Genomic DNA, 266,407 nt, shown 5'->3' with positions numbered 1-266,407 from the left:
CTGGATGTCAGGTCCCTTTGGCCCCGCGGCGCGTTCGGCCTTTGGAGCCGAAGGGTGCGAAGTCCTGCACCAAGCACCGCACAGGCACCCCACTCTCCAGAGGACGCCCGCTCCCCCAGGGTCCCAGAGAAACCGTCAAGGATCCGCGTGAAGGAGGAACCCGGCGCCGCCAGCGCTCAGGCCGCAGGCGGAGGACAAGCGCGAGGGCCGTGCTCTGGGCATCGCCGCGGGCATCAGCCTCCAGGCCACCTGCCTGACTCCATGGCAACTCGGAACCGGGAGGTGCCTGCTGCAGAGGCTGAACCGAATCTTCCATATATGGGATCCGCCCGGGCCCTCCTTACAATCTGAGAATAACGACATTAACAATTCAGGGACTGGGAGTCAGTGATTCATTCTCCCTGTCCTCGGGCTCCACACACGCGCCACCCGCACCTGTTTGATCCTGGCCAGGTGGCTTTTGAGTCCGCTATGCAAAAAGGCAACGAGGCTAGGATAAGATTCTAATGATCACAGTTACTGGATCCTTCCCCTAGTGCCTGACACGATGCTAAACCCTTAAGAGCCTTATCTCATTTTCTCTGGAAAACTCTGAGAGGTCGGGACTAGAGATCCCCATTTTGCAGATAAGGAAACAGATTTGAAGGTGTTAAATGATGATTCCAAGAACACACATAGCAAGTAACTGCCCAGGCTGGAATCCCACCCAGGTCAAAACCACCAGCTTCTCCGCTCTGAGATGGGCCACAGCTCCCAAAGGGCACTTAGCCTTTAGTCACATGCATTCCATTGAGGGAGGATGGGGTAGGCAGAGGTCTACAGGGAGAGCCTGGAGACCAGGGTCTGCTTAGAAAGTAATGGTAGCGTGATGAGTTAAAACGATGAACTTATTATCTATCTGCGTACATTAAAAATCTCAGGCTTCCTTAGTGGTCCAGTGGTTGGGAATCCACCTGCCAATGCAAGAGATACAGATTCAACCCCTGGTCCAGGAAGATCCCCCATGTCAGGAGGCAACTTAGCCTGTGTGCCACAACTATTGAACCCGCAAACCCTAGAACCTGTGCTCTGCAACGAGACAAGCCACAGCAATGAGAAGCTAGAGCCTGTGCAACAATGAAGACCCAGTGCAGCCAATAAATTTTTAAAAATCCCAAATGTATAGTCTCTGGCTGTGTATGAAACCACAGGAAAGTTAGTTAACCTCTCAGAGCCTCAGTATTTTTATCTGTGAAATGGTTACAACCAGAGAAGCCAATTCCTTAAGACTGAAGAGGACTAGATGAGATGATGCATTTATTATGTTTCACTTGGAGTCTGGCGCATGATAAGCAGTCCAATAAATATTAGATATTATTAAGTCAGAGGCTTTTTAAAAAGTGGACAAAGGTCAGTTGGGCAGGGCAGTGGGCAGTAGAAGCATATGGAAGGGGGCTCCCAGAGTAGAGAACAGTGTCTTCCCCTAGAGAATCCTCTCCCTACCAAGGCTGCTTGCTTGTTGAGACAATGTCCCACCAGCTCAGAGGCAGACCCAAGAGATGATCTGGAGGCCAGAAGTATGTAGCACTCAAACGTGGGTGAGAGGAAGAGTTGAAGCAGCTTTTAGGGTGATAACCTGGACAACCAGGCTTAGGACGAAGAGCAGAAGGGCTGCCACTGGCCCTGCATCAACCCTACAGCTGCCTTCCTGATCTGCTCATATGTCCCCATTTCGCAAAGATGGCCAGGCTGAGGCTCCTTAAGTTAGAACATGAGAGGGCAAGGGCAGCCCCCAGCCCTCTGTCCACTGAGCATCAGTGTCACATGGACACATGCCTGGGCAGTGATGCCAGAAAGAGCTATTAAACACGGTTCTGACTGAGTTTCTCTTGTGCTCAAACCATGCTGGGTTCCCCTCTTCTACAGGAAAAAAAACCCTAACTCTTGAGAGAGACATTCAACACCTTTCACCATAGGGAGCCCAAACTTCCTCTTCAGTAGTCTCTTTCCCAAAAGACTTTCCTCCACCAGTCTTCCTCGGCCATGGCCACAAGCTGCCTCTATCTCCACGTTTGGCACCCCGTTCACTTTCCTCCTCCACCTGCATGTATCCACACATCCTTCAAGGTCCCAGTCCAAAGCCATCAGTCCAAGGAAAGCTAGGACATTGCCCCTATCCCCAGGCTCCCATGGTATTCTACATACACACACCTCTCTTTTTTCTCCTCCCTCTACACTGTCTGCTTGGCTTCCTCAGTTGCTCAGTGGTAAAGAATCTGCCTGCAATGCAGGAGACTCGGATTTGATCTCTCAGTCAGGAAGGTCCCCTGGAGAAGGAAATGGCAACCCACTCCAGTATTCTTGTCTGGGAATCCCATGGACAGAGGAGCCTGGTGGGCTACAGTCCATGGGGTTGCAAAGAGTCCGACACTGTCTGCTGCCCATGCGGTTCAGCACTCAGGATGCGCCTCCACTTATCTCCAGACTCTCACCTTCACACCCAGGGCTGTACCTTCCTCCAGGGTTCCAGATCTCCTGAGAGTCTCCCCAGGGTGCCTCCAGGCCCTTCCCACTCAACCAAAGCCCAACTCATCCTCTGCTGCCCTCCCTCCTGGGTGCTGGGGCTCAGTAAAGGCAGCACCACCCACCAGTTGCCAAGCCACACACCTGGGCATCAGTTTTCACGGCTCCCTCTGTGTCCATCCAAGTTTGTTCAGTCTCCAAGTCAAGTGTTGCCTGGTTGACCTTGGAAATCTCCTTTTTGTCCTCACAGCCAACTCCTAGTCCAGGACCCATCATTTCTCACTGTCTATGGGCCTGCAGGGCCCCCTCACTGGTCGGACCCCTAGGTTCTGTTCTGCCTCCTCAGTCCATTCTTTAGGAATCTAGTTTGCCCTGCTCACCTCTCCAGGTCCATTTTTCTCCTGTGACTTCTTTCAATCTCTCCCATTCACCCCTGCCTCTCTTATGCTGGGATTTTGTTGTTGTTCAGTCACTAAGTTGTGTCTGACTCTTTGTGACCCCAGGACCTGCAGCACACCAGGCTTCCCTGTCCTTCACTATCTCCTAGAGTTTGCTCAAACCCACGCCCTTTGAGTCGGTGATGCCATCCAACCATCTCATCCTCTATCATCTCCTTCTCCTCCTGCCTTCAATCTTTCCCAGCATCAGGGTCTTTTCCAATGAGCAGCCTGTCTGAATCCAGAGAGCACCCTCTCCTTATCAAAGCAGCTTGCTCGCTGAGACAATGAGCTGTCAGAAGCAGCGGGCAGCCCCCAGCCCCCAGCCTCCTGCCACCTGCTGTGGAAAGGCCTTGGGCATCATCTGCCCTCTCTGCTGACCCCCAGCTGCAGTGACAGCAAAGCAAGTGAGGAAGATGGCCGATGACACGCAGGCCCGCGCTGTGGGCACAGAGCAGACTGTTTGATTTTCAGGGAGCGTGAAAGGCAAGGCACACGCTGCCTTGGGCTTGCCCTCTCGTGGCTTTAATAATCATCACGGTAATTAGGAATCGCCCTGGTGAGCACACTCACACAAGACCAAGCTGGGCTTGGTCTCACCTAATCGTGGAGGTGGCCCTCGCCGTTTTCCAGGATATGGAAGCATACAAAGGCTGAGGCATCTGCTCGGCTTCCTCCGGCCATGAGCAGAAGAGCTGGATTCAAGGCCAAGTCCGGCTTTTTTTTTTTTTTTTTTTTATGTGAACCATTTTAAGTCTTTATTGAACTTGTTATAACACTGCTTCTGCCATATGTTTTGGTTGCTTTGGCCGTGAGGCATGTGGGCTCTTCTCTCCCCAGCCAGGGATGGAACACACACCCCCTGCATTGGAAGGTGAAGTCTTAACCACTGGACCACCAGGTCCATCTCTTGCCACTGGACATCAGGAAGGTCCCCCTCTGCTCTCCCTTGATGCCCATGGTCTCTTCCCCAACAGCTGCCAGAAAGAGAGCCATTACCCTTCTGTTGCCACTAGAGCTGACAGGAACTGACCTTCCAACACCTCTTGACTCTCACTCCTTCAGCTCTCCCCTCCTTCAAACCAAAACACACACCCCACCCATCTGAACACCCCAAATCTGGCCCCCTCTTGGGGCCTCTGCTCTCCTTGGTCACATTTCCCAAGAGAGTCATGGGCCCTGCTCCCTCACTGACTTTGGGAACTGCCACCTTCCCAGGCCATTCCGTGTAAGCAGCTACCTCCTCCCAACGAGGAGGGAAGGAAGCTCCATGAAGACAGGATGTTGGACCGAGGTGCTCACCTCTGTATTCTAGTGCCCAGAGCAGTGCCTGGCATGGCGAGCACTCAACAAATGCTCAACGGTGGATGGACTGACTCAGTTAGTGAAATCAGAACACACCAGGCCTTCGCCTGGCTGGAAGGACCAAGCCCTCCTTTGGGATGTTACACTGACTCCTGGGGGCTTTCCCAGACATTTCAGAGAATGTCCCGATATATGAGAGGTTACTTGGCTGCATGGAGTCCCTGGGACTGCAAGGAGGTCAAACCAGTCCATCCTAAAGGAAATCAACCCTGAATATTCACTGGAAGAACTGATGCTGAAGCTGATGCTCCAATACTCTGGTCACCTGATGCAAAGAGCTGACTCATTGGAAAAGACCCTGATGCTGGGAAAGACTGAGGGCAGGAGGATAAGGAGGGACAGAGGATGATGATGGGATGGCATCAGTGACTCAATGAACATGAGTTTGAGCAAATTCCGGGAGATAGTGAAGGGCAGGGAAGCCTGGTGTGCTGCAGTTCATGGGGTTGCAACGAGTCAGACACAACTTAGTGACTAAACAATAACAACCTGGCAGCAAGTCCCATCCAGCTCCCCTCCCACAGCAGCCTCCATATGATTAATTCTATGCCCTCTGGGCCACTGGGGCAGTGACGATGCCCCCATTCTACCAATATCAATTTCAGGTCTCAGTTGGACCCTTGAGTCCAAAAAGAGACCCTGGCCAGCGCCAAGTCACCGTCTTCCAGCGCCCTCATGCCGGTCACTCCTGCCACACGGATCTGTCCTCAGGTTTCCAAAAAGCCAGTGTCTCCACTGGGAGCCCATTCTCCACTCCTTTTGCTAGGTAAACCCCTCTTCTCCTCCAGGTCTCAGCTTAGATATCACTTCTTCCAGAAAGCCCTCCAAGACAGCATAAGGCCCTCCCCTGTACTCTGCACCTGAATCCCCAAGCCTTCCTATCCTAGCACTTATCACAACTCGGGGTTCAGTATTATTAACCCATTATATAGATGACAAAACTGAGGCCCAGAAAGGCCACCTCGTTAAGAAGGTCCTGGGCTGAGACTATAACTCTGAGAGGAGAATTCAGGTTTTTCCAACTTCAGGCTGCCCATTTCCACCTCCAGCTGCAGCAACCCAAGGGTAGGTGGGTCATGCCTACCACTGGGGATAGGCCTTGTATCCCCCAGACTCTGGCATAGTGCCTGGAACAGACACTTCAAGACAGTTGAATCTTGAAGAAAAACAGCCTCCTTAACTTCAGGCCCTCACCTTTCTCATCCTTTCCAAGATCCTTTTCACTCAACAACCCACAGACATCTCCCACCCATAGCCTCCTTCCTTGTTCTTTGACCCAAACAAAGACATACCCTCCCTCCTTTAATATTAATTCATGCAAGTAGGAGCTGGAGCCCAGTGGCCCACCTAGCTAACCACTCCACCGAGCAGTCAGGATACACTGTCTGTCAACTGCACCCACCGCCCACTGTGAAAAGGGGTTGACACATGACAGGTGTGTGTGGTACCACCACTGCGGGTGGTAGAGGCTGGTGGCTGAGTCCTCCAGGCCCCCCCAGCTGAGACAAGACTGCAAAACATTTGCTGATGGACCCCACCACGGAGGGTGCTGGTCCTGTGGGCTCATGGGGACCCAGGACAGAGGATGTACAACTGGAGGAAGCAGAGTGGAGAAGAGCATGGTTCATGGGCATCAGCCAGACCAGGGTCCAAATCTGAGCTGAGCCTCTCCCTGCCCACTTCAGGTGACCTGGGGATACACCTCCCTAAGTCTGTTTCTTCATCTGTAAAAATGCTGATAATCATCAGTAGGATAATTATGGGAGATAATGTATGTAAAACTCTCAGCATAGGGCTGGGCTACATCTGTTGCAGTAAATAGGAATTCTTATTATTTAATCTGCAAATCTGAACCACAAAAATGCCTCTTCTTTGTGTATCATAAATTATAGAATGGATCTAAGCAAAATTTTCTTGGCTGGCAAAGACACACAGAAGATTCGAGGGTGAGTGGCTTTTTTTTGTTTTTTTTTTTAATGTTTATCCGAAAAAAATTTTTTTTTAATTTGAGAAACACTGACACTCATCCAAATCTGAGCTTTTATGTGGGAAGTTTCCAGTAAAAGGCTGCTCTGGATTTTATGATATGCCACCAGAATTTTGTCTATAAGCTAAATATCCTAAAAGTGACTCCTTTATAACAAGAGCAAGAGTCAGATGAGCTAAGGCAACATAGAAACCCACGGGGAAAGCCTGGACATGTGTCAGGTTCTTGACCTCTGACCTTTAGTACATTTTAAAAATCCAACCTCATAGCCGAATCACCATGTACCGTTTATACATCCTTTTCCCTTGGATTTCCATCCCATCTGGTGTGAATCAGTACCTCCATTAACATTCCAAAACACACTTCACGTATACAGCGTGGGCTGCTGCATGACTCTTGCAGGAGAGAAATTCAAGGGCCAGAGGAAATGATCTCTCAAGATATTACAGTCACTCAAATCTGCAATGTAAACTTTAGAAATGCCAGCTCAGGTAATGAAGGGTTATCCAAATATTTTGGGTAAGTATTTTAAACAGGAGAACGAATGTCTGTGGTTACTCTCTCAGCAACATTCTCAGAACCGTCGCTCAAATCCTGGTTCTGCAAGCTCCTGGTTCATAATGAAATGGAACATTTGGGAAGACACATCCCAAGGGGGACATTGCACAGTGAAACATGGCTCAGGGAAGGGAAACTGAAATGATGGCATGGCCAGGAGAGCTTTCACAAGAGTTGCAAGGAAATATAGACTATTAGGGCCAGAAGGTTTCCTGTTACAGAGAAAAACTACTTCTTTTATCTTCTCTGGCTCACAGTCTAGTGCCTGTCTCACAGTAGGTGTACAATAAATAGTTGTTGGAGAAATAAATAAATGGTCAAATAAATCAACAATGGAATGGAAACTGGGGCTCTGAGACACTAAATCTCTGGTTCAAAGTCACATAATTAGAGACAGAGTTGGGGCCAGACTCCAGCCCCCTGCCTCCAAGCTCAGCTCAATTGCCACCCCAACCCCACCACCCCACCCCAGGTTCCCCTCTACAAGGGCCCAGGGACTTCCCTGTTAGTCCAGTGGCTAATCACTGCACTTCCAATGCAGGGGCCCTGGGTTCAATCCCTGGTAAGGGAACTAGATCCCACATGCCACAAATAAGAGTTTACATGCTGCAAATAAAAGATCCTGCATGCCCCAACTGAGACTCGGTGCATCCAAATAAATAAATAAATTTTTAAAAGGCCCAGCAGGAGACAGCTCACTCTGTGATTGATTGGTCATGACTGACTGGAACTGTGGTAGAGGAACCGAGGCCCTTTCTAGCTCTGTGCAAAGGAGTTCAGTAATGATTAACAGTGTCTGTCAGTGTAGACAATGATATCCATGCTTTGGTATCTTGACCCCAAGGATCCTGCCTCTCTAACTTTCTAGAATCCTGTAACGGGCAGAGAGCATTCCACACAGTGCAAAGATAAATCTGAGCGGATCCAGCCACCTACAGCCTCAAAGGCCAGGAAGAGCCCTTGAATAACCAAGTCTCCCCTAATCATGGTGCTGCCTGGTCACCCACGATTCAGCAGCAGCCTATCCAGATGGTTCAAGTCCATCCCAGGAGCATTTGCACTGGATAGAGACAGGCTGATGTGCCCTCTGGGTCTGTGCAATCATGCATTTTCTTCCTGGTGGCAGACTTGTCATCACAGTATTTGCCTGGAAAAGAGACGTAAGAAGCACTGGGCTGAGAAGAAAGGAGATTCATCTTTGGGTCCCCAAGTCCCTGAGCTCGGCCTGGTGGGATCTTATTTCTGAGCCTTGATTTTCTCACTAGTAAAGCAGGGAGGTTACATTAGGGGGCTTTTAAGTCTTTCCCAATAACCCATGAGAAGATATCCTTCATTTCTCAAAGCCGTGAAAGTGTTAAGTCACTCAATCGTGTCCAACTCTTTGAGACCCCATGGACTGAGGCCCACCAGCCTTCTCTCTCCATGGAATTCTCCAAGTAAGAATACTGGAGTGGGTAGCCATCCCCTTCTCCAGGGGATCTTCCCAACCCAAGGATTGAACTGGGGTCTCCTGCATTGCAGGTGGATTCTTTACCTTTTAAGCCACCAGGGAGGCCCTCTGAAAGCCATAGGCCTTCAGTTTCTCATTTCATAGATATTGACTGAGGTTTTACTATGTACCAGGCACTGTTCTAAGCCTGGAGGAAACACAACAGCCAAAATGTATACTCTAGGCCAGTGAGTCTCTTATCTTTATTTGGGTGAAAGGGTTCCACAAAACCCTTTCAGGAAACTGAGAGTTGTAGCTCTTCTCCCCAGAACCATGCCCAAATATTCACCCACACCCCTACCCTCATGCAGCTTCAGGGTCTCAGCACCTTGAAGCTCAGCCAAGGTCCCCTAGATGTCAGGTTGACAGCCAAACTCCAAAGCCTCTGCTGCTTAGCAACGAAACAAAACGGCAGCTCTTCTACAAGTGGGCCGTGCGGAGGAGGCTGCCTTGTCCGGGAAGCAGCTTGTGACATCACTGGCTGGTGAGGGCTCTGGCATCAGACAAGCGTGGGTGACCCTGGGAAAGTTTCAGACCTTCTCAGAGCCCCTACCTCTCCCTGTAAAATGTAGACAGTGATGGCACCTCACATGGCAGGAAGATTGTTGGAGACAGTGCAGTTGGGGACTCAAACAGTGCCTGGCTCAGAGCCAACATGCCACCCCCAACCACCACCATCTCCTGGCAGCAGCTGGGGCTAACACAAGTGAAGCCATTGCTCCAATGCTGGCCCTTCCACCTGCACCTCCCTCTAGTCCCAGCCTCTGAGATTTGTTCATCCCCACTCCTTTCATTGGAGAATTCCAGATCCATATGCTTGAGATGGAATTTCAATCTGGACAAAGCTCCAGGCCAAGTGGGAACTGAGCACAGGCACCTTGAGTGAGGAGATGGAGAAGTGGGGGGTGCTTGAGGACTTTGGGGGCTCACAAAGAAATAGCCTGTGGCTATCAACTGTCCTAAGCCCCGCCTTCTTCTCCACATCTCCCTTTGGTTTTTACTTTCCCTTGGCCATTTTCCTGGTTAACAAGTGAGCGATGAGCGTCACTTCTCTGCACGGCCAGCATCCGCACACTGGCACAGACCACCCCTCCCTTCTCTCATCAGCTTGGTCCCCCAGCCATCCAGCGCTACTCCTGTGCTCCCTTCAGTTCACCTTCCTGAAGCTGTCTGACAGATGGCTGGGAAGTTTGTAGAGATCCACTTCTCGTCTGGCCATATCCCCCCGCCAAAGGACTTCCCATTGGAATTAGGGTCAAACCCAAACCTGTTTCCCAGGTCTATGAGGCCCTGCAGATATGGCCTCACTTACCCTGCCAGCCTCATCCTGGTCACAGCCCTGTCCCATTCTCCCTTTCCTGGGCCTCTAAGCCCAGAGGACACATGTGTGACAATTAGAACAAGAAGCCTCTTTCTCAAGACGCTTGACTTCCAAGTGCTGGAAAACTGGCATAATATCCTGATTTAGTCAAAATAACACACTCGTTTCAGGTGCTGAAAAATGGAGGGAAAAAAACATGCAGACCCACAACGTCTAGGATGTCCCTGGGATTTCTGATCAGGTCACAACCTGCCCAGCTTTCTGTGACCCTACAGCAAACCCATCTTCCTGCTTCGCCCTCGGCTTACCTCTGTCCCCACCTCTGCCCTGTTTTACATCATCCGACTGACTCGCTTTAAAGGTCAGCTCCTTGGAGCGGCCCTCCCTGGCCTCACCTGTTGCTCCATGTCTTATCACTCCACACCATTTCTCCCCAGCACACGTATACTTTAAAACCATTTATATTTGTGTATTATGAGCCTGCTCCACTAGGCTATAATCTCACTGTGGGCTGTAGTAATAATAAATTTTTATTAAGTACTTGCTCTGTGCTAGACCCTGCTAGGCACTTTACTTCTATAGCTCCATTCAAATTTCATCGTAATACAGAAGAAGGAACTATACGATGATTGTCCCCATTTTACAGACAAGGAAACTGAAGCCCACCCTGTTACCCAGGGCTAAGTGGCAGAGTCAGAATTTGTACCTGAACAGGCTGAGCTCAGTAGAATGCCAGGGTCTATCCTGAATCTCATGGAAAGTTGAGCAGGGCTGTGTCCCCACACCTTGTCTGGCACCTGACACCTAGCAGAGCCTCAAGAAACATGCTGAATGAATGAACAAATCGTCGAATGTGGAAGGCAGAATTATAGTTTACAAAGCACCCTCACATCTTGCTTGAATCATAAAGCACTCGGAAGGAGGAATCACTATTCTCAACATTTTTAAGATGAAGAAATTGATGGCCTGGTGAGATCAGGAGTATCCTTCACTGATATCATAATTCTAAGGGGCTGCTTTAAGCCGTTCCTTTATTTTTGTGTTTTATTTTAAAACTGCCTGTATACTTTGCATTCTATTCAACAATACATCTGCATTTGTTTTCTAAACAAAACTAAAATCTCAAATTTCTATTACTTGTTTTTAAAATGTCTTATTTCAAGCATCAACACAAGTAGAGAGACTGTTATAATGAACCCCCAAGTACCTTTCACCTGAATTACTTAATTTCTAAAATCGAGCTCTTTGAATGAAATTGACTCTCCCAGGAAGAAATCACAGTAGCTGTCATTTACAGTTTTATATAAACATGTTCATTTAATGTTCTCAGCCCTCCCGCTAAGAAGTATAAATTAATATCAGCCTCTATTTACAGATGGGGACATTAAGGAAAGTCAAGTCACGTGCTAGAAGGGACAGAGCCAGGAGTCACCCAGAACTGACTAGCAGTGCTTGGCAGTAAAGTATATGCTCTAAAACAAGTCAAGGAAATGGGTCCATCCCCTCTTTCTTTTAAAGTTTGCATTAAAATCTCACCATTTCCAAAAACATCCCACTGCCAATCAGCAAAGACACCTGGCTATCCATTTATCTTTTCCTGCCTTCTTTCCCATCCGTTCTCTAGTTCCATCAGACACGTGCAGACCCCTCATGTGCTAGGACACAAAGTCCAGCCAGACATGGACCCAGCCCTCTAGGAGCTCCTAGTATCAGTGGGCAGGAGAGAAACAGAAACATAACCAAAATTCAAGCAGAGCTTGACTGGTACGCAGGCATGCAAAATTTATCAGGAATATGCTCTGGGCCTCACCTACCCTCTGTCTCCCTCATCAGGGAGTAAGGCTCTGGAAGGCAGTGGGCAGAGAGCAGAGTGGTTAAGGGGTGTGGATTTGGGAGCTGGATTAATTCCTTGGACAGAGGAGTCTGGCAGGCTACAGTCCAAAGGGTCGCAAAGAGTCAGACATGACTGAGCACGCCCACATGCACTGGTTTGAATTCCAGCTCCATCCTTTACTAGCCGCGTGGCCTTGGGTAAGTCACCTATCCTCTCTAAGCAACTTGTAAAGGAGGGTTGACAAAACCACATACTCTGGAGCCACTGGAGCATACATTACATCATACTGAACCCAGTTTCTTCAGCAAAGGAAGCTTTCCATCAATGTTGGCCGTTACAATTGGCTTTTACTTGCAACCAGTTCCCGGTCATGAGTTCCACTTTGCCTGAATGAGGCATCTTTCTAAAATAGTATACACAGTTCCCAGTAGGATTTTTTAAAATCAGCCTCTCCTCAGAAAGTCTGCAGATTTGGAAAATTAAAAAAAAAAAAGTTCTCAGCCTTCCCTACTCAGCTGGCCAAGGATGTCAACCACTTGTGAGAAGAACAATCTGGTGGTCAGTGGAGCAAGGACAAGGATGCCGTGATGTTTCCCAGCCCAGCGCTGGCCCACATCCGCGAATCCACAAGCAAACCTATGACCAGCAGGCCTGAGTGTCCAGAGCCAAAACCTCAGACTCAGGCCATCCTGGGTCCCATCCAGCCCCTCTCCAGGATCTCCTCCTAGGTTGATAAGGACCAAGAAGACTCCAGAACACCAGACACACGGTATGCACTTTGCCAGCAGAGGTCATCACTATGTTAGCAGTGAGACAGCACCAGACATGGTCTCCAGAGCCCCAGCTCCAAGAACCAGGGGCTGCACATATTTCCCATGTGGCTTTGGGCAGGTCACCAAGCTCTCTGGTATCCAGTCTCCCCATTTGTACAGCACATAAAAATCATCACTTCTATCTCATCCTGCCTGCCACACACCTGGAGTGGAATCCCAGTTTTGCCACTTTTGTGACCTTAGTTGCTCGAAGCCTTATTTTCATAATCTGTGAAATGGGAATAATGACTGCATCCACCGTCTCATGCTTCTGAGAAGATTAAACGAGGCAATGTGTGTAGAGTGCTTGGCCCAGGGTCTGTGTGTGTGTGTGTGTGTGTGTGTGTGTGTTTGCTCGGTCGTGTCTGACTCTTTGCAACCCCATGGACTGTAGCCCGCCTACCATGGCAGAATGTATGTCCATGTCCATGGAATTTTCCAGGCAGGAATACTGGAGTGGATTGCCATTTCCCCCTCCAGGGGATCTTCCCGACCCGGGGATCGAACCTGGGACTCCTGCACCTCCTGCATCGGCAGGCGAATTCTTTAGCACTGTGTCACCTGCAGAGGCTGCCACATTCAGTGATAGAGAATGGATGTTCCATGGTAAAGAATGACTATAACACAGTTTCATCATCAGTTCCTTTTTGTGTTTGCTTATTTTATGCTGGGCACCAAGCCAACCATTTGACTTGTGACATTTCATTTCACCTTCACAAGACAGCTGGCCTCATGCACAGGACTGGAACAGCCTTCCTGGGCAACGTGGCGAGTCCACAGGTGAGCCTCTTCCTGCCACACCCCTACACGGGTCAGCTACATGCCATTCAGTCCCCACTGGCTACAGAGCCAGGGCTTAAAACCGTCCCACCAAAGGCCCTCCCAAACTGGCAGGAGACAGAAGGCAGAGAAGGAAGTTGGCTCCTCCCGTAACAAGTCTGCCCCTGGATAGTCTTCACCCACAAAGTGAGGAGGAAACCTACTGTCCTGAATCCCTGACTCTCCCTGAGGATGGAAAGTGCTAAGGTCTGAGGAAAAGTAAGAAGGTATTGTCTACTTTACCTTCTAAAAAGTCTGTCATTTTCTTCATTTTCTACTTTGTCTTGTGTCCTGATAAGCTTCTATGTTCAGAGCAAGAGAAGAAGTTAAAGAAAAAGGAAAAAACCAAAACATTGAACCTAAAAAATTGTTTCTGCTTTTCAGAAACAAAACAAACTGAGGTTAGAAGGAAGAAAGATGAGGAAATAGTTGGCACTACATGTGATCTAATAGGAGAGTCAGTGTGTATGATTATTAAAGTCCGAGAACTAAATATGCAAAGATCACCAAGAAATATCCCCAAGGAGAAAGCAAACAGCTAAACACATGAAAAGTTATCAATCTCATCAGTAATTTATACATGTATGTATATGGTTAAGGGCTTCCCAGGTGGTGCTAATGGTAAAGAACGCTACTGCCAGTGTAGGAGACATAAGAGACGCCAGTTCAATCCCTGGGTAGGGAAGATCCCCTGGAGGAGGGCACAGCAACCCACTCTAGTGTTCTTGCCTGGAGAATCCCATGGACAGAGAACCTGGCAGGCTGCAGTCCAAGGGGTCACGAAGAATCAGACACAACTGAACGACTTAGCATGCATGCATGAATTTGGTTAAACACTTAATAAACATGGTGTAAATTATAAAACTATGAATCAATAATATATATATATCTGATAATGATGAGATTATGTTAAAATCTATACTTTCATACAAACATACATACCTAGTACCATCGTACACCTAGTAGGTTCACAATTTAGAAAATTATTATGGTAACATTAAAAACACTTCAGTCAATTAAAATTCATAGAAATGTATTCTACATCAAAAGAAAATAACTACATTTATCCATGCTCAGTCGCTCAGTCGTGTCCGACTCTTTGGAACCCTTTGGACTGTAGCCCACCAGTCTCCTCTGTTTTGTAGGATTTTCCAGACAAGAGTACTTGAGCAGGTTGCCATTTCCTCCTCTGTGGGATCTTCCCAACCTAGGGATCCAATATGCATCTCCTGAGGCTCCTGCATTGGCAGGTGGATTCTTAATCACTGAACCACCTGGAAAACCCATATTTATCTGTGTATTTTTAAATTAAAGGAGTACAATTGAATAAGATTACAAATATAAATATTAAGGTGTAGCAACGTGGGATAATGTCACAATATAATATGAAATGAAAAACAGCAGAAGAAGCATGATCATAACCACTACAATCACGCGTGAAAACAGATCCTGGCATGCAGAAAAATCAAACACTTGTATTAAGTGAATGCGTAGTGAGGGAGGCGTTGGTCCTTTTCAGATTTCCTTTTTGGCTTTATCCTTCTTTTCTATCTCCCTCTTTCTCTAAATTCTGCCCTGAGACAGCCCTCCCTTCCTGGGCGGGGCGAGGAACCACACCCTGGCTCCATCACTGCTCCAACCCTCCGCATTTGATTTGGTTCCTAAATAGCGTTGCTGTTTCTTGAAACTGCAGTTCTCAAAACAAGCTGATCGGAGGGTGTGTAAGTTCAGACAGCAAAAGAGCTCCAGCAAATACTTCATTAGAGCCAACACATTCAACCTTGTGCTGGGGCCAAGGAATTCCACATTTGGACACGAAATGTCAGTCTGCACAAAAGGCCCTCTGAGGCCCCAGGAGTGAGCTCAGAACGCTGCCCTTCCCCGAGCTCGCTGGCCTTGGTACTGGAGGCCCCAAGCAAGGGCCATGCAGGGTGGGGGTTACTCTCCCCTGGCCCAAGCTTGTGGCCACCTCTCAGCCCGTTCTGAGTCGCATGCCCCATCGACAATCTGCTAAATGCTCAGACTTTGCTAATCATTTTCAAGTGTTCATAGATTTATATGTTGAGAGTTCATTCACTCATTCATTCACCCATTTGTGCAATGAAACAAGCATATGTTGAAGGCCTAGTATGTACCAGGCCTTGAGGATCCACACAGCAGTGGGAAAATCTGGTCCCTGCCCTGGAGGAATCACAGTGTCTACAAGTAGACAGACAAGAAAATGCAATTTCCGATGAATATAGGCTGGGATATTCTGCATATAAAGTTATGCTAATATCAAGCTAAGTGAACTCCGGGAGTTGGTGATGGACAGGGAGGCCTGGCGTGCTGCGATTCATGGGGTTGCAAAGAATTGGACATGACTGACAGACTGAACTGAACTGAACTGAATATTTACTGAGTGCTTATGAATGAGCTTCCAGGCTTGGTTCTAGACTCTCTATATTATTATTATTATTGGGGGTTATGTGGATTATTGTGGGCTATATGGACTATGAGGGTTATTGTGAGTTATGTTTAATTCACTTACTCTCCCAGCAACCCCAGAGGAAGATACCCATATTATCTTATTACAAATGAGTACACTGAGACACAAGAAAAATGCAATAACTTGTTCTAGGCTAAGTTTAAGACCTGGGACCCCGACAGTGCTCAGGCTGATAACCAAGCAGTCCTTGTCACTCTCTGATTCACTCAGGCACGGAGGGGGCTGATCAGCCAATGGAAGGAGGTCCGCAGGACTCCTTGGGCTCCCCTTGTGAACAGACGCCTTGGTGTCCTGGATTACGCCTTGTTCCTGAGCTGGATTAGTAGCTGGAACCTCCCTGGGAGGAGAAGTCCCCCGGGAGAAGGGCTGACCCTTCCGGGTTCTGAGTGATGGGGAGAGGATCAGGCCCCAGACAGGAAACTGCTCACTTAGGTCCATGCTGAGCGCACGTGTGTGGACAGCCAGGCTCCTCTCCCTGGGGTCACCTGACTTCCCTCCAAGCACCCCATCTCTTCAATAGCACAGGGTGACTCCAGAATGAGACTCAGCAAGTCCACACATGCTGGATGAAGCTGTACAAATACAGTCATGTTAAGAGACAGAATGTTTTTTAGGCTGAAACTAGGAAGAAAGAATAGCAGCTAATGGAGGTCACAGGTTAAAACAGACGCTTGGGGCCCTCCCTAGTGATCCAATGATTAAGACTTTGCCTTCTAGTGCAGGGCATGCAGGGTCAATCCCTGGTCAGGGAGCTAAATTCCCACATACCTCTTGGCCAAAAAAATAAAACATAAAATGAAAACAATATTGTAACAAATTCAACAGAGACTTTACAAATGTTCCACATCAAAGAAAAACCTTAGAAGAAACAGAAATTTTTTAAAAAAAGGCCTGGGTTGGATATCTTACAATGTGATTTTAGCATTTCTTGACATTTCAGATTCCACATCTCTAAAACAGGGATAATAATCTGCTTTATAGGAATGGTATGAAGATTGAATGAGTTAATATACGTGCATAGAACAGGTGAGTGCATAGAACAGGTGACTGGCACGCAGTAAGTACCAACAAATGTCAGATGCCATTGATTACAGATTGAATGATCATGCTAGCAGATCCACATATCCAGATAAATACAAATAATATAAGTCTACTTCTCTCTCTGTAATAACTACATGTGCATTGAAATCACTGGAAGAAAAGACACATTACTACTGGTGATCTCTACATGCTAAGATTGTGAGTGATTTTTTTTTCATATACATCTCCCACATTTTCAGCAGATAATATCTTTTTCTTTTAGAGTCAGAATTAAATCAATAGATGACTCTTTAAAACTGAATCAGTAGAACTGGGATAGGTGGCTTAGAGACAGGATGGGTGGAAAAGCAAGTCTCAACGCTGGGCGCCTAACGGGGCTCAACATGGCTCAAAATGACTAGATAAATGATATTACATTGTAAGTATGTATAGCCTTCCTCTCTCCCTGCTTCTAAAAGGATGCTTCTGTGTATGTACTTGGTGTTGATTTTCTATGGTATTAATGAGATGAAGGCTAAATCACACACACACACACACACACACACAAAACTTGAGAAGTCAGAGACAAGCTGATGCATGTGGGAAAGAAAACTATAAATCTCACTGGAGTTAAAAAGAAAAAGAAGGGACTTCCCTGGTGATCCAGTGGTTAAGAATCCACCTACCAATGCAGGGGACACAGGTTCGATCCCTGGTCCAGGAACTAAGATCCCACACGCCGCAGGGCAACTAAGCCTGCGCCACAACTACTGAGCCCACACTCTCGAGCCCATACTCTGAAACGAGAGAAGCCACTGCAGTGAGCAGCCCACATGGTAGCCCCGACCACTGCAACTAGAGAAAACCTGCACACGGTAACGAAGGCCCAGCGCAGCCAAAACTAAATAAATAATGAATAAATAAATTATTTTTTTAAGAAAAGGAAAGGAAAAAAAACAGCCGTAATCTAAAAGGTGAAGGTGGAAAAAGAAAAAGAATGGACACTAAGAAGGAAGTTTGCAGATCTGGAAAGGGAGGAGAGATGTTGGAGGTGACTGCCATGGATATGAGAAAGTAAGAGTGGGGAGAGGCAGGCAAATATAACTGAGCTTCTCTACACGCCAGACACTGCCGCTGGGCTCTGAACACACAAGCTCAGGTCTTCTCCAAGTTTGTGATGCAGCATAGGCAACTGGCCCTTCCTCCGCTCTACTTTTCCATGTTGGGGTCACCAGACCCCCACAGACACCCACATTCACTCCTCTTCAGCCCCTGCAGCACCTCCTCAGGTCAGGCCCTTGCCATCTCTCTGGGGATTAAACTCTGTCAATGGGCTTCCTGCCTCTAGTCTCAACCCCTTTCTTGAAATCCATTTTCTATGCTGCTGCCAAAATGTTTTTATTTCCCAAAATGCAAATCTGATCATGACTTGCCTCTATTTTAAATCTTTAAATCTTGACTTCCTCTTTACCCCTGACCAGCAGAGGTCATAAGGCCCTCGGGATCTGACCCCACTTCTCCTACATCCTCTGCATCTCATAGTCTCAAATGTTCACGCTGTCTGAAAGATGCACCAGAGCCCTCTTTTAAACTCAGCTGGCCCTCACCCCTCTTCCCTGGGTATCGCTCACCTTGCCCCCACCTCAGACAAAGCCAAGCCTTCCCCTTCTAGGGCATTTCTCTCTTTACACTCAGTGATTTGTGTACATCTGCGCCTCATACTCAACTGCCACCAACTTAGGGACAATACTGTATCATGGTCACCTTTGGCATAGCTCTAGGCATGGGGTAGATGCATAAAGAAGCTTTGTTGCTGATGGTGACAGAGATGGCACGGGACAGAAAGACACATCCTGCTGTTAGGAGGGGTTGGCACTGCCAACTTAGTAATTCCACTTGAATTTACGCATGGTGGAAACTTGCTGTTTTGAATGGATCTATTTTTTTCCATCTCATGGCATTTGTGGACCAAGAAAAGTCAATGACCTTTCAACTAATGAAACGTCCTCAAATGACACAATGAAACATTTTCAAACAAAATCACCATAAAGAAGAAAATCAAAATCTCCCGGAACACACCACCCAGCAGTAACCACTACTGACATTCCTCAGTGGGCTCTTCAGAACTCTTTCCACGTGTGTGTTGTATATGTCTGTGCAGTGTTTTATGATCCAGTCTTTCCCTGCCCAGAGCACCCCAGCTTCTCAGAACCTCTGTGGAACTTCCTCCAGTTGGGTGGGGCCAAGGGGCCTTCCATCTGGGGCTTTGGCCCTGGGCAAAGACATAGCTGGCCCCAGTCCCAACGTGGGGCCACCTCCAGGCCAGCACAAAAGGGGCATTTTTCTTTCCCTCGTGTACAGAGTGTGCTCCAGACTGAGAGCTTTTCTGGGTTATGAGATTCAACTCAATTAGAAAAGATCATTTGAGGTCTCCCAAGAAAGTCAGATGTAAAGACCGCACAGACTGAAGTTTTATTTTTGTCCAAAATAATCATGAATTATGAAAGCTGGGGGAACAGCTGGCTTTTGTGGAAGAAAAAAAAAGAGTATGGGTAAGATCTACCCACTGATGGGACCATGGAAATGATTCTGAAAGGACCATTGAGTTATGGGAGGGACTCAGCAATGAGTCTCTCTCACTTCCTGGTGTCCTCTAGTGGGGTGTTCGTATAAGGAAATCTACGACCGGAGGATATGTGTGAGTTAATGTTAGAATTTGCTCAATGCCATGGCTGAGTCCCACAGGACTCACTGGAAGTCCTTGGTTATGGCTGCCAAGGAAGTGATGAATTCCTTTATAACCTACTTTGGGGAAAATCCATCAGTTGGCACCACCCTATGGAAGCCATAACTACGTATGGATTTATAACTTGACCCAATAATCCCACATTTATCTACACAGATGAAACAACAATATAAAATTTGCAATTGGTATTATTTGCAATTGCAAAATACTGGAAACAACACAAATGATCTTCCTAGATTAGTTGAATAGAAACTATGGTAATCCATTGAAAGAAATTCTATGCAGCCATAAAAATGAATGAATAAAATACCTTTGAATTGACATGGAGCAATTTCCAGCATATGTAGCATTAAGTAAAACAAGCAAAAGGGGTGTGCCAACTAAGCTTATTAGAGTAATTACTTCACATAAAAGCATTAAATTATGTTGTATACCTTAAACATTCACAATGTTATATGTTAATTATACCTGGAGAAGGCAATGGCACCCCACTCCAATATTCTTGCCTGGAAAATCCCATGGACGGAGGAGCCTGGGAGGCTGCAGTCCATGGGGTCGCTAAGAGTCGGACACGACTGAGCGACTTCACTTTCACTTTTCACTTTCATACACTGGAGAAGGAAATGGCAACCCACTCCAGTGTTCTTGCCTGGAGAATCCCAGGGACCGGGGAGCCTGGTGAGCTGCAGTCTATGGGGTCTCACAGAGTCGGACACGACTGAAGTGACTTAGCAGCAGCAGCAGGGCTTCCCTGGTGCCTCAGACAGTAACGAGTCTGCCTGCGGTGCGGGAGACCCGGGTTCGATCCCTGGGTTGGGAAGATCCCCTGGAGAAGGAAATGGCAACCCACTCCAGTACTCTTGCCTGGAAAATTCCATGGACTGAGGAGCCTGGTAGACTACAGTCCATGGGGTCACAAAGAGTCGGACACAACTGAGCGACTTCACTTTCACTTTCACTTTTCATACCTCAGTAAAGCTGTATGTTAGTCCCTCATTTGTGTCGGACTCCTTGTGACCCCATGGATTATAGCCCGTCAGGCTCCTCTGTCCATGGGATTCTCCAGGCAAGAATACTGGAGTGGGTTGCCATGCCCTCCTCGAGAGGATCTTCCCGACCCAGGGATCAAATCTCGGTCTCCCTCATGGCAGGCAGATTCTTTACCATCTGAACTACCAGGGAAGCCCCCAGACAGCGAGGTGCTTATGAGCAGTGTGGCTCCTGCCGTGACTCAGATCAGGAAACACCTCAATAAAACTGGGGGGAAAAAAGATATTCAAATTTTTATAGAAGTTGAAAGGGAAAAAGAAACACGCGTGAAGAGAAGGACACGTTAGCCAGATGTTAGCAAATGGGTCAGGAGATCCCCAGTAGCCAGTTGTTCCCAAAAAGGTGATAGCGCCCCCTAGAGGAGGGCCTTTACAATGTGACGTCTTCGTGTTCTCCAGTGTTAACAGTTGTTACAGAGACAATCAGTGGCTCTATAGACAAGCACATACACATGTATTTCCTCCGTTTTCTTACCCAGTGGGAATACACTATACCCTGTTATGCACCTTTGTTTTTTTTCTTCCTGCAACACAGAACTTGGACGTTGTTCCACGGCCTATAGAACTGCTGTGTTCCTTTCGGCAGCTACTTGTTATTCCATTGCATGTACAGACCATAGTTCACGCAACCAGGTCCTGTATGAAGGGCACGCACTCTCTCTCATGCTTTGGCTGTGTCCATCTCTCCTTTTCCCACCCTTCACCTCTTTACCTCTTTGCCACACTCAGAGTTGGGCTTGAGCACTAATGTCTGCTCTGAACGTGTAAGGTGACCAACTGGTCCTGGTTTGCCTGGGACTGTCCTGGTTTGAAAGCAAGGTCTTGCATCCCAGGAACTCCCCCTGTCCTGGGTAGACCAGGGTGGTTGTTCACTCTACCTGGGAGCAAAATGGCTGCTGGCCTCAGAAGACAAACCGTTCTCCCGGGTAGAATTCACCCCTCTCCATAAAGCTCCTCCAGACACCTCTGTCAAGGCCTCAGCATCTAAAGACCTGTTCGTGAGAAAGGAACACTTTTTGCCAGTCTACATCTCCAGCCAAGGCTGCCCGATCCCTGAGCCCCTCACCACGACTGCTCAACCCCCTCTCAGAGACAGTCACATAAAAGTCCAAAGCTCCCCCAGTGGTTTGAATGCCTGGAAACGGCATAACAAAGTAACCCAGATTGTCATTTCCTCCCCGAGATTCAATCGGCTGGGCCTGGCTCAGGGGAATCCTCTTGTTTTAATCATGTTTCTCTTCAAAGTCATTCTTGCTAGGAGCAAGGGACGCCATTCACATATCTTTGGTTCAAATCATCTCTCACCTTGTCTTTCCTTATAATTTAATAAGCTAGTAATTTTATTGTGTGACTCACTTTAAATAATATGCCAGAGACTTAAAAAGGAAAAGGGAATGTTGGCAAACGTGGGTCCCCAGGGAAATGTTAGGTTTGCCTCCACCGGTCATCCCCAGAAAGATCCATCAGGCTGACAGCCAACAGCGTCCTGGGTGGGGAGTGAAGAGCAGCAGTGCCCCCGGGGACACCTGCCAAGATCTGCTCCAGACCTGTGACCCTGAGATGGGCTAGGGTTGGGAGCAGGGGGCTGCCACCTCTGGGGCTGGGTCCCAATGTGCCTGCTCCAGAGCATCTCTTCATCTCCTGATTGACCTGGAGGGAAAATCGGCCCAGGAGACACAGGTCCTTGGAAGGAGGCTGCAGAGACAAGCAGAGGACAGGGGCCTGGGCCCAGGTGGACCTCGCCGGCTGGAAGGGGCTGGAGGGCTGCAGGGGAGGAGGCTGATGCTCTGACTCCTCCCTCACCCGTGGTCCAGGTCCTGTGTCAGCATGCTTTCCCCACCAGTGATGGCAGAAATCTGCCCCTAGGGGACGGCCGATGGGCCCTACTCTTTGTCATCTTTACCCCCTAGGGCTCTGTGCCGGTCTGGGCTCAAGTCTGTTAAGAAAGTTGTGCTCGGCCAGCTCAAGGTTATTTCCTTCTCCTTCTCCCCTGTCCTGAGACAGCTTCTCTTGGCTCTGTTTTACTTGTTGTTCTTCAGTCTCTAAGTCGTGTCCGACTCTTTGCAACCCCAAGAACCGCAGCATGCCAGGCTTCCCTGTCTTTCTCCATCTCCCAGAGTTTGCTCAAACTCATGTCCATTGAGTCAGGGATATTATCCAACCATCTCATCTTCTGCTGCCTTCTTCTCCTCTTGCCCTCAATCTTTCCCAGCATCTAGATCTCTTCCAATGAGCTGGCTCTTCACATCAGGTGGCCAGCGTGTTGGAGCTTCAGCATCAGTCCTTCCAATAAATATTCAGGGTTGATTTACTTTAAGATTGACTGGTTTGATCTCTTTCTGTCCCAGGGAATCTCAAGAGTTTTCTCCAGCACCACAATTTGAAATTTTCCTTAATTACCCCCTTTCAATAGGGGGTGACTACCTCTTCTAAACTCTTGTAACCCCAGTATTTGACATGTAGGGCTACAAAAGTGGTCCTTGGAAAATTAGGCAGTTCCTTAAAAAGTTAAGCCGAGAATTATCAAATGACCCAGCAGGCCTGCTTCTAGATGTACACTGAAAACCCATTTTCATACAATGAGTAGCACAGGAATGTTCAGACCAGCCTTACTCACAATACTCAAGAGGTGGAAACAACCCAAATTCCATCAGTTGATGAATGGATAAATAAGATGTAGTTTATCTGTACAGCGGAATGTTATTCAGGAATAAAAAGGAATGAAGCCTGACATGAGCTACAGCATGTAGCTTGAAAATATATGCTAAGTGAAAGAAGCCAGACACCAAAGGATAAATATTGCATGATTCCATTTACGTGAAATGCCCAGAGTAGACAAATCCTTAGGAGAGAAAGCAGATTAATGGCTGCCCGGAGCTGGGGGAGGGGCATAGGAATGGCTGCTAATAGATACGGGGTTTCGCTTTGGGATGATGGAAAGAAATGTTCTGGAATTAGACACTGGTGATAACTGCACCACACAGAAAATTCTGAAACCCCACTGAACTGTATTACTTAAAACTGGTGAACTTTATGTTTTGTGAATTATGCCTGAATTTTTTTTAAGATTTGGTATTTCTTTTCTCTTTTTCTGGCTGTGGCAGGTCTTTGCTGCTGCACATGGCCTTTCTCTAGTTGTGACGAGTGGGAGCTACTCTCTAGGCATGGTACAGGGGCTTCTCACTGCGGTGCCTTCTCTTGGGTTGGATCGCGGGCTCTAGAGCACAGGCTCAGTAGTTGTGGCACACGAGTTTAGTTGCTTCCAGGCCTGAGGGATCTTCCTGGACCAGGGGGTCGAATGGAGTCCCCTGCATGGCAAAGCAGATTCTCAACCACTGGACCATCAGAAGTCCTCATTTTTTTTTTTTAAAGAAAGCAGTGCTCTGGGGTCACCCTGACTCTGACCCCTGCACCGCTCCATATTCCTGGCAAGCTTGTTCCTCTAAATGGTCTTGAAAGTCCCTGTGCTGCCCTCTACTTCCCACGCACAGGCTCTCCTCTGCACTGGCCCAACCTACAGATGCTGCCTAGTTCTTCCCTGCCCCAAACACCCCTGCTTCTGGGGAGCAGACAGATTTGGGGAGAGTGAGAGGGTGACACAGTGCACTGAGACAAATCAGGCCACACCACGTCTCTATCCCTGGAAGTCTCCTGGCCCAGCCTCCAGCAGGGTCTCCCCTCTCACCAGCCATCACTCCAGCCCCTCCCTTTCTCCAGCCACCAACCTTCCTGAAGGGCAGGCCCTCCATGTGGGACTGTGAGGTCCAAGGTGTGACCTCACTTTTTTTTTTTTAATTAATTTATTTTAATTGGAGGCTAATTACTTTACAATATTGTAGTGGTTTTTGCCATACATTCACATGAATAAGCCATGGGTGTACATGTGTCCCCCATCCTGAGCCCCACTCCCACCTCCCTCCCCATCCCATCCCTCAGGGTCATCCCAGTGCACCAGCCCTGAGCGCCCTGTCTTATGCATCAAACCTGGACTGGCGATCTATTTCACATATGGTAATATACATGTTTCAATCCTTTTCTCTCAAATCATCCCACCCTTGCCTTCTCCCAGAGTCCAAAAGTCTGTTCTTTACATCTGTGTCTCTTTTGCTGTCTCGCATATAGGGTCATCGTTACCATCTTTCTAAATTCCATATGTGTTAATACACTGTATTGGTGTTTTCCTTTCTGACTTACTTCGGCCTCACTTCTTTTAAAAGATCTTTTCTTCCTTCCCTGCTACGACATGGTCATCGGTCCTTTGCTCCAGCCCAGGAAACAGAGACTTTGAGAAAGTCAAGTCACCCAGCTACCAAGAGTGGGTGTGAGTCTCCAACATAGATACTGGGGGCCTCCCATGGTGGGGGCTGGGGCTTAAGGGGGCCAAAGCACCAGGAACTTGCCCTCAGGAGCCATGTCTCCAGTCTGGCTCTTACTTATACTTGGAATGATGCTCTGGGTAAGATCTGTCCACCTTCCTCACTTCTTCCCTGATTTGCCTGGCTCGGGCCAGCTTCACAATCAATCCTCCCATCTAAGCCCAGGACTCAGAAGCAATTTGTGGTGCTGAAACATGCTAATTAGGTTTAGGCAATAGAGCTCGATAAATTAGAGTAAAACAGCTATTGATTTATCAACAGTTATCAGCTCTGCCAGAGATGCACAAAGCAGGGCTCCAAAGACAACAGGAGGAGAAACAAAGAAATCACCTAAGAAGCCCATTTACTCCCCAAAGGTTCGGTTTCATAGCAAACTTTTTTAAGAAAATGCCCTCTAGGGGAAGACAACAAACACAGGCCTAAGCTCCTTGATTTAAAACTCCTTCCACCTCAACTACAGTCCCGACAGTGCCAGCTCGCTGGGAGAAAGCTAAGGGAGACAGTGGTCGCACAGTCCTGAGGTCATTCAAGCCATTCCCCTGCCTCAGAGAGATGCTGAACTCAGACCTCCACCCCACCTCATTCGAAAGAGGTGAACAAGCAGGGAGGCACCGCTGCTTTTATTGTGTGGTCTTGTGCAGGTACTCAACATGCTGTGTCCCCCTCAAAAGAGGCTGATGAACAAGGTGTGCGGTTATCCCCTCTTTGTGAAGGAGGAAACTGAGGCTCAGAGAGGTCAGTGACTAGTCCATGGTCACACAGCTGCCAAAAACCGAGCGAGGACCCCTGGCTCTCACGTGGTTATGAGGAGTTCGGCTTATGTGGGCCCTAGTGAGCCCTCCTGGGGAAGCTCAAAGTACATCCTAGGATGAAAAGTTGCCTGCGCTGTCAACACAGGCGGCAGGAGCAGACAGGGCTGGGGTGGGGGCGTTAAGTCCTGTAGAGACCACCCTGTGTGCCCGTCAGAGCCAGCTCCCTGTGGACAGCCCTGGCTGGACCAGTCACAGGTCCTCTTTGGGTTTGTGAATTCACGAAGGAGGCAGAACGGCTCAAAGCCACGAGGCCCGTGGCTGGGGGTGAGGTGGGGTGGTGCCAGGCAAGGGGAAGGGTGGAACAGGTGACTGGGGCCAGGTGGGAGGAGCAGGTGGCGATGAGAGAGAGGTTGAGACCCCACGGGGCCCACTCAGAGCCACAGCTGGCATGTTGGAGGGTCCCATTTTCCTAAAGGCCCACCTGGCCCACAGGGGTGTCGCCAGGTTTCTCCCCTTCCCCACCCCTCTGTGTGCCCACTCCCCACCAGCTCTCTGTTTTTCAGAACAAGGAGCGCTGCTCTGGCAACTACCCTTCTCACCAAGCTTCTCTGAATCTTCTTCAAACATAAACGCCCCAGGAGCCTGAAAGCCTTTTATAAGGCCACTCAGGAATCTCTCTGGGTGAGATTTGCATTTTTAAAAGGAAGAACTCTCCCTCTCTGCACGGGCTCTGTGTATACTGGGAGAGGGGGCAGCTGAAAGCAGACTGGGCTCTTCTCAAGTGTGGTCAAGGGGCTTGTAAGCCAATCCTGGAAAGCCAATCCAGGGCTCCTGGAAAGCAGGGGGTGCAAGAGAGAGTGGTGGGTGGACACAGAGGTGGTACAGGCTCGGGACAACCCAGAGATGCCCTTTCCTACAGGTCAAAGGCCACTGATATTTGTCCCCCCAGGGGACCTGGCTGGGCTGCCCCACTGACATACTCTCAGCCGAGGCACACTCATAGAGAAAATAAAACTAGACACTCATTTGGAAGGCCTGCTCATCCAAGCAGAGGGGCAGGGTGGACGGAAGCCCTGATGGCCATTTGGGACAGAGGCCCAGACCGGAAACCTAGGAATGAGCCCTGCTGTGAGGTCATTGTCAGGCCTGGCGGGGCCAGCATCTTCTGGAAGCTGAAATGGGAACTGATGGAAGAAAAAGGATTTTAAGCTGTGTGGGTACCCAGCATAAAGTGTAGTCTGAATCATTTCCAGGGCCTGGACAGAGAGGCCACCAAGGGTATTTCCAGAAGGAGTGAATCCACAGGGGTGGGGCTGCAGTTTTGAAATCCGGGCACCGGGAATCCCAGCCCGCCCTGCATGTTTGATGGGGACTCTGGGGAGGAATCCGATCACGGGGAATCCCAGCCCACCCAGTGTGTTTGACGGGGGTTCTGGGGAAGGGAGGAGAGAAGGAGACAGGCAGTGTCCCTCTGCAGTGGACGGTGGGTCCCTCCCAGTCAAGGGAGCGTGTCACAGGGTCTGGGCCCCCAGGTTGGGAGGGTGATGACAGTGAAGGTAGACTGTCCCCAGAGCCTGGGGGCCAGAAACAGCTGAGAGGCCTGTGAGAGCGGGGTGGTCCCTTCACGTCCACACTGATGGCAGCGCCAGTCCAGGCAGCCGTTCCAGAGGCTGCAGCCCCACCCCCGGCCATGCCCATCCTGCAGCTCCAGCTGCTTCTGTTGACTCCACGAGCTGTGAACCCGCCCCCATGGGCCTTCCGTCCTTCTCTCTTTTTCCCCTGCAGAGCCAACTTTCAGCAAGGCCACAGCAGACCCACCCGGGCCCAGGGTATTTCCCCCACCTCCCCTCAAGGCCAGGACGAACTCCTGGGCTCTACGTGAGGCCCTGCTGAGGCACGGAGGTTTGTTTAGCTGAGCAGCTGCAGTGGTACAGAAACAGGCCTCACACACAAATAGCAAACAGCGTGTTATTTCTCAAACCCTCAGCTCTGGCCAAGACACTCCCCCCCCAACCCCAGGCAAAACTAGCCCAGAGGCCTGTGAAGGGTAGGAGGCCTGGACACTGAGCCTTATTCAGAGTCAGCCTGCATGCCTGCATTCTGAGCTCAGTCGTGTCTGACTCTTTGTGAGCCCATGGACTCTTGCAACCCCGTGGACCCTCAGAGCTCACCAGGCTCCTCTGTCCATGGGATTTCCCAGGCAAGAATACTGGAGTGGGTTGTCAAGCCATCCCCCAGTGGATCTTCCTGACCCAGGGATAGAACCTGCATCTCCTGTGTTGGCAGTCAGATTCTTTACCACTGAGCCACCAGGGAAGCCCCTCAGAGCCAGCCTGGTGAGTGAGAATTGCCTTCTCTGCTCCCAGTGGGTTCCTAGGAAGAAAGCTGGGACACCTCTCTCTGTCACTTCTAAACCTCGCCTTCACTCCCTGTCCCTGCTTATAATAAATGAGTAAACCAAAAACCAACTCTGACCCACCTCCTTACACCCAGTCCAAGCCCTCAGAGGGTGCCTCAGCCAACAGTTATCAATTACAGCCTGAGAAATTGTTCTCACTGACCCACTCCAGGAAGGAATTCAACTCAGCTAACAGTGGCTCAGAGGTTAAAGCAGGAGACCCTCCAATGCAGGAGACCCGGGTTCAATCCCTGGGTCGGGAAGATCCCCTGGAGAAGGAAATGGTAATCCACTCCAGTATTCTTGCCTACAGAATCCCATGGACAGAGGACCCTGGTAGGCTACAGTCCATGGGGTCGCAGAGTCGGACACGACTGAGCGACTTCACTTCACTTTACTAACAGTGATTAAGCTCTATATGGACTCAGGCCCTGGATAAGGGCAAAGCTGCAAAACAGGCCAGCCTCAGGAATTTACAGTGCCAGGGATGAAGGTCACTATCGTGGTGAAAGAGCAGAGGGCTAGGTTCTGGCAGACCTAACTGCAAAAGATGACTCTACCACCGTTCAGCTGTGTGACCTTGGGCAGATGACTTACCCTCTCTGATCTGAGTGTCATTAGCTATGAAGTGGGGTGGGGGTGAGTGTGCAGAGAGAATGCTATGAGGATCCCAGAAGATACTGGCCCAAGACCTAGGTCAGTGGTTCTCAAACTGTGGTCCCAGCAGCATAAACATCACTTGGGAACTTACTAGAAATGTAGGCTCTGGCCCCACTGTACACCTACAGAACCAGAAACTCTGAGTGAGTCTCGGTCCCTGTGCTTTAATCAGCTCTTGTCACAGCCTGAGACCCTGTGGGACAGCAAACATCACTGGTACCCTCCTTGGTCTCTCCTCGTTGGGATTTGCCTTCTGAAGCAGAGTCTTAGCAGGAAATACTGGAGGGTGGGAATTAAGAAGCACATCTGTGTGTTTTCAGGCCCTGCCACCAGAAAACCTGGAGGCATCATCTAATAAGCTTCTCCCCAGGGTCGGAGTCCTACCCACATGGCACTGGTCTGATTCCACAGGGCAGGTCACTCAGGCCTTGAGCTCCTTCTCCCCAGTCCTCCAGCCCTGCCTCCTGGCTTGCTGCTTGGAGGCACTGCCCATGGCCCAGGTCACTCTGATGCCCTGTCCTTCTCCCCTTCCTTCCCCAGGGGTCTCAGGTGACCCCACCCCCTTAGCCAGATTTTTACCACTGGCCCCCTCCACTGACCTCCTCTCTCTTAACAGTTTCTTATCACCTACCAGCGACTCTGCCCACCCAGGGTCCTTCTTTGGAGGACTCCAGCATTCCCCACCCCCTCCCTCCCATCTTGTGGACTGATTGAGTGCTGATTCACCCTTCATCCATGTCCTCCAGAAAGTCTGGCAATGGTCCCCTAAGGGGCTGGGCCAGAAGCCAGTAACAATAATTGCTGCCATCAACACTGTACTCATCACCGCCAAGAATGTCAAAGTCCTTCACATCAATATCTCCATGATCATCAAACCTGCAAAGGGCTCTTATGACCCCATTTTACAGATGAGTGAACTGAGGCTCAGAAGGGAAGTGACATCCCGGGAACACACAGTGTCACACAGCAAGCAAGAGGAAGGCGTGAGATTTGAACTCCTGCCTGTCTTCCTGAGAGAGAATCTCTATGGCTGGAACTAAGCAGTATACGTTCCAGAAATGGGAAATCTAACACTGACTGAGAAGTTGCTTCCTGTCTGTTCTGTATTAGTTCGCCCCTGCCCAGACCTTCAGGACAAGTCTGCTCCCCGAATAGCCTCTTGACCTTGGACTTCCAGAGTGCCTGATGAGAGATGACGGCCTTCTGATCCCACCCCGGGCCGCCTCGGGGATCCCCGGAGCCCTTGGGTTGAGCCCTGACTCCCCTCCTATCTCAAGATGGCCCTGGGCCATTTCCTTTGATTGTTCAGGGAAAGGCTGAGCCCTGAAGGCCAAAGCCCCGGGGAACACCAGGGTTCAGATTTCAATCCCTTCCTAGCCAGTCTTGGACTCAGCAAAAAGCCTGGCCCTTCTGCAGCCCCATGGCCCGCTCTGTCCATGGCCTCTTGTGGAGGGCGGAGCTGTGCTGCATGGGGACTCCAGGGAGTGTGGCTGTGTCTTTACCATGGCCCCTTCACAAAACCCTGAAGACAGACGGGCAGGCCTGGGACACACCCATGTGTGCTGACTCTACCAAGGGCTGCAGGGGGGGCAGTCAGTGCCCTAGAGGACGGGCATGTGGCCTTAGGGTGGTGCGGGGAGGGGCTGCAGGTGCACTGCTGTCCTTGGGGTCCTCTCTGGCCTCCAGTTACGTATGCCATACCACTCATCTCTGGCCTTTGAGTGCCCCCAGCACCATCAGCTGCTAACCTGGGGCTCTGCCGATGCTCCTGGCTCCCAGGTCCCTGCTCACGGTCCACCTCACCCCTCCCGCCTCTGCCTGTCCCTCCAGAGACACCTGAACTCCTAGACCTTCTGTAGGAGACACGCTGGTCTCAGGTGTGCACACCTGGGGCACTGGCTCGGGCTCATCTATTCAGATGCCTCTCCTCACCTCCGGGTTCTCTCAGAGCTCCTGTGTCTTGCTCCCCATCCCCCAGGTGCGTTCCTACACTGTATCTCACCACGAGACCTCTCCCGGGCAGGGCTCAATACTCTCTCCTTGGCCTTCCTGTCCTCAGAGAACTTCACTTCCATCATATCCTGAATTCTTTCTATTTGTGTCTCATAGGTAAATTCTGTGATCAAAGCTCCTCGGAGATACTGACGCTTCATATTTAGAGGGAAGCTCTGGAATTTAGAAAACCTCTTTATCTCTTAACAAAGCCCGGCTTTCAAGACTATTGTTTTGCCAAGGAGGCAACACAAAATAAAAAAGTCAGCTTTGATTTTCAAAGCTGAGCAATGAATTTATTACTCTAGCAGAAACCTATCCATTCCCTGAAGCACTTAAACTCATCAATTCAATGGATGGCCGAGAGCATCAGGATTTAAGGACAATTAAAAATACATTCGTTTTATTCCTTAAAATTATCTCCAAATATTATGCTTAAAACTCTACAAATTCCTACAAATGGACTTAATGTAATCTTATTAGTTAGAATTATAAACAATATTTAGGAATACATATATATTTAACAGGTATCTTTAAATATGATGCAAGTGTAGCAATTTGGGGGTGCAATGCATCATATAAATTGCTTAATGACTGTAATAGGAACCTGGACTGGGTTCAAGAATTGGAGATGTGCACAACTTGGACTCCGTTCAAGTTTGCTTTTAATTTGATTTACTCCCAAAGCATCAAAGAAGCAACGCAAGGGATAAACAAAAGCCAATAAAGCATCGGGGGGGACCATCGCCTGTCACATCATCTCCTCTAGTTGCCCTGTGACAGCCCAGCGGCAGAAGCCGCCCACCAGGCTGGAGTAGCCAGGGGAGGGGAGCTGCAGACCAACTTTCACTTCGGTGGTTACCACGTGGCTGTTGTGCGGCACTGCGCATGCTCCGCACTTTTGGGCCAGCATGGCAGTCTTTCCCATTTAAGCTGCCCCTGGGGTACTTTCTAGGGGCAGGTCCGGACAGGCCTGCCACCCTGAGAAGTGGTCAAAATGATCTATATAATAATAAAAGAAATAACTGAAATTGTTGAATTAAAATAGTTCTTGCCTCTCTTTTCCAAACCCTCCATTTGGCAAACATTTAGAAGGCGTCCTCAGGTGGACAGAGCCGCGGTGCAAGGGGCTTGTCCCTCCCCCATCCCTCTAATCTCCCCACCGTCACACCCTGCCCGGGAGCCCACTGCTGGGCTTCCGCCCGCCCAGACCCGAAGGGGACACTTGCGGTCAGAGCGGATGCACCCCCAAGCCAGCTGTCTCAAGGCTGATGTGCGGAATGTGCAGATTCCTGCGCTGTAAACACCCCACCTGGCCCAGTTAGCCGCCAACGTGATGTCACCGAGTGGTGGAGCTGGGAAAAGATGTGCGGTGATACAGCATCTCCATCACACAGGAGACCTCCGAAACCTCAGAGCATGCCTGTGTGCTAAGTCACTTCATGTCTGATTCTTTGTGACTCCATGGACTGTAGCCCGCCAGGCTCCTCTGTCCATGGGATTCTCCAGGCAAGAATACTGGAGTGGGTTGCCACGCCCTCCTCCAGGGGATCTTCCCAACCCAGGGATTAAACCCAGGTCTTCTGCATTGCAGGTGGATTCTTTACTGCTGAGCCACTGGGAAAGTAAAATAATTCTTAAGGGCTGAATTTGTGTACCCTACTTTTGGTTCGACTAGAATCTATTCAGTTGTAATGCTCTATCACTTAATTTTTAATAATAGCTGTGTTTCGCAGCTGACCCATAAAATTCCTGAAAATTTAGCAGTCAACTCTCAGGAGCTGCTACGAGACGGGTGCAACACCTCACCGGGCTGCCGCGGGCGTCACAGCAGGTTGGAAAGAAGGACCTGGCCCTGAGAAGAGACACAAGATGGTTACTTGACATTTTCAAACCATATAGCCTTAAATACGCACTTGATTTCACTAATGCAGAGAAGGATCTCCCTTCCGACCACTCCCCACCCCCTCGCCGCCCCAAGCACGCTCGCTCTTGCGCGCGCGCGTGCACACACGCATGCACACACACACACACACAGATTCACATGCACTGACTCTTGTGCAAAGCAGTTAATGCCCAGAAGGAAGACTGGACGTTGATGGACCAGTCTCACCAAAGCCTCTAGGTGGCGCTCTAACAGCAGCCCTTAGATGGCTCAGAAAAGGCCCTGCACCCTCCAGAAACCAGTCAAAAGAAGCCGCACTCTGAAACTTGGCGCTGTCATGTCAACACATGGATGAGAATCTCCTGTCTTGCCAATAATCCTCATAATGCAAGCCTGGCTTCATCGAAAACTGCACAGCAGAGTGGAAGGGTCCTTCTGCTCTTGGTGCTGAACGCAGATGTACATCAGTTCACTCCCTTCAAGTTAGGCTGCAGAACACCAGTCACTTGCGGTGGTTTGTGATTTCAGAGCCATCTCAGGGCCTTCACTGCTGTTGCTTCTCTTTGCAACATCGCAGTCACCAACTCATGGATGAACTTCTAGGAGCTTACACACAGCTGCCAGAGCAGCACAGCTTAGGTCTGCAGCACAGCTACTTAGAGAGTGGAAGAAAGCTTGAGAATATGTCGGCGAGAGAGACACCCTATTCCTGGAGCACAGAGACCAGGGCTAGTCTGCCCTCCCTGAACCTAGTCTACTGAGACCGAACTCCTAATTAGAGAAGAGAAGGACCCAGAGTGAGCAGAAAGCACCTACAGGTTTTCACCCAAAGGGCCGGGATCCATGTCACCACAGGCCTGCGAAGCCTGGAGCACTGGGAAGAACAGGAATTCCTGCATGTCTGCAAAGCTATAACTTCATCTGCCCCACCCTCCCCACACACTTAGCTTGTCTGAGAACATGAGATTTCAGCAGCTGACCGGTGGCAGGAGAGTCTTCACCCCAGAGTCCCATTTTCAACCTTCCCTGTTTCATGGACCCTTTGGTAATCTGGGGAAACCTACGGATCCCTCCTCAGAATGTTGTTTTTAAATACATAAAATACATCACATAGGATTACAAAGAAATAAGTATTTGTCAGTATGATTATCAAAGGGGCTTTCCTGGTGATTCAGACAGTAAAGAATCTGCCTGCAATGCAGGAGATTGGGGTTCGATCCCTGGGTTGGGAAGATCCCCTGGAGAAGGGAATGGCAACCCACTCCAGTATTCTTGGCTGGAGAATTCCATGGACAGCGAAGCCTGGCGGGCTACAGTCCATGGGGTCACAAACAGTCAGACAGGACTGAGTGACTAACTCTTTCACTTTTCGCACACGACTGTCAAAAGACATTTTAAACTGTTGTCATAGTAATTAGTATATGTGCTTCTTCATTAACATATTAACTACCAAAGACTTAGTAGATGTTTATAACAACTACTCTCTTGAAGCAGATATTTCAAAGTATGTACAAAAAGAGCAATGTGATGTAAACATACCTGTGATTTTTATGAGTGACAAGCCCCAGGCATTGCTAGCACTGTTTGCTTTGCTGCCTATGCTAAATTTTAGCTAGTGAAGTGAAAGTCGCTCAGCCGTGTCTGACTCTTTGTGACTCCATGGACTGCAGCCTGCCAGGCTCCATGGAACTCTCCAGGTCAGAATACTGGAGGGGGTAGCCCTTCCCTTCTCCAGGGGATCTTCCCAATCCAGGGATCGAGCTCAGCACTTCTGCATTGCAGGAGGATTCTTTACCAGCTGAGCCACAATGGAAGCCCAAGAATACTGGAGTGGGTGGCCTATCCTTTCTCCAGCGAATCTTTTTGACCCAGGAACTGAACCAGGGTCTCCTGCATTGCAGGCGGATTCTTTACCAACTGACCTATGAGGTTAGTGAAAATAAGAGCATACATTTTTGTTGCCATCCCAATTCACTGATGCCTTGGCTTATAGCCTTGTTAAGATCTCCTGCTCTGGGCTGCCCTGTGGCCCACTCTTTCCACTGCCCAGTCAGTGCCCTGTGTCCCCATCAATTATGAAGGCTGAGCAGTCAGCCCTGAGTGACTTCACACGCACGTGTTCAGATGCCCTCCTCACTCTGTAGTTTACCCTTCCTGGGGAAAAGATGCTTGTCGCTATGAAATGTCCTAGTAAAGGCTGACGGGGCGGTAGCAGGAACCACGTGGCAAGGGGGCCAAGGTGAGGCCAAGGGGACAGGCCCTCCCGCAGCCAGAGCCAGTGCTTTGTCCTCAGGAAATCCTTTCCTCAGCCCATTCATGGCGATCACTTAATGGCTGCTAAAAGGATCAAATTCAAAGCACTCAGCTTCTCTCTGTCTTCCCCTCACACCTCATTCGTGCTTTAATCAGTCTCCCTGCTGCCAGGTACACCGAGTGCCCCTGGGGCTGCCCCGGGCTCTGCCTCTCCGGGGGCTGCTCCTGAGTCCTTGGGTCCAGGTGTCAAATCCGACTCAAGATAGAAAGGATTTCTTAAAACTCAAAATGTGCAAATCATAAAAGAATCTCAACATTTCACTATGATAAAATTAAGAACAGAACATTCATCAAAAGACACCAAAGAGATGGAGAAGGCAGGCCACAGACAGGGAGATATTTGTTTCACCTATGACTGACAAAGGACTGGAATCCAGGATGAATGAAATACTTACAAATCAATTTTAAAGAGACGAAGCACTAAAAAAAAGAAAAACAAACGGGGAATAACTGGGCATTTCCCAGACCAGGCCACACAAAGGGTAAAGAGAGACATCTGCACAGATGCTCAAGCCCAGACATGACTTGCAAATGATGGCAAAGCAAGGCCGTAATGAGATGCCAGGAGGTAGCCTGACATCTTCTGTTTATTTATGGTTTATTGTCTTCCTCCTCCTATAGGAGTGTAAGTACCACTATAGCAGTAACTCCGTCTGCTTGTTCATTTCTCTGTTTCCAGCACCCAGAGTGGAGCCTGGACGCTGCAGGTGCTCAGTTAAGATTTGCTGAATAAATGGATGGATGAACGAATGAATATCTAGCAGATATGCCCGGGGAGTCAGGTGCGGCTTGTGGCTGATGCCACTAAGGGTGTCCACCCAGCACCCCTTTTAGCGGGAAATACCCCTCCCTCCACATGGCTGTCCTTCAAGTCACCATGTCCTTAGAACAGGGCCTATGTCTCTTGTCCTGGTTGATCAGCTGAGGAATGAGTCCCTGACTGAGTTGGGCCAGCACATCCCTTCCTGGGACCTTTGAGTCGAAAAAATGAGATAAACAGATGTCAACAGAGATGGACTTTCTCAGGTGCAGCTGAATCTGTAATGTCACAAAGGGTCAGGGGATGACATGGCACCCAGAGCAGAGACCCAGGGAGGCCTAGGCCCCGGTGTTGTCCTCTCCAGGGCATCACAGAGCCCTTATGCCCTAATTACGTGTCCTCTGTCTCCTTACACTGATTTGAGAAGAGTTTGTTATAATCAGGAGCATCCTGGCTAATCCAGGACCACCAGCCAGTACCAGGCTCTGGATGCTGAATCCAGAGTAGGCATTTCCTGGCCTTTGAGAGATGTGTCCTGAAAACCCCTCTCCCCTGAACCTGGGCTCCCGAGTGCTGGCAGCTCCCTGAAGTGTCTGTGCTCATATGTCTGTGGCTTTTATCACAACAGAAGACAGCTTCCTCTCACCCTCAGCGCTTCCCCATCCCCACTGCCAACTCTGGCTTAGCCCTGAGGCTTAGCTCAGGATCTGACCCCAGGAGACCCCAACGTGCCCCAGCTGAGTTACCTGTACCCCTCTCTGCACTGTGTCACCCCCATCCTCAGAGTCCCCATCACACGGCACAGCCCTCTGAGAGCAGGCACATTGGGAATTCCCACAAAGCCCATGAAGGTCCCCTGACGGGGGTCCAGGCACGCCCCACACGGAAAGTGAAAGTGTTAGTCACTCAGTCCGACTCTTTTTGACCCCCATGGACTGTAGTCCGCCAGCTTCTCTGTCCGTGGAATTCTCCAGGCAAGAATACTGAAAGGGTTACTTATTCCCTTCTCCAGAGGATCTTCCTGACCCAGGGATCCAACCCAGGTCTCCCGCCCCACATAGAGGACCAGGTTTTTCTGCAGGAGGACAGAGGGGATTCTGGAGCAGAGGCTTGTAGCTGGTGGGACACAAAGTTGGGTCCAGGTATGGCTTCAGGCAGAACACCAAGGCCTGGGCACTGTGGGGGAGGCTGAGGAAGGACTGGAAGGACAATTCTAGGCCTAGCTCTTAACCTGGGGCTGAGGAGGAGTCCCAGCGTCTGTGATCACCTGAAATGAGGCCAACAGACATGCACATTTTTTCCTGGATAGAGGATCCAGTGCTTTTGTCAGAATCTCAAAGGATCTGAGATCTAAGAAAGATCTAAATCACTGTTCTCAAAGGAAAATGTCCACCCTTATTTATAATTAAAGAAATGTACGCTTAGAACAATGAGATATTTTCCACCTATCATGGTGGCTTTGCTCCCTACCTGCCCATGAAAATCTCCTGGAGAATTCTGGGCCAGTACCCAGTCGCCTTCTCCTCCCCACAAGGGTCCCCCCAACCCCAGACAGAGACAAAAACTGTCTGATTCTGATTTAATCGGCCTGGGATACGGCACAGGCTCTGGCATTTTGAGAAAGCTCCCCAGGTAACTCTGACCGCAGTCAAGACTGAGAACCAGTGACCTGGAAGATTAGCCAAGGGCTCTCAATCAGGGATTGTAGCCCATGCACTGTACGGAAGTCTCAGCCAGTGCAAAAGGTCTTCGGAGAACAATCTGGCAATAAATATGAACTTGACCAGTACCTGCACCCTCTGACCAGCCCGTTCCACTTTTAGGAATTGAGTCTACGGTAGATCTTGCTCCTGAGCTTACAGCTATCCATACTAAACCACCATACTATCCATACTAAAGCTCCTGAGCTTACAGCTATCCATACTAAACCACCACTGCCCGCAGCTCCTGAGAGTAAAAGACTGGCAAGAGCCCAAACGTCTCCTAAGAGGGGTAATTCCATCAAGCAGGGTGCATCCACGTGACAGAATACTCTGCAGCCAGTATGAAATACTCTGTAGCACTCTGTGAACTGACATGAAAGGATTTCCATCACCGCTGAAAGCAAACCAGGAGCCAAGCTGGGGGTGTGGTTTGTGAACATGGTGCACGCACACTTCCATTTGCACAGGCACCCAGACTCTCTGGGAGGGCGTACATCGCTAAAACCTCCTAGCACTTGCAGGGGAGAAAACCGGGCAGCTAGGATGGACGGAGGGAACACTTGGTTTTCACCTGCTTCCCCTCTTGTGTTGTTTGAATTTTTGTCATGAATATGTATTGCTTTAAAAATAATTAGAAGGTGAAAGAGAGAAGGGAGGAGAAGGAGGGAAAAGAAAAAGAGGCAGCTACTTGGCACAGAGACTAAGACGTGGGTGACGCTGGTCAGAAAATGGGTGAGGGGGTGGCAGGTCCCCTGCTCCACATCAGCTTCAGCGTCTCCGTGTGGGTGCAAGTTCGGGGTGGGGGACCCTATATCCCCCAGGCTGAAGTCAGGCCCCGGAGGCAGACGTAGGGTGGACCGGGGTTGATGTCGGGGTCAGTGACCTGGATTGAAGGGGTAGAAGGGCTGTGGGGTCGGCTTGGAGGGCGGTGCCACGCTGATCTCTCCCTCGTGTGCCATCTCCATGCAACCCTGTTAAAGGAAAAATGCGTATCGTGGCGCAAACTGGAAGTCACAGGACATACAGCTTATCTCTGCTCTGGTCACAGAGATGACATCCTGCAAAATTCTAGACCCTGGCGAGCAGCAGGAGGCGGCCATGCGCACAATGGCCTGCAAACACCGCCCTCTGGTGGTGCAGCCGATGAACTGCGATCAGGTCTACAATCGTGTGGCCTGTGTGTTCCGAACTGGAAGAAGGAAAAAGCACAATTTAATTCTTAAGTGAAAAGAAGTACTCAAGGAGAGAAGTACAGACCCAAACCAAAAAAAAAAACTCATGTTTTAAGCACAGTACATGAGCCAGCTCCCAGTGAACTCTTCTCCAAATATAAAATAGCTCCCCATGCCGACAAATATATATTCAAATCTGCACGGCAGTAATATTGTAAAGCCTTAAGGAGAAGAAACACTTGCAATCATTAGGTTGTGACCAATAACTCCTGTTAGCATTTTAGTGAGCATCCCTCCACGCTGTATATAAATATATACACACAGAGACATATCCAAATTTACATCAGTGGGAGGATGTAATAAATATTATTTTGTAGCCTGATTTTTTTCTCTCCACAATACACAGTGGACAACTGAACAATTAATATAGGCACCTGATGAGAAGAACTGACTCATTGGAACAGACCCTGATGCTGGGAAAGATTGAAGGCAGGAGGAGAAGGGGACGGCAGAGGATGAGATGGTTGGATGGCATCACTGATTCGATGGACATGAGTTTGAGCAGGGCCCTGGAGCTGGTGATGGACAGGGAACCCTGGCATCAGACACGACTCAGCAACTGAACTGAATCACCACTTTTAATGTTTTCAATTGTACAAGTTTCAAAAGTATACCCAGACAATAACACAAATGAAATATATATGTTTATATATATTTATATATAAATCTTTTAATAACAGACTGATTGAGTGAATTATGGTATATCCATCTAGTGGAATACTATGCAGCTATTCATATAATGTACTGATGTGGCTATGTGTCAAAGACAGTTCATATAATGAAATAAGGTTATACTGTAAGATAATATTTACAGAATTATTTGAATATTTATAAAATTTATAGAATAGCTACAGAACTATTTTAGTTTAAAAGAATATATAGATATATGAATCTATAGCTAGCTAGCTAGCTATCTCTATGTATATGTATATGCCTATATCTGGTTTCCGTGGTGGCTCAGATGGTAAAGAATCTGCCTGCAATGCAGAAGACCTGGGTTCGATCCCTAGGTCAGGAAAATCCCCTGGGATCTTCTCCAGTATTCTTTCCTGGAGAAGTCCATGGACAGAGGAGCCTGGCAGGCTACCGTCCATAGGGTCCTATACCTGAGGAGGAAATGTTGCTTGAAGGATACTATAGAAACAATCTTAGGAAATATGATTGGGAAGACAAAGGAGCTGTGAAATTTCTTTCACTTTGTCTCTTCTGTATCGTATGATTTTAAAATACATTATCATCTTGATGATATTAGCCTGAATGCACCATGACTTATTTATATAATCCCCTATCAATTGACCTTTAGGTTGTTCACAACTTTCCTACAAGGAACCATCCTGCATATGAGTTACTCACTGTGCATTTCTCTGATTATTCCTCTGGGCCAATTCCTGGGTGTGGGGCTGCCTGGTCAGGTTTGAAACAAGTATCACCCCTGCTATTTACTATCAGCACATCACAGAGCAAATTTGACGTGGCCGTCCTGGGCCTGATGGGGTTCTTAAAGGCATGGTTCTCTGGCCACACTTTGTATCTCTGGAGGCTCTATTCTGCCAGACTATGGGTCGGGTTCACTGGCTTTTTTAGGCCCAGATGTCCCTCTTGATGCCCTGACTCCATATTTTGCTACAGCTCCACACCTTCTGCCATCCTTGTTCCCCTTTCCCCACAGCTGCCAGGGTGAGCCTTTCCTAGCAGACCCTGCTATCAACCTCCCCTCCCAGGACTTTACTCCACACTTGCAATTAACCAAGATTTGTACCATGGCCCCCGAGCGGCCCGCCTGCCATATGACCCTTCCAACCTCATGTCTGCCTCCTCTTCCCGTCCTTACTCTGCTCCGGCTACACTGGCTGGCTTGCAGTCTCTGACACCTTAAGCACACACCAGCCCCAGGGCCTTTGTACTTGCTATTCCCTCTGCTTGCTATAGAAAGTGAAAGTGAGGTCCTCCGTCGTGTCCCACTCTTTGCGACCCCATGGACTGTAGCCTACCAGGCTCCTCCATCCACGGGATTTTCCAGGCAAGAATACTGGAGTGGGTTGCCATTTCCTTCTCCAGGGGATCTTCCTGACCCAGAGATTGAACCCAGGTCTCCCGTATTGTAGGCAGATTCTTTACCGTCTGAGCCACCAGGGAAGTCCTGCTTGCTATAGCCATTCCCTAAATACCTTCAAGCCTCTCCCTCAATTTATTCATATCTCAGCTCACAGGTTGCCTTCTCATAGAAGCCTTCCCAACCACCCTGCCTTAAAATGCACCTTCCCTCCTTAGCCAGTTTTTTTTTTTTTTTTTCTAGCCCTGAGACTGTATTAGACATCTACCTGTTCACTTGCCTTTGGTGTTTCTCCTTCACTAAGTTACAAGCTCCATGAGAGCAGGGAGCTGTCTTGCTATGTCCCCAGTACCCAGGACAGCACCAGGCACATGTAGCTTCAGTAAGGATGTGTCATTTGAATAATGTATGCATGCATGCTAAGCTGCTTCAGTCATGTCCAACTCTTTGTGACCCTATAGACTATACCCCACCAGGTTCCTCTGTCCATGGGTATTCTCCAGGCAAGAATACTGGAGTGGGTTGCCATGCCCTCCTCCAGGATTTCTTCCCGACCCAGAGATCCAACCTGCATCCCTTATGTCTCCTGCGTTGGCAGACAGATTCTTTACCATGAGCGCCACCTGGGAAGCCCGAGGTGAATGAATGAGAAGCTGATAACATGGAAAAGTGAAGTTTGAATAGCCTAGAGATGCCATCTCTCTCAACTGCTCCAGAATGAGGTCAGGTGTGTTTAAATCATCCTTTCAATCTCTGTTGAGCTTTATTAGGAAAATCTGACAGAACCTTTTTAGTGCAACCATTTGGGAGAAAAATTGCAAATGGGGTATTATTCAGGAAAAATACTTTCCCTCCAAACCAGAGCAGCACAGCTACCCCCACATACTTGCTCCTTCAGAGAAAAATAGAAAGGTTAATATTGCCCCATCAAAGGAAAGGAGCCAATTAGCTAGACTGTGATTCAGAAGAAGAATAGAGGTTAATTGCTTGGAGTCCACATGTCTCAAATGCCTAATGCTATATCATTATTTTTTAGCTACATATTATTCATTTCATACACTTAAGTATTCCACCTTATTACTAATTAGTAATTCCTTATCCTTAAATTTTACCCAATTCAGGCTGTCATCATAGAGCCCCCCGTTTTGCCCCAAGGCATAACAAAATTGTGGAGAAAAAGTTGGCACCTCCTATTCATTCCCTGCCACCTCGGACCCTCACCAGTGTCCCCCACATTCCCGTCTCCTCTTTTACCGCCCACTGGATCTCCTTTCTCAGCTTCAGTTGGACCCCAGGTGTCCCTCTGCATCTTCCACATCCCCAGCACCGTTGTAAACTATTGAGCAAAAGATGTAAATATTCCCAGTTCAGGTGACCTTGTTCTCTCAGAAAGACCCACAACTTGGCGCCTTGGAGATGTTAACTGATTGCTATTTCCTGGGACTGTAATAATAATAGCAACAATTATAATAATGATGAGAGCTGTAAAATGCTTTTTGAACATTTTTATGTTGCCAGCGCTGTGCCAATGGATTTTATATGAGTGATTTTAATCCCTATGAAGCGATGTACATCCATATACATGGGTCATCTGAGCAAATGAATGGACCAACCCCAACCCAGCTTCAGTTCTGCAGCTGCTCAGCCTGGGAAGTGTGTGAGAATGTCATCTTCTCTTTCAGTTTTTCTCTCGGTCTCACCGGCTGTCCGAGGCCCCCACTCTCCTGTCCACTGTCCTGTTCCTGCCCCAGATCTAGTCCCAGGTGCCTAGGGAGCCTTGAGAGCACCCCTCTCCATTTTGGCTCATTTGTCTGAGATTGCAACCACGCTCTTTTCCCATTTCCTTGTTCAACAGACATGGTTGAGAACACATAGGATGAAAAACAAGCCACAGCCCCAGTTCAAACTTGGACTTGTTACATGGCCAAAATCCTGCCTTAGGAAATGACACCGTTTGGGGGCTTGTCCTTGGAAGCAGAGCAGCATGATGAGGCATATGTGTGGGTGCCCTTTGTGGGGAAAAGATGCTTCTGATGAAATGAACTGGGGCATGGTCTCTCTTTTTCCCACACTCTTAGACTATAAGTCAATCATGCTTACTAAAGAAAAAAAACAAACAAGCAGGGAAAATGCACAGAAAACAAGAAAAACCATAGAGATTTGGAAAAGGACCAAACAGAATTTCTAGAATTGAAAGGTATTAGTTAGAACCTCTTGGATAAGAGAATCTTTAGTTAGACCTGAAGAAGCTATCCATTCAGAATACAGACCTTAAGAAATTATCCATGGAAAGACAAGAAATGGGAAAATATGAAAAGAGATTAAGAGACACAGAGTACAGGAGAAGAAGTTCTATAAGGAAAAGAGAGTGTGCAGTGGCAGCATAAGAAGAGATAAGGGCTGAGAACATTGCAGCACAGATAAACGCAGCCACCCCCTGGGTTCACCAAGCCCAATAAAACAAAGCAGGGAAAGCTAAAAGAAACCCATGCCCTGACACATCATAGGGAAACTGCTGAATGCCAAAGACAAAAGGCAAATCTTAAATGCAGTCAGAAGGGAAACAAAGAAGGTTTTCAACAGAAAAACAGACCGAGGATTGACGCCCTATCAGCACAAATGGGTTAGGAGAATGAAATGATACATTCCATGTGCTGAGAGAAAAACAAGTGTCAACCTAGAATTCTATACCCACTGAAACTACATTTTAAGAACAAGGTGAAATACTGACATTTTCAAACCAACAAAAAACTAAGAGAATATGCCACCAACAAAACTGAGGAAAGGAAACTCTAAAGAATGAACTTCAGGCAGAAGGAAAGTGATTCCAGTTTGAAGATCTAAGATGTAAGAAGGAATGAAATGCAGAGACATTTAAATGAATATTGACCATATAACACAACAATGATAATGTCTTGTGAAGCTAAAGAAAAACAAATAGAATTAAAAGACACTACAACACCAGTATGTAAATGAGGAGATGAGACAGGGAGGGTGAAATTAAAATGTCTTGAGCTCTTTGTATGGCACAGAAGGGAAGGTAAAACGATTCTGATAAATTAAGTTGGAATATTGTAATTTCCAGGGTAACCCCTAAACTAACGGAAACAATACATAACTTCCAACCTAGTAGAGGGGGATAGCAAAATGAGAACAAATAATTCAAAAGGTAACAAGAAAAAGAGAGGAAAAGAAAAACAGCATAGAATGAGATGGTAAGTACAAATCCAAATGTATAGTGATCACATTAAATGTAAAAGGGCCAGTGCTCATGGTAAAAGAAAAAGATTTTCCAAAATTCAACCATTTGCTATTTATAAGGCTTACAACAGAACTTAAAGGGAGAGATAGGTGGGAAGTAAAAGCGTGGGAAAAGATATACAGGGTGAACAAACAGAACATTAGCAGAAACAATATATATTTGGGGCATAAAGCAAGTCCTAAAAAAATTATAAAGGACTGAAAACATGCAGGTCATATCTGTTCAAATTCTGATCTCAATTTACAAGTCTGATCACAATTTGTAAACTAGAAATCAATCAAAAGATAAATATTTTTTTTAAATCCACATGTTTGGAATTTAAAAATGTATTTCTAAATAACCTTTTCAGAGACTTCCCTGGTAGCCCAGTGGTTAAGACTCCGCTACCATTGAAAGTTTGATCCCTTCAGAGAATTAAGATCCCATGTGCAGCAGGGTATGGCCAAAAAATAAAAATAATTATAATAACCCTTTCTTTAAAGAAAATATGATGATCAAAATTAAGAAAACATTTACAAATTAAACAATAAAGAAAATATTCCATATCAAAACTTATGGGATATAGCTAGAGCAGTAAAGAAATTTATAGCCTTAAATAGCTCATACATTTTTAAAAAAGAAGAAAGACTGAAGACTAATGAACTAAGCATCCATTTTAGACACTGGATGAAGAAAAGCAAAATAAATCCAATCATTCCTAAAGCAAGTCTCTATGTGCTACGATTCATGGGGTCGCAAAGAGTAGGACACGACTGAGCGATTAAACTGAACTCAACTGATGGAGTACAGTCTACCCTCAAATCCAAAAATGCAAAATGGGCTTTATTCACCCTGCAGGGCTCCCTCCCACCCCCTCAGGGTCCTTTCCTCTAATGTAGTATTTCCCCAAACACGTTATGCTTTCTGCTGGTGGTACAGAAGATGATTTTTGATAGTATTCAGGCATATAGTTATTTCAGTTTTTTAACATAGTTTCCTCCTACTTAAGAACATGTAATGTAGATGTCCATTTATAGTAGGAAAATAAATTTCTTTTAAAAATATATTCATTTAGTAAGAGGATTAAATTCAAAGAATAATGTTAAATAAATAATAGAATAATGTTATTTAGCAAAAAAAATTCTCATTTCTAAAACAGGAATAATAATAGTTTCTGTTTTTTCACATTGTTATGAAGATTAAATAAGTTATATACAATATAATACTTCAGGAATTAATATATCACTGTAAAGCTTTCTAGGGCTTCCCAGGTAGCGCAGTGCTATAGAATCTGCCTGCCAGTGCAGGAGCCACAGGAGACTTGGGTTCGATGACTGGGTTGGGAAGATCCCCTGAAGGAGGAAATGGCAATCCATTCTAGTATTCTTGCCTGAAAAATTAACTGGATTGAACTGGATGAAGGAACCTGGTGGGCTACAGCCCATGGGGTCACAAAGAGTCGGACAAGACTGAGTACGCATACATGCCAAAGCTTTCTAACAGTTGCTGGTACTTAATGAAAACTTCGTAAATATTAGTTATCATAATAATATTTATTGTAATTATTACTTGAATGATGAGAATTTGAAAACCATTAATCCCAGTGGCTCAGTGGTAAAGAATCCACCTGCAATACAGCAGATGAAGGTTTGATCCCTGGGTGGGGGAGATTCCTAGGAGAAGGAAATGGCAACCCACTCCAGTATTCTTGCCTGGGAAATCCCATGGACAGAGGAGCCTGGCAGGCTACAGTCCACGGGGTCGCAAAGAGTCAGACATGACCTAGCGACTAAATAACAACGATAACAATCCGATAAGGCTCCAAAAGCCAACCTTGGACCAGTGACAATCTCTGCAGGGCAAAACAGAAAGTTTAGAATGCTGGTTTTCACAGTGCCCCTGCCTCCTTCCAGGCCTCCCTGCTGGCTCAGATGGTAAACGATCTACCTTCAATGTGGCAGACCCAGGTTCGATGCCCTGGAGAATCGAATGGCTACCCACTCCAGTATTCTTTCCCAGAGAATCCCACGGAGAGAGGAACCTGGTGGGGCGGCAAAGAGTCCAAGGCGACTAACACTTACTTCCACTCTCTGCCTCCTTCCACATCCTCTGTCCCTGGCAGCGCTGGCCCCTGCTCTCGCCATCCCCAGCAAAGCCAAGTTGGCAGGAATGCTGACATTCATACCACGGGACTCAGGATGTTCCTCTTTGCCTAAAATCTTTGTTTAAAGGAGCGAAAGCCTTTACCATGGGGAGATAGGAAAGTCCAGCTATGGTCTTGCAGCATCCCAGTTGAAGAGAAGGACAGATTTGGGGGTGGGCCTCCCGGTCTCGGGGCATCTCCTAGAGCGACACCTTCAGCCCAGCCGACCTTCTGACTGAGGTGGAGGACAGAGTCCCAGAGCAGAGGGGAACTGGCCTTCATGATTTGACAAGCGTGATGTCTTTGGGTGTTTGAGGGCTTTCTGCACCAGGAGAACTTCCCCATTGTCCTTTTCAAAATGATTGTATCGTTTCCCCTCCCTCTTCAAAGATGATTCGCAGAGATACTTGAGGCTTCTCCACTGCAATGATTTTATTTTCCCTGAACGACTGCTCCTGCTGCTTCGGGCCTATTCTTGAGGTCTAGGAAGGAAACCCCAGAGATGCGGAAGCCACTAGGGCAACTTGTATTCTATTTCCTATTTCCTTATACAGGAGCCGACTGACAGCACTGACTCTCCGCAGCCACCAGGGGGAGCTCCAGCCTTCTCGTTGGAGCACAGGACCCCGCTGTCTGGCGTTCCTCGTTCAGTAAGCAGAATGGCTTGTAAGTGAAAGTCGCTCAGTCGTGTCCAACTCTTTGCGACCCCATGGACTGTAGCCCGCCAGGCTCCTCTGTCCATGGAATTCTCCAAGCAAGGACACTGGAGTGGGTTGCCATTTCGTCCTCCAGGGGATCTTCCCAACCCTGGGATCTAATCTAGGTCTCCAGCATTGCAGGCAGATTCTTTACCGTCTGAGCCACCAGGGAAGCCCGAATGGCTTGTGGTACCCTAATAAACACAGGGGACGTGTCTGTGTCAATCCTATCTACTTCTACTTCTTGACTGTGCACAGAGCTGCCAGCACCTCGTTGAGGGATGCTACCTCGTTCGGGGCCCCTTAGGTGGTGGCCCCAAGGTCTTACAGTCTGATGGGGGTGGGGTGGGTAGTGGAAGGATCCGCGGACCCGGGGGTCGCTTGCGGAACGGAACCTGTGCTGTGAAGACAGCATTTGCCTTTTTGGTTAAGTGGCCTGTGTCACAGGGACACATACACCACTCACCCAGTGGAGGCGCTAAGGAGGGAGATCATCATCTCCCTGGAAGGGCTGTACCAGGGGAAAGCTTCCCAGAGGACCAGAAGGGACCGCTGGCTTCAACTAGAAGCCCAGGCAGAGGACACCCCAGCAGAGGGCACAGTCTATGCAGACATGGTGTTTGCAGCTTAGAGCAATTTTGATGTTTCTGGAGTGACCATGGCAGAGGCAGGGGAGATAGGCAGGGCCTTCTAAGGCTAGAGACCCTGGCTATTATGCGGTGGTGGTGGACCGTCCAGGGCTTTCTGCAGGGGAATGACCATGATCAGGCCACTCCTCTGCAGGGTGGAGGAGGAAGGGTCTGGGTGGGAGGACCAGCGGGGGAGGGGACTGGCAATGGGGGGAGGGAAGAGGCAGGAAGCCTGGTAAGGAGGCCACTGCAATGATTCAAAAGCTTGGCTAATTTTTTATGACACCAGGGTGACCAATCAGCCTGGTTGATGCAGAACTGAGGGGGTTTCCAGGGCTTCAGATTTCCAGTTTAAAGATTCAGAAAGTCCTGGGTTAACTGGGACAAACTGGTCACCCCATTAGTCACTAGCCACTAATCAGCTGTCTCCCTCCCTCTTCTCACTTGTAATCACAGTCCAGATCGGCAAATCTCAGATGAGTTTTAGGAACAGCACCATCTTTAGGGCTTCCCAAGTGGTGCTAGCGGTAAAGAACCTGCCTGCCAGTGCAGGAGAAGCAAGAAACTGGGTTTGATCCCTGGCTTAGGAAGATCCCCTGGAGGATAGCATGGCAACCTACACCAGTATTTTTGCCTGGAGAACCGCACTATCAGAGGAGTCCGGCAGGCTTCGGTCCATGGGGTCACACAGCATCGGGAGTCTGACATGACTGAAGCAACTTAGCACGCACGCATGCACCATCTATAAATAAAATCTCACACAGAAATTCAGTATAGGAAACAGTGAAAGGCAGAGCCACTTGGGGTGAAGTGGGGGATGGGGTTGGAGGAGGATTAGGGACCCTCCTGCCCTTTTTATCCAGGCCTGACTCACCACAGCCTCAGGTCACCACTGACCTCCACATCAGAGGGCTCCCCCTACCCCCAGCTTTCTGACTCTACATTCATGTACTGAACTCAAAGCCCAACTGACCTGAGATCAGTGTTTTGATTCAACTGCAGACTCTACTGAAGACTAAAATTTAAACTTACTCTAAAACTTATCAATTCCTTTGAACTGGAATGAAATCCATATTGTTTCCCTAGTTAATATCTTGGCATAAAATCCAATCTGCTCATGAACTGACCTTTACCCAAACAGTCATATCCTTCTGCTTGAGTCCCCGCCAGACTTGTCCACGACCATCCTCTCCGGCCTGGGCCATGGGCTGGGAACGCGGTGGACAGGGCAGGGGGCAGGATGCCCACTCAATGTTAGCACCAGGCCTCATGCCACCCTGGGGGCCTGGCTGCTGCCTCCCACAGCCTGGCCAGGGCCCGCAGCTGTCTCCAAAGCTCTGTCTTCTCCCATACCCTCACCACTGTTTCCCTGCCCCCAACCCAGGGTATCTAGGATGTCTCACTCTCCTGAATGTGAAGGCATCTGCCATTCCTGGCCATGAACTGGGCTTGCCATGACCCTCAGCCCAGGCCCTTGGGCATCTCAGTGCCTTGACAGGCCTTCGTTCCCAACACAGCTCTTGATACCTCTTCTGCTCACCTCTCAACAGGCGCAGGGCCATCCCTTGAAAGCCAGGGCTTCTGTTGGCTCATCTACTAGACAGCATCTTTGGATCCAGTTGGTGGATTGAACATTGCATTTGGAAGCAGGAGATGTGAGTTCTGATTCTAGCTTCCCGTGTAACACTGGATGACCTGAGCAAACATACACACTCACATACACACACACTCACACCACAGCATCTTTCCTCTCTTTTTACAAGGCCCGACTAAACAGAAAGGGGTCTAGAAACTCATTAGAGAGAACATCAAACCCCTTAGCTTCCAGAAATCTCCTAACGCACTGCCCCACCCCCAGAGGTGGCCTTGCCAAGCCCATACTTGCAAAGTAATGATCTCTTCACTTCTTTGTCTCTCATCTAGACTGCAGACTCCATGAGGGCAAGGACTGACCTTTTCTCTCTGCCTCCAAGTGCTACACATGGAGTAAGTGCGCAACACGTGTTTAATGAATGACTCACTTCCTTTCATTCAGAAATATGTATGTGAGAATGTATTATGGGCTGGGTACTGGTTTAGGTGCCAGAAATACAACGGTGAACAGAGAGTGAAAAAAAACACCTCTCCCTACACAGCACTTAGATATCTCATGGGCAAATGGGTATGTGGGTGGTAAAGGTTTCTTGTTGCTGTGGTTTTGTTTGCTTTGCCTTTTTTTCCCCCAACAGTATCCATTAGGAAAACAGCTTCCTCCTACACTAATTCCATGTCTCCTTTCTAATAGCCACAATGGAAGAGGATGAAATAGGAACCCGCTCCTCCCAGAAAATGAAAGCATGGGACCTGATAGCCGTGAGCGACTGGATTTTTGCTAATGGAGGCCTCCAGGGTAGAGCTATGTGTGGCTCTGGTTTGGTAGTAGCCGAGTACATTCTGCCAGCAACAAGCTGGTTTTAAAGGGAAAAAAGTTCCTGTGGAAGCCCCAGCCCTCCCACCCACTCACCCCCAACTCTGAGAGCTGACGACACCGCCCGCTCCAGCCTGCTCCATCAGGGGCTGCTCACTGACACTCAAGGGGGTGTCACCCAGTTACAGGCCACCATCACAAAAGGGTTAGACTGGGCAAGTTCTACAGTCCTCTCCAACTCCTAAGACCCTTCTGTGTCCCGAGAGTAGGGGTCTTGGCTCAGCAGGAAAGCCTCAGGCTCACTCATGGGAAATGAGGTCAAACTTTAGGGGAGAGAAGTTGTGAACTTCCCAGCAGTGCCCAGCTTTGCAACATCCCCTCCTGCACCCGCTGGGTGCCCCAGAGCCTTTCTCATTCTGTCTTGACTGCCAGCTGAGATCAAGAAATTAAAAAACGCCTTTGCAGTCCACCTCCAGGCCTGATTTCTTAGCTGGAGGGAACAGGGTAATTCACAGAGGAAATTTACATGTGCTTGGCACCTCGCCCCACACTCCAGGCTGCCCTGAACTAAGTGATGCCCAGCACCTACTAGGTCACACATTTGCACCATTACTTTCTCTATTCAAACGGAAGCCCCCATGAAGACCCTGTTTGGAGACACAAGGCAAGACCACCATCAAAATATTCAGCCTTGAAAAATTGTCATTTCACTCCTAATGTACCAGAGCTGCAATGGTGGGTGAGGTGAAGAGGGGGATGAAGCAGAGCGCGGGTGCTTCCAACGTCACACGCCCTTGCCCGGGACACTACCCACCTACAGTTTGCTCTGACTCTCTGTCTTTTTGTCTGTTTCAGAGAAAGACGGATCATGGTGAAACTCTACCAAATAAACAAGCTGTGTTTTAAAGTTTCTGTAAAATCTACAATTTTAGAAAGGCTTGATGTGGTTGACACTAAATTGATTTCAACACATGCTATTTCCGGTCTAATGCTGGGTTCTTTTCATCAAGAGCAAACGTCCTCAATAATGGCTTGATTCTAAGTGAATGGACTCTGTATAAATACACAGGAAGCGCAGGCACTCACATTCATTTTCTTCCTTTTTTAAATAAAATGAGATGGCATGTTTTACTTCCCCGAAATTAATTCCCCATAAAGTTTTCTTATACACTCATTAAAGGTTTTCAGAGCCAAATAATCACCTTGCAAACTGAAAATCCTCTTTGAGGTTTCCATTTTAGCTAGCAACAGAAGCCTGGTGCTTGCCAAGGTCAGGATGTCATCCTGGGAGTCAGAGGCCCTGTCCTGAGAGGGTTTGAGGGAAAGCTGGGTTGGGTAAAGTGAATTCCTAGCATCTGGTCACCTCACATTGAAAACTGGACAGCCTGCTTGCACTGGATTTAGATTCAAACATTCCCACCATCATAGTAACTCAAAAGAAGGATGGAACAACTGCAAAAATAAATTGCCCAGAGGAAAAAGTTCTGTTTCTTATAAACAAGCCTAATATTAATATATGTTCGGTTTAAAATGTCTGTGGCAAATCTGTGTGTGTGTGTACTCAGTCACTTAGTCACGTCCGAGTCTTTGCGACCCCATGGACTGTAGCCGGTTGGGCTCCTCCGTCCATGGGATTTCCCAGGCAAAAATACTGGAGCAGGTTGCCATTTCCTCCTCCAGGGAATCTTCCAAACCCAGAGGTCAAACCCAAGTCTCCTGCATCTCCTGCACTGGCAGGTGGATTATTTACCACTGGGCCACCTGCAAAGCCCAGCAAATCTATATATGAGATCAAATTTCATAAAACTATTCACCAAAAAAAAAAAACATGATGTAAAAACTGGTGAAATCCTAACAGGTCTCAGTTAATAGTATTGTACCAATGTCAATTTCATGCTTCTGATAACTGACTGTATACTATGGCTACGTACGAGGCTATCTTTGGGGGACTGGGTGAAGGGTAGGCTGATCACACCAATTTTGTGTACAAACAAAAATGTACAGTGGGTGGTTGTTCTATGTCTGCAATTTCTATGTCAAAACTAAAAGTTTTTAAAAATCCGTGGGCTGGGTAGAGTGGAACAGACATTTAGCCACACTGGTAACAGTGTACGCATTCTTCCAGAGAAGAATCTCAAAGAGTCCCTCAGAATGCAAAATGTACCAACCTAGCAATGCTACTTCAAAGAATCCAGCCTACAAAACTATTTGCACACGCTAATATAGAACATTCTTGGCAGCACTGTTGTAAAAAAAAGGAAAAAAAATTAAAATTCTGTGCAAACATAAAAAGAATAAAGCAGCTCAACACAGAGATATCTGCAGTGCACTGCTAAGTGAAAAATGTGACCACAAAATCATAGATATGGATAGAAAGATCCTGTTTACCTAAAACCTTATTTATGTGTGTATACACATTCTGGTTGTACAAGTATGGAGAATGTCTGAAATGATACACCCTAAACAGGTCACAGTGATTGCTTCTGGGATGGAAAGTTCTTCACTGGAATGGCAAGAGTCACCTTCACTTTGTTGGAAGTATTGGATTGGTCAAATAAGTTTGTTCGGGTTTTTCTGTACTATACCAAGTGAAAATGTTTTGGCCAACTCAATACATTACAAGGAAAATGTGTTGCTTTTAGAATTGGAACAATAACAGTAGAAACATAAAAGAAACAAATAAAATGGAGGCAAATTGGGAGGCCAGTGAAAGAGTACAAAAGCCCGAGTCTAGGAAAGGCTGACTTCAAAAGCCACAAGAGAGTGTTGGCTTAGCAAGAGTGGCTGTAGCCCACCAGGCTCCTCTGTCCATGAGATTCTCCAGGCAAGAACACTGGAGTAGGTTGCCATGCCTTCCTTTGAGGGATTTTCCCAACCCAGGGATCAAACCTGCATCTTTTGTCTCCTGCATTGGCAGGTGGGTTCTTTTACCACTAGCTCCACCTCGAAGCCCAGCAAAGGTGCTATGCACGCCCAAATTCTAACTACCTCTTTGAGTTACTGTCTTAAAGTTTCTCCTGAGTGAGGTGCTGCACACAGTATAAACTGTTTTTTCTGTTGTTAATCTTTTGTTGAGCTGCCCTGGGGGCTCAGTGGTAAAGAACCCACCTGCCAATGCAGGAGATGTGGGTTCGATCCTCGGGTCGGGGAGATCCCCTGGAGAAGGAAATGGCAACCCACTCCAGTATTCTTGCCTGGAGAATCCATGGACAGAGGAGCCTGGTAGGCTACTGTCCATGGGGTTGCAAAGAGTTGAACATGACTTAGCAACTGAACATCAAATCTTTTGTTGGTCTAATTTCAAAGGGCCCCAGATGGAGACCCTAGGAGGGGTGAAGCAAAAGGTTTTTTCCTCCAACACAATATTGTCTCTTGGGAAGACAATGCTCACACATGCAAAGATAAAGGTAAGCTTGCTCAGAGTTCATGGGGCAATGCAGTGCAGTGAGGAGAGCCTGCCACTTGATAGGAGGAGGCCCTTCAAGAAAGAGGATCCCACAGGCATGTCTCAGCTATGATTTCTGGGTCAGCATCTGATGCCCACACATACGACCAGGACTGGGGCACTCTAATGAAGCAGGAAAGCCACCAGCAACAGTTTAATCACCCTCCGGTTTAGACCAAGGGTTCCAAGAAAACACCCACCACCTGGAGATCCCGTGTGGTGCCTCTTGTTGCTGGGATGTGTACTCTCCGTACTGTGGGAGAGCCGTTCTCTGACGATACATCCTGTGTCAGCTGGAAATGACTGGAGTCTGAAATGTATTTCTGGAAACCAGCGGTTACCCGCTTTGAACAAAGCACATCTTTGTGCAGAAGGCATTCTCTTAAAGGAGCCAAAGGGGTGTGAGCTGGAAGGAGGGTGTCAATACCAAAATTTCCCCTCGCAGCTTCTTTTATCGGGTGACCAAGGCTCATTCCTAACCTGCTTCTTACGCAGAGGTCACGTGTAAGTTTCTTCTCCAAGTCTGGACATTTCTGTTTAAATCTTATGCCCTCCCCTGTTTGAAAATTACACAAGTAAGCCATGATTAGGTTTCCTCGGTAAAAGATTCAAAAGGACATCAAGCAAAACGTGAAAGTCCCCTTGACCATACACCTCCACCCTCTCCCTGGTGACTCACACACTTGCGCAACCTCTTGTGCCTTCACTCCCGAAAAGAGAGACATGAGCCTTCATCCATGCTTGGTTTTCTTCCCTCCCGCTTCCCTCTTTTCCTTCCTCTTCCCCGCAGAAATGGGAAGCATGCATCTTTCTTTTAAACCACGCATGACTCTTCTTTTCTCCTCCAAACCATTCCCAGGACTGGCTTCCTGAAGATTTCCATTTCTTTGCTTGTCTGTTCATTGGTGTTGGCTATCATGGATGCTAGACTCATGAAACACCCGTGTGTCGAGTTCTGTCAGGGGTGCCAGGGGTACGGAGGACTGAGGCTGGGTTTGCAGGAAGTTATTCAAGTCTGCCTGGGGCAGACGGGGTACCGGACTGCTCCATCCTGGGATTTGAGGGGTTGAGCCTTGGGAGACCAAAGCTCGGGGGTGTCTGTATGCCCCAGATTTCCAGAAGGGGCTGGAGAGCCCATATCCTGCATGGGATCTGCTCTCCCCAAGTCTCTGCGATTCTTAGCTGACTGTACTGTGGTCTAACTACCCTCATTGCCTGCCTAGAGCTCCCCATTCCCCTCCCTGCCTGCCCCTGCCCAGGACCCAGCAAGACCCCTCCGCTGAGGCATCAGGCATGTTTGTGGGAAGAAATGTTCCCGAGTGTTCCCATGCAACCAAATCAAGTGTGTGTGTAGGTGTTCTGTGTTTTTACAAACTCTCCTCCTTGGTTGTTATAAGATTAAAACAATTTTCTCCCTCAGTAAATGCTTCCCTTCAAAACCACTGGAAGTACATAATTCACCAGCCCATTTGTGGCTTCTATTTTCTTGAGGCTGGGAGGAAATCATGATTGCAGAGCCTGTTTCCTTCTAAGAGGCTAGGGCTGAGCAGGTGATGGACAGGAAGAAGTAATGTTTCAATGACAGCTCTGATCAATGTTTCATTTATTTTTGAAGTTCAGAAAAGATAGGTGAGCATCGCAGGTCTTCTGGGAAGGCAGGGATAGTAGGTTTGGAGGTAAATTACTCTCTTATCCTCAGTAAATTTAATGGACACTTTCATTAAAACTGCAGGGAATTTTAAGGTAGTTCTGTTCCTATTTTAAAACTATAGTTGAGGATTTTTTTTTTTATGCTTGGATCGTTTTTTGCTGCTGAGAAATCTAAACATTTTAGAGATGGGGTGCATTTTATTTTCCTTCACAATGATGGGGAATCCACGCACACCTGAGGACACAGAAACATTACTTAAAATCATAATGGATCTCAAGGAAAAACGTACACAAAGGGAGAAAATGAAAAAGCTGGCCCGGCGGATGTCAGGGGGCAGATACCAACTTGGGTTTGTCCTTGAAAAAAAAATTCACCTGTCACTGATCAACGGTGCCAGTTTGCCGGTGTGCGACTGAAAAAGCATTCCTGCTGACTGTAAAGGGCTCCTTCTACATGACTGTTTACATAATTACACAGCGAAACATTGCAGTCTTTCGGATTTAATACATGTTTTAACAAGCCCTTCAACTATGGTGTAGGCTTCTATAATCAAATCAAGTCTTTTCAATTAAAACACAATTAGAAAAGGTGTCAGACGGAGTCACTGTTACACTTTGCCGCATGAAAAGATTCAAGAATGGCTTGGCTGGAAACCTGAGCTGAGTTATTAAAGATGCCTGAGCTTAAAGGCCACGGCAGACCACCAGGGAGGGCACCCTGGCTGTGGGCCTGCAGGACTGCAGCACAGACGCAGGTCCTCAGCCTTGGGCCTCTACTTTGTGATTAACTGATGGGCTGCGGTTGGCCTAGAGAGCTTGTGGATGTCTGTGGCTCTGAGCTTGATGCCCAGGTGCCAGTAAGCATGTCATGGGCAGGAGGAAGATACCTCCTGCATGTCACAGGGTTACCAGAGAGATACCCACCTCTCCCTGGCATTAGCTGCAGCATCATGGGATTCTAGAGGTAGAAACTATTCTGTTGCTGTTGTTGAGTCGCTAAGTCATGTCCAACTCTTTTACAACCTCATGGACTGTAGCCTGCCAGGCTTCTCTGTCATGGGACTTTCCAGGCAAGAATATTGGGGTGAGTTGCCATTTCCTACTCCAGGGACTCCATGGACTGCAGCCTGCCAGGCTTCTCTGTCCGTGGAACTTTCCAGGCAAGAATATTGGAATGAGCTGCCATTTCCTCCTCCAGGGATGGAACCTGCATCTCCTGCATTGGCAGGTGGATTCTTTACCACTGAGCCAAAGAAACTATTTTAGGCATCACTTAATCTCACTGCTTCATGTAAAATGGGCTCTCTGAAGATCCAGACAGCCCTCAGTATTCCTGAGTTCCATATCTGCAGATTCAACCAACCATATTTTTGCAATATGGAAAATATCTAGAAAAAAAATTCAGAAAGCTCCAAAAAGCAAAATTTGAATTTGCCGCACAATGGCAACTACTTACATAACATTTACATTGTATCAGGCATTGTAAGTAATCTAGAGATGATTTAGGGGGAAGGCAATGGCACCCCACTCCAGTACTGTTGCCCGGAAAATCCCATGGATGGAGGAGCCTGGTAGGCTGCAGTCCATGGGGTCGCTAAGAGTCAGACACGACTGAGCGACTACACTTTCACTCTCCACTTTCATGCATTGGAGAAGGAAATGGCAACCCACTCCAGTGCTCTTGCCTGGAGAATCCCATTGACGGAGAAGCCTGGTAGGCTGCAGTCCATGGGGTCGCACAGAGTCGGACATGACTGAAGCGACTTAGCAGCAGCAGCAGCAGAGATGACTTAAAGTATACATGTACTTACTACACCATGTTAGATAAGGGGCTTGAGCATCCGCAAAGGTTGGTATCCTTGGGAGGAGGGTCTTGGAACCAACTCCCCCATGGATGCTAACAGATGAATGGACATGATCTGTGCAGGGCCATAATGTTAGTCATTCTGTGAAACAAGGTAAGAGTGTGTACCCTCCCCACCACCCCTCACTTAAGGATCATTATCTAGTTAGAGCAGATATGCAAAGGAGCTCACAGAGCTAAAGGGTAGCCTTCAGGAGAGATGGTTCAGTTCCAAACTGACAACTTGGTAACAAAAGTCAAGGTTGGTATGGTGGGTTGTAGGTGATCCACCCCCCCACACACAAAGATACATATACACCAAATCCCTGGAACCTGTAAATGTTACCAAATTCTGATAAAAGTGTCTTTGCAGATGAAGTTACAGATTGTGAGTTGAGACCATCCTCGATTAATTGGGTGAGTCCTCATCCAATGTTGTTGTTCAGTCTGATTCTTTGCAACCCTTTGGACTGCAGCACGCCTAATCCAATGACAAGTGTCTTTACAAGAGACACACACAGGAGACACACAAGAGAAGATGATACGAAGACGGAGATAGGGATTGAAGTGATGCAGACGTAAACCAAGGAACACCTGGAGCCACAGGAAGCCAAACAGTTGTGTCTGACTCTTTGCGACCCTATGGACTGTAGCCCCCCAGGCTCCACTGTCCATGGGATCCCTTAGGCATGAATACTGGAATGGGTTGCCATTTCCTACTCCAGGGGATCTTCCTGACCCAGGGATCGAACCCAGGTCTCCTGCATTGCAGGTCGATTCTTTACCCACTGAGCCACCCGGGAAACCCTAAAACTCTGCTCCTACCTTTGCAAACAGTCCCTTTACCAAAATGCCTTCAAGTTAATCAAGGTGAGCACGCCATATGTGCTACCAAGACCTTGTTTAATATGGTCTGTGGAAGTAGCGACACTTCTACATCCTTGGACAGTACATTTATGTAGGTCAGTGGATGATCACTATTCCTTTATGACATAGGGGTGGTGGGTGTGACTGTGCCACTCTGCCCGTGAGGCTCACAGAGATAAACTTAATTCATGATGTTTATGATACAAACGACAAACCTGCATGTCATGGCCATGAGCTGTTTCTTCTAGCATCACAACAGGCTTCTTTGGTTTTGTTTTCTCCCAGTTTGGACTCTGATTCCCTCATTAATTGTGAATCTCTTGGTTTACTCTCTAAGGTGGGGATTAAATGCTGAGCTGGTGGGAAGCACTCTTGAAATCTCCTGGCTGTAGCACCTGCTGCATTTCAAGCACTGTTTCCAGGGTTCCCAGACCCCTCGCCCTGGTCCACCTGCACCTCCGTGTACCCGACCTTTTGCCATTATAAACAGTATAAACACCATCAGTAGGTGTTAACACTTCCTGATTGAGAAAAGGTTTTTTTTATATCCTTCTACTGCTCCCCTCCCCTTTTATGTCTGAAAGTGATGTTTCAAAACATCTCTTACATTTATACATCCTGTTTTTATAAGTACAACACTCTTACATTCATTATTTAAATTTGATAAAAATGAACAATGAGTGTGCCTCAGGAGACCTGAGGCAGAATAATCAAATCCAGTGTTTCTCAAAGTGGGGCCTCCTGACCTGCAACATCAACATTACATGCTGCTACCGCTGCTAAGTCGCTTCAGTCGTGTCCGACTCTGTGTGACCCCATAGACGGCAGCCCACCAGGCTCCCCCATCCCTGGGATTCTCCAGGCAAGAACACTGGAGTGGGTTGCCATGTCCTTCTCCAATGCATAAAAGTGAAAGTGAAAGAGAAGTCGCTCAGTCATGTCCGACTCTTCTCGACCCCATGGAGTGCAGCCTACCAGGCTCCTCCGTCCATGGGATTTTCCAGGCAAGAGTACTGGAGTGGGGTGCCATTGCCTTCTCCGCAACATTACACAAGTAATACAAAATTTCTCCAGACCGTCACAGTTCTTCAGGCACTTTACTAGATCTAATCTCTTGAATCCATTCGTCACCCCCACTGTAAAATCATAAGGGATTTAAGTCATACCTGAAAGGCCTAGTGGTTTTCCCTACTTTCTTCAATTTAAGCCTGAATTTTGCAATAAGGAGCTCATGGTCTGAGTCACAGTCAGCTCCTGGTCTTGTTTTTGCTGAATGTATAGAGCTTCTCCATCTTTGGCTGCAAAGAATACAATTAATATGATTTTGGTATTGACCCTCTGGTGATGTCCACGTGCACAGCTGCTCTTGTGTTGTTGGAAAGGGTATTTGCTATGACCAATGTGTTCTCTTGACAAAACCCTGTTAGTCTTTGCCCTGCTTCATTTTGTACTCCAAGGCCAAACTTGACTGTTATTCCAGGCATCTCTTGGCTCCCTACTTTTGCATTCCAATCCCCTATGATGAAAAAGACATCTTTTTTGGTGTTAGTTCTAGAAGGTCTTGTAGGTCTTCATAGAACCATTCAACTTCAGCTTCTCTGGCATTACTGGTTGGGGCACAGACTTGGATTACTGTGATATTGAATGGTTTGCCTTGGAAATGAACAGAGATCATTCTGTCATTTTTGAGACTGTATCCAAGTACTGTATTTTGAACTCTTTTGTTGAGTATGAGGGCTACTTCATTTCTTCTAAGGGATTCTTGCCCACAGTAATAGATATAATGGTCATCTAAACTAAATTCACTCATTCCAGTCCATTTGAGTTCACTGATTCCTAAAATGTCAATGTTCACTCTTGTCATCTCCTGCCTGACCACATCTAGTTTACCTTGATTCATGGACTCAACATACCAGGTTCCTACGCAATATTTCTCTTCACAGCATCAGACCTTCCTTTCACCACCAGTCACATCCACAACTGAGCATTGTTTTCGCTTGGCTCAGCCTCTTCATTCCTTCTGGAGCTATGTCTCTGCTCTTCCCAGGTAGCATATTGGACACCTTCCAACCTGAGGGGCTCATCTTCCAGTGTCATATCTGTTTGCCCTTTCATACTGTTCATGGGGTCTCACGGCAAGAATACTGGAGTGGTTTGCCATTCCCTTTTCCAGTGGACTGCATTTTGTCAGAACTTTCCACCATGACCCGTCCACCTTGGGTGGCCCTGAATGGCATGGCTCATAGCTTCATTGAGTTCCTCAAGCCCCTTCACCACAACAAGGCTGTGATCCATGGAGGAGATAAGTACAGGACTCTTACATTCATTATTTCAATTTGATAAAGATAGATACCCCAGGGGACCTGGTTCTCAAAGTGGGGTCCTCTGGCCAGTAACAGCAACATTATATTACTAATGCAAAATTTCTTCAGAGCTGCTGAGATTCTAGGCGTGAGGCTAGTTATCTGTTTTTATAAGCTTTCCAGATTATTCTGAGACATGCTCAAGTTTGAGAACCACTAATCTAATTTCCTCTACAGCAGCTCCTTAACAGATTTTGAAACTGAGACCCATGGTAATATAGTCACAGTCATTCTCTTACTCATTCAACAAGTATTTAAGACTTCTAGGGATTAGGGGTGCATAATAAAAAATACAAATGTGGCCCTGCCTCCATGGAGTTTACTTTGTGTAAAGAAAGAACAATGAAGATCACGATAGCTTGTGGTTAGTGCTGTGAGGAAAGCAAACATGGGGATAAGACTGAGGTTAACTGAGGAAAAGTTACAGTGGATGAGGTGTTCAGGGAAGGCTTCCTGGAGGAGGTGATATTTGAGCTGAATTTAAAGAATGAGCAGGAGGTGGCCATGGCAACAGAAGGAGGAGGCAACAGCTGATGCAGAAAGCTTGGAGTGAGAAAGCATTTGCTATGTTGCTAAGTCACTTCAGTTGTGTCTGACTCTGTGTGACCCCATAGACAGCAGCCCACCAGGCTCCCCTGTCCCTGGGATTCTCCAGGCAAGAACACTGGAGTGGGTTGCCATTTCCTTCTCCAATGCATAAAAGTGAAAAGTCAAATCGAAGTCGTTCAGTCATGTCGGACTCATAGCGACCCCATGGACTGCAGCCTACCAGGCTCCTCCATCCATTCGATTTTCCAGGCAAGAGTACTGGAGTGAGGTGCCATTGCCTTCTCCACTTCCTGTCTATAAGCACCTGCAAACAAAGATGAACTTTTTCCCATTTGATTTTGTATTAAACTCTGGCTAATATGGAGTTCAAAATGCTTGCTAACTTGTACAGATCTCTACTGGCAGAGACCCGGCACCCATCCTGATGACTCCCAGCTGTATCCTAGTGGAAGGGCCAGACCAGGCTTTGGAGTAACCGCTTAGTGTCATTAGGGGAAGGACAGCTGGTCTACCACCAGATAGGGATGGCTGCTGCTGCTACTGCTGCTAAGTCGCTTCAGTCGTGTCCGACTCTGTGTGACCCCATAGACGGCAGCCCACCAGGCTCCCTGTCTCTGGGATTCTCTTGGCAAGAACACTGGAGTGGGTTGCCATTTCCTTCTCTGATGCATGAAAGTCAAACGTGAAAGGGAAGTCGCTCAGTCGTGTCCGACTCCTAGCAACCCCATGGACTGCAGCCTACCAGGCTCCTCTGTCCATGGGATTTTCCAGGCAAGAGTACTGGAATGGGGTGGCATGATGGCTGAGAGTACCATAAACCAGGGGCCCCCAGACTCTGGGATCTAATGCCTGATGACCTGAGATGGAGCTAATGTAATAATAATAGAAATAAATAACACAAAAAATGTAATGTGCTTGAATCATCCCAAAACCATCCCACCCCATGCCCCAGGTCCTGGAAAAACTGTCTTCCAGAAAACCAGTCCCTGGTGCTAAAAAATGTCAGGGACCACTGCCAAATTGGTATTCTAACTTTTGCCACCTTTGCTTTCCTGTTGAAATCTAATTCTCCTGTTCTCTACCGAGAAAAGGTGACTGGGTTATGCATTTGCTTTTTGAGACTGCATTATAGAGAGAGGGGAACAAATTGACTTCAACCAGAGCTGGGACTTAATTTCCTAAAACCCATTAGATGAGGAAGAAACCTATAAGGGACAGTCTGGCCTTCTCAATAAACTATGAAGAACTCTAAATTCCTTTTACATATTCCCTTGTCCTGAGATTAGGCAGTTTCTTTATGCAGCTGGCTTTTGAACCCAAGTATAGGACTTTGCTTATTTAACTTATATGCAGTACCTCATGAGAAATGCTGGGCTGGAAGAAGCACAAGCTGGAATCAAGATTGCCGGGAGAAATATCAATAACCTCAGATATGCAAATGACACCACCCTTATGGCAGAAAGTGAAGAGAAACTCAAAAGCCTCTTGATGAAAGTGAAAGTGGAGAGTGAAAAAACTTGGCTTAAAGCTCAACATTCAGAAAACGAAGATCATGGCATCTGGTCCCATCACTTCATGGTGAATAGATGGGAAACAGTGGAAACAGTGTCAGACTTTATTTTGGGGGCTCCAAAACCACTGTAGATGGTGATTTCAGCCATGAAATTAAAAGACGCTTACTCCTTGGAAGGAAAGTTATGACCAACCTAGATAGCATATTCAAAAGCTGAGTCATTACTTTGCCAACAAAGGTCCGTCTAGTCAAGGCTATGGTATTTCCAGTGGTCATGTATGGATGTGAGAGTTGGACTGTGAAGAAAGCTGAGTGCTGAAGAATTGATGCTTTTGAACTGTGGTGTTGGAAAAGACTCTTGAGAGTCCCTTGGACTGCAAGGAGATCCAACCAGTCCATTCTAAAGGAGATCAGTCCTGGGTATTCTTTGGAAGGACTGATGCTAAAGCTGAAACTCCAATACTTTGGCCATCTCATGTGAAGAGTTAACTCATTGGAAAAGACTGTGATGCTGGGAGGGATTGGGAGCAGGAGGAGAACAGGAGGAGAAGGGAACAACAGAGGATGAGATGGCTAGATGGCATCACCGACTCGATGGACATGAGTTTGGGTGAACTCTGGGAGTTGGTGATGGACAGGCAGGCCTGGCGTGCTGCAATTCATGGGGTCACAAAGAGTCAGACACGACTTAGCGACTGAACTGAACTGAACTGGACTTTAAGGAGCTTCCCAGGGGGCTCAGTAGTAAAGAATCCAGTTGCCAATGAAAGAGACAAAGGTTCAATCCCTGGGTCAGGAAGATTACCTGGAGAAGGAAATGGCAACCCACTCCAGTATTCTTGCCTGGGAAATCCCACAGACAGAGAAGCCTGATGGGCTACAGTCTATAGAGTCTCAAGTCAGATATGACTAAGCAACTAAACAGCAGCAGTGACCCAGGTCTTTAAATGTTTCCCTATTCTGTTTTAATTATTAGCAGTTTCAACCATTTAAACACACACACACACACACACACACTATTTATTTACTTGGCTGCATCGGGTCTTGATTTTGTCATGCAAGATCTTTGATTTTCACCACACAGGCTCTTCAGCTGCCGCATTTGGGATCTAGTTCTCTGACCAGGGATTGAACTCAGGCCCCCCTGTATTAGGAGTGCAAAGTCTTAGCCCTTGGACCACCAGGGAAGTCCCAGTAGTTTCAACTCTTTTCAGACCTTTGGGACCCTTGTGAACCCAGTAGCCAATGAATCAGCCATCCTTTGCCAATTCTGCGTCACCTATAAATCTGGCCAGAGTAAGGGATTTCCTCCACTTCAGATCCAAAATACAAAAATAAAATAAACAAGCAATCAAACAAAACCCTAGGAGGGGACTGGGAGATCAGCTTTACACAAGCTGAGTCAGTTGTCCAAAATAATGAGGGCATGGTCAGAATCTGCCATTTTCCTTTGGACTGCTCCCTTTGGACATAGCCCTAAAGCTGCCAGTGATGAATTCTAATTTTTCGATTGTTCTGCCTGCTGCTCACCATCTCCTGTGGATGATGCTCAAAACCAGAAAGCTTGTTTGTGGTTGGAAGGACTGCATTCCGAAGTGGTGTGTGCATCTGACAAAGTTAACTCTGTAGGATTCTCATTTTTGCTCCAGCTCTTCATTTCTACACTGTCCACAATGAAGGAGTTGGGCAATTTATATTAACAAATATTTATTGAGTATTTACTGTGTATACACTGTGCTGGGCTCTTTAGGTTTATCATCTCGATCAAGCCTCTTACTTATCCTCTTGGGTGGATATTGTTTCTTCATTATAGGAAGGAGGAAATGGGGGTTTAGAGAAGTTCATGCTGGCGACAGAGGCAGTGAGTGGCATGTCCAAAACTTGACTGCCATGTGACTGCATGGTCCTCATGCTTAACTCCATTGGTTTAACTTGCCTAGATGATCCCCGAGGCCCCCTCCAGCCCCAAGCATCTTTTCTGAAACCTCTGTATCTTCTGGTGCCCAACAGAGGAAGAGCTCACTGTAAGACTGACTGTAAAATCCCCGAAACCATTGTTCTCCCTGTTTAGCTGGCATCTCCACACACAGAAGGTGTCTGGCCCATCTCAGGCATCACCGCTGTGAGAGCAGGGAATGTTGGCCACATGCCAGGCCAAACAATGCTCCAAATTACAGTTTGATCCACGCCCTCTTGACCTTTTCTCAGAGGCCTAGAGATTTCAGTAGCGCTGAAATCATTTCCCTGAAGGAGCAAGCAGAGGAGGCTTTTCTGCCACCCTCCTGACTCAGGCACGCACGGCTGATGTTACCTGGAGTACTCAGAAGCATACAAGGGAACATCTTGCTCAAACGAGAAAACTCTGATACCTGATTCAAATGGCCTTTGTAGCCAAGGTCTCCAGGAAAATCTGCTGCTCACAGAAACATTAAGTGGAGGGTTTCCCTTACTTTCCTGGTGATACAAGTCTTTCTAATGAGAAATACCCAGCTTACGGTTGCCTTGAGTCTTCAACAGAGTTTTTGGTACACAGCTTAAAAGACTCCGGCTGATGCTGGAGCTTACAAAATGCTTCCAGTTACCCATTTGCTCAGCTTCTTTATTGTGACTTTTTTTTTTTTTTTTTCCTGATGGGCTGCTTTAAAACAATTCTCAAATGTATCAGTGAGGAGGGAAAAAAATCCAGTCACCCGAAGAAAGCAGAATTGAAATACTATGTCAGCCATTCAAGTCATGGCACCCACGTCTAATACCGCTCCTCCATGTAAATATACCGGAGAAGGAAATGACAACCCACTCCAGTATTCTTGCCTGGAAAATCTCAGGAAGAAGAGGCCTGGTGGGCTATAATCCATGGGTGCAAAGAGTCGGACATGACTTAGTACTAAACAACAAACAACATACATATATATATAGCATCCATATTTAATACTGCTCCTCCATATGTATATATAGAAGGAAATGGCAATCCGCTCCAGTATTCTAGATACATATAAAGGTATGTATATCTCAACTATACTGTTGAACATTGAAAATGAAAGCTATAGTTTGCCAGAATCATCTGGATTGCTAACTCTAAGCTGCATTTCAGAGTCAGGCAGGAATAATTACTGGAAGCCATTCCCTCTCCCCACCATCCAGATCAGTTTATTTCACATTTAATGTTTTTTTTTAAGAATTAACAAGGGAGAACCGCCATCTGTCATTACTCCCTAGGGATCTGGAATTGAGACTTCCACGGCTACTGGCTTGCGATTTTCCCCAGGTGTCTAAAAGCTTCAGAGATCTTATTTTTTCTAACGGAGGCTTTGTCTATAGTGAATGGAACCCTGGCTACAAAGTCAGCTTGGTTAAAACAATGGGAGTTACACAGACAATAGGAAAGAAGGTGCTGGCTTAGTGTGCTGAGTGGTAACCCCCACACAGCCATCTGCGGTGATCTGAGCCCAGCCACTCCTGATGCCATCAAGTTCAGGGACAGGCTGATCTTCTATTCACTGCTTCCGTGGCTCCAGCAGAAGAAATCCAATGGGGGATATGGCATCTTCATATCTACATGTAACAATTCTCTGTTTAAGATTTCTCTGGGCTCCACACTAACAATGTCAGGCTGCCAACAGAATGAAGAGAGTGGGAGAGTCGAAACCACTGCGTGAATATTTCAGGCTCATTTTCCCCTCCCTCTGCACCTCCTCCCCACAGAAAATCCCTGCCTCAAAAGTGTGAGTCATTCAAGATAATCTGCAGAATATGAAGATGGTGCAAGATCATCTCACCGTTTTCCCTGCGGGAGTTGAAAGCAGTGGCATCAATTTCATTGTCCAGGTCAGACACCTGACAGTCATCCTGACTTTCACAGCACAGCCTATCAGGTACCGATTCCTGTTGTTCGACCTCCACAATGATGTTCTCATCTCCAGCTTCCTCTTCCCGTCCAGTGTTCCTGCCCTGGGCCTGGTCCTCACTGCCTCTCACCTGAGCTACTGCATCAGCTCCGTCTGGCCTCCCTGCCTCCTGCCTCTCCCCTCACCACACACTGCCATGGCAATGAAGGTTTAGTTGCTAAGAGGTATCCGACTCTTGCAACCCCATGGACTGTAGCCCACCAGGCTCCTCTGTCCGTGGGATTTCCCAGGCAAGAGTACTGGAGTGGGTTGCCACTTCCTTCTCCAGGGGATCTTCCCAACTCAGGGATCAAACCCAGGTCTCCAGCATTGCAGGTGGATTCTTTACTGAGTTAGCCACCAGGAAGGCCCCAAGCACTGCCATGGGTTTCTCCAAACAGAAACAAACTTGATCACATCCGTCCTCTTAAGAGCTTGGGTGGTTCTCCCTGATCTATGGAATAAAGTCTCAACTCCTTGCCCTGGCAGATGAGCCCCATCCCGGTCGGAAATCTATGAGGCTTGCTGTCCCTCTTGGCCCCTTGAGGACTGAGAAGTAGGCCAGGGTCTGGATCAAGGCGAGGCCCACCCCTCCGGGGAAGCCCAGCTCATCCACTCCATCTTTATCCTGCTCAGATGCTTGACACCAACCGTAACCACAGTGATGTCAGGGAGAGGGACACAGACACATCTCCCAACGCTGCCCCCCTCCAAGGGGATGCCGCAGCCTACCCCACAACACAAAAAGGCCTGATGTTCCAGAGGAAAACAGCACGTGTCAGAGACGGGAAATGTCAGAGCAGGGAACGTGGCGGTATGTGGTCTGTAAATCATGTTCATGGAGGGAATGTGAAAATCAAATTTGTCTTGATAGAAACTAAAAACAAAGAAAAATAATGGATGCCGAATGGTGGAGAGATTACTCCACCACATCCCAGTGTGCCTCCCAGGGGGAGAGTCACACCTGCCTGCACTCAGGCACTCCTGGGTCTGTACCCTATCCTGGTCTGTTAACCCTTTGCAGCCCTCAGTGCCCAGGGGTGCGCACTTCCTATCTCTCCAGTGTTCACAGCTTTTTGGAACAGAGTCACATAAAGGACCGCCCCGACCCCCTGCCCAACTCAGGGACCCCTGATTTTTCTTCTTAACAGACAGTTGCAACTTGGGCACCCCAAACCCTGCATCCTGTGAGTCTCTATTCTGCCAACAGTGGTTATTCACTGGCTCCAATTTCACTTACACTCTCCCAGCTCCAGATGGTAAAGAATCTGTCTGCAAAGCAGGAGACCCAGGTTTGATCCCTGGGTTGGGAAGATTCCCTGGAGAAAGCACTGACAGCCCACTCCAGTATCTTTGCCTGGAGAATCCGATGGACAGAGGAGTTTGACAGGCTACAGTCCATGGGCTCACAAAGAGTCAGACATGACTGAGTGACTAATACCACCCCCAAATAACTTGCAACCACCAGGGACCCTCCAACCTCCTCCTACGTACATGGCTCCACTTCTCCCTGGACGCACCCATCTCCCATCCCCAGCACACAGTGCAGAACCAATTCCCATCACGTGTGACCTAGGATGGGAAGGGTGATCCAGAGAACAGTGACAATATGGGGGACATCATTATATTAAATAATATGTGTGTAGGAAATGTACCTCCTAAGGGAATTTGTATGTGATCAAACATGTTTAGGAATGATGAATATGTGTTTAAGTGGTAGAAATAGGTTGAACTGGATCAGTCATATTAAAATTAATCAAGTATGTCCAAGTTAGCAAAATGCAGAAAACTGAGGAAAACCAATACAGTTTCTGAATTTTGACAAACATCTTAGGAAGACCATTGTCGACACAGGAATATCAAAGAAGAAGAAAGTCGTTTTGCCATTTTAGGGACCACAATAGAGATGGGAGGACCAGGGTGGAGCTGGAGATGAGCCCAGAGGACAGTCGCTGGGATCCCCTGGGGAGGGATGCAGCCTGCATCTCACCCTGCCCATTGTCTCCATCACTGCTGTGGCCACGAAGACTATGAGTGCATGTCAGTTCTCAGCGCTCATCACCCACGGCCAATCAGCACCACTTGCCATGGCAGCCTCTCCTCCTCCTAGGACACCTTCATCATTCAACTTCCAGGGCGCATGTTCTTCCTCTCCTTCACTTGCACAGCATCTCAGGCTTTTCCATTTCTTCTTTCTCTTCTCCACAAGCTCCAAATGTGGCTGTACCCAAGGCTTTAACCAGCAGACATATCTTTTCCATCAACACTCTTTCCTTGAGGGAGTCTCTTCCATCTTCTTTTTTTCAGCCACTTACGCAGCTTGTGAGATCTTAGTTCCCTGACCAAGGATCAAAGCCGTGTCCTTTGCAGTGGAAGCAGGAGGTCCTAACCACTGGACCACCAGGGAATTCCCTCTTCTATTTTCTTGGCTTTAAACCCCATTGCTGTGTGAAAGCTCCCACCTTGATATTTCTAGCCCAAGCCCCCCACCTCCACTTGCATGTGTAATAGGTAACTCTGATAAACAAGCCCCCTCACCTCCCCTTCTTCCAGTCATCTGCACCTCAGTAACTACTAACTTCATCTTTCCAGTTGCTTGAATAAAAAATGCCAGCATCTTTTTTACTCATCTCTTTCACATCCTACATCCAGTTGCAAGAATCCCCAGAGCCTACATTTCCCACTTCTCACCACCTCCACCCCGTCGTACTGACCCAAACCAACAATGTCTCCCATCTACACCTCGAGACGGCTTCCAAACTGGTCTCACTGCCTAGCCCCTTCCCCATCAAAGTCTCTTCTCAACACAACCATTGGGATCCTTTAAAAATGTAAGTTAGATCATGCCATTATGACCACTCAAGACCCTTACTTCCTGTCTCAGAGGTCAAGCTGGAATCCCTGACTGAGGCCCTCCCTGGCCTCACCTCCCAGCTATGGGGCCTCCCTGCTGCACCTCTAACACTCAAGGCAACACCTACCTCAGGACCTTTGCACTAGCTCTTCCTCCACCCAGGATGCACTTTTTCAGATATCCACATGGCTTGATCACCCACTCTCCTCAGGTTGCTGCAAGTGTCCCCTTCTTTGTGAGGCATCCCTGGGCTCCCTATTTTCACCTCGAACCCCATCACTCCCTATCTTCCATTCAGCCTTTTAAATTTTTTAAAATTTATTTAAAACTTTTATTTATTTATTTAGCTGTGCTGGGTCTTAGTCGTGGCACACAGGACCTTTGGTCTTCAGTGTGGCATGCAGGATCTTTTTAGTGGTGGCATGGAAACTCTTAGTTTCAGCATGTGGAATCAAGTTCTCTGACTGGGGATCAAACCCAGGCCCCCTGCATTGGGAGCATGAAGTCTTAGCCACTGGACCAGCAGGGAAGTCCCTCCCCCCATTCATCTTTATTTTTCCTCTGTACCATTTATCATCTATTTGTCAAATTTTACACACACACACACACACACACACTAGAATGTAAGCTCCACAAGGACGGGAATTTCTGTCTTATTCACTGCTGTGTCTTCATGTCTAGGACAGATGCTAAATAAACATCTGTTGGCTGCTTTGCAGTTACACATTGGTTCACCTGTGTCACTTGCCACCTTGACCACATGGGACCTCAGGGGACAGGATGACAAGTCACATCCTACCATAGTACCCACAGTGGGACCTGATGGCACTGGATTGACCTGTCCACCTTTTGTGTGCCTGTTATATCTCAGGATTTCCAGAGCCTACCTGTGTGTGTGTAAGTCGCCTAGTCATGTCCAACTCTTTGCAACCTCCTGGATGATAGCCTGCCAGGCTCCTCTGTCCACGGAATTCTCCAGGCAAGAATAATGGACTGGGTAGGCATTCCCTTCTCCAGGGGATCTTCCTGACCCAGGGATCAAACCTGGGTCTCCTGCATTGCAGGCAGATTCTTTACCATCTGAGCCTCCAGGGAAGCTCCTAGTTACCTGGGGTCTGGAAAAAAAATGTGAGGAAATGCTTATTGAATTAGTGAAATCCAGATAATTCAGGTCAAAGAGGAACCTGAATTAAATAAGATAACAAGAAATCACAGATGTGGGTTCAGTTCAGTTCAGTTGCTCAGTCATGTCTGACTCTTTGCGACCCCATGAATCGCAGCACGCCAGGCCTCCCTGTCCATCACCAACTCCTGGAGTTCACCCAAACTCATGTCCATCGAGTTGGTGATGCCATTCAGCCATCTCATCTTCTGTCGTCCCCTTCTCCTCCTGCCCTCAATCTTTCCCAGCATCAGAGTCTTTTCCAATGAGTCAACTCAGCTTTAGCATCATTCCTTCCAAAGAAATCCCAGGGCTGATCTCCTTCAGAATGGACTGGTTGGATCTCCTTGCAGTCGAAGGGACTCTCAAGAGTCTTCTCCAACACCACAGTTCAAAAGCATCAATTCTTCAGCACTCAGCTTTCTTCACAGTCCAACTCTCACATCCATACATGACCACTGGGAATACCATAGCCTTGACTAGATGGACCTTTGTGGCAAAAAATGTCTCTGCTTTTCAATATGCTGTCTAGGTTGGTCATAACTTTCCTTCCAAGGAGTAAGCGTCTTTTAATTTCATGGCTGCAATCATCATCTGCAGTGATTTTGGAGCCCCCCAAAATAAAGTCTGACACTGTTTCCACTGTTTCCCCATCTATTCACCATGAAGTGATGGGACCAGATGCCATGATCTTCGTTTTCTGAATGTTGAGCTTTAAGCCGACTTTTTCACTCTCCTCTTTCACTTTCATCAAGAGGCTTTTTAGTTCCTCTTCACTTTCTGTCATAAGGGTGGTGTCATCTGCATATCTGAGGTTATTGATATTTCTCCCGGCAATCTTGATTCCAGCTTGTGCTTCTTCCAGTCCAGCGTTTCTCATGATGTACTCTGCATATAAGTTAAATAAGCAGGGTGACAATATACAGCCTTGAGGTACTCCTTTTCCTATTTGTGGGTAAAAGATCCCTATTCATGTTCTTCCCATCCACTGGTGTTTGTTCAGGCAACTGCATCACTATGTGTAACACACAGCAGCAGTACTTCACTGTGGGTACAGGAAGCTGTCCATCTAAGTTTACCAAGGATGTGGAGTTCCTGAGTTTCTGCCCACATTCACACTGGCTCCCGCCACAGTCCACACATGAACTTTCTCCATCATGAGTGGAGGGGGCTCAGGATAAGTCATCATATGCCATGGATTCTAGTCTTCCCTCCACACTTACCACACTTAAGTATGACTTTACTCTCTGTGATTCTCTATTTCTTCATATGAAGTTAATTCTTTTACAATGAACGAATAACTGGCTTGTGAGTTTGGGAGAAAAGATTCAGGATCAGCTGTTAAAGGAGATGTATGGTTTATGAACATGTAGAAAGCCAAGATCACTAGGACCCACAGGGGACTCAGAGGAAAAGCTCTGTCAGATAAATCCCTTCTTTGATGGGATTATTAGACTGTATAGAAATGAAGCAGGTCAAAGATTTATGAATTCAGTTGATAAGTTCAGGGGAGGCTGACTTATGGATTGAATGCATGGACTACTGAGCCGGGTGTAAGGAAGTTGTTTCTCCAATATATAAAGAGCACTTACAAATAAATAATAAAAAGATAACCCAGTGCTAAAATGGGCAGAGGATAAGAATAGACATTTTTCCAAAGAAATTTTACAAATGACCAATCAGCAAATGAGAAGATGCTATCATTAAGCATCCATGAAAAGCAAATCAAAACACAATGAAATATCACTTTGCTGCTGCTGCTAAGTCACTTCAGTCATGTCCGACTCTGTGCGACCCCATAGACAGCAGCTCACCAGGCTCCCCCGTCCCTGGGATTCTCCAGGCAAGAACACTGGAGTGGGTTGCCATTTCCTTCTCCAATGAATGAAAGTGAAAAGTGAAATTGAAGTTGCTCAGTCATGTCCGACTCTCAGCAACCCCATGGACTACAGCTTACCAGGCTCCTCCATCCATGGGATTTTCCAGGCAAGAGTACTGGAGTGGGGTGCCATTGCCTTCATCCAGGAGAAAGACTATAATCAAAAAGACAGATTAACAGCTGTTGGCCAGGTTGTGGGGGAATAAGAACCCTCATACACTGATGGTTGAGATATAAAATGGTACAGTGGCTTTGGAAAACAATCTGGCAGTATCTCAAAAAGTTAAACACAGAGTTACCATGATCCAGAAATTCCACTCAAGGTATATACTAAAGTCAAAAATGCATCTGTGCAAAAACATGTATGTAAATGTTCACATCAGCATTATTCATAACAACCAATAAGTGAACAACTCAAATGCCCACCGACTGACTAATGAATAAACAGACCGTGGCTTCTCCATACCATGCAATATTGCTGCTGCTGCTGCTCAGTCGCTTCAGTCATGTCCGACTCTGTGTGACCCCATGGACTGCAGCCTACCAGGCTTCTCCGTCCATGGGATTCTCCAGGCAAGAGTACAGGAGTGGGTTGCCATTGCAATATTACTGAGCAACAAAAAGTACAGTCAAGTGCTGGCATATGCTATAATATGGATGAACCCTAAAAACATTGCACTAAATGAAAAAAAAACAACAGTTTCAAAATGCCACATCCTGTGTGATTCCATTGATATGAAGTATCCAGAATAGGCAACTCGTAGTATCAGAAAACAACTGGTGTTTCCCATGGTGGGGGTTTGGGGACGGGGAATGGAGACTGACTGCTATGGGAATAGGAGATTCCTTTTGGGGTAATAAAAACGGTTTAAAATTGATCTGGTGATGGTTGTACAATTCCATGACACACTAAAAATCATTGAACTGTACCCTTTAAATGAAAGAATTGTATGGTATGTGAATTGTAGCTCAATAAAATTACTATTAAAGCAGGGGGCATATCAACAAACTGGATCTCAGAACGACAAAAGGCTGTAAAATCACATCCCAGGAAGAAAAGCTGAAGACACTGGGGATAAAACAGAAGATGCTATAGTCAAATATTTAAGGGCTAAACGTGGAAAGGGAATTAGGTGCTCGGTGTGGTCTCCAAGAAGACTCTGCTCCTCCTTCTGGATTGTTCACTGCCCTCCCACCCCCAATATCTCCTACATATTTACAAGTCTCAGCTTAACTGTCACCTCCTAGGGACATTCTCCCAACTCCCCTCCCCCATCATCTTTGCTGTGCACACCTGCTCATCACGACATGTTTATTTAACTACAGGGTTACAGTCTAAAGAACTCGGTGAATTACCAGCTGTATGAAGGGAGCCTCTAGACTTTCAATCACCTTCGTCTCCCCAGAATTTATCACTGTGCCTGGCATAGATGAAGTGCTTAATATGTATTTATTAAATGAACAAACGAACAAGAAACATAACTATCAGAGACTACAAACAGACAGTCTGAGAGTCTGAGTTGAGAGAGACTCAGTTCTCTAAAATTGATCTGGTGATGGCTGTACAATTCCATGATACACTAAAAATCATTCATGTGTATACTTTAAATGAGTGAACTGTATGGTAAGTGAACTGTAGCTCAATAATATCATTATTAAAGTGGGGGGCATATCAACAAACTGGATCTCAGAATGACAAAAGACTGTAAAACCACATTCCAGGAAGAAAAGCTGAAGACACTGGGGGTAAAGGGAGAGTGGAGAGAGAGGGAGAACCTTCTGAGAGTCAGAGTTGCCAGCAGATTGGATAAGTTGCCCTAAGTGCCTCTGTACCTCCCTTCATGGGAACTGTTCAAGCATGTGGGGGACAGAGGAGTCAGGGAACATGGTAATGCGCCAAAGAGATGGTTAGCTGGGATCTCTTTCCCTGCTGTTGGAAGTCTCATATATAGTTCATGTGCTCCAGAAAAGTCCTGAAAGGCAGATATGTGCATGCTTAGTCACTCGGTCGTGTCCGACTCTTTGTGATCCTATAGACTGCAGCCCACCAGGCTTCTCTGTCCATGAGGATTCTCCAGGCAAGAATACTGGAGTGGGTTGCCATGCTCTCCTCCAGGGGATCTTTCCAACCCAGGAACTGAACCAGGGTCCCCTGCTTTACCAGCTAAGCTACCAGAAAGAAAGTGAAGTCGCTCAGTTGTGTCCAACTCTTTGTGACCCCATGGACTGTAGCCTACTAGGCTCCTCTATCCATGGGATTTTCCAGGCAAGAGTACTGGAGTGGGTTGCCATTTCCTTCTCCAGGGGATCTTCCCAACCTAGGGATTGAACCCAGGTCTTCCACATTGCAGACAGACACTTTACCGTCTGAGCCACCAGGGAAGTCACTAAACTACCAAGGAAAAAAGCTACCAGGGAAAGGCAGATAACAGAAGTAATTTGTCAGCTGAATCACCCATAAACTCTCTACCAAGCAGCAGCCACAGATAACAGAGAGCATCCTAGATGGTGGTAATGCAGCATTTCACATGGACAAATACTGCTTTAGTTAATGAGGGACGATGAACATCTCACAACCTCTCACATAGCTCATACTTATTGGATGCTTAATGGGTGCCAGGCGCTCTGCTAAAAATTTCATGTGCGTCTGATTCTCTTCAAACCCACTGAGGCAAATACGTAATATCATTCACAGTTCATGTCACAGATGGAGAAACTGGGGTGTAGAGAATCATGTAACCTTCTCAAGATCACAGACTAGCACGTGGCAAAGCCCGTTCAGATCCCCTGGAACCTGAGTCCAGACTCCAGCACAGGTTCCACTGATCCCTGCTGAATGAATCACTGGATGAATGAATGAATGAGGGCTCAGCTTCCACCTGAGGAAGAACTGAGCTTTTCTTCTCCAAGTGCTTTGTTCTTATCTCACAAATGCTCTGTATCTTAAGGTCACTCGTCTCTATCTGGATCACCCTATTTCAAGGCTAAAAATGGGGTCATTTAACAGCATTTCTTTGGCCCCAATTCCCACCTGCTACTGGAAGAGCCTTCCTCCAATTGAACTGAACTGAAGTCGCTCAGTCATGTCCGACTCTGTGACCCCCATGGAGTATAGCCTACCAGGCTTCTCGGTCCATGGAGTTTTCCAGGCCAGCGTATTGGAGTGGGTTGCCATTTCCTTCTCCAGGGATCTTCCCAACCCAGGGATTGAACCCAGGTCTCCCACATTGCAGGCAGACACTTTAACATCTAAGCCACCTGGGAAGCCCCTAAGTCTTCCTCCAGGGGAGCCTCAAATACCTCCTTGGATGGGCCTCCTTGCTGTTGTCCAGGCTTCTGTCTCCCATGGAGCTGCTGCAGGGCCCTCATCAAGGGAGGCAGAGCCACTCTGGGCCGCGGCCAGCCACCCCCCTCCCCCTTGGCTGAAGCTGACCGGCCCCTGCAGCTGCTGCGATGTTGCTGCATCCACTTGGAAGGTGTAGTGCCACCTCCTGCTGGTACAGGTGCTGCCCGTGCTGGTGCCACCGCCACCGCCAGTGCTGGTGCCACCGCCCCCACGCAAGTGCCACCAACACTGCCAGCGCCGGGCTCACCGCCTCTGCTGCCGCCGCCGTCACATCACTGGAGCCACCACCACGTCGCTGGGTCATCACCGTGAGGAGCTGGGCCGGCACCCCGCTGCTCTCAGAATGGGAGGTATGTGGGACAGCGAGGGGCTTCTGTCATTGTTTGCTTAAGCCTGGGCTGTAGGCAGGTGAGGGACAGACTGAGTGGCATCAAAGAAAAGAAAAGAAAGTGAAGTCGCTCAGTCATGTCTGACTGTTTGCAACCCCATGGACTGTAGCCCACCAGGCTCCTCCATCCATGGAATTTTCCAAGCAAGAGTACTGCAGTGGGTTGCCATGTCCTTCTCCAGGGGATCTTCCTGGGTCAGGGTCTCCTATATTGCAGGCAGACACTTTACCGTCTGAGCCACCAGGGAAGCCTGAGTGACATCACGACATACTCAAAATGACCCTCTCCTCTGAGAGAAGCATCACTCTGCCCTACCTTTGGGGTTTCCTGGGAGATGACCGGTTCCTCATGCAAACAGTTTCCTGGAAAACTCATGTTCCTGATATCTCTGCATCCCACGGGGAAACACTGGAAGCCAAGCTGATACCTACTTCATCCCCCCTCCCCATCCAGCTGACGTGCAGGAACTGAGACACACGTTTGTGGCTCATCTTTCAAAATCCACAGGACCTCATGGTATGCATCTGTGACCTCATTTACCTTTGACTTTGCCTTGGTTCCCTTTCAGTCCTTTCTCTCGGGTGTATCATTCTTATCATTGTATTACATGTATGTCTAAAAAAGTCCCTTTTCAAGACAGGAGAGATTACAGAAGCAAAAAGAAATCAAATGAAGAGCAGGAATGAGAACTTACATGCACATATTTGTAAAAGGAAAGCCCATTTCTAAATTTGGTGTGCTTCAATGGGGAGTTCTTTCTGAAGAGTTCAAACAAGCATAAATTCTTGGCCAAATGCCCTGGTGCATGCATGCTCATTCCCTCAGTCATCTCCAACTCTTTGTGACCCCATGGATCCCAGAGGCCCACCAGGGTCCTCTGCCCAGGGATTTTCCAGGCAAAATACTGGAGTGGGCTGCCATGCCCTCCTCCAGGGGATCTTCCCCACCCAGGGATCGAACCCGTTACCCCTGCCTCTCCTTCATTGCAGGAAGATTCTTTATTGCTGAGTCACTGCAGAAGCCCAAATGACTTGGTAGTTCCATGTGAAAAACAGGGCTCTCTCAGGAAGCCTTGCGGAACATGAAATACAGAATAATTGTTCATTCCTTGTCCTCTGTAGACAGACATGAAGAACACTGCTGTGCATGGCTGATCCTGGGCAAAGTTGGCCTTCAGGGCCCCAACCTCCTTGACCTTATAGCACCTTCCGCCTAGCCTAAAACTCCTTCCTTAAAAGAGGCTCTCGTTAAGCCCTGGGTAGACCACAAGAGACAATTCATGTCTCTGCCATGTGCTGGCCCTATGCTAAGCACCACAACATCAAGTGATTTGACAAGTGTCACCACCCTCCAGGGCCTCACCATCCAGAGAGGAGAAAACTGAAACCACACAGCCAGGCTTATCAGCATGGCGGCTACTTATGATGGGAGGCAGTGTACATGGGTGGTTCTAGGTGAAAGGTGGTTAGTGCGTGTGCTCCAGGCCTCTTTCAAGGCGTGTGACCTTAAACATGCACCTTGATGTCCTCATCGGTAGTGAGCACCTACCTACAACAGCAAGACTTACACTTAGCTGGCAAACAGAAGGCCCTCAATAAAAGGGAACTTGTACCATGATGCTTTTGAACTGTGGTGTTGGAGAAGACTCTTGAGAGTCCCTTGGACTGCAAGGAGATTCAACCAGTCCATCCTAAAGGAGATCAGTCCTGGGCAGTCATTGGAAGGACTGATGCTGAAGCTGGAACTCCAATACTTTGGCCACCTCATGCGAAGAGCTGACTCATCTGAAAAGACCCTGATGCTGGGAAAGATTGAGGGCAGGAGGAGAAGGGGACGACAGAGGATGAGATGGTTGGATGGCATCACCGACTCAATGGACATGGGTTTGGGTGGACTCCGGGAGTTGGTGACGGACAGGGAGGCCTGGCGTGCTGCGGTTCATGGCGTCGCAAAGAGTGGGACAGGACTGAGCGACTGAACTGAACTGAACTGAACCATGATTACACTATGATTACTGAGAAGAATGTGAGACCCTGCAGGGGGATGCAAAAGAGAGAAAGGGCAATCTAACATAGGGGTGCCAGGAGAAGCTTGGTGGAGGAGGTGGCACAATGAGCAGGTGTTTGGACAGGCAAAGAAGAGGGAGAAAGGATTCTAAGGATAAAGAAGAATCTGTTCAAAGGCCCTGAGGCTTGAAGCATCCTGAAATGTCGATAGAACTGCCAGTACATCAGGACAACCAGAGTAAGTGTTTAAGGTCAAAGAAAACAATGGAAAAACAAAATCAGATTTGCCTTTCAGAAAGGCTTAGGTGATATCTGTGAGTGATAAGTTGCTTCAGTTGTGTCCGACTCTCTGCAACCCCTTGGAGTGTAGCCCACCAGGCTCCTCTGTTCATGGGCAACAATACTGGAGTAGTCGCCATTTCCTTCTCCAGGGGATCTTCCTGACCCAGGGACTGAACTTGCATCTCTTATGTCTCCTGCATTGGCAGGTGGGTTCTTTACCACTAGTGCCACCTGGGAAGCCCCAGATATAGCTGAACATAATTCCAGTTTTCCAGAGTCGCCACTGTAATGATCAGTTATCATGTATACAGTCGGGAGATATTAATGCCAGAGGACTCCTTGTAATTCACAGGCAGATGCAGGAGGCAAAGCACAGACAAGGGTCAGTACTGGGGCCAGAAGCGGAACCACATCCCAGGATAGAAGCGGTGCAAGGAAACACAGGAAGCTGCTGAAGAGGAGGAGAAACAGCATGTGCTGCGGCACAACATGGACGGACAAAATGCAAAGTGGGTCTTTTAAGGGAAATTAGTGACAAAGGGGGCTTCCGTGAGGGCTCAGATGGAAAAAAATTCACCTGCAATGCAGGACACCCGGCTTCGATCCCTAGGTCGGGAAGATCCCCTGGAGGACAGAATGGCAACCCCCTCCAGTATTCTTGCCTGGGAAATTCCATAAACAGAGGAGGCTGGCAGGCTACAGTCCATGGGGATTGCAGAGAGTCAGACACGACTGAGCGACTAACACTTTCACTTTTTCTTTTTTCAGTGACAAAGGTGGTCCCTGGAGGGAAAGTGTGAGACAGGCAACTAACCTGGTTGAAAAACATCTAGATTCATCTGCTCATTCACCATTCATGAGGTCAGCCTATTAGTCAAGTCTATTAATTCTCTTTGTTCAAATGTGTCCTGGGTATTGAGAAAATAGCTTGACACCACAGAACTGCTCCACATGGTCTCCAACCAAGAAGAACCTGGGACAGCGGGAGGGGACTTAGCGCCATCCAGCACCTGATATATGCCAGGTATCGCCCTCGGTGTGCTCAGTACACTGTCTCCTTTATTTTCACAACACTCCTTGATAAAACCAATAAACAGTCTGTTTTTTCTGGCCCTACTTTTCACTGGCCCACGTTAGAGAAAACAGGAGCAGCAGGTGGGAAAGTCATCATTGTGTGAAGAAAGGAAGCTGCAAACTTGAAGTTTCAGACACCCATCACCCGAATCTCCCATCTCCTTCTTAGAACTACAATCCTGGGGTCTGGTCTTAGATTTTCATAAGCATGGCTTTTTTCAGTTCACGTTTTTCTCTTTAACACAGCACTGCTCCCAAAACCCCATGTATTACTCCAGTCATTCCTTGTTTACCAGGCCTGCTAATAGGCTCAGTTAGTGTGTGTGTGTGTGTGTGTGTGTGTGTGTGTGTGTGTGTGTGTGCATGCGCACACACTCAAGTGCTAGTAGGTTGAATTCAGGCACAAATCGGCCAGGGTGTCAACTCCAAATTCTAGACACTGCTGTTCTATTCCTGTTACTCAACTGCCTTTTTGTGTCATAGATGCTGTAGCCCAGGGCTCCAGCACCAGTGGTATTTTGCTTGATTTAAGTTGTTAAAAAAAAAAAAGGAAAGAAAAAACAAAAAATAAGATAATCATATCACCCCATCATGTGGTACATCAACTTAGCACGTATTTCATGGTCAACTAAGAAATTCAAAGAGCGCTGTAGAAACAATGAAAGTAAGCATGTGAAATAGCAGGATCTCTATCAATTACTCTTTGCTTCTCAGACAGTGGTTTTTCTCCTGAAAAATCAAACAATAAATTATTTATTCAGCTCCTTCTATGTGCCAGGTTCTCTATATCCAGTGGAACAGGTTAGGGTTTTTCACTGTTGTCTTTTCTTCAGTGAAAGGTTAAAGGCATTGATTAAAGCACTGATGCTTTAGCTGTTTTCTCCTCAAGGAATTGTATTACAATGAATGTCTTCAGAAGCTTAATGCTTTGATGGCTCTGCAGAGCTTTCTGGGTCTTTTTTGCTTTGTTTTGTTTTCTCCTACTATTGTTTTTCACCTAAAACTTTTCTTTCCCTACCCTCTGATTTTTTAGGGAGAAAAAAAATATCTAGCATCGGGGGTCTGAGACCACTTGAAATGTCTGGGCTGGGGATTGCTAATGACCTCCCAGAGATAACCCAAACTGCTGATTTAGCAAAGCCCATTCTTGACCTTGACACAAGACAAGACAGGCAAAGGGGAAGGACTTGGGAGGGAGCCCTGAAAGAAAAAGGATCATAGAAGCGCTCAGATCTCGCCAGGCCCCCTCCCCCATTCAGCAAACACCTGGCTGAGTTGGAAAACATGACCGGCCCAACCTTCCTATTGGCATCAATTGAAGCTGTCAGCTCTCGGCTTGTCACCAGTTGCACTGGGAGGCCCCGGGCAGCCACAAGAGCCCTAATTAGGCAGAAATGACACTTCTACAACTGACCTGCCAGGACCTTTGGCAAACCATTTAACATCATTAGTTAACATTTTTTAAAAGTGTGAATGTAAATGAACAGCCAGCGGCTTTCAATGGAGTTTGTCGGTGGCATCTCTCCCCCCTTCCCTGCTCACTCTTTCTCTTGTTACATGAATAGTCTGCTTGTTTTCTCCAGAATTGGGTGGGGTGGGGGGTGCACTGGAGAAGAAGGAAGAAGACCAGTCCTCTGAGAGGAGAGACGTGTTAAAGCATAAACAAGCTTGGCTGAGGGGAGAGACCATCTCTTCCTGCCTTAGCCCGGTGCCCAGAGAGCAGGGGGCTGGTGTACACCAGGCGGGCTACACGGACGTTAAGTCCCACTCCACGAGCTGTGCTTGTGAGCGTGGGCCCCGACCACCCTGGGCTTCGGGTAGGTGGGAAATGACTTCACGAGCCGAGTGCCTGAGATCCTCTTTCTCTCATACCTCTCACCACATGTTGGGATTCTGAACAAGCCACTCTGAGCAAGCCACGATTTAGCAAATACCTTAGGACGACGTGTGCACAGATGTACAAGTACCTCGGCCCTCTCTAAAGGAATGGCGTCCTGGGGGTGACCACTTCAGACGCGTTTGATACTTACACATATCAGCTCATTTCCTACCTGAAGCGGTCATCTCCCACCTGGAATCACACTTCATTTTGTTCTTTGCTGTACACCCACAGAATCTGTACACGCCAACACTCTCCATCTGTAGGAGGGGGAAGAGAGTTACACCGTGAACACATCACTTCGGGTTCCTCCAGGCTGCTCTCAAACTGTGTGCTCAGGGGGGCAGACAGACTGAGAGGCAGCCCGGGGTAGAAGGGAAGCCGCAGTTTGGGGGCAAGAGGGCAGGGGCGCAGTTGCTGTGGGCCTTTGACTTACCACCTATTCCTTGTGGGGCCCTGGGCAAGGTGCTTTGCCCTGAATCTCAGATGTTTTCATCTGTAAGATAGAGATAATGCCTTACTACTTCAAGTGAGGGGAAAAAAACAACAACATGGAAATATCATGAGAACTGGAAAGTGGTGAGTGAAAGTAAGGAGTTCGGACGCTTAGGAGCTGCCAAAATCGAGGTCCTCATCTATCATTTACCTTGGAGATTTGACATTGCCAGTCTGTCCTCTCGACTCACAAGGCAGGCTCCACAAAGCCACAGCACCACCAGCACCTCCCAGGTCCCTCCCTACCCCACCTCCACTTCTGCCTATTCTCAAAAGGGCTGCAAGTATCCAGTTAGCCCCAAACTTGTTGATTTTTTCCTTAAGACGTTATGGAAAAATCCCAGCCAACTTTTGGGCCAACCCAGTACCACAGAGAAAAGTGCATGGGTGCAAAACAAATGGGCCTATATTAGCCACTTCCTCTCTCTGCTGGATCCTTAAACAGTACAAGAAGGGGAGCGTGGTCTTGTTCACGTCTGGCTTTCAAAGCCCCAAGGACAGTGGTAGGTACACAGTTGTTTGCTGTTAAGTCCTTCAGTCGAGTCCAACTCTTTTGTCACCCGCGTGGACTGGGGCCTGCAGGCTCCTCTGTCCATGGGATTTGCCAGGCAAGAATACTGGAGTGGGTTGCCATTTCCTCCTCCAGGGGACCTTCCTGACTGGGGGATCGAACCCACATTTCATCTCCTGCACTGAAGGCAGATTCTTGACCGCCAAGCCCTCAGGGAAGGTACTCAGAAGATGCAGAAAAAAGGTCTGCTAAGTTGAAACGCAATTGCCCTGTCCAGACCTGTGCTTAGGGCAGCCAGGATGCGTGCGCTTTAGGAAAGCAGCAGAGACCTTCACTATTACTTGTCCCTGAATTAAAAACGAGTAAAATCAAGCGGGCAGCAGCAGCGTGTGGTAGAGAATGCCTGTAAGTAGTCATGAGAGAGGAGCGAAAGAAAACAATCTTAGTTTTGGGGCGGAAAGCGAGAGAAAATATGGGGGAAAATGTCCTTAATAACAGTAAATGGGAAAAGGAGAGAGCAGCTCGTCGTGATGGAGCATTTAGTGCTTTTAAGCTAAATACCTCAGCATATTAAGCAAATAGAGAAAAGCCGGCTAGTGGATGTCAGCAAATTGAACCGACGGGTGCGCAGGAAGCCAATAGGAGGTGGCTGGTGGTGACCCCTTTCCCCATCACGTGCCTGCTCCGCGCCGGCTTGTTTGGTGTTGCTTCGTCCCTCCAGCTGCGGAGCTTATTGAAAAGCTCTCGCTCCCTGCCTGGTTTTGGCACATTTTCTGCAGGTGCCTCCTACTGCGGCCACAATGGGCTGCTAGGGAGGTTTAGACCTGTCAACAGCGACCGGGGAGGGGGGGCGGAGGGTGGGTGTGGGGGAAGCACGGCCATTGTCTTAAAGGGCCAGCGACATTGTGCACCGCCGCCGCGGAGCCCTCAGCCCCGCACCTGCTAATGAGACGAGTCCTTTTCTCCCTGCTCTCTCTTTCTCTCTTTAATGATTTAACTTGATCTCTTTGGTTCCTTTCTGGAAGGAGAATTGCTCCATTGATCATATAAAGTAATTGCCCGTAAAACATGGCTCTGCAACGACTGCTACTTCCCTGGCTGAAAATGTCACGGCAATTGAAAAGCTCTTAGCCCAGTTCAAGAATGGGGTTGCTCAAGAGAACAATCTTTGCATAGGTTCCCGCCCCCCCACCCCCGCCAACCCCACCCCACCTCCCGCGTTGGCGTGTTGTGAAAGTTACAAGTTTTGGGTGCGCAGGATGGATCTGTAGGATAATTTCCCTTCCCTGTAGCGAAGCATGATTTTGCCTGAGACTGTGGGACACGACCCAAACTGAGCTAAAAACAGCCTCAACCTGAATATTGGATATATTCGTTGAAGCCCAGGAAACTGTTTTCTGATTCACCCCTGGCTTTGTTTTTTCAGAAGCCCTGAATTCCAGCGAGGGGGGCACCACCGGGTGTGACGCCCACGTGGGTCAAGCTGATTGAGGAGAGCATTCTTTCTCAGTTCTTGTCACCTAAGAAGACAATCTCTCTGTCAAGGGGTAGCAGGGGCCTTCGCTTGGAAAGAGGAATCGATTCTCTAATGGCTTAAGATTTGCTGATTTTTCTCCAGAACTGTCACTTGGCGGCAGCAGTGACACACTGTGGGAACGGGGACCACACGCTTAAGGAGTTTTCATAAATAACTTTATTAGTCATTGCCGCACCAGAGTAAGCGAGTAATTCATCTGGGGAAAAATTACTTTGTCGTAGGCGTGAAGCTGCCAGCGAAATAAACAGTGGTTAGTGATGGTTTCATTTTCCTCTGACAAGTGAAAGCCTAAGTTTATATCTAAGTAAGAGAGAGAGATGGAGTTATTTTTTTCCCCCTCAGTTGGTGGGCAGCACCACTTGCTAAATGAGATGCTGCCCAGTTACTAATTTGGGAACCAAGCTTCAGGTGAATCACCTTCCAACTGGATGAGCCATGAGTATTTTTTGTAGCTGATGAAGGGCAGAAGACATACTTCTTATTGTACTTAAAAAAAAAAAAGGCAAAAACATCTGCCTGCTTACTTGAAAGAATATAGGGAACTCGGCTATAAAAAGGTCATTTTGAAGGTATAAATCTGAAGAAAGCCATAGAACTTTTTACATCTAAACCCTCTAAAAAGTCGTGGTACAAGCTTCATAACTATAAACAGGTACAACATTTTTTTCTTGGAAGTCTGGATTTTAGACTTTTAAATCTTTTAATATTGTCAGAATTTACATGATACTAGGGCAATTACACATATTACACCAAAATACATTATATATATAATAAAAGGTGTTTTCCCTTTACGCATATGATGAAGAAAAATTTAAAACTCTTTATGTTTAAACCCATTAAATAAACTGATTCCTGCATAAGAAGAATTACGTTCAGAATCTTTCACCAACAACAGGAATTTATTTTTTCTGTGTGCTTTTTATAAGGGAAGGTCTTTTTCTTTTTGGGGGGAGGGAGGTTTGTAAAATGAAGGGGTGGACGCTCTGCCCGGCTCTGTGATTTACTTATCTATAAGAATGATTCCTATCATGGCAAATAGTGAGATGAACACAAAACACGGTCACACAGTTATTTCTAGCCGCTCTGCCTATTAGACAGGCAGTCAAGACAAGAGGAAAAGTGGGTTGAGTTAAGTAAGGCCCTGAGGCCAAGACCAGGAGGACCCGAACCATCAAGGCCAGATCCCAGATATGTAAAGCACAGGAGGAGAATAGTGCTGGGAGGGTGGCGTTCATGGTGGGGGGTGGGGGGAGTGGGAGGGTGGCTGGCCAGTGGCTGATGCCCTGCCTGGTGTCCTCTATGTGAACTCCTGGAGTGGGAGCCTGTATGGACACTGTTGACACTGGTTCACCATATTTCTGGAAGGGGGAAGAGAAAGAATATTTGAAAAGGAAGAAAATAAGCCAAACCAGTGCATCATCAGGGAATGAATATCAGATCTGCCCAAAGCCAGGACTGGTTTCACTTTTGCATCTTCGCTGCAAGAGGTCTGCATAGAATTCCAAAGTTCAGAGACAACAAAACGGGGCTGCACGTCCTATTTCTCATGTAGATCTTCACAGCACATGTTAAACCACCTGACTTTACAGGGTAGAACTTAACCTTGGGTTACATGCGTTTGAACTTCATACTAAAGAGAGTTTGTCGAGATGTTTGGCATGTGTTTGTTTTGCTTTTTCGTTTGGGGAGGGGTTGTTTCTTTTGCTTTTAGATGTGCCATGCGGCTTCTGAGATCTTAATTCCCCAACCAGGGACGATGGAACCTGGGTCTCTACAGTCAAGGTGCAGAGTCCTAACCACTGGACTGCCAGGGAATTCCCAGACTTGTGTTTAAAAAAAGAAAAAGGAAAAAGAATGCATTTTAAAGTGCTACATCATCTCTATGTCTATGCACACCAATCCGATGAAAGGTACATGCTTACTGTTCTGAAAGGGAAGACCTAACATGCTTCATAATCAGATTCTGTAAATTTACTTTCGCAATGAAAGCCACAGGCTTCTCAGCCTGAGCCCTTTATTTACTCAGTGTTCACGGATTACACCCACTAAAAGTTAACGCACAGAAATGTTAAGACCTTTTGTGCTTAAATAAAAAGTTAACACCAGGCAAGTGGGTAACAGTACCTGTTGAAATGTTTGTATTCTCTATATAAGGTATGCTTGCTTTCCAGTTAGAAAAGGATGTCAATTTGAAACTTGCTTTATAGTTCCTGAATTAATATAGAACCACCAGCTAAGGAAAGAAAAAGATTTTATTCTTTTATCCCTTGGTTCAATGCATGGGATCATCCAGAGAGACACTTCAGCTGCAGTTTGTCATGACTAAGTCAGACATCGCAGAAGCTATACAAGCAGGGACTTCATTCCCCTCCCCCATGAAAAACTCGAGTCTACTTTTCTTGCGCCTTACAATTTCCATGCTGCAAAGTTTCCTTCCTTTCAAAAGTCAGAAAGCACTAAGTGCTCCCATACTGGTTTTCTCCAGTTTGTTTGATACAGGATCATGGCCCCTTTCCTCCCATCATATTCTTTCAGAGTTATAGCTTATTACAAAATATCTACTGGAAATAGACACACATTAGTCATCAACACAAGTATGACGGACCCACAGGACTAGTTCATTAAAAAAAAAAACTAAAATTTTAGCTATGCGTTTTGTCAAAAATGGATGAGAGAGGATGGGGTGAGGTGTACAGTCCTAAAGTCTAAATTTGGAGAGCAAGGTGAGTTGCTCATAAACATAAAAATCATGCAGGCTGACTCAGAGGTGGCAGCTGAGCCTTTACCCCAGAGGGTATAGACGTGTGTGTGTGTGTGTGATGGTCTCTGGTCTACCAGCCAGGGTCTGGTTTTATGTCAAATAGGGTAGTGTATTTTTATCTTAGCATCAGGGCTGGGAAAAGAGTGCGAAAAGTTCAAGGCATCCCCTGGTGAGTCACAATCAAACCTAGGCAACAGACACAGGGGAAGGTAAAATGGTTATCTTTCTAGTTAAGAAAAAAAACACACGTGGTGATTCCTTTCATTCTCATAGGACAAATAATACTTGGAGACAAAAAGTCTATTGCAAATATAAATGAAAAGAGAGCTTATACTTTTGAATTCTTCATTTTGATTGCATTTTTGCTTTTTTAGATTTGTAATTATCCCCCAAAAAAGAAAACGAATTTTCTAACATCAGGCTTATGAGAAATATACAGAAAAAAATATTAATTGGATATCTGTATGTTTATATTTTTTCTATCGATGGTCATAGTTAAGAATTCAAAACGACTCTATTTTCAGTAAAGTAATAAATGATACTTAGGACAATATTCATTCTAAGCTTATAAACTGATAAACACCTATTTCAAATATCATACATTAAAAGCTTTATTTTTGTTCTTATGCTATAAAACATACTCTTTGAGTCTTACCCTACAAAAGACAGCCTTTGATTTTGTATGCTCAGAACAAGCACAGAAATTTTATTTTTCCCGTATATCCTGTCAGCTTGGCTATAAAGAAAAGAAAGCAGTTGTGATTAGGCAACCAAAGTTCAGGTCAAACCCACAAGTGAATAAAAATTCCAGTAAGTGCTGGCAAGGAATAATTTTATACCCCAAAAAGAAATCTGGTACTAGCTCTCTCAAACAGGGACTCTAATTTTAAAATTTTAGAGGTAGAAAAATTGTTTAGAAGGTACAGACATCTACAGTTAACCGAGATGGCTCTTCTCTGTGAAATTCCCTGCCTTGTGAGTTCATTTCACAATCTTCTTCATTTTCAAATTCCCACAAAGGTCATACAAATATATGGCCATGAACTTTGGGAGAGATGGTACCTTAGAAAAGCTCAGGGACATATTAAGTCACTCTGTTGGTCACAAATCAACTCACATTCTTACAACAGTGTAACAGTAGCCTTTGAATAAGTGCAGCTCCTTCTGGGAGCCGAGGAGAGGGTGGACCCCGGATTACTCTCGATCCTGCTTTTGGCTGCATCTCTGCACACAAAAAGAAATGGACACCAGTGGGCACCCTGATACTTCTATTCCAAACCTTACTTTTGCCTCAATTACTTATTTCAAATTCAAATACCATCATACAAAATCACCCTAATACACCTCAGCTCTTTATTTCTGTCCGAGTATTACTGTGTTAGATTCTCTTGCATGTTTCTTTTCCTTCTTTCCCCAATTGTATAGCATTTAAAATATACTTATGCTGACTATAGCCCAAGGCAAAGATAGGCATCACTAATGATGTATTAAAATTCCCTCCATTTTAGAAATAATATTTTAATTTTTCACCATACTACGTCTCTCCTTCAAGTATTAATGGAAACAGTATTTGCTTTTCTGAAAAACTGATACTGATGATTACTACTTCCCTTTCTATAATATCCTCCTAAGGTACTGAATGCACAATCACAAAATGTAATAATTGTATTACTTAATTAAAAACAGGATCCATTACCCCTTGCTAATATACAGCACAATTACATTTAAAAAAAAAACTGTACAGGAATTGCATCTAACACATTAGATCTGCATTAAAGAATCATTTGCAACTGTCTCCTTAAATAACTTTGGAGACCAATGATAAAAATTTACATATGATTGTCATATATGAAAGAGATGTACTTAAATCAGTATTGAGGAATTTGCCTATTTTATTCACTAAAAATTCATGGGAATTTACTCCAAGTCACAATTCTTCAAGAAATAATTTTCATCGCATCTATGCCGGTATTTATTTTTTTAATATTCAAAGAACTCAAACTTCTCAAATATGAGAAAAAAAGGCAAATCAAGGAATAAAAAGAGAAAACAACACGAACAACAATCCTGCATTTTGCCAATAATAAATATAAAGAGTCAAATCCTAAATTTTTGACAAGTGAATTTTTCAAATCTTCCAAATAATTTTTTGAAGGTTTAACATTAGCATGAGATTCATGACCAGGCCTGTAGAAATCATCAATTACAAAGGAACAGACAGTCTTTTGATTTTACTAATATGAAATAATTCCTCTGAAGCAGAATCTAGAACATCAAAATATGCAGGCTGACAACTCTCAGGGGCCAAGAGACAAACCCAGTCAATATTTGTGCCAGTAGTAAGAGAAAACATTTTTAGCTATAATTTGATAAAACATCTAACTGGTCCTCTTAACCAGGATTCCTCTCTTCTTTGCTGCCCCCTATGTGGAAAATACATTTAACTTTTTCTTTGTTCATAATAAATGCAATTACTACATTTATTTTGCCCCTTTCATATTAAAAAAAGTACAAATTAGAAAACCTGGCCTTTGTTGGATATTTTATATGCATTCATTTTGCTTTGTGAGCCCCGTAATTATGTCACAAAAATACTCTTTAAGTTGTATCTATTTCTATAAAGTTAAAAAGTATCTATTTAAAAATGGCAAAATAGCTTGCTTAAAAGAATTTCTTTTGCCTAATTTTTTCCTTTTCTCCTTACAGTCTGAACTCTCTGGATTAATTGCCCTGTTTCCAGTTTCATTCTGCCTATATAGAAATCGTGTGTCTACACCCTGAAAAATACCAATTAAACTGCCAGCAGCAGCATCTCCAACAGGATCTTTTGGTCTTGTGTCAAAGCCCTTTGAACAAACGACCAGAAGGCTGAATCGAAAACAGCCTTTGACAAGATGCCAGTTTTGAACACTCACTTTATGACTATGACTCCAGCTTCCTGCTACACTTGGGAAGCAAGAGAGAAATAACACATCAACTTTGTAATTTTGTGAAAATGGTTAAGGTTTAAAGGCCACTAATATTGTTCTAAAGGGGGAGGTCCCTTATCATTTAATTCAATTCCATCTGAATTCCAGTACAAAGCTAAATGAAGGTTTTCAGACAATACCACCAAACTGCAAAAAATGCTACATTTTCCTTTTCCTTAATTTCTTTGGTAATAATGACATCATTTACTACAATTAGGGCACAGCAGGAAGAAGGTCACATGGATTTTTAAATTTAAATCATAGTAATTCTGTTGAAAATACTCGTCAATGGGGAAAAATGGGCTCAGAGAAGTTAAGTAACTTGTACAAGGTCACACAGCTGGCAACTGGAAGAACCAGGACTTGAACCCATGGGGTCTGACTCAAGACCCAATACTTCCAGATCGTCTTGGCAGCATCCATTATCAACCCATTCCTGGTTAAAGCTGTAATCATTCTCTTCATGACACAATCCATGAAGAAATCTTTTAGAGCAGTGGTTCTCAACCTTGGCTGCACATTAATATCACACATTAAAAGAAAATACCCATGCTTGGGTCCCATTGCTGGAGATTCCATTTTAAGGGACCAGGCATCAGCATTTTTCAGTACCACAGCAGTGAATAGAATAGCTAATCCTTCTTGTGGTATTTAATTCTAATGGTGCTAAAATCCTGGCAGAATCTAGTAGAATCCCCAGGTAATTCTAGTGTATAGCCCTGACTGAGAACCAGTGATCAAGAGATTACCACCTTTGCCCAGGCTCCTTTCTCTAAGCTGAGTGTGAGGAACCCAACTGTCTTCTCTAGAGAGGTTGGCCAAGAGTCTTGCAAAAGATGACACAAGGCATCAGAATCTGCCTGAAAGTTCTAGATTTGAGAGGCAGTAGAGCACAGTAGGAAATGTGTGGGCGCTGGAGTCAGCCAGACCTTGGTTCAAATTCCATGTCTGCTCTTTATTGACTGTGTAACCTGGGGCCAATCACTTACCTTTTGTGACTGTTGTGCAGATTCAATGGGATGATGAAAGGAAAGACCCAGGCATATAAAAGTGATCCATCAATGATAGTTGCTTCTGGTTTTTGTGGTTTTGTTGTTAGTACTATTACACTGGAAATGACTACTGCCAGGAGGCATCAGTAATGAAAAACTGAGTTAGGAAAAACATTTTTTATTAGTCAAATCATTCCTACTTTTATTACTTAGCATTTCATTTACAGTTATTTATATTGCACTTAGCTTGGCAATCATATTTCTCATTCATGACAAATGGGTAAGGAAGGGTTACATTATTAGTCCCATTTTCTAGATGAGGAAAATGCATCTCCATCTATTCTATCTCCATCTATTCTGTCTCCAGCTTCTATGATTCTATGATTGAAGGCACCTGCAATCATGTTCATTAGTTCCCTATGAAAAATTATATTCCACACAGATGGGAACTGCAGGAAAGAAGAATTAATAAGCACTTGATAGCAACCCTGAAATAACATCTAAATAATCACTTTTGAAGATTAAAGTCATGGCAAACAGGTTCTAATTTATATAAAGGTGTTGGAAAGGATTAAGGAAAAATGAACAAATACATCTTTATTCATCCCCATTCATTTAGGTGATGTCTGACATAGCTTAGAAAATCTTTTTGAAATGCAGACTTAAAAATGATTAATTTCTTCTACAAAGGATCTTCAATTAGCAGATAGGAACAGACTAACAAGTCCTGGTATTTTATCTTGACTCAGAGCTATAAGTAGTACAGATCTGAGATGAAGAGACCCAGGTCAGTGCTTCTCACTCAATCAAGGTCCGTGAGAAACCCATGGATGTGGGCAAGTGGCCTGTAATTCCAAACGCACACCAAACATACCCCCGACACTGAAGAATGGCTTGCCTGTAAATGTATTTTTGTCATAGGTACAAAACTTCCATGAATGATATACAAATGCCTCTAGAGGGACCACTGAATTCATAGACACTATGACAGTCACAGCCACTGTTACATGGACTGTGGAGGGGGAGGGGGCTGTCTCAATTTTTTGTTGTTGTTTAAAAGGAGTCTCCATAATGAAAAAGGTTAGGAAACACTGATCTAGCCCAACACTCTCATTTCATTCATGAAGTCCCAGAAGATCTTGGAGATCACTGGGACTCCAATCTGAGTTTTCTAATTCCCAGACAAATGGTCCTTGTCCCACACTGTCCATCCTTTCCAATGAGGAAAATGTAACAATGGGGCAGGTGCCCCATTCTCTAAAAGAGGAGAGTATAGTTCTACCCTTTTTTGCTGGATATGTCCCAGAACGTTCTACATCACCTGAGCTTTTCCTTCCCTTCATTTCCCTCCCCTCATGTATTCCCCAGTTTACATCTTTAGGGTGAGCCGCGCTCAATCTTTTTCAAGTTCTGATGCTCTGTAAGTGCCCTTGGACATTTAGTCTCAAGATGAAACAGAAATAGTCACCAAGGTACTGGCACAAGACATGTGTTAAGTCTATAACACATATATCTGCATAAATGTATTTTACAGCTATAACCCTAATATTTCTAATATCTATGGAAAAGAAGAAAATTGGAATATTCATGAATAATAATTGTATTTATTCTGGATCTGTCAACACCAATAGGCTATTAGACCCCCAGCATACCAACTTTTCAAAATGCTTTCACATCTATTATTATTTCAGTTCAGTGTCCCAGTGGTTCACTAGGGTGTAAGTGCTACTGAAGTGCCAACAGAACGTAAGTGGCACAAAGAGAAGAAATGTTACCCACTTTATTCACTGTGTTTCCTCCAGGGCCTAGAACAGTGCCTGACACATGGTAAGCATTAAATATCAGCTGATTGAGTGAATGAGGGAAGCAAACAAGGAGGCAGATTTACTTACTTATTAAGCCTGCCTGTAGTTTTTATTTGAGAAGATGGAATGATCCATAAGGGAAGAACTGAGTTTCTAAAAACATCTTTTTTGTCTTCAATTCTCCTGCAACATTTGATCTAATATCTTCCTCTCAAATATTTTTAACGTAACGCTTCAAAGTGACAGAAATGATACACTCATTTCAGGGAAATCAGATACTACCAATATACAAAAGGAGAAAGTAAGATACCCCATCACCTAAGGATGACATAATTAACATGCAAATGTATATGTTTTTAGACTTTAATCCATGCATATGAACACACACATCTAACAGAGTCCCAAAATTTTCTGCACTAGACTCTAGGATGTGCACTTTTTTCTTTTTTTCTCTAAGTCTTTTTCGTTTGTTCCCCCTGTCTTAGATGAATTCATTCCTGAATATTTAGGTCCTGAGTTCAAGATGATTGGTTTCTCTTTTCCTTCCAGAGGATTTATCTATTCTTATTCAACTGTAAATTCTTTGTGGATGCCTTCCATCTGCACCGTCAGTCCTTCGTTTCCTCTGGGATACCCCAAGCTCCACACATCTAAAACCAAATGCACCATGTTCCCTTCATCAAAACCAGATCACTTTCTCACTTACCACGTTTCTGTCAACCAAAAAAGAATTCTACAAGTTATCCTCTGGAGTCATATTTGGTTCCCCAACCTTACATCCAACCACTCAGGGATTTTCATCCTCCCTTCCTATTACCTATCTCATCCTTCTTTTCCCATTGCTACCATTACTGTTTAGGCTCTTACATCTATGTTCTTTTTTAATAACCACTCACTCACTAAGCCCACCCAACTGCTGCCAGTTAACCTTCTCCAACACCACTTCCATCTTGCCCAGTCTATATTTACAAGGTTGGGGGTGCTCCCCACTCTTACAGAATGGTATTCCAGTTCCTTCATGATCTCACCTCAGACTACTTTTCCATTCATATTTCTCATTGTTCCTGAAAATAGAGACTTTGCTCAAGCCAGCCTGGTGTACTCATTACTCACCCATTAACCACAAAACCTTTATGAGTTAAGTGTTTATTATGTGTAAAATACATCTATTCATTCAACACATTTACTGAATATCTTAGTGAACAAGACAAAACAAGTCCCTGTCCTCAAAAAATTAATAGGCCAGTAGGTCATAGAGGGAAGGCTCTGAGACATCATGGTCCCAGCCCAGGATGCTTCCAATCTTCCAGTAAGACATCACATGAGTCAAGACATCCCTGAGGGCTGAACTCTGTGGCCCACACTGCAAGCAGGGAAGGAGTTCAGAAGAAAGGAAGGGCTAGCCACAGTGAGAGCTAAAGTGTGGGGCATGGCTTTTTTGAAGATGTGGGACTCAACAGGAATTAAAGGATGGGTGCATGAGAGAAGTGGGAGGCTTCTATCTAAAGAGATGTGAGGAAAGGTGTATGGAGGAATGGAAACAGCAGCAACAGCAACTGGCTTATTTTGAATAAAACTTCCCTCAACACCTGTTCGGCAGAGGACATGTTCTGTCCCTGTGGGAGGCCCAGGCTCTGCTGTACTTGTGAAGATGACTCAGACTTGGCTCCACCATGGAAGGATTTCCATCTTACCAAGGACAAGGTAGGCCCATGACCATCAATCCCAACCCAGAAAGTGAGATGTTCCGTTAGCAGCAGTCCCCAAACTTTTTGCACCAGGGAAGGGTTTTGTGGAAGACAATTTTTTCACAGACTGGAGGTGGGGGGATGGTTTTGGGGTGATTCAAGCACATCACACTTATTGTGCACTTTGTTTCAATTATTACTGTCTCAGCTCCACCACAGATCATCAGGAATTGGATACCAGAGGTTGGGGACTCCTGCACTAGAGAACTGGACAAAACACCCAGAGTTCAGAAGGAGGTACACCTCTGGGTTCCTTAACAGTATTTATAGAATCACTTTATTTTTATACAAACAAAAATTAGTATTTTTACTCTACTGAAAATAACTATCTTGTTTCAAAGTGTTTTCTCACTTTCTCATTTTATTCTAACTGACTTGTGAGTTAGAATAGTTAAAATTAGTTAGTAGTTAGTAGCAGAGTAGTTAAGATTGTTTTCCAGATGAGCAAAAGTGCAGCATGAATGTTTTGAATGGTCTGCTTAGGCCAGGAACAAGGACAGAGGGGAACAAGGACACCGGGTCCATCTCAGCCCTTATCTGCAGCAGAAGAATCTAGAATAGAGGGCGCACATTAAGAAGCTGTATAAGTGCACGTGACACCTGGTAGGTGTAATGAAGCCAAGCAGGCAGTCTGGATTTAGAAGGGGCAGGACGCAGGCAGCCTCTTAAGAAGGTTCTGGAGAAGGAACATGACCCAATGACAGTTATTCATTCCTGCTTCCTTCCTCAAGTCTTGCCTATAACACCTCCACCCTAGGCCCAGTCCTAAAGGTGCATCCCAAATTTGGGGGGGACCACACTGTTCTTCCTTCTACGGTAAAATTTCACCTCACTAATCTCCCAGAGGAGGGCGAGTAGCCGGTTCTCTGCTGGACATCGCGGTATCCACAGCCAGCACCCTGCTCGTCTCAGGGCAGGTAAACATCAGCCTAACGAACCAATGGCGGAGTCCTCCACAGCTTAGGGAAGGACACCCAGCGTTCTTACAACCTCCCCAGGAGAGGGGGCCGGCACAGGCCGCCGCTCGGAGGAGCTCCCTGATCGCGAGTAACGAGGGGGAAAGTGGGGAAGGCCTGATGGCCCGAGTCCCAGGGCCACCTGAGAACTGGCGCCACCCGGGGTTCGAGTCCCCAGCTGGAAGCGGAGGGGCTTAACCCTCTCTCACGTCTCCGCAAAAAGCGCTTCGTGAGAGTGTTAACCGTTTTCCCATCTGAAAACCGCCAGGGAAACACGTCCTGGGAAACAACGCCAGAAGGGCGCTAGTATCAAGAGTAAATAAGCCCAAAACCCGGGGTGGGGGTGGGGGGGTCAAAACCTCAGGGACAGGGAGGGCGGAGGAGCCATTCGCCTCTACCACAAGCAGGAAGAACCCAAGGCAGGAAGCCTCGCGAGATCTGAGGTCGGGAATCTCGCTGCGTTGCCTAGCGACAGGGAGGACGCTCGCGGGCCCCCAGGCTAACCCCCGCTTGTAGCCTTAAATCTCCTACCATGGGGGAAGAAGGCGGCGGCCGCAGCTGTGGGAGCACTAGGGAGCTGCAGAAGCTGAAGCAGCAGGCGATGGAGTATTACCGCGAGAACGACGTTCCGCGCAGGCTGGAAGAGCTGCTCAACTCCACCTTCTACCTCCAGCCTGCCGACGTCTACGGGCACCTGGTAGGGACCTGGGACCAGAACCCTCTTCCCTCCAGCCCCTCTCCCCCCGCCCCGCGCTGCGGCAACGCGGGGCGCTTGCGCCGCAGAGTCGCGCACGCGCGCCGCGCTGGGTCCCGGTTGGGTTGCCGCGGCGCCGGGATCCTGAAGGGAAGAAGCGGAGCGGAAACCTGGCTAAAGAAATCTCGAGAGAGAAAGTGGTGGACGGGAAACTGCTGGAGGAAAGAGGGCTCTGGGCGGATTTGTAGCTACGGCGCGACAGCTCAGGCGCTGGCAGGCATCCTCACTACCTCTGGGCGGACCTGTCCGGCTGCCAGTTATCTCCTTTAATCACAGTCCTTTATACCTCATAGCTCAGTTTACCAGCCTTCAGCGGCCTCCTTTTGACCACGGAGCGAACGCCTTTGGCTTTCGCTACAGCATAGTCTTCAGCCCACCCCGGGGCCCCGTACCCAGCATCGCTGCCAAGTTTCGGTCGATTTCAAACCTCGGCTCCTTGGCTTGTGGGCCCTGCGTGCGCTCCGGGGATCCCCGTCCCACCTGACCAGCTCGTATCTAAACTTCAAATTCAGATCAAAGTCTTGCCCCCTTCGCCCTGGACTGATCGTCCTGCAGCGGCCTTGTAGCACCCCCTATTTTGTATTGAAACCCTTCCTAGGAAGCTTGTGAGCTCCTGTGGAGAGGGGTGGGGGCGGCGGGGGGTGGGTTTCGCCTTTTCACATACCCCTTAGCTCCTCTGCTCACCATCTGGCGTATATTTAGTCTTAAAGCCGTGGGCAGTTGAAACAAAGGCAGGCGTTTTCTCACTTCCAGACCCGTAAGTACTAACCAACACCCACCTTCTGAAAGGTATCATGGTTGGAACTGGTAGGGATTCGCACTACAGTGAGGCAGAATGACAACACCAAGCAGAGTATGTAAGTGCAGTAAAGAAGCAGTGTGTCTACAGGGTTCAAAATCACGTCTTGTCAGGGCAGTTAATATAGGGTATGTTCCACAAATATTTGTTTTTTTCGGTCTTGGCCGATACATCAAATCGGGGGAGGGGAGAGGGGAGGTGTTTATCGACGCACCTTGTGTTATGTGGTTACTGTGACATCACTTCATCCCTAGGACCGCGGTGAAGTAAACCTTATGATTCTGTATTAACAAATAAAGGAACCGTGGCCCGGTGAATTTAGATGGTTTTCTCAAGGAACATTGTGAATGACAGAAATCAAACCAGGTCTGTGTCCCTAGTACCTAGCACAGTGCATAGTGGACACTCACGGTGAATAAGTGAATGCAACTTCCAATTCCATTCTCTTTCCACAGTCTCTTGCCAGAGGAATTCTTGAAAGTTAACTAGTCCAACTTCCTCATTTTAGAAAGACCCCAAGCTCTTGTCTCACAATGAATTAATGCAGAAGTGAAAACTGGTAACTTGGACTCTTGCCCCCAGTGTAATGCTCTTCCCAGTCTATTAGGCAGCTAGGGCTTTGGTTTGCACAGCTCTTTGGGAACTTCTACCTCAATTAGGGACGAGGGCCACTGATACATAAAATAACTGGAGTAACAGATAGGGTAATTCAGAATTGTGTGCCAGACTGAGGAATAGATCACTGTGTGTTTGTTAAAGAAACTCAGGGGTGGGCAAGATCCCTGTGGGCTGTAGCATGTGGGAATTTTGGCCTGGGCTTTGACGAATGTTCAGCAGTTGACATAAAGGCACCTCCATTTCATTTTCTCAGTTGCTACTCCAGTTCTTCTCAGTTGCTGTCCCAGTTCTGGCCCTCTTTATTCTCTCCCCCTCCGCCATCAAGTTCCTCCCACTAACTCTGCCAGAGTAGTGTTCCTCACCCCAAATCTGACCATCATTCTCTCACTCAACTTCCTGTGGTTCCCTCTTGCATGCTTAGTGAGATCCAACACATTCCAGTATGTGCGACTCACAGCGCTTGCCCCTACTTTGGTACACAGGCTTATCTATGCTTTGGTACACACACAGCTTATCTATGCTTCCCTCCCCTGCTCCTCTTCATGGGCCTGCTGACTTTTTTTAAAATGTGAAGTTTCCCAGTTCCCTCCACTTCACTTATCCTATTCTGCCTACCTAAAGTATCAACCTCTCCCTGTTGTCTGCCTGTGGAATACTACACAACCTCCTGTGTCCAGCTCAAATGCCATTTCTTCCATGGTTCTCTTACATAGTAGAAGAATTCAGGGATGGGAGAGATCCCTGTGGGCAATAGCAATACTATTTGCTCCTTCATAAAACTTATGATTAAGAGTTTGTGATTGGGAATCGGGCAGATTGGATTTGATCCTTAGCTCTGCTGCTTTGTAGCAGTAATGAACTGTTAAATTGATGGTCCCCAGTGGAGAAGGAAATGGCAACCCACTCCAGTGTTCTTGCCTGGAGAATCCCAGGGACCGGGGAGCCTGGTGGGCTGCCGTCTGTGGGGTCCCACAGAGTCGGACACGACTGAAGCGACTTAGCAGCAGCAGCAGCAATGAACCACACCACCAGAATGAACAGTCTTATGGAAGTCCCTCCTATATTGACTGGGGTCGTGGCCTTATGACTTGCTTTGATCCGTAGGACCTTGGCAAGTATGATGCAAACAGAGGTTTGGTAAGGGCTGGCATGATGTACTCTTGGAATACTCCCTCTTGGAAATTAGTCATGCTGAAGGGAAATCCTATTGCCATGCTAGAGAGAGTGAAAGAGAGAGAGATCCAGTAGAGAGAGGCCCTAGCAGATGTGAGAGACCTTCCAGATGTGCTGTGAGAAAGACAGATGGCCTGGGAGCCCCTGGATGTTCCAACCGTCCTGGCTGAGACACTGCACATGTGAATGGAAGCATTTTGGGTACTCTGAACTGGGTCCAGCCTATAGATGACTGAATCTGTATAGGAGACCCCAGGCAAGATCAACCAAAGAATTGCCCAGTTAAGCCCAGCCTAGATTGCAGAATCATGAGCAAGTAAATGGCTTGAGCCACTAAGTCTGTTACAAAGCAGTAAACATTGGTGATTTTAAGACATTGGTTAATGAAGACATTGGTTATTTTATCTTGGACAGGTTTCCTTCTGGAGTTTAGTTTGCTCATCTTTGGAACTGAGGTGATACCACCTTATAGAGTTGTTTTGAGAAGTTAATAATATAACGTATACAAAGTGTCCAAGGTTGTGTTAGACAGGTTGTGTCTGGCCTTTATTCATGTATGCAGGATTCAAATTTTATTCTTGTTTTCAGTTGCTAAGTCATATCTGACTCTCTGCAGCTCCAAGGACTGCAGCATGCCAGGCTTCCCTGTCCTTCACCATCTCTTAGAGTTTGCTCAGACTCATGTCCATTGAGTCAGATGCCATCCAACCATCTCATCCTCTGTTACCCCCTTCTCCTCCTGCCCTCAGTCTTTCCCAGCATCAGGGTCTTTTCCAACTAATCAATTTATGGAATCCCAAATATACCAGGCACTGTGGAATGTGATACAGTGATAAACAAGACCAAGTCACTCCTTTAAGGTACATAAACATTTGAAAAAAGTTAGTCCCATTTTCCTCCTTACCCAATATGTGGTACATTGTAGGTGCTCATTACTTGTTGAATTGAACTCACTAATACACAAAAGTTAAACTAGATAATATTTTTCTTCTCCTATTTTATTAACTTCATTTCAATACTTACTCTATACCTGGGCTTCCGAGATGGCTCAGTGGTAAAGAACCCGCCTGCCAACTCCAGAGACTCAGGAGACTCCAGTTCAATCCTTGGGTCAGGAAGATTCCCCTGGAGGAGGAAATGGCAACCCACTCCAGTATTTTTGCCTGGGGAATCCCATGTGCAGAGAAGTCTCACGCGTACAGTCCATGGGGTGGCAAAGAGTTGGACACAACTAAGCGACTGAGCACACGTGCACACACAGTAATATACAAACTGTCATCCTTAAAATGCATGGATGGCTTGAAAATTGGCTTTTGCTTTAGTTCTGCTGGGTACCACCTCAGTGCTGGCACATTGCCGATGGATGTGAGATGACCAGTTAGGTAGGTTGTGGTCATTGGATTTTGAACTGAAAGATCAGAGGCCTGGTTTGCTATGTGGAAATAAAGAGTGAATAACTGTCTGAAGATAAAAGAGGGTGAGGGGGTGGGCCTTCTCTCGCCCCTCTTCCTTCTCTCCCAGCTCCCAGCCCTCTGCACAGGGGCCCAGTCGTGAATCTTTTAATTTTTGTGTATCTATTTGGCTGCGCTGGGTCTTTGTCCTGGCATGTGGAATCTTTTTTTAGTTGCGGCATGTGGGATCTAGTTCCCTGACCAGGGATGGAACCTGTACCTCCTGCAGTGGGAGCTCAGAGTCTTAGCCCCTGGATAAGCAGGGAAGTCCCTTGAATCTTTTTACTCAGTCTCCTTGAGAGGATATTCTCCCTCAGCTTCATTCCCTTTCTTCTGTTTCTTGGATCAACTTCCAAATGACCTCTGTTCTTCCACATCAATGAAACTGCTGTCACTAAGGTTCCAACAGTCCTCTTTGAACATGTAGTTCTATGCATGAACTGATGGTAAATGAAGTACAGCCTATGTATAAGTCTTCACCTTTTAAAATACCTGCCTTGTAGGGAGAAATGATAATGAACCCACTTAAGGCTTCTTGGGTTTGAATGCATCGCAGTTTTCTAGAAGCCAATTGACTTCAGCATCTTGCATGGAAGGATAGGTTAGGGCCCATAAAGAATGAACCAGGACCTTTAAATAAAAACATGCCTGTGAGTTTCCCATGAGAGTTCAATAGACAAATTGCCCCATGTACCAGAGGCTAAATCCAAGTCTTTATGTTCCCACAGAGCTGCTAGACTAATCCCAGAATGAGGACATTCACAGAGAGGTTTACTAGAAACTAGAGCAAATGTGAATGACCTTTCAAAGATAAATTAGATGTGGTATTTTTGTGTTTTTTTTTTTATGTGTGTGTGTGTTGAAGGCAAACTGCTTTTCTAAACTTGCAAAACCTCCCACCATATGCAAAGTTGTGGGGAAAAATGTGCTGGATGGACTTGGGCTTCCAACCCTCCAAGTGGAAATATTCTGCACCATTCAAAATTTTCCCAAGGTAGGAAGCAACTTAAACCTGTTCTTCTCTTTGTCTTGGCTCCACTGCATTTATTAGCATTTACTGTCTAAATAGTGGGAAATTAATGTTTCGAAATTCAGTGTCTGTGAGATACACATACAGTATTTGTAGGCAGTTATGAACACAAAGCATGAATCATACAATCTGCCATGATGGTTTATTATGTGCACTGTTGGTACAGACCTGAAGGTGATCTGAAGATTGAGACATGAAATGGGGCAAAAATAGTTTTAAAACTCTGACACTGCTAATGTCATGAGTTCTGTAATCTGCAGATAGGGTTATAGATTCATGTATTTACATGAAGATTTACATAGTTTTGGTGGCTCAGATGGTGAAGAATCCGCCTGCAGTGCAGGAGACCTGGGTTGATTCCTGGGTTGGGAAGATCCCCTGGAGAAGGGAATGGCTACCCACTCCAGTATTCTGGCCTGGAGAATTCCATGGACAGAGGAGCCTGGCGGGCTACAGTCCATGGGTTTGTAGAGTCAGACACGACTAACCGACTCTCACTCACTTACATAGAATTATAAATATGTAGACTGATCTACGTGAAGAAAAATTCATTGTCATCCATGAAAATAATTATGATTAAATCTGTCTCCTTTTTTGCTATTTTTGAGAGAGGCAATGATAGAAATGAAGTTCAATGTAAGGTTTTTATAAGACTATTTTAACAAGGTAATAATTTTAAACATTCCTTGAAGTCGGGTTCCACCGTGTTTCAATAGCTATAAAAATATCTCAAAGAAAATTACAGATTCTCATTTTCTCTTTGAAATTGGTGATAAAAGATCATGTACCTTAAAGTTGGATACATTCAATTTCCTATTTCCTGTGAAAGGCAGGGAAAATGTAGAACACATTTATATTGTTTTCAGAACATATGTTCTGTGGTGATCGCAACTCACTTTGAAGCCCACGAGAACGCTTCACCTGAGCTCGTTGAAGCCGAGGAAGTGGAAAGGTTGGATGCTGTCAGCACCGCAGTGCAGTGGGTCAACGAAACTCTCACTGAGGAGCTCCAGGGCCTAGTGCCCTCCAGCCAGGCTGAGGTGGATCAGGTGCTCAGGTAAGTATGAAACTTTGAAACGTTAGTGTCCAGTATAATCATGTACCTACTTTCTTTCCATTTCACCTGCCAATGAAACAGGTGTGTCCAATCTGTAGGGTACAGTTGGGAAGTCAATTAGGAAACATATGCTAACGCATCAACATGCAGCATAAAATGTTGTTTTTCTCCTGAAAATCCTGTTATTAAACTTTTACTGTGTAAGGCTACGTAAGGTCTTTTGGCCTCTTTTTATGCATGGTGCTTTCCTAGGATTCAAAGTTTCTCTGGAAAAGGATCAAGAATTCAGACACCATCTTTTTCCACTCTGTACCTCCTCACATGCATCATCCCCACGAGCCTCGCTTATCCTTTTATATGACCCAGTGGGTGGTGCTTATGTTCTGATCTCCAAACACAGCCAAATATTCCAGGCCTTGCCCACAGGTTGACTCTAAAATGTGCAAACCAAGGAAGTACGGCTATGTGAGCATAGTTCACATAGCTAATCCAACCACGTTGTGGGTTACCATTACTTCTCCTTTTGTGTGGATCAATGCCACAGTCCTCGTGGCCAAAGAAGGTCAACTGGAGTCTCTTTCTTTAAAGTTTTATCATTTGCTTAATTGTGTGTAACTTCACATTTTAGTTTGCATCAGAGTTGTATCATGACCTTATAAGAAAACTTTTTTTTGAATAGCTTTTTACAGGTTTTGAATCCTATATAATTTTGTGTGACTTCTAGTTATGTCTTTTATAAATAGCGTGTGCGTGTCATGCACATGTGCGTGCTCAGTCGTGTCCGACTCTTTATAACCCTATGGATTGTAGCCCTCCAGTTTTTGAATGCTATTCCACTTCTTTGTGTGTGTTATTTGCTATTAACATATCCTTAATTGTTTTCCTAATCCCTTAGTCATACCTTCTATTTCATTACATTCCTTTTTTTCCTGGAACTTTCCCTCCCAAATCTCCCGTCTTGAGTTGTTCCTCTCTAGCCCTACTACAGAGATGCCATAAGATATCCCTTCATTGTTCTCCTGTTTCCTGGATCCCATATCTTCCTCTTTCTTGAATTGTTGGATTACATCCTGTAAAAGTAAGGTTGAAGGCTTCTCTCATGGTACACTGGATAAGAGTCCTCCTACCAGTGCAGAAGAACACAAGTTTGATCTCTGGTCAGGGAAGATTCTACCTGCTGCCGAGCAACCAAGCCCACAACTCCTGAGTCCAAGCTCTGGAGCCTGAGAGCCACAACTAGTGAAGCCTGCGTGCCTGGAGCCTGTGCTCTGCAACAAGAGAAGCCACCGCAAGAAGGCCACACACCACAACAGAGTCGCCCTCGCCTGCTGCAACTAGAGAAAATACTCACCCAGGAATGAAGACCCAGCACAGCCAGAAAAATATATAATTTTTTTTTTAAGTAAGGATGAGAAAAGAGTATTTGGGATATAAATTTTTGTAAGGGTATTCTTACATGTGTGAAAATGTTAGCATTTTGCCTTCATGTTTGACTGTTTAGCTGAGTATAGAATTCTCATTTGAAATCTGTTTTTTTCATTACTTTAAAGGCACAGCCCCACCAGCATCTGATGCAAATTTGATTCCCAAGTCTTTTTTTTTTTTATTTTGGCTTGTTGTTTTTTTGTCTCTGGAAATTTTTACCCTCTTTTTATTCCAGGAAGCTGAAATTTTATTTAGAGGTACCTAAGTTGGGGTTCCCCAAAAATTTTTAGCTGTTCATTTTAAGCACCCACATCAAATTAAAAAAAAATTAGTCCTGCATATAATGCTATGTATTTCACTGTCTATGCTTGCCTCGTTTTTTGTCTGGTGGTCATTTATTTATTATTTATTCAAAAAGAATAAATGACCATTAGCCTGAATAATGACCAGAAGCCCTTAATCAAATTATCTCTTCAAATTTTACTTTAAAAATAATAAACAGGGCTCAGATAATTTTTAAAATGAGCACCCGAAATCTTTAAATATTTATTTCCAGGCCAAAATGATTTTCAGTTCTTGAACACGGTTTTATAACAGTGTCATTTTTTAGTCTTGGAAATTGAAGCAGATTTGTTCTTAGGTAGCTTAAAAAGCAGAGTTAGCTACTGAAATATTTTAGGGTCAGCACTGAAATGTGACCAAAGTTACAAGCGATCTTCCTAAGTAATCTCATTATAAATCCATACTTTCTTGCCATTAAGGACATTCTTTGAAAATAAAGTACAAGAAGATAAGGAGAGAAAAGAATTGGAAAAGAACCTAGAAGACTCAACAGCACTTTCACCCCAGCCGCCGCCACCACCACCTCCTCCTCCACCTCCATCCAAGAAAAAAGGACAAAAGCAAGGTCAGTGGCTGATCATCTTGTAGAACCTTAACCATAAGTAACAAATGTGGGGGAAGAAAGGCTGAAGCTTGGACTGCCTTTTCAAGGTCAGGTCTCTCTGCTGCACACCTGGGTTGGGTTCCCACCAGGTACCATCCATCCTCCATGCCATTTCCTTGCTTGAAGCTACAAGGTTAGGTCAGCACGGTTTTACCCCATCTTGCCCTCCATTTTTATTTGTAAGATAAAAAATATTTCTTACCCAGATGTAAGCACTTAGTAAACAAAGTACTCTGAACAGTACTCTCTGCCCAAGGGCAGAGAGGGTGGGGGGTGACATGGAGACCTTCAACTGCTTCTCAAATTTCCCATTAGCTCATCAGAAAGCCACTCCATATTTTAAAAATTAATGGTATCCTTTGATATACACAACCAACATTTCTTCAGTCCCAGGTAACATTAATGAAAACTGTCTTTGGAAGACCTTGCCATTTTAAGGCATATAACTGAAGTTATCATAGCCCTTTGCTCCATGCCTTCTAACATACTGTTCACCTCAGTTCCTCTGATATATTAATTCCAGAGCTGCTGCTAGTGTTGTAACAGTGTTTTGTATGTCCATCCAATTACAACACTCCTTGAAGGCATGAATCATGCCTCATTCAATTTAGAACTGCCAGTTCCTAGCATGATGCTGGGACTAGACGAAATACCAGATGAGTGTGGATTCCACTGAGTAAGAAAGCACCAGACCACGGGCCAAAGAGATCATGAATACAAGGTCTCTTACTTCATAGTTTCAGATGCTGAGGCCCAGACAGAGGAGGACAGTTGCCCAAGGCAGAAAAATCATGTTAAACCAATCTTCTGGAAGGTGGGGATGGCCGCTGCTGAATCATAGGCAGAGACCACCAGTGGGTGTTCATTTGGTGGTTTCTTTTGACTGATAGAACTTGGAATGTAAGACGGGAAGGAGTAGGAGGGAACCTTAATTTGCTAAACATTTAATGTGTGCTGGGTGCTTACACATCTGACTCCACTTACCTTACATACCTGACTCAGGTCAGCAGCTGTGGGAAAGCAGAGAACAGGAGGGGAACAAGAGATTTATTATGGACGCTCTGGTGCCTGATCAGACTAAGTGGCTGAGAATATATGAGGGTGAAAGATGGCTGGGGATTCTGAGTGGATGGTTAGATCTGGAAGGAATTCTTCATAGAAAAAGACACCCACTTGGAGTTGGCAAGCAAGATAACCAGTTAGATATACACATGAGATGTTCAGCACAAAGCTGGGTATGCAAGAGCGATGGTGGAACACAGAAAAACAAAGGGTTTGGAATTCAGAGACTGTCCAAATGCTCTCCTTAAATTCACGTTCTGCTGGATGTGAGGCAAGTCTTTAAGCCTAAGCCCTCATTTAGATGAGATAACAATTTCTACCCTATATGACTGTGGAAGGAGTTAATACTGAGTATTCTAAAATGTCTTCAGCAAAATCCATGGCTGGGGACTCTTTGGACATTAGAGAGTAGTGACATCAGACAAACTTCTCGGGGGTGGAAGTAAATACGTTCTTCCCAGCCTCAGTTTTCAGCCTTTGCATCTGTAAGTTAAACATTGAAAAATACAGTTTTATCATAGTCGCACTTTTGCTTTCTGGAAAGCAATCTTTTATCAAATTTTTTTTCTTCAGGAAGGATGGAGACTTCTGCAGAAAAACCAGTCATACCTGCAGAACCCCCTGAGCCTGTCCTCTGTGGCAGCATGGCCATAGGGGCTGTGTCACTGGCTGTTGCCAAAGCCAGTGCTGTTCTGGACAATAATCCTCTCTGCCTGAACATTGCATTACTGAAGCACCACCAGGTTAGTGCCCATTACACACCTTTACAAGGACCATGAGTGTCTCAACACGCATGAACCATGTTTCTCATTTCCTCTTGCTTCCCTGCCCCGCCACCCCCATTTCAGGAACAGCCAGAAAAGCTAACTATACCTCTTCTGATGGTGTCGCTGGTCAGCTGTGGGAAGTCATCACCTGGGAAGCTGAATTTGATGAAAGAAGTGATCTGTATACCCCATCCTGGATTAACAGCTAAACAAGTACCTTACATTATCTCAAAGTACCTTTTCTTTTAAAAAAAAATCATCATTAGTGAGTTTTTAGTGGATGCCCCCAAGGCTTATGATACCAATGGAAAAATAATTAAATAAAAAATGAGAAAAAAATTTAGGAAATTAGGGAAGCAGGAAGAAAACAAGACCACAAATGAAAGGGGATCACATTTAGACCACCTTGGATCTCTGGCTGTTTGTAATATTGACTCATGCTAGAGGATCACAGTTGAGTTTGAGCAAGCTCCGGGAGTTGGTGATGGACAGGGAAGCCTGGTGTGCTGCAGTCCATGGGTCCCAAAGTGTTGGACATGACTGAGCAACTGAAATGAACGGAGAGGCTCACAGAGAAGCCTTGAGAGTGCTAGAAGGATGTTCTTTGGGGCAACTGAGATATCTTTATTTACTAGTCTATGCACAATGGCTGCAACAAGAGGAAGCTGGCACTTTCATAGGAGCCCTTCTGTTAAGTAGGAACTGCAGAGCCTAGCAGATTGCCTGGCACGTAAGAGAGGTTTAGTGCATGTTTATGGAATATGGAAGGAAGGAATCCTAAGTGGCATGTGTACTACTCAGAGGTCTGTCAGTGCCTAACTGTTCTTCAGTGGCATAAATGAGTCAATATGCCTCTTTATATCTTCATGAAATATCCTGCCAATTAGGCATTAGGCAGAACTAAGCATTCGTGTTCTGTAGTGGATGTTTACAGGAAAAGGACAGGAAGCTCCGTCCCTTCTGGGCAACATAGTGACTGATACTTTATCCAACATAGTGAAAATCTTTTTTTTTTTAATCTCAAGATGATTTCTTTATGATAAAGAATTCTTTTTTTTTTTTTTTTTTTAAGGGAAATAGGCATTACCTCGCTTTTATCAGTTTTGGAAGACTCAAATTTATATCTGGCGCACCATCTGTCAGATCCCGTGCAGATCCTGGTGCCAGGATCTTTCCTTCAGTTAATATCTGTTGTGCTATTTGGGTACCAGAGCGTTTGGCATGCCATTCTTTGTCTGTCTCCATATGCAGATCTCACCATCAGCAGAATACATCCTCCCCCTTTCTAAGTGACAGTGGATTCATACTAATTCAAACACTCCCCTGCAGAAGCCCTTGATGACCTGGGACATGTGTTGCAAGAAGGTTGGTCAGGAGACCATGAAAGAGAGTGAAGTTAACATGACCCAACCAACTAAACCAGCCAGTTCTGAACGGTGAAGACAGGATAACGAGGAAGAGCCTCTCATTCATTTTCACCCAAATAAAAATGGAGAGTTGAAATTAGCATTTAATCCTCTGATATTGTAGGCCATGTGTAATTCACTACCCAGGATGTCTAATCAAAGACCCCACAAATATTCTGAGTTAGAAATATTCATGTGTGGTGTAAGTGTTTATATTTAAAATTCTAGGCTACAGTTGTGAAGTGTGAAGTGAAAGTCACTCATTCATGTCCGACTCTTTGAGACCCCATGGACTATACAGCCCATGGAATTATCCAGGCCAGAATACTGGAGTGGGTAGCCTTTCCCTTCTCCAGGGGATCTTCCCGACCCAGGGCTCGAACCAGGGTCTCCTGCATTGCAGGCAGATTCTTTATCAACTGAGCTATCAGGCAGTTGTGGAAGATCACGGTTATTCTGCTTACAGGGTGTAGAGATGCTTCTGGAAATTCAGAAACACATCAACAAAGCAATTGAAATGGTATGTAAAGAGGATATATGGTATGTAATAACATGCTTATATACCTTCTGGTGTTGAAATTATAGTTCATATGCAACATGATCAATATTGTTGCTACAGATAGAAAAATGTATTCATCTTCTTTGGGTTTCCCCCATGACCCAAGCTCATACGTTCCCTCATTGGCTATGGGGCCAGTTTCTAATGGAATTTAATCATCTCATTTTGATTTCTGAGGCAGATGGCCCTGTGCGAAGATTGTGAGGGAAAGATCTGGCCCCTAGGATCATGAGAGGCCGCTTGGTATGATGGTGAAGGCACGGTCACATGTGCCTGCTCAGAATCCCAGTGTTGGGCAAATGAATACCCTTGACTGAGAAGCCCTTGGGGGGGATGTCACAGAGGCTGGATGGGGGCAGCTGTAGAGGCACCAGGTGGTTCCATCATATTCTTTTTTTATTATTAATTTAAATCGGAAGATGACTGCTTTACAACGTTGTGTTGGTTTCTGCCATTCAACAGTGTGAATCAGCCGTAAGTATACGTATATTCCCTGCCTCTTGAGCCTCCCTCCCATGCTACCCGCATCCCACCCTTCTAGGATGTCACAGAGCGCCGGGTTGGGCTGCGTGTGTTATACAGCAGCTTCCTATTAGCTGTCTTACACATGGCGGTGTATATGTTTCAATGCTGCCCTCCCAATTCGTCCCACCCTCTCCTTCCTCCGCTGTGTCCACAAAGTGCATCTCTGTCCACGGACACATCAGGAATACCTGTTCAGATGCAGGAATGTACAGTCATGTTCTGACTGGGGTCGTGCACAGTGCACAGGCTGAGGGGCCCGATCCTTGTCTTTAACTTTGGAATAATGCTGCGTTTATAGAGAAGCTGCAGAGTCGGTGCAGAGTTCGCAAACACCCCCTCACCCCAGTTTCCCCCAGGGTTAACAGGATACATCACCGAAGCACATTTATCACAACTAAGAAACCAAAAGGCTGCGTTACTACTAACTGAGCTCCAGACTTTATTCAAATTTCACTGGTTTTTCCATGTCCTTCTTCTGTTCCAGGATCCAATCCTGAGCCCACAGTTACATAGTGTGAGGCTTCTAAACTACATGATTAGGACGCACTAGCTGATTCTCCTGCAGGATGGGGGCCAAGTTGCCATCTCGAAATGTTGTGAAGGAACTTTGGCTCCAGTGCAGTCTTGCCAGCGCTGAATCAGTGATGGGGGCAGGTGGCTGGGGCCCATGCCCTACAGTTGATCAGAATTGCTTTAAGCACCTGGCTACCCACTCCAGTATTCTTGCCTGGAGAATCTCATGGTCAGAAGAGCCTGGTGGGCTACAGTCCAAGGGGTCACAAAGAGTCGGACACCACTGAGTGACTAACACTTTCACACATTCATACTGGAGCCGGTTTCCGGGGTGATTTCCAGGAGGCCAACTTCCTTATAGGTGACCAGCCTGCAGAGACTCAGACTTGGACAAGTTACCCTTGCCTTTTGCGTTGCCCCTTTACTAGCTGTGGGCCCTTGTGCCAATTACATAAGCTCTCCGCCTCAGGCTCCTCATCCACAAAATGGATATGATACATTGTGAGGAGTATACAAGTTAAATACATGCAGTGTGCTCAGAGCTGACACAGCCATGAGCAGTGCCTATGGTGGTGGCTGTCAGAGCCGGTGGAGGAGATCCAGCTTAGAATATTAGAAATTCAGGATATTTGAGCTTTCTGGAGTCATCCTGACTTTCAAATTTTTAATTATACAATTTTAATTATACAGTTTATTTTTAATTATACAAGTAGCTCATGCATGTTCTTATGAAAATTCAAATACCGGTAGAGCTAGTCCCCCTCACCCCACCCCTGTGCTAACTCTACCTGCCTGGACCCCACACTCACCACCACCCTCAGTTCCAGTTCCATCTCTAGAGCTGACCACTGTTAAAAACTGAGTGTGGTCTTCTAGCCTTTGTTTTGTATTTATACACACAGATATCACACATCCAAGTATATAGCATGATTTGTATTTAAAATCATGTAAAATTCTGCACAAATCTCTGCAGATGCTTTATTTTTTTACCCTTTTTATTTGTGTTCATCTTTTACTGATAATCTAGGAATTCTTTCTGTAATAAAGGCTTCAGTCCTTTCTACATGTCACATTAATACCTAATTTCCTCTACCACGTTGCCTGCCTTTTTAACTGTATTTTATGAAGTCATAGAGATATTTTTTCTTTTTCAATTTTGACAAAATAAAATGTATCACTGTGTTCTTCTAAGGCAGTGGTTCTTAGTGGGGAGTGATTTTGCCCAAAGGGACAATTTACAATGCCCAGAGACGTTCTGGGTTGTCCCAGTTTGAGGCTCTCCTGGCATCTAGAACGCTGAGATCAGGGATGCGGCTACACATCCGACAATGCACGAGGCAGCCCTTCAAGCAGAGGATCACCCAGTCAAAGTATCAAGAGTGCCACAGCTGCAAAATGCTGCTTTAGGACTTTTGCCCTTGCTCAGCTCTGGGCCATGAACATGCTGCTCTTTACCTGGAGGGCTCGGCACTCCCACGTTCCCAACTCCCACCAGGTATCTGCTTCTTCCAAGTCCCCTTCCCTGACTCTTACCCAGGGAAGTCCCCGGCTCTGCACTCCCCATCACACCGCCCTCCTCCTGGTTGTTACCTGCGTCTCACTATCTGCCATCACTAGATCACAGCTTCCTGAGCCAGTGCTGTGTGTGTGTCTCCCTGTCTCTCTCGGCACATCACTTCACTTCCTATATTATTTTTATTAATACCGAGGGATAGAAAGCTCAGCTGACTCCACAGTGAAAGGAAGCAGGATAACTTCTGTATTTGTGTATACTTGAGTATGAACCTTGTTGATTCTTGACGAACATGCCTCCACTTATAGAGGCAATAACTGCTGGGCATTAAAGTGCATCGTCTTTTGGTGGGGATGGCTGTGCTGGGTCTTTGTTGATTTTGCACAGGCTTTCTCTTGTGCAGAAGCTGAAGCGCCAATACTTTGGCCACCTGATGCAAAGAACTGACTCATTAGAAAAGACTGACACTGAGAAATATTGAGGGCAGGAGGAGAAGAGGACGACAGAGGATGAGATGGTTGGATGGCATCACTGACTCATTGGACATGAGTTTGTACAAGCTCTGGGAGTTGGTGATGGACAGGGAAGCCTGGTGTGCTGCAGTCCATGGGGTTGCAAAGAGTCAGACACGCCTGAGCGACTGAACTGAACTGAACTTGTGGGGCACAGGTCCTAGGCACATGGACTTCAGTAGTTACAGCATTCAGGCTCAGTAGTCGTGACATATACAGGCTTAGCCATCCCATGGCATGTGGAATCTTCCTGGCCCAGGGATCGAGCCCATGTCCCCTGCATTGGCAGACAGGCTTCTGTCCACTGCGCCACCAGGGAAGTCCTAAAGAGCGTCCTATAAAAGGCTAAATCCATGTTCCAGTGTGCTGCCAATACTGCACACCGTGGGAGCGTCTCATTGGGAATTAGCTTTGCTTTTAATGTCACATGACATCACATACATCAGATCCAGCAGATTTAATGACCATCAGCTATTTCCGAAAGTCAAACCTATCCTGTAGGTGAGAGTGTTTGCACCATAAGAATAGTTAAAACAATATGTTGGGCCTTTAAAAGCAAATCCCACACTGGGGTTATTCCTTACGGACAAGAAGGGGACTTAAGACCCTCCTGTAAAAAAGAATTCCTGAACACAGCAGGAGTCAGGACATGATGAGGGAATACTTATATAAGTAAAAATGCATGAACGTGTATATCCATACCCCCATACATTAGAGTGGTTGGCATCACCCGTGTGTGTGTGTGTGTGTGTGAGAGAGAGAGAGAGAGAGAGAGACTTGAAGCATGACCAGCTTGGCTCAGAACAGTTGCCAGGTCAGAGGACCAAAAGCTCTGCCTGCTGCCACAGACGTGTCTGAAAATCCCAAGTGACATATCTTTATCTTCTGTCCCACAGTCCCCTCCTCCAAAGCCAGAGACAAAAAAAAGTCACGATGGAGGCAAAAGAGGCCAAGTAAGTAAATGCATTTCCCACACTCTGTATGACAGGTCATTTATTCCCCGCCCCCTCCCCTCTCCCAAAGTCACTCTGCTCCAGGACCAGGCCTCACATAAACAGAAATCGCATAGTAATATGGCTTCAAGGGGACTGACCCAGGCGGCCAGCCCCCAGAGCTGGAATATCATTCCGTCCCTGCCTCTCCGGCAACAGGCTGCTGGGCCACCACTGCCCGCAGTCGTCTGGCCCACTGAAGTCTCAGACTTTGACCTTTCCCCAAGATCATTTGGGTCCTCACACCTTCTTCCACTGTCGTGCATCCTCTGTGCTGTGTCCTTTCAGCTGGAGTCGCCCATCCTTTTTAAAATAAAACCTTTCTTGAAGAAGAGTTACATTTTTTTAACTTGCATTTTCACAGTTGTGCTGCACTGTGCTTAGTCGTGTCCAACTCTTTGAGACCCCATGGACTGTAGCCTGCCAGGCTTCTCTGTCCATGCTGATTCTCCAGGCAAGAATACTGGAGTGGGTTGCCCTGCTCTCCTCCAGGGGATCTTCCCAACCCAGAAATCAAACCCAGGTCTCCTGCACTGCAGGTGGATTCTGTACTGTGTGAACCACCAGAGAAGCCCTTTTAATAGTTCAGTTCAGTCACTCAGTTGTGTCCAACTCTTTGCAGCCCCATGGACTGCAGCACACCAGGCTTCCCTGTCCATCATCAACTCCCAGAGCTTACTCAAACTCATGTCCATTGAGTCGGTGATGCCATCCAACCATCTCATCCTCTGTCACCCGCTTCTCCTCCCACCTTCAATCTTTCCCAGCATCAGGGTCTTTTCCAATGAGTCAGTTCTTTGCATCAGGTGGCCTTTTAACAGTTATATCCTTCTAAAGGAAAATGGGACACAGGAAAGAGCAGGTCTAGAGGAAGAAGGCAGAGTTAGGAACAGGTGGGACAGACATGTATAGGGACAGACTGAAGACTCACCAGCCTGGTGGTCATGGCTCAGGTCAGCCCGTGTTCAGTGGTAGAGCCAACAGAGAGATGACATGGGCAACTAAAGAGAGAGGAGTGTGTTCCCAGGTCAAACTTGAAAACCTCGGGAGTAAGAAAACTGTTCCCAGATACTACAGAACATTCATCTGCCCAGAGGTCATGCAGACATGAGCAGGAACTAGGGACAGGGTGAATGGAGAGTCCGAGGACCCTGTGTTTGTAGAGTTGAGTCTGGTTATTAGCTGCCAACCACCAGAAGCTCTAAGAACCTTAGCGTGCTATATTTACACACGTGGTTTTCTTGATCCTGCAGCAGCAGATCACCGGCAAGATGTCCCATCTTGGCTGTTTAACCATTAATTACGACACTATAGAGCAGCCACTGCTCCTCATACAAGGAATCTGTGCGAACCTGGGGCTAGAATTGGGAACGAACCTGCATCTAGCCATCAACTGTGCCGCACATGAGCTGATGGACTACGTAAGTTTCCACTCCAGAGTTTTTGCCTTTTGTTTCGGTCCCATTATTTTTAAATTAGAACTCAAAAGAGGAGCCTATCTGTTTATATTTCCAAACAAAGTCTATTTTTTCAAGTAATATCATGGAAGGGTCCAAATATAAATGGAGTTGGGAAAGCCCAGTTAGCTAATGACCAGACAACGTGCTGTGCTGTGTTCAGTCACTCGGCTGCGTCCAACTCTGTGCAGCCCCATGGACTGCAGCCCACCAGGCTCCTCCGTCCATGGGGATTCACCAGGCAAGAACACCGGAGTGGGCTGCCATCCCCTTCTCCAGGGGATGTTCACAACCCAGGGATCGAACCCAGGTCTCCCACATTGCAGATGGATTCTTTACCATCTGAGCCATCAGGGAAGCCTATAGTCTTCTTCTGACAGACAATAACATAGCCATATAACTTTAAATATTAACAGGAAATGTCATAATAGTTATATAGAGAAATTCTGTAATAAAAATGACTAAAATGGATTACTTACATTGAAATCATGAGAACTGCTGAAAAATAATTTAACAAATTGGTATGTTCTGCTGAGTACATTCATTTGGTTGATGAATGCTGAATTGGTCAAGCATAAAAAGCGAGTCAATTGTAACTATGACTTGACAAGCTCTTCTAGACACATGGTTCTTGGAGTTTTTGCTGGTGACTCACTTTTTAAATATAAAAAGTATTTCCAAGTTATTGAAGTTTTTGGAGAATAATTAGTAATGGTAATTAATGTCAAATTCAGGGGACATGACCAAATAGGATTCCACTTTAATTTGCAATTCTAATTTTTGACTTCAAAGGAAATCTTGAATAGTATATTAGAAACCTAAGTATCAGCTGACTTCTAAAGTTTTTAGTTTCCTATAGAAACTAAACACAGAAAAGAATGTTTAATGTAATTTTCTATTCTTCACATAATGGTTTCTAGGCATACCATTAAGAAAAATAATTGCATGTTTTCATCTACAACATATACCATGAACTATGAATATACTGACTGCTAGCGCTAACGAGACTGGGTATTTATTGCTTATATTCGGTAAAATGCATTAGCTAGATAGCAGATAATTCTTCTTATGTTAGTTCAAAGTCATTGAAAAAGTTAGTTCAAAGCATTTCCTCTCTGACAAGACAAGATTGTATAAGTTTTGTAGTATAGAAACTAAGAGTTCTTAAACACATTTTAATGTGAAAAAAGTACAGAATCTTTTCAATGATGGACTTCTTAGGAACCTGCTTAATTCTAATGGAATCCATCCTGTTAGCAGCCACAGGAAGGCATTAGTAAATCAGTTATTCTGGTGCACTCCACCTCCCTCCCCGTACCTAAATGCCCCAGGTACCAGTGCTGGACACAGATTTGGACTGGACATAAGGGTGCTGTGTTTGCAGACATCATACTAAATTCTCCAGGTCCGTTCACTCCTGTACATAAGTACCTGGGGGCATTCCAGACTTCAGATGAACAGGCTACACTAGAATTCCACTTCCAAAACAATAGTCACTACTAGAACATGCCTGCTTGCTTTCACCTAAGTCTCTTTACATTTCATATTGACTGTTCATATCTCAAAAGTCTAGCCCCGCTTTCAAATTTAAAATATTCACAGTAAAGGCAACAAGCTAAATTCATTCACTGTGAGCTGAACAATGGTAGTTCTAGTAAGTAGGCAGGTTTGCACTGCTATTCTATTTATGAATTTATGTGATTGCACATCTTCCAAACAGCCAGGGATCTGGCATCACATCCTAAAACTGAAGTAAGGAATTACTCCTCTCCTACTCTGCAGGCAATTGTTTTGTGCAGAAGGTTTCATCTGAAGTCCGTGGGAAGAGCCGTATGAGGCATTCAGAGAAATGCAGACTTGATTTCCTCAGGTTGATATTTAACAGATAAAAAGGCACAGATTTCTCGTGTGAGGGTGGCCTGAAAATAACCTGCAGTCTTTTATATGAAATGAATGAAAGAAGTTGAATTGCATCTTTAATGTTGGAAGAACTCATCATTCAGCTTTTATTTTAATATCTTCTTTACACTTACCAGAGTAAAGGAAAGTATGAAGTGATGATGGGGACCTACAAAAATGCAGCTGAGATGGTTGACCTGTATGTGGATCTGATCAACAAGTTCCCTTCAATTATTGCCTTAATTGATCCTTTCAGGAAGGAGGTAATGGGATTCACCTTGAATTTCATAATAAAACAGAATAAAGTCTCATTGTTTTCGATCTGTAGATTTGAAATGTAATTTGGGCTGGGATATTTTACTTGGGCATTTATGAGAAAAGGTCCTTACCGGGCAAATGACTAGCAGAAACAGAATTACCTAGGAGTGTGCCCATCTACGGAATAAAACACGTATCCCCCAGCACTTCAGAGTACCTGTGTGTTTACCAGCAGCCTAAGTGATGGCAGATGAGCCTGCTGTGCTGGCTGGTGCTTCAATAGGTTAATCACACATCATTTCCAAGTGCTCACAGAAACAGAACTTCAACTAGGCCAAATGTTTTTTAACCTAAATTCAGTTACTACACATGTATAGAAGTTTAAAAAAAAACATATTCTTTAAGAGATTTGAGATATTGAGGTTTTCTGACCTGTTCACACTAATGCATCCAACAAGGACTGTCTGTGTGCCTATAACTCTCACTCTTCCTAACCCACTTAAACTTCAAAACTTACATTCTTGATTTTATGAACTTGAGAGCCATTAGATATAGTGAGCAGATATCCTCTTTGAGATAACTCAGCTATTAAAATTTGAGGGACAGAGAGAGAGCTGGATCTTACTGGAGCCCCAGGCTCTCTCATTCCCATCTTTCCTTTCACAGCCTGGGCTACATCCCAGCACTTGTGGAAGATACTGAGCCCAGATCTTGCATCCCACCAGACGTTATCTTCTGCTGCTTGTCCCCAGGCTCTGGCCACAGCTCTTTTTTAATGTGATAAGATGCACCTGTATTGTCTGTCCTGATGGGACAGGTGGAAATCTAGTACAACAGCTGGGAAGACTGTATATTACTATTTAAATGAGCATTTCACTTCATTTGGTCTCACCAATTAAAAATAAGGGTGTTGGGAATGAGGGTCTACAGCCCTGCAGGCTCATTTCTTTCCATTGTCTTTTTACCAGAAATAACATTAACATCCTCCAACCAGCCAGTCTTTAGCAGCATCGTGGATAACACAGTGGGTGGGAAAAGCCTGCGCTTGAAGGATGTCAGAATCAACGTGGAGAAAAGCATTTAATGTGTATTAACATTTTATTCACTAGATCTTTAAGCTCAAATTTCATCACTGTAGGTTTCTATTCCACGAAGCCTATTAACTTGTGTGGCTGTGGTACAAGCAGCATTCAGCTGAAAAATGCAAAAAACAGAAAACTCCCCCTAAACCCCTAGCTTATGTATCTCAGAAAGGTGTCTAACTTTGATTGTCTATGATTCCTGTTGTTTTGTGATGATGCTCCATTCACTGTAATGACCAATTCTTAAATATCCACCCAGGACTCTGAACAGTGGGACAGCATCTATAATGCTCTTGGTTCCAGGTGTTACATAATTGCAGGCACCGCGTCCAAAAGCATCTCTAAACTGCTAGAGGAGGGCAACATCAGCATCCTCAAATACAGCGGGCTGATCATAAAACACATAAACCAAACTACAATGTCGGACTTGGTGGAAATAACCAATCTCATTGACGGTGAGTGGAAATACAGATCTGAAAGACTCATTATGAACTTAAATACACAGTGTATCAGGCACTAAGAAGCATGGAGTCCATCTTGGAAGAAAAAAACACCCCAGCCCTTTGTGAGTGAATGGCACCCCACTCCAGTACTCTTGCCTGGAGAATCCCATGGACGGAGGAGTCTTGTGGACTGCAGTCCATGGGGTCGCGAAGAGTCGGACACGACTGAGCGACTTCGCTTTCACTTTTCACTTTCCACTTTCATGCATTGGAGAAGGAAATGGCAACCCACTCCAGTGTTCTTGCCTGGAGAATCCCAGGGACGGGGGAGCCTGTGGGCTGCCGTCAATGGGGTCGCACAGAGTCGGACATGACTGAAGCGACTTAGCAGCAAAATGTACCTTACTACTGATTCAGTTCATAATGTTCTAAGAACAGCCCCACCCAGGAGGTTGCCCCTTTCAGGGAAGGCTACCACAAACACATGGCTGAGGCTGCTGTTCTCTCAGCTTCACAAAACACCACACTGATTCTTTTTATTCAATAATTAGCCCACACTGACTTTTTTTTAGTTCCTCAAAAGTTTCAAGCTCTTTACGACCTACAGGTCTTTGAACATGCTGTTCCTTCAGCCTAGAATGCTTTGCCCTGTACCATTTAGTTGGCTAACTAGTTCTGATCCTTCAGATCTTCTTGACCTAAATGAAACCTCTTCAGATGTAGATGCTTTTTCCTAATTTTCCCCACCCGTCACTGGCTACTCTGAATCTTTCTCATCCCATATTTTCAACTGTAGTAACTGGCCACAGTTTGTTCAGTTGGGTCTGACTCTTTGCGAGCCCAGGCTTCTCTGTCCTCCACTATCTCCCGGACATCAAACTCAGGTCTTTTGAGTTGATGATGCCATCCAACTGTCTCATCTTCTTGTTGCCTCCTTTTCCAGGGTGTTCTTGGGAGTCTTGTTCACTTATGCACAGGGCCTGAAACATGAGTATCGTGAGTGGATCTCAGGAACTAAGCAGAAGGCTAGTCTCAGAGCTGGTGCAAGGCTCAGATGGAGACTGGGAGCCAGGGGCCTGGGCTAGTGGCAGAAGATGGAATGAAATGCCTGTGGTCCCTTCGCCTGCAGCCTGCCCCGGTCTAGGACCCAGGCAGGGTGGCTTGCAGGTGGTGGGAGAGACGCCCCAGGCCTGGCCTTTCTTCCTGGGCCTGGCACTTGGCAGACATTCTGTTCCATGCCAGATCACTGCTGTAACTCCTGCCTGTAAGACACAACACTGTCACCACAGGAAGAACTCTGGATTGCAGTCTTTGTAGGCTTTGACAAATTTTAAGGGGCTTTGAGATCTTTAAACGTGATTGATTAAGTACTATTAACACTGCTCTTCTAATAAGTCAACATTCAGAAAGACAGTTTTCCTTTGAACAAAATTTTACATGAATTGTGAAATCTGTTATTTAGGCATATGATGCCCTTGTACTTACTTGTATTTTGACTCTAAGATGCACATTTTTCTACATTGAACATAGATGATTGTATCTTATAGCTGTGGTCTGAGAAATGTGTCAATCTAACTTGAGCATTTTTCCTCTTTAGTGGTAATAATGGTGCCTCTTACAATCGAGGGTATCTTAGATTTGATGAAACATAGCATTCATTTCGGAGAAGGCAATGGCACCCCACTCCAGTACTCTTGCCTGGAAAATCCCATGGACAGAAGAGCCTGGTAGGCTATAGTCCACCAGGTCGCTAAGTCAGACACGACTGAGCTACTTCACTTTCACTTTTTACTTTCATGCATTGGAGAAGGAAATGGCAACCCACTCGAGTGTTCTTGCCTGGAGAATCCCAGGGATGGTGGAACCTGGTGGGCTGCCGTCTCTGGGGTCGCACAGAGTCGGACACGACTGAAGCAACTTAGCAGCAGTAGCAGCAGCATTCATTTAGTGTTCATTATCTACACAGATATAATCAGGGTACTAGAAATGCAAATATATGGGTTAGAATTCTCAGATGGTCAATGAGTTGACTCTTCACAGTTTTAAACCTCTGGCAGACTTTAAAGTTTTATTCTGGAGGCTTGTATCTGTTGATTAGATTCGTACCATCTAAAATGAAACGAATTCCTCTGCTTACAGGTAAGAAGCTCATCGCTGTCTTTGGAAGCACAGAAGGAGAATCGTCTGATGACAGCCTTGTCGATTTGGTAAGTGCTAAAAACTGGTCCATTGCAGAATTGCCAAAACACTGCTTTTATCATGAAATGGTGTTTCAGAGTGGTGGATTTGGCAGACAAAGTCATGTAACCTTTTATGAAAGATTTGCTTCCTCCCAGATTTGCTTCCTCCCAGACAGCTGCCTTTTGCAAAGAGCTAATCTTTGAACTTTTAAAAACAAGAAAAATTGAAGTCCTGGGAAAATGATGAGCATACTTAAATGACTGGGGTGTGGACTTGCAATCTTACCGCCTAAAATGAAGTGATAAAGGCCAGAGTGTTCTTATATAAAAGTCAGACGCTCACATGACTAGGATAGCATCTGATGTACAGTCACACTATCTCTGTACCCCTGAGTCTTCTCGGCTTGTAAGCAGGCCACTTTACACTTATGAGATGAGAAACTGACTTGAGAGAGTAAAACCAAAACACACAGCGGCAGTGTGTGGGTCCCTCCTCCCTAACGAGTTTAGTTTAGCGAAATATGACTCCATTTAAAATAAGCTGTTCCTCATCCCTTTAGGCTGTTGGACTTGGTGTCCGGTTTATCAAGTTGGGAGGTCTTTCTCGTGGCGAACGGGTGACCAAGTACAATCGCCTCTTTACTATAGAGGAAGAACTTGGCCAGAATGGAACACTGGGTATGTGCTGCTTTCTGCTTTGTTTTCCTTTAGCCATGAATAAGAGAACAAAGATTGGGAGAGGGAGGAATAGAAGTCTCTCAGCAGGCGGACAGGGGAATCCAAAGACTATAAATAAGTGCTGACAAAATCAGCATGGCATTTGCCACAATGTGCATTGTTTTCTTAATGGATTATCTATTTACCTGAATGTTTAAAACTCTCGCCCCCCCCCTTTTTTTTTTTTGATGAATAGGCTGTGTGATGCTTTTCAATAAACTTAATTGATTGGAATTTCCAAGCCTACCTTTTGTTATGGTCCAAGTTATACTTAAGGTTTCTCTGCACAGCCCAAGAAAGTTAAAGACAGATGTTTCCCTGGTGGTTCTTGGCAACAATTTGCCTTACTTAAGTAGAGAGCGTGTTAATTTAATCTACCTTGGCAAGACTACAGTCTCAAGAGAAATGAACCAGTCATTTATGACATCAAACTTTGTAAATCTGCATGGATAGAAGCAGCTTATGTACCAGCAACCTGGAGAGAAAACCCCCAATATGCATTTTTACTCTTTATGTATTACTGTGATAGCCAAAAGCAAGCATGCAAAGATGTTTAAAGAGACCAATACTTGTCTTTGCAAAATTCTAAAACTATTTGCATTTTAAAATGGAATTGACAGACTGCAAAAAAGGATGTTATTTAAGTAGTGCTGACGTACTTGTTACCATAAATCAGGGGTCCCCAACTTGCGGGATCTAATGTCTGATGATCTGAGGTGGATCTGATGTAATTAATAACAAAGTGCACAATAAATGTAACGCACTTGAATCATCCCAGAGCCATCCATCCCCTCACCACCCTCCCCTGGTTCGTGGAAAAATTGTCTTCCATGAAACCAGTCCCTGGTGTCAAAAAGGCCGGGGGCGGCCACTGCCATAAATGTAACTCTTGAATGAGATAGATACATTACAGAAAGTATTGTGGACGAGCAAGGAAGTCCTACTCAGTACAGGCGCTTTTTTCAGGGACCAATAGAAATAGTAACTATAAATTTGTCACATTTAACGTATGTAATGACCTTGACACACATCCTAAGATTTACAGGAAAAAAAAAGATATAATGGGGAGACTATGTCTCAGTCATGTAAGGGCAGTCAAAAGTTCGTATTATTTAGTGTGTAACATGAGGGCTTTTTTTTTCAAATGGGTAAAATTATATGGCTCCTTCTTACTGTCTGATTAATTTTTGTCATCCTGACTCGTGGAAGCTTTAGATTCCCTAAATGACTGATCACATTTCCAACCAGACTTCACCACAAGGGGAACAGCTGCTTCGGGGCATCAAAAAGGACTCTAGTGACCAGAGGCCCAGCTCCTCTGTGGTGACAGTGCCGGCCCCTGAGCATTCCGGAATGGATTAACAGATTAATGAGGATTTTGCTGACATTGGCAGTGGTCAATACTTGTGAAGGGGGACCAAAAAAACTGGAAAAGCAAACCACTCCACTGAGAGGTTGCGTAGGAAATCTTGGCAAAAGCTCAACCGTTAAAACACTGTTCTTGCCTACAGGGACCTGAGTGCAACAGTCTAAGTCGACAGAGGCTGATCTTGGAATAGTTAGTTGGCAACGGTTTGTCTCATGCAGAGCACTGGCCTTCCCTCCAGTTCATCTTCCTTTTATCCTATGCTGCTCAGCCTCTGCCCAAAGTCCGCTGTACACCAGACGTTCCAGAATGTTGTCTAAGGATACAATGCAAACTGAACAAAACAAGTGTATTGCAGCTAACGTATAACCAATGACAGGCCCACTCTTTGGCAGTTCCAGAATCCTTTCTAATGGTGGTGTGACACCTCTGGACGGTTCTGAAGCTGCTCTCCCTTAAATCCTGTAACAAAGATCAAAACTGGAACCAGGGGCTTCCCTGCTGGCCCACTGGTTAAGACCCTGTGCTTCCAATGCAGGGAGCATGGGTCTGATCCCTGGTCAGGGAACCAAGATCCCACATGTCACATAGCCAAAAAAAAAAGAAATCAGCCACTGAATTAGTAAACTTTATTGTTGTCATTTTTTAATAGGCTTCAATGAAGAACACACATTTTTCTCCTGGAATGAGGAAGCTGAAGAGGCTGGTGAGCTGCACGAGGTCCCTGAGCCCATCTTCCCCACAGAAGTTGCGGAGGATCTCGCCAAACTTTGAGCATCTTCCCACTGGGGTTGCACGCACCCCAGCTGACAGCCACACCACTCAGACTATTAGATTGATAGACCTGGAGGATATCTTCATTTTGCCTTTGCTCCAAAAACTTCACTAACTTGTGTGTTTTTTCTTCCTTTACGTTTATTGTTTGGTGAAAGACAGAGATAGTATTTTGCCTGAAATTATACCTGTGAACCTGTCTTCCAGCCGTCACATTTCTGTGGGGATCCTGTTTGTACCTGTTCATGCTCTGCTTCATGGAAAAATTCTTGCACATGTTTGTATATGTCCATTTGAGGGGGAGGGGTCATGACCCAGTAGAACAGTCCAATATTTTTGCCACCAACTCCACACTCAGTTCAAACACCCCATACTTTACTAGTCAGAACATCTCTAAAAACAAACATCTTTTACACTGGGAGCTTTCTCTGCCAGGAAAAGGTATACATCTTCTCTTTTTATCTTAAATATCCATGCTAGAAAGCACACACACAGTTTTATAGCCAACCTCGTGCAAAACTATGAGTTTCACATATTGTTTTAAGAGCCAAACAGCTTCCTCTAACTTTCCTACCCTCAAATCCCTTTTCTCTGATTCCCACCTCTTTCTAAATTTTAATTTTTCATCTATCATTTATATCTCTGGGGAATCTCCTTAGAGCCTTTTTGGAATGAGTATAAATGAGAAAATAAATGAGTATAAATTCAGTAAACACTGAGTTTATTCATTTGATGAATGAATAAATACTCTTAAAGCCATTAAATGCATAATTATTTTTATTATAGCATCTAGTAGGTGATTAAAAATGATGCAACATATAGATTGTCTTTTTTGAAAGCTGGTATTGGGGTGATTGAGGAGAGTCAAAACCAACCCATATTCAAACACTGACCTGTAAATATAATAATATCCAGTGGCTTTATATGATTTAAATTCTCTGTTCAGTTACCATGTTTTTTCCCCAAATTACATAAATTTCTACGTACTGACCTGTGAGAAAGTTGGCTAAGTTTAGATTTCTGGTGTATTCTCTAAGTTTTTCTAAGCACGCCGAGGACCTCTCCGTTGAAGAGAGTACTAACAGGGAGATGTAATGATCTTGTGGCAGAGCCAAGGCCTTACTCTCAAAGCAGTGACTTAAAGTAGGCTCCGTGGCACGTTCGTTCAGAGCCCAAGGCAGGAGGCTTGGTTGGTATCACTCTGAAGTTAAGAGCTGTGTCACACTGCGTGACTGTGGTTGCCTTTCCTGATTCTTAGCAATAAACAATGTACCCACACACACATACACACTCACACATGAAATATGGGAGGTCACGTGAGAGTATGCTCTGAAACTGTGATACAAATTATAACCGAATGAAGCCACAACAAAAATGTACAACTTAGTAAGTGAATAATTAAAAATTAACCAAAGAGGTGACTTATTACCTCAACCAAGTCAACACTAACTTCAGTGCTGAGCACTGCCTATCCTCCTTAACCTTACTTGAGGCCTGGGGTCACCAAATGGATATTGCACTTAAAGTTTCTGAGAGTGATAAGCACTGTTTCTATTTATATATTTTCTCTCTCTACACACGTTACAGGACATGTAATAGATATAAACCGTATCACGGACCCAATGGACATGAGTTTGGGTGAACTCCGGGAGTTGGTGATAAGCCAGGGAGGCCTGGTGTGCTGCAGTTTATGGGGTCGCAAAGAGTCGGACCCGACTGAATGACTGAACTGAAGATATGACATATGAGATGAAAGAAACTCATCATACCCTTTATTAGAAATGGCAGGGGGACTGGGGAATGTGAGTGCTTGGAGGAAACTTCAAATCCAGTCCTTAAGTAAGGGCTGCTTGATGATCATATAAGGTCAATGATGATGAGAGATGCTTATCCATTCTCCACAACTTATTGCCACATAAGCTGAAGCCATTCCGTGATGAAAATGATTAAATATGTATTGGAGTGGGTAGCCATTCTCTTCTCCAGGAGATCTTCCCAACCCAGGGATCAAACCTGTGTCTCATGCATTGCAGGCAGATTTTTTACCATCCAGCCACCAGGGAAGCCCCTAAACATGTATGGTGTGCATTTATAAAAATCATCCAAGCCTTGTTTTTAACATTCTGTGAAACAGACTATCATTTACCTGACAAATATCCTAAAAATGGCGTGGAAGGATAATTAACAGTAATCTTTACCTGCCCTACTCTATTTCTAATAGACATTTTACTGTTAACAAAAAAGGTAAGGAAGGAGGAATAACTGGTGAGTAGTAGAATCTGCCTGCAATGTGGAAGACCCAGGTTTGATCTCTGGGTTGGGAAGATCCTCTGGAGAAGGAAATGGCAACCCACTTCATTATTCTTGCCTGGGAGATCTCATGGACAGAGGAGCCTGGCAGGCTACAGTCCACAGGGGTTGCAAAGAGTCAGACACGACTGAAGCTACTAACACAGAGTCAGAGCCGCAACGTCCATTGTTTTCACTCAGGCCAATCAAGGTTGCATGGTTTTAGCCCTGTTAACGCCACAGGAATTCCCACAGGAATGGTCAACTGCCAAAACCAATGGAGGTGAGTTTATATGAGACTGGCTCAGCTACAAACAGGTACTAGAAATAATTTTATCAAAGTAATTTTAAATACTTTGTGATCATGGTGAAGGAATAAGCAGCTCAGAAAAAGTAAGAACCCTTTCAGAATACCAGTGACTAAATGTTGCCTGGTCCAGCTAACACTTTCACCAGATGACTGACTCTTTACCCTGGAAAGGGTGTGTGATGAGAGATGGAATTACAAATGTAACAGAATTTTGTATTTCTAAATACCTTTAAGACACATGCCAGCAGACAGTATACACAGGAATGGGGAAAGCAGGAAGAAATGTAGCATAAAATTCCTCAAAAGAAATCATTTTGTGGATTATTAAAAATTACTAAACTTATCAAGTCTTATATAATTTTTTTATTAAAGGATGTCAAGTTTGGGGAACTAAACCAAAAATATCAATAACCACAAGTGACCTTTAGTGGGAAACTATTGGTGCTTTTTAATAAATGTGCTGAGGAGAGTTCAAATCACAGCATAACAGACCTTATTTCAGTGAATTAATGCCATTTGTAATTTGTATATCATACAGCAGTATTGTTCAATCAGGGGAAGTCACAGTTGAAAAGCATTACATTTTAATTCCCTATGAGTAAACTGATAAGCAACTGTAAAAACATCACTGGAAGAAACATGGAAACAGCCAAGCATAACGAACTTACAGAAGGATAATTATCTCCAAATTTAGGAAGTACATTTACTTGCCTAACCACCTTTTCAAGCCTATGTTTAGCATACGTGCAAAAATAAAATACAACTACTGCAATTATTACTATCATTTTCTTCCGCCCTTAGGTGAGAAACACCTGACAGCCTCATGCTGAGCTATGCTAACAAAACTAAACCTTTCACTTTCTTTAATAGTAAAATTACCATTACTGAATCATTGTCATAAGAAAATGCATTCAAGTACATTACCACTTATTTTAAATAAACACCAATTTTGAAACAATCAACTTTGAAAAGCTGCATAAGTCTTTTTTTTTAATCCCTGATTACATTTCTTTATTCGCTGTGGTAGACTGAAACATTGTATTTTTAGAGACTATCACCTAATTTGTTTAAAAACAAAACAACAAACTTGTGTAATGTAAAACAGCAGTGAAGCATGAAATTGTATGCTTGTCGCTTATCTTCACTGTACGTAAGAACTGGGATAAAATATGGTACTTGTGCCACATGAGTACATGAGAAAACACAATTGACCCACAGCACTGAACACCGTTTACCAAGATAATACTCTATTAAATTCAAGCTTTGGACTTCACCTCAAGTCTGCATTCAGGCCACTAGAGCATTCCCTCCAAAGTCTTTGGGAGGCTTTGGACACAATCATCCCATAGTTAATAATGTGTGTAATTAACACTGAGTATGAGACTGCTAGCTTGACATCAGCTCCTGAAATTTAAGCTTATCTCAGTATATCCTAGAAAGTAATTTGTATACCACAGTGCCGAACAATTTCCATGCTATTGAAGTTTCTCCATCAAAAAAAAAAAAAGGATCAGATACGCAAAACAGAAGCTTCTCTGGGTTTTTTTAAAATCACCTTATTAAGCTAGTCCTGTTTATCCAATTATACACAAGTGCTGCAACCTTTCATCATTACATTTGATTAGCGGTATGCACATTACCTAAGAAGATAACATCTGAATTTCTTGTTATCTTCTAAAAGAAGTCACATTTAATACAGTAATTAGAAAAAAATCTTATCCCTATAAACATTAAAAAAAAGCTACCAAGAATGGGTATTTTGCTAAATAGCTTACTTACATTTATAGGTGAACTACTTACAAAAGAGACATCAGAAAAGAACCTATATTCTGAATACAGTGACAAGAACAGTGTCTATAGCCCTTGCCAATACACCAAAACTAATCATGTGCTCGTTACAAACGGACTTCCGAACATGCCAGCCTTCGGTTTACGGATCAGCAGTTGGAGCTGCTGGTGTCTCTCACTCTCTGTTTGTATCCTGGTTTAGTTTCACCTTCATCATCCTTGTGTTGAGCTGGATCTTTCTCAGCGACCTGGTCTTTGGTTTGAGGTTCGTGTGTGGAAACAGGATCTAAAACTACAACCGGTTTGGCTTGTTTTCCACTGCCAATGTATTGTTTCCTGTATCCAGTGTTACTGGGAGGCCTAGGGGGTGAACAGTTAAACAAACAAACAAAAAATTAAAAGCAGAGAGAGAAAGCATTTATCTTTCCGTATTCCTGGATTCAGAGGAGCAAAAAACCCAAAACATTCTAAGTCTAGTCAACATGCAAAAAGTGGTCTTTGAGGTGCCAGCCATTAAAAAAAAAAAAAGCTATTAGATTACATCTTAGGAACACAAGGCCAGAAGAAAGGCGGAAAAAGTCAGAGCAATTAACTGCGGAAGTGTTAAAAAGCCAAAGGCACCTACCTGCTTAATCGCACACTCTGCTCATAGAAGCACAAAGCTCACAGATCCTCTGTGCATACCGCCCCACTGCCTGCTGCCCCCACTCCTGCCCCACCTCTGCTTAGCTGGAAGGAGGCAGGGAGCCCCTCCCTTGTGTGCCCAGGGCACATGGAGTTGCAGACTAGCTCTGAGGAGACTACATGGAGGAGGGAAATAAATCACCACCATCCCCCATGGGCAGCTGAGAGATGTGCCAACTGCTGCCGTTTGCTGGCAGGAACGACTCTGGTCAGACCTGGGGAGGAACGAGGGCGGATGGGAGAATCTAGAGGTACAGGGTCAGCTGAAATGCCGAGTTACCACTTTTTCTAAAAAGGAGAGTCACATTTGAGAAATTTCTTATTGAATTTCAAATGGCAGTTTCTTTTTCCACTGAGGTTTCCTCTCTTCTCTTCTGATGTAAGAAGCTACTGCTTCTCCAGCTAAATAGGCAGTAATTTCCTTGTGGAAATGGAGATGTCCTGAACACTCTTCTCTTGCCACGTGTCAGGAGATTAGGCTGTAGGCACCTAGTCCTCTCAGAAGACAGGACAGCAGCAACCATCTGAAGGGGCTGGACTGCTGATCTGATGCCTGGAGGTTGAGGGGTGTGTTGTAGGCAGGGCAGAGGCTATTCAGACTTATCTGGTCTTCCTGGTGGTTGCTAGGACGTTAACCATGACCCAGCACACCTCTGTCCCGTGTCCACCTCTGGATGTCAGGGTGAGTACTGATGAACTGCTGGCCAGGTCTCCCCACTACTCTACTAGTCCCCCTGATCAGTTGATGTCTATTATTCCCTGACCCCTAGGTCAGACCTGCTGGTTGACGCTCCCTTACTGCCTCATACTTCTCCCTTGTTGGACTTACCACAGTTACAGTTAAATAACCAGTTGTTAAATGTCTGTCTCTTTAAGTAACATGTAAGCATCCACGAGTTGGACTGTTTAGCTTTGTTCATAGTTATACGCCAGCACCCAGAGTAGACCCATTTGTGGAGTAAACAAATGAGCGAATACTAATGAACTACCATGCATGAAAGGCTCAGAATGAATGCTCAGAAACCAAGGCTTTTGTGTGAGCAGGTCTGGATACCTCTATTGTACAACAAAAGCAACAAGAACAAATGATCAACTGTTGAGACAAAGTGGCCTGCACGATCCAGCCACAGGTAACAAAACTCCAACCCAGGGACCACAGTTTTATCACCTAGCGCTATGAGAGCTGTCCTGATGTTTGAAAACCATTATAAGGCTTTCCAGTTACACTGTGTGACTTGATTATCATCAATAAGTAACTAGCACATAACTGTATGCTTTGGAGGAGTAAAAGCAGAGAGATGATCAGAGGCCTGAAAGTTACAACGTAGTGAGCACAGATTCCTTTATTTTTGCCTGAATCTGGCAACACCCTTTTCATTAGCAGACACCTCTGACACTGCCCACCTGCTCTGGCCAAAGATCCACTTCTCAAGATACCTGTTACTGTGTTTTGGCAATCACCATGGGATGAATTTACCCCAGTGGTATCTGGCTTGACTTTCTCTGACCTAGGGAACACATGAAAGACCGAATCCATGGTCGGAGAAGCAGAACCACCGTGAAAGGCCTACGGATTCACTATAGGTTAGACCTCAGGCAATGGAGAGAGCCAGTCAGGCAGTCTACGTGAGTCTGTGTACGATTCTGGGCCTGAAATCAGCATGTCGTGCAGGTGAGAAGCAGCAAGAAGCTGAGGACAAACAAGAGCCCCATCTCTTTCACAATCCCCAATCCTGAAGATGCAGGCGAGCTTCAGGGTAAACCTGGAGCCCTTCCACAGGGAATCACACATGCCTCTGGCTCAAGATCTGGGGAAGCTAGAAGGGGAGATGGGGGCAGCTGTGCCACATGCCAGCTAGGTGACAATGTGCATGAGCAGTAAAAGCACCTGCCCTACACACACTTTCAGAGCATTAAAAAAAAAAAAAAAGACTATTATGTCACTTCCACTTCCTAAATCTCATGCCAATTTCTCTTGTGGTGAAGCCTAACCTGGAAACAAATGGGTATGAGAATTCAAGGGAATTCTAGAAAATGAAGTTCCAGCCTAGCTAAACTGTTACAGTCAACGTCACATAAAATCTGCCAGTCAAGTCCCTAGTCTGGTTCCGCAACACTGGGTCTAAGCCCATTGCTGGCTTAGACCAGGTAAGCTGGCCAGTCTGCTCGACACATGCAATGGAGGTATCCATCTCATTCCAGGTGAGCAATTTCCATCCACCCATACTGACCTTCATTCATCACTTTTGTAGAACTACCATGGATGTTTTCATGCCCACATGTGTCTGCAGGTGAAAGGGGTGGTGAACATATCCTAAAAATGCTTTCTTCATCAGCTGGAGGCTGAAAACTTCCAGGAAGTGCTCTTGGGGCTCCACAACAGCAACAAATGATGTTGACTCAACTGAAAGCTCAGAAACTCTGTATGGCCAGGCTCAATTTTCCTGGAATTGTCTCGGTCCAGAGAATTGCTGTTCTTTCCTGAAGTAGGCTTCTCAATAACTAATAGATTAATCTATTATTAAGTCACCTGTAGGCTCCAGTTTGAGAACTCCTTTGCTTGTCACTGAACTCGGCACAGTGGAAAACTTCTTTGACTCTATGCGTTGAGAATCAGAGTTAACTAGTTTCTTAAAGATAATGACCACTGGCTTGTAATTCCAAAGGGTTGAAGCTAAAAGGGACTATGGCAATCATCTAGTCCAACTGGTTCTTTTACAGATAAGGAAAATGAGGTTTGGAGAGGGGAGGAGCAAGACCTAAAATTATACAGCTTATCGGTGGCAGACCTAAGACAAGAATCAGAAGTTCCTATCTCCCTGTTCCTGATTCTCCCATAATATCACATAGCTTTTTACCAAAGGCATCTTCTAAAAACACAATGATGATGCCACAGGCTAATTCTGGTATGTTTACAGATTCTTTCTGAATCCTTGGTTTCACCTGCATGTTTCAGATCTATAAATACAAAATTCATCCCTTGTTTTCTTTCTTTCCTTTGTGACTTAAACCTAGCTCTTCCTGGTTTGACATCATTAAGTCCATTCCTGGTTCCCATGGGGAGCAGCCCAGGGCTCCTTCTGGAATGAGGGGCCTCATTGTACCTCCAGTCCCATCTTATGGGGAGAGCCAGAAAGCCCCCCAGTGATGGTGCTCAGAACCCAGGCTCCTGCTCTAGGCAGCCACAGTGGCAGTTCTAGAAGGTTAAATCTGAGGCTTCTCCCCAAGGTGAAAAATCCCAGGTGCTCAAACACAACAATCCAATAGGAACTGCAGTATACCACTGTCTGGTTCAGTTTTTCTACTTTAATTTGTCTAAGAGCAATGATCCCAAATAAGGAATTAAAGTCAGTATCCATAAAAAGGATGGCAGACCTTCTCCTGTAAGCTGCAAAATCTCCAAGCAAAGCTTAAATTTTAGAGCTGACATGAAGACTCAAATCATGGACTGTTCAGGCTGAGGGATTACTGACATGAACCAGTCCATCCTTCTCATTTGTCAGGTGAAGACACCAAAGAATAGTGGGTTAAATGCTTGTGTGGGCACACAATTTGTTAATAGCAGATAAGGATTAACATTGTGGCATCTTGACTTCCTGTCAAGTATTTTTTTTCTTACCACAACAGAGTAGCAGTGATTTTTTGATCCATTCAAATAGGTGTTTTTGTGAGTCATTTTCAATCATTTGTTAAGTGCTATTCCAAGACAAAAAGAAAAACCAAAAAGCAAAATAAAAGCTAGGAGAAAATATACTAATCTATGCCACTCTATGAAGCCTAATGCCCAAGTACTGGGGCAGGCCAAAAAATTCATTTGGGTTTTCCCATAACATCTTACAGAAAAACCCAAATGAACTTTTTGGCCAACTCAACACTACTTGGTTGCCCTTTCAGAAAGCAGTTACTTTTCCCTGCCTGCAAGAGGGCCAGAAGGTGAGGCTGGGGCAGATGGGGCCACTTGCTAGTAAAAGGGAAAACCTGACTCCAGCTGGTACTGGTACCAGAAGAATCAGAACAATTGCAAACGGTAATGCCCAAAATTGAACTTTATAATAAAGGGACTCAGTGATTTCTCAGACTGTGTTACAAGAGATGAAAGTGCAGCTTTCTAATTCTTAAAAAAGCACATCATTGTTTGCATTCAATGAAATTTCATTCAAAATCAACTTTCCACGTTCCAATTATATTCAACAACATTCTAGCTAACATTTCAGCTTCAATTCAAATTAACTAATGCCCTCAAAGAGCCCTAATAGACATGGTTCTGAGCTCAATTGAATACAATCAAAGCTCATGAAATGAAGGGGGGAAAATGCTTATTTCATGCAAATTTTGCATATCACTCAAGCTTAATTTTACTGATAATATAAAGGTGGGACATTTTGAACATTACAGTGAACGAAACTTTTAAGCGGCGAGAGTTATTTTATAAAATGCTACCTCTGAAAAGCTGATTGCCAAACAGTATAAAAACGGTTTGAGGCATAAATGCCAAGTTCATTTCTATTTCACTTCTGAGGTAACTATCTTTCAAATCGCAACAGCTGGACTATTTAACACAGTCTGGTGAATCAAAGTATAGTTCTTCTCTGGTCTCCCAGTGGGATGCCTGCATTAGTCGGTGGCAGCCATCCAACAGATGACGCACAGCCGGACGGTCTGAACTCTGCTTCATTTACAACAAAAATGGATAAAGCCGCAATCATATTTACCACCTTCAAGGACAGAAAACGGAAAGATTTAAATGTGTCTTTATAAAGTAGTTTCTTGGGAAAACTCCAAAAAGGAAGTCCGTTTTATATTTTCGCTTGTGTAAAAATAAGAAGTCTCGCTGCCCGCCCCCCGCCCCCCGGCCCATCCCCAAGCCTTTACAGAGTTGCTGCAGCAGTGAAGGGCAGTGGCACTGCGACCAGAGCTAGTTCTGTTTCCCTTAGACGTCCCGTTTTTCAGGACATTTTAACACACTTGTTCAAAATTTCCCCAAATCGAGTTTCAAACAAGAGATGAAACTTTCTATATTATTGCTCATTCTACTACTTTTAAATATCATGAAGGTAGAATGAAACTAATTCTCTTTGGCTTTGTGTACTTTTTGAAACTGCATTAAGCTCAAAGAATAAATTAGTTGGCCAATTTGGGTCAGCTTCTGTTTGAGGGGAAAATAGATATACTTTTAAATTATGAAAAATAAATACTGTTAAGCAGCAGAATACCGCCACGCACAGATGAAAATCTGACATCACCTTCTGGATGCTGATTTGCTGTCAGGATTAACAAGAATCCCTTTTTAACAGAGGTTAACAATGGCTGGGCAAAGACTTGTGTGTCCACGTTGAGCCACAGTTTCTTTGGTGGAGTAACTGCAGCATAGCTTCTCAATGCACAGGTTACCTCCCAGACCACAGTGAATGCTACGAAGGCTTGTCCCAGTTCTTTTATTCCTCCAGTGTAAGCTGGGCTCTGCACATTTACAGATTCCAAATACACTGGCCCAGGGAGGCCAGGAAACTGGACCTTTCTCACCAGCAAAATCAATGATAAAGCATGAGCTAAGACTGATTGTAGCTCAGGCAAAGATTCTTTTTTTAAATGTGTATGATACTTTGGGGGGCTACTTATAAAGATTTTTGTAATTTTGTACAACTTAAGTCACCGTGGAAAATTCACTGAGATCTCAGCTATGAAATGTGAATGCTATCTAAAAAAGAAATTTTAAGGGACATAAAGTCTTCCACCAGAATCACCATCTATAACACGGGCACCTCAAGAAAGCTGTCATGCACAAAATGTTTGTATTTTCATTCATAATTTTCAGAAAAATATTTTTAAATTTTAAGAGACTTTTCTTTAAATTTACTATATTAAATACTTTAAACTCTCTTTTAAGATGGTAAGTTGTGAAGAATTCAGTGTGCTACTTTTCATATAGTTATATGACGAAATATATTTCAGATGAAAAGCATTTATCAGGTTTCAGAAGTTAAATCAATTTATCCTCATATCTGAAACTACACTTAACTTTTAGCCAGAACTTCTATTTGAATAAATTTTAAGTCTCCACAACTCCACTATAGAAAAATAAAAGGAAACACAAATACTGCAGAGACTACTGAAAGATGTTTAAAATAAATGACAAAGCACCAAAAGCAATTTGGTTCTCCATGCCAAAATGATATATTTTATGCTAAGTTTCTAAAAATCATACGTGTTGGCAACGGGAGGCAAATGTTACAAGGCAATTCATTCTTTGAGAGAACTGAGAATTGCTCAGCTGTATTTTTAACAGTTATTCTGAGATTTACTCAACAGAATTTTAACACTGGGTATAACAGAGCCTCAACAATTAATCTGGAAGCATTTGCTGTCTGTGGAGCAACTCGGAACACCTGTGAGACAAAACCGACAGGCCGGTCTTCTGGGCAGCCCACAGGAAAACTCCTACGGAGGGGGCTGAGTGAGGCAATCTCCACTTCCAGAACATCCAGTTGTTCTGCTAATTTTGTTGTTAAAACTTAATTGTCCATGTGCAGGCACACATGGAGAACCTTTGTCATAGTGCTTAGCTGAGCAGAGCTGTTTCCTGCAGTGTCCGTACACAATTCAGGGGTACTAAGATTACAGTGGAGAGCACAGCAAATCCTTTAATTGTATAAGAGCATCAGATTAAGCAGCAACGGCCATGCAGTTCATTCTGCTAGCTAGTCATCTCTTCTCAGAAACAAACGTTTACTAAGTACACGGAAGGTGCCCTCCTTTCTCTGCTCTACACCACACAAGCAAACACACGCACACACCCACACGCACACACACACAAAAGGAAAGAAAAGAGGTGGGGGAAGGGGATGGGAGTAACAGGAAAAAAACACACACACACACACTCTGTCCACCACAAGGACTAAAAGAACTTGGCTCTATTCTATCTGAACAAAATGTTGACTCGAAAGAAATAGCTGTATGACCAACCAAGTTAACTTCCAGGTGAGATTTGAGACAATTTTAGGCCAAGCTTCCCTAAAAATAAGTTGAGGATCTTAATTTCTACTTGGCAACATATTTCAAAAGCTGAAATTCTACAGCTCTAATGCAAAAGAGCAATTTCATTTTTCTACATCCATTTCACACTGGAAATAATGGGGAAAAACCTGAAGAGAGACTACTTAAAAGTCAATCGATCTTTTAATTCAAACCCAGAAATGGCAATTAGATTTTCTTTTTCTTTCATAGAAACATTTGGCTGATTATACTAACCATCAGACATCTAAAATTTATCTTTTATCAACTATACTTCGGTAGTCAACTGTTAATGGCTCAAACAAGATGAACTCTCACAAAAATAAATCTGTGTGGGGCCAAAAGTCACATGTATTTAGAGATACCATAGATCTAGAAATTAAACGCAAATTGAAATAAAAATGGCTTCACTGGAAATGGTCATTTTTCTATTGAAATTGAAGTCCTGTAATTGCTACATTGGTTCTTTTTTTTTTTTCTTCTATGGGGCACAATGTGACCTGTTTTGACCTCCCAAACAAAAAAGGTAAGCTAGCCGCCTGTCTGATGGTTAAAAAGGAAATTTTAAAAAGCCTGATAAAGCTTAGGGTTTGGGGGAGATCTGGGACTGAAGAGAAGCATGATGAATTAGAGAAGTGTTAACTGGAAGGTCTCTGGCAATTGTGGCTTAAAAGCATCTTTAAGAATGGCCAAGAGATGAGGATATAGCTACAAGATTACTGCAAATCACACCAATTACAACAGAAACTGGGTTCTCCCCTGTGAAACAAGGTTTTAGAAATAAACTGGATGAAATGAAAAATCATCCATGAGGTTGACCACTTTGTTTAATTGTAACTGTCAGGAGGATATTCACCTTTCTAAAAGTAATTAATAGAAAAAGTGAACATAGATGAATAAAGCTCAGTACAGACAAGTAAGGCCACTTCTAAGATGAGGCTGTTCAGAGACAGAAAGGCAAGATGGTGAAAACACAAGAAACCGCTGGGCCTCTGCCTGACTGTGCTGCAGAACTCTCGTAAGATCTGCTTACTTCCTTCTCCATGCTGCCGGCCCATTTGTCCTGCCTTTCTTTATAACTACCCATCTTTCTATAAGAGATGTCCCAAAATATGACGACCAATGGACACTACAGCCCAAACTCAAAGGAGCTAACGGGGAACTGACCAAAGGTGGAGTTGACTGACAGAGGTACAGCATGAAGTGGCTACAACAATGAAATTTATTTGGGGCTGTAGAATGTATGTTTTGAAAAAACAGTATTCACAGTGATTCATCTTTATATTATCACATTATCATTTAGTAAAACATCTTTCTAATCCAATGGTTACAGTCAGATACGTTCAAGGTACTTGACTTCTGGGAATGAACTAATCTTAAGCATGCTTGAAATGTCAATAAATTAAAAAATTCATAAATGAAACTTGGGCTTCCCTAATGGCTCAGTGCTAAAGAGTCCTCCTGCCAGTGCAGGAGATGCAGGTTCAATCTCTGGGTCAGGAAGATCCCCTGGAGGAGGAAATGGTAATCTACTCCAGTATTCTTGCCCAGAAAATCCCATGGTCAGAGGAACCTGGTGGGTTACAGTTCATGGGGTCAGAAAAGACTTGGACACAACTCAGGGACTAAACAACAACAAATGAAATTTATGCCAAAGTCTAAAGGAACTAAGGGTGGGATTCTAATGTATTAATTTCCAAAGTTTACTTGTGAAGCATGCTCCTTTACTGGACATTTGACAACATTAAAACAATTTCTTTCCAAATTCCTTTCCAGCTACTCTTTCAAGTCTTCTTGCTAATTTAGATGGACTCTGCCTTTCAGAATTCTTGGTTTTACTGGGTAACATTTTCTTCCCATGGCAAAAGATATTTTAATCGTTTAGGTTAGTCTTAGGAAGAGGAAAGATAAAAGAGATTACACCATCTAAGAGTAGGCAGGGTCAGAGGAGCAGGATGTGAGAAACATAGGCCAAATGAACTACACTGGTTCCTATAGGGGAAACCTTATAGTCATTTTCTTTGCTTCCATTCCTAGAGCTCTGAATACACTCAATGAATATGCTGTCATTCAAAAGCATGGGCTTTAAAGTTAGAGTGAAAAAGGTTCAAATAAAATCTGACCAACTATTGAGTGGGAATAGAATTTTGGGCAAATTATTTATGCCACTAAAACTCAGTTTTCTCATCTGTAAAATGGAGATAATGTCCAATCTGTACCTTTGGGAGAATCAAAGAATAAATGTTAGTGAAACATTAGTAACAACAACAAAACATTACAGAAGCAAATTCCAAAACTCGGAACCTCCAAACTGGAAACTGGCGCCATTACTCACAGCCTCCATTGGATATCTTACGCTGCTCTAAGTTGCTTCAGTTGTGTCCGACTCTCTCCAACCCTGTGGACTGTAGCCCACCAGGATCCTCTGTCTATGGGATTCTCCAGGCAAGAATACTGGAGTGGCTTATCATGCCCTCCTCCAGGGGATCTTCCCCACACAGGGATTGAACCCACGTCTCCTATGTCTCCTGCACTGGCAGGTGGGTTCTTTACCACTAGTACTACCTGGAAAAGTCCATCAGACATCTTGCCTACAGCAATTTAAGCACATTTCCTCTCAGTGAATGTTGCTATAATATGGATACATATTAATATATATTGATGAAGAGTAACAGAAAACATTAACTTAAAAACAGGTGAACCATATACAATGGAAGGTTATAAGCTTTCATTCCCAAATGTTTTCCCAATTCACTTCACTTATGTCAATCAAGAACATCAGGCTTTGCCATTCTGTTGATAATAGAGCTAATGTGTCTCACAGGATACAATAGAAGACAACTTTACCCATACTTAGGTATTGTACTGCATTTTCTTACTTATTGCTCAATTTATGTTTGCTACTGAAATATTAATTTCCTACCTACCCTTTAATCAATGCCCCAGATTATGTAAATGTGGAACCAGTCAACCTAACTAGAGTTAAAGAAACATGCTTTGATTTTCCTGTATTACACAGTACTTTTCTGTACATGTGGTTGGATGTCATGGGTCTGAGTCACATTTTTTTTAAATGCATTTGTAATGGTGGCAAACTGATGGCTATTTCCAAATATTGAGTCAGTGTGCAAAAGGCAAGTCATTTGGGAACATGTTGAACATACAGTGGTGGTTAAAATGGATCATATAGTTTCTTGACCAAAATGAACACTGACACTAATTCTCTCACAGGACTCGCTGAGTGGCTCTAAAGCACTCTACTTCTCATCTGCTTTTTCCACTCCAAATTAAATGGACAGGAAAGACCTTCCGATTTACCTCCTCTGTGGTCAGGTATCTCTAATCCAAGTAGGTCTAAAAGCATCTGGAGCAGTAGTGACAGAGCTGGAATGAGTATCCTGGCTCCGAAGGACAACAGTCATTTCCATTTGGATTTGTAAGTTCCCCTGATATAGTTTGAAAATTAAAAATTTTCAAGAAATTATTTTACATTTCTAGGTTTGCGTTTTTCTGTAAATCTATGTTTAGAGACATATTAGGAGTAGAAAATATGTGCTTAACTCTTTTCTTTTCTTAACTGTGAACATTTTTATCAAGCAACCACATGTGTGAGGGATTATTGGGCTTCCCTGGTGACTAAGATGGTAAAGAATCTGCCTGCAATGCAGGCTCAATCCCTGGGTCTGGAAGATCCCCTAGAGAAGGGAATGGCTACCCACTCCAGTATTCTTGCCTGGAGAATTCCACGGACAGAGGAGCCTGGCGGGCTACATACAGTCCATGGGGTCGTGAAGAATCAAACATGACTGAGCGACTAACACTTTCACTCACTGGGGTTCTAGATCTGAAAGAGAATCTAGAGAGTACCTCAACTATTTGCCTCCATTTTAAACAAGAAAAACAAAAACAAAACAGAATAAAAGTTACATGATTTTCCCAAGGAAACCTGGACCAGTCAATAACCCAGGTGTGCAGTATCTAAGCTTTCAACTCTAACTTTTGTCTCTGATCGTCCAGTAATGGCCCAGCATTATAATTAAGATAGAAAAGGAATGTGTTGAAATACTTTTCATTATTATTTAATTTACATGCTGCTGCTGCTGCTGCTGCTAAGTCGCTTCAGTTGTGTCCAACTCTGTGCGACCCCAGAGACAGCAGCCCACCAGGCTCCCCCGTCCCTGGGATTCTCCAGGCAAGAATTCTGGAGTGGGTTGCCATTTCCTCCTCCAACGCATGAAAGTGAAAAGTGAAAGGGAAGTTGCTCAGTCGTGTCTGACTTGTAGCGACCTCATGGACTGCAGCCCACCAGACTCCTCCGTCCATGGGATTTTCCAGGCAAGAGTACTGGAGTGGGGTGCCACTGCCTTCTCCGTAATTTACATGACAACCCTACAAAGTTACCCTCATCATCCACGTGAGGAACCAGTCACTGGTTAAATAACTTGCCTGAGGCCGTAAAGATAATATAGCTAGCAAACCCATGATATCATTGTAGAGCTGGCATTCTGGAAATAATTCGAAGCTACTTGCCACCCTGAGCATATGTGGGAAAACACTGGTTTATAAACCTGACCACACTGTGCTTCCTTGTTACTCCTTGCCCACTCTACAGGCTTCTACTGATGAAAATGCAACTCATTCTTGTGCATTTGACAAAACTGTGCAACACTCAGTTTATTTCCAGGTACTGTGGCTATAAAAAAGTAATGAAAGTTATCTTTTTAAAATTTTGTAATTTGGAATTTTCCCTATTTTATATTGACCAACATGGCCATTGATTAGCTTGAATCAATGAGTCTTACTCTATTTTAACACAGTCAGTTTACTCTGGATCAGCTGCAGAGAGCATGAGAGCAAAAATAAAGCTTATACTCTTCATTTGCTTGGCCAGCTCCTTACCTCTCATAGTATAAAGGGAGATTATAAACATAATTCCTACCTGAACAATTACTAATCAGAATTAATGAAATTCAAATTCAGTTAGATTTAAGATATTATTACCAGATAGTACATACTTATTGGGCTTTCCAGGTGGTGCTAGTGGTAAAGAACCTGCCTGCCAATGCAGGACACATTTCGGGTTTGATCCCTGGGTTGAGGAGATTCCCTGGAAGAGGACATGGCAACCCACTCCAGTATTCTTGCCTGGAGAATCTCATGGACAGAGGAGCCTAGAGGGCTACAGTCCACAGCGTGACAAAGAGCTGGACACGACTGAAGCGACTTGGCACACACACATATACTTATTAGAAATAATTAAGAGGACACAGATATTCCTAAAGCTATTATTAAGGGAGAAATAGAAACAATTAGATTTCTCCAAGTCCCGATTATCTTCTTTTTCATTTTTCTTCAGAAAAACAAACAAAAAACCTTGCTTGCGCAGGCTGGTGACAAGAATGTTAATTAATTCTTACAACGAAGTATCAGAGGTGTCTCCTGCCATTTCCTAAGTCCCTAAGAAATAAACCCATGTATCTCTGTGTCTACAATTTACCAAACAGGACTTACTCAGTTATTTGGAACACACACATATAATTTTAGGGATTTATTAAAAGGAAAATAAACTTTCTGGGAAGAGCTTGATGCTATTTAATTTTCTGGATAAGTGAAGATCTTACACAGAAAACATCTATGTTTCTTCCTTCACTTTACAAGGTTTCTTAGTAGTTAGCAAACTTTCCTGTCCGCTTGAGGCCAATCAAATGAGCACAGGTGAAACACTCTTTTACAACTGGGCATTCTGCAGTCTCTGGTCACTCTATCTTGTATAGCTACAAAGATGCAAAGAAGTGAAAGTGAAGTCGCTCAGTCGTGTCCGACTCTTTGCAACCCCATGGACTGTAGCCTACCAGGCTCATCCCTCCATGGGATTCTCCAGGCAAGAGTACAGGAGTGGGTTGCCACTTCCTTCTCCAGGGGATCTTCCCGACCCAGGGATCGAACCCGGGTCTCCTGCATTCCAGGCAGACGCTTTAACCTCTGAGCCACCAGGGAAGCCCAAAGATGCAGAAGACATGAAAAACTGAGCTCAACGTAAATGACTCCAGGGCATTTTTAAAAGGTTTAAAAAACCAAATGAGCAACCAAAGAAACCAAAATATCTAATATTTGGGTACACATATATCTGTATATGTGTGACTGTTGAATAATGGGGTAACGTAAGTTAACTGAGTTGATATTCTGTTTCACTAATAAAAAAGTGTATTTATTCATTCATTTAGTCAGTAAGTATTTCCTGAGAGCCTACCATAAGGCAGGAATTTCTCCAGGTGTTTGAAATATATGAGTAACAAAAAATTTCCTATCCTCATGGAGTTTATATTCTAGGAGGGGAAGAAAAAAACAAGCATATATATATATATATATATATATATAAACAAAGTATATAGCATGTTAAAGGTAACAGTCATGGGGAACATGGAGTCGGATAAGGGTTTTAAACTGCAAATAAGAACTGCAGTTTACAGGAGTTGAGTTATAGTTTTAAATAGGTGGTTAGCATAGGTCTCACTTTGAAAAGTTGACATGTGAGCAAAGAAATGATGGAGGTGACATAGTGTAGCGACTGGAGGAAGGGCATCCCAGACAAAGGGAAAGAAAAGCAAAGAACTAGGGTAGAAGGAATGACACTAGGGCAGAGAGGCCAAAGTGGGGCTCAGAAGGAAGCATAAGAACGGCAGGGACTCGTGTGTATGTGTGTACACGTGCATACATGTGCACAAAAAATAATGTTATGTATTAGAGGCTACTGTGATTGGTATCCTCTGTTGACCTTGACACTGCTGAGCGACTAACACTGGACCTTGACCTTGATTACCTGTCAAGAGACAATAAAGCCACTCACCTGAAATACAGTATGGTGGTGCTGCCACAGCTCAAGATAATGGTGCCACTGTCTTTTTGTTTTTTAGTTGCTAAGTCGTGTCTGACTCTTCTGTGACCCCATGGACTGCAGCCTGCCAGGCTCCTCTGTCCAGGCAAGAATACTGGAGCGGATTGCCATTTCCTCCTCCTGATCTTCCTGACCAGGGACTGAACCTGCTTCTCCTGCATGCCCTGAATTGCAGGTGGATTCTTTATAGCTGAGCCACCAGGGAAGCTGATCTCACTTCAAAGTGACAATTCAGATCCATGAGGTAAGACAATGTTGTTGCCTCTACCTTATGGCTAGTATAACAGAGTAAACCTATATAACAAAGTGAACCTATCGGTCAAAGCCAGCCAGAAATAATCCCGGAAATAACCCTTCTCATTCCCGGTAGCTAAACCACTTTCAGGAGATCCTGAGAAATCACATGGGTTTTTTAACTTTTCAAGCTCGCATCCAACTACACTAAGTTAAACTTCTTTTACTCATTAAAAAGCTAGGTTTAAACACAAATGATTTGAAGTGCATCTGTTTGGGAAGTGAATAATTACCATGGACATACACAAGATACTTGGATTGATTTGGATGATTGTACTTAAGAAACACATTTTTCAGAAAGCCATTCTTCTTTGCTAAATGGCTGTCAATATGAAAATGCATGGCGTTGGCTATTTCAGAGAAAGCATGTCAAGAACTGAATAATCAAGCGTTAGGTTACAAAGTTTAAAAGTTAATACAGCAGCACAGAGTATTTGTATTAGTGCTTTAAGTAGATAAATTAAATTGAAACGTGTCTCTTAAGCAGTCATTGAACAAGCAAGATGAGAAATAAATTGAGCTTCACATAGGCCTTTATGGTGTCTAACAACTGTGTCTGTCAACACATGGATCCTTTTCACTGTCAATTCAGCACACATTTTGCAGACCTTGGGCCTGCAATTATTTCATTTCCTTTCTTGGAAATGTAATTTCCACTTACTTTTGGAGAATAAAAGGCAGACAAAAGGAGGAAGGAGTTGCAGTATTTTCTGATTAAGATTATCTGTGTAAAATGGTAAAGGAAAAAAAAAATCTATACACACACATACACACTGAAGCATTTCTCAGAAACTAACTTGTCTCAGCCAAATTGCTTTTGTGTCTGGATATTGGTTCAAATGTAGCCAGACTGCTGATGTCAAATTAGGTGCTAAACAAATGTAATAGGAAAGATGAAGAATGAATATAGATCATCTTTCTGTTAGAACTGTTCAAATGACTCCCGTCAAAAGAAGGAAATGCATGACTGCAGGAGAAAATGTACTTTTAAACACAATGAAATTAGATAAAACTGTAAATCAGCGAAGAAGGTCATTCATTCCAAAAGAAGGGGGAAAAGTTAATAGTACCAATAAGAGAAATACAAGACTGGAAGAAAATACCCGTTGGCAAAAATAGATCTAAACTGAATTTCAACTTCATTTGTCCAGGCTTCACCTTAAAACTAAGACAGGTAGAGTTACAAAAAAAAGGGGGAGTTCTTTCTTTCCTGATAGAACAGGAAATCAGAGGTTTAATTAACCGTGATTACAATATTCGCTGATCTGATTTGTCTCACCTCTTCCTTTTCTTTGTGTGACAAACCAGCTGACATCCTGGCAAGAGAACTAAAGCAAAACTAGACTAATTTCAAAAAGAGCTTGCCATTGTTATAAAACAAATTGATCCTCCACCAGAACTGTCTAAAGCACATTCAATAGCAGGATTAACTCTTTAACAATCAAAGTGCCACTTTCAAGCCAGGTAACTCTTTACATAGCATGTCTTCAGTCTCAGGACACAGCAATATTAAGGCACATCTTTAATTGAGAATCAGAAAATAAGGTTGTAAAAACGTACCCTTCAAAGTAAGTTTGAAGACCTAGTATCTTCTCAAAGATCTAATATCTTCTCTGGCCACTCATGAACCATTAAGAGGAATGATCTAAGTATTTAATCTTGAAAGAATGATTAAATGTCTTCTGATGCTGAATAAGGATCATCGAAGTCAATTCTTTGTGTAGAAGAAGAATCAGATTACCAAACCAGTTAGGGATGGACTTCTCTTTATACACATTTGCTTTGCATCAGCATTAGACCTCTAAAGCTAGGAGCCTAGAATCAAAAGCTGGCTCATCAAACAGAGGAAGAAGAGTATCTATTGGCTAACCAAATCAAAAGCTCTCTAAAAGAGAAACAAAGCAAAGTAGCACACAAATTAGTCATCACAGATTTCTTCTACATACTACTTAGTAAAGAGCATCATTACTTACTGAAATGTAACCTTGGAACTTGAGCATCCTTCCCATTTACACGACCCTTCACCTGGCTCAGGTGTTGGGGGGGGCGGGCTGTTGAATTCTGCCTCCAGAGTTTTCTTGTTCAAGGCTGTTTTTGTTACACTGGATACAGAACCCAACACAGGCATGGATTTGGACTCTGAGGTGGCTAATATTCCAGTTGGACCTTAAAACCAAACACATACCTCAAGTTTAATAATTCTGTTCGATGCTTATTAATATGGAACTGAAAAACAGATTAGCTGAAAATCCCCGCAGGAAGAGAAGAGGCCAAGACTTGCTAAAATTTCAAGAGCATGCTGGAAAATCTTCCTATTAGAAATCTACTCTGCTTGGCTGGCACCACTGCTTTTCAGGGTGGCAGGACCATGCTGAGAAACTGTGTACAGACCTTTAAGCAACTATAAGACCCCAGGCCAGGGTTCCCTCAGCTGACCAGAGTCCTTGGTAACACTGGAATTGTCAAGTCTTTACTTCTCAGAGTATGGCTTTCTGGAAGCCCTACTTGAATCATTTGGCCTCTCAAGAGTTAATTCTTCCCCAAACTCAGCTCTGATTTTAAAGAGAAAATGGAATGATGTCAAAAAGCTGTTTTTAAAAGGCTCATGAAGGCTTCCTGAGCAGTAAACAGCTTTTATGAACATTTTCATTTTAATGTGATTGAGAAGTAAGTGGATTTACAGACACAGGATTATAAAAATTAAGTGGCAAAGAGTTTGGCTGTTTACCTTTTGGACTTTTCTACTCTTTTTAGATAGGATCAGAAAACTGTAATAGGGCTTACTACAATTATTGGCATATCACTCTGAAACTGCTGGCACTGAAGCTAAACTCCATCATTACTTTTTTCTGTCTTCTGTTAGGAAGATGCTTGCTATCCTAGACAGCTTTTTCAAAGCAAGATCTAATATGTCTTTCCTGAAACTTCAGAAGGAATCCTTAGGTACTCTTTTAAAACAAAATAATTTATAAAATGTCACAATGGTACAAATAAAATTAGAACTTCTAAAAAATTAAGCTAAAGAACAAACGTGAAAGGTGCCACTAAGAAGAAAACAAAACTTGGGAGTCTCTTTATCCTTAAACAATGTCAGATCGTCTCCTAAAATGGAAAAGTACTGGTGGTACAATCCAAAATGTTACCTAATCCTTCATCACTAATATTAAGGTCTGGAAATTTATTCTTCTATTTGCATATAAATGTGTCACGTATTATAGCAGTATAACATATGAACTCCAAAAATGAAGTTCTAATTTGAAAAACTTGTGTAAGAGAGGCTAGAAAATTGTTCAGCCATTCTGTGACTGCAGCTCCTTTAGACTTAATCCCCCCTGGTCTGGTGGAAAGCCTCAGCTCACAGAGCATCACTGTCTGCCTTTCTCATCGATTTCTTCTATACCATCAAAGCAGACAAATTTGTGGTATTATAGAATATTCTGGGTCAAAAGGCCTTTCTCTCCTGCCTGTGGCAAGCCTTATGTTGCATGGCAATGAGGGAGTAAAGAGAAAAGGGCAGAAAGATCAAGAAAGTCCAAAAAGAAAAAAAAAAAAGTCCATTCCAAAGAATCCAGAAGTGTAACATCTAAAGGTGAGCTCAGATTTGCTTTAGAGAAGCTCTATTCTGCTCTTGGGTAACTGCTGACTGCAACACCCAGTAGCTTTAAACAATCTGTCCTTATAGAAAAGCAAGATCTAGTTTTTGAATATACACCAATGCCTGCTGCTTGTTCTGCAACTAAGCCAATTAAAAAGTGGGGAGAATGGTTGAGCTGAGCCAGAACTCGTATTTTCGTTACATACAAAAGAAAAATATGAAGAAAAATGCTTAATGTTTAAGATGATGATGATGTTTAATATTATCATTATTATTGCATCCTGTTTAAGCTGTCCAAGTATTTTCTGAGGGGCACTTGGAGCTCTTTGAAATGTCCATTTAGTAGGCCACAAATCTAGGTAAATCAAGGGAGTACCAATTAACTCCATTAAAAAAAAGTCTAAAGGAAGAGGTGCTTCTCTGGCTGTTGGGAGAGAGATTGACAAACCTGAGATAGGAGTCCTGCCAACCTCAGGTGGCCTCTGCCTCTCAGGATGCTTCTTCTCTCCATTCTGTGACCTCACCTTTAGCCTTCCCATAAGCCTTTGTGTGCAGAAGGAAAAAAACCTCAGAGACTCAAATGCACCCGAGGAACAAACTTATCAAACTCATCTTTGTAATCTGCTCCCACCATAAAGCTGTGCTACTTCAGCTCCTTATTTGTTCCCCTGGAATTTCACTTTCTCATTCCATGACCTTTATAAAAAGATTTACATAGTAAATACCTCTGCCAGCTTGATCCTTCGAAAACATCTGAACTATGTTTAAAAAAAAATGGTATGATTTCTTTTACTAGGTGATACAGATTGAAGTTGATTCCTCTAGCTTTTTTTTTTTTTCGCTTTGGCTACTTGAAAGAATATTTCTGCTCACCTACAAGCCACTCCCTTTAGTATGTTTCCTCTCTACCCTGCCAATTACACAGTTCTTATTTCTCTATCTAAATGTTAATGATTCTACTGAATCTCCTATTATAACTTGCCTCAAATGATACCTTGAATATCTGTATGCTGGTGGAATATAATCAATAAAATGAAAGATTCTCACTATGCCTATAAAATATGTTCCTAGCTTTCTCCACATTTGAAATATTCAGCTTTCCATACTAACTAAAATGAAAATGTTTCCTCATTTCTCCCATGGAAAACTAACTCTGAAATAGCGAGTGCTACGTGTTTGACCAAAAGAGTGAAGAATGTTTCTGGAGGAACATAAAGGTCAGTGGCAAAATAAAAAATGTAAATGACAGAGCACTAAAATGGCATTCACAAAGTCCCAAAAATGAGTGAAGACTATGAATGACGACTACACGAATACTTTCAGGATGAAATGTTGGAAAAGTCATAGCATTGATTAAGTTGCAAATGAATAACAGTTCATTGTGGAGGCTGGTAAAAACTTGTAAAGCACACATCAAGACAAAAACTCTTCTATGGTATCCTTTATTTTTCCTGAGAGGTGGTTATTCTTTCTAGGGGTGGGGGTTGTTAATTCTTATAGGATATTAACAGAATTTCTAGTTCAAACTAAAAACTGGACAGCTGATTTTTTCTAAGGAGGACACAAAGGCTTCACTTTTTTATTTAAAAAAAAAAAAAAGTTTTGGCTGGTTTTATGCTGCTTCTGGTTCAAGGAACCAATTTACTCAATTGAGTAAATCCCTATATGCAAACTGGGCTTCCCTTGTGGCTCAGCTGGTAAAGAATCTGCCTGCAGTGAGGGAGACCTGGGTTTGACCTTGGGTGGGGAAGATCCCCTGGAGAAGGGAAAAGCTACCCACTCTTGTATTCTGGCCTGGAGAATTCCATGGACTGTACAGTCCATGGGGTTGCCAAGAGTTGGACACAACTGAGCGACTTTCACTTTCACTTTCTATATGCAAACTAGAGCTTGATTATCAAAACCCCAAATCCTTAATATTCTAGCAATTTAAACCTGATAGACATGATGGCAATGCAAATATAAACTGTTGTGATAGACTAATTGCAGTTGATTTAACACAGTCTAAAAGAGTCAGTCCTTTAGCTATGGTCACTGTTAATATTAGTTTACGGTGGTTTTTCAAAACTAGCCTCCTGGCAACAAGGGGGAAAACCTCACAAAGGTTCCTGCTACTTCCCATGACCAAGCTGATGGAAAAAAAAACTGCAGACATACAAAGTGAGTTCTGGAATACACAATGAAGTCTAATACACCTGTGTCATGACAGCAATACAAACTGTGATCTCAAGATGCTCAGATGGTCATTTACAGTGGGTGATAGAGCTGGACTTTCTCACTGGTTCACAGGCAGAGGCAATAAACTAAATGGATATGAAAAATAAAGACGCTCTCTCTACATTGGTAACTGATTTGTAATTACTACTATTATTACTAGTTATTATGTGCTTTGTCCCAGGCATTGTGCTAAGCACTGTTTATACATATTGAAACATAATGACTTGATCCTTGAAATAAGTCTATGAGGTAGTGCTTTTATTATTCTCGTTTTATAGATGAAGAAACTGAGAGAGGTTGAGCAATTTGCTTGTAGGACAAGCAGTGAATTAAACTCATGCCCTCTGGTTAGGTACCCTTCCCTAAACATTGTTACCAAAGCCCGGCCTGAAAGTTTTTAACCACAGGGCATCCTGCATTCAGCAAAGCAGATCCAGAAGACCCTGATTCCCTACAAATAACTAAACAAACATGCGAATAAATAAAAATACATAAGAGCTCTTATGAGATATCCCTAAGTACCTTTGCCCATCCAATACTTCTCATTCACATCAAAAAAATTTTAATAATAATTTTAGAAAGATCATTTTATGTTAAAAAGAGACTGAAAGGAAGATGCTTAAGAGAGGAAGAGTAGAACTGTGGAGAATTCAAACCAGCTTACTACTGCTATCTGCTTCTGTTGTCAACTTTCTGCGACGCAAAATCCTTTCTAACTCAGTTTCACTGTTTTCAATGTGAAGGGATTTTAAGCTTCTTGAACTAGTGGATTTGTTAAGTGTCCCCTAAAGTGAAAACAAAACAAAAACAAAAAGGTTAATGTCTTAATACAATACACAAAAGAATATAAAAGTCAAACCACCAAAACATTACCAGAATTTGAATGGAATTAGGAACTAAAAATGAATTTGCTCTGTATGTATTTTTAATGCACACATCTTTAACAACACAGTGTTGGATCATTTAAGAAGACGCTACTGATGATGTAAGATGTTGAGCTTTCATATCAAAAGAACGGCACAAGAACACCTCTCGATGGGCTAACTATATGAAATTCAGTGCTGGGAAGGTACTTGCACATTGATGATTAAGATTCTGATGTGTGTTGATCGACCACGTGGAGAAGAGAACGGATATACTGAACTCACCTGAGAAGGTTATCTTGATATGGCAGCCACGAGTTACTGAACCCATATCCTTGCGGCACTGAAATATGTGGCTGATTCTTCAGAGAGAATGACCCTGGCTGCACACCTGGTGACACTGGTGTCGCGCTGCCAAAGGAGGCACAAAGTGCTCTCCGGTGGCTTACCCAAGGAAGTGCTGCACTGAACACACCACGACTTCATCGTGCAAGAGCAAAGGTTATAATCATACAGGGAGGCAAGGAAGGGCCGGCACCGCCATGCCACACTGCTGAACGGGGGAGGCAGGGAATGCAGGAGTTAGGACCCAGAAGACGCTGAAGGCAAAACAAGACAAGGACACCACAGAGCTGGGCTCCTGCTGAAAGCAATGCTGACTTTCAAGAGGACTGAGAGAGACCCAGGGAGTGCTTCCTGGCCCTGGCTCCTCTAGGAAGTACGTTTTGGAGGGACAGCTATGGTTTTCTGGCTCCGTTACTGGTCAAGTGTTTGTACAGAACACTGGGTGATGCACTTCTCAGATTTAAGGGATAAGGATTGAGCATCCACCATTAAAAGTGGTCCATTTTCTTTTCTAAGAAATGCCATTTCTTTGAAATAGCCCTCCTCAGCTGTGCCACAGGCTTGTCGAGGAGCAGGGATTTAAAAAAACAAAACAAACAAACAAAAAAAACCCCCAGTTGAACCACAATCTTCTGATCAGAGAAAATCAGAACCTCAAGTCAGGTATAACTTTCCAGACTTCATGGCAGAGTTGGAAGGCAGCCTTTGTCCACCAAGGCTAATAAATAGGCCAGCCTTTGTCATCTCAGCTCACTGTGGGTTTGCCTTAATCCTGCTCCCTGCCCCCTGCCAACTTCCTGAAGGATTCTAAGAATCCTACTGGCTAAAATGGTAACTCATGTTTCTTCTTTAGCCTATAAAACAAAAAAAGTAGCTTGTAAAATTAGGTAGTTGCAAATCTCACATGATATAGGTTATTTACTATGCTGTTTTGTTTACAAAGGTGTTTTTCTCCACCCAACAGCACAAAGTGACAGAAAAGCAGTCTGTTGTCACGGGGAAATTGCCTGATATGATTAGGAGACTACAGTCTTCTGCTGCTGGCTAGCTAACCAAAACCCATGTGTAAAATACAGAAGGCTCACGTTTTAATCAGGCATCCAACATTTTCCCTCTGGGAGAACCTCTTTCTCCTCTTGATTTATTGCAAAAATTCACAAAATACAGTAAAGGAAAATCGTATTATATGTAACACTATAATTATTTTATAATTTTAAAAAATCAGATAATTTTATTTAACAGTTAATGAGGATATATACCCACTCAAAGAGTTATACAGTAAGGCAGGATTGACACTGATAAGGTAATGAAAACAGAACTAAAACCAACTTAGATAACATTTTTTTAATGTATTAGAAAAAATATTCCCAAATCATTTGTGCTGAAAATTTTTAAAAAGTTGTACCATTTGTAAACAGAAAAACTCATGGCCATTACTATTAAAATCACTCATAAAACTATTGAGTGATACTCAATTTGATATTCAAATTATTTGAATATCAAGGACATTCTGCATGCTATTTCCAATGGCTGGAGTTAATTCAAGAAAAAATAATGTGTCTGTGTATATGTGTATGTACATGTACATACCCATACACCGTCCAGGGACATCTTTTATTGAAGAATTTATCTTTCACAATATTCTCTATTTTTGTTTGGATAAAAGCATTATTTCCCCAAACTCCTGACTGTGGCGAGCTACCCTCTCATCACACCTGATACTTGAAGGAATCCATTTTCCAAGTTCTAATCCCTGAATTCCCAACTTCTTTCTCCATTCACTGACTGAGATGGTTGATTCAGTTAATATCTGAGCAAACTTTAAATATGGAGGCAATTCTGGAGGAAAGGTTTCTGCACTGATCTCAACCAACATGATCCAGGACCTCAGCTAATAAAGTATTGAGATTGTCTTAATTATCTATTTATATTATAATCATAAAATTAGAGAATCAGAAATTACCATGTGGTACATACAATTCCTTCACTTCACAGAGAAGAGAATCCCTAGGAGTTTGGGGCCAGGTCCCACAGTAAGTGGGTAATAGGGCTGAACCTTGACCTTGGCCTTTCTAGTTTCTAGAACAGTACTCTGTTTCTACTTCAAGCCACTTTCATCATTTACCAGTTTTAACATATTACTGACTGGGAGATTTTGCAAAAATTAATGCCAGTGGCCAGTGATTTGTTATGTAAGTGAATACTGAAATGTCTCTGGTCGATAAATTGTTAATCTTCATGTTAGTTAAATGTTCATAAAACTGAAAAAACTAATTGTCAGGGAGTAATTTGACAAAAACTCATAAAGTTCAAAAAGACCTAAAAGAATTTTTAAAAAGCTGGTTTTGTCTCTTTGATTTTGAGGCAACTGAACTTGAGAGGAGACTTTCAGATTAATTTCTACTGAATCATTCTTTGGAAATCATCATTTTCACTTAAGAGTGGCTTTTAAATGGCTGGTGTGGCTCCAGAGATTTCCAAAACCCTTGTGTGACTATGAGAAGTGAACTGTATATATTTCTATCCACAGACTATACAACTTTAAAAATTAAGTGCAAATAGACTTGGAAAAGTAAGTTCAGTCAACACTGAGACTTTTAAAAGTTGACCTGAAAAGTGTACAAAAGAGTGAGATTTTCCAACTCCCCAAAACATGAGATATGTTTTCTACCCATGTGCTAAGTTTCAGCGGAAGGCTTACAACTCAGGTCACTTTCATTTCAGCAAAAACACCTGCACACTGAGCTCATTCCTGGTTTCTGTTCAGGAACAGAACTGAATCCAGCGCTTCCTGGTTTCTTGGTATCTCTTGGTACCTGTGCTCATTTTCCACTTCAGTACACATTCAGCAGACTTTTCATGTTCTTTTCATGTTTGTTTCTCACATGCCACAACTGTGAGGTTGGTGGCATGTGCTTTGCTTGGTACTAACTCCTAATAGTCTGAACTCCAGCAGGAAGCACCATTAGAGCCCCATCTGATGGGGGGGATGGGGGGGCTTCATTTCTGACCTAAAAGAAGTTGTATGGTGTCTTGGCTGAAGGTGACTAGGAGCTCCAAGTGATCCATCAGCCCTCAAAGGCAACTTATATAGTGGTAGTGCAAAGTTGCCATTTGGGCAGAGGAAAGTAGGGGAGGGCATCTTGAGTTCCACTTCTTAAAAATGTAAGGAAAAGAATAACAGCTGTTAGTGATACACATTAATACCACGTAAGGAAGGGAAATCTAATGATAAATCCAGGGCAAAAAAGGATGGGGGCAACCTGCAGAAAAGAAAGATGTTTTGACAGTTTTTATACTTTGCAAATTATTCCACAAAAATCTGTTGATGAATTTCTCTCCTTGAAGTGGCACAAAACCATAGTGAGTATGAGTGTCTAGTGAACATGACGTTACCTGTGGTGGATTCATTTTGATATTTGGCAAAACTAATACAATTATGTAAAGTTTAAAAATAAAATAAAATTTTTTTTAAAAATGCAAAAAATAAAAAAATAAAAGCAATGCTGTGATTCAGTAAACTTGCTACCATCCAGCATTATCAGGAAGTGGGATATCTTGGGTGATCAAATATCACATGTCTCATGTCGATGACTGATTTTTTCAAATAAACCTAATTTTAACAACAAACTGAGTGCAGTTTACCTTTTCACTGAGGATCAGAACTAAAAACCCAGAACCTCAGAACGCCCCGAGGGCGTCTTTACGAACAGGAATTTACAGTGTCATGTAGAGACAACAAGAAGACCATCACAGGGCAGCCTCCTTACCAGAACACTGGATAACAACATTTTCCCACCAAAGAAACCATTAGATAATAACCACCTAGTTTTCCAAAGATTTTAATACTTTATTCTGTAGGGAGGCCACCACGGTTAGCCAGTGTTGCACACCTCTCATGAGTACTAATTCCACTCACCTAAAAACTACAGCAAACTAATTAAGCCGTTCTGGGTTAAGTCTACTGTTTCGTGCTTGATGAAAATAATTTTGTTTACCACAATTATGTGGATGTCTGCATGCAATGCATAATTAGCGCAGTAACAACAAACATGGGAATATTAGCTCTGTACCTCCGCCCCCATGTTTGCTGACTTACTGTGCATAATAACTGGTATTGAGACTGTAACGGGATCTGAGAATAGAGCTCTTAGCATCTGAAACATTTTCTAAGTGAGGCGTTTGTCTCTGACAGAAACTGTTGGACAGGACAGTAGTCATTTATTCTGTTGGCAAAAGCTCAGACTCTGGAAAGAAGAAATATGACTAGAGATGGGCAGTAAGCATGTTCTCCAATGGATGTGAATTACTTTCAGAGAATGAAATTAGTAACATAAAGAAAGGAACTTTTATTTTATTCTCCAATTTATGATCAAATGACTTTTTTTAAACTGTGAGGAAAGCAAACTGTGACTCTGATGCTAACACATTTGGGTAGAAGCTCAGATTTATATTTAGGTGCCAAGAATTCTGCTTTCAGTCTCCAAAGTTAGGCACCATTCATGTGAGATACTACTATACAATATACTGTTATTATCTACTATATTTATTGTAGATTTACTTATAAATAAATCTATAATCTAGATAGAGATTTACTTATAAGATTATCTACTATATTTATATCTATCTACTATATTTATAATATATATACTATATTTCTGGTATCAATAAGCATCTGCTGATTCTCACATCTGGCCAGACACTTTATCTTCATGCTGCAATGCAAGGATTGGAGGACAAGAACAGGAGACAGTGATTTGGGGGAAAGTGTACCCATCCTTTTAGAACAGAAACAGCAGAGTACTGACACATTATTAACACACCCGATGCAGGAGTCCACAGCACAATCAAGTAAACTATCACAAGTAATGAGGCTTATTGTAAACGGAACTAAAATATATCAAAACCAGTTATTTATCAATACAGTTTAAAAATATTCTTCCATTTTCCCATTAACTAAGTAAAAAGCTGAGATCTATTCTTACCAGCATTCCTTTTAGTTCATTCACGGCACTTTCAGAGCCTTTTGCAGATTCCGGCTACAATTTTAAAAAGAAGAAAAACAACTGAGTAATTCGGTTTTAAAATACCAAACAAAGATTTTTACATGGCAAAGTGTTGGTAACTTATATTATATTGACTATGTGTTTTAATAATTAGGTCGATGTCTAACAGTTAGGAAAAAAATATTAGACATGTTAGTGCTCCCAAGGGCGCAGTTAAACAGAAAATTAGAGGCGCTAGTCAAAGCAAAAGGACTCGAGCCACCATCAGTCTATCTGTTTTATTACTTCTTGCTCTCATCATATATAGAAAAGATCTGGTAAACATTAAATTTCAAAGATTTAATTCCAAATGATTCAGAACATTTTACAACAAACTTTTCTCCACTCTCATTGCTGGACTTGAGCCAGCAAGTGAGGACCAGGAAAGCAGCAGTGCAGAGCAGAAAGGAAGCGACAGGGCAGAAAACCTCGCTCAGCTCCATCAGCTCCAGCCAAAGGCCAGCTCACAGAGGCCTGGGAGGTCTCGTCTCATGAATTTCATAACAGGGATCAGCAAAGAACCCAGATTATAGGAGAACGTTAGCATCACTGGCTCTCAAAGCAGTAAAAGACCTCAGAGGGTGTGTAGTCCAAGCACTTCATCTTTTTTAAAAAAATATTAATTTGTTTATTTATTTGGCTGTGCCAGGTCTTAGCTGTAGCATGTGGGATCTAGTTCCCCGACCAGGGATCGATCCCAGGCCCCCTGCATTGGAAGTGTGGAGTCTTAGCCACGGACCACCAGGGAAGTCCCCACTTCATCTTATTTATGAGGAAAGTTTCACCTTGAGGAATTCTGTATTTGAGGCAGGTGTCTTGATGACAAGTCCAGCTCTCATCTGGCGACACCCTGAACAAAATCATTTGAAATGAAGTTCTGGGTAACACTTGCCTGCCCCGCCACACCTAACAGTTTCTATGGACCGCTCAACTGATTTAACAAGAAAAATTTGGCATGAGGCCCTAAATGAAAAGACTGGAAAAAAAAAAATCTTTGATTTTCCTTATACCACTTCCCTTCACAAAGGATAGAGGTAAAGAGAAAACCTGCAAGTTACGGTGAAAGGAATCCCTCAGGCCTCTCATTCCTAGAAAAGAGGCCAGGCTAATCTTGCATCAAGAAATGGGAGGTGATTCATTGCAACCTATAATCCTTTCCTCTCAAAAGGTAATAAAAGAATAAGATCCTATTCCAATTTTTTAAAATTGTACAGTCAGAAAAAGTGAGGGGGGGGGGAGTTTGCTGCTCATGTACAAATTAGACTAAGGCATCCGATTTTCGGAGCCTTAGTTTCCTGTGACGTATACATGCCATGGGTGCCAGTCAAAAGCTCTAAGACGCTAATTTTAACCACACCAGCACCACCAGCAGCATCAAGGAATTCAGTAATATGCAGTTAAATGAGTACCCTCAAGGCAGGCCTGACTTGCAGGTAAGCTGTTTGGTGAGCAGTTACGACTTTTGAACAAATGCCCTGGCTACAGGCATATTCAAAGGTGCTGCTGCGCCACTCAAGGTGCCCTCTGACTGCACAAGCTTTTTAAAGCTTGGACTGCATACTCTCACAACCGGGGACATATCAGGAAGGCACTGACGGTACTGGGGCAAGAAGTGTGGACTGCCGCATGCGGTGACCATTTGTTTCAAAGGCTACTGACAGGTCATTCGGCACTGTATCTACATAGTTTAATGATTACCAGCAAAAAAAAAAAAGTCCCGTGATCCTTGTTCAGGTGTTGTCCAGACTTTGAATTGACATTAAATAATGTGTAACTGTTGAAAGAGCCACAGCATGAAAGAAAAAGGACACAGTGATATTCTGAAAATGAAAGTATATACAGAACACTGATTGCTTACGATTTAAGAAGTTTTCAACATTTTTCTTTCTAATTTTGTTTCTTTTATGACACTGCATTTTTCCTCTAGTAATAATTTGGTTTTGCTATTCTTTCCCAAATAGTTGTGACACGAAAGCCATAAAAATGCATTCTCTTTCTAAGGTTCTACTTAGACGCTGCATTTTAAAGTGTTTTCACATTTTATTCCATTTGACCCTGATGACAACTGTGTGAGTCACAGATGGTATTCTATGGAGAAGCAGCCTGGGTAGCTGGGTGACTCACAGGCAAGTACCCAACTCCATCAACAGTGTTCTTCACTCACTAGACACGGGCGCTGGGTGCTTACACACTCAGCTTCTCGTCAAGATGCACATTCTGTCTGCTTTCAGAGCGCTAGCGTAGGACTGAATTATTCTCCATAGCTAGCTGAAGCTGCACTAGATGTAAATCCTCTCTTGGAATGAAATATTCATTCCCTCTGCCCAGCCTCCTCTCCGTGGACCGCCCACACCATGGCTATTTCTGCCTTGCCCAGCGGTCTTGTCTGCTGGTGACAAAGAGGCAACTTTAAAAGCCCAGCAGAATTTCTAATGAACAGTCATGACACTCGAGAACACTGAAGCAGCTGAAGAGGGGGCATCCTTGAGAGTGAGAAAGAACCATAAAGTTTGGTTTAAAAGAAGAGGAAGAGGAAAGAGAACTTTGCTAATACCTTATTTGGGTGAGGAAAGAAAAAACATTTTTCAAGAAAAATGTCAAAAGCTCTATGATTGGGTCTATTTAAAAGGACAGACATACAGGGGACGGGAAAAGTTCTGCATTAGACGCTGGGTGCTTGCACAGTCCTGGAGCTCACTGTGGTCTAGTTTAGAATATATAGATATATAATGAGTTTCTCCTTGAAGTGACCTGAAGTGGGTTTGTGAAATTAATGAGGACAATCTTATAAACCTATTTTCCAAAAGCTGCCTGAGATCTGTTCTGATATTTTTATCCTCAACACACTGAAAAGAAGCCCCAGGAAGGCAAGAATCTTTGTCTCTTGTTCACTGCTTTATTCCCAGTGCCTAAGATAGTACCTGGCGCATAGCAGATACTCAATAAATATTTGTTGTATTACACTGTCTCTTTCAAGTAGACAGCAGCACCCTGCAATCACAGGACTTGGGGTTGGCCAAAAGTTCATCTGGGTTTCCCATAAGAGCTTATAGGAAATCCAAACGAACTTTCTGGCCAAACCCATACTTCCTGGAGTGTCCCAGGTTTACCATGAGTCAAACAGAGTCCTCCTGAAATGTGCTTTCATGGAAGCAAGTGTTTTTATGACACATTATCCTTAACCTCAGATTTGACAGTCAATTCTGATGCAGCTTTCATCAAATTTTACATTTGAAAAAAGAAACATCAAGGGGGAAAAGCATCTAGTCATTCCATACCTTTGCATTAGGCCTAGCTGTCTGATTAACCGGTCTGAGATGAACTCCCTTTTTAATTCTGTCCATCATCTCTTCAACTGCTTGCCGCTTCAGGTCTGTGACTTCTTCAGCTATTCAAAAAACATACACGTAAATCATCTTATGTTATAAGCAAACAACTACTTCCTGCTTCTGGTGACTTGGAAAGATCGCACTATGTAATTAACCACAGTCATTTTTCAGACAGAGTCACAAAACACCAATAATTTACCAAGGTTAACAGCTCCCAGGTAGCAGTATTTTTTCAATAAAAAACCTTTTAATAAGAGGTTTGCTTTGAGAAATAAGAGATATAAAACTTAAGGTCTAATTTTTAGCCTGGAAATCAATATTGGCTCATCTACGTTAAACAAAATAGATTTTGTTCCGTTTGTCAACATAATAATAGATCCGGATCTCTCCAGGTTTTCAAAAATCCAATTTTGTACCTAACTCCAAATAATCATTCACCTTTGCCTCAGAGATATTTTTGTAATTTGTGGTATAACCTATGTAAAAGAAATTAGCCCAAAGCAGGAATAATCATCGAAAAGCCCATTAGAAAATAAAAAATCAAAGAGATCTTTTTACCTGTTAGAAGAAATCCACAGTCAGAAGATGAGCAGCAAATAGATAAAATCTATTTTTAAATTGTCATCTTTTGTTTAGGAATCACATGGGAAGGAAACACTTAAGCAAACCTTTTCAAGTCTTTTAAAACTGTCAATGTTGAAAGAAAACATACATACAGAAATGACTGCGATTAAGTAATTAAATTTGATAAAAATAATTCAGGGTCTATAGTTTAATCTTTATACTCTTTTGCTGCAAAAACAATAAAGCTGTGGAAAAATGTATCAAATAGATAAATACAACTGAGATGAACGAAGACTTGTTGGTCAGAATAGTGAAATTTGTGTCTTGCAGGACAGCTTGACCAAAAGCACTGAATCATTTTGGAACACTTATCACTATTTATGCAGCTCTAGATTTTGTGTTTATCTGCAGCTAAATCACTGCATCCACTACATTTAAGTTTAAATATCTCACAAAGACCCTCCAATTAGCAACTTTAATGGACTCCACACTGTGGGGCGGTCACATGGAGGACACTCAGCAAGTATCTACCTATTGACGGACTTGCTAAAAGTTCAGGCTTCAAATGGCTATCCATAGTTTTACTATCTGAACAGAAATAATTACACCTCAAAAGGATGGCTTCTAAATGTAGGCAATCACAATTACTTATGTATCCCTCAGCTAATTCACAGTGGTGTCAGGCTTTGTGCTAAGGAGGCCTAAATCATGGCTTCTTTTACTGCTACATGGCAGACTTCACTCTAACTCAGAGGAGCTACTCTTATCCATGCTGGGGAAGAGGGGGGTGGGAGCAACACAGAGAATGCAGAAGGATCCATCAGCCTCTATTCTGCAGTATCACAGTGATTGGATCACTGCTACATCCACCACATAACCTAGGTATTCTCACACAGTCCTGATTTCAAATAGTGTTTGGGCACCCTCATAAGCCACTGAAAAGCTGGGAATTCAAATTTCTCAGTATCCAAACAGCATTTTACAGTACTAGAAGTCAAAAAAGTATCTTTTGCCAGACATGGGAGACATGGCACCAAAGTGAGACCACATCCACCAACAGATGGATAACAAAGCTGTGATGGATCAACTATGTGCCCTTAAGCAGTATATTCTAGGGCCACCTCTGCTGATGGCTCACGAACATCAACAAGGGGACAGACAAGAAAGTTACTATGAATAGAGATTCATTCATTCACTCACTCATTTACCAACTCCCTCATTCAATATCTAAATACCTGCTGCACATCACACAGTGCTTTTGCTGACCCTTTTCAGAATGAGAGGAAGTAAGACCCAGATCTGTCATTCAAGCACCTGATGTGGGTATGGAATTTATTCCTGGGAATTAAAAAAAAAAAAATCTTCAAAAAACATTTGATTTTCAGAAAGGCTGCCATTCTGAGTAAGACTTGGGAAGAGCTGCATGGCAACGGGAACACCGCCTACAAACAGATTAGCACTCTGTAAGGAATGATTGAAACCCAATTAAATGCACCATACAAAAACTAATTAAGGCAGACAGATGGAGAATTATGGTCAACACCATTCAGATCTGCTGCAGCATCTAACATAGCAGGAATTTAAAGTAGTTTCTTATTTTTGCTTGCCAGAATCATAGTGATAATTCAGAGAAGTGCCACTATCTGCATTGTGTACAGATGATAAACCAGGCTTTAATGTCTCAGTCTTTTTCAAATGTAAAGGCTTAATTGGTCTTAAGGAAAAGAAATCATTCTGATCAGATTCTCTACTCAGGCACAATTCAAGGCTTGGTTAGCTACACAAACTCTCTCTCTCACCAACCCTGTTTTTGAACTAGCAAAAAGCAATCTACACGAACTCCTGAACTATTAAGCAGTTCTAATAAATCTGCAAGAATCACCTACAGAGAGCTCATGGTATGTTTTGTAATTCTTTTCTGCAGTCACGCAGTTGGTAATTGTCTCACAAAAGCATGTAATCAGGGGGACAATAGAAATATGCAGGATACTGGAGATTAAAGAAAAGGGACAAACGAAGACAAGGGGTGTAATGTTATTGAACTGCCACAGGAAAATAAAATCAAATGTTCTTTGAGTTAGTGCTTCAAGGTCAGTCTTGGATCAGAAAGCTACATGTAATTAATTGAGGCTTAAATTTTAAGACCCACTTAAAAAATAAGTTAGTTCTTCACACACAAAAAAAGACTCACAGACAAAACCCCTATGTTATTACTCAGTAAAACCTTTTGTTACTGCCTAGAGGAAACTAAAATGAATTTCTAAATTTCACCAGTCCACTTTTCTCTTTCGATAACATTTTTTTTAAGGCATGTAAAAAATCTTATGTCATCATGAGGTACAAATTTTCTAAAGAACACGTCATGGTTGAATAAGTTTGGATTTGACCTAAGATCATAAAGTTAAGAAAATTTCCTTAATGACAGTGATCACAAGAGTCTGCCAAATGAGGACTTCTGCCCTTCATGGTGGTTGGTACCATGTCTGTATTTTTCTACTTAACATGTTGAGTATTTTCTGTGTTCTGGGCGCTACTCTAAATACTTTACCTGTGGTGAGACTCGTAATTCTCAGAACAATCCCATGAAATAGAAACTATTATTCCCATTCTACAGATTAGCAAACTGAGGTCAGACAATATCAACAAATTAAGTGACCTAAATATCAAATATGATAAAGAGCAAGCATACCTCTCAAATCTCATAACCTGTTCAATAAATGCACTCTTATCAAAATTAGAGTTATTAACTGCAAAGTATGTAATGTTTTCTTGTATTGAGATCTTATGACTACTTCTAAAATATTTCACAGGCCTTTCCTACAATCAAGCTTTTTAAGAGTCATAACCTAGCAAGAAACACTTCTCCATTCCAAAATTGAAAAGCAGACCAACCGTATAGTAAAAGCCATAATATGACGCTAATCCAGGAAAACATGTGACAGCAGGGCTGGTTCCTACGTTATAAATGCAAACTCCAAAGTGTCTCAGCTGACCCCGATGTGTGATGCTCTACATCCATTCATCATGCATTTAATCACTGTCCATTCAATGACAATTTTTGGTGCAAATGATTAACAAGACACTATAGACAACTACCTTGCCAGACAAAGCATGGATATGGTACCTATCATTAAGGCAGTATGATTTTAGGATGGCTCCAGTCTAAAAGTCTCCTAAGCAATGCCTTAGATGTCTAAGTAACTACTTAGATTCCCTAAGTAACAAGTCAATAGCTCAAGGATGAGGGAGAAAATGCTGCCATATTTCACAAATTGTAAATGAAATATCATTTGCTTAAGGAAAACTGCATGGTTTCTAATACTCGGAGTTAGTAAGTTTCAGAACACATTTATTTTAAATTTAAGGGTGCTGCTGAGGTTCATCAGTTCAGTTCAGTCACTCAGTCATGTCTGACTCTTTTCGACCCCATGGACTGCAGCATGCCAGGCTTCCCTGTCCATCACCAACTCCTGGAGCTTGCTCAAACTCATGTCCATCAAGTTGGGGATGCCATCCCACCATCTCCTCCTCTGTCGTCCCCTTCTCCTCCTGCCTTCAATCTTTCCCAGCATCAGGGTCTTTTCTAATGAGTCAGTTCTTCACATCAGGTGGCCAAAGTATTAAAGCTTCAGCTTCAGCATCAGTCCTTCCAATGAATATTCAGAACTGATTTCCTTTACGATTGACTGGTTTGATCTGCTAATTTGATAGGGTAATATTCAATTTATTGAGAAGGGGAATTTATTTTATTCTGACTGCTTTCCTGACCCTGTAAGACTTAACCAGTTTTCCCAAAATGAGATTGAAACAAACAAAATTTTAATCTTAATTACAAGTGTCAGGGAAGATTTACAGCCAGTAATCAGTAATCCAAGAGCATGGCTGCCCTGCAGATCACAGAAGTCAGGACTTCTAAATCCTGCAATGCCCTGGCAAAGCAGAATTTACCTTTTAGCAGCATTACAATGGGCTGCAGGAGGTAAGCCAAAAAAGTCAATCCACGGATACAATCAAACAGCTTTAAATGGTGCTGCAAGGTGCTTGATAAGAAGAAAAGACTAAGTCTAAACTTTGATTCAATCAATATGCATGAAAGCTGTGGATGGCTGCAGAGAGGAGTGAGCCTTCAAACAGTCTGCAATCTGCTCAGGGGGAGAGATGTAGAAATAACTCGAACATCAGAGCAGAGTCTTGGGGTGGGACATTAAATCCTTATGGGAACAAAATTTGAAGCCAACTGCCACAGCAACACACAGTAATGGGGCCATTCATTCTGGATTATTAATACTAATAAATAAGAGAAGAGGAGGAAGAGCCAAGGAACACACCAGGCAATATGCCTGGAATTAGGACAGCACCTTGGCAGAGGGAGGGCAGGAGGACAATTCTGGGATGAGGAAAGACAGGAACGAACACACAGGGAACTTACAGGCAAGGGCCAGCCATATGGTGAGGTACATGTAAAAAGAAATGAAAGTGAAGTGTTAGTCACTCAGTCACGTCCAACTCTTTGCGACCCCATGGACTGTAGCCCGCCAGAATCCTCTGTCCATGGGATTCTCCAGGCAAGAATACTGGAGTGGGTAGCCACTCCCTTCTCCAGGGGATCATCCTGACCCAGGGATCGAAACTGGGTCTCCTGCACTGCAGGTGGATTCTTTACCACCTGAGCCACCAGGAAAGCCCTACGAGAAATGAGGCTACACAGTAAAGGCAGAAAACCGCCTCTAAGCAGACCACAGGGCTTTAGATTCTATTCTGCCTCAGAGGGCAGCACAGAAATGTGCTAAGATGAAGGACAACTTTGTTAGACCCAGGATCTGAGAACACTGCACTGCAGAGGTATGAAAATGGCTGGAGTGGGGCTAGGAGACCCAGAGGCAGTGAAAGGAAGCCAGGAAGTGTCCACTCATCTGGGCCTGAACCAGGCAAACCCACCATGCTCTATAAGTAACGGGAGTTGAGCAAACACTGTGGAGTTTACTTTGGGTTCTACGGTTCTCAGGCATAAAGGACCAAGATTCGGCCCTAGCATTTCAAGCTTTTGTTTTAACGTGGCCACACATCAAACCACCCACGGCTCTGAGCACTGACTCACCACCTACCCACCTGGTGCCTTGGCTCAGCAGGAAAGCTCTTCTCTCTCCATTCCCATCTCTCCCTATCCTCAACATCTCTCTCTCCAAAGAATCAGGGTCCTGTGAATGTTACTTCCCTGAACAGCTCCTGACTTTCTCCATTACTTTCTCTCTCTGCTACCACCCTCATCTCAGCCCAGGTGATGTTTGTCTGAAAAGCGCAGCAGTCTCCCTTCATCCACTGTCATTCCTGGGCAGTCTTCTCTCTGTTCTCTCACTGTAGCCAGTGTGATTTTTTTATAAAAGATGCATCTCATGTTACACTCCTGCTTAAACTTCTACTGTCCTTAGAATAAGAACCAAAATCTTGATCACACCTCTAGAATCTGGTCCTGCCTACCTAGCAGACGTCTCTTGTACCAGTGTTCTAAAAATATCAACTTTTTTTTTTCAGTTTCCTAATACGCCAAGCTCCTTGCCCACTCCGAACCTTTGAATTGTTGCCCCTCTGTGTGATCTATTATACTTTACCTGAAATACCTTGACCTTCTAAATCCACAACTACTCAGCTGAAACATCACTTGCTGACACCCAGCAGTCTACCTCTATAGCCTCTTAAGTCAGTACCAACAGTCACTCCTCCACAGTACTGATTCAAAAATGTATTTAAACAATTATATACTGAATTGGTAATTATTGGTCTACTTCCTGCTTCCCCCACTCAAATGTGACTCTACATCTTGTATCTCCAGTACACAGCCCTGAAGGGTACATAGCAAATACTTGACAAAGTCTCTGTTCACTTGCTATCAACTGTAAAAAGTCTTTTCCCAAATCCCTCATCTGGAATTACTCCCCAAAGTACCTCGTCCCTTAGTGAAAACACGTTTCCAGCATCCCTCACATCACAGTGACACGTGTCCATCTGCTCCAGATGGTAAGCCACAGGAAGGCAATGGCTGTTCTTTGGCTTATTCTTATAGTTGTTAAGTTCACATTTCTCCCCAACAATCTGTTCATAGTCAAACAGCTCAACAAGTACATCTATTGCTGAAAAACTGTACGTCATCAACAACTTAAAAAGTGAACCCTGGAGGGTGGGTTAGAATTACTTGTTTCTGGTTGAGCCGCCTTTTCTTTCTTAGCACCGCCGCTGCTGGAGTGGGATCGCTTCCGGATCATGGACATGAGTGATCTTTGGGAGAAAGAAAAAAGATTGACAGGAGATTAGCAGATGCCTTAACAGCCAAGAAATAGAAGGTACAGGTTCCAAATAATTATTAAAAATCCAACTCTTCTCTAAGTATTTGAATATAGAACTAGAATTTAAGTAGCCTACTACTTAATAGTGGTATAATAGTATAAGTAGCCTACTTACATTTTTAATAAATTGTGAAATTTTTCATCACTGTAAGAAAGAGAAAGATGTCCTATCTCTTTCCTGTGTAAAACCAAATGCATTACTGGAAGGAGGAGGCTGCTAAAGTGAAAGAAAGAAAGTGAAGTCGCTCACTCGTGTCCAACTCTTTGCAACCCCATGGACTGTACCTAGGAGCCTACCAGGCTCCTCGGTCCGTGGAATTTTCCAGGCAAGAGTACTGGAGTGGGTTGCCATTTCCTTCTCCAGGGGATCTTCCCAACCAACCCGGGTCTCCCGCATTGCAGGCAGACGTTTTACTATCTGAGCCACCAGGGAAGACGTCCAATTACTGGAAGAAGGAGGCTGCTAACATTATTATTAATATGATGCAGAGACATCTAAAAAGTAAAATAGATACAGAAAATCTTTCAATATCCATATTTAAAATTTAGAAACAGGTAACAGACTGGATAAGTATTTAAAGTAGTTTAGGGATATATACATAGGCAAAAAAAAAAAAAAAACTTTTAAGGTAATGAAAGGACTCAAGGGGAGGAAGGAAATAATGTAAAATTTACTTTTTTCCATTCTGTCAACTAAAAGGCAGGAGAATACAGGGTCTCCTTGTTAACATTCCAAAGCAGGATAGGCTGCATGGAGGCAGGGGCTGTCACTAGTTGGGAGCCTCTCACTAGTCCGAGACCTCCCTTTAATCTCTCACGACACCATAACCACCCCACCTCTGATTCTGAGAGGAAGTTTTGGGAATGTGTATTACTGTACAAAAAGATTACAGAGCAAGAAGTTATTTGTACTGCTCAGCACAGTTGTATATATTTACATAAATGAATGAGAATAGATGTCCTTTCTTGTAAACCACTTAAGTGGATGAGAGAAAGTGTGAGCTTTAAATGTTCTGTACGTTGGAAGTACAAGTTGAAGACTGGTGCGGTGTCCACAAGAAAGTCATCTGTACTATTATAAAGAACTATCCGACAAGCTGGTGCTAAGACTGAAGAGAAAATAGACAGCGTGGGTTTCACAGGACAGGTAAGAAGACCAGAACAAGACATCTGGGACCAGTCAAATCTCTAGCAAAAACTGCTCCAGGTGGAAATATTCATCTTGAAATTGTTCTAGTGTTCGTCACACCCACTTTGATGGTTAATTTTGTGAGTCAACTGGTCTGGGTCATAGGGTACTCAGAGATGTGCATGTGTGTGTGTGTGTGTGTCCGCCCACACGCACGTGCACGCGCTCAATCGTGTCCGACTCTTCGTAACCCAATGGACTGTAGCCCACCAGGCATCTCTGTCCATGAGGTTCTCCAGGCAAGAATACTGGAGTGGGTAGCCATTCCCTTCTCCAGGGAATCTTCCTACCCAGGGGTGGGAGATGGGTCTCCTACACTGCAGGCAGATTCTTTACCATCTGAGCCACCAGGGAAGCCTACTCAGATACATGGCCCAACTGTATTCTGCGTGTTTCTGTGAGGGTTCTGGTAACATCTAAACTGGTAGCCTGGGGGCTTCCCTGGTGGTCCATTGGTTAAGAGCTCACCTTCCAATGCAAGTATATGGGATCCCACATGCCTCTTGGCCAAAAAACCAGAACATAAAAGCAGAAACAATATTATAACAAATTCAATAAAGACTAAAACATGGTTCATATATGTTAAAATCTTAAAAAAAAATTAATTGGTAGCCTGAGTAAAGTGGAATGTCCTCCCTCATGTGGGACAGGCCCCAGTCAGTTGGTCGAAGGCTTGAATACAACAAAAGGGTGAGCCTCCCCCAAATAAAGGGAATTCCCAGGTGGTGCTAGTGGTAAAGAACTCGCCTGCCAATGCAAAAGACGAAAGAGACGCGGTTCAATCCCTGGTCAGGAAGAGCCCCTGAAGGACGGCATTTTGAAACCCACTCCAGTATTCACGCCTGGAGAATCCCACGGACAGAGGAGCCTGGTGGGCTATGGTCCACAGGGTCGTAGAGACAGACACGACTGAAGCTACTCAGCATGCACCCCTAAGTAAGATAAAATTTCTCCTGCGTTGAAACTAGGACATCTGCTCTCTCTTGCCTTCTAAGTCATGAAAACGGAAACACTTCCTCTTCCCGGGTCTCCAGCCTGCTGATCTTCGGACTGAAACTACACTGCAGGCTCTCCTTAGTCTCCAGCTTGCTGATTTTTCTGCAGATCCTGGGACTGGTCAGCCTCCACAGTCACGTGAACCAATTACTCAGGCTACTTTCTCTTTTTATGTATACGATGTATATGTACACATGTACACCATCCCCCACTGCTTCTATTTCTCTGGAGAACCCTATAACCCTATACACCAATACACCCTACTCTTTTCCCATGAGCCTACCCTTTCATTTGGCTGCTACAAAATGACCAAGGTATGCTTTCTTCCTCTCTTATCTGTCTCCTAACCGTCCTCCTGGTCAAATGAGCAGAAAGTGGGACGAAGGGGTGGAGGGCCCAGTAAAGCCCCTCAAAGAAGCCACAGGCCCTAGTCATTTCTTCCCAGTTTCACTTCTATCCAGGACCTACATCATCTTAAAACACAGCTCAGGAATAACGTTGGAAAACCTTGTGAAACTCAATACACATGCAAATATATTTGACAAGAAAATACTCATCAAAAAATAAAAATCTCTTTCTACTGAGAAATTATGTCTTTGTCTTATACTATTTAAATTCATCTTAAAAGAAAAATCATTCATGTTATTCAACAAAAATTTTCTGTAATGGGCCTTACAAGAGTTCCTGTTTTAGACACACATACTCGGCATTCTGGTTTCATTTCTCAATATAACCGTAGGGTGCTCTTTGAGAAAACGCTCTATTTAGGTTATAGTTTACTTTTAATTTGAAGGGCTCTCAAGATTTCAGAGACTAAAACTTAAAGGCCAACAGTAGGATTATAATCGTTTTTTAATAGTTCCCTCTCCTCACAGACACAAGTGATCTTTCTTATCAAGCTCAAAATTCTAGACCTTAGCGAAAGATCAAAGTGATGAATTTCCTATTTTAAATGTCAAATTCAGAATATCTCCTACAGCTTTAGCGACCCAGGAGAGAAAGAATTTAAAAATACCTGAAATTCTTTCAATTGACTCTTGGATCGATCACGTGTAAAAATTATTTTGCCTTAACTACTTCAATGGCTTAAAGTGGATTATGTCATACCCTACTCAGTAAGGAAAACTAATGAGAATCTTTTTAAAAGGCAGAGTTCCATTTTCATGGTCGTGTGGGAGGACCATGCTACTCATTCTATTGAGATGGATCTGCAAAGGTACAAAGTATGAATAAATGGACTCTGTGTGAGCGGATTAAACAAATTACATGAGTTAATGAAAGGTAAAACTCTAGCAAAACTTTAAATTTCATTTGATCAAGAATAAATTACACACAAGTGGTTAACAGCATAAAATGAGGAGGTAAACTGTCACACAGCAGGTAGGTTGTCTTATGTACATGGATGGTAGACTGAAGAACCACAAAAGAGGCAGAATTTGACTCAAGATGTCCTGGGGTGTATTGTGCTTAGCTCAGGCTCCTTGGCATCAAGTGACCTCTGGCTCAGAAAAAGCAAATTTTTGTCAGCATATGTGATTTCCTGCTGCAAGAATTTAAACATAATTTCTTTTAATGGAATGTAACTCACTCAGCATTATTAAAGGTTTAAATATGAGATTAAGGAGTTAAAAATAATTATACTTTTAGTTTAATTACTAGTTTACAACAATAAGAGCTGTAAGGTTTTTATTAGTTCAGTATTTTTATTTTTTTAAATAACAAACTGTAGCTTTTCAAATTAGTGAGAGAAAAACATAAAAACATTCTGGAGAAGCTCAAAATTCCTTGATCTTCTGGTTAAAAGGTAAAAGAAAATCCCAATTACATGGACTGAAAGTTTAAAACTGAGGTGTCAAAAAAAGTTTTTTTATGTCTAGCTCCTCAGCTTGGAACATCCACATGAAACCGGAATATCTATAAGAAGAACCCTGTAGGCCACAAGATGTCTTTGACAGGTATTAAGACCCTAAATATATTACAAGAGATGGGCTTCCCTGGTGGCTCAGTGGTAAAAAAAAAAAAAAAAAAAATCCACCAGGAGATGGTTGATCCCTGGGTTGGGAAGATCCCTTGGAGAAGGAAATGGCAACCTGCTCTAGTTTCCTGCCTGGGAAATCCCATGAACAGAGGAGCCTAGAGGGCTACAGTCCATGGGGTTGCAGTTGGATACAACTTAGCAGCTAAACAACAACAATATATTATAAGAAGGGAATGATACACTGGCCTTGAGAAAATTCTCTGAAACACCTGCTAATATCTTTCAAACATTTTACCCGTGTCTAATGATGCATTCTAAACCAGTGTTTTTTAAAAAGGATACCAATAACATAAACTTCAGTTTCTCTGACAAGGACTAACATTTGATGTAGAGCCATCTTCCTGGATGTGCTTACCGGATAGGATTGGGGGGAGGAGGGGGAGGAGGTGGGGGTGGAGGAGGTGGTGGCGGAGGTACTGAATTCTCAGACTGGTTCACCCGTTTCTGGAGTTCATCAACTGCACAGAGAGCAAGCATTCGGAAAAAATAGATGAAATAAGCAACTTAGCACCTTATATACAAAAACCACCTGTTCAAAATCACATTCTTTTACTAGGGCAAAGTTAGAAATTCCAGTATGAAGCTGCAGAACCTTTTAAACTTTTTATCATCAGTGAGAGAGACCTTATACACATTACCAAAAAATTACCATGTGTTTGCTATATGTACAAACTATGGAAAAGGAAAAAAATCAAGACAATGGCTGGATGGGTGGGAAGTAAGGACTGAGTAGGCTGAAGAAATATTTGTTAAGAATGGAATATGCCAACCAAACACTAAGAAATTGTTAATATTTGACTTTTAAAGTGTATAGACCAAGAATTGAATTAATTTTAAAGATGACATTTAGTAATGAATTTTAATAGCATACTTTCCTCCTCCACTTAATCTCCTTCAAAGCTGCAAATCCTAGAGTTCATCATTTTAACCAGACTCAGACTCTCAAATGTCTAACTCAGAAACTTTTTGTTCTTTTGAAAAGCATTCTGGAAATACAATTTATTCATTCAATTCATTCAAGCCATTAATAAAACAAGTACTTACTAAGCTCCAACAATGTGAAAAGAGCCTGTGCTTGGTGCTGTTTAAGACATAGTTCCTGACTGCCAGAAAACTCAATTTAAATTTATAGCACAGATGTGAATACCTCTAATTGAGCTCTCATGGGCTACAGGTACTGTTCTCAGGAAAAGCTCTCCCTTTATGCAGTCATTCTACTTTCCATGACTAATTGTACTCCAATGACCTGTCCATTTGTTTTTATTGCCAGCACTTAAATAAGCAGGGTAGGCTAGGTTCTCCAACACCGAGTATTCTCTAGTCATTTCATATACATGTGTCTATTTCTCTAAAGGGAATCTGATATCCTCGTGGACAATAAAGTATGGTTTCTTTTCTTCTATATTTCTTACAGCACCCTAGGGTACTGGGTATGGCTGAGCATATACACAGCAGACAAAAAGAATGAACTACTTCTTAATTTTAGATAAATTAAAAAAAATAAATTGTAGTTCATTTTCATTGTGGATTAGAAAGCACTGAATATTTTTTAAAGAAAAAAAAAGCCTACTTGATTCTTCTGTACAGATTTCAAAATTCTAGTATAAAATTAACCAAAAATATCTGAAGTGAATATTGAAGCTGTTATAAAGGGAACAACCTGACTCCTTAAATTACTTACTTTCCAACAGAAACTTATTATTTATCCCTGTGTAGTAATCTAACTCACACATTCCTGTTAAGCCTTCTAGACCTGAATGAATACATCATTTAAGTACCCCCTGGTGTTTTAAAGGTTTTTCCATTTAATATACATACTGTACCCCATTTTATTGATAGGCGTGATATTGAAAGCATTATTTCATGTGTATAATTAGACATTGAAGATAAAGGTAGTATGAACCTGAAAAGCTACTTTTTAAAAATAAACCCTAAAATGGACAAAATAAGTACTCAATGAACACTCATCTCTGAATCCCTGAGAAATGCTGAAGTTTTGGTCTTCCCATATTAACTGTATCTCTGTCTCTTAATTCTGTATGTGATGCTCATAAAAGCTCTGAGTCCAAAAAGTAAGTCTAAATATTTGTGAATCATCTCATTACAGTGATCGTTCTACTTAACTACAATAGTCAGAAATGAGGGAATTTAAAAGAAAGCTTGAATTTTTCTATAGAATTCAGAGCATTCAGTAAATGTACTAGCCATGAAAGATTCACATTTTAATACTAAGACATAATAGCCTACTCAATGTTTTTACCGGAATGCTTTAAATTTCTAGCTTTCTCCTCAGAATTCTGGTATTTCAATTCCAGTTCTTTTTTATCTTCTTCGAGAAGCTCCAGTTGCTGTTTGAGACTGTGTATCTCCTTGTGGAAAGTTTCATTCTGTAGTTGCTCTTCTAGTTCTTTGACCTATAAATTATAAATAGACTTTTATACAGTGATAATAGTTTTTCCTTTGTCAAGGAAAACAAGGGGAAAAACAAACATTTCTCTTTTACTTTGCATTTCAGAGCAAAGAGATTCCAATTCATTTTAATCACACCAATCCTGGGATACAGATAATACTGGGCCTTCCCTGGTGGCTTGTTGGTAAAGAATCTGCCTGCAATGTAGGAGACTGCCTACAATACAGAAGGCGTGGGTTCGATCCCTGGGTCAGGAAGATTCCCTGGAAAAGGAAATGGCAATCTACTCTAGAATTCTTGCCTGGGAAATTCCATAGACAGAGGAACCTGACAGGCTACAGTCCATGGAGTCCCAAGAGTTGGACACGACTTAGCAAGTAAACCATCACCACTACCACCACAGATAATACTTATATTATCAGTAATGTGATTCATATAAATTTATTGGAGACTTACATCCCAGAAAATTTAGTTTTTAATATTCATATAAGTAAAAAATTCATTTAAAACAGATTAACACTTCTATGCCCATTCCAAAAGAAGAACTCAGGTAATATTAAAAGGAGTCCTGGTGAGACAATTTGGTAACAACAAAAACCATAAAAAAAAAAGAAAAGGAAGGAAAGTCCCTTTGCTTCAGTAATATTACTTCTAGAATTTGTTTTAGAGAAGTAGACAGGTGTTCAAATACATTCATTAGAGCATTCTCTGCAACAAGGAAATTTTGGAAATAAGCTACGTGTCCACCAATATTATTGATTTAATAAATTACAGTGTTAATTAAGTGAAATATCAATACTATGCAAAAATTTTAAACCACATACCTCGCTATACACTGACATAGAAAGATATTAATATATTACCAATGGAAAAAAAACAGGTTGTAGAACAATATGCTTGCAATGATCCCATTTAAACTATATTCATAAAACTATATATTTACATAAAGTTTGGATATGCACCAAAATATGGAATTTTTAATTAATCTTAGTTTTCTGCTTTAGCTTTTTCTGTATTTTTAAGATTTCCTTATTATAATAATAAAAACAACACATTTGTGTTTTAAAGATTGCTGAATTTGCAAGTGAACTTACAGACAGGTAAGAAATATTTTCCAACCACGAACCTGAAAGATTATCCAGAATAACAGTACAGTAAAATAGGTTTAGAAGCACTGATTGCTCTAATTTCATTTATAACTTATAAATACTCTTCAGTACCCTACCCCAACAAGGTATACACCCAGCAATTTAGTCCCATCCTCAATATAATTTACTCGGTTCTCGGCACGCATTATTTAAGGAGGTAACTACATGTAGAAGAGGGCTTCCCGGGTGGCTCAGCAGTAGAGAATCCACCTGCAGTGCAGGAGGCTTGAGTTCCATCTCTGGGTCAGGAAGAGCCTCTGGAGAGGGAAATGGCAACCCAAACCCACTGCAGTATCCTTGCCTGGGAAACCCCATGGACAGAGGAGCCTGGCGTGCTACAGTTCATGGGGTTACGAACAGGTAGACATGACTTAGCAACTAAAACAGGTAGTAGAGCTTATTTCAAATCAGAAGATTCTAGTAGTAAGCTAAATAAAAATAAACATTCTTTCATTCTCTTTATTTGAAAAGGTAATTCCTGCATATGGGGACAAAAAAAAAAAGTCCCTTCCATCCTATCCCCCAGGGCACTTTCCCAGAGCCAAGCACTATTACCATGTATTCATTTAGAGCTTCCCTACATATATGCCAACATTTCTTATTGAAGGAAAAAAAATTTACCTCACAACCAACTTGGTAAAAACTCCAGGAACATCCAAGGATTAAATGTCAACAGTGTTGCTTAAAGAGACTTCCACAGGTGCTAACATATGGCAGCTAACAGCCTTTCCCTCACCAACTAGGGACACTGTTAAGTAGCATGAATATTGATGCCATTTTTCTTAAGTGGTTTCTTTAATTTGAAAGGCTTTGTTCCACCTGCTTGCCTCTCCTCCTCTCCGCCTCTCCTCCTCACCCACCATGATCACTATCCTTTCTGCCGAGCACACAGAGGTAGGCTGTGTCAGCTGGAAGAACTCTACTCAAACAAACTGAAATAACCACTTAGGAAGCCTTTAAACATATACATTTGTGCAAGTTTACAAAATCAGAAGTTTTCTCTAAGCAAACAATTACTACTAACACGGACTTTTCCCCCCTCCGACAAGCTCTTTGAGACCAATCACAATACACTCTCCTAGTGTATGCACTCTCCAAAAACACAACTGACTCATGGATTTCCAAATTGCATTATTCAAGCTCTTTTTGAGTTGTCTCTCTGCCTCGCTTCTTCCGATCCTTTGGACGGTTTAAAAGTCACTATAAACCCTACTAGTGGCTCAGTGGTAAAGAGTCCATCTGCCAACACAGGAGATGTGAGTTTGATCCTGGGTCAGAAGATCCCCTAGAGAAGGAAATGGCAACCCATTCCAGTATTCTTGCCTGGGAAATCCCACCCCATGGACAGAAGGAACCTGGTGGTCTACAGTCCACGAGTTCACAAAGGAGTCAGACATGACTTAGCAACTAAACAACAATAGAGCCTACAACAGCGCACTATAAATCTTAGATGGGTACTAGAAGTTCATTTGGTAGTTTTTTCCTAAAAGGTGAAAACACTGGAAAGACTTAGTAACTCAAGCAAAATAAGGAACTATGAGCTTCTGGACTAACTCCTCTCAGTTTAAGGATGTGTGTGCACTAAAAACCCAGGAGAAAATCTGTTACCTTTTGTTGATGCTGAATTCTCTCTTCTTCAAGGAGCTGGACAAGTTTTGCATTTTCATCTAATGCGTTCAAAAGCTGCCGGTCAGGAGCAGAGCTCTGTAGTAGAAGGTGGCTTTGTCTCTTTAGCTTGTTCTGTTCGATAAACATCTACAAAAGTTAATTACAAAAATGTAGACACCACTCATGTTCACAAGCCTCCTCAATGGAAACTTGAGCAAAAGGAAAGGTGGAGTTTTCATTAAAAAGGTAAACGCAATTTCTGAATGGTAGTATGATGATTTTAGAAGTAATGAGTCCTATGCTAAGTTTTCATTCATAACTTTTATGTAATCTTTAGAACCTTTACCTTCATCTCAGCACAGTATATATACAGTAGTTTAGTCCTATACTGCAGCTTTTATTTTATTATTGCTTTAAAATTTATAAATACTAGCAGTAGCAGCTAATATATATCAAGAACTTATGCCAAGTATTCTACTAAATATGTTCTACACATTATTTTAATCCTTTACATCGATCCCTGTGAGGTGAATTCATCTGCTTTGAGAAGCTAAAACATATTGAAGACTAGAGGATAGGTGTGGCAGCAATCATTTTACATGCAGTTTATCATGTAATCCCTAGAACACCACTGTCAAGTAGACACTATTATTATCCTACTTTTACTAATAAGATAACTGAGGCTCTGAGGGGTTAATCAGCTTTCCCAAAGACACAAGTGAGTGGCAAAACCCAGGATTTAAACCCAGATCTGTCTGATTTACAGGCCCATGCTCTTCACCATCTGGCTAATCTCTTTCTCGGTTATTTAATAGACCTAAGATTTTTGTCTTAAACCTATCAGCTTTTCCTCGTGACAAAAGTAGTTAACAGTAGGAGGGTAAAGAGGAGAAGGAAAAAGGTATATTAATCAAACTGAGCCTTTTACTAAACAATTTACATATATTCTTAACCTAATCTTCACAACTTTTCACGGTTGAAAGCAACATTATTTCCTATTCACCTATTACTTCTTTTCCTTAATATGCTACACAAAGCAGCCAGTGGGCGAGTCTGAACACAAAATGTTCTACAAATTCTGAAATCAGGCCCATTTTATAGTACAGCAACATTTGCGAGTGAAATTTACATTCTTCTTCCATCTGATGCCTGTGTAAGAATAGGAGCAGAGGATGAGTAAGTATCCATGAGTGCACGAGTGTGGGCTGGAGAAAAGTGAGACTGGAGGCATCTATGCACTAGGGAAGCATCATCAACATTCCATCATAGTATCTTAAAATTGAGACCAATAGTCTAATTGAAATGATTTGTTTCAGATTACTATTGAATAATAATATTACAGTAATTTATTTTTTATACATTTTCCCCTCTTAAAACTCAATTGGTTGGAGTCCCGTGTTGGTATCTTAGACAACATCTCACAGCCAACATGAAAGGCCAACAAATGCAACTGAAACAGCTGAGATTCTCTGGCTCCCCAGGAAGTGAGGCCTTTCACCAAGTGCTCCGAGTCCAGGGGAAGACAGAGAGGACGCAGTCAGGGGGCTGACCAGGGCAGAGGCGAAGGGCCCAGCAGTCAGACAATGCAGGCACAAGGACCACTGATGCCAGGGCTGGCTTTATGGCTCTCCCTGCCCTGCTCCTCTGTACTCTGGTTCTCTTGGGCAAAGTTATAGCTCTCAGGAAAACTTGCTCAACTTACATGATTATAAATTGTTTCAACTGTTATTTTAGAGAGAAAAGAACAAAGACTGTGTCTTAGGGATGTTAATAACATGAATTTCTTTTGCAAAGCCCTGTAACAATCCCTAAATTGCAATATAAGATGAAAAGAACATACAGAAAAGAAGTTCCTTTCAATAACAATGGCAACTTGAAAAATATTAGTCATTAGACCACCTTTTCTAGACTTTAAAGTACTAAAATAAAACACTACATAATGCCTTTTCTAAAGATGTATTTAAAGAAAATTCAGTTACCAAACACTAATGAATTTGGCTTTTAGCTATGGAAAGAACTTCTTGGTTAGCGTTATTAAGTGGGTCCCTTATCAGACAAATAATAACATTGGTACCAGAATTTCAGAGAAATTTTCCTACATCTCTTCAAAGAATGACAAGAAAATTTAGTGTCATAAATATATAATTCATTCTTTCAAAAATAACATTAAAATATTATCATCTCAGTTGTCTGAAAACAAAATTTATGTAACATTCCCTCAGTATATAAGGACTACATGTTGAAAAAGTATTCACATCTTTAAACAGAGGAAAGAAAAACTACACTAAATAGCAAAAAAATATACATTCAAAAAGTACAGGGAAGGTTTCAAGAGTTGAAATTATGTTGAAGAAATACAAAACATAGTTATGAGGACAACTGACTGTTCCCTCCTTGTAAGTGATCATGCTTTGGGTTTTTTAATTGGACAAACAATTAAAGAAGAAGGAAGAAACATTCAATTTTTAATTTACACATTTGAAAACTGTTTGCATGTTTACAGGGTATATATCTTCCTTTTGTAGTTAAAAAAGGTGACCTAAATTAACTTTAAAAAATGATTTCTATGGCTCTACACTAAATACTCCAACAGGGCGGGAGTCGTATTTGCTTTCTTCACCATTATATTTCCACTACTCACACAGTGTCTGGCTTGAAAGATATTTGCTGAATGCACTAAGAACAAAATGCAAAAGTGGTATTTCTCTAGTTAAGTCAAGTCAGATACCTTTTATCAGCAGTTGTCTGTTGAAAACCTGAGAATCTATAAACCATGTAAAAGGGAAGATATACCAGTTCTAATTCAGTTTTGTCTTTTCTTCTTACTATTGTGTAGACCAAGCCTTAGATACTGTAAAATCATCAAGCACTGTTGCAAATACTTATGCTACCAGCAGTGTGGAGGAGGAAATGGCACCCCACTCCACTACTCTTGCCTGGAAAATCCCATGGACAGAGGAGCCTGGCGGGCACAGTCCATGGGGTCACTAAGAGTCGGACATGACTGAGCGACTTAGCGCACGCGTACACACACACACACCAGCAGGGTAAGTACCACTGCTCTCGCTTTCCCTCCTCAAACATCTCTCTCCTCATTCTGGATTAACCTGTCAGTACTGTTTGCACCAAGCACTACAGGTTGCATGGCAGAATGAATAATTCATTTTTACATTCTTAAAGGAATCTTACTTCTTCCATCTATCCGGTTATTACATGGCCTTCAAGTTTTTCTCTGAGCTGCTTTGTATTCTAACATCATTCTGCAAACAAGAAATGCAAACTGAAAATGTCTCTCAAAATTAAGACCCTTGCATGCAGGTCAAAATCAGCCAACATTTTCAGCTTTGCAATGAAGGCATTTTCACATTATCTCTACTCTCTCTCCCCTCAACTATTTCTTTAGCTCCATTATTTATACGCTGTAGATTTTTCTGAAGGGCTCTAACACACTTCAATTCTTTTTCCTCCTTCCAAGAAATAAGAGAATAAATATTTACTCACCTTTCATTAAACTCTCTGAATAAATTTAATCATAATATTTCAAATCAGACCTTCTCAGACTAAACTTTTATAGGGTTCATTGCTACCAGAGTTACCTTCAAGTATGGAAAAACTCTTGCACAAAACCATCATCTGATCTTCAAATGTCATTCCCATAACCCTGCACTTTGTCTTCCTTCTATACCTTGGGTACTTCCACCTAAGAATGCTTACATTTCCTTAGCTACCTTCCTTGAACCCACAGTAGGCAAACAGATTCAAAATATTTATACCTGATGGAGAAGATCTCATGTAGATCACATCATAAGCTGTTAACACATAACACATCATAAGCTGTTACAGCTCAGCCAACTGACGCCTCCTCATTTCCCTGGAAACCAGTCACAGAGCCGTGGAATACCCAACCACCACGTGTCAACAAAGTTAACCCAGAGCATGAGAAGCTCAAAACTCATCTCTAACATGAGAGGAAAGGCTCAGATAATGGGTGTATAACGTGTGTGACAATGTTCCACAGCAAGTGGCAGAATCAAGGCACACAGTGAGAGCGCTGAACAGTCACTGAAGACCATGATGTTCTTTCAGATGGTATACTGAGATGTAACCCAGTTTCTTAAGGCTTTTGGAAACATACAAAAGTCCTGCACTCAAACCGGACTTTAAATCACAAGTAATGGGATGGGTATCCCTAAATACAATTTATTTTCCCAGTATAGCATTTTCTAGTTTATAAAATTCTTATGAAGACTCATGCCATTTGATTTTACAATCCACTTGGTGAGGTTGGTATCATCACCCATGGTGAAAGTGAAGCCCAAAGAGGTTAAGAGTTGCTAGTAACAAACGACTACTACCCGAATGACATGGAAAAATGCAAACCCAGATCTCTGACACCAAGTTCAGTGAACTTGATACTATTCAAAATAGCTCCCTAGAGCAGATGATCTTTATTCAGAGTGACAAGTGTTTGTTCAACCTCAAAAAATGTTTTCATATGTCATCTGCAAAGCTCTTTAAAATATAAAACTAAAAAATGAGGTCTCTGCAAGACATTTACCTCTTGTGCAAATGACTCTGCTTTCTTTCGAAGGTCCTTCTCCAGCTCCAAGTTCACCTGCATTTCCTCATACTCTTCTACTGCTAGCATGGACACTTAAGAAGACAAGGAAAAGAAAATGGACAATAGGCCACACAGATTATTAGGCAAATGGATGAAAAAACCAGCATCGAAAAGATTCCTTATTCAGGCATACAAAACACCTACATTCACTGCTGGCTGGAATATAAATTAGATAACACCTTTTCAGAGACCAACCTGGCAATGTGAATCAAAAATCTAAAACTATTTATACCCTTTGACTCAACAATTCCACTTTTAGAAATGTATTTATTCTCCTAAGAGAATGAATCATGAACCTACAAAGATCTAATTGTAAAGGTGTTCTCTGCATCACTGCTGAAAATAATGAAACAATCTAGATGACCTAACATTGAGGGGTCAGTAAGTAAAGAAATATACAAGAAATATTCTGCCAACAGGATTACGTTGTACTGAGTGAGGTACAGTGAGGTGGATGAACCTAGAGCCTTTTATACAGAGTGAAGAAGAGAAAAACAAATATTGTTCATTCATGCATAGATAATGGAATCCAGAAAACCAGTACTGATGAACATGTTTTCAGGGGAAGAATGGAGATGCAGACATAGAGAACAGATGATGGGACACAGCGGGGGAAGGAGAGCGTCAGATGAATTGAGAAGGCAGCGTTGACATATATACACTACTATGCGTAAAACAGATAACCAGTGGGAAGTCGCTGGATAGCACAAGGAGGCCAGCCTGGTGCTCTGTGATGACCCAAAGGGGTGGGATGGGAGTGGAAAGGGACGCTCAAGAGGGAATGATTGATTTGCATGCACTGTTGTGCACTGCTGTATGGTAGAAACCAACATAAAAACATAAAAAATTATATTGTAGAGGCATATTTCCTAAATGGGAAAGACCTTCATGACATACCTTTAAAATGAGCTCATTTCTGTTTCTTAAAAGCCACATATAAAACACATCAATAAAAGTTTCACAGAGGAGGAAATATGTAAAAGGCCAACAAACATCTTTATCAGTAACCAAGGAGATGGAAAGTAAAACCATAGCTATCTTTTTATATTCACCAAAGAGGTGACTGCCAAAAATTTTAAAGTATAGCTATATCAAGTTTGGACAGGGCACAGAACAGTGAGAACAAACACACTGTTAACAGGCATATAAACTTACAGACCTACTTTAAAAATAATCTGGCATTATGTCGTGAAATCGAAGATAAAATATTACATTTGGTGTGTACGTTAGTGAAACTCTTTGATATTTGCACCAGAAGACATGTGTAAGAATTCTCATAACACGATGATTTGGAATAGCAAAAAACTGGAAAAAACTCAAACATCCACCAACTGGATACTGCTGCTGCTAAGTCGCTTTAGTCGTGTCCGACTCTGTGCGACCCCAGAGACGGCAGCCCACCAGGCTCCTCTGTCCCTGGGATTCTCCAGGCAAGAACACTGGAGTGGGTTGCCGTTTCCTTCTCCAATGCATGAAAGTGAAAAGTGAAAGTGAAGTCGCTCAGTGGTGTCCTACCCTCAGCGACCCCATGGACTGCAGCCCACCAGGCTCCTCCATCCATGGGATTTTCCAGGCAAGAGTACTGGAGTGGATACTAGATAAACAAATTTTGGTATAAACATAAATGAAATATTATACAGCAGAGAAAAACATACCACAGTAAAACCCTTTAATATGGATGAACCTCACAAATGCAAAAAGCTGCAGAAGGACACAGGCAAAATGACAGCATATATATCAAGTTCATGCAAAATTAAATAATATGCTGTTCAGAGATATATACATATGTGAAAAACTACAAATAAAAACTATGATAAAAATTCAATGAAGAAATACAAGTAGAGATTGATGTTCAGGGGTTGTAAAATACCAATGGATACAAAGACTATCCTTTTTGTTGGTATTTTCTTTATACTCCGTATACATTATAAACATATTTAACAAACAATTTAACCTGTATATATAGGCCTTTTGATTGAAAGATAGTTGATGCACAAAATTATGTTACAGGTGTACAGTATAGTGATTCACAATTTTTAAAGGTTATGCTCCATTTACAGTTATAAAACACTGGCTATATTCCCTGTGTTGTACAACATATCCTTGTAACTTATCTTATACATAATACTTTGTACCTCTTAGTCCCCTACCTGTAAATTGTCCCTCCGCTCCTTTCCTCTCCTGGAAGAATAAACACTAAAATGTTAACAGTGCTCATACCTGGACTATAAAAGTTGAGTTTTTTTTTTCCTTTTCCAATATGCATTTATACTTCCCACCGAAAAAAGTATGTTACCTGAATAAAAAGAAAGAAAAATGTATACGTGTGTGTGTGTGTGTGTATTAGTTGTTTCAAAGTATTATCCATGTTTATAACGAAAAGAAGCAGCTTTAGATCTGTAGAGACCTAAAGTCAGAGCTTTGAACTAAAGAATCCCTGTGGGCAGAAACCTTCAAAGGGAATATCCTGTCAAATAGGAGCAACATGAATTCTTTCCTACTTTTTGACATTTTGTTAAATAATGATATAGATGGGACAGAGGGAGTAATGGCGTCATCACCAAGTAGGTACCACATGGGTGGATAGTACATTGATCTCTCCATCAGATTCAGGCCAGGCACTCTCAACTCTGAGCTGAGTCATAGCGATAAAAAACTTTAAAAAGGCTCTCTTAATGGCTGCTTTCACAAGCTGTTCCTCCAGGGCACTTCAGTCTTAACTGACTAAGAACTGGTTTGCTGTGTAATGACATAGAATTTCAAACTTTGTACTCGGTCAATCTACCGCCTCCTCAGAGGAAAGACTAACAGTCTTGCTCAAGTGAAGCAATGTAAATGGTGGTTTGTGATGTGAATTATAGGTCCCTGAGAGCTAAATGATTCTCAAACCTATTTTTAAAAAGAAGTCCTAGGCAAGATAATTGACTTTCTTTCCTATGACCAGAACACTATGATAAAAAGTGAATTTTCACATGCCCTGGTCCTCTTAGATTCTGAAATAAACTGGGTTGGTCCTAGTCATGTATTCATGTACATAATCTCTCTCTCTTCCTAGATAGGGGGCTCCCTGAAGGCAAGGGCCATCACACTACCCTTTGTAGAAGCATGTTAATAGCATAGTGTATCACAACTGAAAATTCTTCTATACCATTTATATCTTCTTAAATGCACAAAGAGCAAAGGAAATGTTACAACCTAGTGCATCTCCCACACTTAGCTATAAGTTCATTTATTAAAAAGAAAAGAATCTCAATTCATGAATGACACAAAGATAGATAACCACCACCACTACCAACAGGGAAGGTCCTGGGTCTGAAAGGTTTCCTTTTCAAGTTGTAGTTTCTGAACTAGGAAAGACATTGGCTGAGGGGAAAAAGCAGAACAAAAAGCACATTAAGAGGCCCTGCTCCCCTTGAGAATTATGTTTGCACTTTAGCATAACTCCTTTGTTCTAAACCAGGAGACATAAGAAACAGCACCATGAGATTACATGCTATGCTTTATGACTAGGATGATAAAATCAAATTACACAGAATTTTCTCTAGAAGAAAGTTCCTTCTCGCCATGAGACCAAGTCTGCTTCTCCTGACGAAGAGGTAAATTTTTATGTGATTCACAGAAAAGATCATGAATCTCTCTTGGCTCTGGCTTCCAGGGAGCTCACAGCCAGACTTCAGGCACACAGGTAGGAAATGTGCAAGGACTTGGAGCAAGGAGGCACTTTGCATCTGAACACAGACTTTCACTTTCCCTGTGTCCTATTTTCCATATCCTCTTTTTAAAATTTTTTTATTGCAATGTATTTGTTTTACAATACTGTGCTGGTTTCTGCCATACATCAACATGAATCAGCCATACATATGTCCCCTCCCTCCTGAAACTCCCTCCCAACTCCCACCCCATCCCACTGCTCTAGGTGGTCAGAGAACACGGGCTTGAGCTCCCTATGTCACACTGCAAATTCCCACTGACTATATTTTATATATGGTAATGTATATGTTTCCATGCCACTCTCATATGGCACTAGTGGTAAAGAAACTGCCTGTTAATGCAGGAGACATAAGAGATGCAGGTTTGATCTCTGGATTGGGAAGATCCCCTGGAGAAGGAAATGGCAACCCACTCCAGTGTTCTTGCCTGGAGAATCCCATGGACAGAGGAGCCTGGCGGGCTATGGCCCACAGGGTCACACAGAGTCGGACATGAACAAAGTGACTTAGCAGCGCCCCCTTCCACACTGCGTCCATGAGTCTGTTCTCTGTGTCTGCATCTCCACTGTGCATGGACACAGAAATTTTGGTACATATATACAATGGAAAGCTACTCAGCTTTAAAAAAGAACGCATTTTAGTAGTCCTAATGAGGTGGATGAAACCAGAGCCTATTGTACAGGGTGAAGTAAGTCATAAAGAGAAAGACAAATATTGTATGTTAACATATGTGTATGGAATCTAGATATTACTAATGAAACTATTTCCTTTTCCTCTTAATTTAAAATTTTGTCATCTAATGTTGCAGGTATTTATGTAGATATCCCAATCACTGCTGGACTGAGGAGCGGTTTACTGAATAACCCTACCAGATACATAAATACCAATATGGCCATGGTCCCAGGATACATGTAGGACAAAAGAGGATTTAGGTCTGAAGTTTCAAAATGAGTGGGTTGTGAATTCCTTAAGCAGAAGCACTTTTAAATTTCCTCAGGCTCTAACTTAGGTGATAAAAGAACAGGAAATGAGAGAGACTCATTGCTAGACGTTAAGAAGACACAATATAGAAAACTTTTGCTACAACACTCTTTAGACACAGGTATAAAATAATACAAAATATATAGACACAAAGTAAGTTATAGATTTGAGAAAGAAAAGACTAGAAACACATACCTCTATTGCATTTTTCTAAGACTTTCCTCTGTTCAAGAACTTCCAAATTCAAAACATCTTTTTCTTGTTTAACTTTATTTACCTAAAAATGTGATATTGTGAGAGGAGAAAACATCCAAAATTGTAAAACATGACATGATGATGGGCGACTTAAACTACTGTTCAATTTTCAACCCGATGCTACACTAAAGCAGTCATTGCCTTCACTGTGTTAGGCTTTTATTAAAGCGTTTTTATAGCCTCAAAGTGTCTATTTAATTTAGGATATATACCTGGAACTTTACATATTCCAAATAGCATTAGCACTGCTCCTTAAATATGGCAATGTTCTAGTCATCCAACGTAAATGATTGACATTTCAAAAGGAAAAATCCAACTAGACTGCACCCAAAAAATACCTGAATCATTTAATCAGATATATAATATTAAATTTTGGCATTCATTTAACACTTTGATGACATTTGGCTTACGTAAAACATACACAGATTTTTTTTTTAATAAAAAAATGCTTTGACCTTTGACTTAAATAAAATACATATGAAAACCTCCCCCCAAAAAACTTCAATTTCTGAAAAAATTTTTGGCGTCACAGGAAAAGAGACTATCATAGTAGAGTTCTAAAAAAAGAATGTAAAGTTACATATAGGAAGTGGACAGATCTCAAAAGCATTATGTTGAATTTAAGAAGCAAGTTTATACAGTTAAAAACATTCAAAATACTAGTCATTGTAGTAGATATGTAAATGTAATCACTGAAATCATAAAAACCAAGTTCAGAATAATGGTTGCTTGGAGAAACAGGGCAGGGAGTCAGGAGAAAGCACTCAGGGAGAGATACACATGGGTTTCAATAATATGTTAATGTTTTATATACTGAACTGTGTAGTCAGCATATGGATGTTCATTACTTTGTTTTTTATACTTTTCAGATGTCTGAAATAATCATAAAAAAAACTAACTTCTGAAATGGCTTCCAATAATACCTCTAAGTGGGAGGGAAGAGAATCATCAATAAATAATTATAACTGAGAAATGGAATGCATCAAAATGTCTTTCTCTCCTATGATAACACTCAAGAAACAAGCTAAGATGATGGTCCTGAAAGGGCCCCTGAATCCATCAGCACTTCCAGAGAGTCTGTGAACTGGTCTCTTTTAGTACAAAGTATACTGTTGCTTTCTGTTTAAATTAGTAACTGGTACACCCTGCTCAGTGCTTCCAAAATATCTTTGTCCTTCTTCCCACTCACACTTACTGAAACAGTAACTGAGGCTGGTAGGTAGATGGGCACTGCTTCCCAACCTTTTTCACATTCTGGTCCTTAAGAATATGTGTATGGGAACTGGATGAGGCTGCTCACTGAAGGGACCAATACCCTGGGACACTTGATCACTGGCAAGATATCAAGGTGCTATAATACATCAGTTGAGAAACCTTGGGCTACAGACTCAGAACCACTGACACAAATTACATCGAGACTGCAAAGGCAGATTCTTCAAGCCATGTGCAAAGAAGGCTAAGTACGTGCTCTTGCTTTCACAGACAATTCAGAAGAAAAAATAAAAAGATTCTCCAAATACCCACTTGAACCCATTCTACCATCTACTATATATGCCTATGTTGGGAGGTACAGAGGAGGAGAGCCTTTCTCTACTGAGTTTGCCCTCGACTAGAGAAGCAAAATCATTCTTCACCAGAAGCAACAGTGTGTGATTTCAGATGCAGGTATCATTGTCACAAATCTGCAAACAGTGAAACATGCGGGATAACAGGAAACACTTCGATGCTATTTTAGTGCATTATTTCTTGAGCTACAGAGTGGGCCCATGAATGTTTATGATCTTATTTTCTATACCTTTTTGTAGGTCTGGAATAGTGGGGACAAGAGAAAATTAAAATTGGTAGTACATGGTTCTCGTGTCAGAAATAAGCTTCCAACAGCAAGGTTTTGATGCAGCCTGTCCCCAAGCATCTCCAAGCACTAAAGGTCCTGCCTTTCGGGCCTAAGATACATACTTCTTCTGTTACTTCTACAAGTCTGCTCTTGAGATTTTCCAGTTCGATGGCTAATATCTTCTTTTCCTCCTGAACAGATACAATTTGATCTCGAAGTTCTGCATTTTTAAAGAAAAAATAAAGACTTATTTTTAAAAGAAGAAATCAATCTTGTCAGAAGAATTGAAAATACCAGTCCATGAGCAGTTTACTGTCAAAGGTTTTCAACAATTAGAAGGAAAAGGAAGCAGGAGAAGACAATGGAAATTTCACTTGTTCCCCTCCCCTAATATAGCTATGTTCCTTAAATTTTCTATCAGGCATTCTATGTTAAATGTACTAGATTATGTTTTCTCTGCATTGTATCAAACCTATATTCTAGAAACTCTCTGGCATTTTAGAAGTAGGATTTTTTAAGCTTTTAGCAAAACAAATTAAGGCATTGTACTAATTTCTTTTTTATTTTATAATGGCCATGGGCTCTTGTCACAATGCAATACAAACAAACAGGGCAGCTAACAATTTGGAGATTTTGATTTAAAGGAAAAAACCCTGACGTGCTGCCAATTTATAGCCCTTAAATATTATTTGAACTGACTCAAAATATAACCTATTTGAAAAAGGGTTAATTCTAATAATTTTCTCTCCAGAGTTGTGGGTGTTTTGTTTCTTAATTTATTTCGTATTTCATATTATTGAGATTAACTGAAAACTGTTACTAGAGTGAAAATATTAGGCACTATAAGTGCAAAAGCTTCTGGTGTTATATTAAAGTTACTTCTACCACTCAAATGTTAAAAAAAAAAAAAAATACATGGACTAGCACAGTACTTAAATTTATACCCAGGCCCACATAGTTTTGCCACTTAGCTTTTAAGTGCTTTTAATTTCTTACCCTTCTCCAAGGACAATAAGAAATGCTCTATGTGGTTATTTACTAGTAAATTAAATCAAACTTTTTACATGAACCCAGATTAATGAAGGGGTTCTCAAGAGACTTATTTCAAAACCACTTTCTCCACTGCCAGACTAATCTTGAAAAAGAATCAGAAACCATACTATTCAAGATCTAACAGAAGGGAGAAATAGAAACAAAAGGAAAGCCTTTAAACTTCCTCTCCCGGTTCCTGCCAACATAAATACAATTTTTTCTTAGGTGAGAGGGTAAGAGGGGCTTCCCAGGTGGCTCAGTGGTTAAGGAATCTCCCTGCCAAGGTAGGAGATGCAGGAGACGCAGGTTTGATTACAGGGTCAGGAAGATCCCTTGGAGGACGAAATGGCAACCCACTCCAGTATTCTTCCCTGGGAAAGCCCATGGACAGAGAAGCCTGGCGGGCTGTGGTCAGTCCATGGCATCACAAAGAGTTGAATATGACTTAGCAATTGAGCACACACAGGGTTAAAATGGCTTTCTTTTTACTTTCTTCTTTATATTTCCAGGTTTTATCTATCAAACCAACAAATATTCTTGACAGATACAGTAAGTTAAAATGCTCCAATAATTACCAAGCCCCAGACTGTTTTCCTACATCCTAAACTATATGTGTGTGCTTCTTTATTGAAAGAGTTACTGTGCACTTCACAGACGTATTGTGTGGTTTTGCCTTTTGGAACTATGTGGGGACCAACATAGTTGCTTAATACTACATATTGCTTCTAGCTCATTGCCTGAGTCTTAGAAGAAGTTCTTAGAGGGCAGAGACAAAGCAACTTCAGGAGGTATCTTCCCAAAGATTTCAACAGAGAAATCAACAGACTAATAGAGGGTGTTGGCTAAATACATTTTTATTCATTCTTTCTTTCTTTTAACAAAAATATCTTAATACGCAGTCCTATCCTTAAGACATGTATAGGTTAACTGACTGTTCCTGTCAAGATGGCGCTTTCAAAAGTACCTAATCCCAAACAAGAAAGTAACTCATAAAGCTACGGTCATCATGATTCTCAACCAGACTACCCTCTGGGACAAATAATCAGGACTTTTTTCCAAAAAAGGACCCAGGCATCAGTATTTATGGAAATCCTTATGTAATTTCAATGTGCAACCAGGGTTGAGAAGCATTATCCTAATAGGAGTCAAAACCACGTTCAATAATTAAGCCAGGAATCCTACCTTTGATCTGCTTCTGACACTGTACTGAGACGCAAGTCTTGGCAACATCCTCCGGATCCATCGCTGAATCTTCATCATCAATGTTAATCTCCTCAGTTATTACATCTGGCCCCAGCTTGGCCATGTATAACATGCTGATTCTTTTCAATGCTTTATTTTCTTTATTTAACTAAGGCAAATATAAAGACAGTTATTTTAATAGCAAGTGAGTGTCTCAGGTTTTTATACAACAGTCAAATTGTCTTTTTGTCTACACATTCATCAACATTCACAGCATGAAACAGAAGAGTCACTAAATATTATTTTGTTTATACTTTTTAACATTAAACTAATTAAGTAAGACCTATGCCTTACAGCATGTGAAAATGCTAGTTATAACTAATACAAGAAAAATTAAGATAAAACACCAGTATAGATTATATCGAATTTCAATTTATCCAGTCATTAATAGTCCTAATTTAAGACACTTTATTTGGTTTGATGCTGTGCTGTGAACACCTTTTATATGTTTGTCCCGCACTCCCTGTTTTCGAGACATTGCCACTGCCTCTTCATGTTCCACATAATTTCTGGAACAGCCAAGTTCTCCCAAAGCAATTCCTGTTCTCCTGGACAGGAACTCCTGTCCACGTGTCTGGATGTACAGTAGCTACTGGCAACCACATCACACTACTCAACCGAGGAGTAGAGAAAGGCAGTCAGCAGCAAGGCCAAAATGGAGCCAAAGTGCAGAGAGACAGAGAAAAGCAACAGACACTGGGTTTCCCACAGGGTTCCAGTCCATTCCTAAAATGCTACTAGCTCATGGATTCTATGGGATTCTCCAATATCCCTCTGAACAAACTCCTACTTTTTTCCCGCTTTTCTTGCTTAAACTAATTCAAAATGTGTTTCTGTCTATTTCTAGAATTCTAATAATACACAATAGAAGAAAGTTCAAGATATGTTTCTATTATCTCTATGTCATTGCAGATAAAGCAAACCTAATTCATTGATGTATTTAGTACGCCCTTGATGTAAAAAATGAGTTGGTTATTAATTATCATTACCTTCTTTAGCTCCTGTATTCATGTGCGTATAAATGTTAGTACAAAGCACACACAAAGACTAAATTCGATCCAAAGTCCACTGAAGGAAAATATGATTTTGCTTTATTCCCAAGACTAAAATATGAAAGATCTTCTCTTATTTAAGTAGGAAGTGTTTAGTAGATTGCTTTCTCTAGTATAAAATGTAAGATAGAGAAATGTGCTTGCATTTAGTAAGGGCTGTTGGCCATCAAAACAAGTTCTGAGTTTAATAACTGACACTGAATATAAATACAAATAGAAATAACTCACCAGAACGCTAAAGGCCCTTCTCTATGTAAACCTTACACCAGAATAAGATGTTTAGTATGGCACTTGTCTGGCTTTGGTCCTTCATTTGTCATCATGATTAGGATCCCTCAGGATTTCTCTCAGGGAAAGCCCAGCCCATATCACTAGCAAGGTCTGGAACACAAGAGGTTCCCTGACCTCTCTGGGGAATCAGGAAGGATTACTCAGGAATGGCTATGAACCCTTCCCTGGATTCTTCCTGGGAAGGCTGGCGAGATCCATTCAAGGAATCAGGCACAGACTTTTACTCCCAGTCCCCAGACATAGCTCCAGCTTATAGCTCTCCATATTGCAGGAGAGGATCAGAAATATGATAAGAGACCCACGATTTCCCAATCTCTCTTCCTTCAGATGGACAATTCAAGTAAGCACTGTCGTGGCTTCTTTGAACCATGAATGCTAGAGCACGGCACTAGAGGCTCAAGGATCATTGTCAGTTCTCAAAGGATGATATCTTTTCAGAATGCAGGGAAAAAAGAACAATTTCAGAAAAGAGTGGAAAAACTCAAGAGCTAATTTGTAATTCTGCCTCCTAATAAACAAATGGTTCCCAATCCAGCACATTACAATCTGTAGAGTTAAAAAAAAAAAAAAAAAACTTCCCATTATTTGGCCTGAGGAAGCAGGCCCTCCCACCAGGCCAAAAATCTCTGGCAATAGAGTCCAGCATAGTACTTCTTCAGGGCTTCCCAGGTGATTCAAATGTACATCAATACTAAGACTAATTGACACGGAGGAATGCAGTACTTGGGTATATATTTCTATACAATTAGCAACAGCAGTACTATAGCAGAGCTGAGAATACAGCTCTGCAATCAAATTCTGTCTCTGCCTCTAGAAAATCTTTCAGTGTCAGTTTTCTCATTCGCTACTAAGGATTAAAATAGTTTCCATCCCATAATATGCAGATTAAATGACATATTATATATAAAGCATTTAACATAGTGACTTACAGTAAAAATTCAGCAAATATTAGCTAATAGTAACAAAAGAGATTTATTTTGTTACTAATTTTCCTTCAGAAATCATTTATAAGCTAGTATTCTTCAACCAAGGCATTTATCTATACAAAGTTCCTTTCCCCATGAAAAACTGAAAATACTCATTTTTGCCATCTGATGCTTAACGTATTACTTTCCAGGCCACCATCAAAGTAACATCTGATAACGTAACAGTTAACAGTTCTGCCCTCAAAAGAGTTTAATGCTCCTATCAAACCAGGCGCCAGTATCTACCAGCTATTTGGCTGTAATACCATTACTCTATTCAACAAAGTTACTTTCTCAAGAAAAAAGCCAAACATAATTTCAAAAGTCTTCTCTGGAAACATCATTTTCATATTCTGAAAGAAGAAAATACAAGATTTATACACATGAAGTCTTATGACCATACGAAGTAGAAATTTTTGAGAACTCTGAATTCACAAACTTAAGCTAAGCAATGTCACTGCAGTTATTAGCCATCAGGTTATATAGGTTAACGCACACTACTTCTGTTTCAGAACTCTTCTAAGTTAGAAGGCAAAAATAAACCTTTCATAACCCTATAGGAACAGAACCTTGTGCTATATTCAAATTTAAACAGGGTTTTTATATAGAGCACAGTTTAATGGATAGTTAAAGATACAAAATAAGCATGTTAAACAGACTTGGATCATACAATTTAAATAACTGGCCTATATTCTATTGGTTTAACTTTCACATTTCAGCAAGGCAAAGCATCCATACTTGCTTCTAAGGAAATAATGTAAATTGCATCATAAGAATTAAACATTCTATTTGCCCTTAATTTGAGAGCAAAGACTTAGAAAAATAAGAACTTACAGAAACTTTGCTGTTTAGAAAATGAAAACTATTTTCAAAAATGACAATTAATACTTAAATCAGGATGTGTTACTTTCATTTATTGATCACACATATAATGAGGCTTCCAAACTTTGTATACAAAGCTGTAGCTTCTTTCACATCGATTGAGCATATTGATAGCATTTAATCGAATAGATTTTTTTGGTTTTTTATTCTAAAGTCCACATACACTGTATCCTAAAGTACACTGTACCCTCAAAAACAAACCATTTGTCCATTTTCAAAAGGGCTTCTTAAGAAGACAAACTCTACATTAAGGGTCTTATTATCAACACTAAACCGTAAAAATGACCCCAGAGATTAGTAACACATTGTCATAGCCAGGGACGACTATACAGTCACCTGGCAACTTTGTCAACATTCCCACGCCTGGGCCATATTCCTAGAGCAGTGGGTCTGGGTATTCTTAAGAAATCAATCCTGGTCTACCTTGAAAATTATGACATGATAATTGCAGGTTAGATGCGTGAATTCTTCCACTCAAAATCAACTTAAATACAAAAGGGGGGAAAACAATAAAATAATTTTTAAGGGGACCAATGATTAAAGTCATCATAAACAAAGTCTGTCCCATTTTCACTTCGGTCCTAATTCAAGGTTATCCTGTCATTTAAGATGAAACAACAGCCATCTAGGGAACAGAATTAACCTGGTCAAAGTCACGTATGTCCAAAATTATGTAACTGGTAATAAAACCTGTATATACTCCCTCCCAAACCATTGTTTTCCATAAACTGCCAATCCTGAGAGATAGGGTTCTCACTTTGGATGTACTATAGCAACAGGAATACTTGTTAAAAACAAGAGAAAATACAGAAACTATCCTTAGCTGCTATAAGATTTAGAACAGCTAGTATGCTCCACATACATTTTTCCTACTTGGCCCAAAAGAAGAAAAGGAAAAGAAATTCAAACAGTATTATGAACTTGTGAACACTAGTGATATACAGAATAGAAGCTCCATGTTATCATTCTTTTTAAAGCAACGGCCTCTATTGCTATAGATTCTTTGGACAAATAATAGAAGAGAAGCCATATACACACATTAATATACTTATTTAGGTTCTGCCTGCATATCTTACGAATTCTAATGTAGTGTCGTTATGCAAACAATTAAGCAAATACCTCTAGCAAGCACAATGCTAATGCACATAGATTAAATTGACCGATTGACTGTCTGATGTATAGAATTTCAGGAGCACCCAAAGGAACACTATGGAGGTAGGTGACAGTGGAGAGGGCAAAAAACAAAACCAGCATCACTAATGAAATCTGGCTGAAAATCGCTGTAATCCATTTTCTGATGAAGTGGTTCAGATGCATTTTGCCCAACCCAAAACACGTAAGACAGAGATAAAAATATTCCTTAACAATAATGTACTTCTGATGAGATAGAATATAGAAAATTACACACTTGGTAAATTCATCAGCTAGAAGCAATCAGTGGAGCACTGGAGGTCACCTTTAGCATGCCTTCACTCTGCTTTCACAAATAATCACCTGAAATGTACAGTCTGAGGCTGACTTTTTCATCTGATTCAAACAGAAAACACTCATTGCTCTTTTATGTCACTTTCAGTTAGTTTTAAACTTGGTTAGCATTTTAACCAAATGCACAGACATCAGGCAAGTCGAGTTCAACCAGCCACTCTGGGACCATTTTCATAGGCAAAAAACACATAGAAATACTGAGATACACACATACAAACACTTTTTTTTATAATCAAAAGAATCTTGGCATTAAGACAGATATTTGCATAATCACATTTCAGGATTCTGAGACCTCTGATGAGGATCAGAATCAATTGATTAGAGAGCTAGAAAAGCAGAAGAAAATAGAGGTCACTATGCAGAAAAGCAAGTTGAACTTTAAAAGCTCAGGTAGAATTCCTTTATATGAAATGTCTCACCTTTGTTGCCAAAGCTTCAGCACTTTCTCGACAAGTCTTCTCTATTTCAAGATGGTTCTGCATAAAATTCACTTCCTCTATAACCATGTGAGAAACTAGGAATGAGGGGGAAAAAGTCTTAGCATTCAGAGTTAGTCAGCTATTCCAGAAGCCCACACATCTTGTCCCATGATTAAGAATACTGTAATTCTTTAGCTGGCCAGACCTTTAGCTATCACGGAAAAAAAAAATGTTGAAGATGCTGCTCTGATTAAATCTTAGCTAATATTTGAATGTAAAAAGAAAAAAGACAACAAAGAACTTTTATGGCTATTACACACATTTTAGGAAAGCTACTGAGAATTTTTTTGAGTCTCTTTTCTATGTAGCTGTCTATATAACTATAGACATGTCTGCTAATTTAAACAAAAGAACCTCTCATAAATTAAAAGTGGCAAATATAATTTCCTTTTCTTAGCAGAATATAACTTAGGCATCTATTCAGGAAAACCAGCTAAAGAGAAATGTTTAAAAATAAATCTTACATATTGATCTCATAACTAGAATAACAATGTGACAGCTTAACTAAATTGAGTATTTCAATAGTAGTCTTTATTACTGACAAAGTATTTCATAAACTCCAGGGCAGAAAACTATAGCAAGAAGATTTTTGCACTAAGTGATGATAAAAATTGATGGTAACAAATTGCTTCTCACATCACAGACTGTCAGGAAGATTAAAAAAAACAACAAACTCGATGTTTAACCAATGTTTCAAAAACAGCAATTCTCAGACTTTTTGGTATCTGGTTTATATAAATGAGATTCAAAAGTATAAAATAATTTAAAACTTGAGTTATACTTTGTAGATCAAGTAAGAAAAATGCCAAATCCTTTCACCCATAATTCTAGTTGAAAAGAAAATGCTCAGAACCTCAAACTTAACTGTAGACATGTATATTTATTGATATTTGTTTGGCTTACAAAAAAAAAGAAAAATTAAGGGCACAGAAACGTGAAACCCAACAAAGTTAGGGAAAAAGCACTGGGCTCACATAACACAAAGACAGATTACTTTTGCTTCATTTAAGCTTAATTAACCTGCAATTATGATTAAACTCAGGGGAAAAAATTTCTCTCCAAATTAAATACAAAAATGTATTACTTCCTAAGTCCATCCAAAGTTCTTATTATGTTAATATTCAAATTCATAAAGCAGCACTAAATGGCCAGAAACATCTCTAACCTTGACATTTTTTCAGGAGTAATAATGATCCGCAGCAAATGCAGGCCAACCAAAAACCACTTAACTAATTAGTAGTTGCAGTCACCGAGAAAAACATGAATCAACACTGTTATTACAAGTGGCACATTTGAGTGGCATCTAATTATGACTTGATGAGCACGATACTTGCATTATCAACATTACTACTGCATCCCATCAGGGCCTAAAAGCTGCTGATGGCATTGACTTCGAGAAACTCCCCCTCAATGGTACAGCAGCACCCAACAATCGGCTTGGCAGGGGCCCCCCTCACTAAATGACACGTTAAGCGTAATTACTGGTAGACATTGTAAATAAACAGGATTGGAAGTGAAAATTGTACCAAGTGCATAAGACACAATCTGACACATTGGAAGTGGCAGCCTTAATTGAGAGTTTCTTTGACTGCTCAAGATCATTTCAACTGCATTTCTCAGAGGACAGTGATTATAACTGTGGAGACAGACGGCATAATGGTATCGGCACTGCTGACAGAGCAGTGAATTAAACTGTATCTGCTGCTGTGTGAAAGCCTTGATGAGAGGTACAGATGCCGTAGCGGTCTTATCATTATAACACAATGGTCATGTTGTCATCAACCTTTCTGGCTCCAATTGAAAAGAAATGATTGTGTGTTGAAGCTCTCCCCCACCCCCCCCCACAGCACCCCCCCTTCTCCTCTTCTATCTCTTGTTCTGAATAGAACCAATTTTCAGAGAGCTATGAAATCACGCAATAGGTCCTAAAATGCAGCTGCTTGGCATACAAACGGGTCCCCATTAAACTGGAATCACACACAATATGTGTTTATGCCAGAAGAACAAATAGAAGCTGAACACAGGCCAAGTTTATTCACACACACAAAGACCATGTAGCTCTTCATCAATATAATTGCCTTTTATATTGTAGTTTAAATAATAGGCTCTATTATTTCCTTAAAGTCCTAATATTCCTGGCATTTTATCACTATGTTTACAAGGTAGGTTCTTCAAAACTGTGAAGGAAAGAGAAAAGACACCCACACAATTTTTACAACATCAAATATTACTTCAAATTTTTAGCCTTAACTACTTGACACCTTCTACCACAATCTGGTATTTCTATCATAACAAAAACATAAACACTCTGCATTTTTCATAGGAATTTGACTTTTTATTCAATAATATTCTTGCTCATAGAAGAGTAAGAAAAATCATTTCACACTAGAAAGGTTTAGCCCCACACTAGAAACGTTTAGCCCCAGTAAAGAGAGAGAGGAAAACAACAACAATACTTATTTTCTAAACATTTTGTAAAAAGTTGCCCTGTAATTTAACTTGATAAACTTAGCTGGGCAAAGCTAGTCCACATTTTCTCCAGTTCTGATCCAGTATACTCCATCAGGTAGGTTTTTATTTCTTCTTATAAGAGGGAACAGTGGAAAACTTAAATTGTGCTTTAATTTTCAATTTAAAAAATTATCCCAATGCTAAGCTGACACCAGAGAAACCTACTTACAAACTTTCTAGATCCAAAAGAGAGGAGCATATTTCAAAGGGCATTTGTATCTTTACAAAGGATGATCCAATTTCCAAAACCAAAAGTCAGGTCACCTGACATGAAACAAATTATTTTTTGTGTGGCACTGTGTGGCACGTGGGATCCTAGTCCCTCAACCAGGGATCCAACCAGTGCCCCCTGCAGTGGAAGTATGGAGTCTTAACCAATGGATGCCAGGGAAGTCCCAGAAATTTTTTTTTAATATATAAATTTATTTACTTTCAAATGATAAAATTTTTTTAAAACTTTAACTGTCCATATAATGATTTGCCTATAGCCCTAAATTCAGGCTTTCCTCATAATATCCACAATCCATGACCCAGTGCTATACCTAAAACACCTATAATTTGGATGACAAAAAGGGTTAAAAAAGAAAAAAGATGAACTTTAAATAAAATGACCCTACTGCAGCTGTGTTTTTTAAAAATCCTAGTATTTTAGAAATACATACTGAAATATTTACAGATCAAATGATATGATGACTGGAATTAGTTTCAAAATAATCTGAGGTCAGTAAGAATAGGTGTATGAATGTACAGAAGAAGACAAGACTGGACACAAACTGACAACTTTTGAAGCTGTGTGGTAGGTGCATGGTGGGGACGGTTCATTATATACTTTTTACTTTTGTACAAGCTTGACACTTTCCATAATAAACGTTTTTCTTAATGACTCTCAGAATTCAGAAGTATAACCTGAAAGAGTATCAACTGCTGCTTCTATCAGTCTAGTCGAATTAGCAAAGTCTGTCTCTCCTGTTCTATGACCCCAAAACATGCTCATACACTTGCCATCATAGAATGTATCACACTGTAGGGGCACTGGGGTTCTTTTAATTTGCTTTGTCTTCCACTGAGTGAGCATCAGGGCAGAAAAATTCTTCATTCATGGCTGACTCTCTTACACCCAGCACAATGCTACGTACAAAAGTAGGTATTCATGTCCGTGTGTGTCTGATGACTGAAACCATCTCAGGCCTAGGTTCACATGTGAACACCCCTCTCAGAGGAATGTTCCCCGTAGCACAGAATGGCTTAGGAAACAACCACTATCACCGTTTATCGGGCCAACAATGTGTCTATTGTGTGCTGAGCCCTTCACATGTGTCTGCTCAAAGATCCTCACAACAATCTTACGAGGTAGGCATTACCAGAGCAGTTCTTGTATTTGAGAACACCGAGGCCTGGAGAAGTTAAGGAACATATCCCAGATTACAGAGTTCTAACTGGTAAAGGCCAGCCAAAGCTATGTCTAGAGGACTCCAATTGTCTATGTTCTTTTCTAATTGCTCATATTTAAAAAGTGCCATCCCACCCAGGGTGCTGCTTCCTGAGCAAAATTCCTCTCCATTCAGCCCATTCTCAGCAATCTTTAGAGGCAGGATATCTCTAATGTATACATGGCAAACATACTATAAATTCTCCTGCAGTATTGGATTACTTAGAAAGGTTTTCATGTAGTGAGAAAACAATCATGAAAGCTAGCAGGTATGCAGGAAAATTGGTAGGCCCTAAAAGAGAGCAAAGGATCTAATGCTGAGTGGCCTAAAAGACATGAAGGAACTTCACCTTTACTTCCATCTGTCTTTCCAGGGAACATGGCTTTGCTCAGCAGTGGTGTACTTTGTCCAGAAAGACAAGAGATAGACTCGGGAAGAGCTGGTAGAGAGCCAAGAATCACAGGGAAATATGGGCAAAACCAGCTAGGAAAAGTATGCCAGGCTAGGAAGAGTTGACCCCGACAGTCTAACAAAGCTTTTTCTCACACTCATTTGGCTGTTCTTCCTACACTAAGAGAACTAGAACTAGTAGGGAAGCATTACAGGGAGGCAGATTTCAATTTTGTACCAAATGAAAACTTCCCCTGGTGCTGTCCAAATGTGGAGACTGTGTCCCGAAACTTATTCATGGAGGGTAAATGATATGAACTCAGTACTGAAGGGCAGTCAAGCCCTGGATGGCACAGTAAATGAGATGATGGTAGTAGCAACAACTAGTGTTTACAGAGTGTAGTGCCAAGCCCTGTGTTCAGCACTTTTTACATGGGTTATCTCATTTAATCCTCAAACAGCCTACAAGGTACGGTCATTTATTTCACTTTTACTAGTGCAGAAATTAATTGCTCGGGGCATACAGGGATTCACAGCAAATGGTGTTTCTCACTGGTGAAAACTGCCTCATTCCCTTCCAAATCTGAATTGCCACCCTCTGTTCTAAAGTCATGAACCGTTTATCTCAGGCACAGTTTTTTAACAGATAAAGTTTTCTTAGTTTTCATTTTCTGTTCTTTTCAGACTGAGTGAAGAGTCAATACTCTGTCTTCCTGCCATCCAAATGTAAACTAGGCTGATGCAGTAAAGGTAAAAACTCAATGAATACAATAATAAAGGTGAATTCTTTCAGGCTCTGAGTTGTTCATAAAGAGAAATGCAAATTTTTTAAACTATCAAAGATATTTAGAGGAAGAGAAAGGGAAAAGAGAAATGGTAGATGAAAGCAAAGTTTACATGTTACTCTAAAGGTAATTATTTTCTTTTTAGATTCTACATATAAGGATGTTATAGGGGCAATCCTAAGACGGCAGAGGAATAGGACAGGGAGACCACTTTCTCCCCGACAAATCCATCAAAAGAACATTTGAACACTGAGTAAGTTCCACAAAACAACTTCTGAATGCTGGCAGAGGACATCAGGCACCCAGAAAAGCAGCCCATTGTCTTCGAAAGGAGATGGAGAAGTCTCGAGGCTACTGTAAGAATAAGACTGAAAACCAGAGTCAGGAGGCTTAAGTCCAAACCCTGAGAACACCAAAGAACTCCTGACTCCAGGGAACATTAATCGGTAGGAGCTCATCAAACGCCTCTACACCTACACTGAAACCAAGCACCATCCAAGGGCCAACAAGTTCCAGAGCAAGACATACCATGCAAATTCTCCAGCAACACAGGAACACAGCCCTGAGCTTCAATATACAGGCTGCCCAAAGTTACTCCAAACCCACTGACATCTCATAATTCATTACTGGACACTTCATGGCACTCCAGAGAGAAGAAATCCAGCTCCACCCACCAGAACACTTACATAAGCTTCCCTAACCAGGAAACCTTGACAAGCCACCTGTCCAACCCCACCCACAGCGAGGAAACGTCCACAATAAAGAGGAACCACAAACTGCCAGAATACGGAAAGGCCACCCCAAACACAGCAATATAAACAAGATGAAAAGGCAGAGAAATACCCACAGGATAAATGCCCACCAAACCAAACAAAAGAGGAAGAGATAGGGAATCTACCTGATAAAGAATTCTGAATAATGATAGTGAAAATGATCTAAAATCTTGAAAACAAAATGGAGTTACAGATAAATAGCCTGGAGACAAGGATTGAGAAGATGCAAGAAATGTTTAACAAGGACCTAGAAGAAATAAAAAAGAGTCAATATATAATGAATAATGCAATAAATGAGATCAAAAACACTCCGGAGGGAACCAACAGTAGAATAACGGAGGCAGAAGATAGGATAAGTGAGGTAGAAGATAGAATGGTAGAAATAAATGAAACAGAGAGGAAAAAAGAAAAACAAATTAAAAGAAATGAAGACAATATCAGAGACCTCTGGGACAATGTTAAAAGCCACAACATTTGAATCATAGGAGTCCCAGAAGAAGACAAAAAGAAAGACCATGAGAAAATACTTGAAAACTTCCCTAAAATGGGGAAGGAAATAATCACCCAAGTCCAAGAAACCCAGAGAGTCCCAAACAGGATAAACCCAAGGTGAAACATCCCAAGACACATGTTAATCAAATTAACAAAGATCAAACACAAAGAACAAATATTAAAAGAAGCAAGGGAAAAACAACAAATAACACACAAGGGGATTCCCATAAGGATAACAGCTGATCTTTCAATAGAAACTCTTCAGGCCAGGAAGAAATGGCAGGACATACTTAAAGTGATGAAAGAAAATAACCTACAGCCCAGATTACTGTACCCAGCAAGGATCTCATTCAAATATGAAGGAGAAATCAAAAGCTTTACAGACAAGCAAAAGCTGAGAGAATTTAGCACCACCAAACCAGCTCTCTAACCAATGCTAAAGGATCTTCTCTAGACAGGAAACACAGAAAGGGTGTATAAACTCAAACCCAAAACAATAAAGTAAATGGCAATGGGATCATACTTATCAATAATTACCTTAAATGTAAATGGGTTGAATGCCCCAACCAAAAGACAAAGACTAGTTGAATGGATACGAAACAAGACCCCTAAATATGCTGTCTACAAGAGACCCATCTAGAAACAAGGGACACATACAGACTGAAAGTGAAGGGCTGGAAAAAGATATTCCACACAGATAGAGACCAAAAGAAAGCAGGAGTAGCAATACTCATATCAGACAAAATAGACTTTAAAACAAAGGCTGTGAAAAGAAACAAAGAAGGACACTACATAATAATCAAAGGATCAACCCAAGAAGAAAATATAACAATTATAAATATATATGCACCCAACATAGGAGCACCACAATATGTAAGACAAATGCTAACAAGTATGAAAGGGGAAATTAACAATAACAGAATAATAGTGGGAGATTTTAATACCCCACTCACACCTATGGATAGATCAACTAAACAGAAAATTAACATGGAAACACAAACTGTAAATGACACAACAGACCAGTTAGACCTAATTGATATCTATAGGACATTTCACCCCAAAATAATGAATTTCACCTTTTTCTCAAGCACACACGGAACCTTCTCCAGGATAGATCACATCCTGGACTGTGGATTTTTTTTTAATTCAAAAAAATTGAAATCATTCCAAGCATCTTTTCTGACCACACTGCAGTAAGATTAGATCTCAATTACAGGAGAAAAACTATTAAAAATTCCAACATATGGAGGCTGAACAACACGCTGCTGAATAACCAACAAATCACACAAGAAATCAAAAAATGCATAGAAATGAATGAAAATGAAAACGCAACAACCCAAAACCTGTGGGACACTGTAAAAGCAGTGCTAAGGGGAAAGTTCATAGCAATACAGGCATACCTCAAGAAACAAGAAAAAAGTCAAATAAATAACCTAACTCTACACCTAAAGCAACTAGAAAAGGAAGAAATGAAGAACCCCAGGGTTAGCAGAAGGAAAGAAATCTTAAAAATTAGGGCAGAAATAAATGCAAAAGAAACAAAAGAGACCATAGCAAAAATCAACAAAGCCAAAAGCTAGTTCTTTGAGAAGATAAATAAAATTGACAAACCATTAGCCAGACTCATCAAGAAACAAAGGGAGAAAAATCAAATCCATAAAATTAGAAATGAAAATGGAGAGATCACAACAGACAACACAGAAATACAAAGGATCATAAGAGACTACTATCAGCAACTATATGCCAATAAAATGGACAACTTGGAAGAAATGGACAAATTCTTAGAAAAGTACAACTTTCCAAAACTGAACCAGGAAAAAACAGAAAATCTTAACAGACCCATCACAAGCATGGAAATTGAAACTGTAATCAGAAATCTTCCAGCAAACAAAAGCCTGGGACCAGATGGCTTCACAGCTAAATTCTACCAAAAATTTAGAGAAGAGCTAACACCTATCCTACTCAAACTCTTCCAGAAAATTGCAGAGGAAGGTAAATTTCCAAACTCATTCTATGAGGCCACCATCACCCTAATACCAAAACCTGACAAAGATGCCACCAAAAAAGAAAACTACAGGCCAATATCTGATGAACATAGATGCAAAAATCCTTAACAAAATTCTAGCAAACAGAATCCAACAACACATTAAAAAGATCATGCATCATGACCAAGTGGGCTTTATCCCAGGGATGCAAGGATTCTTCAATGTCTGCAAATCAATCAACGTAATACACCACATTAACAAATTGAAAAATAAAATCCATATGATTATCTCAATAGATGCAGAGAAAGCTTTTGACAAAATTCAACATCCATTTATGATAAAAACTCTCCAGAAAGCAGGAATAGAAGGAACATACCTCAACATAATAAAAGCTATATATGACAAACCCACAGCAAACATTATCCTCAATGGTGAAAAATTGAAAGCATTTCCTCTAAAGTCAGGAACACGACAAGGGTGCCCACTCACCACTACTATTCAACATAGTTTTGGAAGTTTTAGCCACAGCAATCAGAGCAGAAAAAGAAATAAAAGGAATCCAGACTGGAAAAGAAGTAAAAGTCTCACTGTTTGCAGATGACATGATCCTCTACATAGAGGATCATGAAAACCCTAAAGACTCCATCAGAAAATTACTAGAGCTAATCAATGAATATAGTAAAGTTGCAGGATATAAAATGAACACATAGAAATCCCTTGCATTCCTATACCTAATAATGAGAAGACAGAAAGAGAAATTAAGGAAACAATTCCATTCACCATTGCAATAAAAAGAATAAAATACTTAGGAATATATCTACCTAAAGAAACAAAAGACCTATATATAGAAAACTATAAAACACTGGTGAAAGAAATCAAAAAGGACTCTAACAGATGGAGAAATATACCATGTTCATGGATTGGAAGAATAAATATAGTGAAAATGAGTATATTACCCAAAGCAATCTATAGATTCAATGCAATCCCTATCAAGCTACCAAGGGTATTTTTCACAGAGCTAGGACAAATAATTTCACAATTTGTATGAAAATACAAAAAAACCTCAAATAGCCAAAGCAATCTTGAGAAAGAAGAATGGAACTGGAGGAATCAACCTGCCTGACTTCAGACTCTACTACAAAGCCACAGTTAACAAGACAGTATGATACTGGCACAAAGACAGAAATATAGATCAATGGAACAAAATAGAAAGCCCAGAGATAAATCCACACACCTATAGACACCTTATCTTTGACAAAGAGGGCAAGAATATACAGTGGAGAAAAGACAATGTCTTTAACAAGTGGTGCTGGGAAAACTGGTCAACCACTTGTAAAAGAATGAAACTAGAACACTTTCTAACACCATACACAAAAATAAACTCAAAACAGATTAAAGATCTAAATGTAAGACCAGAAACTATAAAACTCCTAGAGGAAAACATAAGCAAAACACTCTCTGACATAAATCACAGCAGGATTCTCTATGACGCCCATCCCAGAATAATGGAAATAAAAGCAAAAATAAACAAATGGGACCTAATTAAACTTAAAAGCTTTTGCACAACCAAGCAAACTCTAAGCAAGGTGAAAAGACAGCCTTTAGAATGGGAGAAAATAACAGCAAACAAAGCAACTGACAAAGAATTAATCTCAAAAATATACAAGCAGCTCCTGCAGCTCAATTCCAGAAAAATAAACAACCCAATCAAAAAATGGGCCAAAGTACTAAATAGACATTTCTCCAAAGAAGATACACAGATGGCTAACAAACACATGAAAAGATGCTCAACATCACTCATTATCAGAGAAACGCAAATCAAAACCACAATGAGGTACCTTCTCACGCTGGTCAGAATGGCTGCTATCCAAAAGTCTACAAGCAATAAATGCTGGAGAGGGTGTGGAGAAAAGGAAATCCTCTTACACTGTTGGTGGGAATGCAAACTAGTACTTACTAATACTAGTAAGGAGATTCCTTAAAAAACTGGAAATAGAACTGCCATACGACCCAGCAATCCCACTATTGGGCATACACACTGAGGAAACCAGAATTGAAAGAGACACATGTACCCCAATGTTCATCACAGCACTGTTTATAATAGCCAGGACATGGAAGCAACCTAGATGTCCTTCAGTAGATGAATGGATAAGAAATCTGTGGTACATATACACATGGAGTATTACTCAGTCATTAAAAAGAATACATTTGAATCAGTTCTAATGAGGTGGATGAAACTGGAGCCGATTATACAGAGTGAAGTAAGCCAGAAAGAAAAACACCAATACAGTATAATGCATATATATGGAATTTAGAAAGATGGTAATGATAACCCTGTAGGCGAGATAGCAAAAGAGACACAGATGTACAGAACAGTCTTTTGGACTCTGTGGGAGAGGGCGAGGGTGGGATGATTTGGGGGAATGGCATTGAAACATGTATATTATCATATGTGAAACAAATCGCCAGTCCAGGTTTGATGCATGATATAGGATGCTTGGGGCTGGTGCACTGGGATGACCCAGAGGGATGGGATGGTGAGGGAGGTAGGAGCGGGGTTTAGGATGGGGAACACATGTACACCCGTGGTGGATTCATGTCAATGTATGGCAAAACCAGTACAATATTGTAAAGTAATTAGCCTCCAATTAAAATAAATACATTTATATTAAAAAAAATAAGGATGTTGTACAATATCTTTCCTTCTTTGTCTAAAAAAAAAAAAGATACAAATGAACTTACTTACAAAACAAAAACAGACCCTCACAGACTTAGACAAGGAGCTTTGCTGGTGGGGGGTTGGATAGTTAGGGAGTTTGGGATGGACATGTACACACTGCTATATTTAAATGAACAATCAATAAGGACCTACTGTATAGCATGTGGAACTCTGTTCAATGTTACGTGGCAGCCTGGATACAAGGGGAGTTGGGGGAGAATGGACACACACACACACATATACACACACACACACACATATGGTTGTGTCCCTTTGCTGTTCACCTGAAACTATCACAACTGTTAATCAGTTATACTCCGACACATAAAAATTAAGTAAATAAAGTGTAAAATAAAGTTTTTTAAAAGATAATATTTAAAATTTCTTAAAAGGAAAAAAGGTAAGTTGATTTGGTAGAAATTTGCTTCCATTTTTGCATAATGCAAAAGGTAAAATCTCTACTATCTACCTGGACCAAAATATTTTATGATAACTCCAATCACAAGAACTTGAACTATTCCCACTGCACACAGTAGGCCAACCCAATATCAACAACTAATTCAAATACATTAACTTTCAAAAATGTCAATGGTATAACTCTTTCAGCTGTAACTCAGTGTCAGTTTGAGTGTAAGAAATTCCCATTAATCCTCTATTAGGGAAGGAGAAAGTCCTGAACAACTGCCATCCACACATTCACAGATAAAAAAATATTTTTACCTATGGCATACTATGACAGTAAGCCAGTCATAGCATACTGGCCACCAAAGACAGGTTATTATCAACAATATCCCCTTTCGGTTTTCCTTGTTACAGCCAGACACCTGAAATAAACTAGCTACTGAAACTTAACTATCCTGCTGCATTTTTATAGCTGCTTTACCTCCAGCAAGAATAAATGTTGAAATGGTTTTTAGTGTAGTTACCAAGTCAACCCTTTATGATATAATCAAACAACCTGACTACCGTGGCATCTGAGAAGGATGGAGAGGCCTTGCTTCCAAGTGGGAGGGTCACTTTCCCGGCTAAAGTCTGGCTTTCCTGTGACATATTTCCTCCTGAACCTTCTGAGCATGATCAGATTTGCTCTATTTTAGGGGATAAAGTCGGAGAAGGCAATGGCAAGCCACTCCAGTACTCTTGCCTAGAAAATCCCAAGGATGGAGGAGCCTGGTAGGCTGCAGTCCATGGGGTCGCTACGAGTCAGACACGACTGAGCGACTTCACTTTCACTTTTCACTTCACACAATGGAGAAGGCAATGGCAACCCACTCCAGTGTTCTTGTCTGGAGAATCCCAGGGATGGCAGAGCCTGGTGGGCTGCCATCTATGGGGTCGCACAGAGTCAGACACGACTGAAGCAACTTAGCAGCAGCAGCAGCAGCAGGGATAAAGTAATAACAGATTTACATCACATAAAAAAATAACAGCAAAAATTAAGAAATTATACCTTTTGTGAGACTATCACTTTCCTCAGTGAAAGAGCTATTTCAACCATTCAAATTCCTAAAATGTGTAAGTTCTGTAAACCTAGAATTCCCTTTCTATGAATTAACCTAAGGAACTAATCAGACCATTGTAAAGATGTATGAATTAGAATTCTTATCATGGCGTTACAGATAATTCCTAAAAACCAGAAATAAACTAAAAAACTGTTTAAATAAATTACGGTACTATCTTATGATAGAATATTATGGGTAACACTAAAAACTGATAAATTTCTCTACTAACATGCAAAGATGACCATGATATACTATTTACTTAAAAGAGTAGGCTGCAAGATTGAGTGCAAAGCATGACTGCATTTTTTGTTGATATATTTCACAGATAAAAGAGCAGGAAAGAAAGACTATAATACACTAATGTTGGCTTTTATCAGAGTCAAAGTAACAATTTTTGCTCTCTTTTAACTGGTCTGCATAGTAAAAATTTTCATAACAAGTACAAACTGTACTTTATGTACATATAAATAATATACTTATGAAATGATAATGCTCAATCCATTTCTTTAAAAATCACAATAATGCCAGAGCATTTTTTTTGGCAAATGGGAAGACAATTCTTCCTTTCTTGGCTGCCCATTGCATCAGCAACTAAACACAGAGTACATGCCTACCCACATAACCCCAAAGCACAGCTGTATGTGTTTGAACAATTCCACTGAAATGCTTACATACTTTTCTGAAATTCCTCCAGTTTTTTAACTGCTTCATCTCGTTCTTGCCTAATTTTGTCGCACTGAAATGAAAAGAAAACAAAAATGTTAAGTTTGTATCATAAGTTTGGAAAGACAAGAGAGGGTAAATTTATAAACACTTTTAGGAAAAGAAACAGAAATTAAAAATCTTTAACAAGCATTAATGATATATCCAGAAAAGACCAAAACTCTAATTCAAAAAGATCCATGCACCCCAGTGTTCACAGCAGTACTACGTACAATAGTTAAGGAAGCAACCTTAAGTGTCCATCAACAGATGAATGGATATAGAAGACATGTGATATATATATACATATAAGCTATGACAAACCTAGACAGCATATCAAAGAGCAAAGACATTAGTTTGCCAACAAAGGTCTGTCTAGTCAAAGCTATGGTTTTTCCAGTAGTCATGTATGGATGTGTGAGTGGGACCATAAAGAAAACTCAGCGCTGAAGAATTGATGCTTTTGAACTGCGGTGTTGGAGACTCTTGAGACTCCCTTGGACTGCAAGGAGATCAAACCAGTCCATTCTAAAGGAAATCAGTCCTGAATATTCATTGGAAGGACTGATGCTGATGCTGAAGTTCCAAAACTTTGGCCACCTGATGCAAAGAACTGACTCATTGGAAAAGACCCTGATGCTGGGCAAGACCGAAGGCAGGAGGAGAAGGTGATGACAGAGGATGAAACGGTTGGATGGCATCACCAACTCGACAGACGTGAGTCTGAGCAAGCTCCAGGAGTTGGTGTTGGACAGGAAGCCTGGGTGCTGCAGTCCATGGGGTTGCAAGGAGTCAGACACGACTAAGGGACTGAACTGATATATATATGACCGTGTGAATATAGCACTTTACATTTTAATTCTACCATGTCAGATAAACATGGGATATTCTTTGTGGGGGGTGGTTCATACCTCTGGATGTAAGGGAATATTACTCACCCATAAAAAAGAGACAGTGCCACTGCAGCAGTATGGACGGACCTAGAGACTACCATAGTCAGTCAGTCAGACAGAGAGAAATACATCACTTATACGTGGAATCTGGGCTTCCCAGGTGCCACTGGTGGTAAAGAGCCTGCCTGCCAATGCAGGAGACATAAGAGACACATGTTTGATCCCTGGGTCAGGAAAATCCCCTGGAGGAGGGTATGGCAATCCACTCTAGTATTCTTGCCTGGAGAATCCCATGGACAGAGGAGGCTGGCAAGCTACAGTCCATAAGGTCGCAAAGAGTCAGACACAACTGAAGTTACTCAACAAACACACACACAATCTAAAAAATAATACAAAAAACTGATTTATTTACAAAATAGAAACAGACAGACATAGAAAACAAACAACTATGGTTACCAAAATAAGAGAGGGAGGGAGGTAAATTAGCAGTTTGGGATTAGACAGATACATATCATGGGTTCCCTGGCAGCTCAACTGGAAAAGAATCTGCCTGCAATGCGGGAGACATGGGTTCAATCCCTGGGTTGGGAAGATCCCTAGAGGGCATCAACTACAGTATTCTTGCCTGGGAAATCCTCATGGACAAAGGAGTCTGGTGGGCTACAATCCATGGGATTGCAAAGAGTCAGACACAACTGAGCAACTAGGCACAGCACAGCATATATAAAATAGATAAACAACAAGGATTTACTGTTCAGCACAGGGAATTATGGGCTTCCCTGATAGCTCAGTGGTAAAGGAATTTGCCTGCAATGCAGGAGACACAGGCGATGTGAGTTCAATCCCTACGTCAGGAAGAATCCTCTGGAGAAGGAAATGACAACCCACTCCAATATTCTTGCCTGAGAAATCCCATGGACTGAGAAGCCTGGCAGGCTACAGTCCATAAGGTCACAAAGATTCAGACATGACTTAGCAACCAAACCACTTCAGCAACTAAACCACAACAATCACAACTGGGAATTACATTCAATATCTTGTAATAATCTATACTGGGAAAGAATACACATAGAGAGAATAACGGAATCACTCTGCTCTGTACATGAAATTAACATAATATTATAAATCAACTATAGTTCAATAAAAAAAGAAAACATATTTTTCAAAAGAAAAAAAAATACGAAGAAAAAAAGGCATTAATGGCCACAGAGTATTTATAACCACTCACCAGCATGATACTTGTACCATTTGTATCTGGCCAATTTTCTCAGACCTTCTAAGATAATGAGTCACCTTCCTGCTTATTATCTCCTCAGTAACAGACCAATTTAACATCCTTGAGTTAAAATGTATTCATTCTTTAAGAGAATATTTGTGCCTCTTCTCAAGCAGGTATTTTTCTGGCAGAGTAAAAACCCCACTCATGCACAGGACAGATTCCTGAAACTGGGTCATTTCAACTACCCAGAACCCTGGGGAATATAGGAAGGGGTCGCTACCTGGAGACAAACTCCTCCTCAATGTCCTATGCCCTCTGTCACTCAAGAAGAAACTGTCCTTGTATCCTTAGAATTCTGAATAGAAGAAGGGATAGCAAATTAAAATTAAAACTAAAATCATGGCATATGGCCCCATCACTTCATGGCAAATAGATGGGAAAACCATGGAAACAATGACAGACTTTCTTTTCTTGGGCTCCAAAATCACTGCAGATCCAATATTCACTGGAAGGACTGATGCTGACACTGAAGCTCCAATATTTTGGCCACCTGATGTGAAAACTGACTCACTGGAAAATGAGTGGAATGTTAGGTTTTTTAAAAATTCATTAATACCTTCAGGGCCAGTTTAGACATGTCCACTGACTCAGTGATACTATCCAACCATCTCATCCTCTGTCATCCCCTTCTCCTCCCACTTTCAATCTTTCCCAACATCAGACACATTCATTATGAACACAGAATTTCACAAAATAGGAAGTATAACACACTTTAGGAAGGTTTTCATCAAAAACGTCTAAAACTTTAAAAAGTGATTTTAGCTGTTAGAATGATAATTAAAATTTTAGTTGTGTGAGAATACTATTATACTACATATAATACGACACAACTTTATATTTTAATTCTACCATGTCAGATAAACATATCTGGGATATGTTTTTGGGGATTTCATACCTTTGGATATTTTTACTTTCAAATGTCAGTGGCTAAAAATTATGATGCCACTGACAATTTGGAAAAACCAAATTAAAATAATGAGATCTTCTAACAGACTGGCAAAAACCGAAAAAGTCTGGTACCAGGAGTCGGAAACGCTCACATACTACAGGTGGAAATGTCAACTGGCGTATCTACTTTAGAAACAAACTAGCAAAATTGGAATTGCAAGGACTTCCCTCGTGGTTCAGTGGTTAAGACTCTACGCTTCCAATGCAATGGGCATGGGTTTGATCCCTGGTCAGGGAAATAAGATCCCACAGGCCTTACAGCAAGAAAAAATATTGGAATTGCATATACCCTATGACTCAGCAATTATACTTCTAGATTCTATCACTAGAATCTCATTACTATGTGTACAAGATGACCTATATAAACATGTTCTGCATTTATAACAATACACTATGGTATATCCATATAATGCACTATAAATAAAGATGAATGAACTAATGTTTTATGTATCAATGTTTTATAATGTTTTACATCTATCAATATATATAAACCAGATTCTCAAAAATCATAATGCTGAGTAAAGGAGTTATAGGATATATATATCAAATGATACCTTAAACACACAAAAGTACTTCATATTTACACTGCATGTGTATATTTCCTGATACATATGGTATATATATAAAGACATGGAACAGAAGGATACAGATAAAATATATGAGAGTAGTTGCCTCTTAAAAGCCAGAGAGGGGAAGGGTCTAGGGTTGGGTGACACTGGGGACCTTCAATTTTACTTTTAAATTTGAAAAAGTAAGCTAATTCTGTGACATGTATATGTGTCATATTATTCTCTGCCATTTTCTATGCGTTTAAAGTATTTTTAAAATAAAAAAATTAAGCTATTGTTCAGTTTTGGCCATTAGTCTATCAAGAACTGAAACTTTTTAAAAGTTTTAGTTTTAAAAACCTCTGTCTATTTGGGTAAACCCATTCTGGCTAGCATACACAGAACGAGTACACGGTGCTAAACTAGCAAAGCTATTTACTTAAATCCTGACTCAGACCCTCCATAAGAGGGATCACGCAGGACCATTTTCTAAAGGAAAAGGAATATCCTTTCAATAAGCTTTCTGGTGGGAATTTAACTTCTGCTAAAAAAAAAAAAAGTAATTCTAATACAGTTTCTAGTCCCAACTTAATGTGTAAACCGAATTTATTGTCTTTTGGTATTTCAAGTTCCAAGTGCTGGACTCCTGGATTCTCAGCTAAGTTTATGAGATCCTTTCCCCACCAGATAGTGTAACACCTAGCTTTAGGAGCATGCTGGCCAGCTGACTCGGGAATGCTCCTCTCGTTTTCATGAATGTGGCACCTGTTTGCTTTGTACTTCCCCACCAGTCTGCCAATCTGCCCACCCATGCCCAAGCTCTCCTCTCCTAAGGCCCAGGGAGACATGCTCTGGTTAATAACAGGACTCAGCAATCAGAGTCTTATCCCTGCATTCAAGTAAGGCATTTCTACAGTCCACCTATATGCTTTCACACTAACTCTACAGTCATCACCAGCGGCTTCAAAGCGGTCTCCCAACACACCAGCTGTGTTCTATCAGAGGTCTTCATGTTGCTTTCTATTTTCTGCAACCATATTATGCTAGAACTGGCAGCCACAGAATTTACCATCTGCTATGGATACTGAAAGGGGTTGCGGGGGTGGTGGCAGGGGGGAGATTTACACATGCTACAAAAGCAACTTATTTATTCCAAACCAGAGCTGAGCAAAATATGGAGGATACATCCGTTTACTAAGCAGAAATCCAAATATCTACTTTTTTCATCATTTTAGGTGAACCCAGAAATATATCTTGTAATCTTTATCTCATTCCACCAACAGAAAGAAATGAGCAAAGATTCTGGAAGGATGTTACCTCTTTATGTCCCACAGAAGCCCCTCACCCATCCCACCCCGTCCTCTCTCCAGCTTGCGCAGCTGCACCAATTGCAGAAACTGCTTCTTTTTGTGTGAGAATTGCTCGTGAAGACTCTCCAATAGCAACAGATGTTCTTGGGCCCACATCACTTAATGATGATGCTCAACGATTCTCTGCAGCTCAAGGCTGGGGGAGAACCCAGCAGCACCAGTGCTGGCTGGCTGAAGCAAGCTGGGTAACATTACATCTATTCTAGAGTCTCTATTCTGGCTCTTCATGAAGTGGCGAATTGGCCGGTGGTTAGCCTTGCTGGTTTTGAAAGCTCTTAATATTAGAAGCCCTAGCTGTTTTCCAGAACTCTTCCTTGAGGCTCATCCAGGCAGCTCGGATGAGCTTACCTGGTAAGCTTACCTGGCTTCGGAAACTACACCAGCATTTCAAACCACTGACTGGAAGGCTGACTTATAGAGGAAAGTCTTTCCAGGGTGAACTGGCGCTCCCTTCTCCCCTACCAAAATGGGCAGCTCTGTTCTTTCTGCCTCACATATCATCCAACTCCAGTTTATACTAAGATGTCTGCCCACTGGGGCTCAGCAGAAGTATAGATAACTGATTCAGACACTAAGATATCTTTATATTTTGCTGTGTATGTTTTATGCAAGAAAACCTCTGGTGTTCTGAACTGTGTCTAACTTCCACTAACACAAACATTAATTTTTATCTCCATGATGCACAGATTTAACCAAGGGTTGTGAGCCTGTAGAAACACCAATTTGGAGCCCAAGAAGTGCACATGTGCACTGCCTACACAGAACAGAGCAGACGATCTGGACAAAGACTACTACCTTACAGTTGACTGAATTAGACGTCTAAGCAGGTATCTACTGTCACCACTGAAAGCCTTTATTTCCTTCCTCCAAGTACTGAACAAATTATTCATACAGGCACTGTGTTAAGCAGGAAAAAAATACAGTGAGAAACATATCAGGCAAAGTGCTCTCATAAAACTTATGCTCAACCAAGAAAGATCAACAATCAAACAAGCAATTTATAACAACACTTGCTATAATTAGAGAAATACTGCACTAGAGGAACACCCAGCAGAGGCTACAACATTGAGTCTGAAGAGGTCTCAACCCTACACCATTTTTTACTTATTTTTCTTGAACTTCATCCCTTTTTTGTCCAGTTACAATATTTACAAGTTTAAACAGGCAGAGCATTCGAATTGTGCATATCTACCTGTGTTAGTATCTTTGGTGATGCAGTCAAAAACCATCAAATCATTTTTAATAAAAATCAACAATTCTATTGTTCTACCTCTGTAAGTCTGGCTAGAACTCAGCTGAGCTTATCTTTAAAGAACACAGTAAATTAAATCATTCCCACTAGGACGGAATTCTTTTCACTCTCTTTCTCTTGTGCTGGTGTTCTTTCTTCAATTCAAAGTTCTTTCCCTCCAATTTTCACAGGCAATAAAGTAGTAGCTGCCCCCTAAAGCTGTCTTACAGCATTCTCCAAATTCTAGGTATTGTGTGTTAGATGGAAACACATGTCATCAGAACAGAGATCCTTGCTCTTTGTTTCTGGATAGATTGCTGTTAATAAGAGACTCATTTTCACTTTCAAACTGCTAAGTAATTACTTTTTCTCTGGCACAACCACTTGCCACTCTGTTCTAAAGAAACTGCATGTATGTGAATGTATTATGCATGAACAGTTAGCATAATGGGTGCATATCTTGCTCTTTAGAGTGGCTTCTTTATTGATTTCTTAAAAATAAAATACTTTGGGACCTTCACCTCTGAAATTTACACAAGATGAAGAAATTTTTACAATAGACAACTGAGCCAAGATGCAAACAGTATCATCTATCTTGCTTCTTGAAACCTAAGTCTTGGAAAGTGTCTGTCTCATTCTCTTTTCATTCATTGTTCCTGGCAAGCTGACAGAACCGCCTGATGCAGGGTTACAGTAGCTCACCCAAACGACTTCTAATCAGCCACTTAAACATTTATTCATTTCAAAACTCGATCTCAGAACATAGTATTAAACATAAATACTTACTGTTCAAAGGCAGACATTCTTCTATTCTACAGATTTCTTTCTTTTTATGCACACTCCACACACACCCCCACCACCCTGAGAAATGTGAAAGCTATTCCATTAAAAGCTCAAAGAAGCTTTGCCCCCACCCCCCGCCACCTCCATATATAGGAAAAAACCACAAAGGACTATGACAAAGATTCTGAATGAGTCATAAAGGATGCCCTTCAATTGTAGAAGCATGACTAACACATTTAAATATGATAACTGCTTCACGAGCAGAGTGAAACTTCATTTGGTTGACTTTAAAATATATATATATCTATTTTTCTTTTACCCCCAAAATAATTTGAAAGGGTTATTGAAATCAATGTGATAGGCCTTCCCAGTTTCTAACAAATAGTGCAAAGTAACCTTTCCATCATCTCCACCTTTAATGATGTCTTTAAAAAAAAAAAACACTAATCCAACGCATACAACTTACCTGTGCCCTATATAAGATTTTGATAATGAATTTTGGTTGATAAGATGTGATAAGTACATAAGAAATAGGTGTTTCATTACAAAGAAGCAACAATCTTGCTTGTGAGAGGGAGAAGACTTTGAAAAAAACAATTTAAGTGATATTTAAGCCAAGCATTAAAAGATAATAAGGGTTTGTTGCTTGGAATTGGGTAGGAATCTTGTCTCTGTTCTTTTTCCCATCCTACCCCAAATTCTAAGCGTTCATGGATATGAACGCTTTGCGTCATGAACGTTCATGGATGTGCGTTCATGTTCTAAGCACAATTCATCACAGTCATTTGTCAACTTGCCTGTACCCCTCATTAGAGTGGTTTTATACTTAAGAGTGGGATATTCGCACATTTTTCTTTACGTCCCCGTGCTCAAAAGGCATTCAGCAAAAAACTTTCCTTTCAATACAAGGTTTCCTCATCAACTCAGATCCTGATTCCATCCTCAAAAAAGTTGATAAAAACCACAAAATGATTGTGTTACACTGTTCTTAAGAAGGGAGAACTGCAAAGGGAAAGACCGTTAAGACACTGGCCCACCCTCCCAAATCTCCTACTCTGATCCTTGCACTTCACTGTGTCAGAATCTACACACACGCACGCACAGACGGGTACACATGTGCAGACACACACAGAAACACACACATGTGAGAATTTTTCTAATGTAAGATTGATTTGACATTTAACTTGCAGTTTTCAAATACAAACCAATATATGGTGAAGAAGAACGATCCAGAAAAGTATTGAATCTGATCATTTCTGGTGGAAAATTTCTGAGCTTACAATAAAAAATAAAGAATAAAACCAAGACTTTTGTGGGAAAAGTCAATTAGCTCCCCTAAGTTTACCTGCTTCAAAATGAGTATTTGGAGTCAGGATACCTATGTCTGAATCTAGACTCTGTTAAGCCCTGAAAAGGAGGTTGTGAAAGTGCTACTCGCTCAGTAATGTCTGACTCTTTGTGACCCCATGGACTGTAGCCCTCTGTCCATGGGATTCTCCCGGGCAAGAATACTGGAGTAGGTTGCCATTCCCTTCTCCAGGGAATCTTCCCGACCCAAGGACCGAATCTGTGTCTCCTGCATTGCAGGTAGATTCTTTACCTTCCACACCACCAGGGAAGCCATGCTGAGCCCTGAGGTCCTGATTTCTGTGAAACAAAGCTGGCACAGGGTTGTTGGGCACATCAGATAAGGAAGATAAGGGGATGTACATGACCTGCAGTAGCTTCTTAAAAAAACACTCTCTTCAGCAACTGCCTGTTCTGAGGAAATTCACATCCCACCACCTGTCTCAACAGAGGAGATTCCAAACAGGATATAAAGAGATCTACCCAAAGGAATCACACCCAGGGTCTCTTCCCACCGATAAGGTTCGTGACCAGACAACACAGATGGTTAAACTTAATGTGGACACAAGGAAGGAAAAAATTTGCTGTTTACTTTTCTATTCCCTTCCATGTCTGCAAAATTTGCCCACACTGAATTAACTATGGCAAAAGGAGTCTTACTTTAGACTCCTATCCTTGACAAATTTAACTGAACTTGTTTGGGGTCACCAAGTAATAGCTATGAATATCTGCTGATGTGGACTGCACAAAGCTCACACAGCCAGGCAGAAGAAAGTGCTTTGCCAGAGAAAATGGTGCTCTCCATTTACCACCTCCAGAACTAAAGCTGCTTTTACTCATTCTGTGCTGTATAAAAAGGCTTTTATTATAGGCTTCCCTCCTTTGTCATACAGCCCCCTTTGGGGGACAAATCTGCAGTAATAAGCCTGCTAGTCTTTTAACACAAGATAAACAAGAGTGTGGTAAACTTAAAGCCATCCTATTTTGTTTTACCCGACCACACAGCATTCCATATTGCTTTCATGTCTTTTCTTCCCATTTCTGTTAATAGTTATTTTTAAAGAATGAGTATAGGAGCAGGTCAATAGAGATGTTACAAAACTTTCTGGACATACTCTGTGTAGAGAAACATGTAAACAGGTAAAAGGCCAAGTTAATTTTTAATCCTTCTTTTGCCAAATGCATTTACCTGCTGTTCACTTGTATTACAGATGGTTCACTTAAAAACTCACTGCAGAAAGTGGCTCGCAGTTAAACAACCTTCATCATCACTAATAACAGATGTTTATAGAATGTCTACTATTTTTAGGGCAATGCTAGGTGTACAAATAAGCAAGGATTAAAGAAGGATAAGAAAAAATACAAAAAAAATTTGTTCCTCTTATGTTATTCATGTTCTCCTAGATCCTTCTTTCTCTGTCATATGGAGACATGTTTACTTTCCCTAGTACTATTTTCTATGTAAATCAAAGAGTTCTCCTGAATTAACTCTTCCTATTTGATTTGCTCTTTCACTCTTGAACCAGAAACATCTATGGAGGAGACTCAATTGCTAAGTCTTGGCTCTTTCTCCCCGAGCTGGAATATGGTTGGGTATCTTAAGGAACGAGGCTCAAGCTATCTGGCTTAAGCATCACCCATCGGCTTTGCTTGAAATTATGGGGCATCAGGGACCCAGGATCTAAGTACACATTCCCCACCTGTTGGCAGACTTGGGACATTTGTGGTTTTGTTGTCTAATAATTGAGAACCAGAAAACCTGTCAAACTTTCTTCTGTGACCTTCTTACCATATTAGATGCATGTACCAGCCGTCTTCTATCACAAATATTCTCATTACCCACCCACCATTTCCTGTACTGCCTAGTAAAAGGAAGGGAAGATACTTAAAATTTTATAGAACACCAAAGGTTTATTTACAAATGAGCAAAGGGGCAAGAAATCTGAGTGAAAAATAACGATCTAAAAATCCATCATATTGGGCTTTGAACTAGAGTACTTACCATTAATACTACCACACCAACATCTATACAGGTGGCAAATTAATATGAGTAAAAAGTTAAATGTTAAGAGCTTAATATTAAAAGTCGATTCTTAAGAGCTCAATAAATACCCCCCAAATATGCCACAATTTATTATTTTACCCCTCCAAAATATTTAGCTGTCTGCCAATTTTCATTACATCTCTTACTCTGAAATTTTCAAGACAAGGTTGAATAATTTGCAGCAATGATGAGCACCTTCTTTAATAACCACAAAGAACCTGTTTTATTAATTTTCCACCTTGGATGTTATGCTTTGAAATATTTGGTCTATCAAACAAATGTCTAAAAATAGAAATTTTAAATTTCTAAAATAAACTTCATTTATATCTAAATAACAATAATGGACAGCTCTCTGTCTCTCTCCTCCTTTTCATTCTCTACTTAGTCCCTGTACTTCTTAAAACTTAGCTTTCCCTTCTATTTGTCCCTTCCCTAAACTTATAAAGAAAAGAAGACATATGTTAAAAAAACACTCATGAATCTTAAATGGGTATGTTCAGAGACATAAACGTAAGTAGAATTCAATTATTTAACAATTAAAAAATAAAACTGCCAGAGCCTAGGAAAATATTCACCGGCTCCACCATCTTCACATTGGGTGTTTTTCAATTTCCAAAATATTATTCACATATTTAGAGGAAGCAAACGTACAAAGGGTTTATGGAGACATTTGAGCTAAACGCCAATGGACTGATTCCAAAGAGTGCCCTCCAGATCTAAGATGCTTAAACCCCAAAGGTAAATGTCTCAGGCCTTCAATGCCATCACTAGAATCACAATCTGACTGTTGGAAAAAGTACACTTCTTGGGGGCCTGAGTTCCTTGGCCTGGTGCCTTGCTGCACATTTAGCCGCGTAGTTAATCTCCCAGAGCAGCGCCCACTGTGGCATGCCTGCTATTCTTTACCATCTGGAGCCTGGAGTTGATATTAGCCTGAACCACACATGCAGGAGAAAAGAAATTTTAAAAAAACAACTCTCATTCGCATTTAACTGAAATTGGTGGCAGAACAATGCACCATGCTGTCTAGGCTTTTTACACATGTAAGAGAGGAAAGAAAGAGTAAAATACAAACCTTCTCCTTTGTCTTCTGGTTCTCTGCTCTAAGGTCTTCATATTCACCTATCGCTAAAAGAAAAACAGGAAAGAAATGTCACAATGCTATCAAAAGTTTACTGTGGGAAAACCTGGGAACCCAACTACTGTCTATTAACAGATTGGGGGTGGGGTGGAGAAGAGACTACAGAAGATGGGCTCCCGCTTTAAAGAAAAAGGAAGATAAAGAGACCAGAGCAGATGTGAGTCCCCTGAGCCAAATTTCAGTTCTCCTAGGTCATTAGGAAGACTTATGAGCCATAAATGCCGATGACAAGCCACTTCTCATCTCTGATGTTCAGCAATTCTGAAAGGAGACAGGTGGGTGTTCCCCGAAGTTCCTTCCAGCATGATCAGGCTGCGGTACTGTAATCAGAGGTGTATTTTTGAAAACTGGCCTCCAGAAAATGAACTCAGTGTCACATATCTGCTCTACCCACAGACGAAAGTTTATGCTATGAGCATTCAGCTAAGAACAACTATTTTCAGGCACTGCAAGATCATCAACCACTAAGCTATGACCAGATCCTAGCCAGATTCATTTCTCTAAGTTGCAAGAATATGGGAGTTGTTTGCAAATATATCCAACTATGTGAGGAAAGTAGCAGTTTTCTACTTAAAATCCTCTACTGCCAGAAAAATGATCATAACCCCCGCATTCAACTTTTAGCCAAAGCACCATTTTTAGATATCCTCACAGTTGAGAATGTGATGTTCAGAGTTTATGGTGGGAAGAAAGAGAATGATCTAGGATTAATGATGGAGCAGAATGTCTAAGGTGGGCCCAGGAGAATTGCTGTCTACTCCCAGACCAGCACCATTTTGACCGGTATGAGAGAGCCAGGCAATAACCAAGCTTGGATTTTTATAATTTGACATTTAAAAAATTTAATTGGTATTTATCTTCAAAAGCTCAGTTTTGGTCTTCCTGGTGGCTGAGTGGTAAAGAATCTGTCTGCCAATGCAGGGGACACAGGTTCAATCCCTGGTCCTGGAGGATCCCACGTGCCATGGAGCAACAAAGCCCGTGAGCCACAACTACTGAGCCTGCGCTCTACAGCCTGGGATCCGCAACTACTGAAGCCCATGTGTCCAGAGCCTGTGCTCTGCAAAGAGAAGCCACTGCAATGAGAAGCCAATGCATGGCAACTAGAGAACAGCCCCAGCTCCCTGCAGCTAGAAGAAAAGCCCACACAGCAATGAAGATCCAGCACAGCCAAAAATAAATAAAAGTAATTAATTAATTAAAAAGTTCAGCTTTTCTTAAAAAAAAAAAAAAAGACAAAGCTCTCTATATCTATGAAGAACCTGAAGGCAGAAATAAAAAAATCTGAAACCTGTAGTTTTAAGGACATTCCAAATAATCTGGTCATTAATGCTAGAGTGTATGATTCTAACCACTGGAGCAGACACCCGAAAAACAATTCATATAGTAAAGTACATGCTGTTTCTTTCAACAGCAATCTGAAGGGTAGTTACTATGATGGCAGGACTGAAATCTTAAAATCCAATTCAAATAAACAAATATTTATGGGATTATATCATCAATGCCCAGAAGTATTAGCAACACTTCATCTAAATATGAACTAACAGACAATTTTTATCACAGCCACACCCAAAAAGAATCTTCGAAAATTAGCCCATAGATAGCTTAATGCATACATGTAAAGATGTACCCCTTTTAAAAACAGTTTCAACAGAAAAGATTTGATTAATCACAGACTGAAGCTCACCAGCTCCTTACCAGCCACCATCATACAAACCAAACCAATGAGTATGAACTAAATTGTCCTCGGGTCTGAAAATTCAATAAAATGTCCTGTCCCTCCTTTTTTAACAAAAAGAAACAAGAACTAAGAGATTCTAAGACTAAGAACTAAGATTCTAAGAACTAAGAGATTCTATCCACTTACATCACTGGGTAGTCTATGGTCATGGTCTCAAATCTTATTACTACTTCTAATATTGTTTCAAAAAAGAAGTAAATATTTTAGTGAGAGACTTTGCTTCAGTTTACTTAACATTCAAAAGTATTCTTAGATAAAGTTGAAAAATCAAAACTGGTTTACCGCTCTATTCTTGATGACCTACATTACAGATATACAAAAAAAGCAATAAAGGATTATAAAACCATGATCTCACATTGACCTTAAGAAATTTTTTTTCCTGTTTAAAACATTAGATAACGGCTTTGAAGGCCTTTTCAAAAAAACTGGTAACTGTTCTTCCATTCCACTGCCAATAGAGTCCAGACTCCCAATTACTGGGTCTTTATGAAAAGCATTAATTATGAACCCTTCACCTATCATATCTTAATGGAAACCACAGAAAATATGTTTTCCAAGACTGAATACAATTAAAAAAAAGAAACCAGGTACCTGCCCAGGGGTAGAAAAAGTATGGGAAGAATTCAACCATTTAGTAGTGGGAAGGGGCACCTGGGGAATAGGACATAGAAACATTTACTCATATACTTCTATTTCTTTGAAATTAAAAAACCAAGCTCACTGCCTTACCAACAGTCACATATACATACATCATAGTGAATACATATGTAACCCCATTTTTAGCAAAACTTGCAAACACTAAACTTGTAGTGACCTATGTTATTCAGCTACTTCTTTTTTGGCAATGCCAAAGTGTCACAGAGTAAGCCTTATCATTTCATACCTGGCTCACAGTTTCAAAAACTTTTACCATGAATTGCACAACTCAAGTGATTTGATGAGAGAAATCTTCCAAATGCTGAATTAATCAACAAAAAAGAAGAAATTATTTGACCAACTCTTTCACGGGAAAGATACCTGCAGCTTGGGAAGACGTCATCCCTTAAAGTATATTTCACTGTAAAGTCACATCACAGCAATTTAAAAGTGCAGCCCAAGCATTTCACTTATCCACGGGCATTGGGCAAATTGGTTATTCTGAGTCTCAGATTCCTCATCTGGAATATAGGAATAACACTTGTACATCTCTCATAGTACTGTTATTAAGAGTAGGTTGACTAATATGTAAGATACAAGGACACTTAGGCATAGTAAATGTTCAACTGTTGCGACTTCCCTGGAGGTCTAGTAGCTAAGACTCCATGCTCCCAAGGCAGGAGGTCCAGGTTTGATCCCTGCTCAGGGAACTAGATTCCACATGCCACAACTGAGGATTCACATGCCTTAACTAAAGGACCCCATTTGTCACAAGTAAGATCAAAGATCCTGAGTTTTTGTTAAAATGATTACTATTACATCAAGGTATGTCAATCCTTACACAAGGTATGAGATCAGGCTGCTCCCTAACACCCTTCAGTCTCAGGCTAACTTCTGTCATACGTGGCCTGAAAGATGGCAAAAATCTCTGAAATGCTAAGTACTATTACCCTCCACCAAATAAAAGGAGAAGAGAGCGGGGCTAAAGATCAATTGTAGTTTGTGTAGTAAAAAGCAGAAGGTGCCAAAGAAGTGTAGGCATGTCTGAAGCTGTACTTTTCAATCCTGGCTGCACGTTAGAATCACCTGAGGCACTTTTAAATCCCACAGCTGCCTAATTCCCTCTCCACTCCCCCCTAACCCAAGATTCTGATTTAACTAGGTGGACCTTGGACAGCCATATTTTTTTATGAGAAGTAAGCACCCCAGGTGATTTTAATGTGCAGCCAAAGAAGAGACTCACTACATAGGAGAACGGAATGGAAGAAAAAGGAAGATGTGGAGAAAACAAGGAGAATATCAGGCAAAGCACGTGTTTCAAGAATCATGCTGGTTTTCTATTTTCTAACCCCCTAAAGCCAAGAAAGGGAATTTTCTTTCCAAGCTGCAGACCATGCCATAGCCATCCCAGGAAGCAGCTGAGGAGACTTAGTTGTTTGAGAAACACGACAACTAAAGTCATAATTACAGGCCAATAACACCTCTGGCTAGGATGAACAACAATCAGTTGGCCTGGACCTTTTCCAGTTCTAGCATTTTAGAGTCCAGTGCGCCTCTCAGTCCCAGGAAGCTTAACCACCCCATCCTGGCCTTAGCTCCAGATCAGTATTTCCAACCACTACAAAAGACCTGCACTGTCAAATCTGGTAGCCACTGGCCACATGTGGCTACTTACATTTAAGTTAACTAAAATAAAATTTTAAATTCAGCTCTCCAGCTGCTCAATAGGTACACGTGGCTAGTGGCTACCACTGTGGACAGTGAACACAGAACACTTCCATCCCAGCTGGAAGTTCTACTGGACAGTATTTCTGGACATCTCTGCCCAGATACCTTACAAGCACCTCAAACGCAACATGTTAGAAAGGGAACTTATCAATTAAATTTTGCCCAACCACCCTACTTCCTGTATGCATGACCATCATCTACCTAGTTCTAAAGCTAGTATCGCAGCATCAAGGGAATCATCGCCTTGATTCCCCACCTCCCCCTCACCACCAAAGGATCTTCACACTACTCAGATCTCAAAATGTCTCTCCAATCTGCCCTTCCTCTGTAGTCAGTGCTTCTTTCGAACTGTGCTGCTGGAGAAGACTCTTGAAGAGTCCCTTCGACAGCAAGGAGATCAAACAAGTCAATCCTAAAGGAAATCAGCCCTGAATATTCATTGGAAGAACTGATGCTGAAGCTGCTCCAATATTTTGGCCACCTGATGTGAAGAGCCTATGCACTGGAAAGGACCCTGCTGCTGGGAAAGACTGAAGGCAGGAGAAGGGGATGGCAGAGGATGAGATGGTTGGATGGCATCACCAACTCAACGGACATGAGCTTGAGCAAACTTTAGGAGATGGGAAAGGGCAGGGAAGCCTGGTGTGCTGCAGACCATGGGGTCACAATGAGTCAGACACGACTTAGTGACTGACAACAACTCCTCCTCTAGCCTCTAGTTTCCCTGTATACGAAGTTCATTCTTTACAAAATAGATAGCATTATAACAGAGCAATCTGGTTATTTCCTTCTCTTGTTTAAAAGCCACCAAAGATGTTAGCATCACATCTGGGAACCCGACTCCCCTCTCCTCTCTCCATTCAGCGAGAGACCTGAATCTCATTCAGAGACCACAACTCACTCCCATCACCCCCAAAGCTCCAACACTTCCCTAAACCCTCTAAGACCTTTCAGACGCTGGTGTCTTTACAAATATTTCCCCCTCTGTCTATAAGGTCTTCCCTTCCCCATCTTCCGCACATCCTCCTTTTCAATGCAGTTCAACTGTCATTTCTTCTAAGAAACTCTCCCCATATACCATGGGCAAAAATCAGCATTTATAGTGACTTCCCAGGTGGCTCAGATGGTAAAGAATCTGCTTGCAATGCAAGAGACCCAGGTTTGACCCCTGGATTGGAAAGATCCCCTGGAGAAGGGCATACCAATCCACTCCAGTATTCTTGCCTGGAGAATCCCATGGACAGAGGAGCCTGGCAGGCTATAGTTCACAGGGTCGCACAGAGTCAGACACAGCTGAGTGACTAACACTGTAATTTTCACCAGTGTGTACTGTTCACATATCTCTACTGGAGCATCTACATGCAACATTAATAAGTTGTCTGAAAATAAATCTGTTTTCTTGCCTTTTCTCCCACTCAATTGCTGTAAACCTTACACTCAGCTGAATACTAAGCCAGAGTCCATGCCTATAATGAATGAATGGCTGGCTCATATAAATCTATGATGTAGAGCAATTAAGCCAAATATTAACATCCACTTTTTAAATGTGAAGATACAAATGCGTAGATAAGTCAAATCCCATGGTAAGAAATGGTGGAAGCAGAACCAGTGTGCTGATTCACAAAGCCATCCATTTAAAAACACTTCTGAGCATCACTGTGTGTGATGGGCACTGTGCTGGTGTGCTTACTTGCTCAGTTGTGTCCGACTCTTTGTGACCCCATGGACTGTGCCCGCCAGGCTCCTCTGTCCATGGGATTCTCCAGGCAAGAATACTGGAGTGGATTGCCATTTCCTTCTCCAGGGGATCTTTCCAACCCAGGGATCGAAGCCAGGTCTCCCCCATTGAAGGTGGATTCTTTACCATCTGAGCCACCAGGGAAGCCCAAGCACTAGACAAGAAATAATCCTCTGGGGTGAAGACTGTGTCTTTATCCATCCATTGTGTCCTCTTCTAGCACAATGCCTGACATATAGAAGGCACTTGATAAGTGAGTGAGTGAAAGTCACTCAGTTGTGTCTGACTCTTTGCGACCCTATGGACTATACAGTCCACGGAATTCTCCAGGCCAGAATACTGGAGTGGGTAGCCTTTCCCTTCTCCAGGTGATCTTCCCAACCCAGAGATCAAACCTAGGTCTCCAAAATTGCAGGCAGATTCTTTACCAGCTGAGCCACAAGGGAAGCCCAAGAATAGTGGAGTGGGTAGCCTATCCCTTCTCCAGTGGCTTCCCAACCCAGGAATCGAACCAGGGTCTCCTGCACTGCAGGCGGATTCTTCACCACCTGAGCTATCAGGCACTTGATAAACATGTGCTAAATTCAGGAAGAAGGCAGAATGGACCTAGGTCTTTACATGAACAACTTATGCAAGAGCACATACTTTCCTCCCCAAACTAAAAGGGCCTCTTACCTCATATGTTACAACAAGGTACTTTAGAAAAATGAAGCTTTAAAAAGCCATCAAATATAACCAAAACAAACAAACAAAAAAAAAACACTGCCTCATGAGATCATCTAATACATATTCTCATCTGTTGAGTCTGCATCTCTGAAACCCACGGAGCCTTGAAACATCTCTTACTAATGGGGTATAAGGACATGAGTCATAAGAGATAATGTTCAATTAGGACATTATTCCCTTCTCCACACATCCCAATAGGTCCTGCTCTTAAAGGCAGAATAGAAAGAGAAGTCATTTATACCTCAGTTGTTAATAAAAGCATTAGAAGAGCCAGGGAAAACACTGCTGGAAAGCCTAATCAAACACAAAGGTGAGACATTTCGTATCTGAAAAGAAGTTACGGCAAACCTGAAATTCAATCTTTACCTGATAGAACACACAGTACAGCACTGACGATTTAATGATGCTTAAGACGTCATCTCAACAAACTATATTAAGGACTTCAAGTTAACCAAAAGGAAGGAAGGAAACTAGGTAACTTTAAAACACATTTATTAGCCTGGTTTCTGGTCTGGCATTTAAGGAGCTTGTAAGCTGACACTGTCGTTCTCACAACAACAACAAAAGCTGAACAAACAAAATCAACAACTCTTCTTAGATCCATGAGAGAACGGAAGACACTGGGCAAACTGCTACTCTAAAAATCAGAGATACACTCAGGTAGATACAGAGGATCACAACCTAGTGGAGAAGAAGCCAAGGTACAAAATCCCCTCCTGTGCCAAGCCAGGGGAAGAAAAATTAAACTCTTAACTGACAAACTGCTAAAGGTTCAGTTGCAACAAGTTTTGAAAGTTAAAAACTCCAGGTGAGGGGCAGGGTTAGGAAGCCCTGACGCTTTTATGAGTCCTACCTCCAGGAATGCTACCAGGACCTCACAGTCAATACTGAGGAAAATTCCCTACTGGTCTTGGCAGGGGACAAGAAAAGTATCCATGATGAAATACGCCCACAGCCTTCTGTTCTTCTTAACAAGGCCTTCCCTCAAGGGAAATTCTTTTATCAGAGCCTAACAGATTGAAGAGACTGTAATAACCACCTCCAACCCTTTGTAGTCTTGTCTTACTACCAGGGAAAACTAAAACTAGAAGCACTTATGAAAGTCACAGCCTAGGGCGTAGCTCACTGAAACACGGAGACCTATTCTAGGACTCCCCCCTTCCCCTACCTCACCACCGCGTGATTGTTTACAGCCGCTTTATTCATAACTGCCAGAACTCGGAAGCAAACATCATGCTCATCAACAAGTGAATGGAGAGACTGACAATGGTACACCCATACAATGGGGTATTATTCAGGGATAAAGAGAAACAAATGAGCTCTCAAGCACAAAAGACACATAGGAAGCCTACGTGCATATTGCTAAGTGGAAGAAGCCAATCGGAAAATGCAACATTCTATACAATTTCAAATATATAACAAACGGAAAAAGCAAAACTGACGGAGCGATGGGTGGCTGCCAGGAGTTCCAGGGTAAAGTAAGAGAAATGAACAGGTAGGACAGAGGAAGTTTTTGGAGCAGTGAAATTATTCTGTTTGATAAATGTTATGATGGGTACATGTCATACCTTTGTCTAAACCCGCAGAATGTGCAACATAAAAAATAAACCCTAATGCAAACTAGGACTTTAGTTAATAATAATGTATCAATACTGGCTCATCAAGTCTAAGAACTGTAGTACAGTTTTGTAGTACAATAATCTGTACTACACTAATATGAAATGATAATGATAGAAAAAAGTTGGGGAAGATGAGGGATTATGCGGGAATTCTCCGTACTTTCTGTTCCATCTTTCTACAATCTAAAACTGCTCCCCAAAGTCTTATTTAAAAAAAAAAAAACAAATACATATACATATATGTGTGTATGTATGTATGTGTATCAGTCTCAGAATCATACCCTGAATTACATCATACAGGATCTGAGATAGAATCAAGTAACTAAGGATCCTAATATATTACTGTCCACTATATCATACAAAAATTTCAAGACTCATGATTTAATGTTTATAATACTTAGATAGTTCAATTTAAAAAAAAAAATAAATGAAATAAAATGCTTAGCCAGCATGGGAAGCAGAGAAGACCAAAAGCAGTGTTCCTTCCACATTTTAAAGCGAATCTTGGCTGTTCTTAGCAGCTCTGAATAAAATCTACAGCACAAGAAAGTTTAAAATACCCAGACTTTTGTGATTTAACAGTTGCACTCCTGAGAATTCTTCCTACAGCTGCACTTACAGCTATATGTGTACAAGGTTGTGGGCATTACTGATTCTAATAAATTTGATTTTATAAACTTTAGATCCATAGCAAAACTGCCCATATAGTAGAGCTCCCGTATACCGTACACTCAGTTTCTCCTATTATTAACATCTTACATTATTGTGTTACTTTTCTTTCAATTAATGGACGAATACTGACACACTATTATGAACTACAGTCCACACCTTACTTCCTTAGTTCTTACCTAGCGTTCTACTTTTGTTCCAGGAGCATTCAGATGTCACACTATATTTAGTTGTTGTGTCTCCTTAGACACATCTTGCTGTTTGTTCAGTTGCTCAGTCATGTCCGACTCTTTGCAATCCCATGGACTGCAGCACACCAGACTTCCTTGACCCCTCCCAGAGTTTGCTCAAACTCATATCCATCGAGTATCTAGGCTGTGACGAATTTCGCAGACTTTCCTTGTTTTCGATAATTTTGACAGTTTTGAGGAGCACTGATCAGATACTTTGTAGAATGTTCCTTAACATGGGATGTTGTCCTCATTAGACTTGGACTACAAGTTTTTAGGAGAGGATTACAGGTGAAGTGCCATTTTCATCAACTCTTACTAGAGGTACATATATACGATCCTGAGTGCATGCTTAGTCATGTTCAACTCTGTGAGCCCTTGGACTGCAGCCCGCCAGGCTCCTCTGTCCACGGGACTTCCCAGGCAAGAATAGTGGAGTGGACTGCCATTTCCTCCTGCAGGGGTCTTCCTGAACCAGGGATCTAATCTGTGTCTCTTGCGTTTCCTGCACGAGAAGGTGGATTCTTTACCCCTATGCCACCTGGAAACCCCCACACCCCCCCAAAAAAGACTCCTTTGGAGAATATAATAAAGACTCGGAAACAACGAGCTAGAAGGAGTAGCTAATTGTACTTTTCAGTCCATATGCTTTTTTTCTTCTGTAAGCATATGTTTACTCTTACATCTAACAACAACAACAACAAAGTAAGACTGATCTACCTAATTGCAGAGTTAAGATGGGAATACCAGACCACCTTTCCTGTCTCCTGAGAAATCTGTATGCAGGTCAAAAAGCAACAGTCAGAACCAGACATGGAACAATGGCCTGGTTCCAAATTGGGAAAGGAGTACGTCAGGGCTGTATACCGTCACCCTGCTTATTTAACTTATATGCAGAGTACACCATGCGAAATGCCGGACTGGATGAAGCACAAGGTGGAATCAAGACTGCCGGGAGAAATATCAATAACCTCAAATATGCAGATGACACCCCCGAAATGGCAGAAAGGAAAGAGGAACTTAAGAGCCTCTTAATGAAAGTGAAAGAGAAGAGTGAAAAAGCTGGCTTAAAACTCAACATTTAAAAAATGAAGATCATGGCATCTGGCCCCATCACTTCATGGCAAATGGATGGGGAAACAATGGAAACAATGACAGACTTTATTTTCTTGGGCTCCAAATCACCACAGATGGTGACTGCAGTCATGAAATCAAAAGATGCTTGTTCCTTGGAAGAAAAGCTATGATCAACCTAGATAGCATATTAAAAAGCAAAGACATTACTTTGCCAACAAAGGTCCATCTAGTCAAAGCTATGGTTTTTCCAGTGGTCATGTATGGATGTGAGAGTTGGACCATGAAGAAAACTGAGTGGTGAAGAAATGACGCTTTTGAACTGTGGTGTTGGAGAAGACTCTTAAGAGTCCCTTGGACTGCAAGGAGATGAAACCAGTTCATCCTAAAGGAAATCAGTCCTGAATATTCATTGAAAGGACTGATGCTAAAGCTAAAACTCCAATACTTTTGCCACCTGATGCAAAGAACTAACTCATTGGAAAAGACTCTGATGCTGGGAAAGATTGAAGGCAGGAGGAGAAGGGGACAATAGAGGATGAGATGGTTGGATGGCATCACTGACTCGATGGAAATGAGTTTGCACAATCTCCGGGAGTTAGTGATAGGGAAGCCTGGTGTGCTGCAGTCCATAGGGTCTCAAAGAGTTGGATGTGACTGAACAACTGAACTGAACTGAACAGTGAAATTCTGACTAGACCATCTAGTTCTTCAGGCCATGCTGAATGTCCATCTCAAGACAAGTAACCCAACTGAGGTTTCTTCAGCAGTGGCTCAAAAACTTTAGGAAAATGCCTTTTCAATAAATACTCTGGTTTACAAAAAATCATATGGCCCACAAAGCCTAAAATATTTATCTCTGTCATTTATAGAAAAAGTCTGTTGACCCCTGATCTCTAGTATATTAGCTTAAAAAATTTTTTTTTGTCTTATTCATACAGTGGATGAGCAATCCATCTTAGGATTCTGGAGATCAGAAGTGCAAAATAGGTTTCACTGAGCTAAAAGCCACGTGTCAGCAGAGCTATGTTCCTTCTAGAAGCTCGAGGGGAAAATCCACCTCCTGGCCTTTTCCATTTTGTGGAGCCTGTTCACAGGCTTCCCAGGTGGCTCAAATGGTAAAGAATCTGCCTGTCAAGGCACAAGACATAGGCAACGCAGTTCAATCCCTGCGTCAGGAAGATCCACTGGAGGAAGAAACGGCAACCCACTCCAGTATTCTTGCCTGGGAAATCTCATGGACAGAGGAGCCTGGTGGGCTACAGTCCATGGGGTCACAAAAAGTCGGACATGACTGAGCAACTGAGCACAATGCAAACAAATGAACTACAATTATATGCAACAATATTAATAAATACCATACACATAATGAGTAAAAGAAGACAGAAGCAAGTAATACATACTGTATGATTTCTCTTCTGTAAACTTCAGAAACTTGCAAAACTTATCTTTGGTGGTACTGAATATCTTCAGTTAGAGGAAGCTGATGGTATTGAGGGGTTATGAGGGGCTTCTGGAAATGTTCTGATTTAAGTGTTGTTAGGCAATGGCACCCCACTCCAGTACTCTTGCCTGGAAAATCCCATGGATGGAGGAGCCTGGTAGGCTGCAGTCCATGGGCTCGCTAAGAGTCGGACACCACTGAGCGACTTCCCTTTCACTTTTCACTTTCATGCGCTAGAGAAGGAAATGGCAACCCACTCCAGTGTTCTTGCCTGGAGAACCCCAGGGACGGGGGAGCCTGGTGGGCTGCCGTCTATGGGGTTGCACAGAGTCGGACACAACTGAAGCGACTTAGCAGCAGCAGCAGCAGGAACATATTTGCTTTTTAAAAGTAATTCACTGAGATGCTCATTTATATTTTGCAGACTTTCCTCAATCTATGCTGCTGCTGCTGCTAAGTCGCTTCAGTCATGTCCGACTCTGTGCAACCCCATAGATGGAAGCCCACCAGGCTTCCCCGTCCCTGGGATTCTCCAGGCAAGAACACTGGAGTGAGTTGCCATTTTCTTCTCCAATGCGTGAAAGTGAAAAGTAAAAGGGAAGTCGCTCAGTGGTGTCCGACTCTTAGCGACTCCATGGACTGCAGCCTACCAGGCTCCTCTGTCCATGGGATTTTCCAGGCAAGAGTACTGGAGTGGGGTGCCATTGCCTTCTCTGTCCTCAATCTATACTTTGTTGTAAAAGCAAAAAGTTTAAATATAAATCTTATAAAAATGTAATCAGATGAAGAAAAAAAAATTTACCAGCCTTTTCATAAACAACTCAGTAAGTACGTATATTCCCTGGCTCTTTCAGACACAGTTGGCCCCCGGACCACACTTAGAAAATAGTGGTATAAAGTCAAGTTTGCACTTGACACCAAGGCAACCAGTTAGTTCCAAACAGCTTTCTAGGGACTGACTTTGCATGGATCCAAGACTGACAATGCTTCGGCTTTGCACACTAATATGGTCATCGTGGTGGACAACAGCTTCAGTCCTTTTGTCAAAATACCGCTCTGGCTACTTTACAGCCTAGAAGCCAAAGGAACACTGGAAGAAGCCTCTTTTAATTACTATCTCAGCCTTAAGAATAAGCTTGACTCAATTTCCATCTGAACTTTTGAGCGCTGGCTCGATAATTTTGGAGAAAATGATACCAACTCTCAAGGTGAAAGGTTATCCTGCCTTAAAACCAATTATCTTGCCATTTAAAAGTGTTAGTCCAAGCCTAGCCCATAATTTTTATTTATTTGTTGGTGGTGGTCTTATGTTAGAACACCAGTTTTACTAAGTGGGAATCATTCTCTACAAAATTCCTCCACAAGGTCCAAATGACATGGCATTATGATGGTGACAGTTTACTGGACATCTGCTGTTTGTGTCTGCCCAGCCTGCATGCCCCTCTTCTGGTAGTGGCACATCATTCTATTTTGGACTATTCCAAACCTTTGGTCTTTGTGGAGGCTGCCAGTCAAGATGCCCCGCCCTTCCTTGGCCAGAGGACTTTAAACACACGACCCAAATGAGGCCACCAATTCTAGACTAGGAACTCCACGAGCAGGGACAAGATTTTTTGCATCTCTGATGCCTAGCACAGTGCCTGGCTATGAATATTCAATGCATGTGGGCTGAATGAAATACAAAGAAAATCATGTATCTTAAACAAATGCTGAGCTAAGTCTATCATTTCCCAGCAGAATTCTGGAAGGGGAGCAAATTGTAACATGTTTTGTAAGAAAAATGTCCACTTTAGTAAGCTTGGAAATAGTATCCCAAGTTGCCATTTCTCAGTGCATTAAAGATGTCAATCAGTCCAAAAAAAAAAAGCCCCCAAAAAGACAAAAGGAGAATTACCTCATTACCTCAACATCTGCTTGAACATAAGCAATCGCACACTGGCTAATTTTTTTTAAAGGGACATAATATAACTTTCTAGAAAGACATAATATAGCTAATTATACCATTCACTAGAAGAGAACATACAATGTTTTGAAGTAATTCAGAAGTGGGTGTGATTTATAAGACATAGAGCTTAGGGAATGGTAAGTATAAATTAGAGATTGTTCATATTATGACAGACTCCGTCATTACATTTCACAACTTTTGTCAAAAGCAACCTTATTCACCACACCACTAAAGGCTTCACATTAGGGAAGGCTGCTGTCAGCTCTGCCATTCACAGTGGATGGGAACTTTCTTTCTGAACACCCTCCTGAAGAATGGGTGCAAATTTTAGACTTAAAACACTAGGGAAGGAATGATATGATGAAACCTAAATGGTCAATCAACATGTAAAAACGATTTCAAACCTCACTAATAACCAGGTCAAACACGTTTTTTAAAGGTTTACCATTTTTGTTCATCAGATAGGCAAAAATTAAACAAACTGTCAAGATGTCAACAAAGACTACACTGGTCAGTGTTGACCAATGCGTTGGAAAATGGACACTGCTGTGGGGAATGTGAACGGGTACAGCCATTTGAGGTGGGCAAGGGGGCATTTCTGCAATGTCTAGCAAAACTTTATGTGTATACGCCCTCAAAGCCAACAAAAATCTATCTAAAAACCTAGAACAACAAACTGTTAATTGTACAAACTGATGTATATGATTATTTGATTAATGACTGTCTACTAGACATTAAACTTGTCTGTCTGGTTCACTATCTTCTCTCCCAGTGCCTAGCACATGGACCTCACATGTGATAGGTACATGCTATTTGTCAAAGGAGTAAATGAATATGTTTACTCAGCATTAGAAAAAAAAGCCTTTAATCAATAATGGTTCTTGTTCACATTAACGAGAGATAGTGAAATTATTCACAGTGTTAACAGGCAGTGAACAGTACTGTTTACTTTCAAAAATAAATCACACACATCAGCTTACAAAACTGATCACAATATTGGTAAGAGTCCAAACACCTAGGTGCCTGTTTTTACACCTCAAATCCCTAGCTTCCCAACTCAGTTCTGTAGGTTCAACAGCAACAAAACACTCTTGAAACAAGTCAACTGCTATCGAAGTCTATGGTGGGGTGATGTTAGTCACTCAGTTCATGCCCAACTCTTTGTCCATTGACAAATAAACGCCCCCATTTTGAAATCTATAAAAATTACACTGTGGGCTGAAAAAGAAATCCCAGTACCTGTGTAACCAGACTCAATATGCTTAAAAAAAAAATGTACTCTTTAAGAAACACAAATTTCAAAGTCCAGCTGTTCTACCCTCTTTGACATGCCCTATTTAAGAAATATATCCTCTAAAAGTACAATGCACAGATTTCCCAATATAATTGGAAAAAGAACCAGAAACTTAAGAATCATCCCTTTTCCTCAGCTCTCAAATCCAACACAGAGATAGAGATGTGTTCCAAAATCAAATATAAATAACTTGTGCATTATGTGGATTGGTAAATTACCCTTGAAATTATATATAGAATAAAAAGAAGTGAAATTTAAAATTTTAACATTATTTGAAAACTGACCATCCAACAAAAGATCTGATATCCATTGACAGATATCATCAATAATAAAAGTTTCAAGTCTAGAATATGAATTGAGACAAGCATGTTGGGGGTGCGCATACATGTTCAGTTGCTCAATCATTTCTGACTCTTTACGACTCTATGGTCTGTAGCATGCCAGGCTCCTCTGTCCATGGGATTTCCCAGGCAAGAATACTGGAAGGGGTTACAATTGCCTCCTCTGGGGGATCTTCTTGACCCAGGAATCAAATCCACATCTCCTGCATCTCCTACATTGCAGGTGGATTCTTTACCACTGAGCTACAAAGAACCCCTTATGTTGGTGGGGGTGGTATTATTAGCAATAAAATACTAACAAAATCCAGCCCTTCACTAAAACACTTGAGAAATTCCAGATAAAGGCATTGTGCCCACCCACTAGACTAATCAAGGATGGGAGCTGAAGGTACTAGGAAGGCAAAAGCCATTAACATGTATCCAGTACTTTCCAGATGCTGGATACCACAGAGAAACGTGTTGTGCCCATTTTGGAGAGGTTAAATAACTTCCCCAATGGAAACAGTGACAGACTTTACTTTCTTGGGCTCGAAAATCACTGCACATGGTGACTGCCACCATGAAATTAAAAGACGCTTGCTCCTTGGAAGAAAAGCTATGACCAACCTAGACAGCATATTAAAAAGCAGAGACATTACTTTGCCAACAAAGGTCCGTCTAGTCAAAGCTGTTGCTTTTTCAGTAGTCATGTATGGATGTGAGAGTTGGACTATAAAGAAAGCTGAGTACTGAAGAATTGATGCTTTTGAACTGTAGTGTTGGAGAAGACTCTTGAGAGTCCCTTGGACTGCAAGGAGATCAAACCAGTTCCACCCTAAAGGAAATCAGTCCTGATATTCATTGAAAAGACTGATGCTGAAGCTCCAATACTTTGGAGCTGATGCGAAGAACTGACTCATTGGAAAAGATCCTGATGTTGGGAAAGATTGAACACAGGAGGAGAAGGAGACAACAGAAGATAAGATGGTTGGATGGCATCACCGACTCGATGGACATGAGTTTGAGCCAGCTCAGGGAGTTGGCAATGGACAGGGAAGCCTGGTGTGCTGCAGTCCATGGGTTCACAAAGAGTAGGACATGACTGAGTGACTGAACTGAACTGAAATAATTTCCCCAAGGTCACCCAGTTACTAAACAGTCATGATGAGATTTGTTTTCAGGAATGTGGACCCCAGAGGGATCCATATACCCTATGAACAGGTTGTGATCTCAGGGAGCAACAGGTCTTAGTACTGGACAGATCTCATGACATCATCTGGTTTAGCTCTTGCCTGTAGTCAAGTAAGGCTTGATTAACCATAAGATCCATAAAAGAGAAGTGACTCTCCCAAGATCACAGAGTTGGTGAGTTGAGTCAACAGAAGAGAAAAAGCTGGGACTAAACACCAGGATTCACCACGGAGCAGGGCCCCTTCCACGATCCGGTCGTGTTAGCAAGTTATTCAGAAAAAAAAGTATGTTCCCACACATTTTTACTTCCTAAATCTGTATGGTTCCTCTCTTTCTTGACCTGTATTCTCAGGCCACCTTTGGTCAGGGACATAATCATTTTAAGTTGAAAAGGTGTTCGGTTCACATGCGATCTTAATTTGGCTTTGTTCAGACCGGTGGTGAAGCGATGAAAATGACTAAAACTGTTACTTACTAGGATACTAAAACAGTTCTGCATCTAATTACCCGGCAGTGTAGAAATGCTGGTTACAAGGCCTGGCTTTTCTGCGAACCAGAGCCAAGTCCTAAATCAAGAAGCCCTACACCATCAGGGTGCCGCCTCACTGGCGAATCCACTGCTAGAAATGGGAAGCGATAAAGCACACCACGGCCTGCAAATCCCAGCTGGGGAAGGAAAGAGGAACTAGGCCAAACCAGAATGAAAAGCTGGAGAAAGGCTGTCAAACCGCGCGGCAGGCCTCCCAGCGCCAATGTGCAAGGGTGGGGCCGCGGCCAGGGAGCCAGGCCAGCGGAGCTGCCCACACTGCGCCCTCTCCACGACAACCAGCCCCACTCGCCTCTCCCGCGTGGCACGGGAGGGGACCGTGGGACCGTGTCCGCGCCGAACCCCCGTCCCCTTCCCTAAACCATCTCCAGCTAAAGCCACCAACGGGGAATTGCTTCCCGCACGGCCCGGCGCGACCCTCCGGGGCACAGGCACGTTAACCCTCTGCCCCGGGGCTCGCCCAAGCGCGCGGGGCGCGGCGGACGCCTCTCCCCGGGGTGTCGGAGCTACTGGGGGTGACGGTGGCGGCCGCGACGCCTCCCGCCCAGCTTCCACCCGCTCCGCACCCGGTGCCCCAGCCGTCCCCGCCCACGGGCCGCGGCCGCCCGCACCTGGCGGCTACGCGCCCGCCTACCTTGTTCCTTCAGGCTGGAGATGAGCTGCAGCTGCTTCTCCTCTTCCGAGCTGTTCATTTTGGCAGGTGGGGCCGGGAATAAAAGGAAAGGAGGGAGAAGAGAGGGGGTGCAGCAGGGGTGTGGGGGTGGGGGGGAAGAAAAAAGCAAGATGCCGCTGGCGGGCGGCTTCGCTACCCGGAAGTTGGATTTGCTCCCGCCCTCCTCCTCCTCCTCCTCCTCCTCCTGCAGGCGCGGGGCGCGCGGGTGAGATCATCCCAGCGCACCTACTCCTCGGCCTCAGCGGCTTTACCTGCCGGCCGGCGGAGAGGCGGGGAGGGGGGCGGAGACAGGCCGGCAGCCCCGGGGGCAGCGGGGAAGGGTGGGGACGCCGGAGGCACCCTCGGTGACCACGGGACCGTCTACCGTGCTAGCCTGCGGCGGCCGCCGACGCGCTCGGCTTCCTCCGCCGCCCAGGCCGGCGCCGCAGGATGCGCGGGCTGGAGGGCGTGCGCGGGCCCTGCGTTGAGGTGGCACTGGCTGGTTCCTGCACCCCCCGTCTCCGCCTGCACCCCACTTCTCCGCCTCCACCCTCCTTTTGGACCGCCACCCCCACCCTCGGCCAGGCGCGTGTTCTGGAGGAAGTCTGCCCTGGGTCTGCATCGTCTATGAGAAGCCCACTTTGAACGCTGTCAAAGGCCTTTCCCCACGAACTGCTGTTAATGCAGAGAGCGAGATGTTATGAGCTAATAAACACCCAGATTCTTCCCCAGTTGTTGCATAGAGGACCCTGGGGGTGGGGGCTCCGTGTGGATAAACCTAGGTTCCTGCCCTCTTCCCCCAGGGGCAAGCTCTGTGTTGTACGTTTGGCACTTTCAAAGCGTACAGATATTGAAACAGACCAGACGGGTAAGGTACACAGTGAGCCAGGGAGGGCGTGGTAAATTAGTTAACTGCTCCTGGCTCCTGGGCTGGCTTCCTCCAGCTGCACTCGGTTTGAGAAATGGTCAAAACTGAGCCCTGCAGCCCACAGATCACCAGACCCTGCAAATCATGTGGTCTGTAGTGGAAAGATCTCTCCAGGGTAGAGGCCATTGTAGTCCGAATGCCTAAGGTCACACAGCTGCCTGACATCAGAGGCTGGTGACGTTTGACTACCTTCTGCTCTATTTGAACCCAGCTCTGGGTTCGAGCCTGACCAGAAGAGGGGCGGTAGGCCTGCCAGATTTCAAAATGGCTCTCCCCTACTCCCAGCAGCCAGTCCTTAGTCAAGTTTCCTGATCTCTTTGAACTTCATCTGAAAAAAAAAAGGGGGGAATAATACGAATATCCACTCTCCCGGAAGAGTTGTTAAGTGTTCAACAAAGAGAGGAAGATACACAAAACGCCACATCCATAATTTGACATACACTAGGTCCAGTGTTCTTGCCTGGAGAATCCCAGGGACCGGGGAGCCTGGTGGGCTGCCGTCTATGGGGTCGCACAGAGTCGGACACGACTGAAGCGACTTAGCAGCAGCAGCAGCAGGTGTTCTTTTTAAAAAAATAAAAAGTTTACAGCTCTGTGAACAAGGCGTTGTGGATGCTAAAATGGGCACAGGCACTTTTATACTAATCATTAAGCATACAACGTAAATCCAAACTCAATTAGGCTCACTACACATCTTGAGTTTTCTCACTATCTCAAAGCTCTTCATGTGGGTTCTACACCTGCACAGTGCTTCTCCTCATTCCTCACTTGCTATTTTATGTAAATACCCAACTCTGTTTACTGAATGGATCTCCATGATGGATGGTGGAGGAGTGCTAGAATACAGGTAAATACTGTAACTAGTATCTGTCTGATACTCCTCCCAAGTTCTAATTCAAACCAAACTGGAAAAAGATGGTAGCACTGCTTCCTCTTTTTCTAAAAAGGCAATATAACATTTTAGCATGAGTGATTTAGTGTTAGAATGATCTAAAAAAGGCAGCACAGTGTTTTTAAATAGAGTGAATTAAAATTTTGAAATTTTAAAAATAATTTTGGCATGAGGTCTTATTGTTCAGTCTTTTCCCTAGTTTTTTCATAAGATAGTTTAAGAAATAATAATAACCAAATGGTCTTTGCCTTAAGATTACCCGAGATGGTATCTTAATTCTCGGAGTTTAAAGAAGGCCCAGTAAAATCCTCAGAGTTTAAAGAAGACCCTGAATTGCTTCAGACTCAAGTACATGAAACATGAATGAAATGTGCTGCCACCAGTTATTTTGCATCATGAGAAATCATTTCTTTCCAGAAAAAAAAAAAGATTTGAGTAACAAATCATGGCCATCTAGCTTTCATACTGCAGCCAGGAAACCTATTATATTAATAACTGATCAGTCACTCTGCTGGATAATGCCAGAGGCCTCCTCCAAATCTAAATAATCAATTTTCTTACATTAAACCAAATACCAGCAGAGTGCCCGTTAAATATTTGGGTTAGTTCACAAGCCTCCATTTTTTAAATGGCTGATTTTTCTACTCCAATTATACAGTAATTTAGGTATCACTTTTGGACTTTAAGAATGAGTTAATTAATTATCAAATCTATAATCAAATTGAGTGCTTTGGTTCCACTCTGCACCCCATTGAAATTAATCTTGTTTACCTTCCTTGAAATTAAAATAGCCTCCTGAAATACAATATGGTATTATCTTGAGGGCAGGGAATGAATTATTAGGATGGCTATTAGAGTCAATTATAGGGATTCAGCTCTCCCATTACACTATGGTTTATTTATATGATATGAATATTGATGGAAAGGATAGAAGTGATAATAATTAGTTTTTGTTCTATTTAATAATGCATATAGGGATTTATGTTGCAAGCATCACAATGGATTCATTAACCTCCATAAAACATGTAATTAAAAACCTTTAAAAATGTGTTTTTAATATATACTAAAAGAGAGAGGGGAAGGAGAGACTTTTCAAAAATGAGTTGAAAGGATATGTACCAAACTTGGGATGATGGCTGCCTCTAGGGGTAGAGGGCTTCCCCGGTGTTTCAGTGTAAAGAACCCGCCTGCCACTGCAGGAGACACAGGAGACATGGGTTTGATCCCTGGGTCGGGAAGACCCCCTGAAGGAGGACATGGCAACCCACTCCGTATTCTTACCTGAGAAATCCCATGGATAGAGGAGCCAAGCGGGCTACAGTCCATGGGGTCACAAAAGAACTGGATACAACTTAACAACTAAACAACAACAACGAGGGGTAAAAAGTAGAGGAACGGGCCCAAGGGGTGAGGAGTGGAGTGGGAGAGAGCAGGGATCAGTAGATTTTCTCTTAATGTTTGTGTTGCCAGGAAATTACTGTAAAATCACATTGTTTATGTAATCTTTTGAGGTATACAGACATAAGACTGAAATACAATAGGAAATGAAGGTTCATTTCCTTTTCACTAATTCCATATTAGGTAATCTACCCTAAAAGCCTTTACTATATTATTAATTATGATATAAAAATAATAACATTGGAACACTATTTAACAATAAAAAGAAATAAAAGTATTGATACATGCCACAGCATGGATAAACTTTGAAAACATTAAGTGAAAAAGCCAGTCAGAAAACACCAGACATTGTATGATTCCATTGATCTAGCATGTCCAAAATAGGCAAATCCGCAGAGAAAGTTAATCAATGGTTGTCTAGGACTGTAGATGGTTGGGGAAATGGTAAGTGGCTGCTAGTACGTATGGGATTTTTCTTTGGGGTGGTAAAATTTTTCTAAAATTGATTGTGATGGTTGAACAACTCTGTGAACATATTCAAAACTGTTAGGTTGTACACTTTCAGTATATACTTTGCTGGGAAATTTTGTGGTATGTGAATTTTATCTCAGAAAAGTTATTTAAAAAAACAACAACAGGTTTTCAGAGGAAGAAAACTTTTACCTTAATAGACTACTTAAATAACTCTATTAAATTTATATTCTTTTTGTATAAGTAGTTTTCATTTTTCAAATATTTATATATATTAATTCTACTTTTTACTAAACATTATGTCATATATATATGTATTATCTTGCATCAGTAAAGTCTACATACTTAGTATCACTCCATTATATCAATGAATACTTAGCTATTCTCAAATTCTTAGACATTTAACTTGCTACTAGTATTTGCCTCTATAAAAAAATGCCACAGAAATACTAGGACCACTCCTAGACATTTCATAGTCAAATTGTTAAAAACCGAATATGACAATCAGGTCTTAAAAGCAGTCAAAGAAAAATACATATTACATACAGGAGAACAACAATAAAAATGATGGCAGACTTATTATTCAATGTTGTAATCATTAAAGGATTACAATAAAATTCAACACTCAACAATATGAGACACAAATACATTGAAAATAAAACAATGAAAAAATATCCCATACAAATAGTAACCAAGAGAAATGGGTTGGTACACCAATATCAGAGGAACAGACTTTTAAGTCAAAAATCTATTACAAGAGACAAAGGAGGACATGATATATTCACAAAAGTGTCAATTCATCAAGTATGTATAACAATTATAAGCACATATACAGCAAACAAACAACTCCCAAAACATACAAAGCAAACATTGACAGAACTGAAGGGAGAAATAGTTTAACAATAATAGTTAGAGATTACAATATCCCACTTTCAATAATGGATACAAAATTTAGGTAGAAGATCAGTAAAGACAGAGAGGACTTAAACAACACTATAAACCAAATAGATATAACAGACATATATAGAACACTCCAAACAGCAGAAGCACAATTCACATTCTTCTCAAGTGCACATGGGAATGTTCTCTAGGATAGATATTATGTTTGGCCAAGAATTTAGTATCAATAAATTTTAAAAAATTAAAGTCATATAATGGTACAAAGTATTTTCTTTAACCATAATGGAATGATATTAGAAAATCAGCAGTAGAAGAAAATTCTGGAAAATCCACAAATATAGGTATTAAATAACACCCTCTTCAATAACTAAAGGTTCAAAGAAGAAATTACAAGGGAAATCAGAACACAGGATAAAAAACAAAAATATACAAAAACTTATGCGGTGAAGGCAGGTGAGTGCTCCCAGTGAAATCTATAGCTGTAAATGGCTAACTTTACACGTTGAGAGAAAAGAAAAAGAAGAGTAAAATAAATCCAAAGTTAGCAAAAGGAAAGAACTAATGAAGATAAGAATGGAGATAAATACAGTAACACAAATGGAAACACAATAGAATCAATGAAATCCAAAGTTATTTCTTTGAAAATATCAACAAAATTGACAAATCTTTGGCTAACCTTAGTAACGAGAGATGTTAAAAATAACTAAAATCAGAAATTAAAGTGGAGACATCACCAACAATATGAAAATAAAAAATTATAAAAAAATAATGTGAATAATTATATACCAACAAATTAGAAAACCGAGATGAAATGAACAGATTTCTAGAAACATACAAATCATATAGATTGACTTAGGAAAAGAAAATCTCAGTAGACTCCTAACAAGTAAAGAGACTGAATCAGTGATCAAAAACATTACAGTGAAGAAAAGTCCAAGACAGATGCCTTCACTAGTGAATTCTACCAAGTATTTAAAGTACAATTATCATTTTCTCTAAACTCATTCAAAAAATAGAAAACAAGGAACACTTCCTAATTCATTCTATGAAGTAAACATTACTGTCATATCAAAGCCAAATAAAGATATCACAAGAAAATTTTAGACAACCCTTATAAATACAGATAAAAAGTCCACAACTAAATACTAGCAGCTAATCCAACAGAACATTACAGGGATTATACAACATGACCAAGTATCCCCAGGATATATCATGTTTTTAGCCACAAAATGTTGTAACAAATTTAAGAAGACTAAACCATATCAAGTATCTTTTCTAGTCACAATGGTAGCCATTTTGAAATATACCCAGAGAATTCTGTTATCTTTAACAAGGCCTGTCTTCAGGAGAAACTATTTTACTGAAATTTTATTAAAGCTCAATAACCTAGAGAATGAAAATAGCCAACAGAGGCCTGGTCCACTTTCCCACACAGGGAAAGAAAAATACCCAACCCCAGTCCCTTCATGCGGCATAAGGGATTCCCCACCTCCAGTCTTCTCATCTACCAGAAAGGGTAAATTATTTTTAAGGTCACAGCCCAGGGGCACAGTTTCACTAAAAGACCAAGGTCCAATCATAGGTCTATAGAATGCATCCCTTCCCCCTTAAACTTTATCATCACATCTGTAGCATTCCTATATAATAACAGGGGATTACAATGGAAAAAATTGCATGTCTAAGATCTTAAGTCTTTACAGAAACCCCAAAACACAGAAGAGACAAAACAAGGTCACTAGACGAAAATTTAGCCCCTGACACCTACAGCTACAGCAAACAGAAAACACAGCTTACTGCCTAGCCAAATAAACATAAAACTTCACAGTAAAGGCCTGTTTACCTCAGTTCTTTTTACTCAGTACATCATGAACAGGTTTAAACAAAGAATTACAAGCCATACTAAAAGATCAAAAACAAAAACAGCTTAAAGAGACACAGTAGTCTTCAGAACTGGCCTCAGATATGGCAAAGTTTTAGAAATTTCAGACCATGAATTTAAAATGGCTACAAATAACATGCTAAGGGATGGAATGAAACAAATGGACAATGTACAAGATGGGCAACGTAAGCACAGAGACAGAAACTCTAAGACAGAGTCAAAAAGAAATGCAAGAAATAAATATTTTAACAGAAATGAAGAATGCCTTTAATGGGCCCATGAACAAACTGGACACAAATGAGGAAAGAAACTTCCCAAACTGAAAAGCAAAGAGGAAAAAAAATCAACACACTATCCAAGAAATGTGGGACAATTACCAAAGGTTTAATATACATATAATTGGTCTTCCTGACCCAGGGATCGACCCCTTATGTCTCCTGCATTGGCAGGTAGGTTCTTTACCACTAGCACCACCTGGGAAGTCCAACTGAAATACCAGAAGAAAGAAAAAAGTCTAAGAAATATTTGAAGTAATAATGACCGAGAATTTTCCAAAGTTAATGACAAACACCAAACTGCAGGACAGGAAGCTGAAAGAATACCAAACAGAATACAAAAAAATCTACATGTTGGAATGTCATATCAAAAATGTCAAGAAAAAAATGGCCAATGAGTCATGAAAAAAAAATGGCCAATATTACACAGGAAAAGATGTGCAAAATCATTAGTCACTAGGTAAATGCAAATCAAAACCACAATGAAATACCACTTCACAGTCACTAAGATGGCTATAATCAATAAGAGAGACAATAACAAGTGTGTGAGAATATGTGGAGAAATTGGAACCCTCATACATTGCCAGTGGCAATGTAAAATGCTGCAGCCATTCTGAAAACAATTTGGCAGCCCCTAAAAAAGTTTAAGAGTAACCATATGACCCAGAAATTTCACTCCTATGTATATACCCAAGACAATTAAAACCATATGTTCACACAGCAACTTGTATGTGAATGTTAACAGCATTATTTATAACAGTCAAAAAGGAAAAGCACCCCAAATGTCCATCAGTTGGTAAATGGATAAACAAAAGATGGTATGTCCATACAACAGAATAGGAAGATCCCTTGGAGAAGGGAATGGCTACTCACTCCAGTATTCTTGCCTGGAGAATTCCATGGACAGAGGAGTCTGGCAAATTACAGTCTATGGGGTCCCAAAGAGTCGGACACGACTGAAGGGCTAACACTTTCACTTTTTTCATACAATAGAATAGTATTTGTACAGGAATGAAGTACTGATACATGCTATAAATGGACAACCTTGAAAACATTATGCTAAGAAGACACATATTATATGATTCCATTTACATAAAATGTCTAGTAATGGAAAATCGGAAACCAGAATTAGATTAGTAGCTGCCAAGCGCTGGAGGTAGGAGGGAATGAGGAATGGGTATGAGGTTTCTTTTTGTAGTGATGAAAGTGCTCTGAAATTAGATAGCAATGACATCTGCATTTTTATGACATCTGCTTTTAATATATTAGAAACACTTTAAAACTGTACAATTTAAAAGACTGATTTTATGCTATGTAAATTGTATCTTAAAAATTATCTTAAAAATAGAACTTTCTGACTATGTATGGTAATGGATATTAACTAAACTTACTGTGGTGATCATTTTGCAATATATACAAATATTGAATCCTTGTGTTGTATACCTAAAACTAATATATATGTTAATTATATCTCAATTTTTTTTAAACCTAAGGCAATGAATGATACAGTATGATACTATAACAATGGATGCATTTGTCCAAACTCAGAACGTACAACACCAAGAGTAAGCCATAATAAAAACTATGGACTTTGGCTGATTACAGTCTGTCGGTGTAAATTCATCAGTTGTAATAAACATCTAATTTTGGTGTAAGATGTTGATAATGGAGGAATCTATGCGTACATTGGGACAGAAGGTACATGAGAACCTGTGTACCTTCCTTTCAATTTTGCTGTGTACCTGAAACTATTCTAATAAATAGTCTTTAAATATGGAGGGGAAGACTTTAAAAAGAATAATTTACATCATTCAACACTGAGAAATTATTAAACATGGGTCGTGTACCAGACACTGTTAGACTTGGGTGATAAGAGAAATGAATATAAAATGACCCTCACTCTCAAACACACCAATCTGTTAATTAAAGCAAACATAGAAAAAGAGAGCTGCAATACAAGTATCTGCTACTTTTTGAAAGTTCACTGTACAACAACTTCACTTTTACAGAAGATCTACAAAAGGCAGAGGAACCAGAGATCAAATTGCCAAAATACGTTGAAACGTTGAAAAAGTAAGAGCGTTCCAGAAAAAAACATCTGCTTTATTGACTACACCAAAGCCTTTGTCTGTGTGGATCACAACAAACTGTGAAAAATTCTTAAAGAGATGAGAATACCAGACCACCTGACCTGCCTCTTAAGAAATCTGTATGCAGATCAAGAAGCAACAGTTAGAACTGGACATGGAACAACAGACTGGTTCCAAATCGGGAAAGGAGTAGGTTGAGGCTGTATATTGTCACCCTGCTTATTTAACTTATATGCAGACTACATCATGTGAAATGCCGGGATGGATGAAGCGCAAGCTGGAATCAAGATTGCCCAGAGAAATATCAATAGCCTCAGATATGCAGATAACACCATCCTTATGGCAGACAGCGAAGAAGAACTAAAGAGCCTCTTGGTGAAAGTGAAAGAGGAGAGTGAAAAAGATGGCTTAAAACTCAACATTCAGAAAACTGAGATCATGGCATCTGGTCCCAACACTTCATGGCAAATGGGGAAACAATGGAAAGAGTGAGAGACTATTTCTGGGGGGCTCCAAAATCACTGCACATGGTGACTGCAGCCATGAAATTAAAAGATGCTTGCTCCTTGGAAGAAAAGCTATGACCAACCTAGACAGCATATTAAAAAGCAGAGACATTACTTTGCCAACAAAGGTCTGTCTAGTCAAAGCTATGGATTTTCCAGTAGTCGTGTATGTATATGAGAGTTGGACCATAAAGAAAACTGAACGCTGCAGAATTTATGCTTTTAAACTGTGGTGTTGTAGAAGACTCTTGAGAGTCCTTTGGACTGCAAGGAGATCCAACCAGTCAATCCTAAAGGAAATCAGTCCTGAATATTCATTGAAAGGACTTATGCTGAAGCTAAAGCTTGAATACTTTGGCTACCTGATGCGAAGGACTGACTCATTGGAAAAGATCCTGATGCTGGGAAAGATTGAAAGCAGAAGGGGACGACAGAGGATGAGATGATTGGATGGCATCACCGACTCGATGGACATGAGTTTGAGCAAACTCCGGGAGTTGGTGATGGACAGGGAAGCCTGGCATGCTGCAGTCCATGTGGTCACAAAGAGTCAGACACGACTGAGGAACTGAACTGAACCTGAAACTGAACCTGTTTTCACTTTTATTAAAGGAGGCATAAAGCAAAAATAGTGTTCAGTGTTTGTTTTGCAGCAAGCCCAATGGAGCTGCAAGAGTGTCACACCAAGCTCCTTCCCTGGGAACTCTACTCAGCATCAAGTTGCCATAGCTTTGAACTCTGTGAGCATCTCTGCTTTATTTTGATATATTTTGTTCATATGTTAGCAAGATGCATTCTAAGGTAACTGCTTCTTTACCTTATACCATTTCAGCTTAGGAAAGATTTCAGAAAGATGTTCTACTTTTGAATAGTCATACAAAACCTGTACCGTATGATGGATTTGTGATGGTATCAATATTCAGAGGCAGTAAGTGAGATAAAGGAGGCAATGATTCACTCTGTTAGAATTAGGACATACTTTCCTGAGGAATGGAATTTCAAGGCAGATCTTGAAAAATGAATTGCAGTTTGCAGGGGATTTGCAGAGAAACTCCAGACACTGAAAACGATTATGCAAATACATGTGTGTTTAAAAAAAAAAGACTAAAAGTCAGTTCAGTGGTATAGTCTTAACCAACCTGCTTGAAACAGAACTGAGTTGCCGTCCTTGAATTAGCTGTCATCATATCAGTGTGAACAGTGTCCTGAAGATCAGGTTTCTCTGAGTAGAAATGCTTTTTACAACTATAAAAGGGGTGGGCCATAGTCCAGTGGAAGAGAGGGGAACCATACAAACACCCCATGTACAAACAAACCCTAAGAGTAACAACCATAAACAAAAGTGCGTGACAGTAACTCTTGGAATATATAATTAACGTTATGAATAAGATTAAGTGGATCTATGTGCTGAGGTAATGTAAATATCCCCATGAACGCAATCAGACCCAAACAATGACGCTAGCTTAACTAATCTGGGTAAATAAAAGCTCTCATTGTTTTCATATTCTTACAACTAGATAATCAACACTCATTCATAAAGCGAACATAGCTATGATTAAATATAAATTCCAGATAGGAAAGATTCATTTTACAACTTTCCCAGCTGATTAGACACATTGGCACAATCCCGTTACCTACCCCCTTCTCTGAGGCAGACTTCATCAATCTGGAAAATGAAGGCAGGCCATTGATTGGAGGGCAAACCTGAAAAGGATTAAACACTTAGCATGGCATTCTAAAATACTGTAATTACAGTGCAATTAACCATACTGCATATTAAACGTGCAACTCTGAAATGTGTTCAGACTCCCCAATTATAACTAGTTATTCTTCAAAGAATTTTGCCGCCCACATTGAATTTTCTCTAGTGCTTCTTTGTTATAATTCAGGTGTGACAGTCACTAATATATCTAAGAGGACAGGTAATAAAAAGTAGGCATTCTTTACTGTAAACCTAACACATGCATGCCAGGTAATACCCAACCATTACCACTAATAATCATGTTTCAGACAGGCAGATCTCCTATACAATTGGACTCTGCCCTCTTTAAAACGTACTTAATGGTCAGCTATGAAGAGGAACTGAGGTTGAGGCAAGAGTAAAGGCCTTAGGTAGGAATTTAGAAACTTGTCTACTTTTTTTTTTAATTTTCCCACTTAGCCTTTCTGAATCTCAATTTCCTCATCTGTCAATCGAGGTTTGCAACTGCCCGGCATTTTGGTGAGGATCAAAAGGAGAAGTCTGCGTAATACTCCATTGTGTATATGTACCACAGCTTTCTTATCCATTCATCTGCTGATGGACATCTAGGTTGCTTCCATGTCCTGGCTATTATAAAGAGTGCTGCGATGAACATTGGGTACACATATTACTCAGCCATTAAAAAGAATACATTTGAATCAGTTCTAATGAGGTGGATGAAACTGGAGCCGATTATACAGACTGAAGTAAGCCAGAAAGAAAAACACCAATATAGTGTACTAACGCATATATATGGAATTTAGAAAGATGGTAACAATAACCCTGTATGCGAGACAGCAAAAGAGACACAGATGTATAGAACAGTCTTTTGAACTCTGTGGTAGGGGGGTGGATGATTTGGGAGAACGGCATTGAAACATGTATAATATCATATAAGAAACAAATTGCCAGTCTGGGTTCAATGCAGGATACAGGATGCTTGGGGCTGGTGCACAGGAATGACCCAGAGGGATGGTATGGGGAGGGAGGTGGGAGGGGGGTTCAGGATTGGGAACACGTGTACACCCATGGCAGATTCATGTTGAAGTATGGCAAAACCAATACAATATTGTAAAGTAATTAGTCTCTAATTAAAATAAATTTAAATTTAAAAAAAATTTAAATGATGGGCTTCCTGGCCAATATACCTCCCTCCAAAAAAGAATAAATGATCACGTGATTCAAGTAAAGTTGAAAAAAAAAAAGAAAAACAGAAAGTAAATTCAAAAGAGGATGCATGTTAAATTAATAAAATGAGTTTTCGGACTATAGTTGCCTGTCATAATGCCTGCCCGGCCCAAACAGGGACTCGAATAAATACCAGATTGAATAACTGAAAAAAAAAAAAAAAAAAACCTCAGGAATTACCAAAAAAAAAAAAAAAGGAGAAGTCTTTAAAAGTTGATCATCCCACCCAAATCTAAGGTACTACTCTGCTATGGGTTCAGACTATATTTTAAAAGAATGGTCGATGGGAAGGGGCAGACAGATATTTGTGGTCATAGTTAGGCCAGAGAAGGTATTCAAAATAATTAACCACAGCCCTAACCAGTCATAAAGAAGTCAGCTTTGGCAACTGATAGGGCCTGCAGGGTACAGATCAGTTTTAGATCATCCTGCTGCTGCTGCTGCCAAGTCTCGTCAGTCGTGTCCGACTCTGTGCAACCCCATAGACGGCAGCCCACCAGGCTCCCCTGTCCCTGGGATTCTCCAGGCAAGAACACTGGAGTGGGTTGCCATTTCCTTCTCCAATGCATGAAAGTGAAAAGAGAAAGTGAAGTCGCTCAGTCGTGTCCGACTCTTCGCAACCCCATGGACTGCAGCCTCCAGGCTCCTCCGTCCATGGGGTTTTCCAGGCAAGAGTACTGGAGTGGGGTGCCATTGCCTTCTCCATTAGATCATCCTAGGTTAAAGAAAAGCAGAGATTTTAAAAACAGGGTAAAAAAAATTGCAGAACTTGTTGGAAAACACAAACACCTCATGGCGTTTTAACCTAGCTCGTGTTAATGGCAGTAGATTTCTATAGCACAGGAGACAGTGAGATGTAGTCACCCTTGAAATTACTTGTTTAAATAGTTCTCTCCCCTGTCAGACAGAGCAATGAAAAGAGGGAATATGTCCATCTTAATCATCTCTATATGCCTAATAAGCACAATGTCTGGTATAGGAATTCAGTAAATGTGTGTTGAATGAATCAATCAACAAATTAATGAACTAAAAAGGAATGAATAGGCATTCCTGTTCTATTATTCAATAGCCAGACCAATCCAGAATTCTGTTCCAGGTACCATGATTTAAGAGAGTTATAAAGGAGAGGGGCCACAGTTGAGGAAATGAGGGGCTCATTTAGCCTAGGTCCTGAAGATTCTATATGTAATAGGTATCTTAACATTTTTTCTGTATAAAAATACAGCTAATCGAAATATGTGGGACACAGCTAAGATAGTACCGAGATAGTACTAAGATAGTACTGAGAGGGATGTTTATATTGCTAAATGATAACACTAGAAAAAAGAGTTCTCAACTCAATAATCTAAATAGCTATCTCAAGAAACTACAAAAAGCAGAGCAAGGTAAATCCAAAGCAAACAGAAGGAAGGAAATAAATGAAACTGAAGATGGGAAAACAAGACAGAGTATCAGTGAAACAAAAAGCTGCTTCATTTAAAAGATCAATTAAGATTGATAAACTGCTGTACAAGACTGAGAGAAATGAACAGAAAAGACATGAGTCATCAATTTCAGGAATGAAATAGAGGATGTTATTACAGCTATTAAAAATATAACAGGGGGTTAAATAACCAGTAGATCAAAGAATAAATTATAAGAGTAATTGGAAAATTTTTTAAGATGAACAAATGAAAATACAGTATGCCAAAATGTATGGGATGTAGCAAAAGCAGGGCTCAGAGGAAAATTTATAGCTGTCAATGCCTAGATTAAAAAAGAAGAAAGATCTCAGATTGGTATTCTAACTGTACATCTTAATGAACTAGAAAAAAAGAAGAGCAAATAAAACACAGAACTAGCAAAAGTTAGGAAATAGTAAAGATTATAGTAGACATAAAATAGACAACTAGAAAAACAATAGGAAGAAATAGTACAACCTAAAGTTATTTTTTTTTTAATCAGCAAAATTGACAAACTTTAGCTAGAATGAAAATGGAAAGGAGAGAACACTTAATTACTCAAGTCAGAAATAAAGTGAAGACGTTATTACTGAATTCAAAAGTAAAAAAGGATTATACAATGAACTGTTGTATGCCCCAAAACGGACAATGAAAAACCCCCCAAAAAGAAAAAGTATAGAAAACAATTTCATTTACAATAACATCAAAAAGAATAAAATGCTTAGAAATTAATATTAAAATTTCATTACTATTCAAAGCAATCTGGACTTCCCTGATGGCTCAGCAAGTAAAGAATCCACCTGCAGTGCAGAAGACGCAGGAGACATGGGTTTGATCCCTGGGTTGGGAAGATCCCATGAAAGAGGAAATGGCAACCCACTCCAGTGTTCTTACCTGAAAAGTCCCATGGACAGAGAAGCCTGATGGGTTACAGTCCAAAGGGTCACAAAGAGTTGGGACATGACTGAGCATGCATACAAAGCAATCTACAGATTCAATAAAATCTCTATTACTATCCCAATCCCAATGACATTTTTAATAGAAATAGAAAAATTCACCCTAAGGTTTACATAGCATCTCAAAGGGCTCAGGAATAGACAAAACAACCTTGAAAAAGAACAAAAATGGAGGATTTACACTTCTGATTTCAAAACTTACTGCACAAACTCATCATAAAAATGTAGTACTGGCATAAAAACAGACCAATGGAATAGACTTGAGAGGCCAGAAATAAATGCTCACATACACAGACAAATTCTTTTTGACAATAGCATCAAGACCATTCAATGGGAAAGGACAGTGTTTTCAACAAATGGTACTGGGAAAACAGTATATTCACTTGCAAAAAGATTGAAGTTAGACCTTTAACTAAAACCATATTCAAAAATCAACTCAAAATGGGGCAAAAGCCTCTTGACATTTGATTTGGCAATGATTTCTTAAGTATGGCACCAAAGGAATGGGCAACAAAAGAAAAAAATAGACAAATCAGAGTTTATGAACATTAGAAACGTTTGTGCATCAAAAGACACTATCAATAGAGTGAAAAGGCAGCCCACAGAATGGGAGAAAATACATGCAAGCCATAGTTCTGTAAGGGATTAACATCCAAAATATATAGAGCACTTCTAAAACTCAATAGCAAAAAAGTCCCAATTTTTAAAAGTAGGAAAATATTTGAACAGACATTTCTCCAAATAAGATATATAAATGACCAATAAGCACATTATTGCTCAATATCACCACCCTTTTGGGAAGTGTAAGTTAAACCACAATGAGATCTCACTTTATATCCTTTATAATGACTGCTATAACAATACAAACAGAAACTAGCAAGTACTGGCAAGGATGTGGAGAAATTGGAATCCGTGTCCAATGTTACTGAGAATGAAAATGGTGCAGCTGCTGGGGAAAATAGTACAGTGGTTCCTCAGAGAAATAAAATAAAAATAGAATGAGCCAGCAATTCCATTTCTAGGTATACCCAAAAGAACTGAAAGCTGCGTCTTCCAGACAGATTTGTACACCCAAGTTCTTAGCAGCATTATTCACAATAGCTGAAAGGTAGAAGTGAAACCGTGCCCCACAGGTTAAAAAAAAACATCCTGAAACCATGCCCCATAGGGTTAGCAGAAACTGCTGACTGACAGAAATTCCTGAGCTTGTCTTACAGAACAGCAGGTAAAACAGCTTGTTAAAAATGCCTCTAAGCTCATACAACTCAATACCAGAAAAACAAACAGCCCAGTCAAAAAGTGGCCAAAAGACCTAAACAGACATTTCTCCAAAGAAGATATGTGTGTGTGCAAGTCACTCAATCATGTCCAACTCTTTGTGACCCCATAGACTGTAGCCCGCCCGGCTCCTCTGTCCATGGGGATTCTCCAGGCAAGAATACTGGAGTGGAGTGCCATTCCCTTCTCCAGGGACCTTCCCAACCCAAGGATTGAACCTGGGTCTCCTGCATTGCAGGTGGATTCTTTACCATCTGAGCCACCAGAGAAGCCACAAAGAAGACATACAGATGGCTAATAAAAACATGAAAAGATGCTTAATATCACTGACTATTAGAGAAATGCAAATCAAAACTACAAGGAGATATCACCTCATACTGGTCAGAATGGCCATCACCAAAAAATCCGCAACCAATAAATGCTAGAGGTGTGGAGAGAAGAGAACCCTCTTTCGCTGTTGCTGAGAATGTACATTGAAACAGCCACTATGAAGGACAGTATGGGAATTCCTTAAAAAAAAAACTAGGAATAAAGCTACCATATGACCCAGCAATCCCAAGACTAGGCATATACCCTGTGGAAACCAAAACTGAAAGAGACACATGTAACCCAATGTTCACTGCAGCACTATTTTACGATAGCTAGGACATGGAAGCAACCTAGATGTCCATCAAAAGATGAATGGATAAAGAAGCTGTGGTATATACATATATATATCAGAGAAGGCAATGGCCCCCCACTCCAGTACTCTTGCCTGGAAAATCCCATGGATGGAGGAGCCTGGTAGGCTGCAGTCCATGGGCTCGCTAGGAGTCAGACACGACTCAATGACTTCACTTTCACTTTCATGCATTGGAGAAGGAAATGGCAACCCACTCCAGTGTTCTTGCCTGGAGAATCCCAGGGACGGGGGAGCCTGGTGGGCTGCCGTCTATGGGGTTGTGCAGAGTCGGACACGACTGAAGCGACTTAGCAGCACATATATATATATATACATATACACACACACAATGGGATATTACCCAGCCATAAAAAGGAATGCATTTGAGTCAGTTCTAATGAGATGGATGAACGTATAGTCTATTATACACAGACTTATGGAAACAGGCAGAGGGAAGGAAGGAGAGGGTGGGATGAATGGAGAGAGTAGCATGGGAACATATACACCACCATATGTAAGACAGAATGCCAGTGAGAATTTGCAGTATGACTCAGTGAACTCAAACCTGCGCTCTGTAACAACCTAAAGGGTAGGAGAGGGTGGAGGTGGGAGGGAGGTTCAAGAGAGAGGGGTCATATGTATACCTATGGCTGATTCATGTGGATGTACGGCAGGAACCAGCACAATACTGTAAAACAATTATCCTTCAATTAAAAAAAAAAAAAAACTCTTCCCTTGCCTTCACTGACCAGGCTCACCTTAACTATTTGTTACCTCATTAACCACCGCTATAAATAATGGCTCTGATATATAGGTCACTATAGTAATGGTGGAGATTAAGTTGTTTTCTAGGAACTTGAAGTTGGCTCCAAACCTACCAAGACTGGTCATGACCAATGACCCTAAAATTTGGCCTGCTCAGTTGTCTGATAAAGGCCTGTTGACATCAGAGGCTGAAAAGTCCACCCTCAGATCACACTAAGGGCCTTCATTTTTGAACACACACCACATGAAGAAGCATGTAACTCATATACCTGCATAGGACACTGATTACCTTAACTTTACCTACCGCCAATCACCTTTCCTCATGCCTAAGACCCTGATTCTTTATCTCATAAATAGCTCAAGCCCCTCGTCTTTGTGGAGGCAGATTTGAGATCTCTTATGTCCCCTTATTTGGCTGCCTTGTGAATAAACCCTTTCTCTGCTGCAAACCTTGGTGTTTTGGTGTTTTGGCTTGCTGTGCATCAGGCAAATGAACCCAGTGCAGTAACAGAAGCAGACCAGGTGTCCACCAACTGATGAACGAATAAACAAGTGGTATATACATACAATGGAATATTATACAGCCTTAAAAAGGAAGGAGATTCTGACACATGGTACAATATTGATGAACCTTGAGGATATTATGCCAACAGAAATAAACCAATCACAAAGACTGTATAATTCCACTTACATGAGGTACCTACATAATCAGATCATAGAAGCAGAAAGTAGAATGATGCTTACCAGGGACAAGAAGAGGAAGGAACGGGAGGTTGTTGTTTAATGAGCATAGAGTTTCAATGTGATAAAACAAAAGAGTTCTAGAGATGGAGTTTTGTTAACACCACTGAACTGCACACTTAAAAACTGTAAAGATGGTAAATGTTGTTATATACATATTTACACAATAAAAAAATTGGGAAAATGAACCCTCCAAAAAAAAAAAAATGACAACACCAAGCATCAGCAAGGATGCAGAGAAACCAGACCACTCTAACACTGCTGGAAATGTAAAATGGTACAATAACTCTGGAAAACAGTTACACAATTTCTTATAAAAATAAACATTCAACTATCATACAATCCAGCAATTGTACTCTTGGCATTTTTATCCTAGAGAACCTGAAACATGTTCACACAAAAACCTATACATAGATGTTCACGGCAGTCATATTAGTGATTGCTAAAAACTAAAAACAATCCACATGTCCTTCAACAAGTGAACAGTTACATGCTCTGTAATACATCAGTACCGTGGAATATTACTCAGCAATGAAAACTAACAAACTCTTGATACACAATGACTTGGATGAATCTGAAGGGAATTATGCTAAGTGAAAAAAGCCAATCCTAAAAGGTTACATATGTATGATTCCATTTATATGACATCCTTGAAATAACAAAATTTCAGAAGTGAGTACAGATTAGTGGTTGCAAGGGGTTGGTGGTCAGGGGAGGAGGAATGTGGATATAAAAGGACAATAGAAGAGAACTCCCAGATATACAAGCTGGATTTAGAAAAGGCAGAGGAATTAGAGACCAAATTGCTAACATATGCTGGATCATCAAAAAAGCAAAGGAATTCCAAAAAAAAATCTACTTCTGCTTCATTGACTATGCCAAAGCCTTTGACTGCGTGGATCACAACAAACTGTGGAATATTCTTAAAGAGATGGGAATACCAGACCACCTTAGCTGCCTCCTGAGAAAGCTGTATGCAGGACAAGAAGCAACAGTTAAAACCGGACGTGAAACAATGAACTGGTTCCAAATTGGGAAAGGAGTACATCAAGGCTGTATGTTGTCACCCTGCTTATTTAACTAACAGGCAGAATACATCATGCAAAATGCCAGGCTGGATAAAGCACAAGCTAGAATCAAGACTGCCAGGAAAAATATCAACAACCTCAGATATGCAGATAATATCACTTTAATGGCAGAAAGTGAAGAGGAACTAAAGAGCCTCTTGATGAATGTGAAAAAGGAGAGTGAAAAAACTGGCTTAAAACTCAACATTTAAAAAACTAAGATCATGGCATCTGGTCCTATCACTTGATGGCATTTAGATGGAGAAAATGTGAGAAAAGTGTCAGATTTCACTTTTTTGGGCTCCAAAATCAATGCAGATGGTGATTGCAGCCACAAAATTAAAAGCTGCTTGCTCCTTGGAAGAATAACTATGACAAACCTAGACAGTGTATTCAAAAGCGGAGACATCACTTTGCTGACAAAAGTCTGTGTAGTCAAAGCTATGGTTTTTCCAGTAGTCATGTATAGATGTGACAGCTGGACCATAAAGAAGGCTGAGTGCTGAAGAACTGACGCTTTCAAAATGTGGTGTTGGCAATCCCTATCAAGCTACCATCAGTATTCTTCAGAGAACTAGAACAAATAATTTCACAATTTGTATGGAAATACAAAAAGCCTCGAATAGAAAAAGCAATCTTGAGAAAGAAGAATGGAACTGGAGGAGTCAACCTGCCTGACTTCAGACTATACTACAAAGCTACAGTCATCAAGACAGTATGGTACTGGCACAAAGACAGAGATATAGATCAATGGAACAAAATAGAAAACCCAGAGATAAATCCACACACCTATGGGCACCTTATCTTTGACAAAGGGGGCAAGAATATACAATGGAGAAAAGACAATCTCTTTAACAAGTGGTGCTGGGAAAACTGGTCAACCACTTGTAAAAGAATGAAACTAGAACACTTTCTAACACCATACACAAAAATAAACTCAAAACAGATTAAAGAGCTAAATGTAAGACCAGAAACTGTAAAACTCCTAGAGGAAAACATAGGCAAAACACTCTCTGACATAAATCACAGCAGGATCCTCTACAACCCACCTCCCAGAGTAATGCAAATAAAAGCAAAAATTAACAAACGGGACCTAATTAAACTTAAAAGCTTTTGCACAACCAAGGAAACTCTAAGCAAGGTGAAAAGACAGCCTTCAGAATTGGAGAAAATAATAGCAAACGAAGCAACTGACAAAGAATTAATCTCAAAAATATACAAGCAGCTCCTGCAGCTCAATTCCAGAAAAATAAACAACCCAATCAAAAAATGGGCCAAAGAACTAAACAGACATTTCTCCAAAGAAGACATATAGATGGCTAACAAACACATGAAAAGATGCTCAACATCACTCATTATTAGAGAAATGCAAATCAAAACCACAATGAGGTACCATCTCACGCTGGTCAGAATGGCTGCTATCCAAAAGTCTACAAACAAAAAATGCTGGAGAGGATGTGGAGAAAAGAGAACCCTCTTATACTGTTGGTGGGAATGCAAACTAGTACAGCCTAGTACACTATGGAGAACAGTGTGGAGATTCCTTAAAAAACCGGAAATAGAACTGCCATACGACCCAGCAATCCCACTATTGGGCATACACACCAAGGAAACCAGAATTGAAAGAGACACATGTACCCCATTGTTCATTGCAGCACTGTTTACAATAGCCAGGACATGGAAGCAACCTAGATGTCCATCAGCAGATGAATGGATAACAAAGCTATGGTACATATACACAATGGAATATTACTCAGCTATTTAAAAGAATGCATTTGAATCAGTTCTAATGAGGTGGATGAAACTGGAGCCTATTATAAGAATGAAGTAAGTCAGAAAGAAAAACACCAATACAGTATATTAATGCATATATATGGAATTTAGAAAGGTGGTAATGATGACCCTGTATGTGAGACAGCAAAAGAGACACAGATGTAAAGAACAGACTTTTGGACTCTGTGGGAAAAGGCAAGGGCAGGATGATTTGAGAGAATAGCGTTGAAACATGTATATTATCATATGTGAAACAGATCACCAGTCCAGGTTCAATGCATAAGACAGGGTGCTCAGAGCTGGTGCACTGGGATGACCCTGAGGGATGGGATGGGGAGGGAGGTAGGAGGGGAGTTCAGGATGAGGAACACATGTGCACCCACGGCTGATTCATGTCGAGGTATGGCAAAAACCACTACAATATTGTCAAGTAATTAGTCTCCAATTAAAATAAATTAATTACATTTTTAAAATGTGGTATTGGACAAGACTCCTGAGAGTCCCGTGGACCAGGAGATCAAACCAGTCAATCCTAAAGGAAATCAGTCCTGAATATTCATTGGAAGGATTGATGCTGAAGCTCCAATCCACCTGATGCAAAGAGCAGACTCATTGGGAAAGACCCTGATGCTGGGGAAAATTGAGGGCAAGAAGGGGGCAACAGAGAATGAGATGGTTGGATGGCATCACTGACCCAAAGGACATGAGTTTAAGCAGACTCAGGGGGATGGTGTTGGACAAAGAAGACTGGTGTGCTGCAGTTCATGGGGTCGCAAAGAGTTGGACACAACTTAGTGACTGAACAATGGCAACAACAAATTGAGAGTATTCTATATTTTGACTGTATCAATGTCAATATCCTGATTGTGATACTACAGTATGGTTTTGCAAGATGTACTATTGAAGGAAACTAGGTAAAGGATCGGAGAAGGCGATGGCACCCCACTCCAGTACTCTTGCCTGGAGAGTCCCATGGACGGAGGAGCCTGGTGGGCTGTGGTCCATGGGGTTGCTAAGAATCAGACACGAGTGAGCGACTCCACTTTGACTTTTTGCTTTCATGCATTGGAGAAGGAAATGGCAACCCACTCCAGTGTTCTTGCCTGGAGAATCCCAGGGACGGGGGAGCCTGGTGGGCTGCCATCTATGGGGCTGCACAGAGTCGGACACAACTGAAGCGACTTAGCAGCAGCAGCAGGTAAAGGATACTTGGGGATTAGGTATCTCAGCATTATTCTTTGCAACTGCATATGAATGTATAATTACCTCAAAATAAAAATTTTTATTAAAAATATAGTTATTTTTTTTCATTTTAAAATGTTACTTGTATTAACATTTAGTGGGTGTATTATTATTTTTGATGGAATGAAATAAATATTTTTCAATTTAAGTTTTAATTTCTAATAGAGTAAATGACTTAACGAAAAGCTCTTTGGGTCCTCAATAATTTTTAAAAATGGATAGTTTCAGAACTGCTCCTGTGCCCTATAGCTAATATTAATAGATTCAGATTTCTCCATTCATGGCAAAGCATGAATAGTGATTTTTTAACTTGGAACTCAGGTGATTTCAAAGATTTAAGAAACAGAGAGTAATTGATATGTAAGGTCTTTCCAACCTTGATTATCTATATAACAGCTGCCAACAGTAAGCCAACCAAGGTAACATGCCAGAAGCGTACACAATACCCACGAACTTCACCTTGAGTAGATAACATGGAATACAAAGGGTAACAAATTTCAACCAGATGATACTGTTTTCATGATGACTGTATTGCCTTGAGGTTTGTTTCACAGCCTAATAGCTCTTTTAAGAATTGATGTTACAGAAAGTTGTGATTTTTTTTTTTACTTTCCCTTATAATTTTATTTATTTATTCTTTCATTGCAATATTTTATTGTAGTAAAATATATACAACATAAAACTTGCTATTGTTTTTAATTGGGGAAAATTGCTTTACAATGTTGTGTTGGCTTCTGCGATACAAAAACGCAAATTAGCCATGATTATACATATATCCCCTCTCTCTCGAGCTTCCCTCTCCTCTCCCCATTTGGCCTGTCTAGGTCATCACAGAGCACCAGGCTGGGCTCCCTGTGTTATATAGCAACTTTCCGTATGGGAAGTAAGAGGAAAGGAAGGTTAGGAATGGTCACATCTCTAACAAAATCCTGAAATGATACAGTGCCTAGAACAAAACATCTCTGCTTGAATTATGTTAGAGACGTTGGCTTCTAATTTTAAAATATAAGGAGAAGAAGAACTAATATTGAACTAGCAAAGAATCCAATTTGGAAAAAACAACGTTTTTAAGCAAATTGATCAAGGTTTTCTGGCATTGTCTGTATGATGTTAATACATTATTATTATTATGGATATTCAAGATGAAATCTACAATTATTGTACTGCCTGAAACTTTGATTTGTATCTAGATAACAGTTATCTTTTCTATAGATTTTGTACAGAAAGGGCAAGTCACTATACTTAAGCTTCTGAGAAACCTAACAATCAGTAGCAACTAATTAACCTACTTCTATGAACCATATTCCAGGCTACATTTTAAAACAGCATTCCCTTACTAATGTGTGCACGGTGTTTCTCTCATCTGAACTGTAGGTAAAGTATAATGGCATTTCGTGGGTTTTCTTCAGGTTTAAATGAACTCCAAGTACTATTTAGCTTTTACATTGCTGCTAACCTCAAACCAGGGTCAGATGGTACTGAAAAGGAATTTAAGCTCTTCTTCCAGAAGAATTCTTTTCCCCTTCAATCACTGTGGCCTCATCAAAATACTGCAAAACTGTTCACACTGGTCTATCTTAATTAAAGTTTGTGTTCTCAACAAAATAAGCATATTAAAAACCAAGCACTGTTGAGTACCATTTGTTGAATACCTACTATGTCACAGGACACAGAATGCATGAGCAGTCACTCAGTTGTGTCCAACTCTTTGCAACCCCATGGGCCATAGCCGGCCGGGCTCCTCCATCCATAGAAATTTTCCAGGCAAGAACACTGGAGCAGGTTGCCATTTCCTACTCCAGGAGATTTTCCCAACTCAGGAATTGAACCGGCAACTCTTGTGTCTCCTACATTGGCAGGCAGATCCTTTACCACTCTGCCACCTGGGAAGCCCTATAGACACTACAATGTCTCATTTAATCCTCACAACAAACCTACAGAGGAGGGGAATAAATTTTATGACATTTCTACTATGAAGAGAACTCTATGACTAATGGGTAAAAGTGAGAAAATTTACCCCACAGTAAAAACAAAAATAAAAAAAACTTTCTTGACTATAAATTTGAAGTATCGTTAGCAAAAAAAGGTAAGTCTGAGACACTAAAGATCCTGCGTGGTGGGTCTCCTGCTCACCTAACACAGAATTCCCATTGGGAATTTTCTCACCAGTGAGAAGAAAGTCACCAGAGAGAAAACTTAACATTTGGAGGGTCATGGTGAGGAACTCATCCCAGGTCTAGGCTGGATGCTGCACTAGAATCGTAGGAGCACAGACTTTGGGGCAGAAAGTCCTAGTGCAAACACCAGAACTGCTGTGTATTAGTTTCATACATTAGCTTACTTCCTTCAGTCTCAGGCACCTCTACCAAAAAATAGAGATAATAGTGTTCACTTTGTAGGTTTGTTGTGAGCATTAAATGAGATGGAATGCCCTGTAATGCACTGTAACATACAGATACTTCACAAATGATATCTACTTAGCAGGTCCTTTTGTAGAACTCATAGGTCTCTACTGAAAAGAGAATATATGATCAATAGGCTTTAAGTTAAGCAACTGGGGAATTCACTAGACAATGTGACCCATAAATGGACGTGACTTTGTAAGCCCCAAAAGGGAAGTTGTCATTATTATAATACACAATGCTGCAATTCAGGGATTCTTACCCCTCCTCTCACTTAAAACTTTTACTGACTCATACTCGTTGTCTCTAATCCATCATTTTCTACTCTTTTGAACACCCACTCTTTTCTACTCTGCTTCACAATGTTGTGGCCAAGAGTTTATAAACTACACTCTCCTATTAATTTCTACAATAGGACATAATGGCAGGAGAACAGAAGGCAAAAGGTAGGGGGAAAGTTGTCTCTTCTCTTTTCATTGTCTTCTTCTCTCTCACTCGCCTCTCTCCTGACAGCAAGTTCAGTAGCTCTGTCCTTTGGGGACGGTAGCTCCTCCACCAAGGCCCCTACTCCATCCTACTCCATGGTCCCAACCACCTGCCACATGGCTCCTTTTGGGCACTCCTGGCTTCTACCACCACAGTTCCATGGGGTTGAAACCTCAAGTTCAGTTCAGTTCAGTCGCTCAGTCGTGTCTGACTCTTTGCGACCCCATGAATCGCAGCACGCCAGGCCTCCCTGTCCATCACCAACTCCTGGAGTTCACTCAAACTCACGTCCATTAAGTCGGTGATGCCATCCAGCCATCTCATCCTGTCATCCCCTTCTCCTCCTGCCCCCAATCCCTCCCAGCATCAGAGTCTTTTCCAATGAGTCAACTCTTCGCATGAGGTGGCCAAAGTACTGGAATTTCAGCTTTAGCATCATTCCTTCCAAACAAATCCCAGGGCTGATCTCCTTTAGAATGGACTGGTTGGATCTCCTTTCAGTCCATGGGACTCTCAAGAGTCTTCTTATCTCAAAAGAAACCCACTGCTTTTCAGCCCTCCAGTGGGATGTAACCAATTTCCTTCTGCTGAAACTATATAGAAGTTTCTGTAAAAGCCCAAAGCCCTTGTTGTGGCCTCGAGATCCTACATGATTGTATCCCTACCTACCTCCCAAGCTTCATCTATTGATCATTTTTCTCTGACTCTCCAAGGCCTTTTAAATAAACTTCTTCAAATAATCCAGCCTCCATCATGCCTCATTATCTTCACACATATAGTTCCTTCTACCTGAAATATTCTTCCTTACATTATTCACAAGGGGCAATGTTTATTCATCCTTCAGATCTCAGCTTAGACGTCACTTTCTCAACGAGGTCTTTCTTGTGATCCCAAATCGCAAGAAATCAGATTTTACATTCTCACAGCACTCAGGCTCCTCCTTCATAACAATTATGACAATTGTGTTCATATAATCTCTTGTTTACTTATTTGCTCAATATTTGTCTTCCTTTTATCAACCTTAAGGGACACAAGAACAGACTAGGTCTGTTCTCTGCTTTATACTTGGTGTGCATCAAATAAAGTAAATATTCAATAAGTCTTTGTTAAAAAATAATAAATATCCTTTACTCATACTTAGAATATGGTAAACAAAACATCTTCACAGCTTATCTTTGATCTTTACAATAGCTTTGTGAGGTTAAATCAGGCAGATATGAGAAAAGAATGAGCCCCAGTTTCCAAGAGATAGAAGCCAATGTGTAGCTCAGTCAACCTGAAATGACCCAAATCTGACCAGACAGAGCTGTGGTATACTCCAGAATGAAATAAACATAGAGGCCACCGCACAGTGGAACACTTAAAGAAAAATAAAGAAAGAGAGTCTTTTTGCTCAATGCTATGCTATGCTAAGTCACTTCAGTTGTGTCCGACTCTGTGCAATGCCATAGACGGCAGCCCACCAGGCTCCCCTGTGCCTGGGATTCTCCAGGCAAGAACACTGGAGTGGGCTGCCATTTCCTTCTCCAATGCGTGAAAGTGAAGTCGCTGAGAATCTAAAATGAAGAGGTAGAAACTGCTTGTTGACTACTACTCTGGTCTACCTCAGGTCCCAGGGGAAAAAAAAATCTTATGAACCTGGGACTGTTCACAGCTGGCTGCGGACAGTGCATATAATTAGGGACAATGACCCTTCACCCTTCCTAGATCAGAGCCCAGGTGCTGAGCACTTCCTAAAGCCTCTTTCCAAAAGTGTGGGCCCAGGTTCTGAGGCAGCCACAGAACCCTGTGGCTAGCTCTAGAGCTAGGTCCCTTACTAACAGAAAGTATCTTTACAAGACAGCACTTTCCCAGGGTTCTCTCACCTAGAGTAGTTATATCGAAATCAGAGGCTTCTCTTTTATAGTCTTATTTCCTCCTAAGGTCCAATTAGAATAGCAGGAATGTAATTATTATTGCTTCAGCTGCTTCAATTCACTTAGAGGAACAAATTCAATAATTCAAAACACTTCTGACCAAGTTTCTCTTGGTGCAACAAAGTATTTCTGATTCATTCGGCATTTTAAACATGGAATATCGGATAGAATCTATAAAGCATCTACTAAAAATGGTGAGTTTAGCAAAGGTTAATATACAAAAATCAATTGTATTCCTATATACTGTCAACAAATCATCAGAAGTTAACATTTTACCAGTAAAAATGTAGAAGTATACCATTTACAATAGCATCAAAAATATGAAATATGGATAAATGTGGCAAAAGATGAGAAATATCCGTAAACTGAAAACCACTAAATACTGCTAAGAGAAACTAAAGAAGAACTAGATAAATGGAGAAGCATAGATTGTTCATGCATTAGAAAACCCAATATATTTAGGATGTCAATTCTCCCCAAATTGACCTATGTAGGTTTAAAGTAACCTCAGTTAAAATCATTACAGAAGTTGACAAGCAGATTCTAAAATTTACATGAAAATGAAAAATGGAAAAGATCTAGAATGGAAATGAAATGAAAAAGAAAGGAAAAAGACCTAGAATCATCAAAAGAAGAACAAAGCTGGAGGGTTAACACCAGCTTTTCTCAAGACTTAAAAAGCTACAGTAATTAAGTCAGTATAATATTCGATGGACGTGAGTTTGAGCAAGCTCCGGGAGTTGGTGATGGACAGGGAAGCCTGGCGTGCTGCAGTCCACGGAGTCACAAAGAGTCAGACACAACTGAGCAACTGAACTGAACTAATGATATTGGCATAAAGACAGACAAATTAACAAATAGCACAGAACAGAAATCACCCTTACACATTCAGACAACTGATTTTTGACAAAAGCAGTGTAGAGAAGGATAGACTTTTCCAACAAATAGTTGGAATGACTATTTATTTATTTATAAATAAATAAAAATTATTTATTTGTTTGTTAATTTTCATTGAAGTATAGTTGATTTACAATATTGTATTAGTTTCAGTGTATAAAACAATGATTCAGGTATATATACATACATATACATGCGTATATAGATATATTTTTTCAGATTCTTTTCCATTATAGGTTATTACAAGATACTAAATACAGTCCCCTGTGCTATACTGTAAATCCTTGTTGCTTATCTATTTTATGTATATTAATAAATGTTAATCCCATACTCCTAACTTATCCCTTCCTCACCTTCCTTTTCCCTTTGGTGACCATAAATATATTTTCTATGTCTATGAGTCTCTTTCTGTTTTATATATAGAGTCATTTGTATTAGTTTTTAGATTCTACATATAAGTGACATATATTTGTCTTTCTGTATTTACTTCACGGACTATGATATTCTCCAGGTCATCCATGTTGCTGCAAATGGCAAAATTTCATTCTTTTCTATGACTGAGTAATACCCTATCATATATATGTTTATGTGTGTGTATTATATATATACATATTCTTAAACCAATTGTCTGTCGATGGACACTTTGGTTGTCTACATGTCTTGGCTATTGTATAAGATGGCTTATTGGAAAGCATCCATCAAACAGCTCTCCACATATCCATAAGAAAAAGGAAAATTAGGAACAATACAGAAAAAGGTTACACACAAGATCTCATGTCTAACTAATAACAAGACCACAAAGAGTTTGTTTACTTCTAAAAAACATTACCCCTAGGAACTAAGCTTGTCATTTTCTCTTATCAGTACTGCAAGTGTATCACCTCAACTTCTAGAGCAGTCATTCATTCATTTTTCCATTTCAAGAATATTTATAGAGTACTCACTACACAGGAATGAACAGGATAGACAGGGTCCCTTGTCACCTTTGGGGAGAGAGAAAGAGGCAAAAGAACAATAAAGAAACAATAAACAATCATAAGGGCTAGGCAGAGAATAAAACTAGGATGTGTGATAGGAACCATATGGTTACATTAGACAGTGTGGTTAGGAAATGCCATTCTGAGGAGGTGATATTTACAGTTAAGTCTAAACAACAAGGAATCGACTGGGTGAAAATATTCCAAGGTGAGTGAGTAGTTAGCCCTAAGACAGGAACAAGCATACAAACTGTACCCTAATTACCATTTTTCCATGTTTCAACTATTTTCTGAAAATTCAGCTGAATTTTCTAAGGCCTTGAAGCTAGAGCAATGGCTATCAGATAATACCCACAACACTGAGAAACTAGTGGCATACTAGAAAGAACTTGGGACTTAGAAGAACCACTCCTTCATGCATTCAACTAAAATTTGAGTATTTGTCTGCTAACAGACATTATGCTTCCTTGGTGGTTCAGATGGTAAAGAATTTGCCCACAATGCGGGAGACCTGGGTTCCATCCTTCAGTCGGGAAGATCCCCTGGAGAAGGGAATGGCAACCCACTCCAGTCTTCTTGCCTGGAGAATTCCATGGACAGAGGAGCCTCACGGGCTCCAGTCCATGGAGTCGCAAAGAGCCGGACACAACTGAGCAACTAACACACACACAGACGCTATGCTTAACATTTAGACTATAACCACAAATAAAATATCAAATAAGCAGTTAGAAACCTATGGAACAAATGTTACAAAAGGAGTGAGACCTGAGTACCTCGAGTACTCCAGATAGGTACTCACTTAGGCTTAGGGTATGAGGGAAGAGTTCCCAAAAGTATTGTTTAATCAAAGATGTAAAGACAAGGACTTAAATCAATGTGGAAAGGGTTGGAAGAGGAAATGAAAGAGCATTACAGGTAGAAGGAGCATCACATGGCCCAAGGCGAAAAAGGGCAGAGAAAGACAGCATCAGGAGAGAAAGTGGAAATGGAGCTGGAGACATTGGCAAGCACTGGGTTTTAAAAGCCTTGTATGTTAGAATTTATCCTGAAAACAATGGGAAGCTATTTAAGAACTTTAAGCAGAGGAGTGATATGACCAAACTTACACTTTATAGACAGATCCCTGGCTGTAATGAGAAGAATATTTGGAGGAGGCAGGACTAGAAGTAGGGGGAACATTTGGGAGACTGTTGCAGAAATCTGGGGGGAAATTATGGCCTAAATTAGGACAGAAGATATTTAGGAGATAGAATTGGCATTATTTGGTAACATATTGGATGCAGGAAGGGAATGAGATGAAACCCAAGTTTCTGACATGAACAACTGTGGACAAGTGATACCACTTACGAAGAGAGGAAGCCCAAAATGAGGATCAGCTTTTAGGGACAAAGAGTCTGAAATACTTTTGAGGCCTTCAAATGAAAGTATCAAAGATCAGCTGGAGACTTGGGTTTCGAGCCCCAGAGAGAGGTCTGACTGGCAGGATTAGAAATGGGGACTCACTTAAGAACCATCAACTTTTTTGAAGCTGGAGTCAAACAGAGCAACTATTAAAAAGATAACTTTGAGACAATCATAGAAGTTTAGAGAGCACTGGATGACACTTGGAGAAGGCAATGGCACCCCACTGCAGTACTTTTGCCTGGAAAATCCCATGGACGGAGGAGCCTGGTAGGTTGCAGTCCATGGGGTCGCTAGAGGCGGACACGACTGAGCGACTTCACTTTCACTTTTCACTTTTCACTTTCATGCATTGGAGAAGGAAATGGCAACCCACTCCAGTGTTCTTGTCTGGAGAATCCCAGGGACAGGGGAGCCTAGTGGGCTGCCGTCTATGGGGTCGCACAGAGTTGGACACGACTGAAGCGACTTAGCAGCAGCAGCAGCAGCAGATGACACTAAGTCATTACTGTTAATTCTACTTCGGTACAGAAATGGCATGGTGGTTATTTTTAAAAGCCTTTATGAAACAGATTTGACATATTTGCAGGTGAAATGACAACATGCAAAATGTCAGTAGCTATTGTAGCTGAGTGAAGGGCCCATAGGCATTCATTAAACTATTATCTCTACTTTTATGTTTTAAAACATCTGTATTAGTTAAGAGAAAAAAAGTCATCTACCTATAGAGGAAAGAGTAAGAATTGGGTAATAATTGCTCTGGGATGAGAAGCAAAGGGAAGAAAAAGGAGAGTGGGGTGAGTAGATGCTGAAATTCTAAGGCATCTCATTATTTAAGAAAAAGCACAGGAAGAGGAGTCACCGAAGAGACTGAAGACTGACAGAGATATAGCAGAAAATCCAAAGCAGGTGAGGTCCCCAGAGTCAAGGAAGAGCTGTGAGAAGGCAGGAATAACCAATAGCATTAAACAGCACAGACGACTCAAGCACAGCGACTCAACCAGGTAGCTGGTTGCACTCAGCGACCAGATAGTTGCAACACCCTTTACCAAGTCAGTCCAGTACTGTGGTGGACACCAATGCTGCATTTCAGTGAGCTGAAGAATAAATGAGACATGATGAAATGGTAAAAGGGGTACAGATCGCTCTCAAGCAGCTGAGCTCTGAAGAGAGAAAAAGGGAGTTGTAGCTAAAACTTTTGGAGACTGAGAAAGGGACTATGGGTCTTTAGATGGAAAAGACTTGAGCCTGCTTACAGGAAAGAAGAGGTGCCCTCAGTCACTTACTCATCATGAACTTGTAGAAGTCATATCTGTAAAATGGGATAACAATTAGGACAACCCTTCAGGATTCAAACCCTGTAACATGAGGGAAAGTCTTCAGTAAACTGTCGGGTATTATATACGTTACTATCATGAAGTAGGTAGATGACTACTATTAAATTTGTAAAGTCCAAGCAGCCTTCCCATTCTGCTTGCTTCCTCTCCATAAGCAAAGAACATTATATCTTCACCAGTATAGAGGGAAAGAGAGAGATTACAGCAAAATAGATAGTGAAGATAATCAGGAAATAATATATGCCATTTTTCTGTTGGGCATGGATGAGGTTATGATTTATTCTGCAAAGCAAATGAATCAGCAATCATTTTCTATTAATGGTAAACAGGAAAAATATTTAAAGCCTAGCAATATGTAGCCAACAGATTGTACATATTACAAAGGCAAATGTTAGTAATAAAGGAAGTAGAGTTCTATAAAAATTAAATAATGAAAATGGTATTCAGAAACCCATTAGCAAGGAACTATGATGCAAGGGAAAGTAGCACTTTCAGTGTAAGCAAAGACCTTTGCTTTTAAAATCCTTAATGAAGATGAGTCCAAAAAACAGTACTAAAAGCTATGGGAAAGTCTTGAAAATCAAACTGTAAAAAAAAAAAAAAAATCCAGGCTGCTGTGTTGATGCCCATAATGGACCCTGAAGTCAATACCACGCGTGTTAGTTAAATGGCTGCAAACCACCACTAAATGGATATGTGAAATACATTTTGTGTGTCTATTCTGGGTTTTTTTTCCCTTGTTTAAATCAAAGCCTATTGCTAGAACTAAAGACTTTCAAAACTTCAGATTCTGGTTTAAAACTGCAGCCAGTGGAGGTTTTCTCTGAGCTCCCTTTTGACTCTTGCTCTCTGTTCTTCCCTCCACCATATACCTTTC

At 42.3% G+C, this 266,407-nt stretch overlaps 2 protein-coding genes and 1 non-coding gene across 5 annotated transcripts; 1 reads left to right on the top strand and 2 right to left on the bottom strand.

The window, feature by feature from the left end:
• The first annotated feature begins 94,878 nt into the window (after positions 1–94,878).
• ENO4 (enolase 4) lies at positions 94,879–122,482 on the top strand. Of its 3 annotated transcripts, XM_005899390.2 has the most exons (14): positions 94,880–95,125; positions 100,089–100,217; positions 101,120–101,310; positions 103,497–103,642; positions 105,317–105,486; positions 105,592–105,723; positions 107,383–107,436; positions 111,435–111,491; positions 112,784–112,951; positions 115,024–115,149; positions 116,486–116,681; positions 118,809–118,876; positions 119,410–119,527; positions 121,585–122,480. In XM_005899390.2, the coding sequence occupies exons 1-14, from the start codon at positions 94,961–94,963 to the stop codon at positions 121,704–121,706; spliced, it is 1,842 nt and encodes a 613-aa protein (XP_005899452.1). In that variant the 5' UTR covers positions 94,880–94,960; the 3' UTR covers positions 121,707–122,480. The 3 variants fall into 3 exon arrangements, with proteins under 3 accessions (XP_070219583.1, XP_070219582.1, XP_005899452.1); XM_070363482.1 differs by lacking the exon at positions 107,383–107,436 and having other exon boundaries at positions 94,879–95,125; positions 121,585–122,482; XM_070363481.1 differs by lacking the exon at positions 119,410–119,527 and having other exon boundaries at positions 94,879–95,125.
• A 2,171-nt stretch (positions 122,483–124,653) lies between these two features.
• SHTN1 (shootin 1) lies at positions 124,654–234,358 on the bottom strand. Its single transcript, XM_070363311.1, has 17 exons — positions 233,904–234,358; positions 216,302–216,354; positions 204,757–204,817; positions 191,435–191,529; positions 186,281–186,449; positions 184,189–184,286; positions 182,173–182,254; positions 177,224–177,318; positions 172,666–172,812; positions 169,760–169,913; positions 167,855–167,957; positions 163,126–163,208; positions 156,321–156,430; positions 152,983–153,036; positions 147,454–147,574; positions 142,951–143,143; positions 124,654–126,453 (listed from the first exon to the last, which is right to left on the bottom strand). Exons 1-17 carry the CDS (start codon positions 233,959–233,961, stop codon positions 126,243–126,245), a joined length of 1,887 nt encoding a protein of 628 aa, XP_070219412.1. The 5' UTR covers positions 233,962–234,358; the 3' UTR covers positions 124,654–126,242.
• On the bottom strand, positions 139,714–139,785 carry TRNAS-GGA (transfer RNA serine (anticodon GGA)). Its single transcript has one exon. It is a non-coding gene; the product is annotated as a tRNA-Ser (tRNA).
• Positions 234,359–266,407: the final 32,049 nt, after the last annotated feature.

The sequence above is a fragment of the Bos mutus genome, chromosome 26 (genome assembly GCF_027580195.1).
Source record: "Bos mutus isolate GX-2022 chromosome 26, NWIPB_WYAK_1.1, whole genome shotgun sequence".
Taxonomy (NCBI): Eukaryota; Metazoa; Chordata; class Mammalia; order Artiodactyla; family Bovidae; genus Bos; species Bos mutus.
This window is presented reverse-complemented; position numbering and strand designations above follow the sequence as displayed.

Bases quoted from the DNA above. Each gene is read 5' to 3' on its own strand.
- ENO4 (XM_005899390.2), top strand. From the start codon at position 94,961: ATGGGGGAAGAAGGCGGCGGCCGCAGCTGTGGGAGCACTAGGGAGCTG. The intron at 118,877-119,409 runs GTAAGTGCTAAA...TCATCCCTTTAG, and splicing joins ATGACAGCCTTGTCGATTTG to GCTGTTGGACTTGGTGTCCG. The intron at 119,528-121,584 runs GTATGTGCTGCT...ATTTTTTAATAG, and splicing joins TGGCCAGAATGGAACACTGG to GCTTCAATGAAGAACACACA.
- SHTN1 (XM_070363311.1), bottom strand. From the start codon at position 233,961: ATGAACAGCTCGGAAGAGGAGAAGCAGCTGCAGCTCATCTCCAGCCTG. The intron at 216,355-233,903 runs GTAGGCGGGCGC...TTTTTCTTTTAG, and splicing joins CTCCAGCCTGAAGGAACAAG to CGATAGGTGAATATGAAGAC. The intron at 182,255-184,188 runs GTATGTATCTTA...TCACATTTTTAG, and splicing joins TTGTAGAAGTAACAGAAGAA to GTAAATAAAGTTAAACAAGA.